Source organism: Macaca fascicularis, chromosome 6 (genome assembly GCF_037993035.2).
Source record: "Macaca fascicularis isolate 582-1 chromosome 6, T2T-MFA8v1.1".
NCBI classification, from domain to species: Eukaryota; Metazoa; Chordata; class Mammalia; order Primates; family Cercopithecidae; genus Macaca; species Macaca fascicularis.
Window position 1 is genome coordinate 74,206,668 of NC_088380.1, and position 278,223 is coordinate 74,484,890.

Genomic DNA, 278,223 nt, shown 5'->3' on the forward strand with positions numbered 1-278,223 from the left:
ACTAGTTAAAAGGAAAACCCGGACGAGGACCCAGAAGCGACCTCTAGAACATTAACCTTTCAGAGACACATTCATTGCTCAGGCTGTGTTGCCAGGAGACACAACATATTTAGATGGGGCGGCGGGGGGCCGGGGGTGGGGAGGAGGAAGAGGCGATTAGTGGAAGGCGAGTCAGGTAGGATATGATTCCAAAACCGAAAATGTTTGCCAAACCATTTATCAGAAACATAAAAGGCCCTTTCAGTTTTCAGGTTCTTGGAAGGGTTTGGAAGAGGAGGGAGTGGCCTTTCCCATCAGGGGACAAGCCCCAACAATTCCTCCATCCGCTCAGTGGGATTTTCTTTGTTGGTTGGCCCCCTCACAAAACATTTTTAGAAGCTCCCAAATCAGACTGTGAATGTGTGATATGAGAATGCTGGATCAGGAGGATTGGGTAGTGAGCCTAGGGGGCCGTTTAAGGCAGCCAATATTATTTCTCCTGCATTTAGCTCTTGATGTGACCCACAATGTCAAGGCCACCTCCACACCTCCAGGGGGCCCGAACAGGGATTGCAGCTGAGCATTTTTTTCCATTGGAACAGCTGTACCTGCTTTGCTTGGCTCCCTTATAAGTCTGGGGCTATTTCCTCAGCTCCAAAATGGAAGACACATTTTCTTCCCTCTGTATATGGGAAGCACCAGCCCAGCCATTGCCTCTGCTTGGAAACATTGCCCTCACTGTCTTTCATTAATTTTCCACCCCCTTCTCCAGCAAATTCGGATTCATTATTCAAGCTTCAGCTTAGATGTCACTTCTAATCAGGGAAGTGTTTCTGGATCCCAAGAACAAGTTGAGGGCCCTCTCTTCTGTTTCCACAGAAGCCTACACATACCCTGTCACATAAAGCTCTCATCACACTGTCTTACAGTTGGGTTGAGGCTGATTTTTCCTGCCAGACCATAGGCTCCATGAAGAACACAGGGAAGTCACATTGCTTTATTCACCATTGCGTCTCCAGCACACACCATGGTGCCTGACATCCAGAGGGGTGATTGAACAATGCAAATGTTTGTTAAACACTCTCACCATCTCTCTATCATTTTCTATATCTGAAAACACTTTTGTAGGATATAATTTTTTGAGTTAGAATTTAAAAATTGGCCTGGCATGATGACTCACACCTATAATCCCAACACTTTGGGAAGCCGAAGCCAGAGGATTGCTTGAGGCCAGGACTTTGAAACCAGCGTAGGCAACATAGCAAGATCCTATCTCTACAAAAAGTTTAAAATTTACCAGGCATGGTAGTGTACACCAGTAGTTCCAGCTACTTGGGAGGCTGAGGTGGCAGGATCGCTTGAACCCAGGAGTCTGAAGCTGCAGTGAGCTATAATCGTACCACTGCACTATAGCCTGGGTGACAGAGTGAGACCCTATGTCAAATATATATATTTTTCTATACATAAGTGTATATATATATTTGTATGTAATATATTTAGATATACATTAAACATTATATATTAAACATTTATATTGTATATTAAACATATTTATATTGTATATTAAATATACATATTTTTTGAAAAGTTTGTTTTAATACAATTGAACATTTCATTTTCCCCACCACAGTAATCAAAGCAAGCATTTTATTATTATTTTTATCATTATTATTCTTGGTATATCAAACTAAATTCCAGGAATGTATTATATATTAAAAACATATTTGTTATATATAAGTATATATCTTTATATATACATATTTATATATAATTTTACTCTAGACACAGGGGTGTGGAAGAAAATTACTGAATATGAGGACTGAACTCATTTGCTAGGACTGCCGCAGACTAGGTGGCTTAAACAACAGAAATTGATTGTCCCACAGTTCTGTAAGTTAAAAGCCAAAATCAAGGCATCACAGGTTGGTTCCTTCTGAAGGCTGTGAGGAAAGCATCTGTTTCGAGGCCTGTCTCCTTAGCTTGTAAATGTCTGGCTTCATGTTCACATGGGGTTCTCCCTGCATGCCTGTATTTCTCCCCTTTTTATAAGTCAGTCATATTGAATTAAGGCCGACTCTCATGACCTCATTTTAACCTAATTAGTTCTGCAAAGACCGTATCTCCAAATAAAGTCAGGGTTCAAGGTACTAGGAGTTGGGACTTCAATATATGAATTTTGGGGGACACAATTCAACACATAACAGGAATAGCAAAAGTTATTACAACTCTAGGTGGCCACTTGAAAGGCTAAAATCAAAACAAAATAAAAATGTCTCTTTTTCTGGAAACAATCTTCTCATAGGGCTTGGAAAGCCAGACTGGGTAACATATTCTAGGAATGTAATCATCTCCAGATTGGGAGGCTTAGGATTTTTAAGATCCTTCAGCAGAGTGTTCTATCTGAATAGAAGGTGTTCTAGAAATGCCTTGAATACAGAAATCCCCTTCTTTACCTGTCATATGAAGAACTATACTCCCTCTCCCCACCAGTGGTTCCTACGATGATGACAAGAAGCAAAGAGAGATTGAGATTCCTAAGCTCATGATGGGAGTTTCCAGAATAGCTGTGAAATTAGAATTTGACCATAAACCTGGTGAGCAATGATTTAAGATCACCTAGAGCTAAACTATGCCCCTGCTTGCTGTTCAGTGTTTCTTCTCTGTGTCTCTTTCCCCTCCCAGCAAGGCCAGAAACAGACTGATCTCTAAGGCAACCTCCTGCTTCCTTCTGTTTCAATTTGCACTTGCCTAATTGTCAGTGGTTTGAGCATCTTTCTGTAAGTTGATAAGGCTGTTGTATTTTCTCTTTTGTAAGTGCTCTTTATATATGAAGGAATGCTTCTCTTAATGTGGCCTATTTTCTCCATGTTTCCAAGTTTCAGCTTTGCTTATGAATTTTTCCCTGCCAAAATTTTAAATCCTTATGTAATCAAGTAACAACTCTTTTGCTTTTTATCTTTTACATTTTTTAAATGTTTTCCTCAGGAATTTCACTGATTCCTGGTGGCATTTTCTGTCCCTATCTCTTACCCCAAGAGTTGTATATATCTGACTTATTTACAAGTCTTGAGAAACTTCACAGGCTCCTTAAGTGATCGGTTTTATTTTCTCAAGAGTGGCTTTGCAATGTCCTGCATTAGACACATTTAATACCATCAAATAACACTTCCATTATAGTGTTTATCATATTCTATATTTTTGTCCGGGTAGATATCTGTGTCTCCCACCAGACTGACCTTCAATGAAGGCACAGATTGTGTCTCATTCACTGCTGTAGCCCTGAAGCCTAGCAAAGTGACTGGCAAACAATGAGTGTTCAATAAGTGTTCTCTTGAATGCCATCCCTAGTTGGCCCTTACCCTTTAAGTGCCATGTCCTGAATGGTAAGTTCTATCAGGTTGTTCAGAGCTCAGCATCTGATAACATCATCAGCCCACTGGTCACAGGGTGTTATGACGGTCAAGTATGACCTCACTCCAAAAACATTTTTTATCATTAAAAAATACGAGGGACTGAATCCTTTGGAGCCACTCAAATTCTCTCTCTATGCCTATTCTGTCTACATATAATGGTGAACCAGATTAAATGACTTTTTCACCCCAAACCTTTGCGATTTCTTAAGTTAATCTTTGTTTTTTCTTCCTTCTCAGAGTCCTACAATCAACAAAAGCCAATCGGTGGCTTCCATTTTTCTGTTACTGTTCATAAAAAGGCAAAGCTTGACCTCCTTTGAGAAACTGATGCTATAAAAAAGATTTTAGACACTTTTTCATGTGGCCAATAAATGGAATAATAATGGAACCTGTTTCTTTGAGTATGCATGTGGCAGGCAACCCCTACTCTTCGCCACTTCTTTTTTCCACTCCACTTGCCACTGTTGAAAAAAGGGAAGACACATGCTTGTTGAACTCTCTAAAGCTAGGAAGCCAAATGTCATGATTTTGTCCAAGGAAAAACCCTGCTTTGTGTTTTTCAGTTCCACCTTAGCAAAGTTAGGGCTGCTACTCAGGACTGAGTGAGCACATGAAGGGAGAGAATGGGAAGAATGAAGTGGGATGCGTCTGTCGAATCCTGCACAAGTCTGCTTTTGGATTTGCTATGAAAGTGACTCATTTCATAAACAATACAGCCGCTGTAGGAGGCAGGCCTGTCAGATTTGATGGATGGCTGTGTATCTCTGGATCTTCTGCAGTTGTTGGGCGGATAGGCTTCAGGGCCAAGCAACCATATCAAATCTATCTTGAGTCAATAAGAAATATGAGAACTCTTCCCACCAATGGTAAAAATAAGGCAATGTTCTGTGAATTCTGGGACTTTGGACCTACTTGACACGCTGACCCCTGCCTGCCTTTTGACTGCAGCTTCACATCTGACCGATCTGAGTGCCTGTGCTATGCAAGGGGAATTCTGGAGCGTTGTTCTCCCTTTCAGAGAGCAATGTCAATCTCAGGTGGTCCCCAAACAGCAGAGGCTGGATGGGAGAATGGACACATGATAGTTGCTTTGAAGAAAGAACGGATTTCTGGCAAATGTGAATTTAAGAGGACAAATGCATGAGTTGGATAATGACCATCTTGCATATTTAGCATGGATCTAGCCCCTTGACCCATTTCTAGCAAAATCACTGTCAACAAAACAGCTTCTGGAAATCTCAAGCAAAGAGAGCCAAGAATAATCATCATGGGCTGTTTGCAGATAAGAGGGCATGACCAGTGGTGAGCTGAGCTCTACCTCCACACAGGCCTAAGGGATACTAGGCCTGCTCTGACCTCCCAACTCGTAGAAAGCATGAATCCCGGTTAGGAAAAGCACTAATTTTGACAGAGGAAATATGATTGGAAGAACTCTGGAAAAGTCTTCTCAGTTATTTACATCTAAATCTCTCTCCCACCTCTCATTGTCTCTGAAAGCTCCATCACAAGATATTTCTTTGTGTTAACACATGAAGGTACCTGGGTAAATGCAGTCATAAAGGGGTAAACATTAACCTTGATCCCCCATGCATACTTTAGTTCTAAATAGTTTATCACACTGCCCAGGTATTTTTAAATACCTCCAGGCTAGGAAAACAGAAGAAGTAAGTGTTGACACCAAGTTTGGAATAGAAATCTGGAAAAAGAGTGCACAGACCAATAGGGTGACTTCTAGCCAGACAAATATCAATGGGTGATCCTAAGTAAAGAAAAAAATGACATAAAGGAATGACTCAAAGTGGCAATGGAAGTAAAAGGAGATTCAAGGCCAGGCGTGGTGGTTCACTTGTAATCCCAGTGCTTTGAGAGGACAAGGCCAGCAGATTACTTGAGGTTGGAAGCTTGAGACCAGCCTGGACAACATGGTGAAATCCCATCTACAAAAATACAAAAATTAGCTGGGCATGGTGGCATACAACTGTAATCCCAGCTACTTGGGAAGCTGAGGCTGGAGAATCACCTGAACCTGGCAGGCAGAGGTTGCAGTGAGTCGAGATCACACCACTACACTCCAGCCTGGTGACGAGCGAGATTCAAGATGAGTGGAATTAACATTCCCCAAGGCAGCCATGAACAGAAAGCTTTCCCAGATGAATTGCCCATCAGTGGCAGGTAACTTTTCACTTCTACAGTGTAGGAATTCCCTTATTCATACACCCATTTAACAAGCATGTTCACAGTGCTTAGTATAAGCCCTGAGAGAAGTGTATGAGACAGAGCACAGGGTGGTTCTTGACTCCATAGAGGCTCCTTCACTCTCCAGCTTTTCCCTAACGCCTGCCCCTCAGGTCATCTTCCTCACCTGGTCCTCCTCCTGCCCAGGTCACATAGCACCTCTGAGCACATCCCCTTCTACTACAGTGTGAGGAAATTTCTTGAGCAACAGGCTCTTCGCTGTTGAGGGAAACTACAAGTTCCATTTCACATGGCCCCTGAAGCAGTCCAGGGCTGAAGGATCACACTGTCCTGAGGGCCCCCACCTCCAGTGTCTAACCACCCAGGCTAAATCCCAGGCCTCTCTTCTAGGCTTTAGCTCTGAAATTCACAAACTCTTCTTCCTTCTTTTCCCAGGCTTGAGCCCAGCTCTCTCTTGCAGCCTGTTTTTCCTAGAGAATTAGGCATCTCTATTTCCTGTTCTGATTCCAGGCCCTTTCCGCTCTTGGCCTCATGTCAAAACTCTTCCATCAACAATCACCTGCTCTGCTGGTGATTTGGCTTGGGCCTCCGGGCAGGATGTTGCCAAATAAACTTCTCCCAGCTGAACTGCCCTGAGGAAGGTACCTACCTTCAAAGTGCTGTCTCTCCCCTCTGTTCTCCCATCCTCCTTTCTATTGCATATTTACTTCTTTGACAAACCTGACTCTTAAGGCTGTGGCTCATTTAGACCCTCGTGACTCAGTGTCTGGCTTAGCAGGACTGGCCTCACCCAGAAGCTTTTTAGAAATATAGAACTCTAGGGCCGCACTGGAGACCTGTTGAATCAGAATGTGCATTTTAGCAGGTGACTGGTATGCATACAAACGTTTTGATAGTCCAGTTTTAGACCTCTTTTCCCAGACACCCCACTCAGGGATGTACATCCTCTTTTCCCCTCAAGCTGAAACCTTCCTCCATCCCTGAGAGTTCTGGGCCTATCTGACCAGCCTGGCAGTGTTGTCAGCCATGAGGTACCAGATGGCTTTTCTCAGCAACTTGCATTGACTCACCACTCCAATGGTGGGAGGCATCCTTTATCTTGCCCTTCAAGGTGTTATAGGGGCTGGCAATTCCCCTCAGCCTGGGCTCCCCCTCCTCAACCAAGGAATTGTACCAAGTATTCTTTTAAAGCGACTTCCCTTTAAAAAACCCAATATGGAATATTCTTTACAAAATCCCATTTATGATGTCAATATGCCAGGGAGAAGGGGCATCTCAAGGGCTTACTCTACATTTTAAAAAACTTTTTAAGAAAATTGTAGATTCACATGCGATTATAAAAAATAGTACAGAGAGATCCTCTATACCCTTCACCCAGTTTCCCCTGATGGCAACATCCTGTATGACTAGAGTTTAATATCATAACTAGGCTCCTGACATTGATACAATACTTCAATCTTATTCAGATTTCACCAGTTTTACCTGCACTTATTTATGTATTTTCTTTAATGTGATTTTTATCATATGAGTGGACCCATGTGACCACCACAATCACAATATAGAAGAGTTTCATCATAAGGTTCCCTGATGACACTCATTTACAGCCACAACCACTTCTCTCCCCACCCCAGCAACCACTAATCTGTTTTCCATCTCTATAATTGTTATTTCAGTAAATACACACACACACACACACACACACACACACACACGCACACACACACACAACTCTTGACCCTTGAACACCATGGGGGTTGGGAGCATCAACCCCCTACACAGTAAAAAAAATTCTACCTATAACTTTTGGCTCCCCAAAACTTTAAGTACTAATGGTCTACTGTTGACCAGAAGCCTTACCCATAACAACATAATCAATTAAAACACATGTTTTGTATGTTATCTGTGTTATATACTGTATTCTTACAACAAAGTAAGCTAGAGAAGAGAAAGTGTTAAGAAAATAATGAGGAAGAGAAAATATATTTACTATTAATTAAGTGGAAGTGGATCGAAATAAAGGTCTTTATCCTTGTCCTCTTCACACTGAATAGGCTGAGGAGGAGGGGTTGAACTTTCTGTCTCAGGGGTGGTGGAGGCAGAAGTAAATCTGTGTATAATTGAAACCACACAGTTCAAACCAGTGTTATTCAAGGGTCAACTGTGTGTGTGTATACACACACCTACACAAAATATATACACACAGGTATTGTGGGTTTTGTTCCAGACCACCACAATAAAACAAATATCACAATAAATAAAGTGAATCACACAAATATTTTGATTTTCCAGTGCAATAAAAGTTATGTTTATACTATACTGTAGTCTATTAAGTGTCCAATCATGTCTAAAAAACAATGTAACATTATGATTTTAAAATACTTTATTGCTAAAATATGCTAACAATCATCTTAGCCTTCCACAAGTTGTAATTGTTTTGCTGGTGGAGGTCTTGCTTCAGTGTTAATGGCTGCTGACTGATCAGGGTGGTGGTTGCTAAAGATCAAGGTGGCTGTGGTAATTTCTTAAAATAAGACAATGAAGTAGTTTGCCACACTGATGTACTCTTCCTTTCACAAAGATTTTTCTGTGTATGTGGTGCTGTTTGATAGCATTTTTCCCGCAGTAGACCTTTCATAACTGGAGTCAATCCTTTCAAACCCTGCCATTGTTTTATCAATGAAGTTTATGGAATATTCAAAATTCTTTGTTGTCATTTCAACAACATTTATATCACCTTCACCAGGAGTAGATTCCATCTCAAGAAACAACTTTCTTTGCTGACCCATAAGAAGCAACTCCTCTTCCACTAAAGTTTGATCATGAGATTGTAGTAATGGTCACATCTTCAGGCTCCACTTCTAATTCTGGTTTTTAAAATATTCCCACCAAATCTGCAGATGCTTCTACCATTGAAATCTTGAACCCCTCCGAGTCATCCATGAGGGTGGGAATCAATTTCTTTCACACTCCTGTTAATGTTGATATTTTGACCTCCTCCCATAAATCATGAATGTTCTTAATGGCATCTAGAATGGTGAATGCTTTCCAAAAGGTTGTCCATTTACTTTTCCAAGCTCCATCAGAGGAATCACTATCTAGGGCAGCTGTAGCCTTACAAAATACATTTCTTAAATAATAAGACTTGAAGGTCAAAATTACTCCTTGATCCATGGGCTGCAGAATGGATGTTGTGTTAGCAGGCATGAAAACAACATTAGTCTCCTGTACCTCTCCATCAGAGCCCTTGAGTGACCAGGTGCATTGTCAATGAGCAGTAATATTTTGAAAGGAATCTTTTTTCTGAGCATTAGTTCTCAACAGCAGGCTTAAAATATTCAGTAAGCCATGCTATAAACAGATGTGCTATGATCCAGGCTCTGTTGATCCATTTATAGAGCCCAGGCCGAGTAGATTTGGCATAATTCTTAAGGGTCCTAAGATTTTCAGAATTACAAATGAACATTATATATGTTCATTTGTGTATAACATACTATGTATATTATGTACAATGTATATATAACATGTGTGTATACTATATATATAATCATAAGGTATGTAATCTTTTGATATTAGTTTTTTTAATGCAGCATAATTCTCTAGAGATTCATCTAGCTGTTGTGTGTGCCAGTAGTTCATTCTTTTATATTTCTAAGTAGTATTCCATGGTATGAATATACCACCATTGGCTTAACTGCTCACCTATTGAAGGACATTTGGCTTATTTCTAGTTTTTGGCCATTACAAACAAAGCTGCTATGAATACTCCTATAAAGGTTTTTGTCTTAACATAAGTTTTCATAATTCTGGCATAAATGCCCAAAAGTACAATTTGCTAAGTTACATGGTAGTTGCACATTTAGTTTTGTAAGAAATTGCCATACTCATTTCCAGAGTGGCCATACCATTTTACATTTCTGCCCACAATGTATGACTGATCCTTTGCTCTACATTTCAAATGTTTTTCTTTTTAAATTTTTCATTATACTTTAATTTCTAGGGTACATGTGCACAACGTGCAGGTTTGTTCCACATGTATACATGTGCCATGTTGGTGTGCTGCACTCATTAACTCATCATTTACATGAGGCATATCTCCTAATGCTACCTCTCCCCCCTCCCCCCACCCCACGACAGGCCCCATGTGTGATGTTCCCCTTCCTGTGTCCAAGTGTTCTCATTGTTCATTTCCCACCTATGAGTGAGAACATGCGGTATTTGGTTTTCTGTTCTTGCAATAGTTTGCTGAGAATGATGGTTTCCAGTTGCATCCATATCCCTACAAAGGACATGAACTCGTCCTTTTTTATGGTTGCATAGTATTCCATGGTGTATATGTGCCACATTTTCTTAATCCAGTCTGTCATTGATGGACATTTGGGTTGGTTCCAAGTCTTTGCTATTGTGAATAGTGCTGCAATAAACATATGTGTGCATGTGTCTTTATAGCAGCATGATTTATAATCCTTTGGGTATATACCCAGTAATGGGGTAGCTGGGTCAAATGGTATTTCTAGTTCTAGATCCTTGAGGAATCGCCACACTGTCTTCGACAATGGTTGAACTAGTTTACAGTCCCACCAACAGTGTAAAAGTGTTCCTATTTCTCCACATCCTCTCCAGCATCTGTTGTTTCCTGACTTTTTAATGATCGCCATTCTAACTGGCATGAGATGGTATCTCATTGTGGTTTTGATTTGCATTTCTCTGATGGCTAGTGATGATGAGCATTTTTTCATGTGTCTGTTGGCTGCATAAATATCTTCTTTTGAGAAGTGTCTGTTCATATCCTTTGCCCAATTTTTGATGGGGTTGTTTGTTTTTTTCTTGTAAATTTGTTTGAGTTCTTTGTAGGTTCTGGATATTAGCCCTTTGTTAGATGAATAGACTGCAAAAATATTTTCCCATTCTATAGGTTTCCTGTTCACTCTGATGGTAGTTTCTTTTGCTGTGCAGAAGCTCTTTAGTTTAATTAGATCCCATTTGTCAATTTTGGCTTTTGTTGCTGTTGCTTTAGATGTTTTAGACATGAAGTCCTTGCCCATGCCTAAGTCCTGAATGGTATTGCCTAGGTTTTATTCTAGGGTTTTTATGGTTTTAGGTCTAACATTTAAGTCTCTAATCCATCTTGAATTAATTTTCATATAAGGTATAAGGAAGGGATCCAGTTTCAGCTTTCTACCTATGGCTAGCCAATTTTCCCAGCACTATTTATTAAGTAGGGAATCCTTTCCCCATTTCTTGTTTTTCTAAGGATTGTCAAAGATCAGATGGTTGTAGATGTGTGGTATTATTTCTGAGGGCTCTGTTTTGTGGTATTATTTCTGTTCCATTGGTCTATATCTCTGTTTTGGTACCAGTACCATGCTGTTTTGGTTACTGTAGCCTTGTACTATAGTTTGAAGTCAGGTAGTGTGATGCCTGCAGCTTTATTCTTTTGACTTAGGATTGTCTTGGCAATGCAGGCTCTTTTTTTGGTTCCATATGAACTTTAAAGTATTTTTTTCCAATTCTGTGAAGAAAGTCATTGGTAGTTTAATGGGGATGGCATTGAATCTATAAATTACCTTGGGCAGTACGGCCATTTTCACAAATATTGACTCTTCCTATCCATGAGCATGGAATGTTCTTCCATTTGTTTGTGTCCTCTTTTATTTCATTGAGCAGTGGTTTGTATTTCTCCTTGAAGAGGTCCTTCACATCCCTTGTAAGTTGGATTCCCAGGTATTTTATTCTCTTTGAAGCAATTGTGATTGGGAGTTCACTCATGATTTGGCTCTCTGTCTGTTATTGCTGTATAAGAATGCTTGTGATTTTTGCACATTGATTTTGCATCCTGAGACTTTGCTGAAGTTGCTTATCAGCCTAAAAAGATTTTGGGCTGAGACGATGGGGTTTTCTAAATATACAATCATGTCATCTGCAAACAGGGACAATTTGACTTCTTCTTTTCCTAATTGAATACCCTTTATTTCTTTCTCCTGCCTGATCTTGCTGACCAGAACTTCCAACACTATGTTGAATAGGAGTGGTGAGAGAGGGCATTCCTGTCTTGTGCCAGTTTTCAAGGGGAATGCTTCCAGTTTTTGCCCATTCAGTATGATATTGGCTGTGGGTTTGTCATAAAGAGCTCTTATTATTTTGAGGTACGTTCCATCAATACCGAATTTATTGAGAGTTTTTAGAATGAAGGGCTGTTGGATTTTGTCAAAGGCCTTTTCTGCATCTATTGAGATAATCATATGGTTTTTGTCTTTGGTTTTGTTTATATGCTGGATTACGTTTATTGATTTGCGTATGTTGAACCAGCCTTGCATCACAGGTATGAAGCCCACTTGATCATGGTGGATAAGCTTTTTGATTTGCTGCTGGATTCAGTTTGCAAGTATTTTATTTTTGCATCGATGTTCATCAGGGATATTGGTCTAAAATTCTCTTTGTGTGTGTGTGTCTCTGCCAGGCTTTGGTATCAGAATGATGTTGGCCTCATAAAATGAGTTAGGGAGGATTCCCTCTTTTTCTATTGATTGGAATAGTATCAGAAGGAATGGTACCAGCTCCTCCTTGTATCTCTGGTAGAATTCAGTTGTGAATCCATCTGGTCCTGGACTTTTTTTGGTTGGTAGGCTATTAATTATTGCCTCAATTTCAGAGCCTGTTATTGGTCTATTCAGGGATTCAACTTCTTCCTAGTTTAGTCTTTGGAGAGTGTAAGTGTCCAGGAATTTATCCATTTCTTCTAGGTTTTCTAGTTTATTTGCATAGAGGTGTTTATAGTATTCTCTGATGGTAGTTTGTATTTCTGTGGAGTCAGTGGTGATATCCCCTTTATCATTTTTTATTGTGTGTATTTAATTATTTTCTTTTCTTCTTTATTAGTCTTGCTAGCAGTCTATCAATTTTGTAGATCTTTTCAAAAAACCAGCTCCTGGATTCATTGATTTTTTGAAGGGTTTTTTTTTTGTGTCTCTATCTGCTTCAGTTCTGCTCTGATCTTAGTTATTTCTTGCTGTCTGCTAATTTTTGAATGTGTTTGCTCTTGCTTCTCTAGTGCTTTTAATTGTGATGTTAGGGTGTCAAATTTAGATCTTTCCTGCTTTCTCTTGTGGGCATTTAGTGCTATAAATTTCCCTCCACATACTGCTTTAAATGTGTCCCAGAGATTCTGGTGTGTTGTATCTTTGTTCTCATTGGTTCCAAAGAACATCTTTATTTCTGCCTTCATTTCGTTATGTACCCAGTAGTCATTCAGGAGCAGGTTGTTCAGTTTCCGTGTAGTTGAGCAGTTTTGAGTGAATTTCTTAATCCTGAGTTTTAGTTTAATTGCACTGTGGTCTGAGAGACAGTTTGTTATAATTTCTGTTCTTTTACATTTGCTGAGGAGTGCTTTACTTCCAACTATGTGGTCAATTTTGGAATAAGTGAGATGTGATGCTGAGAAGAATGTATATTATATTGATTTGCAGTTCGGAGTTCTGTAGATGTCTATTAGGTCTGCCTGGTGCACAGCAGAGTTCAACTCCTGGATATCCTTCTTAACCTCTGTCTCATTGATCTTCTAATGTTGACAGTGGGGTGTTAAAGTCTCCCATTCTTATTGTATGGGAGTCTAAGTCTCTTTGTAAGTCTCTAAGGACTTGCTTTATCAATCTGGGTGCTCCAGTATTGGGTGCATATATATTTAGGATAGTTAACTCTTCTTGTTGAATTGATCCCTTTACCATTATGCAAGGCCTTCTTTGTCTCTTTTGATCTCTGTTGGTTTAAAGTCCATTTTATAAGAGACTAGGATTGCAACCCCTGCCTTTTTTTGTTTTCCATTTGCTTGGTAGATCTTCCTCCATCCCTTTATTTTGAGCCTATGTGTGTCTCTGCAGGTGAGATGGGTCTCCTGAATACAGCACACTGATGGGTCTTGACTCTTTATCCAATTTTCCAGTCTGTGTCTTTTAATTGGAGCATTTAGCCCATTTACATTTAAGGTTAATATTGTTATGTGTGAATTTGATCCTGTCATTATGATGTTAGCTGGTTATTTTGCTCATTAGTTGATGCAGTTTCTTCCTAGCATCAATAGTCTTTACAATTTGGCATGTTTTTGCAGTGGCTGGTATCGGTTGTTCCTTTCCATGTTTAGTGCTTCCTTCAGGAGCTCTTGTAGGGCAGGCCTGGTGGTGACACAATCTCTCAGCATTTGCTTGTCTGTAAAGGATTTTATTTCTCCTTCACTTATGAAACTTAGTTTGGCTGAATATGAAATTCTGGGTTGAAAATTCTTTTCTTTAAAAACGTTGAATATTGGTCCCCACTCTCTTCTGGCTTGTAGAGTTTCTGCTGAGAGATCCACTGTTAGTCTGATGGGCTTCCCTTTGTGGGTAACCCGACCTTTCTCTCTGGCTTCCCTTAACATTTTTTCCTTCATTTCAACTTTGGTGAATCTGACAATTATGTGTCTTGGAGTTGCTCTTCTCGAGGAGTATCTTTGTGGCGTTCTCTGTATTTCCTGAATTTGAATGTTGGCCTGCCTTGCTAGGTTGGGGAAGTTCTCCTGCATAATATCCTGCAGAGTGTTTTCCAATTTGGTTCCATTCTTCCCGTCACTTTCAGGTACACCAATCAGACATAGAATTGTTCTTTTCACATAGTCCCATATTTCTTGGAGGCTTTGCTTGTTTCTTTTTACTGTTTTTTCTCTAAACTTCTCTTCTTGCTTCATTTCATTCACTTGATCTTCAATCACTGATACCCTTTCTTCCAGGTGATCAATTCAGTTACTGAAGCCTGTGCATTTGTCACGTAATTCTTGTGCCATGGTTTTCAGCTCTATCAGGTCATTTAAGGACTTCTCTACATTGGTTATTCTAGTTAGCCATTCGTCCAATCTTTTTTCAAGGTTTTTAACTTCTTTGCAATGGGTTCGAACTTCTTCCTTTAGCTCGGAGAAGTTTGATCGTCTGAAGCCTTCTTCTCTCAACTCGTCAAACTCATTCTCTGTCCAGCTTTGTTCTGTTGTTGGCAAGAATCTGCATTCCTTTGGAGGGGGAGAGGCCCTCTGATTTTTAGAATTTTCAGCTTTTCTGCTCTGTTTTTTCCCCATCTTTGTGGTTCTATCTACCTTTGGTCTTTGATGATGGTGACATACAGATGGGGTTTTGGTGTGGATGTCCTTTCTGTTTGCTAGTTTTCCTTCTAACAGTGAGGACCCTCAGCTGCAGGTCTGTTGGAGTTTGCTCGAGGTCCACTCCAGACACTGTTTGCCTGGGTATCAGCAATGGAGGCTGCAGAAGAGTGAATATTGCTGAACAGCAAAAGTTGCTGCCTGATTGTTCCTCTGGAAGCTTCGTCTCAGAGGGGTACCCAGCCGTGTGAGGGGTCAGTCTGCCCCTACTGGGGGTGCCTCCCAGTTAGGCTACTCGGGGGTCAGGGACCCACTTGAGGAGGTAGTCTGTCCGTTCTCAGATCTCAAACTCCTTGCTGGGAGAACCACTACTCTCTTCAAAACTGTCAGACAGGGACTTTTAAATCTGCAGAAGTTTCTGCTGCCTTTTGTTTGGCTATGCCCTGTTCCCAGAGGTAGAGTCTACAGAGGCAGGCAGGCCTCCTTGAGCAGAGGTGGGCTCCACCCAACTCGAGCTTCCCGGCCACTTTGTTTACTTACTCAAGTCTCAGCCATGGCGGGCACCCCTCCCCCAGCCTCACTGCCGCCTTGCAGTTAGATATCAGATTGCTGTGCTAGCAACGAGGGAGGCCCCGTGGGCATGGGACCCTCTGAGCCAGGCATGGGATATAATCTCCTGGTGTGCCATTTGCTAAGACTCTTGGAAAAGCACAGTATTAGGGTGGGAGTGACCCGATTTTCCAGGTGCTGTGTGTCACAGTTTCTCTTGGCTAGGAAAGGGAATTCCCTTACCCCTTGCGCTTCCCAGGTGAGGTGATGCCTTGCCCTGCTTCAGCTCTCACTCGGTGGGCTGCACCCACTGTCCTGCACCTACTGTCCGACACGCCCCAGTGAGATGAACCTGGTACCTCAGTTGGAAATGCAGAAATCACCCGTCTTCTGTGTCACTCACGCTGGGAGCTGTAGCCTGGAGCTGTTCCTATTCAGCCATCTTGGACGAGAATCATTTTAAATGTTTTTATCTGGTTAATGTCAAAATCCAATTACCATCCATAGTTTCCTTTAAGCACCCAAAGAAACAATAACAGAAAAAGAAACATTTGCCCTCTCTGAGTTGCATGATTTATGCCTCTGCCCCCTAAAATGCACTGTCTGCCCACGCTCACTTTGATTTTGCAGTCTGCCTTCATGTTTTTCCCTCCTTTGGGTGCCTTCCAAATTGCTTATCAACATTGGCTGCAATTTCTTTGTGTCTTGTTCTGATCATAATCTGCTAATCCTCCCCAGATGCCACGCCAAGTCCCAGCGGTGCAGTGGGGCCTGCAACCACTGCTCATGACTCAGCACCTTGGACAGAAGAGCTGAGGCTCTGGCCCCAGGCGCCCAGGCCGGCACTAGTCACTCACTGTTTCCAAGCCCAAGGTACATCTCTGCCTCCATTTCTATTTTGCCAGGAGCAAAGCAGAATTGTGGGAAGGGTGAAGAGTCCAGGCAGAAATTGAGCAAGACTCAGGCAGCAACATATTGACAAGGATGTCCAAGCAGGAAATGGGCAGAACCTTAGCACTGGGGACTTTGCCATTTAAGCCAGGTCTTTCCTCAGTTCTGAACATCATAATCATAACAACGCTAGTTATCATTTATTGAATATTTCATGTGGGCCAGGAACTTTTAAAATACACTTTCCATGTACTCTTTTTACTAAACCCTCACTGCCACTCTATAAAGAACAGATATTTTCTGTTCTCATTTCACAAGTGAGGAATCTCAGGCCTGAGATCACACAAGAATTTAAATCCAGACAACTTCAGAGCCCACAGATTTAACCCCATTGCTCTATTACCTCCCAAAGGCATGAGTCTCTAAAACACAATATTCTACAAACCTTAAGAAAGAGTCCACAGGTCCTGGGTTCTCTTCCTACTAATTCATACCCAAATATTTGCACGCCAGGAAGGAGGGCCCATGTGAAGGTGGAGAAGTATGTCACAGACAACAGCTTGTGCAGCCTGCCAATAAACCTTTAGTTCTTGTCTTAAGAATCAAGTGACAGTGTCCAGTTCACATAAACAAACGTTTTCTGGCAATTCACAAATTCTTAGATAAACAAAGACAACTAAAAAGTTGCTGCCCATCTAAAAATGTTTGAAGGGATGTGGTATGCAGCAAGCTTCAGGCGAGAGATGCAAGCAAGCGTGTCTCTCGTCCACCTGCTCATGACCCTGCGGCATTCCACAAACTAGCAAGGACACAGTGCAGCTTCATGGAATACCAGGGCTCCAAATGCATATTTGTCACATACCATTCACTCTGGCAACATGCATTCCACATGCCCCAGAATTCTGCAACTTGTGCTGTTTTGCCTTCTGATGAGAAAGCTTGCTGATAGTAAACACTTCTTGATAGAGGACCTTTGCCCCCAAGCTGAATGTTATTTGACCTGTGTGTTAAATTCCTTTCCCCCCTTACTATTAAGCCACACCTCTGTATTCTCCACACATCCCATCTTGCATAGCCTGCTAAATATTCTGTCTTGTCCCAAAGAGGATTGCCTTCTAGATAATTTCCTGTCTCCTTAACACAGGCTTGTCATGGGACCTCCTGACGCTTAAGGCTGCCAAGAACAACTTGCAGTTCTTGCAGTCAACACACTCCGTGCTCGTCCTGGCCTTCCCTGACACTCAGGGAGCCCCACCTTTCCTGGGCACATTCCATCCCTACTCATCCCACCTACTCCTTTTTTACTCCTTCATTGGGTGGTGCCACTGAAGCTTGCAAACTGCTCTTTTCCCTTAGGCAAGGGATTTGGGCTTCACAGTGTCATCTATCCTATGTAGTCTAGGGCAGAAAGTTAGGATTTAAGAATCCAAAAGTTGTGGCTTCCAGTCTTGACATTCCCAGATACCAGTAGTGTTCAAAATCCCCAAGTTACCAACAACCCATGTGTAACATAAAAATCCCTGGCTCTATCTTCATTACTAGGAACACCCCTCAGCATCAACTTTACCTCTCAACACCTTATTTCACTGCCTCAAAACAACAGATGTCTCCTTTTTATTTAATGCCCCCGCCTTTCCTTCTTTCATTCTGCCTTTTATAGCTGCTGTTTTGTATGTTTCACGTATCTTCAGAAATTGGTTTCAATTATTTCTGATTACAAATGGTGGAAAGAATAAAGGGAGAAAGTGAAGAAGAAAGGAAAAATGGAAGGAAGGAGGGAAGGAAGGAACAAAGGAAGAAAAGAAAGAGAGGAGAGGAAAGGAAAGGAGAGGAGGGAGGAAAGGAGGGCAAAAGGAAAAAAGGAAGAAGGGAGGCAGGGAGGGAAGAATGACAAAAATGCAAACAAAATTAAGAAATTTCAGACAGAACTTTGTCCATAGCAGATAAGCTCAGAATACCTTAGCAAATTTAGTTTTTCTTTCTAAGCAAAGCAAGGAGCAACCAGAGGGAGGAAGCACCTAATATTCATAGATAAGGAATTTAATAGCTCAAATTTCTTGCATTCTATGCATAACTTCATAGGTGAGTTAAACTTTCTGATTCTCTCTTTCTCAATCTGTAAAATGAGGTGGTAATTAAGTAACTAGACCACTACAACTAAAATAGGACATTCTCTTATAAAATACTGATGTTACAAATAAAAAGTAGCACTATTGAGATACATTAAAAACTCTCTCCCAAGCAATATGCTAATTACAGAAATGAAAGAATCATTTGTCACTGCTATTTATCTAGGCAGATTCACAAATTTTTATTTCAGTTTAAAAACGTATCCTTTTTATTTCTGATCAAAAAACACTTCATAATTATGGGAGTGAGTGCAAATAGCCCAAAGCACGCCAGCAGCTTTCCTCACCGTTGCCCTGCTCAGTTCCCATAGAAAAGCACCGACACTGGGCAATCTACTTTACATTTCAGGACTTGCTCTACAAGGCCTCTTAACCTCTCTGTCTTTGATACTGCTGAGTCTTCCTGAAACTCTCTCCTTTCCTTGGCTTCTAGGCCACTACTTGTTGCCTATTTTTCCTCAATCTTCTCACTTTCTGTTCCTAGGTCCTCTCCTGTCCTAACTGTGGCCTCTTTTCTGCTCACCCTGCACCCTCTCCCTTCCAAGGCTCCAGTGTTTCCCAATGGTGACATAATTGGTTGGCATTTTGAGTGGGACAATTCACTGTTTAGGACTGCCCTTTTATTTCAGAACATTTAGCATCCTGGTCCCCTCTCATACATGTCAGCAATGCCACACCCAGTCATTGTGACAACAAAAAACAGCTCATATATTTCAAAATACCCCTTCTAGGGGCAGCACCACTCACAGTGTGTGAGAAATTCTGTGCCATTTTACCATACCCAGCCCAAATATCTCCCCTATGCTTTAGTCCATTGTCGACTAGATATCCTCAGTGGGATGATGCAAAAAAAACCTTCACACTTCTGTCTGAAGCAAAGCCCATCTCCCCAAATCTGATTTTCCTCTTGAATTCCTATCTCTGTTGGTCATGCATAACCACCAGAGCCAGAAACATAGATGTCAACTTTGACTCCTTCCTCTTCTTCAAATCCCAGATCAATTAATCTCCAGGTCTTTTCAATTCTACCTCATGAATAACTTTCACATCTGTCATTTCCCCTCTATTTCCACATAATAACTATCTCTTTTCCAACCCACTGATTCTCAATATGGGATGTTAAGCCTGCTGGTTGGCCATGAAAGATCTCCCAATAAGCTACAAAATGATTATACGCATGTCTAAATCTCTAAACTCACATTCTTCTCTTATTGAGTAAAACTTGGTTCTATTCAGAGTCTTTGTTCTCTAAATTCATTTAGTACTAGAGATTGAAATTCCTGAAGTATGTTAAGGTAGTTTTTGTCCCACCTATGTGGGTCAGGGTCAAAAGAGTCTGTGCACCACTGTCCTAGACAATAAGCTCCTCAATGTTCAAACTCTAATCTCATTTTTCTCCCACCAGTTTTCTCCTTATCAAGTCCATAGTCCCCAGCATTTTCAGAATTATCTTTCTAAAATATTAATTTGACATTATCACTCCTCTGCTTAAATTTATTCAATAGTTGTTTATTACCTATAACACACACCTCAGGCAACCATATGTGAAATCTCAAGCTATGGTCTCTCTCTCTCTCTCTCTCTCTCTTCAACTCAGTCCCCAAACTTTACACAAAGGTCTACCAATCCCAAACTCTTGTAGTTTCCCAAGGACACCTTGCTGCTCAGTGCCCTTCTGCTGTTGCACATGTGTCTCTCTTGGCCTAGAGTTATCTGCCATTGACTTGACTTGAGTTGTATTTTAAAAGTATCAACCCCGGTATTGTGTAGAGTAGGGGTCCCCAGCCCCCATACCATGGACTGGTACCAGTCTGTGGCCTGTTAGGAGCCAGGCTGCACAGCAGGAGATGAGTGGCAGGTGAGCAAGCATTACTGCCTGAGCTCTGCCTTCAGGAAGATTATCAGTGGCATTAGATTCTCATAAGAGCATGAACCCTATTATAAACTGCTCATGCAAGGAAACTAGGTTGCACCCTCCTCATGATAATTTAATGCCTGATGATCTGAGGTGGAACAGTCTCACCCCAAAACCATCTCCCCGACCCTGGTCCATAGAAAAATTGTCTTCCATGAAACTGGTCCTTGGTGCCAAAATGGTTGGGAGACCGCTGGTATAGAGAACAGACTACAAGGGCACAGGGAAGAAGCAGTGATACAAAAGCTGATGGTGGTTTGCCCCATGGTGATAGCACTGAAAGGGGAGAATAATGCTCAATTCTTAGATATTTATATTCATTTTATATATTTCATTTAAATGCCTACCAAAATGTTTTTCCTAGTTGACAGCTAGCAAAACTGAGCCATCAAGTCATTGCCTTAGTGCATTCAGACTGCTGAAACAAAATTCCATAACTGGGTGGCTTATAAACAACAGAAATGCATTTCTCGCAGTTCTAGAGGCTGGGAAGTTCAAGATTAAAGTACTTGCAGATTCAGTGTCTGATGAGGGCTCACCTCCCAGACAACCATCTTTTCACTATAACATTACATGGCAGAAAGGACAAGGGATCTCTTGGGACTTCTTTTTTAAGAATACTAATCTCATTCATGAGGGCTTCACCCTATGACCTAATTACCTCCTAAAGTCCCATCTACTAATATTAATTAGTATTAGGATTTCACCATATGAATGTGGGAGGAGGGGTACAAGCATTCAGTCTACAGCAGTCATATGGCATCTCATCAGTATTGTATTGTATATCAGTATTGTATTGTATATAGTACCTGAAAGGCCTAGAATTCATTTCCTCACTTAAAGAGTTATTTTCCACTCAAAAAACCTCTTTGTAAACTGAGCAGGGGTGTGATTTCTGTCTCTCTTAAGAATTTTAAAAGTTAAGTGCATACCTCAATTATCTTGAAAAGAATTCCTCATTCCCCAGTTTGAGGTTGTTTTTGTTGTGTTGTTTTATTTTCAGCAATGCTGGTAAGAAAAGTCGTGACATTAGTAATGTTCGATCTTGCTTTTGCTCCCCTTTCAACCCTCTTCTCTTAATCTTATCATGTACCCATGCTTCATAAGGTCCTTTATCCTAATTGTTTTATTGGTAATAGTAGTAGTTGTTGTTGTCACTAGGAGTAAAAATAATTATAATACTACAGTGCATTAACTCAGACTCACAGAATCTTGTCATGCTAAGAGTTTAAATGAATTACTTCATTTAATTCTTACAGGAACCATAAAAAGGTGAGCAGCATCTTTATACCAATTTTGCAGATAAGACAATAGAGACTCAAAGAAGTTATGAAATGTATTCAAGATCATTCATCTAGCCAACTGTACAACAGAATTTAAATCCAGATTTCATAGCCTGTACTCTTACCTACTACTCTATGTTGGCTCTCTTACTGCCATTTATCTAGATTCCAACTATCATGTAACTGTGAACTAATCTAATGAAGCATTTAAAAATAAATATTTTAAAATTTAAAAAGTAATTTTATGTTTGTTGTCAAAAGTTCAGAAAACCTAGAAAAGCACAAAGAATAAAGTATTTATAGAATTACATCATACAGGGACTAATATTTTTGTATTCTCTACATCATACTCATAATAGATTAATATTGTTGTGATTAAACTGAACAACTTTTTTTGTAATCTGATTTTCTAAAGCATTAAAATTATTAAAGCATTTTCCCATATCATTAAGTTATATTTTCCAAGATCATTGTAGTCATATAGCATGCTATTATGTGGATGCATGAACAAATTTATTCAATCAGTTTTATACTGTTGAATATTTTGGTTAATTTTTTTTTTTTTTTTAGGTTAAAAATTTCCTTACTGATACTGCAGTTAAGAAGAAATCACTTAGGCAGATAGCAAGGGTATGGGAATCCCTGGTAAAGCTTTTCTTTTTAATGAAAAGCAGCCCCAAATCATTTTCTAACAAAGATCAGCCTGTAAAGGTGAGCTGCAGACGTAGAGGAGCAAGCTGGGAGCTTGCCTGAGTGAATGCCGGCAGGAACTAAGGACTAGGCCTGGCGCAGTGGCTCACGCCTGTAATCCCAGCACTTTGGGAGGCCGAGACGGGCGGATCACAAGGTCAGGAGATTGAAACCATTCTGGCTAACACGTTGAAACCCTGCCTCTACCAAAAATACAAAAAATTAGCTGGGCGTGGTGGCGGGCGCCTGTAGTCCCAGCTACTCAGGAGGCTGAGGCAGGAGAATGGCGTGAACCGGGGAGGCGGAGCCTGCAGTGAGCCAGGATTGCGCCACTGCCCTCCAGCCTGGGCGACAGAGCAAGACTCTGTCTCAAAAACAAAGGAGCTAAGGACTAGACATTTTCAAGATGGTGGCTCCATCTTCCTGTCTTTGCCAGCCACGTGTACTATAAGGGCAGACAAGATGGGCAGATCAACTAGAAAGTATATTTGCCTAATAAGATTAAGGTGGGACAACCAGCCTTCCCAGCAAGCTAAGTAAACTTCATACCTTACTTGATCGAACCGATCTGTGAGCGCTCTGTAAATCAGATACTGCCTCCTCAAAGTGGACTATAAAATTCAGTGTATTCACCACCAGCCGGTCCTTTCCCTTGGAGACCCCTCTCTCTATGGAGAGAGCTGTCTCTTTTTCTTCTCTTCCATTTATTATACCTCTGCTCCTAAACTCCTAGCGTGTGTCTGTGTCCTAAATTTTCCTGGCATGCAACAATTACCCAGACAACGTAGCCACTTCATTACTATCATTATTTAATTAAAACTTTCATATATGTCTGATTATTTCTTCTGGATAAATACCTAGAAGAAGAATTTCCAGTTCAAAAGTAAAAAAAAAAAAAAAAAAAAAAAAAAAAAATTTATTCTTTTTTTGCCAAAATACACTTCTAAAGATTGTTCTAATCTAAATTTTAACCAGTAGTTTTTTAATGTGGCCTGGTTTTATACACTCTAGCTAATACTATTTTTATTATTTGGAATTGTTTTCTTTTCCTTTTAATACTTCTTCCCATTTATTTTATTATTTTATTTTATTTATTTTTTTGAGACAGGATCTCACTCTGTCACACAGGCTGGAGTGCAGTGGTGTGATCTCAGCTCACTGCAACCTCCACCACTGGCTCAAGGGATCCTCCCACCTCAGCCCCCCAAGTAGCCATGTATTTTAAAATCAAGAGGGGAAAGACTTTTGCTTCCTTCCATGAAGGAATAGTAATTGCATGGTCTTTGCACTTTTACCTCCATAACCCATAAACAACTAGAAAACTAAATGAAATATATAAAATGTCTGTTTTCCAGCGTTAGACAAGAGGCAGTGTAGGTCTATGATCCCTGAAAGCATGACTTGCAGCCTGGAAGCAATTTCCTAACCTCAGGGCAGGAAAGGGGGCCCATGCAGAGCTTGGCAGTTTCTCTGAATTGAGGAGAGACAGGAGCTCAGAAAGGCTGAGGCAGCTGGAAATTACAGGGCAGCATTCCAGAGAGGGAGGAGCCACACAAAGGAAGAATGCCAGAAACCTGCATAGGAGTCCCATTGAGTGGCTGAAGCCAAAACTGCACATGTGTAAGTGAACTCCACAAATCCAGGCAAAGAACAACTGCCAGGGTTTTCTATCTGAACAGTTCTCTGAGCTCATTCAGGGCAGAATGACATTCGACTTGTTATTCCTTGGAGTGTAAAGACTCCATTTGAATACCTAGGTATTCAATAAAGACTACAGAAAAGCCAAGCCTTAGTAGTAGGAATAAACTAGCTCTACAATAAGGCCACTCTAGACCTATCCTAACAAAGCTTAACAACAAGCCTCAAAAGGATAAAAGTGATATGCAAGTAACTGCCTGCCAAAGCAAACATCAATACTCTAAGACAACAAAATCCAAGCAGTCAATAATGTAACATTCCTAACATCTAACATTCAATAAAAAAATTGTTAGATATGCCAAGAAGTATCAAGATGTGACCCTTAATCATGAGAAAAATAAGTGAGTGGAAATAAACACAAAAGTGGCTGAGAAGTACAATTAGCAGACAAGGACTTTAGAAGAACTACTATCAAAACTCAGCAATTTAAGAGAAAGCAAGGACATAAATAAAGAAGTTGAATATATGAAAAGGAGCCACACAATGTTCTAGAGTTCAAAAATAACATATCTGAAGTGAAAGAAGATTCACTTAATGAACTTAACAGCAGCTTAGACACTGTAAAAAAAAGATGAGTAAAATTGAAGATATAGCAATAGAAACTATCCTAAATCAAGCAAAGCGAGCAAAAAGGCTGGAAAAAAATGAATGAAACCTTAGTAAGATATCAGACAAGCAGTCTAATGTACATGTAATTGGAGTCTCAGATTGAGAGATAAGAGAGGAAGAAGTAGAAAAAAAATTTAAAGAAATAATAGTCGAATATATTCTAAAATTGATAAAAATAATAAGCCTACATGTTCAAAAAGCATGAAAAATGCAGGACAAACACAAAAAAATACCACACCAAGTCAAACAGCCAGCCTTCAAGATGGCTCCCAGTGACCCTCATCTGCTGGTATTCATGCCCTTGTATGGTTCCCTCCCATACAAAATAATGCTGACCTGTGTGACCAACTGGATATTGTGGAGATAATGACATGTGACTTCTGAGTGTAGATCACAAGAGGCACTACAGCTTCTGCCTTGCTTTCTTTTGAATCACTTGTTCTGGGAGAAGGCAGCTACAATGTCATGAAAACACTCAAGCAGCTCTATGAAGAAGTTCATATGTAAAGAAATTGAGGACTTCTATCCAAATCGCCATCAACTTGCCAGACACATGAGTGAGCCATCTTGGAAGCAGACCCTGCAGCCCCAGTCAAGCTTTCAGATGACTCCAGGCCCAGTCAACATCTTGACTGAACCTTCATGAGAGACCCACAACAAAACCAAGTAAGCTACACCTGAATATCAAACCCACAGAAATGGCAAGAGATAAGTGCTCATTGTTGTTTTAAGCCACTTGAATTTGGGGCATAATACTTTACACCGAAATAATTAGTTGTGTTTCTATTTGCTAGCAAAAAAAAAAAAAGGAAAATAAAATCTTAAAACAAAAAACAAAAAACCCTTAACAATAGCAATGAAACAGCATCTACTGAAAATTACAGAACATTACTAAGAGAAATTAAAGTAGACCTAAATAAATGGAGCTATCTACCATGTTCACAGAGTACAGGACACAAGACTATTAAATATTACTTTTTTCCAAATTAATCTACATGTTCTTGACAAGCTAATTTTAAAATGTATATGGAAATGCAATGAACCTAAAATAGTAAAATAAATCTTGAAGTAAGAACAAAGCTGGAGGTCTTATATACCTTACATCAAGAATTATTACAAAACGACAGAGTTCAAGATAATGTAGTGTTAGCATAAAAGTAAACATGTAGAAAAATGGAATGGAATACAAAGTCCAGATATGGATCACACACATGTGATCAATTGACTTTAGCAAGGGTACAAAGACATTTCAGTGGTAAAAGGAAAATTTTCTAACATATGGTGTTGAAATTACTGGATATATATGAGGGGAAAAATGAACATCAACTTTTATCACACACAGCATAAAACAGTCATAGAACTAAATGTAAAAGCTAAAACTGTAAAATTTCTAGACAAAATTTTCACAAAGAAAAACTTTTTGTTCACAAGAGAAAATCTTTGTGACCTTGAGATAGGCAAAGATTTCTTACATAGTACATCAAAATCACAAATTATAAATGAAAAAAATGATAAATTAGACATCATCAAAATTTCAAATTATTATTCTTCAAAAATCACTATTAAGGAAACAAAAAGGCAAATCATTAAACAGAAAAAATATTTGCATACATGTATAGCAAGGTGCCTAAATCTGGAAATTAAAAAGAAATAATAACTCAATAATAAAAAGGTAAACAAATTAAAAATGAGCAATGGATTTGAATAATAATTTCATAAAAGAAGGTATATGAATGGCCAGTAAGCACATGAAAAAGTGTTCAACTTTGAGTAATGAATTGTATACCTTAACTGGGTGAATTGGATGATATGTGAATGATATCTTGATAACACTTACATAAAAAATGAAACAATGAAGCTAGGAGTGGAGGAAGGAGTAAATTGCAAAGGTATGTGATACAGAAAAAGTGGCAGATAGGAGGCAGGGCTAACTTGCAGCTCCCACCTGGACAGACAAAGCAGTGTGTGGAGACTCACACTGTGAACTCTCGCTCCAAGAACTCCTACAGGAACATACAGGGAAAGCCGAGAGAATCCACAAACCCTTTGAAGGAGGTGGAATGCAACTGCAGGTTCTGTTAAGACAGCCAAGAAACTGTGAGTCCACTTTCTTTCTCAGCTGGGAGTCTCGTAACCTGGGACAAGTTCTCAGACTTGCTCACTGGTTGCCTGGAAATAAATTCAGTGCTGTTTGAGGGGGCATGGTGGGAGTGAGACTGGACTTTTGGGCTGCATGGGAGACGGATGAGGCCTGTGGCTGCTGGCTTTCCCCCACTTTCCTGGCAACTGGTGTGATGCAGCAGTGGCAGCCATAATCCCTCTGGGACCATAACTCCATTGGCCTGGAAACCACACCCCCATCCCCCACAGCAGCTGCAGCAAGCTCCACCCAAGGAGAGTCTAGCTCAGACAACCCAACCCCACCTCAACATGATGATCTTTCTCCACCTACCCTGGTAGCTGGAGACAAAGGACATAATCTCTTGGGAGCTCTATAGCCCTGCCCACCACCTGATACTTGGGCAAGCTTGTATCCTCCCTATACTACTGCAGCTGATGCACTTTTGAAGGTGCTATCTTTTGGCTGGAGGCCAGCCAACACAAAATCAGTGCACTTAAAAATACAGCCAAAGACCCTCACAGAGTCTACTTCACTTCCCTGCTACCTCCACCAGAGCAGGTGCTTGTATCCATGGCTGAAAGACCTGAAGATGGATAACATTACAGGACTCTGCAGATATTCCCCAGGACCAGCCTGGAGCCCAGTAGCTCTGCTGGGTGGCTAAATCCAGAAGAGAAATAACAATCACAGCAGTTTGGCTCTCAGGAAGCCTCATCCCTAGAAGAAGGGGGAAAGCACCAAATCAAGGAAGCACTTCATGGGACAAAAGAATCTGAACAGCAGCCCTTGAGTCCCAGATCTTTTCTCTGACATAGTCTACCCAAAACAGAAGGAACCAGAAAAACAATTCTGGTAATATGATGAAACAAGATTATTTAATACCCCCAAAAGATTATACCAGCTCACCAGCAAAGATAAAATCTCTGAATTGCCAGAAGAATTCAGAAGGTCGATTATTAAGCTAATCAAGGAGGCACCAGAGAAACATGAAGTTCAACTTAACAAAATAAAAACAATGATACAGGATATGAATGGAAAAATCTCCAGTGAAATAGATAACATAAACAAAAGACAATCACAAATTCTGGAAATGAAGGACACACTTAGAGAAATGCAAAATGCACTGGAAAGTCTCAGCAATAGAATTGAACAAGTAGAAGAAAAAATTTCAGAGCTCAGAAGCTCTTTAGTTTAATTAGATCCCATTGGTCAATTTTGGCTTTTGTTGCTGTTGCTTTTGGTGTTTTAGACATGAAGTCCTTGCCCATGCCTATGTCCTGAATGGTATTACCTAGGTTTTATTCTAGGGTTTTTGTGGTTTTAGGTCTAACATTTAAGTCTCTAATCCATCTTGAATTAATTTTCATATAAGGAGTAAGGAAAGGATCCAGTTTCAGCTTTCTACTTATGGCTAGCCAATTTTCCCAGCACCATTTATTAAATAGGGAATCCTTTCCCCATTTCTTGTTTTTGTCAGGTTTGTCAAAGATCAGATGGCTGTAGATGTGTGGTATTATTTCTGAGGGCTCTGTTCTGTTCCATTGGTCTATATCTCTGTTTTGGTACCAGTACCATGCTGTTTTGGTTACTGTAGCCTTGTAGTCAGGTAGCGTGATGCTGTACAGCAAAAGAAACTACCATCAGAGTGAACAGGAAACCTACAGAATGGGAGAAAATTTTTGCAATCTACTCATCTGACAAAGGGCTAACATCCAGAACCTATAAAGAACTCAATCAAATTTACAAGAAAAAAAACAAACAATCCCATCAAAAAGTGGGCAAAGGATATGAACAGACACTTCTCAAAAGAAGACACTTATACAGCCAACAGACACATGAAAAAATGCTCATCATCACTGGCCATCAGAGAAATGCAAATCAAAACCACAATGAGATACCATCTCACACCAGTTAGAATGGCAATCATTAAAAAATCAGGAAACAACAGGTGCTGGAGAGGATGTGGAGAAATAGGAACACTTTTGCACTGTTGGTGGGACTGTAAACTAGTTCAACCATTGTGGAAAACAGTATGGCAATTCCTCAAGGATCTAGAGCTAGAAATACCATTTGACCCAGCCATCCCATTACTGGGTATATACCCAAAGGATTATAAATCATGCTGCTATAAAGACACATGCACACATATATTTACTGTGGCACTATTCACAATAGCAAAGACTTGGAACCAACCCAAATGTCCATCAATGACAGACTGGATTAAGAAAATGTGGCACATTTACACCATGGAATACTGTGCAGCCATAAAAAAGGATGAGTTCGTATCCTTTGTAGGGACATGTTGATGCAGCTGGAAACCATCATTCTCAGCAAACTATTGCAAGAACAGAAAACCAAATACCGCATGTTCTCACTCATAGGTGCGAATTGAACAATGAGATCACTTGGACACAGGAAGGGGATCATCACACACTGTGTCCTATTGTGGGGAGAGGGAGGGAGGGATAGCATTAGGAGATATACCTAATGTGAATGACGAGTTAATGGGTGCAGCACACCAACATGGCACATGTATACATATGTAACAAACCTGCATGTTGTGCACATGTACCCTAGAACGTAATTAAAAAAAAAAAAAAAAAAAGAAAAGAAAAATCAGAGCTCAAAGACAAGGCTTTAAAATTAACCCAATCCAACAAAAACAAAGAAAAAAAATCTTTTTAAATGAACAAAGCCTCCAAGAAGTTTGAGATTGTGTTAAATGACCACACCTAATAATACTAAGCGTTCCCAAGGAAAAAGAGAACTCTACAAGTTTGGAAAACATATTTGAGGGAATAATCAAGGAAAACTTCCCTGGCCTTGTAGATCTAGACATCCAAGTACAAGAAGCTCAAAGAACAACTGGGAAATTCATTGCAAAAAGATCATCAGGTTATCTAAAGTCAAGACAAAGAATCTTAAGAGCTGTGAGGCAAAAGTATCAGGTAACCTATAAAGGAAAACCTATCAGATTAATAGCAGATTTATCAGCAGAAATCCTACCAGCTAGAAGGGATTGCGATCCTATCTTCAATCTCCTTAAACAAAACAAGTAACAGCCAAGAATCTTGTATCCAGTGAAACTAAGCTTCATAAATGAAGGAAAGATACAGTCAAACAAATGCTGAGAATTCACCACTACCAAGCCAGCACTACAAGAACTGCTAAAAGAAGCTCTAAATGTTGAAATGAATCCTCAAAATACACCAAAGTAGAATCTCTTTAAAGCATAAATCTAATAGGACCTATAAAGCAATAATAAAATGAAAAAAAACCCACAAGGTATTCAGGCAACAAATAGTATGATTAATAGAATAGTGCCTCACATCTCAACACTAATATTGAATGTAAATGGACTAAATGTTCCACTTAAAAGATATGGAATGGCAGAATGGATAAGAATTTACCAACCAACTATCTCCTGTCTTTGAGAGACTCACCTAACACATAAGTATTCACATAAACTTAAGGTAAAGGGGTGGAAAAAGATATTCCATGCAAATGGACACCAGAAGCAAACAGGAGTAGCTACTCTTACATTAGACAAAACAAACTTTAAAGCAACAGCAGTTAAACAAGACAAAGAGGGACATTATATAATGATAAAAGGACAAGTTCAACAGGAAAATATCACAATCCTAAATATATATGCACCTAACACTAGAGCTCCCAAATTTATAAAACAATTACTACTAGACCTAAGAAATGGGATAGATGGCAACACAATAATAGTAGGAGACTTCAGTACTCCACTGACAGCACTAGACAGGACATCAGGATAGAAAGTCAACAAAGAAACAACGGACTTAAACTATACTCTAGATATTTACAGAACATTCTACCCAACAACTGCAGAATATACATTCTATTCATCAGCACATGAAACATTTTCCAAGATAGACCATATGATAGTCCACAAAACAAGTCTCAACAAATTTAAGAAAATTGAAATTATAGCACATACTCTCTCAGACCACAGTGGAATAAAACTGGAAATCAACTCCAAAAGGAAACCTCAAAACCATGCACATACATGGAAGTTAAATAACCTAGTCTTGAGTGGTTGCTGGATCAACAATGAAATCAAGATGGAAATTTAAAAATTCTTTGAACTGAATGATAATAGTAACACAACCTACTGAAACCTCTGGGATACAGCAAAGGCAGTGCTAACAGGAAAGTTCATAGCATTAAATGCCAACATCAAAAAGTCTGAAAGAGTACAAACAGATAATCTTAGGTCACATCTCAAGGAACTAGAGAAATAAGAACAAACCAAACCCAAACCCAGCAGAAGAAAAGAAATAAACATCAGACCAGAACTAAATGAAATTGAAACTATATATATATACACATATGTATATGTATATACATATATACACATATGTATATGTATATACATATATACACGTATATATACACGTATGTATACATAGACTTCTATGTGTATATATACATATATTTATATATGTGTATATATAATATGTGTATATATACATATATATGTGTATATATACATATATGTGTATACATATATATGTGTATATATATGTATATGTGTATATACGTATATATGTGTATATATACGTATGTATATGTATATGTAAATGGCCTAAATGTTCCACTTAAAAGATACGGAATAGCAGGATGGATAAGAATTTACCAACCGACTATCTCCTGTCTTCAAGAGACTCACCTAACACATAAGTATTTACCAACATATATATATACACATATATGTATATATACACATACTATATATACAGATATATACACATACTATATATACATACATATATATACATATATACATATGTATGAGATAAATGAAACAAAAAGCTGGTTCTTTGAAAAGGTAAATAAAATTGGTAGATTATTAGTGAGATTAATTACGAAAAGAAGAAGATCCAAATAAGCTCAATTAGAAATGAAACAGGAGATATTACAACCAATACCACAGAAATACAAAAGATCATTCAAGGCTACTATGAACACCTTTATGCACATAAACTAGAAAACATAGAGGAGATGGATAAATTGCTGAAAATATACAACCCTCCTAGATTAAACCAGGTAGAAATAGAAGCTCTGAACGGGTCAATAATAAGCAGTGAGACTGAAAATTGGTAATTAAAAAGTTACCAACAAAAAAGGTCCAGGACCAGACAAATTCACAGCTGAATTGTATCAGACATCCAAAGAATAATTGGTACCAATCCTAAGATGGAGAAAAAGGAAATCCTCCCTAAATCATTCTGTGAAGCTAGTATCACCCTAATACCAAAACTAGGAAAGGAAATAACAAAAAGAGAAAACTACAGACCAATTTCCCTGATGAACACAACGCAAAAATCCTCAACAAAATACTAGCTAATGGAATCCAACAGCATATCAAAGAGTATCCACTATGATCAAGTGGATTTCATACCAGGATGTAGGGATGGTTTAACATACCCAGATCAATAAATGTAATACACCACATAAACAGAATTAAAAACAAAAATCACATGATCATCTCAATCAATGCCAAAAAAGCATTTGACAAAATCCAACAATGCTTTATGACTAAAACCCTCAGCAAAATCATCATAGAAGGGACATATCTTAAGGTAATAAAAGTCATCTGTGACAAACCCACATCCAACATTATACTGAACAGGGAAAATTGAAAGCATTCCCCCTGAGAACTGGAACAAGACAAGGATGCCCACTTTCACCACTTCTATTCAACATAATACTGAAATTCCTAGCCAGAGCAATCCAACAAGAGAAAGAAACAAAGGGCATCCAAATCAGTAAAGAGGAGGTCAAACTGTCAAACTGTCACTGTTTGCTGATGACATGATTGTATACCTAGAAAACTCTAAAGACTCATCCAAAAAACCCTGAGGACTGGTAAATGAATTCAGCAAAGTTTCAGAATACAAAATTAATGTACACAAATTAGTAGCTCTGCTATACACCAACAGCAGCCAAGCTGAGGATCAAATCAAGAACTCAACTCCTTTTACAATAGCTGCAAAAAAATAAAATACTTAGGAATATACCTAACCAAGGAGGTGAAAGACCTTACAAAGAAAACTTCAAAACACCACTGAAAGAAATTGTAGACGACACAAACAAATGGAAACACCCTCTATGCTCATGAATGAGCAGAATCAATATTGTGAAAATGACCATACTGCCAAAAGCAATCTACAAGATCAATGCAATTCCTCTCAAAATGCCACCATCATTCTTCACAGAACTAGAAAAAAAAATCCTAAAATTCATATGGGAACTAAAAAGGAACCTGCATAGCCAAAGCAAGACTAAACAAAAAGAACAAATCTGGAGGCATCACATTACCTGACTTCATACTATAAGGCCATAGTCACCAAAACAGTGTGGTACTAGTATAAAAATAAGCACATAGACCAATGGAACTGAATAGAGAAAATAGAAATAAAGCCAAATACTTACTTATATAAATAAAACTGATCTTCGACAAAGCAAACAAAAACATAAAGTGGAGAAAGGACTCCCTATTCAACTAATGGTGCTGGGATATTATCAAGTCACATGTGGAAGAATGAAACTGGATCCTCCTATCTCACCTTGTACAAAAACCAACTCAAGACAGATCAAAGACTTAAATCTAAGATCTGAAACCATAAAAATTCTAGAAGATAACATCAGAAAATCCCTTCTAGACATTGGCTTAGGCACAGATTTCATGACCAAGAACCCAAAAGCAAACGCAACAAAAACAAAGATAAATAGATGGAACTTAATTAAACTAAAAAGCTTCTGCACAGTAAAAGAAATAATCAGCAGAGTAAACAGACAACCCATAGAGTGGGAGAAAATTTTCACAATCTATGCTTCCGACAAAGGAAAAATATCCAGAATCTACAAGGAATTCAAACAAATCAGCAAGAAAAAACAAGCAATCCCATCAAAAGGTGGGCTAAAGAAATGAATAGACAATTCTCAAAAGAAGATATACTAATGGCCAACAAACCTATGAAAAAAATGCTCAACATCACTAATGATCAGGGAAATCAAATCTAAACCACAATGTGATATAACTTTACTCCCACAAGAATGGCCATAATCAAAAAGTCAAAAAACAATAGATGTTGGCATGAATGTGGTGAAAAAGGAGCACTTTTACACTGCTGGTGGGAATGTAAACCAATACAATCACTATCAAAAACAGTGTTGAAATTCCTTAAAGAACTAAAAGTAGATCAACCAGTTGCTTTTGTTGTTTGTGTTTTGAGACAGAGTCTCACTCTGTCGCCCAGGCTGGAGTGCTGTGGTGCAATCTCAGTTCACTGCAACCTCCATCTCCCAGATTCAAGTGATTCTCATGCCTCAGCTCCCCAAGTAGCTGGGATTACAGGTGTGTGCTACCACACCTGGCTAATTTTTGTATTTTTAGTAGAGATGGAGTTTCACCATGTTGGCCAGGCTGGTCCCAAACTCCTGACCTCAGGTGATCAGCCTGCCTTGACCTCCCAAAGTACTGGGATTACAGGCGTGAGCCACCATGCTCGGCTAGATCTACCATTTGATCCAGCAATACCACTCCTGGGTATCTACCCAAAGGAAGAAAAGTCATTATAAGAAAAAGATGCTTGCACACGCGTGTTTGTAGCAGCACATTTCACAATTGCAAAAATATGGAACCAGCCCAAATGCCCATCAATTAATGACTGGATAATGTTGGGGGGGGGTGTGTGTGACATATTTATATTTGAAATACTACTCAGCCACAAAAAGAAATAAATTAATGGTATTTGTGGCAGCCTGGATGGAATTGGAGACCATTATTCTAGGTGAAGTAACTCAGGAACAGAAAATCAAACATTGTATGTTCCCACTTGTAAGTGTGAGCTAAGCTACAAGGACACAAAGGCATAAGAATGATACAATGGACTTTGGGGACTCGGGAAAGTGTGGGAGGCTTGTGAGGGATAAAAGACTGCACATTGAGTACAGTGTACACTGCTCAGGTGATGGGCACACCAAAATCTCAGAAATCACCACTGAAGAACTTATTCATGTACAAATAATAATAATTAAATAAATAAATATTAGGGCTTGGTGATGGGGCCAATGTAAGAGATGCAATCACAAAAAATTAATTAAATCATACAATTTTAAAAAAGGTATGTGAGGTGATGAAATGATGAAAATGTTCAGTATCTTGATTGTAGCAGTAGTTTCATGGGTGTATGCAACTCTAAAAATTAATCAAATTGTACACTTTAACTGAATTCAGCTTATTGTATGTAAGTAATCAGGTTGCTTTTATTTTTTATTTGTTTTTATTTTTATTTTTTTTTTGAGACGGAGTCTCGCTCTGTCGCCCAGACTGGAGTGCAGTGGCCGGATCTCACTACAAGTTCCGCCTCCCGGGTTTACGCCATTCTCCTGCCTCAGCCTCCCGAGTAGCTGGGACTACAGGCGCCCGCCACCTCGCCCGGCTAGTTTTTTGTATTTTTTAGTAGAGACGGGGTTTCACCGTGTTAGCGAGGATGGTCTCGATCTCCTGACCTCGTGATCCGCCCGTCTTGGCCTCCCAAAGTGCTGGGATTACAGGCTTGAGCCACCGCGCCAGGCCATCAGGTTGCTTTTATGAGATGTGTAAACTGAAAAGTGTCCAGCATTTATTTCCCATCCCCAGAGGCAATTAACATTGTTATACACTTGTATATTCTGTAGACATTTTATGCATGTGGTAAATTTTTTTTCCTTTTTTTCTTTTTTTTTTTTTTTTTTTTGAGACGGAGGTTCACTCTTGTTGCCCAGGCTGGAGTGCAATGGCACAATCTTGGCTCACTGCAGCCTCCACCTCCCAGGTTCAGCGATTCTCCTGCCTTAGCCTCCCAAGTAGATAGGATTACAGGCATGCACCACCATACCTGGCTAATTTTTCTGTATTTTTAGTAGAGACGGGGTTTCTCCATGTTAGTGAGGCTGGTCTCGAACTTCCGACCTCAGGTGATCCACCTACCTCGGCCTCCCAAAGTGGTGGGGTTACAGGCGTGAGCCACCACACCCAGCCCTTGGAAATGCATTCTTATATACATTGTTTTCCCTTTCTTAAAACAAATGGTACCATACTATGCACACTTTTATACATCTTGTGTTTTTTTCACTAAATATATTTTGAAGATAATTCTCTATCAGAATATAAGGAACTCCATTATCCTTTTTTACATCTGCTTAGAATTAGGTGGCATGGATGTAGTATGCTTAATCAGTATTTTAATTTATGTTATTTTCACTCTTGATATTACATACAGTGTCAAAGTGAATACACTTGTATATATGTAATTTCATACATTTATCTATCCAGAGAGTAAATATGCATCCAAAAGAAGACTAGAACAAAAAATATAGACCTTTCTAATTTCGATAAATGTAGCAAATTTCCCTTCATGTGTATTGTATAAATTTATACTATCACCAGCAGTTATCAAGTTTTTTAATCTTTGACAATATCATAGGTGAAAAACAGTATCTCATTACTTGAATTTATGTTTCTCTAATTGTGAATAGGATTGAGTAACTGCTCGGTTTCCAGAATCATGAGTATTTCATTTTCTGTGAACCAGTGTTTATAATCTTTAACTATTTTTCTATTATATTCTTAAATTGGACTTATCTATTGGTAGAAGGTCTTTCTATATAAGCAAAGTATTTTTCACCTCTATTGTGAGGTACAAATATTTATTTGTTTGTTATATTTTGACTTGATAAGAATGAACTTTATCAAATATTTTTATTTTATAAAATTCTACCACACATTTCTTCTTGACTACTGAGTTTTGTGTTAGACTTAGATTTTTTCCATCTTATGACCATAAAAAATAATTCCCCAGAATTTTCTAAGGCATTTTTATGGTTTTACATTTTATGCTCAAACCTTTAATCAATTGAGAATATATTTTGCTGTAGCATGCTAATTACTCAAATATTTCCCAGATGGCTACTCAATTGTTCCAATACCATTTATTGAATAATCCATCTTTTCTCCATTGATTTGAAATGCCACCTTTATCATAGGCTATATTCCCATATGTATTTGAATCTATGTCTACACTTCTGTTCTGTTCTACTGATCCACCTGTCTATTCATGTAACTATACCAGAATGTTCTAATTGTTATAGCTTTATAACAAGAGTCCATAGCTAGTAGGGCTAATTTCCCCTCCTTTCATCTTTTTTTATCAAAATTTTTTCTGGCTCTCCTTGTTTGCGTTTTTTTCTGTTTGAGCTTCAGAACCAGTTTGTATAATTCCACAGACTAAATCCTTTTGATATTTTTATTGGGATTATTTAAAGTTTATACATTGTAGAATATTGACATATTTCTGATTTTGATGCTTTCTATCCAAAATCAATTACAGTATACCTTTTCATTTGTAAGTCTTCTTTTACTAGTCTTCTACTAGTATTTACATTTTTTCTTTATAGAAATCATGCATATTCTCTTTCCAGTTGTTTTAACCTAATTGCATTGACTAGAATCTCTTAGAACTTGCTAAGTAAGAGCAAGGACATCTTGGTCTTCTTCTTAATTTTAATGGAAAGGTTTATAACATTTTCCTGTTAAGAATCATGCTGTGTTTGTGGCATACATGTATATAGTTACACTACCACCAGCAGCTGTCAGTTTTTTAATCTTTGGCAATATTATGGGCAAAATCCAGTATCTCATTTACTTGAATTTGTGTTTTTCTACATAAATCAATGTAAACTCTACACAGAAAGAAACATAAATCTATCCATTGAGAGTTTTTTTTTTTTTTTTTTTTTGAGATGGAGTCTCGCCCTGTCGCCCAGGCTGGAGTGCAGTGGCCCAATCTCGGCTCACTGCAAGCTCCGCCTCCTAGTTTCATGCCATTCTCCTGCCTCAGTCTCCCGAGTAGCTGGGACTACGGGCGCCCGCCACCACGCCCGGCTAATTTTTTGTATTTTTAGTACAGGCGAGGTTTCACTGTGTTAGTCATGATGGTCTTGATCTCCTGACCTCGTGATCTGCCCACCTCGGCCTCCCAAAGTGCTGGAATTACAGGCGTGAGCCACTGCACCGAGCCCATTGAGAGATTTTTTTAAAATCAGAAATGAAAATTGAACTTTAATATTTTTTAGTTTCTATGAACACTATATTATTTTTTAATTTTACCAATTAATGTAGCAACTTTTAGTAATATATTTTTGTAACAATGAATAATTCTTACATTCCTGGAATGAATTTCATCATGCTGCATTCATTTCATATAGATAGAGAGTGTGAGAGAGAGATGGGGTTTCACTATGTTGCTCAGGTTGGTCTCACACACCTGGGCTCAAGCAATCCTCCTGCCTTGGCCCCGCAAAGTGCTGGGATTAGAGGCATGAGCTACCATGCCCAGCATGTATTAATTTTTTAATATGCTGCTGAATGCCATTTGCTAGTTTTTAATTTGGGATTTTACATCAGTATTCATAAATGAAACTGATAGTCCAAACTTTTTGTTCAATCTTTGCTGGATTTTGAAATCAGTGCTAGTTTCATTCTAAAATGTTTTGGAAACTTACATGTGTGTGCGTGCATGGGGGTGTGTGTGTGTGTGTGTGTGTAAGAATAGTTTAAATTGTATTGCAGTTCTCTCACCCTTAAAGATTTCATAGAATTCCCCTGTGACTCCATCAAACCTAGTGATTCTTAGGAGGAAATTGTTTTATCCATTTATTTTTCCTATCACAAATGATAAGATGACATTTTTATCTCTCTGGGTCAATTCTGGTCATTTATATTTTTCTATAAAATTATACATTGTATCTGGATTCTCAAATTTATTTCTATAAATGTGAACACAAAGTCATGTGAATTCCTTTCTTTCCTGTATATGAGGCTCTTTTACTATTATAATTGCTTTTTTTCTATATATGCTTTCTTGCTTTGTGTCTTATTTAAGTAAGCTAGATTATCTCTAAAAATTTTTTCCCCACAGAACCAGCTGTTAGACTTGTTATATATACGTTATCCACTTTAAAATTTATTAATTTGTTTTATCCTTATTTTTATTTTTCTGCTTTCTTTAGCTTTGTTTTGCTTTTATATTTTTAATCTATTAAAACTGGATGCTTTACTCAGCTGTTTTCATCCTTTATTGTTTATTATTATAAATTTTCCTCTAAGTACTATATAAGAAAACCTGTATCCTGATGAACTTTTTATGTTTTGTTTTCATTATCATTATTTTCTAGATAACTGGCACTTTCAGTTTTGATAACCTCTTTGACTTAAAAAGTTAATTTTTTTTGTTTTTTTTTTTTTTTTTGAGGCATTCTTACTCTGTCACTCAGGCTGAAGTGCAGTGGCACAATCATGACTCACTAAAGCCTCAATCTTCCCAGACTCTGATGATCCTCACACCTCAGCCTCCCAAGTAGCTGAGATTACAGGTGCACACTGCCACACATGGCTAAATTTTGTTTTTTTTTTTTTTTGTAGAAATGGGATTTCTCCATGTTGCCCACGCTGGTCTTGAACTCCTGGGCTCATGTGACCCTCTACCTTGGCCTTCCAAAGTGCTGGGATTATAGGCATGAGCCACGGCACCCAGTCAAAAAGTTAGTGTTTAAGAGAAGGTTATTCTTTCTCAGCTGTTATTTTGTTTAGTTTCATGATTTTAATTTATGCACAGTGAATAGAATACGTTAAAACTGTTTCTACTTTTTTTTTTTTTTTTTTTTTTGGAGACAGTCTCACTCTGTCATCCAGGCTGGAGTGCAGTGGTGTGATCTCATGCACTGCAACCTCCACACTTCCCAGCTTCAAGCGATTCTCGTGCCTCAGCCTCCTGAGTGGCTGGGATTACAGGCACACACCACCATGCCCAGCTAAGTTTTGTATTTTTAGTAGAGACAGGGTTTCACCATGTTGGCCAGGCTGGTCTCAAACTCCTGACCTCATGTGGTCCACTCACCTCTGCCTCCCAAAGTGCTGGGATTACAAGCGTTAGCCACCATGCCTCACCCATTTCTACTTTTTGAAATGTATTCAGGTGTACCTTATACCCTGAAATTTGGTCAATTTTTATAAATGTTTCATAGGTACACAAGAGTGAATTTATTCTCAGTTTTCATTATATAGAGGTTAGATACATATATCAGTATAATCTCCCTCAACACTTTAATATAGATTTTATTTCCTTATTTATTTTGACCATTTGTTCTTTCATAAATAACTAAACTTCCTCCTCCCCACTGAATTGTATGAAAAATTTTTCTGTTTTTCCTAATGTTTGCCTTAATACCTTTATAATTCTATTTATATTACTTGAGCTACTAGCTTTTTAAATGATCTCTATTTTTTCATGAGAAAATTTGACACAACTTTACTATCTGCAGTTTTTTAATCCCCTTTCTCCACCAATTATTATTATGTACATTATTTCTACATTTTCAGGTTTTATATCTATATTCTATTGATCATCTCCATTTATTTTTATTTCTTCATTCACCTACTGGTTAGCTAAAATTCTTCCACCAATATCTTCAAAAAGGGGACATATGATGAAAATTATCTTATTTTTTCATGTTAAGAAACATTTTGTTGTTGCTGCTCTTGTTGTTTTTATATGTAAATGACAGTATGTCCAGATATAATATTCCTGACTCACACATTCTTTCCTTCAGTGTTTTAAAAGTATTACTCCACTTTCTCCCAATATTGAATATTGCTGTGAAGAAGTCTAAGGCCACCACTGTTTCTCCTTTTATAGTGCCTTTATATTTTTACCTAGGTGCCCCTAAAATTCTTTAGCTTTAAATCTAGAAACTTTATAAGGAGATTTTAGTATGACTGTTCTATGCCATTTTTTTCCTGAAACATGCCCTTATAATTTCTGGAGTCCAGACTTGAAAGTTTTCTTGAATTATATTTTTATCTTGTTCTCTATGTAAGGGGCATCAATTATACATATTTTGGATCTCCTTTGCCTTTCTTCCATGTCTACCTTTCTTCCTTTATAGCAATATGCTGAATCACAGTTTTAATTGGTACTGTAATAATATTTTGATGACAAGTATTTTTCCTATCCAACATTACTTTTTCTTGTTTCTTTCCAACTGTTTTCCTTATTGTATATCTATATAGATCCTGTGGTCATTCCTCTATTATTATTTATTTTTATTATTACTGCAATTCACCTTTGGGCAAGATGAGTAATTCTTGGATCAGCTGTTCATAGTCAGTTTGTTTTAAGAAATGGCTTATAACCTTGTTCCAAGGTAAATAATTCTCACAACACAGGGCTGTGTATATGAATGTGATTGCTGAATCATTTCTTCATCTCAGCTAACAAAAACGTCACACTGTATTACTTACCAAGTGAACCAAGAATGGCTTCTTTCCAGTCTCAACAATAGACGACTTATAGTAAATATCACTTATTTGTTTGATTCCTTTTCAATCTTGACTTCTCAGCTTCTCAATATCTCATTCCACATGTAATCAGGAAACCTTTTTCTGCCAGCTCCTCACCCTAACACCATTGTTACAGATAAAGAATTATTGGTTTATGCCTCAGGCTGTAACACTTATTTTAAAGATGTGTGCTTTGCTAGCTTTTTGTGAAATACACAGCTCTAAGCATCTCCTCTCTATGTCTTCTTGATCTCCTGTTTGACCTTCACTGTTTTTGGCAGGGCTTCCTCTTTTTTTTATGGTTTTGGGTTTCAGACGCCTTTTTATTTCATGGCAATGGAGCTTTTGTTTTTGTTGCTCATGATCTTTGTTGCTTTTAGATGATTCCGGAGAAAGAAAAGAGAAGTTCTGATTTTGCTCCATACTTTAAAAGTATATATACAGCTGAAAGTTTTAAAAGTATTTGATCACACCCTCCACTGGGGAGTGTTTAATTTATTTCAGACGCTTGAAAAATCAACGAGGTTTATGTTATCTCTGCAGCCATCTAAGCTGGCTGCAAGATCACAAATAGGTAAACACATTACCAATGTGTGTGTTAATCTTTTTGTCATTCTCATACACTCCCTACTTCTCATCACCCACTAAAGATCAAGCACACACTCCCTACTTATCCCCTAAAGATCAAGCACTTGATGATAATAGCAAAAGTACCAGCGAGGAAATAGGCTCATTGCCCCTAAAAATAGATAAATAAGTCCCCAGCAACTTCTTTCTACTCTTAATATTAGAATAAATCTATGCTCATTTCAATTGTATGAGAAAGACTTTTTTTTTTTTTTTTTTTTTTTTTTTTTGAGATGGAGTCTCACTCTGTCACCCAGGCTGGAGTGCAGTGGCACGATCTTGGCTCACTGCAACTTCTGCTTCCCAGGTTCAAGCGATTCTCATGCCTCAGCCTCCCAAGTGGCTGGGATTACAGGCACCTGCCACCACGCCCGACTAATTTTCATATTTTTAGTAGAGATGGAGTTTCACCATGTTGGCCAGGTTGGTCTCAAACTCCTGGCCTTAGGTGATCCACCCACCTTGGCCTCCCAAAGTGCTGAGACTACAGGCATGAGCCACCGTGCCTGGCCAAGAAATAATATTCTTTTCAGTTAAATTGCATATCAGAAACTGAGCACACATACATGAAACCACTCTGATAAAATATTTTGAACACTGAAATTGTCAATATATAGACTTCATGGGAAACAAGAATTTCACCAAACTAAATAATCTTTGGAGGCTCCAACTTTGTTAGATAGCTTCTATAGAGCAGCTAAAATGTCTTTGTTTTTAGATACTAGTAAGATCTAGTTTTATTGAATTATAATCAGAAAATGTTAATTGTGATATTCTAATTTGAAGAACTTATCAAGACTAATATTTGATTAATATGAAATTAGTAATTGTGAAATTTTCATCAATGTTCCATGGGCATTTAAAAAGAAGCTATATTCTCAATCATTGGTTCCCACATATAGGTCTTATTTACCATATTATTTGTGTTACATTGGTCTCCTTTATCCTTACTTTTTCCCTCTTGTTTTAGTCCTTTTTCCCTATATTTCCTGTTATTTCTGCATCATCAATGCTGTTGATGTGTTAATTAGAGATAGATTTTTCTAGCTGATATCTTTCTTGTGAATTGCATCTTGTAGCATTAAGTGAACTTCTTCTTTGAAATGACTTGGGTCCCCAAATTTCACATTGTGTAAAATTAATATCACAACCCACCACTTTTTTTTCCCTCCTAATTTGCTCCATTATGGTGTCCCTTGGCTCACTCTTTTAGTTTCAAACAGCCTTATAGCATTATTTTAGCTGTTTCTCCTCTATATAATGTCATATTGGGTTTGGCTATATAATTTGGTTAAAAATATTTTTCAATTAATAGGCCAAGCTTGCTTACATTTATTGATATGGCAGATATGTTTACATTTAATACTGTCATTGCTATTTTATTTTTTGTTCTCTGTTTTCTACAGTTATTTAAAACTTATTTTATTATGTGGCCTGTTAATATCTATATGCTAATCTTAAATCACACTACTAAACTAGTCTTTAATTTAGTTAGTTCTCCTGAACTTCTAAATATGTCATTTTAAACAAAATTATTCTAAAATAATCATAAGTGAAGACAGCCTAAACATTACAAAATATGTTTGCATTTTAGCCCCAGGGTCATGTCATGTTCTATGGGGAAACCCTACCTACATTTCCACACTGGTTAAGAATAATAAAAGGATGCCCATTATCACCACTAGCACAATGCAATTATACAAGGAAATATAATAAATGCCATAAAAATTATATTCAAGGAGATAAAACTGTATCCCTGGAAAACCCAAGAGAATAAAATGAATCAATTGAAAAACTACTACAAACAATTAGAAAATTCATTAAATTAAAATATATAAATTAATTGATCTCCTATGTACAAATAATCAGAAGATATATTGTAATAGAAGGCCCTGTTTGCAATAGCAATTATTACCACAACAAAATGCCTGTGAGAAAATGGAACAAGAATTTTCAAAAATCCATGGGAGGAAAAAATAAAAGAAATTTAACATCCATAAAAGGCACAAAAGAACATCGGAACAAGTGAAAAAAATAAAACACTTTTCTAAGAAAGGAAGAATCCAACAATGTCAAGTGATTTTATGAATTAATGATACAACATTAATTTATAACATATCAGCAAGTTTTTATTATAACGTACCAACACTTTCTTCTTTCAAACTAGGTAAACTGATTGTAAATCTCATGCGAAAAAAAAATAAGCAGAAATATTCAGTAAAAACTCCGAGGAGGAGGAGGAGCAATGAACGGGTAACAAGCCCAAGTCCATGTGAATATTAAAACGCATTATAAAGCCATAACTCAAATTGTGTGATACTGACTGTGAACAGATAGACAAGTCGAACAGAATAGAAAGTAAAAAAATAGCCCAAATCCATATGGAAATTTATTATGTGACAAAAACAACATTTCAAATTAATGGTGTAAGGAGAATAGAGTTGCAATCTAGAAAAAAAAGTGATGTCAACTACTTACAATTTTAAACCATAAGAGTACTAGAAAAAAAAAAATGAGGAAATTTCTTTTTAATTTTGAAGTGGGAATGTCCTTTCAGATTATTGCACAAAATCCAAAGCCATAAAAAAGGGACAAATAAATGTAAGTACATTTTTAAAACCTTCTGCATGGCAAAATTATCATGAGCAATGTCAAAAGATAAATTAAAAATCAGAAAAAAGCTGCCGGATACGGTGGCTCATGCCTGCAGTCCTAGCACTTTGGAAGGCTGAGGTGGGTGGATCACAAGGTCAGGAGATCAAGACCATCCTGGCTAACATGGTGAAACCCCATCTCTACTAAAACTACAAAAAAAATCAGCCAGTCATGGTGTCATGCGCCTGTAGTCCCAGCTACTCGGGGGGCTGAGGAAAGAGAATCACTTGAACCTGGGAGGCAGATGTTGCAGTGAGCCAAGATCGCACCACTGCACTCCAGCCTGGGCAACACAGCAAGACTCTGTCTCAAAACAAAACAAAACAAAACAAAACAAAAAACCAAAAAAATTAGAAAACAGCAATTACAACATGTGTCATAGAAAAAGTGCCAATTTCTCAAATGTTTACAGAGCACCTAGAAATTGATGACAACCAACCATTGAACAGAAAAATTGGCAAATAATATGAATGGAAGTTCACAGAATATGAAATACAAAAACATTTGAAAATGAAAAGCTGTTCGATATCAGTTAAAGGAATGCACACTATCACTACACTAAGTTATATTTTTTAAACATATCACAGTGGCAGAAAATGTTTAAAAAGTCGTTCTGTTGGCAACATCTACTAAAAAGTACAAAAGCATATAAATGTATAGGCATCTTGACCCACCAATCTGACATTGGGGAATTTATTTTATAGATATATCAGCACAGTGAAAATGTTATATTCAGTATTATTTCTGCAGCATCGTAATAGCAAAATTACCCAAGAATATCTATGACAGGTTAAATAAGCAACAGCACATCCACTCAGAGGAATACTATGTATGAAGCTTTAAAAAGTGAGGAGGCTTTGAATTGATATGAGAATATTTCTATGACATAGTAAATAAAAATAAGATAGAAAACAGTATATAAGAATGATAACTTTGCAGTAAGGGTAGGAGACTATAAATACTGAATATGTATTAATAGTTACTCATATAAAGAGAGTCTAGAAGGACACATTAAAAATGAATAATAGGGGTTATATTGGTAGAGGGTGCTGTATGAATTAAGAACAGGGTAAGAAGAATATTGTTAACTTTGCGTATTTAAAAAAGATTTTTTGAACTAAATGAATTTTATTACCTCATAAAAAGATTGAATTTAAGTATCCTTTCTCTCTTTTTGTTGTTTTGAGTAGAATTTATAGTTTATGAGAAAATTATCTTCAATGAGCCTTTCTATGTACAAACAAGGTATTCTTTTTAATTCTATTCAAGTTTGCTTTCATGTCCATCTTTAGGATTTCAAATTTTTCTTGCATTGATCTTAAACATTTCTTACTACATTTATTACTAAATATTTTATTTTTGATTGCCTTATAAATTATACTTTTTTCCATTATAGCTTTTAAAGAATTATTGTTCACATATAGAAACATCACTGATTTTATTATGCTAATTTTATACTCAGACATCTTTCTAAATTCTGTAGTTTTACGATAATTTTTCAGTTGAACTTTTTGGATTTTTTTCTCTTGTTCATTTGCATCAATTTGTACTTCTGAAACAGTGAGCATTAAATTATTAAAGTAATAGGGGACATCCTTTTTTTTAATAACTTTGATGGGGAATGTTACTTAAGTTTCAACAAAAAAAAGTCATTTTAATGAGCTTTTAGAGCAAAGAACATAATACTTTGAAGCTATATGGTCAGAATATGATAGATCAGGCATTCACAAACTACATTCACAGGCCAAATCCAGGTTATGTCTGTTTTTATAAATAAAGTTTTATTGAAACACAGCCACACATGTATGTTTATATACTGTCTATGGCTGCTTTCACTGAAAATATTTACTATCTGGTTATTTACAGAAAAATGTTATCCTCCCCAGTGCAAGAGACTATGCTTCAGTACCAATTCCAAAATATTGGTTGCTAAACACAACAAAAGTTTATGTCTTGCTTACACTATATCCAACATATGCTGACAGGGGCGTGTTTCAACATCACATCAGGACTTGGCCAACAAACTCTCACCATCTTGTAGCTCTACCATCTGAAACACACCCTCTTCTAGGACACACATCACTTCCATCCATGTCCCATTGGCCTAACATGTCATATGGTATCACACTTGGAACTGTAAGGATTAGACAAATAAAACGAGCTGTTATCTTTACTCTTGGGAGTTTATAGTCTAATAACAAGGAAATTAGGGGAATGACTGACAAATAATCAGCTAAGTCTTAGTGAGTTTCATCGAAGGGAGCAAAGTTCCATGAGGAGGCAACAGCAGGAAGGGAGTGATCATATCTGTTTCAGAATATGAGCAAGGGCTTGAGGAGAAGTGGTACTCAAGACCTACAAAATAGAGATTTAAGGTGGAGGGTGTCTAAAGAGAAGGGGGGGTGCTGTGAATAAAGGGACAGAGGCCAGAATGCTAGAGGTGCTCAGGCAATAACAGTCTAGTTTGATTAAAATATACAGTATATTTAGGAGAATAGTAGAAAGTATGGCTGCAAGGATGGGGCCATATTGGGAGGATCTTGAATATGTTGAATATGAAGTCTTCTTCCCAGAGGTTACACGTGTGAAGATGTAGACTCTTCAGTCTAAATAGTTTTATCCTGAGCACTCAGCATAGTGCTTGGCATGCGCATGTGTCTAGTAAATGTTCATTAAGCAGATAAAAGAATAGATGAATTTCCAAATTTTCTTTTATTATGTTAGAATGTGCTGATAATGCACAACAAAAATATCAGTGAAGATTGATAATGCTGATGACTGTCTGATCTTACAAAGAAACATTTTCAATAAACAATCTAGGCATGTTGGCATTCTGCAAATAAATAGGGCAAAAGTAACGATTTTGTCTGTCTTCCTGCCTTCAATCAAGTTTCAGCCTTCAGTTCCACAGTCCTCCCCACATAACTCCTGTATTCCCTTAACTCCCTGCTCCAATTATTACAAACTGACAAGATCTCATCCCATTGACTTTCTACTAGGTAGTCTTATATTTAGTTATTAAACTTAAAATTACTTTTTCTGAAAGGAAATTCTAAATCATGAAAGAATCCCTTAAGCTGATGTTTAAAAATCATTTCTTATAGCATAGACCAAAATAAATTCCAGATAGATTAAGAGTAAACTGCTTAAAAATTCAAATCATAGAAAAAATGAAATCAGAGAGCTATCAAACATCTGATGAGAAGATGACTATGTAAGCTTAGAAGCATTAGAAGATGCTTGAAAAGGGAAAATTCAACAGACTTACTACTAAATCCTAATGACAATAAATGAATAAAAAACAAATAAATATGTTAAAAGAACTCATGGGCTAAAATAAATTTGTAACATATATAATGTACAGAGTTAATATTTTTAAAGTAAAAAAGAGTTTAAACCAATTGTTACAAGAAATACTAAGCTATCCCAATGGACAAAGGAAAGGACCATCCATGATAGACAAAAACTACAAAAAATCTAGAAAGATTGTCAATCTCACTAGTAATAAAGTGAAAATTAAAAATAAATTAAGAGACTACTGGGTAAGTTATCAGAACAAAAACTATAAACTCTCCAGTGCTGGAGAAGATATTGTAATAGTTGTACTTATTTCTGTAGCTGTCAGGATTGTAATCGGTGCAACTCTTTAGGAAAGCAATTTGGCAATAGGTATTAAGAAGCATAAAAATGTAGTTAGTGTTTTATTCAGTAATTTTACTCCTGGGAACCTGTCCTAAGGAAACAATCCAAAATATGGGGAAAATTTTATTTACCAAGACATTTATCATGGCATTATTTGTAATTACAAAAATAAAAACTATCCCAATGTCCAAAAAGGGAATAGTTAGGTAAATTATAATGTGTCGTTTGAGAGATTTTATGTGGCCATTAAAATTATAGTTGAAACGAATCTAAACGGAAAAATGCTTATGCTATAAGAAATATTCAACATATCATGTATACTAAGATAGCAAGTAACCAGAGTCATTGCATAAATGGTAATACAAGGGTGTTTTAAAATCCCCTGCCCCCACCACTGTGAGAAAAATTATTGGTCATGACAGTTACCCACCTTAAATGGCCAAGTGATCAATTCCTCTCTTAGTGTAGACAGGGCAGAAAACTTTCGTTCACATGACACTGTATCACTCTTGGATTGTTTTAAAGCACCATCCACCCTGTCCACTGATCCTGAAATTCTTCTCCCCAATGTAGCACAAGCCGTTTTCTCACTGTTATGCTTTAGATTCATGTGAAGGAAGGTCAGAATCAGTCTGCCCTTGTGTCAGACTCGGACTCTTACCTGGCCACAGTGAGGTGGTGGAGAAGCAATTGGCTCAGGATAGGAAAGGAACTAACTAGAGAGCCTCTCCCCTTTATGATGAGCTTCTCACAACACCACTACCACAGAGGAAAGAAGCTGAATGCCTGCACCCAAATTATCCTAAGTACTAAGAATGTATCTGAGACACGTCACCTATGTTGTGAGCTACACATTACACCATGCAAAGGCTAAGGTAAGGTAGGCAGTCCCTGGCCTTCCCTAAGAAGACCACACTCTATAGGCAGTATGTCTATGGCATAGTTCTACTGCTATGTAATTATCTTGAAAATGAACTAGAATAAATAATTTAGCTAAGCTTAAAGTGTTTACCTTGGGCCTGGCCCTATGTGCTTAATATGTATTAACTCATTGAACAACAGTCCTACAAAGTATGTGCTGTTATCATTCTAATTTTACAGGTGAGAAAACTGAGATACAAAGAGGTTACAAACCTTTCCCAAGGGCGCTCAGCTAGTAGTTGGCGAGATCGGGAATGCAATCAGCACTGTAACACCACAGCCTGTATCCTCAACCACTGTTTAATAAATGCCTCTGATAGCCTAGTTTCTACTACTTAATTCATTTTGATGCTCATTTCCTAGGCTTCTATGAGTTCTAATTATTGACCAGTAAAGAAAACCATGAATCCCACTTGCATCCTCTCATTATGAAAGGTATCTGTTATGAATTGAATTGTGTTCCCCAAAAATTCCTGCGTTGAAGCCTTAATTCTCAGTTCCTTAGACTGTGACCTTACTTGGAGGTCAAATCTTTACAAACATAATTAAGCTAAAATGAGGTTATTAGAGTGAGCTCTAATCCAATATGACTGTTGTTCTTATAAAAAGGGAAAAATTGGAGACAGACACACACATGCAGGAAGAATACCATGTGAAGATGAAGGCAGAGATCAAGGTGATGGGTCTACAAGCCAAGGAACAGCAAAGAGTGCCAGGAAACCAGCAGAAGCTAGGTGAGAGGCCTATTCTCTCTCTCAGTCCTCAGAGGGAACCACCCCTGCTGACACCTTGATCTTGGACTTCTAGTTTGTGGTTGGAGGAGCCCTAGGAAATCAGTACAGTATCTTTTTCCTCTTCCTGTTATTGTTGTCTATCTACACAATAAAAATTATTTTGTCCAACCAAACAGATGAAACTAAAATGGATGGTAGGGATCAGTAAAAAGTAGAGATCTGGGATGGAATAGTTTAGGGGAGCATTTTAAAATGTTTAAACATTTTAAAACAGTTGATGAAGCCTTAAGATTCCACATAGTTACCTGAAAAGCTTCCACAAAGCCAAAGAAGGCACAGAGAGCAGGGTTCTGGAGCCCATCCCCTCCAGATAAACCCCGCCTTTAGTGAGAGCCAGTCTACTTTTCTCTGTTGTACAATTTGTGTTTAAATTAAGATTTCTGTTTGAAGAAAAATTTCCATTGCATTTTTGAAGGTTAAGAATGTTTATTTAAAAACTGAACTTGTTGCATTTCTTCACTTAATTTTATTGAGCCACTACTATGTATCAGGCAATGTTTTATCTCCCATGGACTACCCTTTTTTTTCTTTTTGAGACAGGGAGTCTTGCTCTGTTGCCCAGGCTAGAGTGCAGTGGCACGATCTCAACTCACAGCAACCTCTGCCTCCCAGGTTCAAGCGATTCTCATGCCTCAGCCTCCCAAGTAGCTGGGATTATAGGCGCGTACCACCATGACCAGCTAATTTTTGTAATTTTAGTAGAGGCACGATTTTGCCATGTTGGCCAGGCTGGTCTTGAACTCCTGGCCTCAAGTGGTCCATCCGCCTTGGCCTCCCAAAGTGCTGGGATTACAGGTGTGAACCACTCACCCAGCCACCCATGGACTAACTTTATGGCCCCCAGGTAGCCTGTGTTTTAAAACATTGGGTCAACAACAACAACAAAAAGAAATTATTAGGTAATCATTTACTAATTCGCTCATTATTATTAATCAAAACATGTAATAGCCAATCAAAATATATTTATCAGGAAAGCTATAAACATCCCCTAAGAATGCCATTGTCCAAAGATGACTTTTGGAATTGCCCTCAGCATCTGCAACATTTTCTTTTGAACATCCTCAAAGGCAGTAAATCACTTTGGGCAAGTTACTTAATTTATTTGTGCTGAAATTTCCTCATAGTAAAATGGTGATAATAATAGTATCTACCTCAGTGGGTTTTTGTGAGGATTAAATGAGAAAATCTATCAGTAGTTCTTAGCACAGTGATTGTACCCAGCAAATGTTCAGTAAATGATATTAGTATTATTAGTAATATAACTAGAATTGTCACAATTCTTGGAGGATGTGTAGTTTTATTGGAGTATTGAAAAGCTTTTGAAGATAAGCCTTAAATCAGATGGGTGATACAACTGGGTAAAAAAAAAAAAAAAAAAAAAACTTTATATCAGCAGCAAGAGGGGACTACAGGGCAAGGAATAGTATTTGTGTAGTCTATAAACTGGTATTTTTCTTTACTCTCAAATATGTGTGAAATAATCTCTGCATCCTTAAAATAAGCACTGTCTTCCTAACATGACTACTTTGAAAGGAAAAAAAAAAACAAACAGAGTCTACTTTCAATGGAAGCTCCATGGAAATGAGTGGTTTCACCATCAGTCATTGTTTTCAGCATCATGCCTGGTTCAATCTCATGGGAGCTGACAAACACAAAGATGGCATATGCAAATGGAAATAATACAAACACACACCTGTGCACTCATGCTCTGTAAATCTCTCTAATTTTATCTCCTCCATGTGCTACTTGTCTGTCTTTGAACCTTTGTGGAGAGGGAAAAGGGGAATTTTTAGAATGTTCATACATCTGTGTTATTTATGTTTGTGTTATTACACGTTTAAAATTAAGACTCTAAATTATTTACTGTAACATAGAACATGGATAGGGGTTTTTTTTTTTTCCACTCTTTAATCTGCTACTGGTGGTACAAGTTTCAACTCTTCAATTCTAGTTAAATTCTAGAAGCACTTATGGAGTGTCTGTTACATGTAGGGCCCTGTCCTTGTAAACATGGTTCACATCACCAAGAAGCTTCCTGTCAAATGGGACAGGTGAGATTTTAAACCCACATGAACCAAATCATGATACCAGGCAACTAGTGGTTAACAGCAAAATCTCAGGAACAGGTAAGCATTTTAGGATATCAGAGGAAGAGTCTGGGAAAATCTCATGGGAAAAGTAGGATTAGATGAGGTTTAAATTTAATTTTCTGATTGCAATAGGGGGACAGTTATCCATTCATTCAACACTTGTTCTTGAGTGGCCATTATTTGCCAAGAAGATCTTGATGCAAAAATGAAAAAGCACCTTCCCTAACCTGAAGAAAATTTAGAGCCTGGCTATACTATATTAAAAAATTGACACAAAAATAACTGTGCTACAGAGTAAGATGTAAAATTTGCTATGTGTTGAAATTGTTAGAAGATAAAAGTAATTTTATATACATGTATCATAGCCGAAGGTCCAAACAGATAGACACTAAACTGTTAACTGAGAAATGTTTACCTTTTAATCTAAATGCTGTGAATTATTTAACTATTTTTCCAATGGACATATATTAATGTATTATGTAGATTGTCTTCATAAGGTAATATAGGAAGTACTTTGAAAAAAAGAAAATTCTGACTTTGTGAATTCTGGGAGGTTGCATAGGGAGACAGCTTTTGAGTTTCATCCTGAAGGATGGCTGAGGTTAGAATAATAACAATGGCTGAATATATGTTGTAGACTGGACTTTATGCTAAAAGATTTATAAATATCTCAGGTAAACATTAAAAACAAAATCATTTAAGTTATTTTATCCTTATTTCTACAGATCACAAATCTGAGACATAAGAGAATTCCCACATTAAGTGACAGAGCTGAAGTTTAAACACAGGTTGTCTAGCTCCAGAATCAATGCATATAACTACACTAAAGAGCTTCAGGTGAAAATGTAGGACAAAATTCTCTAGCTTCAGAGAATGGAATCAACTAAAGACAAGGATGTGAAATAGCAAGATATGTGTGGGGAACACTGAGCATCTTTGTGTATGAACTATTTTTCATTTGTAAACCTTTCCTTATACGGAGTAGAGTTCCTCCATAAACGGCTGGGAATATCTTGATAAGTTACAATTGTTCTTCACTAGCCTCCCTGCCTCTAATATTTTACCCTTCTAAGATGTCTTGCACAATAATGCCAAATAAATATTCCTGGCTGGCAATTATTTGTCCTGTTAAATATATCAACGAATCCCCATAATGTGTAGAATCATTTCCAAACTCTTTAATATGTGGATCAAATTACTGTAGTACCTGAGCCCAACAGATTTAGTAAGTTCCCACCATCCTTTATACTACAAATAGGAAGTTCCAGGTTTATTTTTTAAGCCACAATGGTTAAGGGTTATATTTATTTTCCTGTTGAAGAAGAATAGAAGATCAATATCAGAACTGGAGCTTTTATAACCAAATAACCAAGTACAGCAACCAATTGAGTTTTTCTTTTTTTTTGAGACGGAGTTTTCCTCTTGTTGCCCAGGCTGGAATGCAATGGCGCAATCTCAGCTCACCTCCGCCTCCCGGGTTCAAGCGATTCTCCTGCCTCAGCCTCCTGAGTAGCTGGGAATACAGGCATGTGCCACCACGCCCAGCTAATTTGTATATTTTTTAGTAGAGATGGGGTTTCTCCATGTTGGTAAGGCTGGTCTCGAACTCCCTACCTCAGGTGATCCGCTCACCTTGGCCTCCCAAAATGCTGAGATTACAGGAGGGAGCCACCACACCCAGCCCCAATTGAGTTTTTCTATGATAAGTACAAACTTATATTTTCAAAACCAAAATTGATACTTTTAGTGTCAAAGACAGAGAAAAGATCAAAATTACAGACAATATTCTCTAAAAGTTGTGTTCATCATAAGAAAAAGAGGCTCAAAGTCTTATTTCCAAGCTTATACAACGAGCTACAAAGTTGATGGCAATTCTTATACTCAGTGACAAGTTTTTGCAAATTCCTATACAAATATACCAGCAACAACCAGCTCAGTGGTTGGACTGAGAAGAAACTCCAAAGCACTTCCCAAGGCCAAACTTGGGCCAAAAAAAGTCATGGCCACTGTTTGGTGGTCTGCTCTCAGTTTGATTTACTACAGCTTTCTGAATCCTGCCGAAACCATTACATCTAAGAAGCATGCTCAGCAAACCAATGAGATGCACCAAAACTGCAATGCCCACAGCCGGCACTGGTCAACAGAAAGGGCCCAATTCTTCTCCACAACAGTGCCCAACTGCATGTCATACTACCAATGGTTCAAAAGTTGAACAAATTGGGCTATGAAGTTTTGCCTCATCCACCATATTCACCTGACCTCTCACCAACCAACTACCACTTCTTCAAGTATCTCAGCAACTCTTTGCAGGGAAAATGCTTCCACAGCTAGCAGGGTGCAGAAAATGCTTTCCAAGAGTTCATGGTATCCCAAAGCATGGATTTTTATGCTACAGGAATAAACAAACTTATTTCTCATTGGCAAAAATATGTTCATTGTAATGGTTTCTATTTTGATTAATAAAGATGTGTTTGAGTCTAGTTATAATTAGTTAAAATTCATGGTCCAAAACCACAATTACATTTGCACCAACCTAATATATATGTATGATATTTGGTAAAAACAAAAGTATGAGTGAACCTAAAATAAGACTTGGCTCACACACAGTATATTTGTAAGCAACAAGTACTTAATAAATCTTTACATTTTGTTATTGAAAACCCAGGCTACAGGAGAAAGTGTTTGTTTGCTTGGTTTTATTTATTACCACTTTTCAGGGGGAGTTATATGGTGTAGACTGACAAATGTGCACTTAGAGTAACAATAATTAAATACCAGCTGACTGAACAGCAAGGAATGGTTTTTCCATGAATAAAAGATGTTACACCCGAATATAGGTCCACACACTGGCTGATTTATAGAGAGCAGCTAATGGTCAGCAACATACCTCTGGCTCTCGATTCCAAGTAGAGGGTCCTAGTGAAAATTCTTAATACAATCAAGTCATGACTTTAGGCAAGAAACGGGAAGAAAGTTCAAGATTCTGCTTTCCCATTTGAAATGTTCTATTCTATGAAAGGAAGGATGCTTACACTGATTTTTTTAGGTGAAGGATGAGAAAAAAATATTTCTATACGACACTGACCTTAAATGGTGTGTATCAATGATATATGCAGCATCTTAATGGTAGAACCCATTACTTTAGGGTCAAATTTTCAGTTTTTAATGCTGTGGGTAAAATATTAGATTTTCTGTGACGTAAATGGCTCAATTTCTGAGTTTGACTGTTGTCAGTATTTGATCGTTTTCTCCACCCAGCAAAGAAAAAAATCTATGAACACATCATTGAGCATATTTTTCAAAAACACATCCAAATTCTACCATAGAACTTGAACAAATTCTTTACAGAGACTGATACCACCAAAGATGTATGCAGAATCCATTCACCACCATCTTCTAAGTTAAGTCATTTAACATTCAACTGTCCTACTTTTGAGTTTAATATACTCACTAACTCAACATATGATGGGAAACTCAAAGTAGTCTTCAGTGAGAAACTGTTCCATAATATTTCAATCTAAATACCAAGAGCTACCTTGATGCCATTTTCAAGGATCTGTAATTTTGCATTAGGGTTTTTTAATCAAGTGGAAAGGAAAAGATAAGCCACCCAGACGTAAAATCTGGCCTAAAGCTTCAGCAATCTGATGTTTACGTAAAGCTACTCTTCTTATTATTAATTTAAAATATATTTTAGTTTTAAAGCATCATGATTTCTTAAAAATTTGTCTGACACCAGTAATCTATTCCTTAAGTAATTTCCAGATGTCAAGGATTTTAAAAACTATGCCTTATAGCATGTTGTTTTCTGTGCCTTATAGAATGCTGTCTTACTAAGGCTGATTTCTCTGCTTCAAATTACACCTTACCTATACTTTCCGTTCGTAATTTCAAAATTGCTCTGTAAGCGGCTTGCTCAGCATTTCCCAGGCCCAAGTGGGAACTCTGTCTATCCCCAAGTAAACGCTGCCAAGCAATAGTAATATCACTAGAACATTAAAATCGATAATCCTGAAACATTAGGGATTTTTTTTTTTTTTTTTTTTTTTACTTAAAAACCATGTCTTTTCTGGTTATTTTGTTTCTTCCCTTGGAAGCTAGAGTCTATTAGAAGTTCATTAGCAATAGCAAAACAGAAAATAAGGGAAAAGGATGAAATGAGAAAGAGCAGAGTTCCTTGGTAATGAAGCCCATTATGAGACACCCAGAAGGGTGTGGCCGCCCTTAGTGCTTGCCTACCATAGCAACTGCTCCCACAAGGATATGCAGATTCTCAGGCTCTGTGTTTGGTTTTCCAAGGGCCAGTGTTTGCCTTTGATGGCAGCAAGTTTAGCAGACTCTATTAGTAACTCTAAGAATAACGCATTGGTACGTCCCCTTTCAAAAAGAGGAACGTCTGTATCCTAGCTTCCTAGGTATATTGTGAATAAGGAAGATTCTGAGAAGATGTGAAATAGCCAGTGGGCACTAATTGCATTTTCCTTCTGAGCCTTGCAACTTATTTCCCAAGTGAGTTAAATCACAAGCTAGAAGAATCTTAGAGCTGTGAGAGACTTGAGGATTTTCCTTTATCATACAGTTGAGGAAACTAAGGCCCACACAGGGCATGCCACTAACTCAGAGTCAAACTAGAGTTTATTTCTGGGTTCAGGTAAGGACAAGATTCACTTGCAGACCACTACATTGCCTTCAGTCTCTGCTTTTGACTTCTCAGTTTCCCTATGAAGCAGAGGCATCTCACGACCTGCCCATCCCCACTTCCCAAATCTCATAATCAGCTTCATTAGAGAATTGCCCTACTTTAGAGAGATACAGAACACTTCGCAAGGAGTTTGTAAGTCTCTCTCTAGAGAGTTTGAAGAAAGAGAAGGAGCTTTCTATTAAGGGAATATTTTAAGTGCAGTCTTTACTGAAGGCACAGAGTAGCGGTCTTTTAAAGTTCCTTTTATGTCCTGAGATGATTCTCTCCTGCTCTGAGAAAAATAAAGCATTGAGAAGCCTCCTTGCAAGTTGACATCAAAATGAGAATTACATCTTAGATAAGAGGCAGAACTAATCTTTGATTTAATCTTACTAAGCCATGTGCCCAGTTTCTTCGGGTTGGTTTGAGTCCAAGTAGACAGAGGTTAAACAAATTAGAACACACATTGACAGTGGGAGCAGGGTTTTCAGAGCTATTTGAAGATTATGTCTACCTTGCCAGACCAGGCTTGCAGCAAGTGAGTAAACTTAGATTAACCCTAGATTAATCTATAGACAAAAGAACCTTTGGCCAAGGGACTAAGATAGGGCCAAGGGAGAGGGGGAAGAAAAATATGCTATATCCTAATCATCAGGAAAGAACAGGCTGTTCAAGCCAATTCTGTTCTGATGTATAATGAGATCAATTGCATCTGGAGCTCCTTGGGCACTGGCAGGAGGCGCAGGGACAGCAGGGCAGCACGGAGGAAGGATTACCTCATTGAAGAGAGCAGCCAAGGCTGCCAATTCCCTTTCTGACCCTTCTTTTTCTGAGTCTGCCCTCCCTTGCCTCAGCCACCACTGAATTGCCAGTTGCCCAGTGAAGCACAGCTAGTCTGCAAAGTAAATGTAGCAATATATTGTACCAACAGTCTCTTTTCCCATTAGCCAACTAAGTGTCTTCCTGTTGAAATTCACCTTAAACTTTAAATGAATAGAAATTACACAGCTGCTTTCAGATGGTTGCTCCTCTTTTTTTCCCCAAACTATCTGTATAGATGGTATTTAGGGGAAACTTTTAACCATCTCTCTTATTCTCCTTCAACATGGAATGAAACCATATAAATGTGGGAAGATGGCTCTTCAATCAACCATTCCACAGGCATAGAAACTTAAGTTATTACAGCTTAAGTCTAGGTCACTAGGCTCCCCAACAAAGGAAAAGCTAGAGCAGGGGTCCCTAACCACCATGCCGTAGACAGGTACCCATCTGTGCCTGTTAGGAACCAGGCCGCACAGCAGGAGGTGAGCTGAGAGGAGTGAGCATTACCGTCTGAGCTCCACCTCCCATCAGACCAGCAGAGGCATTAGATTCTCGTAGGAGCAGGAACCCTATTGTGAACTGTGCCTGTGAGGGAACTGGGTTGCCACTCTTCATGAGAATTTAATGCCTGATGATCCGAGGTGGAACAATTTCATCTGGAAACCATCCCTCCCACCCCCATCTGTGGAAAAATTGTCTTCCATGAAACCAGTTCCTGGTGCCATGAAGGTTGGGGACCACTGAACTGGAGTGTCTTTCTTTGTTCTCGTCCTCCATTGTACTTCTTTTCTACTTCAGGCAGCATAGAAAAGCAAAATGGATGATGTCTTTATGAACCACTTCAATTAGTGATCACATCAGAGTGGGACTGGTATGGACAGGGAGTCAGAGAAACAATACAGATAAGGTTTGAGTCAGATAGGGGCTGGGACAGCAGAACTTGCCAATTAACTAATGTTGCTAAAAAAAAAAAAAGAAAAGAAAAAGAAAAAGAAAAATGTTGGGGGAGAAAAGGCTATGCTGGCTTATTTAAGAAAAAAAAATGGCATCGGAAGCCTCTTGGACTTCAGATAACTCTTACAAAACATTTTGATGGATTAAGTGCAAAAAGTGAATCAAACATATGGATTAAATTTTCATTAAAATATAAATGGGGGTATTTTCCTATTAAATTAAGTAAAACGTTTGGCAAAGTAGACTTGGTTTTGGCCAATCCCAGAGCATTTGAAAAATGGTTTTGAGATATTCAGTGAACTGAACACAAAGCCAGGTTTACCCATCTCTAGAGTTTGGAAAAATAAAATTTGGCTCATCAAGGTTGGATTCAGTGTCAAATGTATTTGTGTGGAAATAAGTTTCTGAAACACCAAAATTGCCTACGTGCCTTGGAAGTGCAGTTGAAATGCCTAGTAGTTATTGAGTAACTCAGTCTGCCCAGCACCATAAAAGGCAGAATCCACTGACCTGACATAAAGATGAGCAGCTCCCCTCCTCCCCAACCAAGGTATTAAGAACTGAACCGGCCAGGCACGGTGGCTCATGCCTGTAATCCCAGCACTTTGGGAGGCCAGGGTAGGCGGATCACAAGGTCAGGAGATTGAGACTACCCAAGCTAACATGGTGAAACTCCATCTCTACTAAAAATACAAAAAAAAAAAAAAAAAATTAGCTGGGCGTGGTGGCGGATGCCTGTAGTCCCAGCTACTTGGGAGGCTGAGGCAGGAGAATGGCATGAACCTGGGAGACGGAGGTTGCAGTGAGCTGAGACTGCACCACTGCACTCCAGCCTGGGCAACAGAGCGAGACTGTGTCTCAAAAAAAAAAAAAAAAAAAAAAAAAGAACTGAACCAAAGAAGTCAGTCTATCCTGCATTTTCAACAATACTGTCTAGCCCAGAAAATTAACACAAGGCAGCAAATGAATAGGAAACGCTCATTTGTGAGAAAGGTGATCAGCATAGTTGGATGGCTGACAAGGAGTTTTATTATCTGCATTGTCCAGAGAATTTTAAAAAGCAAAAGACAATAAGAGTATTGACGAAAGGTGAGTAGAATGTTTGGAAATATTTTCCAGGTATTAAGGACTTCATTTTACTTATTTGTAAAAAAAAATATCCAAAGAAATGCATGGAAATTGTTAGCACTCTAATGCCAGTCCATTTGAATATCTTTCCATCAACCCATGGGTTACTGGAATTTCTTTTAATCCATCTATCAGCAGCCCATCTGAACATGACTACACATGAAATTTCAAGTTTAGTAATCTTTTGTTCCTGCACATGGCCATTATGAAACTCCATTCTACCCATGGTAAAACTTCATCTTTCTGCCAGTGTTTTGGGGAAATGGGATCACAAAGAGCCAAAATTTCTGGGTAACTAAACAAGTATCAAGACGTCAGCATCAAACCATAAGAGGGTTATATTTAAGCCACTTTGAGTAAAAATATTTGGAAATCTTTGATCTACTTCTGTTTGTATTCTTAAATAAAGGATCACATAGTATTGCAAGAATACTCCAAAGGTGGTTGACGTGGATAGAGCTATTTGCCTCCAAACTACATGATCTCATCTTGCAATACCATTTCAACACTTGTATTTTCTCTGTACAGCATATAAGTCAAGAAAACAGAATTACTCTAAGTATTTAAAGCAAGAAGGGATTTAAAATAGGGATTTAGAAATTTATGCAACCATTGGAAGGGCTGGTGGTGTAAAGATCAGGGATACTGCTGCCTGCTAGCATTTCATAATCCAGGAAATGCAGGCTTCATAGGACACTTCTATCCAGGACCTTAGCTGACTGTGGTACCAGAGGAAGTGATTCTCAGTGGGGGTTACTGGAAGTCCTCGGAAAAATCGTATGCCTGAAGACGTCCATATGCCTGCCCACAGCTGCAGCCAGAAGATGCTCTCTCTCTCTTTTCCACATTCCACACCTTGTATGAGCATCTCTCCTTGATAAAATCAAAACTTGAACCCTCCTAGTAAAAGGAAATGTAATTTCCACACTTCCAGTCCCTGCACACAGGAGAGAGTTTGGAAGGGAGAAGTGATGTTGAGCAGCAGTTCCCAACCTTTTTGGTACCAGGAACTGGTGTCGTGGAAGACAGGTTTTCCACAGATGGGTTGCAGGGTGAGGGGATGGATTCAGGATGAAACTGTTCCACCTCAGATCATCAGGCATTAGATTCTCATAAGGAGCACATAACCTAGGTCCCTTGCATGCACAGTTCACAATAGAGTTCATACTCCTATGAGACTCTAATGCTGCTGCTGATCTGATAGGAGTTGGAGCTCCGGTGGTAATGCTCACTCATCTGCCACTCCCCTCCTGCTGTATGGCCCGGTTCCTAACAGGCCACAGACCAGTACAGGTCCACAGCCCAGGGACTGGGGACCCTATTAAGTATCATCAGCAGACATTATTGACATATGAAGTTGTCCTGCTTTTTGTCTGTTGCTGAGTACCATTTATTTAGTGGATTTTTCCTTACCTATTTCTCTTCATTCCTTTCCATCTTTTATTTTTGTGGCACTTGATATTGGTAACAGCCAAAAAATCTAATGCCTAATTTATTGAGAATAAATTGTCCCAGGTGAAGACCTTGAGACCATAAAAAACAAACAGTACAGTAGAGTGGTAGGTGCTGGAACAGATGTATTAGCCCAGCTCTGCCAATTACCAGCTACATTATACTAATATTTCTGACTATAGATTTTCTTATCTGTAAAATGGAAATAATAACAACTGCCATTCCTACCTTTCCCAAAGATGTTGCAAGTATAAAATGACTTATACCTATGAAAGGTCTTCACAGATTGTAGAGTATTATGAAATATAATTCATTCTCTCACTCACTCAACACATTTATTTAGTACTTAGTCTAAGACATAGAATTGGACATTTCGAGGGTATAATATAAAGACAAACAACAGTCTCTGTGCCCTAGAAATCTACCACTTAGTAGCAGAACAAAATACATAAATATAAAACCAAAATACAAAACAGAAAGTTAGAAGGGCAGTAAGGAAGAAACAAAGGATGACACTTTTGCCTAGGAAGGAACTATTATTTGCATGTGAAGAAATTAGGAAGGCTTTATGACCCAGCTCATTCATCTACTTAACCTGTTCTCCTATCTGATTCTTGAACTCTCACTCTCACATGCTATACTCACAATCTTCAGTAGATGTCATTGCCTTAGTTCCATTAACCATCCATCTAATTCCTTTTTCTCCATTCTCATTGTAATTGTTTTAGCTTGGGGTCTTATCACCACTGTAATACCTTCCTCATTAATCTATCTGCCCCCCAGCCTGCCCTCACCATACTCCCCACCCTACCCTACCCAATCCACAATCCTATATAAAATTAATTGATCCTCTGCACTGCTCTCAAAATAATCTATCCAAAATAAAAATCTAGTCGTATAATAACCTGCTTAAAATCCCTTCAAAAAGTAACCCTTACTTTTAGGATAAAGGTAGCACACAAGGCCCTCCGTGGTCTGGTCTCAGTTTCCCTCTTGACTTACATAGGGTGTGCCTTTGTGCACAAACTTCATGACACCTATCTATAACATTCAAGATGGTTTTCTCTTTTTTCCTTCCTGGTCCATGACAGTGTTAAGAGTAATATAGCTGTGGTCCCTAAAGTGAAGGAATGGAATTAAGAGATTGGTAGGCTGAGGAACAAAGGAACTGGCTCAAGAGAATAAAAGAGGAAAAAGTATGACTAAGGATAAGGGAGAAAGGTAAAAATATGTAGTTGGTGACATCTGCCTTACATGATACTGAATGTGGGAGCCCGGACTTAAGCTGATTGTCAGATAAGGAAGGATTCACTGGGCAGGGGCACTCAAAACTGTGGCCAAGAAGATGAGATTCTTCTCTATAGAAGGGTCTGAAGCCAAGAACTCTCTGAACCTTTTTATGGAGGAGGAATCGGTTTAGGGGGAGGTCTTACTGACCATAAGAAGTTCCACTATATATACTGTTCTCCAGATATTTTCTAGTGGGATGCATTGCTGCAATTACGATAAAGGTTATCTAACATTTACATAGCACTTTACAGTTTCCCAAATGCTGCCACAAATATCCCATTTAAAGACCAAATTATAGGCTTTCCAAATTAAAGCAGTGTTTCCAAAGGGTTTCCAGACTACTTGCTTGGCCAACTAAAATGGTTATTACATGCTATGTTTTTATGGAGTCTTTGAATTCTCTATTGACTCTTGGCAAAACGAATGTGTTTGAGTGTTTTCCAACATTAACATGATAACATGGTAGAGTCTAAAAAACACTTGAATGAATAATCACAATCATTTGTGCTAAGAACTCAGATCATCTCTGCAAAAACAAACAAAAAAACAAACAAAAATCAGCTAGTGCAGTATAGAAGATTAAAGAGAGGAGGTAGTGTAAGAAGACATAAAGGCAGGTCTTGACTGCCAACTTGCCTCTATCTGTTCTTTTTAGCCATCAGACTGGTCTCAGTGCACTCATGTGTCCAAGGGAGAAGGTGGGAAAGAGGTGTGCAGAAGGAAAAGCTCCTTTTATTTTGTAGTTAACAGATTAATTAACTTTTTCTGAATATTTTGCTTAAAGAGTTAAAGGCCTAGAGTTTAATCTTGTGTTGCTGAACTACTGATTGGTTTATATCAAAGATATTAAAAATTAACCTTTCCTCAAATCCTTTCTCCTTCCTGACTCCAACACCAAAGTCTTGTCACATCTACTTGGAGAAACTAACCCAGACTAAATGTGTTTTAGCTCCCAAATTGAAACTTGAAAGGATAAGACATTGTAAATATAAACAATGCTTTTCAATTACTTCACAAATAATTGCTCCTTCCTTTTTCCACTCTTCTGAAGTTCTCTTCTGTAATAACTAGATCGATGTATCCCTTAGCTGCTGAAGTTTCTGGCAGGAGTCCTAAGACTTGATGCAATTCCGATTACAGGATTAATACCCTGCTGGGGCAAACTGAAAGCAAGAGGCACTTTCATTTAGAACATCTGGTCACCTAGTCTTAGGACTTTTTCGTAAGTGCATTGTAGTCCCCAAATTTCACATTCTTTTGGAGAACCACGAGGATTTCTTCATTTGTATTACACCCTTATAGACAAGGAGAGAATATTCATGGCTCTAGGCTTCTCCATGGAAAACTGGGGCTGTTACAGTGGCCTTAACTTAGCAATCTCTCACGCTAGTGATGGCTCTCTAATTAGGAAAAAGATACAAAATAACATTTGTGAAGTGCTCCACAGATGATTTTTGTATTTTTTTTCCCTGTGGTTGCTGTAATAAGTTACCACAAAGTTAGTAGCTTAAAACAATGTACATTTACTCTCTTACAGTTCTGAAGGACAGAAGTCTGGGGAAAAATTAAAGTATCAGCAAGACCATACTCCCTCTGGAGCCCTAGAGGAGAATCTCTCTCCTTAACATCTCTACCTTTTACACCTGTGGGTTTTTTTTGTTTTTTTGTTTGTTTGTTTTAGAGACGGAGTCTTGCTCTTTGGCCCAGGCTGCAGTGCGGTGGCAAGCTCCGCCTCCCGGGTTCACGCCATTCTCCTGCCTCAGCCTCCCAAGTAGCTAGGACTACAGGCGCCCACCACCACACCCGGCTAATTTTTTGTATTTTTAGTAGAGACAGGGTTTCACCGTGTTAGCCAGGATGGTCTCGATCTCCTGATCTCGTGATCTGCCTGCCTTAGCCTCCCAAAGTGCTGGGATTACAGGCTTGAGCCACCGTGCCCGGCTATGCCTATATTTCTTGCACACCTTGGCTCATGGCCCTTTTTCCCAACTTCAAAGCAAGCCATCTGGCCTCTTGCATCAGTGGTCACATTGCCTTCTTCTGTGTCAGACTGCTTTCTGCCTCCCTCTTACAGGGGCAGCTGTGATTGTATTGGGTCCACCCAGATAATACCAGATAGTCTCGCTATTGAAACATCCTTCACTTAATCAGAGCTGCAAAGTCTCTTTTGCCATCTAAGGGAACATCCACAGTTCCCAGGAATTAGAACCTGGATAACTTTTCGGGGGCCATTATGCTGCCTACCACACTTTTGCTTTTAATTTTCACACCGCCGCCACCACCATCATCACGCAGACATTGTTACCTCCATTTTACAGATGAAGTTACCGAGGCAAAGACTGATTATGAAATGTATTATTTTAGGAAATAAGTGGCAGAGCCAAAGTTCAAACCCAGTTTTTCTGGGTTTATGAAAGAAAAAAAAAGAGGAAAAACCAGGGATATAAGGAAAAACTGATGACAACTTTTTCAAATCTTTTTTCTCAAATTCCCTTCTAGTTCTCCTGTACAGCACAGGTAACCCAAGAGTGACCCTCTATATCTGCCTGACCTTGGCAGAAAAAAAAACAAAATCTCCATTTTTAAACTTGGGATGAGAAAGAAATGGTGACTGACAATTGGTTGAAATTCATTTGTATAATGTTTCACCTAAACCCCTTTTTTCATCTGAGATGTGGAGATTTGAAAAATAAATGAACCCCTTTTATGATTTTTCTCACTTTCAAGTTGTCTAATAAGAACAACTTTTCAGTTGTTTCTATGTGTTTTTACAAGTATCACCTCATTTAACCCTCACAATACCCATACGCTGCAGGTGCTATCGTTCTTCTCATTTGTTTTCATTTCACAGATGAGTGTATTGAAGCACACAGTACTGAAGTAATTGTGGTCAACTTTTCACAGACCGGGATTCAAGCCCAGGGATCTTTAACCAGTAGGAATCTTACTACACTACTTATAGTCTAATGCTTTGCATATATTTTAACCTCCCTCTAGTTTGTAAGTTCCATAAGAGGAGGCTTTATTCTAATTCTCCCTTTTCTCTGCATCATTGAACATGTGTATTATCCATAACAGACTTTTAGGTGCTGAATAAATGAGTGAATATTGATTGTGATTGAATTTCTCTTTTCCCCATATGTTTACTCTTAAATATATTCCTTTAGAAGCTTGCTATTCAAAGTGTAGTACCCAAGCCAGCAGCATAGGCATCACCTGGGACGCTATGAGGAATGCAGAACCTCAGACCCCACCCAAGACCTGCTGAATGAGAATCTGCATTTCAACACATTTCTCAGATGATCTGCATGCACATTAAAGTTTGAAAAGCACTCTTGAAAGCACACGGTTAAATTTAACAAACTTAATCCACTATATCCACATGCTTCTCTCACCTACCGACATACTTGAGCACCTTGGCTCTGGTCTCTTCAAGTTTATTCTAGGTCTAAGGTTCTGTGAATTGGCCAGTTCCACAAAAGCTGTTCCTTTTGTAAGCACTTGTTTCAATATGACAAGAGCAACATTACTCAAGGGAAGCATTAGTGGGTAGCTAGTACTTTTTTTTTTTTTTTTTCTTTTGCTTCAAAGTTCTCAACAGCAAGCACACAAGAAGTTCCCCTGTCCCTGGACACACACACAGACTGCACTTCAGTGGACTGCATGGCAGGTGAGCCGGGAAGCTGCAGCCCAGATGAAGAAAAGACTAGCAACCTGTCCCTGGCACAGGGAAGGAAGCTGCTCATCATGGTGACATAAAGTAAAGCTTCTAAAGTAGCTCATATGTCTCGACCATCAGGAGGGTTTTATAACAACACATCTCATCTTCCCACTCTCATCTCTAGACCCTGTGGCACCTGGCTGTGAAAACTTTTAAATAAAGGAAGCATTGATATGGTGCATCCAAGGCAATGCTTTTGAGAGAATCTAAAGAGCAGTTTGTGATCCCAAGATCAGGGCATCTCTTTTTAAGAGCTGATATTACCATATGAATAATAAAAAGAAAGTACTCACTTAGCATAAAAGAAGATGAGATCACCACAGATCCCCACTTCAGAAAATGAATATCAGACTCATTCCGAAAATGGTATAGGAAAATTGAACTGTGAAGAAACCAACAACTTTCAGGTGATGTAATCTAGTGCACCTTCAGAATGCGACAAATCTAGATTAGAGTTTGTACTAGACTTTTTGTTTTAAGATTTTAATTTCTACCTACATAAAAATATATTGGTGGGGGATTGCTATAATTAACATGCTATCCTCAATCTGTAATATAACCAGAGGATGCTGATACCACATTAGTAGAGGGCATTTTTGAGTATTTTAAACCTCAAACTTTGGTTTTAAACAGTACTTGATTCTGATCACATTTAACTGAGGGCTTTTGCTTCTGGCCAAGATAGAGTAACAGGGATAGAATGTATCATCCTTCCTGAAACAACCACAAACTAGACAAAATATGTAAAACAATGGTTCTCAAGATATAGGATGTGAGGCAGCAAAGGACAGAAATCCCTGAGAAATATAAAACAAGTGAAGTGAGCCCTACCGTCACCAGCTTACTTCCTGGAAGGAGACTTTCGGCTGCAGCACATGAAGAGAGAATCCAGGTAGAGCTTGGTAGTCTCCCTGAGTTGAGGTGACAAGGCTAAAATTATGGGGAGGCTGCTTTCCAGGGCAGAGTGCCAGAAAAGAGAGCTGTGTATGGGGAAGACTCTGAAGGTCGTCAGAAGGACCCCTTTGCATATTCAACTGAGTACTGACCAATACAGGTATAAGAGGAAACTACCAGAGGCCAGGGAAAGAACCATCCAAAAGAATTAGAGAACAGAAAACTCACAGCTTACACAGGACAGGGAAAAGTGCCTGTTTCCATTAGACAGAATGGAAAATCCCATAACACACAGGATATAGGATAGACTACCATATTAGTTTTCTATTGCTGTGTAACGATGTACCATGAATTTAGCAGCTTAAAAACAATACCCATTTATTATTTCACAGTTCTGCAGATCAATAGTTCAAGCAGGTTTGACAAGATTCTCTGTTCAAGGTCTCATAAGGCCAAAATCAAGCTGTCAGTAAAGTTGGGCTCTTATCTGGAGGCTCTGGAGAAGACTCTGTTTCCGCATTCATTCTTGTTATTGACAGAACTCAATTTCTTGTGGCTGTAAGAATGAAGTCCCTATTTTCTTCTGGCCATTGGTCATGGATTGCTCTCGCTCCTAGAGGCCACTCTCAGCTCTCAGATTCTTTCCCGGTGACCCCTTTCATATTCAAGGTAATGACACATCAAGTCTCCCTGGTGTTTAGAGTATTTGACCTACTCTTCTGCAATCATCCAGAGAACAGAATCTGCTTTTTAAAATACAGGCTAGGCCCACAAGATAATCTACTTATCTTAAAGTCAACTGATTAATAATATTAGTTACATGTGCAAAATCTCTTTTTCCAGCCATGTGGGAAAAAAGTCATTAAAAAAAAATCATGTCAATACCCAGGGGGAAAATACAGGGATTAACTTAGAACTCTACCAACTTAAAGTACTCAGAAGAGTCTTGCCTCAGTAGTTGGATTAAAATTGCCCTCCATGAAATATGGTCCTGAACTATATTAACAAAGTTTAAAAGCAAGACCCAAAAAAATCAAACTATTTCCAAATAACTTAACCACCATAACTTAACCATACCAGGACAAAACTCTAGAACACCTACAGGAATGCAAAAATAACTAGCAGCCAAAAAAGTCAAATTCACAATGTCAGGTATTTAATAAAAAATTCCTCCCAGGCATGCAAAGCAGCAGGAATAGGTGACCCACAATGAGGAGATAAATAAAACAATAAAACTCAACTCAGAACTGACAGCAGTGATAGAATTAGTAGACAAAGATCTTACCATAAATATTACATTTATAATATTTCATATGGTGAAAAAGATAGAGGAAACACTAATCTTGTTAAGTGGAAACACGGAAGATTTTTTAAAAGATATACAATGATCTTTTAGAGATGAAAATACATTATGTGGGATTGATGTCAGATTAGACATTGCAGAAGAAAAGGTAAGTGAACTAAAAGACGCACCAACAGAAACTATCTAAAATAAAACACACAGAGAGTAGGGAATTAAAATAAATAAACAAACAGAACACGCACAAGTTGTGGGCAAATTCAAACGTCTACTATATGTATAATTGAAATCCAATCCTCAAAGGGAGATAGAAGTAATATAAGAATTAATCACTGAAAAATTTCCAAATTTGTTGAAAACTATAGACCCATAGGCCCAGGAAGCTCAACCAACCCCAAGGACAAGAAGCATAAAGAAAATTATACCATGGAACATTATTATGAAATGCTCAAAATCTGTGTTTTAAAAAATCTTAAAATCAGCCAAGAAAAAAATTATGATATACACAGGAACAAATATTAGGATGAAAGCATATTTTTCATCAGAAATAATGCAAATGAGAAGATAATGGAGCAACATATCTGAAGTACTGAAAAAATAATTGTCAACGTAGAATTTTACACAACAGTAAAAAATATTTCTGAGAAATGAAGATGAAATACTCTTTTAGATATACAACAACTGATCCATTGCTATCAGATCTGCACTACAAGAAATGTTAAGAAAATCTTTCAATCAAAAGGAAAATGATACCAGATAGAAATATGTATCTACACAAAATAATGAAAAACATTTGAAATAACTAAATGGGTAAATATGATTTATTTCTTTTTTTATATTTATTTTTATTTTTTAAATTTATTTCTAGAGGCAGGGTCTCACTCTGTCATCCAGGCTAGAGTGCAGCGGTGATCATAGCCTCAAACTCCTGGGCTCAAGCAATCTTACATCCTCAGTTTCTCAAGTAGCTGTGACTACAGGTATGTACCACCACATCTGGCTAATTTTTAATTTTTTTGTAGAAATGGGATCTCGCTATGTTGCTCAGGCTGGTCTCAAACTCCTGGCCTCAAGCAATCCCTTTGCCTCTGTCTCCCAATACAGTGGGATTATAGACATGAGTAACAGAGACTGGCTTATGATTTATTTCTTATTATTGAGATGGCTTTTAAAAATAATTGGCTATTTAGAACAGAGATAAACAAACTTTTTTTCTAGGAAGAGCCAGATTGTAAATATTTCATGCATTGTGGTTCACACAGTTTTTGTGACAACTACTCAACTCTACTGTTATATCATAAAAGTATTCATTAAAATATGTGAATAAATTGATATAGCTGTGTTACAGTAAAATCTTATTTACCAAAACAGTTGGCAGGCAGGTTTGGTCACTGGGCCTTAATTTGCCAATCTCAGAGTTAAAGAAAAAACAATAATAAATATAGCATGAGAATTATAATACAGGTAGAAGAAAAGGTATGACAAATAAAGCATAAAGTCCAGAAGGTGAAAACTGGTACCTACTGTTCTCATACCATATGTAAAGCAAAACAATGTTACTTGAAGGTAAACTGTGCTAAGTTAACTATTTAAGTATATTATAAATCCTAAAGCAACTGCTAACAAATAATTATAGTTAATACACAATTAAGGAAATTAAAAATGAAAATGTAGAATCATAAGTAAAATTCAAAAGAAAGCAACAAAAAGCAAGAGGGAACAAAGAACAAGTGAAACAAACAGGAAACAAATATCAAGAAAATACAACGCACTGATTAAAACGTCAATGACGATAAGGGAAGAGGGGATAATACACAAGGTCAGATGGGTAATGTTAGTGGAGAGATGAAAACTGTAAAAAAAGAATCAAGTAGAAAAGCTGGAAATAGAAACACAATCATAGATGAAGAATGCCTCCCATATGCTCATCAGTAGACTTGACACAACTGAGACAAAGAAAAAAGAAAACCAAGGTAAGTCCATATAAATAACTCAAACAAAAACACAAAGAAAAAATAGAGAAAACAGGAGCTATAGAATATTATCAAATAATCTAATTAAAATTAATGATAGACTCTAAATCACATATCCAAAAAGCTTGGAAAATACCAAGTAGAACACCAAACTGCTGAAAAACCATGACAAAGAAAAAAAATCTTGAAAGCAGCTAAAGGAAAAAAAGCAACACATAAAGTATAGACAAACAAAGACAAGAATTAGAGCAGACTTTTCATCAGAAACCATGGAAGCCAAAAGATAACACACTGATGTCTTTAAAGGGCTGGAAAACAAAACAAACAAAAACAAATTTAAAAACCCACTGTCAATTCAGAATTCTAAACTCAGAGAAAGAAGAAAAGAGAAAATAGGAAATAAAGGTATTTTCATACAAACAAAAGCTGAGCCAAATTATTGCCATTTGATCTTCACTAAAACAAATGTTAAAGGAAATTTTTTAGTAGAAAATGTATAACACCAGACAGAAATTTGGATCTACACAAAGAAATGATGCACACTGGATGTGGAATAAATGAAGAAAATATAAATTTTATTTGCATTACTTATAATTAGAACAGAGATTAATAAACATTTATTCTAGGAAGACCCAGATTGTAAATATTTTATGTATTGTGGTCACACAGTCTTTGTGACAACTACCCAACTGTAGTACTCTAAAATGTAACTACAAAAAGGAAAAATAATAGTAACATTTTGTGCATTTAAAGCACACACAAAAGTAAAATATATGACAACAAAAAAAGCACATATACAAGTAAAATATGTGACAACAATGATACAAAAAATAAGATGAGGAATTGGAAACACTGTTATAAGATCCTTATACCACAGGTAAAATGGTATACTACTACTTTAACTCTGATTAATTAAATACGTTATTGTAAATCCACGGCAACAACTAAAACAGATTTTTTTTTTTTTAAGACGGAATCTCACTCTGTCGCCCAGGCTGGAGTGCAGTGGTGCGATCTGGGCTCACTGCAAGCTCTGCCTCCCACGTTCACGCCATTCTCCTGCCTCAGCCTCCGGAGTAACTGGGACTACAGGCGCCCGCCAACAAATCTGGCCAATTTCTTGTATTTTTTTAGTAGAGACGGGGTTTCACGGTGCTAGCCAGGACGGTCTCGATCTCCTGACCTCATGATCCGCCCACCTCGGCCTCCCAAAGTGCTGGGATTACAGGAGTGAGCCACCGCACCTGGCCAAAAAGGATTCTTAAAAGTGATATAAATAACAAACCAATAGTAGAGATGAAAGGGAGTCATAAAATGCAATCAATCAAAAATAAGAGAAAAATAATAAATGATACAAACAAGAAACATTTCACAAAATGGTAGATTTAAAATTAGCCATATTGGCAATGACATTAAATGTGAACTATCTAAACACACCAATAAAAAGGCAGAGATTATTCAACTAGATAAAAGTCAAAGCAAGACCCAACTACATGATGTCTATGATAAACCAACTTTAAATATAAATTAACTGATAGGTTAAAAGAATGGAAATAAAAATGGCATACAAACACTAATAATAAGAAAGCTGGGAAAGCCATATTGATACCGAGAAAAGTAGACTTAAGGATAAGGACTATTATAGCAGATAAAGTGGAAGAATACAAAAGGATAAAATGGTCAATTTTCTACACAGACGTAACAATCCTAAAGACATATTTACCTAAAAATATGATTTAAAAATACCTAGACCAGATGTAGTGGCTCGCACCTGTAATCTCAGCACTCTGGGAGGCCAAGGTGGGAAGATTGCTTAAGACCAGGTGTTTGAGACCAACCTGGGCAACATAGCCAGACCCTGTCTCTACAAAAAAATTCTTCAAAATTAGCCAGGCATGGTGTCACGCACCTATATTTTTAGCTACTTGGGAGGCTGAGGCAGGAGGACTGCCAGAGCCCAGGAATTTGAGGTTGCCGTGAGATATGATTGTGCCACTACACTCCAGCCTGAGTGACAAAGTGAGAACCTGTCTCTTAAAAAAATAAAAATGTGCAAATAAGATAAAAATAACTAAAGGAGAAACAGACAAGTCCACAATTATATTTGAAGTCGCCAACACTCTTCTTTCAGAAATTGGTAGAAAAAGTAGACAAAAAGTAAGTAAGGATATAGAAGAGTTGAGCAATACAGTTAACCAATTTGACCTAACTGACATTTATAGATCAATCCAAGAACAGCAGGATACACACTTTTCTCAAGTACACATGGAATATTCATCAAGACAGACTATCTTCTGTGCCAAAAATCAAACCTTGACAAATCTGAAGGAAACAGAAATTATACAATATATGTTCTCTGAACATAGCTCAATTAAACTAGAAATGAAAAACAGAATAACATCCAGAAAATTCTCAAATATTTGGAAATTAAACAATATACTTCTAAATAATCCATGAATCAAAGAAGAAGTTTCTTTGAGCATTACATCCAGGGTCCTGAGAATCAATCCACCCCACCCACTGCAGCCTGTACCTATGTGTACCATAGGGAAGCCTGAGAACAGGCTAATGCCATTCACAGCCTTCAGCAGTGGTGACCATGCATGCCATCCAGGGGCCTGAGGATAGACTTGCCTGGTTCATTGCCACCACCACTGGAACCCCAGCATACCATCTGAGGGCCTGGGGATTGATTCATTCTGCCACTGAAGCTAGCACCCACACACACCATCAGGGAGCATGATGACAAGCATGCCTCATCCACTACCACCACTGCCACTGCCCATGCATGTTATTCAGGGCCCTTAGGATCTATCCATCCCACTTACCACCACAAGTACCTACATGCACCATCAGAAGGCCAGAGAACAGGCCTATTCCACCTGCAACCACTGGTACCAGCACATACCTTCTGGGGGCCTGAGAATGTACCTATCCCATCTGATGCCACCAACTAGGTGCACATCCCTAGAGCCCAAGAACTAGCTTTCACAGCCTGCCACCACCACTGCCACCAGCACTCCCTCACATGCACCTCACATGGACCTGGGGACTGGCCTGCCCACCCTACCAGTGCCACTGCTGGCACCCACACATGTCACTCAGGGCATGAAGTCTGGCCTACTGCCACTCCTGCCATAGCCAACACCATGAACACCACCCAAGGGCCAAGAACCCACTCATTTGCCTGCCTGGCCCACTGCTGTCACTGGCAGCACCCAAGCAACCTGCCTAGAAGTCCAAGAACTGGCCTACTCAAATCTGCTACCACTGATACCAGCATACACTGGCCAGGAAAACAAAGACCAGCACGCCTGGCCTGCCACCACTACTAGTGCTCAAACATTAGCCAACCTGGCATCCCCATCCCACCAAAATGCCATCACAGCCTCCATTAACATGCACAGCCTAAACCACTAAGGAGCTCAAACACCACTGATGCTGATTACAGTTGAAGAAGTCATATGGAGACTACACTACTGCTACCCAGAATCAAAGCCAAAATACCTATAGATATATCTATAGGAAAAGTCTTTTCCTGAAAAGGCCAATCCATAAAATTCAAAAAAGTGATTATTATATCAGATGCATAGATATCTCGTGTAAGGGCAAAAGAAACATGAAAAAGCAAGGAAACATGACACCTTCAAAGGGACATAGTAATTCTCCAATAATAGATCCCAAAGAAAAGGAAATCTATGAAATGTCTGAAAAAGAATTCAAAATAATGATATTAAAGAAATTCAGTGATACATAAAAGAACAAGATAAATAATACAAAGAAATCAGAAAAACAATTTAGGATATGAATGAGAAATTTACCAAAGAGCTAGGTATCACAAAAAAGAACCAAACAGAAATTCTGGAACTAAAGAACTCATTGAATGAAATAAAAATATATTCAAAAGTTTCAACAATAGACTAGATAAAGCAGAAGAAAGAATTTCTGAACTCAAAGGTCTTTTGAAATAATACAGTCAGACAAAAATAAAGAATAAAAAAGAATGAAGCCTATGTCTTTTATGGGACACCACAAAATGACCACATATTCAATTTTTTCGTGTCCCAGACGGGAAAGAGAACAACCAAAGGGATAGAAAACTGATTTTACAAAACAGTAGCTGAAAAGTTACATAGTCTTGCAAGAGATTTCGACATCTAGATACAGGGAAGCTCAGAGATCCTCAAATAGATGCAATTCAAAAAGATCGTCCCAATGGCACATTATAACCAAACTGTCAAAAGTCAAAGACAAAGTGAGAATTCTAAATACAGCAAAATAAAAGTGTCTAGTCACTTATAAAGGAACCCCATCAGAATAACAGTGGTTTTCTCAGCAGAAACTTTACAAGCCAGAAGAGAATGATATGTATTCAAAATGCTGAAAGAAAAAAAGAAGCTGCCAGGGAAGAAGACTATACTCAGAATAAATAAAGTATTTCCCAGACAAGAAAAAGCTGAATTCATCACCACTAGACCAGCCCTACAAGAAATGTTTAATAGAGTCCTACACCTTGAAGTAAAAGGACAAATTCCACTATCATGAAAACACACAAAAGTATAAAACCCACTCACTGGTAGAGCAAACACACAAATAAGGAAAAGAAAAGATTCAAATGGTATCACTGTGGAAAATGACCAAAACACAATAATAAACAATAAGATTGGAAAAAAAAAGAAAAAAAATGATATATAAAACAGCCAGAAATCAATTAATAAAATGACAGGAATAAGCCTTCACATATCAATAACCTTGAATGTAAACAGATTAAACTCATAACAATTCTACATACCCAATACTAGACCACCCAGGTACATTGAGGAAGTATTATTAGATTTATGGGGAGAGATTCACCCCAATACAAAAATAGCTGCAGACTTCAACACCCTACTCTCAGCAATAGACAGATCATCTAGACAGAAAATTAACAAGGAAACATTGGATTTAAATTGAACCTTAGACCAAAAGACCTGGCAGACATTTACGGAATAGTTTTATCTAACTGCCACAGAATACATATTCTTCTCATCAGCACACAGAGCATTCCCTAGGGCAGACCATATGTTAAGCCACAAAACAAGTCTCAAAAAAAATTTTAAATTTGAAATCATATCAAGTATCTTCTCAGACCACAATGAAATAAAACTAGAAATCAATAACAAGAGAAACTTCAGAAACTGTGCAAAATACACGGAAACTAAACATACTTCTGAACAACCACTGGGTCAATGAAAAAAGTGATGAGGAAATTTAAAAAAATTTCTTCAAACAAATGAAAATAGAAGCACAACATACCAAAATCTATGGAAGACAGCAAAAGCAGTGCTAAAAGAGAACTTTATAGCAATAAACACCTACCCAAAAAGGTAGAAAGATTTCGAATAAATAACCCAATGATGTACCTTAAGGAACTAGAAAAGCTAGAAAAAACCAAACCCAAAATTAGTAGAAGGAAAGAAAGAAGATCAGAGCAGAACTACACAAAATACAGACTTAAAAAAATAAAAAAACACAAAGGATCAACAAAATGAAAAGTTGGTTTTCTGAAAGATAAACAAAATCAATAAACCACTACTAGATTCACAAAGAGAAGACTGAAATAAACAAAATAAAAAATAGAAATACAAAAGATCATCAGAGACTATCTGAACAACTACAAACTACATACACTAACAAACTGGAAACCCTAGAAGAAATAGATAAATTACTGGACACATACAACCTACCAAGATGAAACCAGAAAGAAATAGAAAACCTGAACAGACCAACTTGAAAAATCAAGGAAACATGACATCATCAAAGGAACACAATAATTATTCAGTAAAAGATCTCCAAGAGAGAGGAAAGTAAAAGTGTCCTAACAAAGAAAAGCCCAGCACCAGATGACTTCACTGACAAATTCTGCCAAACTTCCAGAAAGAACTAAAACCAATTCTCTTCAAACTATTCCAAACAATAGAAGAGGAGGGAATTCGCCCTAACTCATTCTATGAGACCAGCATTACCCTGATATCAAAAACAAGCAAGGATAAAACAAAAAGAGAAAACTACAGGCAAATAACCCTGATGAACATAGAGGAAAAGAATCCTAAACAAAATACTAGCAAACCAAATCCAATAGCACATCAAAAGTATAATACACCATAATCAAGTGGGATTTACCTCAAGGATGCAAGGATAGGTCAACATATACAAATCCATAAAAACAGATCGCATCAAGAGAATGAAGGACAAAAACTACATGATCATCTCAATTGGTACAGAAAAATCATTTGATAAGATTCAACATCCCTTTATGATAAAAAATCTCAACAGATAAGGCATAGATGGAGCATACTTTAACATAATAAAGGTCATATATGAAATATCCCAGTCTAGCCAACATGGTAAAACCCTGTCTCTTCTAAAAATACAAAAATTAGCTGGGGGTGGTGGCACATGCCTATAACCCTAGCTACTCGGGAAGTTGAGGTGTGAGAATCGCTTGAACCCTGGAGGCGAGGTTGCAGTGAGCCAAGATTGCACCACTGCACTCCGGCCTGGGTGACATAGCGAGACCCTGTCTCAGAAGAGAAGAAAAGAACAGAAAAACCCATAGCTAATGTCATACTGAATGAGGGAAAGCTGAAAGCCTTTCCTCTAAGAACTGGAACAAGACAAGGATGCCCACTTTCACCACTCCTATTCACATAGTATTGGAAGTCCTAGCCAGAGCAATCAGGAAAGAGAAAGACATAAAAAAGCATTCAAATTGGAAAAAAGAAACTCAAACTGTCCCTTTTTGCAGATGTTCCTTTTCTAGATCTTCCATCTAGAAAAACTGAAGATTCCACCAAAAAGCTCTTAGATATGATAAATTCAGTAAAGTTGCAGAATATAAAATCAACATACAAAATCAGTAGCATTTCTATACATCAATAATGAACTAGCTGAAGAAGAAATAAAGAAGGTAATTCCATTTACAATAGCTATCAACAAATAATACCTAGGAATAAGTTTAACAATGAGGTAAAAAACCTCTCAAGAAAAACTACAAAACACTGATGAAATAAATTGAAACAACAAACAATGGAAAGACTTCTCATGATCACGAATGGGAAGAATATTGCTAAAATGTCCATACTCCCTAAAGGAATCTACATATTTAATGCAATCCCTATCAAAAGGCCAGTGTCAGTTTTTTACAGAAATAGAAAAATAATCCTACAATATGTATGGAACCAAGAAAGAGCCCCAAAAGCCAAAGCAATCCTGAGCAAAAAGAACAAAGTTGGAGGCAGCACACTCGCTGACTTTAAAATATGTTACAAGGCTATAGTAACTAAAATAACATAATATTGGTATAAAAAGACACATACACCAGTGGAACAAAACAGAGAATCCAGAATTAAATTTATGCGTTTACAGCAAACCGATTTTCAACAAAGTTACCAAGAATATACCTTGGGGAAAAGATGGTCTCTTTAATAAATAGTACTGGGGAAATTAGGTATCCTTATGCAGGAGAATGAAACTGGACCCTTTTCTCTCACCATATACAAAATTCTGCTCAAAATGGATTAAAGACTTAAACATAAGACCCAAAACTATAAAACTACTGCAAGAAAACATAGGGTAAATGCTTCAAGAAACTGGTCTAAGCAAAGATTTTATGGCTAAGACTTTAAAAGCACAGGTAACCAAAACAGAAATAGACAAATGGGACTATATTAAACTAAAAAGTTTCTGCACAGCAAACAAAACAATCAACAGAGTGAAGAGACAACATGTTGAATTGGAGAAAATATTTGCAAATTATTCAGTTGACAAGGGACTAATGTCTAGAATATGCAAGGAACTGAAACAACTCAACAGTTGTTGAAAACAATCCGATTTTTAATGATCAAAGGATATGAACAGACATTTCTCAAAAAAAGGCAAAGAAGTGGCCAACAGGTATATAAAAGAATGTTCAGGCCGGGCGCAGTGACTCACGCCTGTAATCCCAGCACTTTGGGAGGCCGAGGTGGGCAGATCACGGGGTCAGGAGGTCAACACCATCCTGGCTAACAGGGTGAAACCCCATCTCTACTAAAAATACAAAAAATTAGCCGGGTGTCGTGGCGGGCGCCTGTAGTCCCAGCTACTCCGGAGGCTGAGGCAGGAGAACGGCGTGAACCCGGGAGGTGGAGCTTGCAGTGAGCCGAGATCGCACCACTGCACTCCAGCCTGGGCGACAGAGCCAGACTCCATCTCAAAAAAAAAAAAAAAAAAAAAAAAAAAAGAATGTTCAATGTCACTAATCATCAGGGAAATGCAAATCAAAACCATGATTAGATTTCATCTTACCCAAGTTAGAATGCTTGTTATTAAAAAGATAAAAAATAACGGTGCTGGCAAGAATGTGGAGAAAAGCAAATTCTTATACACTATTGGTGAGAATGTAAATCAGTTCGGCCACTATAGAAAATAGCATAACGATTTCTCAAAAAAAAAAAAAAGCACTACCATATGATTTAACAATTCCACTACTGGATGTTCATCCAAAGGAAAGGAAGTCAGCATTATCAAAGGGATACCTGTATCCCCATGTTTATTGCATTGCAACACTATTCACAATAGCAAAGACATAGAATCCACCTGTGTCTATCAACCAACAAACAGATAAAAAAAAATGTGATACATTTACACAATGGAATACTGTTCTTCCATAAAAAAATGAAATCATGTTATTTACAGCAATGTGGATGGAACCAGAGATCATTATGTTAACTGAAATAAGCCAAGCACAGAAAAACAAATATTGCATATTCTCACTCATATGTGGGAGTTGATCTCATGGAGATAGAGTAAAATGATGGTTACCAGATGCTGGGGAGGGGGACGGAGAGATGGAGAACAGTTGGTTAATAGGTATAAACACATAGTTAGACAGAAGAAATAAGTTTCAGTGTTTAACAGAATAGTAAGGCAACCATAGTTAACAATATATCATATATTTCCAAATAGCTAGAAGATTTGAAATGGTTGCAACACAAAGAAATGACAAATCTCTTAAGTGATAGATATCCTAATTACCCTGATTTGATCATTACACATCATATGCATGTATCAAAATATTACAGGTACCCCATAAATATGTATATTTTATGTATCAATAAAAATTATATGAATATGTGCACACACACAATACAAGTCTCAAGGAAAATATTAACATATTCTGAACTCGATGAAAAGAAAAATATTACATATCATCATTTTAAAATTAAGCATATACCTACCATATGATCCAGCCATTCCACTCAGATATTTACCTGCAAGAAAAAAAGAAAAAAGAAAATATGTTTATACAATGACCTGTACATGAATGTCCTTAGGCTCTTTATTTGTAATTGCCAAAAATAGAAGCAACCCAAATGTCTATCAACAGGTGAATAAATCAACAAATTTTGGTATAGTCACACAATGGAATACTACCTACAATGAAAAGGGATACACATATTTTAGTATATTCATTAAATGTAATAGAAAGGAATGAACTATTAATATATACAACAATATAGGTGAATTTCAAAACTATTATGCTGAGGGAAATAAACCAGGCAAAAAGGAGTAAATATTATTCCATTTTATAAAATTCTAGAAAATGCAAATTAATCTGTAGTGACAGATCAGTGGTTGCCTGGGAATGAAGGGTGGGGTGAGGAGGGATTACAAAATGACTCAAACTTTTAGGGGTGATGGCTATGTTCACTGTCTTGATTATGGTGATAGTTTCATGGGTATGTGAATATATCAAAATGTATCGAAACTATGTATTTTTAGATATATGCAGTTATTGTATATGTCAACCTACACAAAGTTGTTAAAAATGAATCAGCAACATTCATGTGAACTTGCACAATCTGAGTTGGTTTCGAGTAAATATCTTGCCGAACTCGGGATCTGACCATGAGCAACCTCTCTACCCTCCATCCACTCCACTCCTCTGTAGAACACACGAGAAAAAATATGAGAATTTTATCAGAGCTAGAGTCTTTCACAAAATTTTGATGGAAGGGCTAAAGCTTAAATTGATAATACCAGCTTCGAAAAAAAATCCCAGAGGGAACAGCCTAAAAGAGAAATATAATCCAAAAAATAACTGTCATCCCTAACCTTTACATGTAGGATCTTTCAGCCTATTCAATTATTTCGCTCTCCGGACCATGATTACCATCAATGGCATCAAGTTCTCCATTATGCCATAGGGTAATTTTTTAAAAATTGCCTGGATCCTCTATTAAAATGCTGGGTTGCCTCATGATTAAGTAGTTTTCACTTTTTATTCACAATAAAAAGCTCAGACTGGGCGGTTTTATCACTGCTTATTCTACATCTAGGGAAAAATCATCCCCTATTTGGCAGCAAAAAAAGCCAGTAACTCATTTCAATGCTGCAACAGGCCTTGCCTGCTAGTGGGCACACCCTGGCTTCAAGAAGGCTTTGGATGTGTGAAGACCATACATTGCCATGATTTACTCAAATAAAATAATAAACCAGGCCATGAAAACTTAGAGAGAAACGTATAATTCTGCAGCCTATCTGCATCCGTTCAATTATGTTAGCATTCATGACCGATGTATTCAATTGAACATCATAATGATATTTGCTGTTCCTGGTTTTGAGTTAATTTCCTTACAGAATTAGCATTTTGTTTTTCTAATTTCAGAGCATATTGAAAACTGTTCACTACTTAACTAAATCCAGCATTATGAATGTTTTTCCTAATAAGGCAGCCCCTTATGCCCCTTCCCACATTTGATAATTCAGTTTTAAGAAAATAAATGCTTTTCAACTTAGTGATGGGGCTCAGGCCTCATGAGCATTTGAGCATTGCAATCTCACCTTTCACACAGGATGAATCTCTGATGCCCTTATGATCCTCAGCTCTTGCTGGATGAGGAATAGTTGTGGCTAATAGTCACACGATAATCTTTGGCAAGTGATTATTGCCATTTAGAACCCCAACTCTCAAAGGTGCATTTCTTCTCGTTATTGTTTCTCCTGGAGCTTTATCTCATAGTGTGTTGTGGTTATTATTACTTTTTAAAGCAATGGGAAGTTGCTATTATCTGCAACTTTGATTGAATTTCTTGAGCTTGTTCTTTCTATTGCCACATTAGTAAAGGCACCAGGAAACACTTTGTATTTATCCTCTCTTCAACGTCAGCTTCCCCTGGATCCTGGCTGCTCAGGTAAGTGAAATTTTCCAGTACCAATGTCCCCCCAGTCTTCTCATTTTTTATCTCTCAGCTAATTGATCTGTCATCCTTCACTCTTCTTATTTGCAATGTCTGGAACATTCCTGAAAAGTAAAACAACAAGGCCTAAAATGAACACTTAAGAGAAATTATAAGTCATCCTCTCAATTTTACTGGAAAGGCAGTATGGAAGGATTTGATGGCAAACTGTGTTTCCGTTCTTCTTAGAGAAAGAATCAAATCCCTTCAGATGACTATCTTAGCTATAAATTTAGGTATCTTCTTCAGAATGTTCCCTCAGGTTCTCCTGTGGTTTACCTATTGGTATTGATAAATTCAATCACAGATTACTCGGTCAGCAGTTTATTAGGCATTTGTAGAACTCTGATTTGAAATTTGCTACTTTATATATTTGGCCAGTAACTTAAGGACTATCAGAACAAGAGACACCTCTATGATTTTCTGAAATCTCTATTTCTTTTAGGGATTCAGTAACCACATGGAGGGCAGAGTCATTTGCTGACCTAGGAGCATCTCAGACTGAAATTGTACCGGATGGATGCAGAATCAAGTCTGCGTATCTGTACCCCTGAAACAAGTAAAGAAAGACAGTTGGACATTTCCAAAAAACAGGGTCAAGCAGTCATTTGTTAAGAGAGGGTTGCTCTGGGAGATAGTTGCAGGGGTTGGAATAACACATCCCAAACCTCCCTTTCCCTTCGAAAACACAAGTCAATAGACCTGCCTTACATTAATTTATCTAAACATTTCCTAACCATATTTATATTTTCAGTCTGTATGAACTCCTGGGGTAATGGATCTGAGAACCACTGTTTAAGAGGATTGATTGTGTTACCTTGTAGGAAAGTAGAAATGGAGTGAGATGAATCATTCAGGCAGAATCATTGTGCTGCAGGACAGATGGAAAGGCTCGGCGAGCACTCGTGCCCCTCCCTGTTACAGAGCATCTGGCCGTGCCTAGCCTTGGTGGGCTAAAGAAAAAAATACAACTCTCGCCCTGCCAGCTGTGTTTTCCATCTTAATTGAAAACTTACACTGAAGCTATAGCTAATATACTCAGTTAGGCAGTGCAAGCCCTTAGCCTTTCTTTTGGCACAAGCAGCTGTTGACATCTTTCTGGAAAAAATATTTACTACTACCTGTGAAGTTGCTTTGTACGACTAGGTGATATTCAGGGTAAATAAAACAGGTATGGCTCTTGACCCTTGGGGAACTTAGTGGGGAGAAGAAGCAAACTCAGACAGACAAATAGAAGTTTACAATAGATGTAAGAGATCAAGTAGCTATGCAGAGATATCAGTAAATTAAAAAGAGATGATTATATATTTACAATATATACCAGAAGTGCCCTTCCTTGCAAGTATCATAGTTAGATGGATGGGGGGTGGAGAGAGAGAGAGAGAGAGATGCTCTCCACATATATTCAAAAACTGGAAGAAAATTTAAAGAGACTTGCTTCTAAATCTGTTAATACAAATGAAGAGATGAACAGTGTTCAGTAGATTTGTTACAAGAGGAAAGTACATATTGGGCACCATATTTTTAAGAGAATGAGTGTGATATGGAGAAATAGGCAAAATCAGATAAAAATAACTGTAATGGAAATAGAAGAGGTGGAAGGAACTATTAGGGCTGTGTGTATATGGGAGAGGAGGAGATGGAAAGATCTGAGGTAACAGAGATTTCTAGTAAAGTTCTTGGAAACTGGAGTACATACAGTCTGGGCATCAGGACTTTTCAAAATCCTCCAGGCAATTCTAATGTGCAGCCAAGTTTGAGAAGCACTGATCTGTATCATCCTACAAATGGCCACCAGATCAAGTTTTCGATTGCTTTCATTTTATTATTTCCTTTAACAGAAGATTTTTTTTAACAATTATTGGCTAGGTATCATCTATTCTTTCGTTTTTGTTTTTTTTTTTTTAACAAATAAATGGTAATAGCCATAGATAATTGCTTTACTGCTTTGAATCTTGGGCTTTGACCTGTATATTGAAAATAATAACTACTTATAGCTTTGCTTTAAAGATAAAAGGAGGCAATGTTTATAAATAAAGCATTTAACCAGTGTTTGCTACAGAAAATATGCAAGAATAGCGGCAATTACTGCTACTAACTCTCAACATTCTGACAGATGATCTTGCCACAGTCTCCACTCCACCCCATGAAGGCATCTAGCTAACTTCCTCCATATCTTTGTTCATGTTGCTCTTTTCCCTGATAATAGGTCTTGTTCCTCTTGATTTAAGCCCTGCCTTTCTGAAGTTCTACCTCCTTGAAATCTTTTTAGGACATATCCCCATATACTTGGTCCTAAACAATCTCACCTCATTTTAGTATCCCTAAAGACAAATTATCCTCAGTTAAGTTGATCTTGAATTGTCTCTTCATTTTACTATGCATGCTAAGCATTGTCTCTGCAATTATGTTACAAATTTCTTGAGAGCCGGTATTTGGTTGTGTCATCCATGGCTGGACGTGGGGAAGCCTGTTTATTGTGTTTAATGAAATAGTCATTCACATATAAGAGACACTCAGCAGATTGTAATTTCCAAATAGGCAGGAACCTTATATGCAGGATTCATCTATATCTCCCCATGACCTGGAATAATACCTGATACATAATAGGTGCTGGTATTAGTTTGCTAGGGCTGCCATAAAAAGTACCAAAGATGGGGGACTTAAACAACAGAAATTTATTTTCTCGTAGTTCAAGAGGCTAGAAGCCTGAGATCAAGGTATCAGTAGGGTTGGTTTCTTCTGGGACCTGTCTCCTTGGCTTATAGATGGCATTCTTTCCTTGTGTTTGTGTCTTAATTTTCTCTTCTTATAAAGACACCAGTAATGTTGGATTAGGTCTCACTGCAATGGTCACATTTTAATTTCATTACCTCTTTAAAGACCCTATCTCCAAATATACATTCTGAAGCATTGGGATTTAGGACTTCAAAACATTGAATGGGAGGGGGGAGTGCACAATTCTGCCCATAAAAGTGCCCAATAAATATTTGTTGAATGAATGAATGCCCAACATGTCCTCATTGCCTAATCCAGCATTACTGCTTAGTGCAGTCTGACATTTATTAAGCATCTATTATGTTACTATCTTAGGAGTTTGTGCTAGGAAGATGAGTAAGCTATGGTTTCTGCCTGAAGGAACTTACATGTTAATGGAAAAAAAACACTGCACACAATTTCAATAAATGGGAAATTAATTTAAAAGTATGCACAGGGAATATGTAGGACAGAAGGAAGCCATCTAGTCAAGCTGGGGGTTCAAGGAATGCTTCCTTGAGGAGGTAATTTCTCAAGTGAGTTTTAAAAGATGAATGAGAATTTCACAGGAAAGAAGGGCAAGAGGCCATTGATTTTAGTATTAGGCGATCACACTGTCTGCAGAGTGGTAGATGGATTTAAGGCAGGGGCAGTATTAGAGGCATGGAAGAAAACAGACACAATTAACAACAGTTCAGGTGAGAGATGAAGGGATTTGGCCAATGGTGGTGGTGCAAAGAAGTCAGTAGGCATGAGAAACATTTACAGGATAAAATCTGCAGGTCTTATTGGTAATTGAATATGGGAGGGGTACAGAAGCAGAGGCATAAGGACAGAGTAGCTCAAAGAAGTACTGAAGAATTTGTGGCCATAGTTTAAAACCACCACAATCTGCAGCACATGGGAATGTGTGAGAAATGCAAATTCATAGAGTCCACCTAGACCCACCAAACCAAAATCTCTAGCGGTAAGGCCCAGCAATCCGTGTTTTAATAAGCTCTCCAGGTGATTCTGACACTGCTCAGAGGTCCTGCTCTCATAATGAGAAACTTTTTCTGTGTGTTCAGGAAAAAAATATTTTCTTACTGTTGCTTCTAATAACTCTCATTGAATTATTCATGTCCCAGTTCTTGCTGAATATCTCCAAACCAATTAGTTGAGTGAAAGGAGACATTATGGGGGTGGTTGGGGTATGCGTGCATGCGTGCGTGTGTGTGTATGCTGGGAAAAGAAGTGGAGAGAATACCCAAACACAAATGATCTCCATGCATCAAAAGATTTTCCAAAATCTGTTTTTCATCATTTATTACTTAAATTTAATTTGTGGCCAAGCTTTTCTAGTAAGGTTTTTCTAGTAAGGTTGCAATTAAAATAAAATGTAAGCAGATCACAGAAAACGTTATACTTTGGGGGCAGGATTTGGAAAGCACAAATTTATTTACTTATTTATTTGTTTATTTATTGTCACTCACTGTGCTACCCAGGCCTACTAAAAAGAGGATGCATTAAAATAACTAGCTAGTCAATATCCCGATCGATGTTTCAGCATAACCCCATGGTGACCCTAATGCAATGACCTTTGAAGTCCAAACTCTTCTGCCTCACAGGTTATTTCCAATTGACTTAATACAAAAGGTTCAGGTGCAAAACCAAATCATTCAATTCCTGGAAAATCATTAGTAGTTAAGTAATTAAACAATCACTCACTTATTAACTTTTCTAGGTACTTTGGTCACGCTTGACAATACCAAGATTGCCTGGTAATTATATAAATTATTCCTATTCCTGGTTTAGTAGCTACCCAAAAAATATATTTTCATAAAGAATATATAATAGGCAGGGACATAACCTTCAAAGTGGGGTTTGGGGGAATAGAAATAAGGTGACAAATTCTCCTAAAGAAGAATTGCTAATTCAGAAAACATGTTTGGAGCAAGTGGCGTGAAATGGTAGAAACAACAGTGATTTGTTTCCTGTATTGTTTGAAATTTTAATAATAAGCATGAGCATTTCATATTAGAATAACAAAGGTGCTGTCATTTAAAATTAAAATAAAAAGGAAGGAAAAAATCTGGATGAAGGAAAAAGCACAGGGATCAAAGTCAGAATGTCCTGGTTCAATTCCTGATTCTACAACTTATTACTTGTGTGACCTTGTGTCAGAGGTGTTTGAACCAGAGCAACTCCATCTTGAATAGAAGCTGGGTAAAATAAGACTGAGACCCATTGGGCTCCATTCCCAGGAGGACAGGCATTCTAAGTCACAGAATGAGATAGGAGGTAGTTACAAGATACAGGTCATAAAGACCTTGCTAATAAAACAGGTTGCAGAAAAGAAGCCAGCCAAAACCCACCAAAATCAAGATGGTGATGAGAGTGACCTCTGGTCATCTTCAAGCCTCATTATATATTAACTTTAATGCATTAGCATGCTAAAAGACACACCCACCAGTGCCATGACACTTTACAGATGGCATGGCAACATTCAGAAGTTACCCCATATGGTCTAAAAAGGGGAGGAACCCTCAGCTCCAGGAATTGTCTACCCTTTTCCCAGAAAACTCATGAATAATCCACCCCTTGTTTAGCATATAATCAAGAAATAACCATAGAAATGGGCAACCGGCAACCCTTGGGGCTGCTCTGGCTGTGGAGTAGCCATTCTTTATTACTTTACTTTCCTAACAAACTTGCTTTCACTTTATGCCCCAAATTCTTTCTTGCATGAGACTCAAGAAGCCTCTCTTGAGGGTCTGAATCGAGACCCCTTTCTGGTAATGCTTGGACATGCTACTTAGCTGCTCTGGGCTTCAGCATTCTTATCTTTAAAAGAGAAATGTGTACCTCCAATGGTTGGTATAATATTACAGGAGCTGGGCCAGGTGCCATGGCTCATGCCTGTAATCCCAACTCTTTGGGAGGCCAAGGCGGGCGGATCACGAGGTCAGGAGATCAAGACCATCCTGGCTAACTCGGTGAAACCCCGCCTCTACTGAAAATACAAAAAATTAGCCAGGCGTGGTGGCGGGCACCTGTAGTCCCAACTACTCGGGAGGCTGAGGCAGGAGAATGGCGTGAACCTGGGAGGCGAAGCTTGCAGTGAGCTGAGATTGTGCCACTGCACTCCAGCCTAGGCAAGAGAGCAAGACTCTGTCTCAAAACAAAACAAAACAAAACAAAAAACAAATATATATATATATATATATATATATATATATATATATATATATATAAAAGGAGTTATTAATAATATATGTAAAGCACTCAGCACAAGCCTGTCAAGGTGTGTACTCAACAATAGTAGCTTTTTGCTGCATTAGTAGCTTTTGGCTCAGCTCAGATCAGAATTTAAATCCCAGTTCTCCTACGTACTAACTATATGTACTTGGTCCAATCATTTCACCTCTATAAGTCTTGTTTGTTGGTTGGTTTTTTGAGATATATAAAACGAGACAAGATTATCTATCATTCAAGGCTTCAGAGAACACAGAGCAGATATTTAAGAAATGATGGCTATTCTATGTTAGCTCTTTAGAACGGATTTTAACGTTCACATCAATTTGCCTTTGCCTGTTACTTGGGCTCAGTTCAGTCCTTACTACTGTCCTGTCCACACTGGCACTGGCAGGGAACTCTCTTCTTAAAGAAGAGATGGTTTTCTTCATTTTGTGTTTGTGGGAAGGCCCTCTTACATACGCCTGCCCTCAGATTGTCCCAGAACCAGAGCATGGAGACCCCACAAACCATGGGGAAAAAGATAAAATCATGCCTTTTAATAAGTGAATAAAGATGATCCCAGACATATTCTGTAGATCTTTTCCCATTTTTACCAAACAGTCCCTGTCTTATTAGAATGTATTCTTAGCCATCTGGCTTCCATCGAAGCCTAAAATTCAGTCAGGCACAATAAGACAATATGATAATGAAAGAAAACAAATATTTTACCCCAAAATATAATTCTTGGACATATTTTGAGATGGCTGTTCAGAGAGCCAGCAAACAGAATTAGCCCTGGAAAGCTGTCTTTTTTAGGGGCAGATTTGCATCTGTAGAGAAAATCTGCATTGAGGAAGCCAGGCTTTCTCTGAGAGCCTTCTCTCATCCAGACCTAGGAAAGATGAACTGAGAGTCTGACATCTTTCAAGATCTGAAAGAAACATTCACCATCTATCCTCTCTGAGAGCTTCTACCTGTGACGTTTCATCTACATAACAAGACCACCTTCGCTAGCAAGGATTCCTCTTCTGGTCCCATCCGTGTTTTACCACTCACCAAACCCCTATTCTTTCTGGAACTTCAAGATGGCATAAAAGCATCAACCACCTGCCATTTTTTTACGTTCTATTTTGTATGACTCCCACACACATTAATAGCGTTGTGTGCCCTTTCTTCTATTAATCTGTCTTTTGTCAGTTGATTTTTAGCAAACCTTCCGACGGCAAGGGGGAAGTTTTCCATTTGCCCCTACGAAAAGAACTGGATGAACAAGATGACATAAAAATACAAAACCATAAAAGAAAAAGTGGTTAGATGTGACTACATTAATTTTGTTTGTTTATTTTAGCATCTCCAAGGCAAAAAGACAATATAAAAATAAAATGTCAAATGATACATGAAAAAAATTATGACATGTATGGCAGTCTAAGTATTAATGCTCTTAATACCATATACAAAGAGCATTTGCAAATCATTAATATGAAAAGGACCAGTGTCTCATTAGAAAAAAAATAGGCAAAGGAGATAAAGAGGACATTCACAAAAAAAGACATACAAAGGATGAATAAACAAAGGAAAAATGGTCAACTTAGTAAACAAATAAAAATAAAGTTTCATCAGATGGTCAAAGGTTTTATAAACGGAGGATTTTTGGTGTTTGAAAGGACGTGGAAAATGGTATTTTGTATACTGTTGATAGAAATTTTCAGAAGGGCAGCATATATCTGGTAACATGTACCAAAAACTTAATGTGCACATCATTTGATCTCATAATTCCATTTTTAGGAATTCATCCTAAGATAAATATATATAAAAGGGTATTTGCTACAGAATTGCTTATAATAGAAAAAAGTAAAACAAGCTAAAAATCTAACAATATGTCATTGATTAAAAACAATAATTAATCAATGCCTTATCTATACAGCAGAAAACGTACTTTCATTAATTATATATATCATAGAATTATACCTATTGGGAATAGGTAGCTATCCAGGCAGAGAAACCAGCTTGTGCAAACGCCCTATAATGGGAAGGGCTGCAGCTCCACATGGGGTTTTGCAATCAGCTTTACCTTTGCGGGAATCTGCCCTAAGTTAAGCCTGAATGTGAAACTTCACTAATCAGGGCCCCTATCTTTTGTGTTCACTGCTATCTGCCAAGTGCTTTGCACAGCCCCAGCACAATACACCTGTTAAACTGCCCTGCATGCCATTTCTATAGAAGTGTTTCTCTGTGGGTATACGGAAGAATGCTCAGCAAATGTTAACAGTGGTGACCTCTCAGTTGAAGGGCTTGGGGGATGCTTTCTTCTTTCTATTTTTATGTGTTGCTTGAAATGTTAATGATAACCATGAGTTGGCTTCATAATTAGAAATAATTGTGTTATTGTTCTTTTAAAAGTTTATGAAGAAAAAAAAGATCTGGATGTAACAGAAAGTACCTACTAGCCATTGAATTCAGATATTTTTGGTTTATTTCTTGAACATAGCCTCTTACTCTTCTATCAAAGGCTACAAACAAGGCAGCCACACTTGACTGTCAGTGGCTGAAAAGACACCTGACACTGACACAGTCTGGGGACAGTCAACAGTATTTGGCTCACATTCAGAGAGAAGCCGCCCCCAACCCCAGACCTGCAGTGCTGGTTGCCCCTCCATGGAAAGGAATGTTCTTCCCTTCCTTCCACCACCTGGCAGCAACACACCACTTATCCTTTTACTCCCAACTCAGCCTCACCTCCTCTGGAAGCTTCCTCAATCCTGGCGCTTTTCCTCTATGTCCCTGCAATGTTCTCTTCATTGCTCTTGTATCACCATCTCTCTAGAGTTCTAAGTGATCCATTTACTTACCTGTCTCATTCATTCTCATGAGCTCCTTGAAAGCAGGGAGGCTGTTTTACTCTATAGTTAATAGTTTTATGCTATTTGCAGGCCCAGCCTATCACCCAATACATAGCAGAAGCTCAATAAGTACTTGTGAATGAACAAGCAGACAGTAGCAACTTTATCCTGGGCTTTGCCATACAGTTATTACTATGCCCTAAGAAACTTTCCCACACTTCAAGTTCTTTTGCAGCTGGCTTGGCCTGGCCCCCCAGCTGCGTCAGGTACTCTGCAGATACCAATTCACATGACTACATTCCTGGTCTGAGGGATGGAGGTGGTTTACCTTCCAAACATCAGGGAGGTCAAAGGATGCCACCCTTATGTATCCTCTGACTGCCTCAAACTCTGTTCAAATAAAAGCAAGATGGGAGACCAGTTTAAAGTCAGATCAAAGCTTCTGAGGCTTGTCGTGTGTCCAGACACCAAAGCATTCTGAAGGAAAAGGCAATATTTCTCCAATCCACGTTTTACCAGTGGATAGAAAACACACACTGATCCTGATCCTTGCCACCCTGCAAGCAGAACTTTCTCACGCATGAAAGGGCTCTGGGCAACCCAGCAGTCACATTTTCTTACTCTGAACCCCTCTACCCATGAGCTTCCGGGTGGGTTTACACCAAGCAAGCCCGGGCAGCCCAAGTTATAGAAATGTTACTAGAACAAAGAGGAAGAACAAAAACTGTGAAGTTACGTGTGTTGACAGACCAGCGATGTTTTTATCTGATTCAGTGAGTTTTTCTCTGAGGTTTAGCAGGAATTGCAAATGCTGAGCTGTTCCACCTGAGCTGAGCTTTTAAAATGCTGCTGCTTTGGAATCAGAACTGTAGGAAAGAATAATGCTTCCATTAACAACAAGAAAGAGTGTTAGAACGGTATCTTTCTAGTACTTCAAAAGCAGGACAGGGTCCAGGGACGAGACTCTTGGGAAGCACACTGGCAACATTAGCTTCCAGGTCGTTCTCACCCTGCCCTCTTCATGCCTAACAGTGACTTCCGTCTAGGAATATATTTCATGGGAAAATCCAAAATACAGGGAGGATCTTCCACTGTTTATATTAGGAAGAAAGGAAGGGAGGGAGGAAGTAAAAAAGAAAGGAGGGAGAGAGGGAAGGAAGAAAGGAGGGAAGGAAGGAAGGAAAAAAGGAAGGATTAGTCTAAAAACCTACCATTTACAGATATTTAAGAAATTAATGTAATTCTAGTGACTAGTTTATTGTGACTCCATTAAAATGATTTTGAAGAGTATGCAACAACACGGAAAATGCTTACTATATGACTTTACGAGAAAATACAGAATATGAATACATTATAATCACATAATTTTGGGAAAGACAGAAAAGTATAAAGACAAAAGTAAACAAAAATTAACAATTCAATCACCCAGGGAACTATTATTAACAGAATGTTTTCATCCAGTCATTTTTCACTTCATGTAGGTACATATATACACAAACACGTATTTTAATGAAATAAAATTGAGATCTCATGATGTATACTTACCTTTATATCCTACCTTTTTTTACACATTTTATTTATCGGCTTTATATATTCTTTAAAAATATGATTGTCAATACTTGCATAGAAGTCTATCATATGAACATCCCATGATATATTATGTTGAACCATATAAAAATGCTGCTTTGTAAATCAACATTTTATATGATTCAATAATTTTATATCAGCAGTTTTAAATGATTTTACTCAGTATTTACCTAATTCTCATTTGGAGGACTTGGGTTACATTAATTACAATGCAATCATTATCAATAAATATTTAGTACCTTTGCACTTATTTCTACAAGGAGAATTTGTAGATAAGCATATTTTTAAGATCCCTCAAATGTTTTTTCATATTGCCCTTCAGAAAACTTGTACCTATCCACATTCCCATAGTAGTCCTTCTCATATTGTTTTTAATGCACTCCAAATGCAAGAAACTGCTTATATTTTCTATTTAACACATGATGTTCTAGAAAAAAATGCCATTTTTTCATACTTGCCATTTAAGACAACAGTTTCCCCAGAATAGGGCCTGTTCCGGGGTGGGGAGGGGAGCGCGGAAGGGAAGAGATAGCATTAGGACAAACACCTAATGCATGCGAGACTTAAATCCTAGATGATGGGTTGATGGATGCAGCAAATCACCATGGCACATGTATACCTATGTAACAAACCTGCATGTTCTGCACATATATCCCAGAATTTATAGCATAACAACAATTTTTGAAGAAAATGTTTTCCTGGAATAGTTGTGAATAATTTATCTCATCAAAGCTTGTTTATGTCAGGAGAAAGGACTTTCTGTTGAAGTCTTCTATCTGGACAGATCAAAATTGGAAATCAGTTCTGAAGTTTAGAGTAAAAAACAAACAGGATATGTTCTGGGGCAAAGTAAATACAGCAATGGGAAAAAACACAGGGAATTCGAAATTCCAGGGTTAAGTTGAGATTTTTCAAGGTTAGAATCTAGTGAGGTTATGGAAGCCCACTAGTTCAGACTGAAACAGAATGAAGCATGAAAGGATGATCACCAATAAAAGGATGTTATGGAAGCCCACTAATTCAGACTGAAACAGAATGAAGCATGAAAGGATGATCACCAATAAAAGGATGTTATGGAAGCCCACTAGTTCAGACTGAAACAGAATGAAGCATGAAAGGATGATCACCAATAAAAGAGAGCTCTTGGATGTCTTTGTTGTTTGGTGATGTCTCCATCTCTGCCAGCATAACACCTGCATCCCAATCAGCGTTCACTTCTCTACGGTGACCTGTCACCCAGCTGTCACAACCTCACATGGTGGCACAGTGTTGGTTGATGGGTAAAGTCTGAGGGGATAGAAATTATAAAAAGATGGAAGGGAGATAATTTAGAGAGTGCCCTCTTAGGGGAATTTCTACTAGCTCCTTTTAATGCAAATCACCACTGGTTCAGATAAATAGCCTCACAAGGGTAGTAAGTAAATCTTTGGCCATTCTGGCCATCTTCTCCACAAAAGACAAAGGAGAATTTTGGAAGGGTTACAGAGGCTTCCAGGGCCCACTACAGCCAGGGGCCTGCCTGGGACTTCTTTAAAGAGAGCTTAAAGGGTGACTTTGTTCTCCAGAAAACAATCTAAAGAAAAGGCAGAAACTCTCTAGCCAAAGTGACCCCAGGCCAATTAAAACATGAAACTGAATAAAAATATGGAGACCTTTCAAGGGAAGGCTCCATAATGAGCAGGTGCAAAAGCTTCTTTGAGCCATGGCAAGTCCCTGCTTCCCAATAAAACTTCGGATCCCCCAAGTTTGCTTGGCTGGGGACTCCTCTAGGAACAGAGCACAGAGCTCTCCTGGAGTCTTTGAAAGACATTTTCACAGATTGCTATAAGCCCACCAGCACCAGGTACACCATCAGCAGAGATGCTTAAACCAGGAAACCAGCTTGATCTAGCTCATGAATGCAACCACATCTAATTTTCCTTCTCCCAGATCACTGGCTCTAAAGACATTCAAGCTGCAATAACTTAGTTTCACACATCACAAGCCACTAAGTTTCACACTTGTCAAAGATTAATGAATTACATTTGAGCTGTGGGTCCAGGTCTGGACCTGACCCTCATCTCTGTGCAGTTTCCCTTCCTTTCAGTTTCTCAGATGCCTGTCCTATGGGGCAACCAGTCATAAAAACAGATAGGAGACAGAAAGTGGGCCCTGAAGTTTCCACATTTCAGAAAAGATCAAGAAACTCAGCTTTCAATCCTCTTAAAAATGTTCCTCCTCCTACGTCTGATTCAGAAGGCATGCATGCAGAACTAACCCCACACAGAACTTCTTAATTATATATAATAACTTTTCCTCTCATAGTTTCTCTTCATATAGAGGTTTACACCAGTGGCTCTAATATTCTTTCCATAAATACTTATTTGGGACATATCTCCATACATAACCATTTCCCACCGCCAACGTTGGATATTGCGTACATTAATATTACTTTCCCTCTTCTCAATCTATGACCAGTACTTGAAAACTTCATCTAAAATATGCTTTGGGGATTTAGGGTTTCTGGAAGACCCACTTAAAGCCTTAGAGAACATCTCTGGGGTTAGTATCTATTTTCAGGAGCCTTGGACAAATGTTTTGTCTCCTATTCTTAAATGTTACATCACAGAATTAAGACGAGGCCCCTCCTATATTGTGAATGAATTTGAAGTAGAATTATATCTGAAGGGGTTTATAAAAATATATTTTATGTTTTTGTCTAGCCTGTTTACATAGTGGTAATATTTACAAGTGAAACCCAATGTGGCACTTAATTGAGTTTGTATTTTTTCCAAATATATTCTTAGCCCCCAATTATTTAACTCCCATGGGAAATGGTCAGATCACACTTTTTCCATTTCAGAAGAGAAGAAACTGATTATATTTTAAACCATTTTTTCACTTCTAGTATAATCAAGAAAGTTTCTACCAGACTCTAGCATCCAACAGATAACAACTACAAAGCATGGACAAATTATACAAAGAAAAATGAAATATCCAAAGGTACTAGAGAGTAAACTCAAGTAGGAAAATTCTGAAAGGAAACTGAGATTTGATAGAAGGGATTGGTGCAGGTGAGTTAAGAGTATTTATGTCTTCTGCTGAAAGGCAGGTCAAAGTCAGTGCCACACAGAGTAACTAAAATTCTAATAGAAAAACCAAGTCTTTCTAGACTAAAGAATCAAAGGTCATAATTTGGGGCAACCACAGCTACTGGAAAATAGGCAGGAAAATCCCTGAAAAAGTGAACTAGTGAGAAGGAGCTCCAAATTTTCTACATATATTTTTTCTAAGTATCTGAATCACCCCTGAATCACATATGTATTTGGTAGACTCAATGCACCTCAGCAAAGAAGAAAGAAAGAAACAACAAGAAAAGCTAAACTGGTCAGGTGCAGTGGCTCACACCTGTTATCTCAGTACTTTGGGAGGCTGAGGCAGGAGGATCACTTGAGCTCAGGGGTTTGAGATCAGCCTGAGCAGTATAGTGAGACCCTGTCTCTATTTTAATGATAACAACAACAACAACAACAACAAAGAGAGAGTATGCTATATAGTTTGAGCTACAAAGGTAATTGCCTGCTGAAATAAAACATCAATAGTCTTCAGAGGGAAGTAATACAAATCAGAATACCTACAACCAATCATTCACAATGTCCAGAGTATAATATGAAATTTATTACCATATGAAGAAACTATCCCCAGTAAAATAAAGAAATATATTCTTACAATGAATTCAAAGATAATAAATCTCTATTGAGAAACAGAAACTATTAAAAAAAAAGAATTAAATTGAAATTTTACCACTGAAAATCACCATATCTAAAAGTTAAAATTCACTCATTGTGCTTCATAGAATGGAAAATACAGAAGAGTCAGTAAGCTTGAAAACAGATAAATGGAAATGATCACTCTGAAAGACAGAGGGAAATAGATTGAGGAAAATAGAATATATCCTCTTGAGCTCATGGACCTATGAAGCAATAACTAAAGATCTAACATATGTGTCATAGGAGTCTCAGGAGGAGAGAGGAGAGGAGAGTTGAGAGTGAGCATTAAAAAATATGTAAAGGTATAATGACTGAAAAGTTTCCAGATTTGTTAAAAGACTTAAATTTACAGATCCAAGAAGCTTAATGAACTTCAAACAGGAAAACTGTATGTAGTTTCATCATAGTTAAACTGCTAAAAAACAAAGATAAGGAAAAAAGTCTTGAAAGCAGTCAGATAAAACCACACATTACACACAGTAGAACAATGGTTGAAAAATACTAACTTCTCATTTAAAATTTTGGAGCCAGAAGACAGTGGAACAATATCTTTTAAATAACTAAAAACAGAACAAATAAAAATCTGTTACACCTGAATTCAATATGCAGTGAAAAGATCTTTCAAGAATGAGGCAAAATAAAGAACATTTTCATATAAAATAAAACTAAAAGAATTTATGATTAGTTATCTGCACCAGAAGAAAAGCTAAAGGAAATTCTGCAGGCTGGAAGGAAACAATACCAAATAGAAACACAAATTTATAGAAAAGAATGTAAAACATCAAAAATGGTAAATATCTTGGTAGACATAAAAGACCTTTTCATCTTTATTTCTTTTAAATTCAGAAGGCTATTTACAAAAAAGCATAACATTGCCTCATGGAATTCACAGTGTATGTTAGCATACTACATGTAATAACTACAGCACAAAGGACAGAGGTAGCATGGACTCATACAGCTGAAACCCCTAGAATAACCTTTAAAAATAATGCACAAAGGTGTATCTAAAAATACAATAGGCATTTTTGGTTGGTTTTTTTGTTTGTTTGTTTGTTTGTTTGTTTTTGAGAAACAGGGTCTTGCTCTGTCACCCACGTTTCAGTGCAGTGGCAATGATCATAGCTCACTGGGCTCAAGTAACTCTCCTGCCTCAGCCTCATGAGTAGCTGGGACTACAGGCATGCACCACCATGCCAGCCTAATTATTTTATTTTCTGTGGAGGCAGGATTTCGCTTTGTTGCCCAGGCTGGTCTCAACTCCTGGCCTCAAGAATCCTCCTGCCTTGGCCTCCCAAAGTGCTGGGATTACAGGTGTGAGCCACCACACACAGCCTACAATAGACATTTTTAGGAAGCAATCCTAGAGGAGAAAAAAGGAAAAGCAGAAAAATAACAAAAACAATTAATAAAACAGTAGACCTAAATCCAACCATATCAGTAATTTTATTAATTGTTTATAGACCAAACAGAAATTGTCAGAATTAATTAAAAAAAAAAAAAAAGACAAGACCCAGTTACCAGAAATGCACTTTAAATCCTATAAGGAAGCCAAGAAGCATATAAGCAGTCCAAGCTATAACACAAAAACAAAACAAAAAGCAAATTTATGGAAAAAACTTGACAAATCTCCACAAAAGTCTATGCTTGAGAAAATAGCCTCTATGACTTTTCAAACCTTATGCTTCAGAACCAAGTACACAATTTACTGATTTTAGCCAGACAGCAAGATCATTTTCTATATTCAACTTTATCTCCATTAACATATAAAGAATTATTCCACATGTAAGTGAGACATCATCAAATTTTTTATTTGAACATTACATTCTTACTTGCATTTTGAGAGGTGGTAGGAAATGTGGGCTCTGATTGAGTTTTGAGGAATATTGGTTAGGTATTTTGTAGAATGACTCTCATTTTGGGTTTGTATGGTGTTTTTCTCACAATTACATTAGAGTTACGAGTTTTTCTTTTTCCATTCTCCATTCTTTAGAAGCAGGTCACTAACTCTAGCCCACACTCATGGTGGAGGAAATTAATTAGGTTCCATCTCCTGGAGAGGGTGGCATCTACATAAATTATTTGAAATTCTTCTAAAGGGAAAAATATTTTAATTTCTTTTTCCTCCATTTTCAACCATTTATTTATATCAGTATGAACTCATATATATTTATTTTGTCTTTTGAGTTATAGTATAACACCATGCCATCTCTTTTTAATTTAAGTGAAATCATTTTCTGTGCATAGAATTTTTTTTTAAGAGACTTTAAGTTTTGGAGCAGTTTTAGGTTCACAGTAAAACAGAACAGAAGGTACATAGCTTTGTCCGTAACCAACAACCCCTACAGATGGGTAATAGACAAAGCTGTGTACCTTCTGATATTGACACATCATTATACGGTAATGACATATCATTATATCCAGAGTCCATAATTTACATTATGCTCTTGGCATTGTACATTCTATGGTTTGGGACAAATGAATAATTTGTCCATGAATCCACTATCATAATATCTTAGAGTACTTTACCCTAAAAATCCTCTGTGCTGCACCTATTCAGTTCTCCCTTCCCTCTAGTCCCTGGCAACTACTGATCTTTTAACCATCTCCATAGTTTTCTTTTTCAGGATGTCATATAATTGAAATCATAAGGTGTGTAGCCTTTTCAGATTTACTTCTTTCACTTAGTAACACACATTTAAGTCTCTTCCATGTTCTTTTGTGGCTTGATAACTCATTTCTTTTTAGCACGGAATAATATTCCAGTGTCTGGATGCACTACAGTTTACCCAGTCACCTACTGAAGGACATCTTGATTTGCTTCCAAGTTTTGGTAATTATGAATAAAGGTGCTATAATTATTTGTGTGCAGGTTTTTGTGTGGACATGTTTTCAACTCCTTTGGGTAAATACTTAGCAGCACAAGCTGTGGATTTTATGGTAAGAGTATATTTAGTTGTGTAAGAAATTGACAAACTGTCTTCTAAATTGGATTTTTGCATTCCCATCAGCAAAGAGCAAGTGTTCCTGTTGCTCTACATCCTCTCCAGCATTTGTTTTTGTCAATGTTCCAGATTTTGACTATTCTAATAAATCTGTAGTGGTAGCTCATTGTCATTTTAATAGGCATTTTGATGATGACATATGATGTGGAGCATTTTTTCATATGCTTATTTTCCATCTTTATATCTCCATTGGTGAAGTGTCAAAGTCTTTGGCCCATTTTTTTAAAAATGAGGTTGTTTGTTTTCTTATTGTTGAGTTTTAAGGGATCTTTGTATATTTTGGATAACAGTTCTTTATCAGATAATGTCTTCCACAAATAATTTCTCCCAATCTTTAGCTAGTTTCTTAGTCTCTTGACAGTATCTTTCATGTAGCAGAAATTTTCTATTTTAATGATGTTAGCTTATTAATTCTTCCTTTCATGAACTGTACCTTTGGTGTTGCAACTAAAAAATTACCCCAAACCCAAGATTGTCTAGATTTTTTCCTATACTATCTTCTAAATGTTTTATAGGTTTACGCATAGGTCTGTATCCATTTTTAGTTAATTTTCATAAAGGGTATAAGTTCTGTGTCTAGATTTATTTACTTTTTTGCATTTGGACATCCAGTTGTTCCAGCACCATTTCTGTCTTGATTATTGACTGTAGCTTTATAGTATGACATGAAGTCAAGTAGTGACTATCCTCCAGCTTTGTTCTTCTCCTTCAATATTGTGCTGACTATTCTGGATCTTTTGTGTCTCCATATAAACTTTAATATAAGTTTGTCACTATCCACACAAATAACTTGCTGGGATTTTTATTGAGATCACACTGAATCTATAGATCAATTGAGCCGTCCTATCCATGAACACAGAATATCTCTCCATTTATTTAGTTGCCCTTTGGTTTATTTCATCAGAGTTTTGTCATTTCCCTCATATAGATCTTGTACATATTTTGTTATACATATACCTAAGTATTTCATTTTGAGGTATGCTAATGTAAATGGTATTATGTTTTTAATTTCAAATTATATTTATTGTTGATATATAGAAAAGTGACTGACTTTTGTGTATTAACTTTGTATCCTGCAAGTACCAGGAGGTTGGTTTGCTTTTTTTGTTTGTTTGTTTGTTTTTGGTCAATTCTCTTAGATTTTCTACACAATCATGTTATCTGAGAACAAAGACAGGTGTGTTTTTCCCCCCCTTCTCCATTTGTGCACCTTTTATTTCCTTTCTTGTCTTATATTAGCCAGGACTTTCAGCATAATGTTGAAAAGCAGTGCTGAGAGGGGACGTCTTTGTCTTGTTCCTGATCTTGGTAAGAAAGTTTCAAGTTTCCAACTTGAAGAAACTTGAAGTATGATGTTAGCTGTAGGGCTTTTGTAGACATTTTTAAATCAAGTTGAGGAAGTTCCCCTCTATTCTAGTTTACTGAGTTTCTCATTATGAATACGTGTTGGATTTTGTCAGATGCTTTTTCTGTCCATATTGATATAATCATGTGATTTTTCTTCTTTAGCCTGTTGATGTGATGGATTACATTAATTGATTCTCAAATGTTGAACTAGCCTTGCACACCTGGGATAAATTCTGCTTCATTGTGGTGTATAATTCTTTTTATACATTGTTGGATTCAATTTGCTAAAATTTTGTTGAGGATTTTTGATCTATGTTCATGACAGATACTGGTCTGTAGTTTTCTCTTCTTGTCTTTGTTTGGTTTTGGTATTAGGGTAATGCTGGCCTCAAAGAATGAGCTAGAAAATATTCCCTCTCATCTTATATTTTGAAGGAATTATAGGTAACTGGTATAATTTCTTCCTTAAATATTGGTAGAATTTACCAGTGAACCTATCTAGGCCTGGCATTTTCTGTTTTGGAAATTTATTAATTATTGCTTCAATTTCTTTAAGAGATATAGGCCTATTCAGAGTGTCTACTTCTTCTCGTGTGTGTTTGGCAGATAAGGTTTTCCAAGGGATTCATTCATTTCATCTAGGTTATTAAATTTGTGGGCATAGAGTTGTTCATATTATGCCTTTATAATCTTTTTAACGTTCATGGGATCTGTGGTGATGTCCCCTTTTTATTTCTGATATTAATATTTTGTGTTCTCGTTTTTGTAATTAGTTTGACTAGAGGCTTAATAATTTTAATAATCTTTTCAAATAATCAGCTTTTGGTTTTGCTGATTCTATTGATTTCCCACTTTTAATTTAGTTAATTTCTGCACAAATTTTTTATTCCTTTTTTCTACTTTGGATTTAATTTGGTCTTCTTTTTCTAGTTTCCTATAGTGAAAGCTTAGATTATTGATTTTAGATCTTTTCTTCTATTATAATATATGCATTTATGCTACAAATTTCCCTCTAAGCATCACTTTTGCTACATCCCACAAATTTTGATTTTGTTTTCATTTTCATTCTGAACCTTTTTGATTCACGTAATCTGTAATGTACATTTCTATATCACCCTAAGTAGATCTATTCCACTTTAACTGGTATATAATATTACATTATATGGCTATTTCATATTTTACTTATTTAGTGCTATTTTATAAGATCCTTAAGTTGTTTTAATTTTTATTCTTATTCAAACAATGCTCAATAAAATATCTGTGTATATCTTTATATATTGCAGGATTATATCAATAAGATAAATTCCTAACGTTAGAATTGCTTAGTCAACTGATACATATATTTTCCAATGTGATAAATATTATCTAATTGTTTTGCAAAAGTGTTGCACCAGTTAATACTCATGATGAGCTTTCAGTAGGTCATTGCTTTTGTAGGAGGAGATCCACTCTCCTTTTTTAATTGCAAAGCATAGTCCCCTTACCTAATTACAGCAGGATGTCATACCTGTATATTTCGCTAGAAACACATTAACCTAGAGATGCGTGACTTAAATGTTAATCTTAGGTGTTGATATGCTCTGATGAGTAAGAAATTGATAAAAGCTAGAGACAAAATGGGAGAAATAACTTGAGGCTTGCTGTAACAGTAACAGAAAATAAAAATCAAGAGAAAAACAGTTAGAGGGGGGATAAAGCAAAACATAAACAAAAAAGGGGGAAGGGGAGAGTGAAGACCACAGAGATGTGGTTAATCAACAACAGGATGTGACAAACTGGGGAGCTGACCAATATCCTTAACATAAGATTTTGAGAAAAATAGAGCTCACAGGGTAGACTTAAACCTGGGAATCACTCTTCATATTTACCCAAAGAGACCTATGGCACTAGCGAGTATTTGTTTTCTCAGGTACTAGTGATTCAAAGACAGGGAGATAAAAAGGGGAAAATTAAGATCAAAAGCCTAACTTATTTTATGCAAGAGATAGTTGAATTCTAAAATTTTTGTTTTTTGTTTTTTTACCCTCTCATAGGCCTAGCTTTAGGATTTCTTTCACCATAAATTCTTTCATAGATGGGATCCCTGTCTGCTACAGCAGATGCTACCCCTGAGAGATGTGAAGTGACCTCTACCTCACACATGAGAGGAAAGACTCTTCTGTTTACTTCTTGGGGAATGTAGTGATTCAGGACTGTAGTGTTTCCTCTTGGAGTCTCTCTTAGAGGTTTTCCTATTGTTTTTGCTCTAAGCAGAGTCCCCACATTCACACTCCCCCAACCCCCTCCACAGCACAATCAATATTAACTCATTCGTAACAGAGGAGCAGCCTCTTTTCCAATCACAGTTCTGCTGACTTGTTTGGGATTGGTTTGGGTTGAGTCACTAAGAGACATATTAGATTAAGGCACTGGTCTTTTTAATAATAATATAGAATCTCCACACCTCTCAAATAGACCTCAAGTTTAGGAGTCATTTATTTTCATTACCCTCTCTTCATGGGAAAAATTGAGGACCCTGTTTATTTATTTAGAACAACAATAAGCTGAATCACTCTTGCTATTTAACATCTGACTTTTTAGAAAATATTCTTTGTTGTGCCTGAAGGCAATGCTGCAAAGGAAACAACCATTTTAAAAATAGGAAAGATAAATTAAATAATACCAATTTACAAACAAATTTAAAATCAAAACAACCCCCGCTACACTCTCTTCTTGGTCAGCTCTGCCTCAGCCTAAGAGATCAGTAGGTAAACGTTTTGTTACCTCTGTTTGCACACATGGATCATCAGGTGAGAGGGTGGGTGTTTGGGAGGAGTTGGGGAGAGGGGTGAAACAATATTTTTGCACCAAATAACTCGGACTCTCCAGTTTGTAGTTAGTTTATAATAAGTTTGTGATCCATGGATCTTTGTAACTTAAGGAACCATAATGACAATTCCAAAGGCTACATTAATTCCTTTTTAAAATAAAAGAAGGAGGGTCTGCTGAGAGTGGATGTTAGGAACTAAGCTATTTCCATTACCCTATTTTAAGTAAATCGCTAGCTAGAAGGCCCATGTACCAGCTACTACTAACTCCCAACTTCAGAAAGTCATTTGCAATGAGCTTTCCATACCTCTTTGGGTGGGAAATGTACTATTGCTTCTCTTCTTAGCGAGGCTATCAAGAAACACACTTCAAAAAATTCCCGTGGGACACATAATCATTCTTTCAAAATAGCAATTTGGCTGTAGCAGCCTTCTTCCCATTCAGCTAAGCAAGTGTGTGAATGGTAATGGAGACAGCTAATGCCTTTTGGTTTTGCTGTGGGCAGGGGAATCTTACCATCATATGTAATTAGTAAGAACTACAAGGAAAAGACAATTGTTATAGAAGTCACACTGAAAATACTCTAACAAGTAGTCTAAGCAACATTCATTGAGCTCCTTTGGGGGTGGGGAAAGGGGGGTAATTTTCTGGTGTTAAGAATGTCATAAGATTGCCAAGGTAGCAAATGAGTGGGACTTTACAAAGGCCTTTGGAAGGAGAGGGGGCAATCCCACGAGAAAATGACAGGTGATGTTTTATTTCCATGGTCCTTTTTTACTTGCCAGTTCTTTCTTCTCAGTAACACAACTGATATTCCCCTTCCCCCAACAACGACGACAATAAAATAAATTTTTCAAAGATTCTCAATATGAGTCATGGAATTACCCGCTGTGGACCAGGAAGTTCTCTTCAGGCTCTCACCTGCTAAACTATGGCAGAAGTTTGGAACCTTTGATTGTGCAAAGGTTTCAAAAATCCACAGCACAGCTCTCCTCCTGCTGGGCTATGAATGGGGAGACAAGGGACCAGTACCAGTGAAGGACATCCAGAAGAGGAAGTGGATGAAGGCTCTGCCACTGGCCAAAATCGGGTTGCACCTCTTCTCCCATGCTCCCCATACAAGCCCCTACAACGACATTCTCCTGGAAGCCCATTTTCATTGCTGCCTCCAGGCCTTTGCTCTCCTGTTTGTCTGGGACTACCTGGGAGCCCTTCTTCTAAACCCATCCTAGTCTGATTTGAACTCATTTTTCAAGGACCCACCTCTTCCCGGTTTATAGGCCATTTTCTCTAATTTCAGCCCACACTGCACTCTCCTTTCTCTGAATTCTTGTGGCACTTATAATCTCTCTATAATTATAATAACAACAATATTTTAGTTATTTATCAAGTACTCACTAAATGTCAGGTCCTATGCTAAGTAGTTTACATTATCTTTTATTTAATTTTCACAGCTATCCCAACCCATGTTACATTTGAGAAAACCATGGTCATGTAGCTAGTAAGTGGCAGCATGGGATTTGAACCCAGGTCCATCACTGGTAAAGCCTGTGTCCTTCCCCGTGGTCCGTATTTCATTTTTTGGGCTACCTCACAATATACTTGCACTGCATCCTTTTTATATATTTTATATTTCATTCCATGTGCTTGTGCCTCATCTTCACAACAGAATTTATGCCTCTGATGAATGGGGTTACTTATTAGATGTGTGTTTACTGTCCATTTTGTCAAGCATGGGATCAAGCATTTAGTAGGTGCCTGATATTTGTGACTGGATATAGCATGAATAGACATGCATCATTCTTCGAAGCTCTCAACTGGCTTTATAAGAACAATCACACCAGACGATGGTGCATGGAGGAGGGGAGCAGTGTAGTGGTCGCATGTAAAAAGGGTCCCTGAATAGCCAATAAACCATCTTACTCAGGTTCACTGTGATCCCCTTAACCTCTCAGAAATAGGCAAGGCCATGTGAAGCCTGGCACAGATAGAGTATCAGAGAAATCCCAAGAGATGCAGCACCCCTGCCACAAAAGCAGTGTGGCTGTGGCAATCATTGTTCCTGAAGCTTCTCTGAGGATCCAAGATCACTTCAGCCAATCAGCTCCAGGATAGAAAGAACTTCAGGGTTTTTCTGGGCTTCCTTGCCAAGCTTTAAATAGCTTAGTTACATCATTGAGAACCAGTGCCAAATGAAAGTCTTTCTGATTGACCTGCTATTAGGAGGCCACTGCATTATAAACCATCAAACTTTAGCCATAAAATAATTTCAAATGCAGTGTCAAGAGAAGAGTTCCAATATGTAATAAATAAAACTTAGAAGATGTGTAAAAATTAAAGGGTGGGTCAACTGGTTCAAATGGCATACAAATTTAATGTGAGTGTCACAGTCTAATGGAAAAAACAGCATCTCAGGATCCAAGGGGGTTCACATCAGTTTCAGCTTTGCCCTTCATGTAACCTCAGCCATGCTACTTCATCTTACTGTGCCTCAGTCTCCTCAGCTGCATAACAAAGACTGTGAATTCATTGATTCTCAAATTACATGCTAGACATCATCTGAGGTTCACATGACGGCATAAGCTTCGTTTCCCAAACCTCATGTAAATACACACCATATGTTTCTAAAAAGTTCTCTGTATACACACCTCTATTACAAAAGTATATCACTTAGCAAGTTCTGTCAAGGTAACGAGCCCCATTTTAAAGAAAAAGAAAGGGAGGGAAGAATCATGTTCAGGGTCACAGAAAATAAGGCCAGAAACACACAGAAACAGGTTCCAGATATGCAATCTGCTGCTTATCCATGGAGCCATGCTACTTTCCTTTAAGAAGAGAGCACTTAAAAGAATAAGGTTCTACCTCTATTCTCATCAAGGAGAGCAATACCTTTGTAATGACTTCTCAAGTGACTTGAGAAAAATACTTTCTTATCACAATTTCCATGTATATTCAAAATTACCATAATTCCCATGTCAATTCAAAATTAGAAAAAATATTAACACCTTTTCTTAACTGTACAGATGCCAGGGGAACAGAGTCCAAGACTCATTGTAGAGGGAAAAGACCCAAAGTTCTCACAGAATCTCCATCCCCAGCCCGCTTGGCCAGAGTTTCCTTTTTAAATTCTTATGTCTCTATCTCTCACGGGTCTCCTCTTCCTCTTTTCCTCTTGTCACACTATCTGCTATCTTTCCTGGCCACCTCTAAAAGCCAACACCCTCATCCTTTCCCCTTTGTTTGCTTGTTGCATCTACCTGTTAAGGGGCTCAGAAACAAGAGGCCAAAGCCTGTTAAAATCAGAAATAAAGCTACATAACTAGAGAAGACCTGAGCTGCCTCCCTGAGAGAAGCACACAAGTGTGACATCTGCTAGTTGCTAAGTCCGTGTCTGTCACAGACAGTGGTAGAGGTCTCTCTTTCAGAGTAAAGAAGCCTAGCTGGATTTAGAAAGCAGCATCATTTGGGCTCTTGACTTTGGGAGAAGGAGTCCCTCTGATATGACACACCAGTTAATTCTTATTCCACAAAAACTGTAACCATAGCACAGTTAAAGCACGATAGTGGGAACAGGTAATGAATAGGGTCACTTTCCTGAGTGACATCTCCACTAAGATCTTTCATCATATCAGCCATCTGTGACCCAGCCAAGCAGCATTTACCAGGTCAGTCCTATATAAGAAATAATAGGAGGTGGGGATGGGCATTTGAGCTTGGCAAAGTTGTAATTCAATCTTTTGGACTTTGAACATAAATGGGACAAAGTCCTACAGAGACCACAATGGGTGTTAGGGAATAAAATGGCACCTTTCTCAAAGAAACAGCTAGAAAGGAAGCATCCCAAGCTACGTCCTGAAAGACTCTACCCTCTGGGACTAAATTACAGTCATCAGAACCTTTATCTTAGAAGCAAATTGTTCATTGTACTTACTCTACGAGGACCCTCATTGGTATCTGTTTCTCAACTTCACCCATGAGTTACTCCCTTCAGGAAGGCTTCCATACACTCCTTCCCACCTTGTACTAGATGCCTCTCTTCTGACGCACAACACCCTGTCACACTTCTGACCAACTTACATACACACACTGTACTATAATTGTATGCTTTTCTTCATCTGTAGGCTCCAGGTCCAGTAGGACAAGGCCTGCATCTTTTGGCTCATAACTTTAGCACCCTTATATGTGCCTTGTGCATAGTACATGTTCACTATATGTTTGAATGAATGAGTACATGAATCTTTGTATCTTCTATAATACAGTTCTCCTTCCACCAAAGCATTCATCTTGGTACCTTCCCATCATGAGGCCAGGGTAGGGCTTTGTGACATCACTCTAAGATAAGATAAAAGCACAAGAATAGGTTGTACTTAGCAGAGGCAAAACAAGCTGTCCTCAAGCAGGGTGTGACACAGGTTTCTTCTTGTCTTGAGGATGAGTGAAGAAGCCCACAGCCACATGGGTATTTTCGCAGCTTCCCGTGGGGGAAAGACTGACCCTGGATAGGTAGGTGATACATGACCTTGGAAACACATGGTTTCATTGTGGCGGGGGCCTAAAAGAAACAGGACTGGGCCTTGTGGCAGGTCTGGCCTCCAAAGCCTGGAAGGATGAGGTTGGTGCTCCATGCTGTGGCCCAGAGAACTGTGTGAGTTGTTTCTTGAACACATAGTGACATGTCCATGCCCTAGACACCAGCACAAGAATTCAAGCCCTGTACAGTGGAGCTCTCTTATACCTTTCCTGGGCAACTAATTCAATTTTCAGGAGAAGGGGAAAAAAACAAAAAAGGAACAGCTGGCATTTTCCATTGAAGGTTCTGAATAAAACCAGAAATACTTCGTGCTTTTGGGATTGGGAGGTGGAGTAATGTGAGCTGCCAAGCTGCAACGTGTTCTTAAACAAACAGGCTGTGCAACCACAGGAAAAGCCATCTAGGAAGGTATATTTTTATTAGTCCTTCTTTCAAAGACTTACAAGATTTTAAAAGAACCACATGAATTCTGTTTTTAACTTGCATAAAAGCCTGAAGTTAATTTTTATGAGCAGATTTCAAATCCCTGAAAAACAGGTTTGGTAATATCTCTGACAGGGCTTGAACTGCGAGGTTTAAGGAGGCCTCAGAAAAAAAAAAAAAAAAAAAAAGACAGTTTAATGTCCTCTGTACGTTTTCACTGAAAAGCTGTTTCACATTTTGGTAAATAATATTTAAAGGACAACAAATCTTGCTTAACAACACTCCATGGAAAAAGCCGGCAATGAATGACTTCTACTGACTTTTAATGGTTGGGTGCAAATCATCAAAGCTAAGGCTAATGACTTTCAGAAAACTATGAGTTTTCTTGGTTTCTGATAAGTGATGTTGAAAGAATAGTCCATAAAACAGACCACCAACTCCCACCTCTCTCCCATCCCTAAAATGCCTCATCCAGTCAGAGTTTCTACTTATAGTTCTCAAGTAAGCAGAAGACATGAGAAGGTCACTGCACTCCCTGTGCATCTGCTGAGCCCTGACTTGATCTATGTCCACACGTGTAAGCTAATTAGAGCAAACATATTTAAATTTTTACTTTCTTTTTTTTTTTTTTTTGAGATGGCGTTTCACTTTGTCGCCCAGGTGGGAGTGCAATGGTACAATTTTGGCTCACTGCAACCTCCGCTTACTGGGTTCAAGCAATTCTCCTGCCTCAGCCTCCCCAGTAACTGGGATTATAGGCATGTGCCACCACACCCAACTAATTTTTATATTTTTAGTAGAGACGAGGTTTTGCCATGTTGGTCAGGCTGGTCTCAAACTCCTGACCTTAGGTGATCCACCCTCCTTGGCCTCCCAAAGTTCTGGGATTACAGGCGGGAGCCACTGTGCCCGGCCTTAATTTTTTTTTTTTCTAATTCAGCCATATAATTGATTAGTATCCTTAAAGTCAATTTGGTTAACTAATAGTAATTTTCCTTAATAATTTACAGTTTATTGAAATTATTGATATGAATCAGTAATACTTCTGACAGGTTAATGTCTGTATAAGCACAACATAAAGCTACTAGTCCTAGAAACTGAAGGCAGACAGTTTTTTCTCTCACTTTTTCTTTAGCCTCAACCCAAATAGAATGGAAGGTCAAAATGTGGCAATGTCTTGGTCACTTTGGAAGAGCCAACCCAGCAGACATAATATTTCCGCATGTCACATGACCAAGATAAATAGCAGGTCAGGAAGCCAGGACCAGAACCCAGCAGAGAGCTGTGCTCAAGAGGTGGAAATGAGAGCACAGAGTCAGGGCACTGTGTCTATGTCTTGCCACTAGACCCCAGCAGCAGGGGGTCAGGAAATGACCTGGGCTTGGTTCCAACCAAAAGGAGAGGTTCAGAATCCCTTCTATCCCCTCTAGACCCTTCCATTCACCAGCCACTTCTTCCTACCTTTGCCCACCATCTCCACCCCAGAAGCCAAGCCTCAAAACAGACTATATCTGGAAACTGCTTACCTTGTGGACAGGATGTGAAATATTTTAAACATCCTAATGCTACAACAACAGTGATCAGTGGTTTTATTTTATGTCAACACCGAAGTGTGAGGACCAAATGTAAATAGATTTTTAATCACAACATTATTTCCAGAATGGCAGGAGAATTTAATTTTAGGATTTGGGAAGAAGGAGTTATTGTTAACTATCTGAGAAGAATCAAGATTTGGGAGCAGGAAGTGAAGATTATCCAAATTAAAGATTGTGCTAATTTATTACAACCATATATACTGAAAACAAGCATGTTGGGGTAAGTGGACTGCTTCCTCCATAGCAGAGTTATGATGGCTTGGGAAGAAAGAATTAAGCCATTATAAAAAGTACAGCAACCTTCCTCCTTCCAGCCTGCCTGCGCAAAGTGACCATGCAGAACAAGCCATACCTGTACACTATCTCCATTTCAAACATGTATAAAATCCTATTTACACAGTTCTAAACTTTCTTGAGAACTACTGATTCCACTACAATCCTGGAGTCCTAAAATGTCTTATGTAATCCACTCCAACTTTTTCAATTTGCAGATGAAAAGACCGAGGTGCAGAGAGATAGAGTGACTTTCCCCAAATTTTAGAGTTTTCTGTTCCTCTCAGGGTGTAACAGGACAAAAAGTGATAATCTATGTGACTTGGGGTTGGGAGATCAGTGTAATGTAGTGTGTTTTGATCTTGGCCAACTGTGCGATCTTAAGCAATTTTATTTCTCTGAGCCTCAATTTTCTTATTTCTAACAACTGGTATAATAATGGCACCAACTTCAGAGGTTTTGTGGTAATTAAATGAGAAAACATATTTAAAGCATTGAGTACAGTGTCTGGTACCTAGTGGGTATCAACAAAAGGTATCTATAATAGGTATTTTTGTTATTGGTATTATTACTGTGCTAATAGCATAATGGTTGACAGAATAATGAAGTCAGGAGTCAAAATAAATTATAATAATGATGATTATTATCATAATAATATGAGTAACATTTCTTAAATATGTATCTGGGCACTTTAATGATTGCTTTAACTACATTATCTCACTCAGTTCTCCTAATTCTATAGATAAGGAAACTTTCCCTTAGAGAAGCTTAAAATTTTGCTCAACAGCTGACAAATGATGCTCCTAGGATATGAACCTAGGTCTCACAGACTCTAGAATTCCTGCCATTATGCTGAATTAAGGAAAACCATCGATAGATTAAGGAAAAATAAAGAAAAGGAAAGTGTTTAATTGCATGAGTGAGGTCCTTTACTCTTTTCCCAACTAAAACAGATGAAAGCCTACATTTTAGAACAAGATGGGCCAATATCAATCACTTCACTTAACCATGTCAGACTTTTATGATAAATGTTATGGCTGAGGGTGAGGTCACTCAATGTCAGCTCAATATCCCTTTAACAGGGAGCTATAAGTCAATCCTGCCATCTTAAGATTTATCTCTGGTGTACAATAAAATTGGTTGTTTTTCTATTGATTGAGCATTTGAGATACCAAAGCTTGAGAATTCGCTGCTATTTATTTGATATGTTCCTGTGTCTGTCAAACTTGTAGGAGTGTTATCTGCTGTTTTAATGTGGCTTGAAGCTTCCCAAATCCGTCTTCCATAATTGTTTGGGTAATGTCATTTGTTTGAAAAATGGGGGTAAATTGAGGGCCTCTCTTTTCGTATTTACAGATATTAAGAGATTTTATTTATGCAAGCTGTTAACCAGGTTAATGTTGCCCACCCCATCCCGAGGGGTTAGAGTGTGGGTGAGGCATACTTCTTAAGGGTGCTCAAAGCCTCTGAAAAAGTTACATCTTCAGTAAAAAGCCCACATATTGCAAAATGTTGGAAGGACGGTGCCTTAAATTGTGAAATCTTCTGTGAGGGATCTCATTTTTCTGGAACTCCCTGACATCTGATCCCTCATGTTGCTGGAAGGATTCCAAGAGCACCATAAAATTAGGGCTGGTCCTGTCTGAACTGAGTCCAGATCATTTCAAAGTGACTCAAGGCAGGGAAATAAATATTGAACCTAGTTAAATGTTGCTTGAGATTATGCTTGGCACTGGGTGTCCAGTCACTGATTTACTCTTAGGTTACAGGGGTTATTTTGAGCCCAAATGGATGTGCCAGGGCGGATTCATTCAATGGCAGCAATTATTTGCAAGCACAGTTGCATTTCTGACATGTTTAGCGGAATGTAATGTAGAGATTTATGTGATAGTACTGGGTGGGTGTAACAGACCTTAAAGTCCTCAGTTTCATGCTACTTTACTCAACCCTGGATCACATTTGGCTTTTCCCCATTCTTTTTCTCCTTTTTCTTGTCTTGCTTGAAAAAAAAAAAAAAAACTGACTTTTTTTCTGTCTTTCTTTCTCTTTCTTTCTCTCTCTCTTTCTCTTTCTTTCTTTCCTTTCTTTCTCATCCCTTTCCTTTCCTTTTAGACAATAACTTATAAGTTATGAATGAACAATATGAAATTAGAATCAAAGAGGTCAAAAGAAAGAGTTGTAATGATATTCAGCTCACCCCACTCCCACTTTAAACCACCCTAAAAATGTGGGGATAGCTACTTGGAAAAGAAATGTTTTAAATGGCCAGTTACAACTTGAAAGAAGAGATTTTGAAGCACAAGTACCCATCGTACACATGCACTATGTACAGCCACATGATTTAAGCCCTGTTGAGTTGGCCTGTGACATGTTTCATTTACGACTGATGTCGGGTCTTGTAACTCAATGCCACAAGATGGAAGTCACATGCAGTTCCAGTCCTCTGCCTCTTTTCCCTTTAGCAAGAGGAGGATACTCCCTAGTGCCACGTTTCGTCTCACTGTTTGATCTGAGGCTTTGGCTGCCGTCAAGTCCCAGCTGGGCAAGACACTGGAGCAGCATTCTGGGATAAGAGCAACCTTTGGGATCACACAGACCCACATGGGACTCCTGATCTGCACTCTATTAACTGTCGACCTTCAGCAATTGACTTAAACTCTCTGAGCTCAGTTTCCTTATCTATAAGATGGAGATGATAATAGCTCCTACCTTGCAGTACTGTTGTGAAGATTTAATGGGGTAATGCACATAAAGTGCTTGGGTCAGCACCTGGCATATAGCAACACTTACTACATGGTAGACAGCAGAACAATTCCTCAGATGTCAAACCACCTTTCTTTCTGACAGACCTGCAGACTCTGGCCACAGATGTGACCCTAGCCTCAAACCTCTACAGACCTGGTCAGAGAGATGAGGTGGCTCAAAAGCTTGGCGGGGGTGGACAATAGGGACAGGTCAGAGGTCCAGCATGGCAATCAGGCAGGAACCACCTTCCCAGGACACACCCCCACTTATTGGGTTACACTGCCTGTGCTTGGTCTCCAACCCATATCTACATTGACATGGCAAGGTACAGGGCCTTGCCAAACACAATGCCAAGCACAGGCTTTATTAACTTGCCTACATCTTGAAAAAATAGACACAAAACCACAGAGTACAGATTAAATCCTGTTAGGAGAAAAATCAGTAAGAAATATCTGTTTAACAAAGCCCCATACTTAGACCATTTTCTTTCAAGAACTATTTGATCAAACTTAAGATTAGAAGCCATAATTTTCACAAATGTAAGACTGTATAGTTCCCAAAGCCTTTCCCCATACCTTATCTTATTTGAACCTTCCCAGCAACTTTCAAGGTAAGTATTATCTCCACTTTACAGATAAGAAGCTGATGTTCAGAAAGTTTTAAGTCAAATCCAAGGTCACTCAGCTAATACCTGTTTGAGTTATTTCTTGATTCCAGATCTTCTGACCCCAGCATTCCCAGCACTACACTGTTAACCTTTTTCTACCCACTAGGGACTGTTCGCCAAAACCCCTACTACCCTCACATCCCAACACTCACCTGTGCTCTCTGGCTGTGATTAGAAACCTGACCAATGTATAGGCTCCAAAAAGGGACACAAGTTAAACGAGGCATGAAAAAAATCTGATTTAAAATATGATCATGAATATGCACCATATACAAAAGAACTTAATGGAAAGAAACAGAGTCCAAGAATTTCAGGGGGACTCTTCACTCTTCTAGCTTTAAGAAGCAAACTGGACCTGATGGGTGATGTACTTTGTGAGCCAGTTAAATATCATGAAACTTTAAATCATGATACATCCCATAGACCTCAGGGAGAAAGTAGTATTCTCACCAAAGGTACAGATGAATGGGGATTTTATGAACAGAGGCAGATCAGTTCCTCTACACAGACTCTATGCTCCTGGCTACAGTGATTTATTTCTGTCCCTTCCAACCCAACATTTCCTGAGAACCCCCATGGCCCCTCTCTTTGCTAGGTGGGGAAGAAAGACCTGATCTGGTCACAGGAGCAGTGTTGGTGAGGAGAGGACGACAGACCTAGTGATGTTTCTTTCACCCTCCCCACTTCCCACCACCTGGAAAATGAAGACTGACAACTATTAATGACTCCTGGTAACCACATATGGATTATTCATGAGATAAAGCATGATTTAAACCATAGCTATGAAATGATTATTTCGTGTCCCACAGAGCCCTTCCCCAGCCAGGCCTGAAGCTATGGGGATGGAGGTGGGTGTTTGGGATGAACCAGGACTGCCACACAGAACATCCAAAGAACCCAACTTCTTGACTGTGGGGAGCACAGGCAGAGCTGATTGGACATCAGCTACTCTGGGGAACACAGGAGATTGCCTATTTTTTAGGAAATGTTCCAAAAAATTGTTTCCCCTCCTCTTTAGCCCAGAGTGAAGTAGGGTGTTTCCTATGCGGAAAGTGCAACCTCCTCCGGCCCCTTAACACAGTGAGAGAAGGCTCAGCACCACATACTCGCTGAGCTAACTGAACCGATGGTGCTCTCCGTAAGTGGCCACTAGACTACAACTGGGGTCAACCGGAGCATGCCCAGTGACATCTGCAGATCCCAAGATATGATTTCATTAACTGCTGTGGATAAATCAGTTGGGCATTTGCTGGCAGTGTTTAAAATGCCATGACGGGTCAGATTAGAAAGTTGCTAGCACTGTAAGTCCAAAGGTGACCCGAGGAGGGTTCTTGGCTTCTGCCAAGGGTAAGATCCCACAGCTGCTTGAGCTGACTCCACCAGAACAAAGTGAGACCTCTGCCAGCAGGCCCATCGTTCCATCTAGACAGGTGTGGCCTCCTGCCACCACCAGGACACACATCTGTAATACAACCAGAGACAACCAACGTACCCTGGGCTGGAGGCAGGGCAGGGGTAACTGCAGTCTCAGAACCTACTTCCCAGGATGCTTGACAAAGTTCTCCCCCACAGGTGCTTCTCCTCTCTGGAGTAGTGTAATGATGAAAGACAGGTATTGGAAGTTGAACTACCAAGGTTTGAGTCCCAGCTCTGCCCACCAACTACGTAATCATGAGAAAGTCAACCCCTCTGAATCTCAGGTTCCTCCTCTGCAAAAGGGAATAATAAAGCTCCTATTTGGTCCTGTAACGTTGTTGTAAGGATTAAAAGACATGATTGGTGCAAAGAGTTAGAATAGTGAGTCAACACGAAGTCATGTTTCATATTATTTTTCATTTAGGGTCCTCCATCTTCCCCTTACCCTGGAGACCCATCCTGTCTGCTCTAGTGGGGTAGTGCCTTGTTCTCTGGGATGCTCCTCTCTTTACTCTGAAAGAGACCAAATCACCAGTCCACACAAAGCTTAATGTGTTGTTCTCAGGAGCATTTGTATTCAATAAGAGGGTGGAACTTTAGCTACAAGGAGCAAACTCCTAGAAGGAAATTTCCAGTTTTATTGGTCTGCAAGTAGAAAAGGGTTATTTGCATCACATAGGAGAGTATTGAAAAGGAGGCGAGGAAGTAGGCTAAGGCCTCATAACCTGGACATTGATTTCAGGATAAGAAGTGCATATATAAGAGGTTTCATAGGTAGAGTCGAGAGCAAGAATAGGAGAAAGTTTTTAAGAAAAAATAGGATTGAAGGGGAACAAGTGTTGCCATGTGGAGATCCTGCTTGGAGCACTCACTAGCCTAGAGCCACCTTGCCATGGGATGGACCTGCAGCCCCTGGAGTCCTTGGTAAGGGATGGCTGAGCTGAGCTGAGTGTTCACTTTCCTGTGCTTCTTACATTTCCTAAGGTGTAGGCAACCAGGAGATGCCTTGTTCTCTACAATTTTCTGGGACCAACACAGCCACATCTATTATCCCTTTGTCCTTCCTCACCTTCCTTGCATCTCTTCATACACATTCACATACACACACACACACACACACACACACACACACACACACAACCGTTTCCAGGTCTGAGAAAAAGGTAATAGACAACACACAAACTCTAAGAATCAAATGCAGACATGTGAAGCTGGCCAGGTGCAATCATACATGCCCTCAGGTAAGGCATGATTTATCACCAAAGTCCCCACCTCCTTTGCTCTCTGAAAACACTCTGCCTTCTTGCAGATGGATGGTGACAGTCCCACTCCTTTCTACCTCATACTGAGGCCACCTTGAGCATGTGGCTGGCCATGCAGCCTTGAAAAGTACAAATGACCCCAAGGGACTAAAATAGAATGGGGAAAGTCAGGCACTCCAAAGCTGCAACATCACCCTCTGGCAGTTATAATTGCTCCCCTGCAGTGAGGGAATGTCCCTGCCCACTACTCATCAACCAGGTAGCTCCTGGAGGGCTCAAGTTCCTGGTGGAAGGGGCTTGGCCTGTTTCAACTAACTTCACGCAGCACAAAGTCCAGCCCATCTCTCTGTAGCTCTGGGCATTTAACAAATGTTTTAATGATGATGATGCAACCCTTTCAGCTTAGGTCTGTCAGGGTCCCCTGAGAAACATATATTATCTGAAGCTTTCCCTTTTGCTTAATTACATTGTACTAATGTTTTTTCCACTAGATTTCTCCTCCCCCAACTCTCCCATCCAAATCCTGCTTCACTGTGGGTTGGATTTACATAAAAGGCCAGCACATTATAATTGTGATGATTGATCACTGAAGTTTCTTTGGGTTCAGATTGTTTCCTAATGTGGGTCATTTTTCATCATAAAGAGTTGGCTGATAATGATGTCATTTCCATTGCTTGAATTTTGAGGCAGTGGCCACATATCACAGAGTTTAAATGACTGTCTATAGGGCAGCAAAATCATGTCGTTATCAGTTTAAAGCAGTTGCTGCTTTACTCCTGGGGACAAAACAAGAATTGGAGCCTCCTAAAACTCATCAAACAAGAGCAGGATGCCAGGAATACAAATCTGCAACTGGGCCTGGGAAAGGAGCAGCAGGAAGGAGGGGTGGTGGTGAAGCAAACCTGTTTTTGCATGAGGCTGTGTGGTAAGTATCAGATAAAAATGACAAAGTCATACTTGACAGAAAATAAGCTGTATTGCTGATCACTGGATACCTTAGATGTGCTCTCCTACAATCCTTTAACTGTGATTTCACAGCAAGATTAACGAGCAAGAATTGAAATCACGCACGAAGAGAAGCTTTGGACTAAAACCCATCTGCCGGATAAGTCAATAAATGTCCCTGTCATCAACTGCTTGGGACTGGGATGGAGCTGGAATATGGCCCTAATGTTGCATGTGTAAAGTATGGATATAAAATGAAATGATGTTACATGTGTGTTTAAAACAAATAACTGCATTGTTAAAATCCCAAGGCTTGCAGACCCTAAATCACTGTGAATGAGCTGCTGCCCCAGATGCTCTGTTTTCTGCTATTTTCCTCCAGCCACCTTCCCATGTGGCATGTCCTTCTGAACCCGCTAGGATGCCCTGCAGATGTTAAAAGTGTATAGTACAGCCTCAGCCCTGTCTTCCACAGTCTTTCTCATGCAACCCAGCATCCCTTCTGCAACTTCTTTTCCAATACTGTAACTTGGAGAAAATTGCAAGAACAGTAAAATGAACACCCATATATTGTTCACCTACATTCACTGTTTATTGTCCCAGATATGCTTTATCTCTATATATATATATGCACACACTTTTTTTTGTTTAATCATTTGAGAATTCATTGTGTTAGCTTCCCATGCTTCAGGACACTTTCCTCCTACATACTTAGGTAAGTATCTCAACAGAAAATTTTCCTCATTTCATATCATACTCCAGAAATTTCACATTGATATAATACTCTTCTCTAATATGGTCTTTTTAAAGTTCAATTGTCCCTACACAGTTTTATGCAGCTGATTTAAGTACATACATAAACACACACACCCACACACACCTGCACACACACACACACGCCTCCAGGGTTTAATCAAAGATCTTAGATTGCGTTTAGCTGACATGTTTGCTTTTTCATTTGTTTATTTTGTGTTGTGGTGTTGAATTGGTCCCAGCAGTATCAATATAAACTTATTTGTATTTCAAAAATTTATTTCTTAGGAAGATGGAGATATGTCAAGAAGACATAGGATTCATCCTGAAAGGATTCCCACTAGGAAAACTGGGATAATTTAAACATCAAAATGACAAATGACAGAAGTGGTTATAACATATTAGAGGAAACAAATATATATTCTGATATTTTGAAAAATCAAGGTGGGAAGAAGAATGAAACACTCCTCTTTACAAAAGAATACCAACTAATAAATGAGTAGGAAATTTAGAAATAGAAAATTGTCATTTTGTAACCATCATAGTGATAATTAATTCAGGCAGGGGCCATTATATCCCAGTCCGCATTTGTATCTTTCTTTTTCCACAGTGAGAATACAGGTTCCCAACAACCTTGTTACATTTACCCATTTGCCGGGTCCTGCAAATGGAGTTAAGTGGAGTTCAAGATTTCCATACAGTTTCATTTTTATTCTTAGAAAATGTTATGTTAGGTTGTGCAATCAGCACACTCTGTTCGAAAGTGACTTGAGTAATTTTTCTAATGTGTGATTTTTATCTATTTCATATAATTTTGATTTTTTTCTGTTTGAATTCAATTTTCATCTTTTTCTCATTTCTTAATTTTATTTTTTGGAAATGTAAACCTTTAACACACTTTGAAACACAAAACCAAATCAAAAGGGATCACCAGAGAAGTTCTGTCTTCTTCCCTACATGTTGCATTTGGTTCTCACTGATTCCTGGAGATAACAAATTTCATTCATTTCTAGCTTAATTTCCTTCTGTTTCTTTCTTTCTTTTTTTTTTTAAGAAAAATAAGCAGATTCACAGACAACTTTTTAAGCCATTAATATTTGTGTCCCTTTTGTAACAATTGCTTTGGAATTTTGGAAAAATATATGAGAAAATTCCAAAAGATGAAGTCACCCCAAGAACATACATTTTCATTTCCTGCTTAGAGTTAAGGGAAGATTTTTTGTTTAAGGGAGGATGATAGAGGCCAACCTAGTCACTGGATTTAGGGGACTAACCACTATCAAATTCCCCAAAATCTGTACTTTTTGGTCTCAGTAACAAATCAAAAAGCAACCAATTTGACCCCATACTGATTCTCTTGTTGATATGATCAAATTAACCAGCCCAGAAATAGCACTTCCTAGACTCAGCATAATTCTGACCACTTTGCCCTGTAGCTTAATACCCTTCCATGGCTTCCTATTGTCCTCAGGATAAATTCCAAACTTGTAAAGCCCACAGTAGGCTGCCCTCTGCATTTGACGCACGCACATGCACACACACATGGGCTCCTGAGTCCCAAAAATTCACTTCTTTTCTCACCCTGTGCTGTTTGCTTTGCTCACACTGAGCCCAACATTTGAACTGCTCTTCCCATAAAGGGCGAGGAAGTTGGGTAGATGGGTGTCACCTTCACCAGCCCCTCGAGGCAAGTCCATTTGTTGAGCTCTAAAGATGTATCTTACTTTGCAGTTTCCCATGTCTGAAACTTGGGAATTGGGTTTATAACAGGACCTCCTGTGCCTGCAACCACTTGGAAAGGCATGATGAGAAACTGGGCTTTCCAGTTTAGCTTTGGAGCCAAGGACAGAAGCAGGAAGGCTTATTACTGTTCCAGGACAAAACCTGGGACACAGTAGCTCCTTTAGCCCCAGCCTCTGGGTCCTGCACTGTGGTGAGGACTGCACCCCGACCCTGTGCCTTTCATGCCTCAGGCCTTCCAAGTTCTGACCCTGCAATTGGATGGCTCTGTCTGCCTCACCTCCCATGCATTGTATTTCCTACCAGGCTAGCAAATTAACAGTCTCCTAGGAGATCTCTATTTTGACTCTCTTCTTGCATTTCTGCTTCCCGTATCCTACATCAGATCCTACGTGACTCTATAACAATCCCATAAAACCCAGCATTTAATTTTGGTTTAGTTCCTTCTATTGTCTTCAACTCCATGCTTCCACTTGAAGAGAAGCTAACACAGCAGTGATTTTCAGGCTTGACTGTGAAAAAGAATCACCTGAGAGATTTCTGACTCAGTAATCTACGGTTAGGGCACTAGGATCTGCATTTCCAGCGTGTGCCTCAGGGACTGCCAGGACCTCTTTAAGAAACCCAGTAGGTAGGCAGTCTGGGCACTTCCTATCACCCTTCACCCTAACTGGGCCCTGTTAATGCTAGAGATACTCTTTCTCCTAATTACTCAGAATGACCATTCACCAGACATCCTTAGTAAACTAGGCCTCTAAGCCGACAATTGCTCTCACCAGAACCACTGCCCTCAGCTGGCCCAGACAGGAACTACAGCTCTAAGACACATTCCCTGCTCTTTACCCCAATTACATTCTTGCCTTAAAACAAATTTATCTTTGAACTGTGAATAATAGTATTTTTGCACTTAAAAAAATAGACATTATTATGCTGCCTACTCATACTCTGTTTATTCACACCAATGTAATTTTTATTAAAATGTTTGGATATTTCATTTGTAAAGGTGTTTTACATAGTAGGCATACTTAGAATTCTCTTTCCATCACCCAACTTGTAGAAAATAATTTCACTGACACCCAGCTAATCAATATTTCTTTCCTGAAAAACATAATAAAATGCAATTGGACTTGACATCTATGAAGCTGGTAAAATTAGTGAGAACTACCACCACCTGGCAGAAGAGTGGCTAATAGACGTGGTGGAAGGTGTCCCGGCCATTTATACGCAGAGTCTGGTGGAGGCGGCCACATAGAACCAAGTCCAGTGGAGACACATGATGGCTGGTTTGGGAGGGGTGCTGGGGGACTGTTTTCTTCCAGCCCTTGAGACACAGGCATGCTTGTCTTCACTTCTGAGGATATCAGCAGCTGCTTTGGCTGAGAGTGCATGTGGTCTTACCTGCAAACCTTTCCCCCCAACCCCCAAAGAGCCTTGAAAGAAACCAGAAGAGATTCTGAGGAGGTAGCTAAGGAATCCCAGATCACCCTAAGAGTTTGGAAAGAAGAAAGAGGGTATGGCACACCCAGGGAAATGACGCCTGTGCACCCCAGCCTGGCCCACCTCACAAGCATAGTAGTGGTTATATATGAGGATCTGGGGGCTTTCTGCTAGAATCCTCCTCCTGCTCTGCCATGACCGGTTGTGATTCTGGATAATGTACTTAGTCTCTGTCAGCCTTCCCCATCTACTTGAGGACAGACAGTTTTAACCCACGTCACTGTGATGATAACAGTGCTGATGACATCAGGTATTTGACACAAAATAAGCATTCAATAAACATGCCTCCTTTTTTGTTGTGGTAAAATAGACATAACAAAATTTACCATTTTGGCCATTTTTAAGGGTATGGTTCAGTGGCATTGAGTACATTCACATTGCTGTGCAACCATCACTACCCTCCATCTCCAGAACGTTTTCATCATCTCCAACTGAAACTTTGTTAGTTTTTTCAATCCATTAGCTGGATTTAGTCACATTTCTAAATTTCTTAATATAGTATCTAACACGTTAACTGTAAGTATAACATCAGGAAACACAGGATCCCATTTTAGCTTTTGGATTCTATTTTTGAGCAATTTATGTGTAGGGATTGATATTTCATTGCTTTTACTTTTTCTTAGGAGTCTTACAAATAACAAGAGAAAATTTCCCGTTTAAAAAATAGAATAAAAGTCAATGTTGCAATTTTTGTAAATCCAAGCTATGTTATGGAATCTTAGTGATTTTCTTTTTCCTATATCTTGAAACATTTTGCTATTCATCATTCTAGTCATTATTTGATCATTACTCACCAATTATTCCCAACTATGTTTAAAAACACTGAAATAATGTGAAATGGAAAAATGATATAATTTCATAAAAGGCTGATGCAATAATGAACTAAACTATGGCTATTACATCACCTTTCAGTTTCCCTGCTGTCCTGCCCCAAGTATTGTAGAATCATTCAAGAAGGTTTAGGAGAACAGTAAAGACACCATCTTTGTAGTTTCTTTTCATCTTTTATACACAATTGAGCATCCATAATTTTTATTTTCCAACCACAATGGCAAAGATAAGCAAATTTACAGAGGAAGATGTTTCATTTTATTAAACAAATCATAAGATTAATGCAAAGAGATTTCATATAAGCAAAAGTTTAGACTGTGAGTTTTCAGATGACAATATCCTAAATGAATTTTTCCAAAGTCTAGAATCAATAAATGGACACTATATTTTTAAGGACAAAAATGAAATATGGAGTTCTCAATGAGTTAGTAACTCAACAGGAAGAACTTCATCATGCAGTGTTTTGTGATCAGAACTTAGACCATCTGTTTTGGGGAAAAAAAAAAAGTAACGACATTCTTTTGCCTCTTATGTGGTTGCGCACCAAAATTTTCTGGATATGGGTCATAAGTGGACTAGGTGGGTGTGTACTGAAAGGGGAATGGAAGAAAATAAATAATGTGGAAACCAAAACAATCAGTTGAATTAATCATTCTAATTGATGAAACATGAAAATGTTTTGCAATTATAGAATAAAGAAGATGTGAGTCCTCTTTTAAGCAAATTATGAGCCACAGTTTTTAAAAATATTTTATTTTGATGATATAACTGTAAGAAAATACAATTGGAAGAAACGATAAGCTAAACTTTTAGAGATGGACTTGAAGTCTGGAATCAATGCTATATTTATAAGACTGACATGTTCCAGAATTATGCATGACAATTGATCACCAGTTAATGGCATTCAAAGGAAGTTGCCCCAAAATTGTAGGCATCAGTACCTTCTACACCGGGAAAATATGGTAAGAAAAACTGGAGTTTGCTATGTTTAAATTTTTATTAAAATTTGTAATAAAGTTGTTTTTCATAATATCTCTGGTCTTCTGTAAATTACTCATAAAATGACTCAAAAATATAAAAACACAAAAAAAGATCCATTGGACACAAATGGTAAGTGGTGAGAACTATTCTTGGTATACCAAGGATTAAGCACTCAATAAAAGGTCATTGTTATCACTGCTACCATCATCAGAGTTCACAAAGTTTTATCCGGTCCTAGACTTATTCTGAAAAAGAAACCACATCCTATGTTCCATGGAACAAAAAAGATTCCTAAGCACCAGTGGGTTTGAGGTATCCTGTTACCACGGCCAGGAAAGGGTGTCCCGCATGCCTTTCCATTGCAGCATGAGAAAGGAAGACATATGGCCTGATGTGGCCAGTCACGAGGTGAGCCTTCTTCCTGGTATGTATGCACAGCTTACAGGATGTATCACTGACCACTCTCCCCAGCTACTACCCGCCTCTGCTGATTTACATGGGACAGGGCAAGCTTCCCTGCCTTTTAAGAGCTCAAACTTTTAAAAAGAGTAGAAGAAAAATTTGTAGCCCAGTGGTTCCTTTATTCCTTCTGATGTTTATGCTGTGACTTTGAAAGATGAAGACTATGGGAAGAGACCATCTGGCTAGAGGAGGGAGTAGCCATTAAAAAATCATACAACTGGGCCAGATGTGGTGGCTCCATGCCTGTAATCCCAGCACTTTGGGAGACAAAGGCAGGCATATCAGTTGAGGCCAGGAGTTCAAGACTAACCTGGGCAACGTGGCAAAACCCCATCTCTATAAAAAGTATAAAAATTAGCTGGGTGTGGTAGTATGTGCCTGTAGTCCACTTGGGAGGCAGAGATGGGAGGATCACTTGAGCTTGGGAGGTCAAGGCTACAGTGAGCCATGATTGTGCCACTGCACTCTGTCCTGGGTGACAACTGAAAATCTGTCTCAAAAAAAAAAAAAAAAGAAAAAGAAAAAAAACTGAATACAAAAAGGACATCCGGGGCTCAAAGACAGAAAAATAGTAACAGAGGAATCTCCCTACTAGTTCTGAAGAGTAAAATCTGAGAAAATGAGTGAAGAAGAAAACAGAGCTTCAGATTTCTATGTACCAATTAAAAATACATTTGATTTTTTAAATTAGTAAACATTACCCCCTGGGTTTGTCCAATCTAAGAGAAAGCTTCCCAGCCATAAGAGTAATCCCCCCAGTGGAGACAAAAACGACCACAAGACAGTCACTGATACCCATGTAGGCAAATATTCAAGTATTAGCCAAAGGATCATGTGAAAATATGCTGCAAAAGCTATTCCTAAGTGGAGAGGGAGGAAACCTGGATCCCCTTAAGGTCTCTTCCATCTCAGTGCAGGGTAACATAATAGTTAAAACAAAGGGTCTTGGAATCAGAGTGTCCCAGCTCAGCGTGTACTGAGCAACACTGTTTAACCTTACTAAACCTAGCTTTGACCATTTGTAAAACAGTAGGCCAGCTGGGGTTGGGAGGAGAATGCTGATGACAGTGGTACCCATCTGTGCTGGTTTGCCCACCAGATCCCCTTACACCCTTCACTATCCTTTCTGCCCCAGGGAGACTGACCTGGATGAAACTCCTCAGCAGCCTCCTCTTTGAGTCCAACAGCCTGCCCTGGTTGTATCCAACAGACTCCTGCCTCAGAAAGAGACTGAAGGGGAAGAGGAGTGAGTGCAGGCTGCTGATGGCCTCGGCTCGTTGTGCGGTCCTGTCTGACTGCCTGTGTCCTCCAACTGAAGGTCACTGCTGCTCTCAAGGCAGCTCCATCTGCATAACTCTTTCCTTCTGGATTCTGGAACCTCCTCTCTTCCCTCAACTCGTCAGGCCTGGGGGTGGTAACCGCTCCTTTGTCGCTAGCCTGGGCCACTGCACTATCTCTTATGGATCCCTACCGCTGGTTTTATTCTATAAACACTCCAGTTACTAAACCCCCTTCCAGTTATCCTAATTGAAGTGGGCATCTGTGCTTGGCTGGGACCCTGACTCTACCTCAAGGATCATTGAGAGGATTAAAAGTGGTATTGCACATAAAATACCTGGCACTTGGCAAGTAACCATTACAATGATACTATTATCCTCCTTTCTCTGATCTCTCACCCGCCTTTTTCAACCAATGGTTAATCCTTCTAGTCAGCTCCTCCTCTGATTCTTTAACACAGGAGTCAGCACACTTTTTTCTATAAAGGACTAGATAGTAAATAATTTAGGCTTTGTGGGCTACACAGCATCTGTCGCAATTGCTCAGCTCTGTCACTGAAGAACTAAAGTAGCCATCGGCCAGCAATGCGTAAATGAATAAGCATGACTGTGTTTCAATAACATTTTATTTATGAGCACTGAAATCTGAATTTCATATCATTTTCATGGATCATGAAATATTATTTTTCTTTTGATTATTTTTCAGTCATTTGAAAATGTAAAAACCATTCTCAGCTCACAAGTTGAGCAGTAACAAGTGGTGGGCAGGACTCGGCCTACAGGCCAGAGTTTACCAACCCCTGCTTGAACAGAGTTGTAAGATTTAGCATTCCTGCTGCACCAGAGAGCTTTTATGCCCCAGATTATGATTCTATATTTTTCCTATTTTCCTTGTTTATAAAAACAAAGACTCTAAAAATTCATTCTTTGAAGCCAAAGCTTGCTTGCTCTTTCCAACTGGCTTTTGAAATCCCCTTCCATAGCACATTCAAACCATCCCCTCTATCATACCTTCCAGGGGCAATGTCCTTGAAGCTGTTCCCACACTAGAAACCCATTCCAGCACTTTTCATCTAGGAAAGGGCACATCCAAGACTAGCCCAGTGTGATTTACTGCATGGAAATAATAACAAGAACTCTGCTGTGTTTGGGCAAAGACTGGCCTGGGCAATGCTGGAGAGAAGGTGAGGTTTGTCTCCGCAGGACTCCACCTGACTGTGCCCACCCCGGGCTTGCACACATGTGGGGCCTTTACCGCCTTGTGATGATGCCCCTTCATCCCTTTCTCACAGGACCAATCTGAACACTCTGCAAAAAAGCAGATCAGATGCTAAGACGTATTAACCTATTCCAACAGACATACAATGCTGTGTAAGAGTCCTGAATTTTAACATGTCTTTTCAAAATAACCTAAGGCAGTGGTTCTCGATCTGGCTATGTGTTAGAATCACCTTTTCTAGCATTTAAAAATGCCAGTGCCACCAGACCATGATTGAAATTTTATCTGCAGTTTTAAAAAGCTACCCAGATGATTCTAGAGCAAGGTGAAGGTTGAGGGTCATGGACTTTGACGAATGGCTGAGGGAGTTATTTTCAGACAACTGAAGGGGGCCAGAATGCATCCATTCAAATCATGATTTATTTTAATTTTCCTTACTGTCCCAGGCAAAACTTTAGAAAAGAAGGCAACTGGGAGGACAGATTGATAATAAACATTTTTGTGCATCTAGTTTGCGTTTGAATTTTATTCATTACCTTTCATTTGTGTATTCATTCATATAACATCATTCATTAAGCTACTCCCATGTGCCAAGCACTTTTCTGAACACTGCAGATACAAAGATAAAGAAAATTTCTGTCCACATGGAGCTTATATTTGTATGGTGGAAACAGTAGGGGGAATTGAACAACTCATTACACAATTATTATTTAATGGCAATTGTGGGAAGTCTTATAGAGTTCAAAATGCACCTTCTGAGGAATTCTCACTTAACTGGAGAAGATCAGGGAATGCTTCCTTGAGGAAGTGGTGCTCTGGCTGAGCTCTAATATGATTGTGAGTCAACTAGACAAGAATGGGGAAGGCAGTGGGAACTACATAGGCAAAGGTCCTGTGATGGGCGTACAGGAGCTTGAAGCTTTTGAAGAGCTAAAAGGCAGCAGTGTGGGTGAAATTCAGAGAGCAAGGGGAGAATTCTAGGGTGGATTAGGACTGGGTCAGACAAGGCATTGGGGGCCTTATTAAGATACATGTTATCTCCTCTTCTTCATTAACACCCTCATTTTATTAACTTGAGCATTAGTGACATGCTCAAGGTTCCATCACTGGAAAGAGGTAAGGCCAGCACTCAAACCCACTTCTGCCTAACACCATGTGTGGTTCCATCCGTCTCTGTAGTTCCCGCCACCTCCAGGGGTGAGATGTTTCACCAGAAACAGAAATTATAAATCAAAGTTGGGTTTCTATATAGAATCTTTCCATACAGAAATCGATTATCTATGCTTGCGTATATATAGGGAGGAACAAAAGGAACAAACTAGAAAGGATGAAAGATACTAACTTTAGGGAAAGTGACCTTCCTTCAAAAAGGAAAAGATTTGCCTGCATCTCCTACCCAGTCCTTTGCAGAATTCAAAAGGGCTCCTATTGCTGGACCTTAGTACAGGTCAGTGAGATAAAGTCATTCACTGATTACCTAGATTTATTGAGTATTTATATGTCAAGTACAAGAGACACCAATGAAAATACCAGATCCTGCTGATCCTTTGGGGAATTTAGTCTTTTCTAGGAGAGAGTAGAGATGCAATAAACTTAGCCAAATTCAAAATCAGAAATTCCTAAAGGTTAATAGGAGGTTAGAGAAGAGAGTAGTAATCTCTTATGCTTAATATTTATGTCTATCAGAGTTAATCTATTTCTCCCTAACTGCATCATCCCAATGTTTTTCAAAGATGACCACACAAAAATGGCAAGATCAATAAAAATTACCAGTTTTTAGTAGCTAGGAATATCACATTATGAATAAGATTTAAGCAATGGGCTAGGACATTCTGGAACATGATCAATGAGGGAAAATTGAATAAATCTTCAAAAAAAAAAGTCTGACTCTGTTCCAAAATCAAAGATGTACGTGAGATTGATCCAGTCCTCTTCCAGATGGTTTGAGGAAATCTGAGCTGAGTCTTTGAAGTAATGGTTAGTCTAAGATATATAAAATGAGCAAATAAAAAACTTCATTAAAATCCTAAAATAAAACTGAAAACTCTGCAGCAGATGGTATGGATCATAGATAGTTAAATGTCTGACAAAGGCAGTAATGATTATTTCTTATCAGCAACAAGGATTTGGGACAGGGACAAGGAGATTGAGTTATAGGAAATACAGTACTGATTTTTGAAAATGAAAGTAAGATTGATTCTGTCTGGTACTTCAGGTAAACTTCGATCTCTATTAAAATATTCAGTTGGATTCTAACAATCACAGACTCACCTCAGCAGACTTTCTTGACACTCAGGGCAGATGGTGGGAAAAGAAGTGTCCATCTTCCCATTTTTCCTCAAGAATCCCTAAGAGCCAGTCAACAATGTGCCCAGAGCACTCCCACCTCATGAGGCTGAAGGACCAGCACACTTGCTCCCGAGTGAAATCTCCAACATTCTCTAGGCTCCAACACATGGTTAGGGGAGATAGCTGAGTGAGAAACTCCTGCTAAATGCCACACATCAGTATCCCAGCCACCAAAAGCACACTACAGTTGTGGGTGTGTGCATGCATGTGCACACATATGTGTGTGCACACATGTGCAATGTTCACATCATCAGCTATCCTCCTTTCTTTTAGGATTTCTCCTGCCCTTCATTGCAGCCAGAAGTTGGCAAAAGAGAGCAAGAAACTCTAGCCATCATAGCTCATCAGAGGCATCTTCCAATATAGCTCCCAAACCAAGATCTGGAATTTCTGCCTGGTCATCTTTGGAGATTCCTAAGTCAGAGCTGAGTCTAAGAACAGACTTCTCTTTCTCCCTTTCCAGAACCTTTCAGAGGCCATTGCCCCCATATTCGTGCATTCACCCTTCCCTCAAGTAAGATGTTAAACCGTCGGGAGACCAGAAGAACTTTGCTTTAAAGGAAAACAAATCTTTCCCATACAATATTTAATGCCAGCCCCATCTCCACCAACTTACTCTTACTAATATAACATAAAATAAATCCTTTTCTCCTCTTCCCCTTTGTGTGATCTGCCAATGTGTCAGCTCCCTAGTTTTGAGGGCATTGTAACTATATCTTCATCACGTCCATTGTGATGAATGTGCTGGGTAGCTGTCAGCTGCCTTTGATGTGTAACTCTGTGTTCTAGACCCACGACTCAAAGCTTGGTTCCTGGATTAACAACATCAGCATCACCTGAGAGTTTGCTGGAGAAATAGAATCCCAGGCCCCACTCCAGACCTGCTGAATCAAAATTTGTATTTTAACAGTATTCCCTAGGTGATACTAATGCACATTAAAGGGAGTTCTGACTAAATTGCAAGACACTTATCACATCCCTGAAAACGGGTTGGCAGTAAGTCACTAAAGATTAACTCTGTCACTAGAGTGGGATTTTATAAAGAGATAGAGGGAAAATATAAGGGAGAATTGTTGTTACTATTTACCGCTTACCAGAATTTATGTCCCTTATATGAAGCACTTAGACTCAATGAGACCATGCATATACATGGTCAAGCATCAGAGAAGCTCAAAGAAAGGAGAGCCTGATGTGGGATGGCCAGGTAGGGGCGAATATCATGGAGAAAATAGAAACTGAACCAAAGATAAGTGGGTAAGATCTTGTGACAATCACTACATGGGAAATATCTAAATCTAAAACAAACAGCTGTCAGGTAGCACTTACTAGAAATGGAAAGCTCTGGTAGCACTTATTAAAACTTTAATAAATTATGTTATTATTTTCATTTCACTTTAATAAATCATTATTATCATGTATTTTCTCTGAGCATTAATAAAACCAGGAGGGTGATGGTGATGGGTGTCATGGAAATAACAGGGTTTGGTGTCAGATGGATCTGGCTCTAACTCAGCCAGACTGTGTCATCTTGAAACAGTTACTTTCCCTTGCTGAGCCTCATTATCCTACTGAAACATTAAAATAATACCCGAGGATTAAGTAAGAGAAGGTATACGAAGTTCCCAGTATAGTGTCTGTGTCTGTAGCATAGTAGGCAGTCAACCAGTATCAATCTACCTTTTCTCCTCTCTCCCCTCTGGCACAGAGTTGGCCCCAGACAAATGTTAACTAAACTTGGACCTAAGTCAGCAAGTGCAATCCAGATTCATAAAGTCCTGAAGAGTTTAGGCTTGATGAAGCAGGAAGCAGGAGTCATGTGCAAAGACAAAAACAGTATTTCACGAAGACCAGCATAGCAGTGGTATTCAGAATAGAAGAGAGAGGCAGATGATGGTTAACAGTGAATTGGTAAGCTCACTGAAAAGACAACCATGTAAAGGACTTTGGGCCAGGTCTTTGAGGCACACCTGACTGCAACTGTGTTGGTCATTTGTCCTTTTGCTCTCAGTTCCACTGTCCTCACTTCCCCTGCTCTAATCTGTACTTTCAGGAACTGGATTTCTTGTCAAGTGGTTTCCAGGTAAGATCAGCCAGTGGGAGGCTCACCATCTCATCAGTGGAAGAGGGGAGAGGCTAAGATTTGCATCTTTTCCTCTCCCTGCCTGGGTAGCATCTTAGGCAGTGCTGTTTCTCTTGAGACCTTCAACTCCAACAGGCAATCCACTCCTCTGTTCTCCCAGTTCCTAGCTCTGCCCAGTAACTTGTGCTGGGCTGTGGAACACTTCCCCCTCTTGTGCTTCAACCATGCTAGAGTGGAAGGAGCTTCCAGCCATTGCCAACCTCTGGGGCACTTCACCATCTCCTCTTTGGCTTCTCAGTTTTAGCATCACCTGAGTAACCAGTTTCCTGTATTATATTTCCCCTACTGAAAGACCAAAAGTGGCTTATATTCCCTGACTAGACCTTAAATGACAATATCTAAATCAAAATATATTTCAGATTATTTCTGTATGACTATGTAGGTTTCTAAATCTTGGAAGATATACAAAATAAAAGCCTCACAATGATTTATCCGCCAGTGAAGAGGAGGAGAGGAACTGGGCTTAGAATTCTCCAACCAAAAAATTCTAGTAGATCCATTAGTGCAGGGTAATCATTAATCTGTGAATGTAGTGATGTCCATAGGCATGTCATTTAATTCAGCATTTGCATTGGTGATCTGGAAGGGTGAATAACAAATGCAGAAAGTATTGGGAAGTATTGCAAATACCCAAAAGGAGAAGGAAATCATGTTTTAAAACCCAAACTGGCAGTTACAGAAGTATGTGCAGGATACAGTCGTGGAATTCATAAAAATGCATAGCTGGATCAAACAGCAAAATGAGATGATGCCTGAAAAAATATATGGTTGGATAGGTAAGAGAAAGTAATCAAAAACACAGATACTCCACAGGAAGGAAAAAAAACAAGAAATGAATATAGGGAAGAAGACTGAGGAGAGACAGTGCAAACTTAGATCTAATTTGGAAATATGATGGAAAGAGCCTGGTTATTTTGAGTTTTAAGCATGGACACTTTATGTTGTTATTTTTGTTCTGAATGATGTTCTTTCTCTCTCCAACCTCCAATCATGCCCCCCAATTTATACAGTATTCATTAGGCCATACCTACCATACCTTACCCAATTTTGCATACCTCAATAACAAAAATGAGAAAAATAGTAAGTTGCAAGAATCTGGGGAAATCAAATCTGAAAGATAATGGGCTGGAGGGCATGACTGATACAGGAAGTAAAAAGAGCCACATTAGCTGAGTAATCATATTTCTAGCACAGACAGAACCACAGAAAATTGGGCATATTGTGTGGGAGAAACAAATTCCAATTAAAGAATAGATTTCAGTGTTGACCTAATTATCTAATGTCCAGCTCTCATTTTTATGGAATGAATCCAGGCAAGTAAAATAAATTCTTGGAGATAAATCTACTCTTTCTAACAAAGAAAATTACTTCTCCGTGAAACTCCAGATGATCAGAAAACAATACCCTAGTATATTATTTTTGCTCAGTTTGAACCTCAAGTATCACTTATATAAGGATAATATTGACTTCTAGGGGTTCAGCCAATGTATTTCTATGTGGTCAAGAAGGGTTTCCTTTTGGGAAAACAGAAGTTCAAAAGGAGAACAAGAACTCTCAACTCTGAAAGGACACAGCCACCAGTAAAAATCACTTGCTCCCAAGTAAATTATTAGGTGAAAGAAAAGTAAAGGATTAAAGCTAAATACTTACAGCTCCTTGTTAAACTGGGGCTGTTATAATCTAAGAATTCATGAGAAACCATTTTCAAATTTAGAAGGGGGTGGGAGAGAAGCAACTATAGTCGACTGTAATATAGTAAGGATCTGTCACATGATCTAATTACAGAAATGAAAGCAACCCAGGAATTATGTGGTCTATTCAAGCCTGCAAGGAGTACGAACAAAGAATATAATTATACATCAAGCCTGTTGATTAAACAATTACTATTTAAAGCAGATATAGATTTAAAATTAATTTGCTTCTGCATTCTGAGGATTTGGGGACTGAGATAAACAGTGTTTGAAGTTTAATTATCCGTGCGTTAAGATGAAGGGCTCATTTCAATTTGGTTAGCTCTGCAGAGCATTTTGGATGGTGTCAAAGAATGAATCCGACTCTGCTGCAAGTCTCGGCACTGCTGAAATGTGTGATTAAAGTGAGCAAGAAGGCTCGCTCAGCCTAATTCCCACAGAATGTGGTAATATCACAGGAGGGATTGTGCAATTGCAAATTAATATTTAAATGAACACTAGTTTGAAGTTTACCTGGAGGGTGAAACACACTATCTCCAAAAGAACAGAAGAAGGCCAACCAAACAGTTCCAGGTTCCACAGCAGTGAAATCTGAGGAGTGGAGACCTTCACGCATGTTTGAGCAACTAGGACACCTACCTGCCAGCGACTCTGAATGGAGCGATTCTTATCAGAGGCCACATGTACAGTGTCCCACAGCAGAATTGCAGGGCTGAGGGGTGTGCAGGGTGAAAGGGTGAATTGGGGTTGGAGTAAAAGACAATAAACAGAGACTAGAAAACTCCAAAAGTTAAAGAGTGATTGTCGAGATGCAAGGAAATGTGTCTGTGTTCCCACAACGAGATCAGAACGTATGGGGACAGAATTCCCAGACCTCAAAGCCAACTCAACCGCTTCCGTGAAGGGAAGGTGTGCTTCTGACCTGGCTGTGCTCGAAAGAACGGGAGGATGCCACAGAGTGTCCTGGTTCAGAGAATGGACTTCAGAATGAGAAAGCTGAGTTTCATTCCCAGCTCCACCACTTCTCAGTTTTGCGACCTCAGCAAAGCATTCAGCTCTCTCAGAGCCCTCTGTTTCTTCAGTAAAATAGCTTTCAGTCCTTCCTCATTGGGTAGTTGCAAATATTAAATATGGTAATGAGGGTGGCCTAAGAGTGTCCTTTCCCTACTGAAAACCCCTCTGTGGCTCATCATTGCTTTTTGGGTAAAAATCAGTCTCTTTAGCACGGCCTGTAAGGCCCTGAAATGGGGTGACGCCCACTCACCTCACCTGCCTCTCTTGTGTTCTCTTCCCCAGCATTTTCTCCACCCCAGCCCCACTGGCCTTTTTCTTTTTTCAGTCCTTTATTGTCTCTTCTGCTTTCAAGGCCTATTCATTTCTTTCCCTCTGCCTTGGAACATTTATCCCTCCCCTCTTCACCCAGTTGACATCTCTTCATTCTTTAGATCCCACTGCTAGCTGTCTAAGGTGGTAGTTAAAAGCTCAGGCCCTGAAGACAACATGTTGTGTTCAAAACTCAAACTCCACCACTTACTCTCTGTATGACTTTTGCCCATGGAAGATTCAGCTTCCTTCTCTGCAAAACAAGGTTGATTACTAGTACTTACATCATGAGTTTGCCATAAGGGCCACATGAGTTAATGCAGGCTATGGTCTCAGAAGTGAGTCCAGTTCAAAGGAAGCATTGGAAAACTGCTTTTGTAGTCCTCCAAAAGATCTCCCTTCCCCAGCACCTAGCACACTTGCAATGTTATGTTTGCGTGATTGTTCTAATACACCTCTCTCCACCAGAACAAAGGCTGTATGGGGGCAGGAGTTTGCCAGTGTTTAGCCCACGTTATAGACTCTGTTCCTAGTAGAACAGATACTCAAATATTTGCTAAGGACTAAATCAGTGAAAATGCTGAGCATAGTGCCTGGCACATAGTGGGCCTCAATAAATACTAGCTTTTAAATAGCAACCCACTGACAATGCCAATTGTTAAATGAAAAAACTTCTGACTATTATTGTTTACTTTGCCCAGTGGTTCTCAACTGGGAATGATTCTGTCCCCCAGGCAATGTCTCGGGGTGGTGGGAGTGCTACTGGCATCTAGTGGATAGACACCAGGGAGGCTCTACACATCCTACAATGCAAAGCACAGTCCTCCCACAAGAAATGATCTGGCACAAAATGGCAATAGTGCCAAGCTTAAGAAACTCTGAATTTTGCCATCTGTTATTTTTCTCTGATGGCACAATTTACCAGTTGAGTTATAGCAACAGATCAGCCTAAGGTAATTATTCTTCCCCTTTAGCCTGTTATTCCTATGAGTGCAAGGTCACTCCTGCTTCTCCCTCACTCCCCTAAACTCTACTGTCTTATCTCTCTCATTCCTCCTCATCCCTTTGCCAGGTCTGAGATGAAAATGCGGGAACATGAGTAAGGCTGAAGGAAACTGCACACTCAAGACACCCTTCCCCGTTTGTTCACTCTTCTTTGTCATCCATGCATTCCTATTTTCCAAAGAACCTTCAGCGGGAACAGAATGTGAGCACCACTACTTGGCTTTCCAGACAGTGCTCTATTTCAAACATTACATTTTTTAAAAAGTTTATGTAGCCCCCAAAAATAGGTCAGGGGCCAACATGTACAACCCTTGTGTCTAATGCAGAGATCACTCTAAGGCAAAAGAGAATTCCACCAATAAACATAGTGTTCAAAAATTATCAAAATGTAACATTACAGGAATGAGTTACAGGATCTGAGAAAAAGCAGAGTAATAGAGCAAAATTATTCCAAAGTGGCAAGCCAGATAATGTCGAATGCTCCAAAACATGCAAACGTTAGAGGTTAATATCAAATTTAAAACCTAATATTTAATCAATTGCATAAAATGATGTGCACAATGGTTAAAAGTATGTCAAATGGAAATTACAAGTGTTGGCTAAGATGTGGAGAAATTGGAACTGTCCTATACTGTTGGAGTGAAAATTGGTTCTGCCACCATGAAAAACATTTTGTTGGTTTCTCAAAAAGCTAAAAATAGAACCACTCTACAAACCAGCAATTCACCTCCTAGGTCTATACTCCAAAGATCTGAAAACAGATACTCAAATAAGAACATGTACATGAACATTCTTAGCAACACTATTCACAATAGCCAAAATGTGGAAACAGCCCAAAGGTCCATCAACAGATGAATGGATAAACAAAACGTGGTATATCCATACAATGGAACATTATTCAGAATATTATTCAGCTATAAAAAGGAAGGAAGTACTGATACATACCACAGCCTAGATGAACCTCAAAAAACAGTATGCTAAGCAAAAGCTCATATACTGTATAATTCCACTTATATTAAATATCTAGAACCAATAAATCCATAGAGATAGAATGCAGATTGATGGTTGTAGGTGCTGGGGGAAGGGGAAAATGCATAGAAGTGCAGAGGAACTGTTTAATGGGTAAGAGGTTTTACTTTGGAGTGATGAAAATGTTTTGAAACTAGAAAGAGGTACTGGTTGCAAAACACTGTGAATGTACTAAATGCCACTAAATCGTTCACTTTAAAATGGTTAGTTTTATGTTATGTAAATTTGATCTCAATAATCTTTTTTAAGTATATCAAAACTATGCACACAAAATTGACAAACACCAAAAGAGAGGATGCCTCAAAATGGAAATAAATGTTGTAGCCTGGGGGAGTTATAAGTGATTTATTTTTACAGTTTTAATCTGACCTTATTTTTCTGAAGTAATACATATTAGTTATAAACATTTTTAAAAATACATAAAAGCACTAAAAAGGATATAGAAGTCACCACCAATAGTATTTCCAGTTTTAAAAAATATTTTTGGAGAGGGTACCTGGATATGAACCCAAAATATTTTTTAATGTCAATGTTAACTTTCCTTTGAAATTAAAAAACCACCAAAAAGAACAAAACCAAGACCTTATGCATTAAGGAAGATAAACCCATGCAGTTGAACACTGATTTCTGCCAAGGTTTTTGCTGTAAGCCTATTTCTCTCTGTGGGCAGAAGCGAGGTTGGGAAATCGAGGGTTGTAGGGGAGATGGTGGGGAAGCAGGTAAGTCTGTGACTTTATGGCTAAAGCCTTTCTTCCATCCTCCCATCCATCCCAGACCAGCATGTCTGGTATTCATCAGGCTGGCAAAGCCTGGTCTCTGTGGGACAGAATTTGAGAAGTCTCCTTCTCCCTGTCTGTGCTGTCAACTCTCCATGAAAGAAACTAGAATGTCCATTCCTCTTGCCTGCATAGCCTCTTCCCCTGCACACAGCAATGGTCTCCACTAATTATTACCACTATAAAGCTCTAGGAATGAGGAGATGGGGGTTTAGTACCCTTGACCTCCTGACGATCATTATTTCCAAAAGATTTGCAAATGATAGTGTAACTGTTAAGTCCCGTCTCCAATTTTTCTAAAGCTTTTTGAGCATAAACATAAATAAAATAATAAGAAACAAAAATAGGAACAGAAATTTGGGGTTTAGCTCAGTGTAGAACAGATAAGTAAGCAGTGAGTCAACCACTTTCTATCAAGGGCCTATGTTATAACCAACTACTATGGACTAAATGTTTGTGTCCCCCCGGAATTCATATGTCAAAACTTAATCACCAGTGTGATAGTATTTGTAATGTGATTAGGTCATGAAGGTGGAGTCCTCATGAATGAGATTAGTACCTTTATAAAAGAGACCCTGGAGAGGTCTCTCACCCCTTCTGCCATGTGAGGACACAGTGAGAAGACAGCCGTCTAGGAACCAGGAAGTAGGCCCTGACCAGACATCAAATCTGTAGCTTCTTGATCTTGGACTTCTCAGCCTCCAGAACTGTGAGAAATAATTTTCTGTTCTGTGTAAGCCACCCAGTCTACGGCATTTTGTTACAGCAGCCCCAACAGACTAAGACATCAGCACTAGGGTGGTGTTGTCGCTAAGAAGATACTCAAGAACACCATCCTGATTCACAGATTCAGAGCTTTTGTGTTTAAATAGTCACTCTTCCTTAACCTATCAATGGTCTTTTTTGAAATTGAGTTTAATCATCCAAGCTTCAGTTGCAATATCCTCCTATTCTTTGAGTAGTTGCTTCTCTTGTTCTTGCAACACTACCCTGAGTGAGGCATCTCACTTCTTGAAAAGAAGACCAGAAGATGTTAAAGATATGTAAGCACCCTAAAAAGATTCCCTCCCTAAAGAAACTTGTAGAATCAAAAGAGCTCCAGAAAAATAAAAAAGATAAAAGCATCAACTGTCAGAATTATTCATGTTCAAAACAAAGCCTAGTGTATTTTCTATGTATGGAGCATACTACAGCTGACCTATCTGACATGGGAAGGCTATCCCATAACTGATGAAAGGTACTGATTCCTTTCCACTTCCTTAGGGAATTTTGCATTAATGGTCTCCCCGAAAAGAGATGCTTAAGGAAAAATGACCACAAGCAAGTATATAGAAAATGCCTAGCCATCTGGCCTTGCCTTAACTTCTTGCTGTGCATTTTATGCAGACACACAAAATGCCCTCAGCAAGATTCATCAGAGTAGCACAATCAAGAGAGGTAGTGGGAAGGAGAGGAGAGACAAATAGTCAAATGACTCGTATTCTCTTGTTCTGTCTTGCCACAAACATATAGACATGAGATATCAATAGAAACATAAAAAGAAATGAGTTCTGCTGCTTACACCAAGCATAACACTTCAGATTCTACTTTTCTTCAGATTTTATGGTTTCTGTCTCAACCCAAGACCTGCCCTGGCCAAGACTTTGGAGCTCGGTTGCCTAAAATGGGCCCTGATTCTTCTCTGGGGTATACAGAACCAGCTGTGGGTCCGAAGTAAAGATGCTGCAGAGGTGGAATTTCAGGTCCTCAAAAAGGTATATTTCCATAGAAACCAAAGCAAGGGGCCACCAGCTATGAAGGACTCATATCTCAAGCTCTGAGAAAACAAAAGTCAAAATGACCTCATGAAAACTTTGGTATCATTGAACCAGAATACTTGGCCCTGCCTGCAAATATTACCAAATCCAATTCTAGGTGGCTTCTTCTGAAACAAGGCAAATAATCAGGATTTATTCAGATCAACATCTGGAAGCATACATGTTCCACACAGTTAACTCTAAAAAAAGGGACGGGCCGGGCGCGGTGGCTCAAGCCTGTAATCCCAGCACTTTGGGAGGCCGAGACGGGCGGATCACGAGGTCAGGAGATCGAGACCATCCTGGCTAACACGGTGAAACCCCGTCTCTACTAAAGAAATACAAAAAACTAGCCAGGCGAGGTGGCGGGCGCCTGTAGTCCCAGCTACTCTGGAGGCTGAGGCCGGAGAATGGCGTGAACCCAGGAGGCGGAGCTTGCAGTGAGCTGAGATCCGGCCACTGCACTCCAGCCTGGGCTACAGAGCGAGACTCCGTCTCAAAAAAAAAAAAAAAAAGGGGACGCTGTGCCCCAGGACTTTACCCCACCCTCCCCTCCTCTACCAGCCTAAAAACCTTCATGGTGCAATATGTCTCTAAAATTCCTTAAGATAGCATCACAAAATTAGACAATGGCTGGCAGCAATTGTCTCCCAAACTTGCCAAACTTGGGGGGTTTTTAGGGCAGAAAGCAGCTAATGGCCATGAATACTTCATTTAGCGCTTCTTTTTTCTAATGCATTGCAAGACGTTCACTCTCCAGCGCTGGACTCTGCCAAGTATCCCATCTCAACATTCCATTCAATTTCTAGAGAAATTCCATCCAAATCTTTTATAAGCCCTTCTCAAATGTTCAGAGTTTGCAAAGTACTTTCCAATAATTCAGTAATCCAGTACCCTTCCCCCAAGTCACAATCTAAACAAAGATAGTTGTCCTCTCACTATTAACACTTACTTTGCAGAAAAAGACCCTCGAGGCCCTAGGGAGGTTTATAGCTACTTACCAGGATCTTTCTGAAGTCAGAAATGAAGTGCAAATGTAGACTTTTAGATCTACACCCCAGGGCTTGTCCCACACAAACACAGAACGGACAGCTGACTCCACCGGCAAGGTGAGCAGTGACAGTACTATGTCTCCTTTTGACCTGTGATAGTTCTTGAGTTTCCTGTCAGCGTTACTCCTTGGGAGTCCTTCCTATACAGACAAAGCCTATATTGAAATGCTTTAAGCGGCAGTCAACAATATTTTTGGCACTAGGGACCAGTTTCATGGAAGACAATTTTTCCATGGACTGGGGAGGGAGTTGGGGATGGGGAAATGGCTTGGGATGAAACTGTTCCACCTCAGAACATCAGGCATTAGATTCTCATGAGTGTGCAACCTATATCCCTCACATGCACAGTTCGCAATAGGGTTCACGCTCCTATGAGAATCTAATGGTGCCGCTGGTCCGACAGGAGGAGGAGCTCAGGTGGTAATTCTTGCTCAATGGCCACTCACCTCCTGCTGTGCAGCCCAATTCCTAACAGGCCACGGACCGGTAGCAGTCCGCGGCCCAGGGTTTGAGAATCCTGCTTTGAGGTTTTGCCCAACAGGGTAAAGTAATGTAAGTTTTAGGTGGTAGACTGATACATGTTTCTTTATCTGGAAAACCTGTTGTCACCGACAAAGAGAACAGGTCTGGAACAACGGGATGCAGGACAAGTAAGTTTGGATAAGTAGGCTGAAAAGGAAGAGGAAAACAATCCAAAGTATGAGGTTATCTAGGACCGAAATACATGAAACAGTAAAGGGAATAGCAATGGGGGTGAGAGAAAGGGAATTAGAGTAGCAGACACTTGGCTGGCTTTGAAATAGAGCAAAAGGAACAGAGGAAATGAAAACCAGACTTGGCTGAATTTACAAAACTGCCTGAGGCCAGCACTGCTTCCCAGGGGAGGAGAGACCAGTGGAAAGGGTGATCTGGCTGTTTTTAGGGTAATGTCTTTGATACCCTAACCTCATTGGCACCACTCCTCAAGGAATGATAAGGCCTCAAAGAGCCATGAGACTGGGAGTGTCAGGAGCAGAGCAGGAGCAGGAGAAAAACGTAGGAAACGTCAGAATTTCTCCAGGCTGGGAGGAGTGGCGTGGGGCAAAGGTCTTGGAGTTTCCCATTGTGTAACTATGCCCAGGCCCATCTCCTGGGGAGGCAGGTGTGCCTCACACAGTTCAAGCTGTGGCCGAGCATCTGTAAGTGCTCTAAGACCATCTGGGATCTCTGATCTCCTAGGGAAAGAAGCATGTGACCAAGAACTGGCAACATCAGATGGACCCGTCCTGACTCAGACATGAGAAATATGTTCATCAATTTCACCGACCCGTCCTGCTGCTCGTCTCTCTCCCCCATCTCCTCCTTGGTGCCTTCTAGGACTGTGAAGAGATATGGTTTACTTCTTTGATAAAATGTAGTTATTTAGTAATCTATTAATACACCTTACCTCAAAAAAGATTTTTAAATTAAATATGAAAAGATGTCAGTGAGTTTTCCTCTACCTCCAAATACTTCTCCAATTTTAGCTTCACAATTTCCCATGGTCTCACCCTTACTTTCTGATGCCCAAACCTTTGTGCCGATCTCTGGCTGCTTTAGTTTATATCAGGATCCACCTACAAGGGACAGGGATGGATAATCCTGACCTTTCTTGACAAGCTCTTCTTATCACCAACACTTACCTGTTCTCTGGTCCATTCCCTGAGGGCTTTGTTCAGTGCCATCTATTCTGATAAATCAACCCATGCCAAGAGGAAACAGTTGCTTAGACAAGCAACTGTTTGTCTCTCTCGTAGAGAGAATCAAATGAGAGAAATCAATACACACAGGTGAAGTTTTAATATTATTTCTATCAGTACATTAGTCCTCACAGTTAATAAACTGATATTAGTAGGGACTCTCAGAACATTAATCTAAATGAGAGTCTCTGTTCTAGGGAATTTCAAGCATCAGGGCAGGCTGGAGTTGGGGAGAGGAAGAAGGGGGAGAGGCTACAGCTTTGGGCTCTTCTCCACTCACATTTTCTAAACCAGCTGCCCGCTCTCCCTGAGGTTGCAGCCCATCCTATGGCCAGACCACATTTTGCTTCATTCACTTGCATCTGCAAAAAGCCTAGGTTGATCTATAGTTAATAAAATAAACTGTTCAGAGGATACAAGAGCAGTAATGAAAAGGTAATGCCAAATTATGAAAAATAGCGTTTCTTTGGGCCAAATATCCTACAAAATCTCCCACAGTTGGGAAGAAATCTTTCTTTAGGGACTCATTCCCCTAGGCAGGGGCAAAATTGCTTTTGTTCTGGGAAGTCAGCACTGCCACTGTCCAGCTCTGTGAGATGAGACAAACTGTTTGGTCTCTCTGAGCCTCAGGTGCTTTATTTACAAAATGAGGACAAATACACCTATCTCATCAGATTGTGAGAATTCAATTTAATATTATGTAATATGTGCAAACCATGTAACTCAAACTTGTTACACAGTAAACAAGTGAAAATTGTAGCAACCACAGCAACTATTCCTACACATTTTGAGAGGGGGAATATTTGGCCTTCCAAAAGTACTTGAAGATAACTTTGAAGATAACTATGTGATACTCATATTATTAAAAAAAATTAAAAGGCACAAAACTAGGAAAATAATTTGGGCTTGAGAATTTCACATTGCCCTTTGAGACAGCTGGCAAAACCTTGAAATGTCTTAACCTCAGAGATAGGAATTTCTACCCTAGAGATAGACGTTACCCGTCTGGCCGCTCCCAGAGACAGAACAGAGGTCCTGGCCACCCCGGGAGCAGACTTCTCCCTCCCACTAAGCTGAGGGCATCCCATTCCCTGTCCTTTCCCTCACTTTATCCTTTTCCACCCACCAGCTCCCCTCCCAGCTGTGAGAGCCTGCAAGAGCCTGCCTAATCTGAACTTGGAGACTGCTCTTTTGCCTTTAAAATGCCTTTCCCAGCTTAATCAGTAACCAGTGATCTCTAACTGCCAGTTAGTCTCCTGCCCTGACATGAGTTCCTTCTCCTGCCAGTCGGTAGATGTGACTTTTTTAGGAAGATTCAATTCCCAGCCTTCTCCCTTCCTGCCAATGACAGCTTCCCTCTTTGAAGGTTACCTGTCGCTAGCATTCTTGCGCATGAATGCAAACTAAAGTGGGTTCTTGTCCTGACCTTGGAGAAGCACATCATTCAGTATATGAGTTCTAAAAAAGCACATTTGACATTTGCTGTCTTATGTGTGTCAGGACTGAGAAAAGGAAGCCCCACATGGCGGGATACCCTCTTAGGTCCACAGCTCTGGCTTGTGAATGGCACTTGTCAACTAAATCTTGCAATGATATTCAGCAGGCATGATGTGGAGGAAATGTTAATGAAATCCCGCCTAACTGAAGGAACACATTTGAATAGAATCAAAGTCATATGTGGGATTTTTTTTCTCATATACTGTCTTCTCTGCATACATTAACCTTTTGCCAGCTTTAAAAAAAATAAAAAGGCATAAAACTGGAATGATTCACTCATTCAATCATTCTTCAAACACTTATGGAACACCCATTATGTACCAGACCCTGGTACATGGAATAAAATATTGAATGAGACACAGATTATTTTAGGCAAATAATCTATTATTCAGCATTTTATGGTGGGAACCCAACTTCTCAGTTTGTTAAAAAACAAAGTATTTCAAATGACCCTTTGCTTCATTTTAAAACAGGCAAAGGGAAAGGCGGGGCTCTCAGAGCAAACAGAGTGTTGCATTAGCTAAGTCATGCTGTGGACTTGTGGAAATTTTTTGAGAGGCAATAGCATGTTGGGTTATGGGAAACAGACATGCAAGCAACCAGGATGGACGGGATGATCTTGGACAGTCTTTCAGGAGAGTGCCTAGACATGCCATTGTTTGTGAAACTGTCTTTCAAGCAAGAAGAACCTATAATGGCAAAGCTAGGCGAGCCCTCCCTTGCCCAGTCTCTTCCTCACTGCCTGACACCACTGATAGAGAAATTCAGCTGAGCACTGCTCTGCTGATAATGGTGTGAAGCACTCCATTTAGCAGAAGCTTCCTAATGCAGAGCTTTTAGAGAACTCAAGGACTTGCTCTGTCATCATCCTAAGTGCATGTTTCCATTGCTGAGTCAGAAGAATGAAATTGGAGCTGGACCAGAAACAAATGAGTGAGTCAAAAGAAAGACTTGCCGCAGAGCAAGCCCCACTGCTGCTAAGATTGCTAAGGTGTGGTGTGGAGTAGCTCAGCAAATGCCTAGGGCCCATTCATTCATGCAACAAATGGATATGAAACACCTGGTGTGTTTTGAGAACTGTCCTAGGTACTAGGGACAGAGCATTGAACCAAACAGACAAGGCCACACCTTCGGGAGGCTTATATTGTAGTGGAGAGTGACAATAAATTAATGGTATCATTTAAAATATTAAAAGAGTGAGGAAAAAAATAAAAGATGAGCTAAAGAGTAACTTACCAAAAGGATTTACATTGGTCCAGACTGTATTGCAGACAACAGAATCCACTCTAGTTAGGTTAAGCAGAAAGAATTCTACACAGGGAATTTAGTGACTATAAAATTGTTATAAGGGCTAGAGGACGAGGCTCTAGACTGATCTCTCAAGAACAATCCCCCGTCTAGGCAATTCTGTTATAAGAAACTGTGGTACGGTGACTTCTATTGGTATCTGGGGTGGGGTGGGGGAAGCTGTTGTATTAGGCAAGGTGCTACGCCCCTGTTGACTGCAGAACCATATTAGCCCCCAGTGCAGTAAAAATAGCAGACACTGAATGAAGAAGCTGCCTCTTCCTGCTATAAGTCACAGCCACAGCAATGACCACTTGCTCCAGACTCACACCACTTCCGCCACAATCCATGCCAACACAATGACACTTGGTCCCATCAAAATGGAGATCCTGTGAGCCGCAAAATCGATGTCTTGCATTTTGTTGGGGGAAACTAAATCATTTCTAGTACCCCAGCTTCAAGACAGTCTGGAAAATGCGGGTTTTAGCTTTGCATTCTTGACATGGGATAAGGGAGTTTAAAGGGATATTAGACTACCCAATCCATAGTAGCTACCAAACCACTTTGAGAAGGATAGTCAGGGCATGCTCTGTGGAAAGTGACATTTAAGCTAAGACCACATGAAGGACTGACAAAGAAACAGTCCAGGAGATGCAACAGTAACAACTCTGGACTTAGTAATTGGGGGCAATAGAGAACTTAGGGAAGAAGTTAGCAGAAGCTAAATCAAGCAAGGCTTTGAAGATCATATTTAGGAGTCTAGAGTTTATTCAGAGTGCAAGAGAAAAGTTTCATGAAGGATACTAGCAAAATCTGATTTGTATTTTTAAAAGAAAATTTCATCTGCAAGGTGAAGAATGAATTATCAAAGGGCAAAAATTGAGCCAAGGAGGAAAGACAGAAAATTCTTGAAGATTAGAGATGATGGTGCCTTGGGCTAGATGTTGTCTGCAGAGATAAAGTTGACACTTTCTCTGTGTGTTTTTTGGGGAGAATTACAGGGTTTCAAAATAAATTAGATGTGAGGAGTTACAGAAAGAAACATTCAGGATTGCTCTCGTATTTCTAATCTAAACAAAGGGTGGGTGACATTTCATTTGCTGGGTTGAGGGAAAGTGGGTAGAACATGTCTACAACTGACCAAAACACACAGTTCTTGATGTTTAAAAGGGATCTGTCATGTAGACAGGATGGAGGTAGACACAACCGGAAAGCTTCAGGTTTTGCTCTCCCAAGTGGCCGCTAATTTAATTCTTCAGAGTAGTCTTGAGGTTCTGGAGAAGTGGGTCTCCAACTCTATGTACGTAAGATTCTGACACAGGTGGGATCCATACTTAAAGACATGTGGAGCAGTGTAGAATTGTTTGGGGGGCTGGTGTCTAATCTTCATGAGGAATAAAAGTCATAAAATAATCATTTGGAGATAAAAAGCTGAGTTCTGAAAAGTGCTATAAATTTAGAACAGTGGCAAGTCAAACCCTCGTGCCGCCAATTTGGCACAGCAAAATGATCCTCAGGTCACCTGCCCCCATGCCCTTCCCTTTCTTACCTCTATTCATTTCCACCACTAAAATATTTGCTAGAATCACTAGCATAGGATGCTTACTGGGTTTTTAGGAACTAATAATTAAATGATGAAAAGATGTCAAAAACCAAAATGTAGATTACTATCTCTTTATAAATATAAATGCTATAAGTGATCAGCCTGGGAGTCACTCTTTACTTGGAAAAATCACAGCTCTAGACTATACTATAATCTCTTCAACAAATAAATAAACCAACAAGAATTTAAAAGTCTCAGCAAAAGACAGAAGGAGAGGCCATGTCTGGGCCCTGCCTCTCTGAAGCAATCAGAGCTCTTCGAATAGCTCTGTTGCTGGGGCAGAAGCAAATCACCTTTTCCTCTCCCTGAGCATTAAATCTTCCATGTCTTTAATACTCTCCACGAGCGGACCGGTGCCAAAGGAGAAAAAGATTTAATTTCACGTTGCTAGGTTTTTACAGTTCTGCAATTAATAAAGAGGTAGGTTCAGTCAGCTGGCCTGTTCGAAAAGTAAAAGGAGAGGGTTAAAATTATTTATTTGACCCGCTTCAAATCATGCAAAACTACAGAATAAAACAATTCCTAACTTGTTCCCGGCTCCCACACCTCAATCACTTTCAAGGAAAATGCTTCTGAAGGTATTTCACACTTACAAATGAAAATATTTTGGCACTCTGAGGTCTGCATGAAAGATTTTTTGGGCCCTTCTCCTACCCTATAGAAGATGTAGGTGTATAATAGAATAAGCCCAAGAGTAAAGTTGCCAGCTGTCAAACTGATGATTTGTGGGTGACAGAGATACATGCCCAGTGCTCTCAAGAGTTAAAGGTTAAGTCAGTGTAATATATCACTTGATAAAGGGAGATTGGTATATATAAAAAGAAAGATTGACTTTTTGAAGGATTCGATTTAATAAAATAGTTGGTTAGTAACTACATGGTTGACTGAATTTGGCCAGTTTCCTTGTCTTGGAGCCATCAATTTGGGCTCAGTTTCCATCGTTAGTCCTCTCCCTGGCTGTGTTGGGGTTTCTGTCAAGTGCTTATACCAAAGGATGGGGAGGGGACTGCAGAAGGGGCCTGAGCCACAATTTGTTATTTCTGTCACCTATTAGGAAAACAGATTCGTGTGGAACTTTTCTTTAGAATCTCCTGGTTCTGAGCAGATGGCAGATATTTAATACATGTCTCTTGGCTGTGTCAATGAATCATTGTATCCATCTGGTGCGGGTAAATTCTACACTGGGCATTGTGGTTGCCTCTGTAACATACATTCCACTTCTCTCTTACTGAGAAAAAGCAGTGGTGTCACAGGAAAGACCCTCAGTTAAAGAGATGGGCCTGGACCGTTATGGGGAACCTCAACCTCTTTTCCAGAGACTGATTTAAAAACTGGGCATGTGATCCTTGATTCTGGCCAGGGAGACAGAAAGAGAAGCTTCTGGGAATGTTCGTCTTGGTTCTTCAGAGAGAGAGAGAGAGAGCAACAGGAGGCTGGTTTTCTCTTCCTTGCTGTATGGGAATTAGGAGGCCTGCACCCCACAAAAGCTGCTGGAAGCCATTTTATGAACACGAGGAAACTAGCCTGAGAATGAAGCCAAAGATTAAGACAACAGAATGTAGAAACTGAGAGAACCTGGCCCTTTGATGATGTTTTTTTAACTCATCGAATCAAACACAAAGCTTCCTCTACCTCTGAATTGCCTGTTATAAGACCTAATACATATCCTTGTTGTTTAAGCCAGTTTGAATTTAACATTTTGTTTATTGCAGATGAATTTAAATGATGTGAAGACTGCCCCATTTTCACAAGCAGATTTTGTAAAGTAGCTATTTCAAATATCCAGCGTACCTTTCTTTGAAATGGATAATCAGTAATTATATTTCTAGAATGTCTTTAACAGTCCATTCTTGCTATAAAGCTGATTTTTAAGAACGAAAAAGTTTACAAAAGTCATAGGAAATCGGGCCTGACAGTATAGAGCTTCTTCAGAAGTTATACTCTCATTTATGTGAGTGTCTGAAAGCAAATCTTACAGTTTAAGTGCAGTTTTTAGGTCATGTCATTTGGTTATATTTAGATGAGTCTTTTTATATATATATTTTATAATCAAAGCCTATACAAAAGCAACTTAAGCCAGGTTGTAAAATGGAAAGCCCCACCCAGGCATATCTCCCTGCTCTGTAATCAATTACTCCTTCTTCCACACATCTAATATAACACCCATTCTCTAATTGGGTAGAAGTTGGGTATGAGATTGTACATTGCAAGACAGGATAGCTCATAAGACCGTGCACTCAAATCTTCACTCTGTCATTCATTAGCTGTGTGCCTCTGGGTGAAATACTTAACCTCTACGAACCTCCATTTATCCCTTTGTACTGTTTTGTGTTTTAAAATAGTAATTGTATTTATCTCATTATTACCATTACCATTATTATGTGCATTATATAGGTTAACGTGTGTGAAGCACTTAGCATAGGGCCTGCCATATAGAAACTGCTCAAGAAATGTTATTAATACTCACTTTGTGTTATAAGCAATCAATGAGTTTTACCTGAAGAGAAGATGCTGGAATTTTTTAAGTGCAGATTGACAAACCAAAGTATTAACTAAATAAGTGGGGTTTAGGAGAGTGCTGTCTGGGGCACAGCAGGCGGTGTGGGCTCGTCTTCTCCAGGTACCTTCTTAACACTGCCCTCCTCCCTTTCTCTCATGAACTTAGCCTGCAGCCCTCACCCTCCACAACACTCAAGAGTTAACTCTGATTCCTTCACATGCAGCTCAGTGTAGTAAAAAAAAATTATAACAGAGCATGATGATGATATCATGGCTTGATATAGAAACTCTCAAAGTTGTCTTTTTTAAAATCTGGAATATAAAGAATGACTAAATTAACAAACAAAGGAAAAGGGAAAAAGCAATAGAACCTGCTCATATTGGCTCAATTCTAAGAAATTTAAGAAACTGCTTAAGGGTGTGGTGGAAACAGCACTGCTGTCTCCAGCTCAGTGTGACCTTGTGCAGGTCATAGCATCACCCAGGACCTCAAAAACCTTATCTCTCAGATGAAGAGCTTGGACAGGAGCCAGTGTTTTCAACATGTGCTTCCTAGAACCTCTTCAGGGGCTGTCGGGGGTGTGAGTGAGATGGGAGGGGTGCAGAGGGGGACACAGGGGCTTACAGAGCTAGTCTTTGTGCTCCCCTCATTGGCTCTAACCACAGCAGTTTCATGGTCACCTGTTTTATCTACTGCTTGTCAATAAAAAGTTTGAACAAACACACAAGAAAGTTTAACTCAATAGTTTTCCAGGTCCCTCCCAACTCTGACTCCCCAAGAGTTCCCTCCCATGGCTCTGATCCTCGGCACTCCCACCCCAGCCCAATCTTTCCTTTCCACCCAACAGACAAGGGGGTGTTACCAGCTGCGCTGCCTGCACGCTCTTTCTGTACCAGGAGGACCTGGAAGACCACAACTTCATTCTCCTTGACCGGGAAACCTAGAACAGGTATTAATGAACCCCACAGAGCCCCTGGATGAGGAGGGGTTGTGAGAACAGTAGGAACCTGATCCTGAGAGCAGAAACAGAGAGGTGACAGGCTTAGACTGGGTGCTGCACATGGGATTGAATCTTTGAGGTTCCTGACCTGAGCTTTTCCTGAACCAATTTTCTTTTCTCCATTCCACCCCCAAAGTGCCCAGAAAAGAAAGGCTAAAGAGATCATATCTGATCACTCTCCATACATTTAATTTATGTGTGTTCACCTAACCCCTTTCAAAGCCCTTGTAGAGTCTGAGTGGGAGCTCACAATTCTAAATGCTATGTGTGTGTGTGTGTGTGTGCGTGTGTGTGTGTGTATATATATATATTTTTATATATATACACATATATATAAATATTTATATATTTATATATATACACATATATATAAATATTTATATATTTATATAAATATATACACACACACACAAATACAACATTATACTGTAACTTGGTTTTTTTTTTTGGGTGGGGGTTCAAGATTTTGCTTTTAAGATCCATTTATGTTGAGACATATAGTTCTAGAAGGGTGTCCCTGGGCTTTTGGCTTCCCTGGGCCACACTGAAATAAGAATTGTCTTGGGCCACACATAAAATACACCAAACACTAATGATAACTGACAAGCTGAAAAAAAAATAAAAAAATAAAAAACACAAAATAACAAACAAAAAACACACACACACACAAATCTCATGTTTTAAGAAAGTTTACAAATTCAAAGCTGTGCCATGCTCAAAGCCATGCTGGGCCACAGGTTGGACAAGGTTGCTCTAGAGATCATGTTAACTTCAGTAGAATATGTCCTGGCATGAAGAGACCTCACCTTATCTAATCTTCAGTAAATGGAAATTAAAGCTGTTTCCAATTTCTCTCCATTACAAATGATGCTACACTGAACACATCCACATGTGAATGCATTACACTAGAGTAGTAGAGAAGTGGTGGAGTGAAAACTAACCTTATTTTAAATTTTATTTTATATTACCAAATTGTTTTCCAAAGTGGTGGCTCCAATTTACACTCCCACCAGCAAAGTATGAATATTTCCTTGCACCAAATCCTCACAATCACTTGAAATTGGTAGACTTCTCCATTTGTACAAACCTGATGGATGTGAAAAATTATTTTACTGTAATTTTAATTAACTTTTCCATAATCACTGAAGTTTTACAGTTTTTCAAATGCTTATTAGTCATTCATGTTTCAACTTCTGTGAATTGCCTGTTCTTCTCTCTTGCCTATTTTTGTCTTTTTCTTACGTTTTATGTGTATTCTTTAAGTATTCCAGATATTATTCCTCTGTCAGCTACACACATTACAAATATCTTCTCTCATACTGTGACTTGTCCTAGTATTTTGTTTATTTACGTTGTCTTTGTCATACAAAACTTTTCATGGACTCAAAGTTACCACTATTTTCCTTTATGATATGTGGTTTTCAGGACTTGCTTAAGGAACCCTTCCCTACCTCAAAGTCATAAAGATATTTCTGTACATATTATTGTAAAGTTTAATGTTTTATAATTTAAATATATCCAGTCTAATTGAAATTGAATTTTTATACATGGAATGTGACAGAAATATAATTTTATCTTTTTTGATCTTTTTCCATTGTGCCTTACCTAAGGTCACATACTTTTCCTGGAAAATCCCATATATAAAGACTGATTGACAAGGAATAAAGATTCAGCCTCATTCCACCAACTTGGGCCAAATCTGAAGGGTCATCCTAGTTCTAGAGCTCCCCTACTAAGGTCTTCATTGAGACTACATCTCAACCAATCTTCTCCTCCATTCATTCCTGCTCTTTTCAGTCTTGTCCACAAATATCAACCTCAAGAACATGCTCTAATAAACTTCCAGCACATGAATCTCTATGTCAAAGTCTGTTCCTTGGAACTGACACAATTAGTCCATGAAAACAAGTGCTAAAGAGATTTTAAAGTCAAGTCATTCTATGCCTGACCAACAACCAGGGCCCATTACTGGCACAAGGTACTGGTAAAGTTGCTAAAACTTCTGTCAGTGGCAAACCAAGAAGGTATCCTGATGAAAGAGAATGCACAAAAGGATGTGATTTATCAGGCATTTGAGAAATATTGGACAAATAATAACTAGAGAAACAGTGGAAAGGGGCGCTATAGCTAAGATTAATCCTTTGAAAAAGATAGCAAAAGGCTAATAGAAATTAATTGGTAACTAACAACTAAATTGAAAGCCAAAGGATCTTTATGGTATCATATAAAGTGGCTCTTACATCTTAGAATCTGAGGAAAAGGTGAAGAAAGAATGCTGAAGACCAGACCCAGGACTTAACCATAAGAGTAGCAGAACTCCAAAGATTAAGTTTTCAACTTGCACAGGTCACCTATGTAAGTTCAGAACCCTTCTTGGGAAAGAATGAACCTTATCACAAGGATGCAGACATATGAGTTAATGTAACTGAAACTCTTAAGCCACACCCCATGCCTCTGAACCCTCTGAGCTTGCAGAAGTAGCCCACCCTCCCTGTTAAAGTTTACTTCTTTCTCTCTTACTTGCAAAGATGGAAGACATCTCCCTTCCACAGTACAGCATGCATCCCTCTTGGGATCTGCCTCTACTTAATCTCCTGGCAACTAGTATAATAATTAAGATTAAGTCACAAAATAGCCCATGGAGGTGCAATGCTGAGCCTGATCAAGAAGGAAAGAGAAAATGCCAAAAATGAGCTGCAGGACCTAGCAAACATGTCCCAGCAAGAACCCAGGAGAGTGTATGCATTGGACTGGATTCTGAGGATGCTGGCTCAAGGGAGGCAGAATACAAAGTTGAAGAAGCAGAAATTTATTGATTTGGGAGCACTCTGGCAGGACACAGGATTTAACATAGGTTCTGTTTAGGACCCTGGGAGATTGTGCAAACACCCTGCTAGGATGGCTCCCAGAGCATGAAAAAGTGATGGCCCAGCAGGGGTTCACAAACTATAGTTCACTGGCCAAATCTAGCCTGTGGCTTATTTTCATACACCCCACAAGCTAAGCATGAGCTTAACATTTTTAAAGGGTTGCAAAAGATAAAGAAGGTAGGCAAACAAGGCTGTTTGTGGCCGACAAAGCCTAAAATATTTACTATCTGGGCCTTTATAGAAAAAATTTACAAAACCCTGGCCCACACTAAGTGAAGGCAGAAATGCCTGGATTGCCAAGGTAAAAAGTAGAAGGAATTATTCAAAAACTCAGAGAAGTGGGCATACAAGAGTGGACATACCATGTAAGACTGAAAAATCCTCAGAATGATTATCCTCCACAGGAGGGCCCAAAGCAATAAAGAATGTGCTGGTGAGAGGGGTACCAGCCTCCCTAATTTCAGTGGTGGCTCCCCTCTGCAGGCCAGGGATGACAGTAGTAAAGGCCATAACAGAACTGGGCTCATTGATAGGAATGGGAATACCAGGACCCTGAAATAATGGATGGTGGCACTTAACTGTTAAAAACCCAGGGTATGCAATTCTCATAATAAGTAGCAAGTTGGGAGTGGCAGAAGTATTAATGATGATTATCCGGAGAAGACAGGGTTGCTGTTCCACAATCTAGATAGGGAAAAACATAATTGGCATCCTAGTAATGTACTTGGGTACCTCTTGGTAATTTCTTGTTCATTTTGATGGTAAATTATAGCAATCCTGGCCTGAGAAAGTCACAAGTGACCAGGATCTCAGGCCTCTCAGTCATGAGGATCTGGGTCATTCACCAGGTAGGCCACTGAGACTAGCAGAGGTGCTAGCTAAGGGGTAGAAGGATCTAGAATGCATAGTAGAGCAGGGATCTGTGAGTATCAAAGGATATTAATGTCTATCCATTGTGACCCCAAGACCAACTACAACAATGAAAGCTGTAGTCCATCCTACTAATCTTCCTCTTATAACTTTCCCCCATGACTCCCTCTGGAATCCTGAAAGAATGGCTCCCAGAATAAGTAGATCCCAATGCCTCCAAGGTCCCACTTTAGGACTGAAAAACTTACTCCTCTACATGCATGAAGTAGTGCCAGCAGTCAGACCTCATCTGTCAGCCCTCTGAAAGAAGTATCTTAGCAGAAGAGAGCTGCCAAGCCCAAAATCACATTCCTTCCCCAGGCATTCTCACGCAATGACTGGTCAACATGGGCATAAAAGGTCTGACCACCTCACCCCAACTTGTGACAATTCTGAAGGGACTTGCCAGCTTCAGATCTCCCCATGGGGTTTTCTAGGGCCTACTTTAGAATTGCATTATAACTCAACTTCTCCCTCTGCCCGATTCTGCTTCGTTCCCTTTCTTTTCACAGGTGTTGATATTAAGAGCACTACCTAATAAGCTCTGCACACTAATCTCCATCTTAGAGTCAGCTTCCCAGGGAACACAACCCACAACAATCTTTTATCCAACAATGGCATTACTTGAATTATTTGACAGTTTCTCCTGTATATGTACATTGTCAAAAAAATAATCAAAAGCATTTTCTTGCTTTTCCAATTCTTGTATCTTTCATTTCTTTTTCTTGTCTAACACCATTGTCTAGTATCTCCAGTACCTTGGTGAATAAATGTCATGATGACTGGCATTTTTGTTTTCTTTCTCTTCAAAGGTAATACATTAAGGTAAGTATGCATATTAAGACTTTAAGGATAAGTATAATGTTTGCTCTTAAATTTTGGTAGCTATCCTTTATCAAATACTCCCACTTTTTTCTGTTTTGCTAAAAGTTTTTTATTATCAAAATATGTTAAATTTTTCAAGTGCTGTTTACCCTTCTATTGAGATGATTATGATATTTCTTCCTTCGTTAATATACTTAATTACATTAAAAGAGGCCCACTGTTATATCATCTTTATATTACGTAATAAGCCCTATTTGGTTTACACAACACACGTGCACACACACACACATAATGCTCATAAAGATATAACTGGATTCTGACTTGCAAATATTTTATTTATGATTTTTGGTCCCATGTTCATTACTGATTATTGGTCTGCAAGTTTTCTTTTTTATATTGACGTTTTCTGTTTCTAGCATCAGGTTTATCTGATTTTTTTATACTAGTCCCATAAAATGCATAGAAGAGCATTCACTCTTTTTATTATTTGGAACATTTGTATGTTTAACAGAATTCATCTGTAAATGAGGAATTTGAGATGTGTATATGTGTGTACATAAACGATATGTATAAATTTTTATAAAATATTGATTATTGTTAGTGATTATAACTACTTATCTGTTTCCTCGAGTCAGTTTTGGGATATTTTTATTTGCCTATGAAATTGTCTACTTATTCAAAGTTTTTAAGCTTATTGGTATTTGAGGAGTCATGGTATGCTCTTTTGATTTTTTAATATCTATTGTATCTTACCAACATTTCCTTATTCATTTCTAAAAAGATTTGTGCTTTGCCTCTTTCCTGCCCAAGTTATAAACAAATTGAGAAAACAAAGGAATGTCTTTATTACTGATAAAGTCTAGGTGGAGGTGTTAGCTTAATACGAGAGCCAGAATTAGACTGTTTTGCTGACTGATTAAGGAGGATTTCCCAAAAGGGCTGCTCTGGTAAGATCTATGGCATGGAGGAGCAGAGAAGACTGTTCTGACTCCAGGCAGGTTTCCTCTGGAAAAAGAAAAAGGGCAGGCTGAGTTGAGTAACCTCAATTTATTCTTCTCAGATTTACCAATCAGATGCCTTTCTAGAGACAACATGCATAAAGGAGCACAAGGAGGTCAGTTCTTGGATTTTGGTGAACCTTCCTATTTCTGAGCTTTTTATTTTATTGGTTTATGTTCCCAGCCTCATGATTTTCTTCCTTTTAATTCCTGTGGGTTACTATGTTCTTTTACTAGATCTTTAATTCACAAATTTCTAATTTTCTTCATTTCGAATGGAATGTAATTGATAGCTGTAAAGTCTTTCATTAGAAGAGTTTTCTTTATTCTTTGTCTTTCTCTGCTACACATTTAATTTCTATTCTTTTAGTATTTATCCTTAAAGTCTTAATATGCATACTTACCTTAACTAAGTCTAAAGTTAATCAATATCTCTATCTTCCTCCAAAACAATACAAGAACATAGAATACTTTAAATCCAACCAGTGCCTGTTTTGCATATTGCCTTCATACGGCTTTTAATTATTCCTTGTCTTTTTACCTCTAAATCATGCCATTGTTGAAATTCTTATTTTATAGAGTCAATTTTAACTTAAATTTATCCCATGCTTACTAATTCATTTGTTCATCATTCCTACTTGTATCTCACTCCAAATTTCTGGATTTAATATGTCAATGTAAAATTCTATATTCAGCCAAATTATCATTTAAGAGTGAAAGTAAAATAAACAACATTTTATCCTGGCATTTTAAAAATATTCTTCTTTTTATTATTGAAATGTTTGTTGTCAGTTCTTATAAGTAATATACTGTTTCTTTGTTATTGTTTCTGAGATTTCCTCTCTGTCTTTTGAGTTCTGAAATTTCCTTTCAGCAAACCTATTGGTTTTTTTTCTTTTATTTAATCTACTTGGGATTTGTTGTACTTTCTGAATATGAGGACATAGGTCTACCCTAATTCTGGAAATTTTTTAATCATTATCTCTTCAAGTATTACCATTCTCCTACTCTCTTTATTCTTTCCTTCAGGAACTATGATTAACATACATAAGCCTTTCAATTTTATTCTACAATGATTTTTACCCATCTTACATATTTCCCATTTTTTATCTCTCAATGTTAGTTTCTGGATAATTATTTTAGATCTACTTTTCAGTTTACTACTTCTCATCTCAATTTCATCCAATTACATTCCATTTTAGAAGTTCTATGATGTTTTAGTTACTTTCAAATTTACCTTCTTTTTTTTATAATTGCTTGTTTTTTTCCTCATATTTTAAATTCCCAGTTATATGTCTTTAATCATTTAAAACATTATTGTAATAGCTTCTACACAATGGCCCTAATATCTTAAATTATTGGCAACTATCTAATTCTAAATTGCTTTTTAATATCTGGTAAAGATAGGGCTCATGTTCAGCAGGTATTTATCTGTGAGAATCCTATGAGACCCAAATTAAGGGTTTATCCCACCATATCAGTTTTATGTTTGTTTCTTCCAAGCACCTTGGAAATAGCTCTTTTTGTAAAGATTTCTCATCTTGAGAGCTTCCCGATAATGTAGGCACAATAAAATCAAATGTCAGACGCAGGTCCATAGCAGATCTTCTTTCTTGTCTTTCCAGCAGTATCTCACTAACACATAGAAAATAAGTGGATCATAGGAATCTTTTTCCATTTTCATTCATGGTGGATAAATTATCCTCTTTCTTACCCCTTTCCCAATCCTCAGGTGCAGTCAAAATGAGTCCCTAAATAGTGGGTTGGGTGGGTTTTTTTTTTTTCTTCTAGTAATCCTCAGAATGCTTTCCACCAAAGGGAACTGTATTAGTATATTTTCACACTGCTGTAAATAAATACCCGAGACTGGGTAATTTATAAAGGAAAGAGGTTTAATTGACTCACACACAGTTCAGCATGGCTGGGCAGGCTTCAGAAAACTTACAATCATGGTAGAAGGCAAAGGGGAAGCAAGGACCTGCTTCATATGGCAGCAGGAGAGAGAAGTGCAACAAGGAAAATGTTAGTGCTTATAAAACCATCAGATCTCGTGAGAACTCACTTACTATCATGAGAACAGCATAGGGGAAACTGTCCCCATGACCCATTCACCTCCCACAAGATTCTGCCTTCAATATATGGAGATTATGGTGATTATAATTCGAGATGAGATTTGAATGGGGACACAGCCAAACCATACCAGGAACTAACTGGCTAAGGCAGAGTTTCCAGAAAGAGCAGACCCATAGCCTACTTTAAAAACAAAATGTTTTATCAGCTTCAAGGTTGACATCTACTAGCATATTAAAGAGGAAAGTCAACAGGGAAAGAAAAAAGAGAGGAGGAAAATAGAGGGAATCAGAGAATCTATGTTTCTTGGCCACTGATAATACATCAGTCCTTAAAACGACTTTTGTGGCAGATTTTCCCTCAATGTTAAGATGCTGCACAGCCAGGACTAGGATCTCACCAATGTCTCCCTGAATCCCTTCCTCAGAAGGGAAGTCCATGAGCCAGAAAACAGGACCCATGGTAAACATCAAGAAAACAACCTCAAGTAAAAGACTGCTTAAGGTAGGTAAAAGTCCTATTTCTAAGTAGACCAGAGAGCTTGCTCTTTTTGTAAATCCTGCTTTTGCCCATTAGTTCCTTCTGGACATACTGCCCCATTTCAGTTTTTCATTTCCTATCCTCTCTAACCACACCTTTTCCATCCCCAAGTTTCCTATTGTAATTGTGCTGATTCTCTAGGCCAGAAGGCTAAGACCACAATAAGGAGGGAGCAAATACTGCAGGAAAGGCTCCCAACCTCCCAAAGTCAAAATATCTGCAGCATTCCCCTCTGGAGAAGGCCCTCTTTCCTTGAAGGCCAGATATACTGGTGACATACGACTGCAAGATAATGTGATTCCAGGATTCAGGCCTTCTTGTGCTCCAGGACATTTTTAAAAATCATGTAGTCATCAAAAAGCTCTACTCCCAGCTGTGCAGAAAGTGACTCTGCAGCTCTCACTTAATTTTGGTTGCATTACCTCATTCTATACATCATTCATAACAAGCAAGGAACCACAGGGCTCCCTTTGCTGAATCTTCATGTCCTTGACCCAGCTCTAATTTATTTGTCCATTTACTTCATAAATGTGGTAAATCCTGTAGCTAAAAGAGGTTGTGGAGAAGTTTAATGCAGTGGGTTCTCGCCTAGTTGTCACAACAAGCAAAAGAAGCCAAGACAAATAGGAATCCTGACCTACTACCATTTTCTCATCCTTCCCATGTGATTCACATTGCCATCACTCTGGCAGCTAGGATGGAAAGGGTGAGAAGAGAGGAGATTTTTTAAAATTGTCTTTGGATGGGCTATTTATGTCTTCCAACCTGGTACTTTTCCTTGAACTCAAAGAGAGCACCAAGACAGACTGCAGCGTGACTCCTCTACCCCACATAAATGAATATATTTACACTTCATCAGCTGTATTGGGAAGGAACTAGGAGTCTCCATGTGCTTCCTGGTCCCATATAGGTTTCTTACATGTCAAGGCAGAAGCTTAGGAGCACATGGCCTCAGGCCTGAAAGTGAGGCAGACCCAGTCATTCCCAGGAGAATCGTTCTGTAAGGATTTTATCTGGTTTGTAAACACAGCTCTTCTACCAATCTTCATCATCAGGACTTTATAACTCTCTTACAATGAGATAATATGGAAGCAGAGGATTCACTCTGGACCTGCTAGAAGAGTAGCAGTGTTTGGAACTGGAGTCTGCAGATATCTTGAACTGAACCAGGAACTCCAGTCTGTCTCAGGATTCAGACACAATTAGATAAAGGAAACTTCTCAGCCAAAGCCTAGACCCATTACAACCTTCTGTACCCTTTACCCCTACAATAAAACATTGTTAGAACTGAGGGGCTAAAAGACGCTGAATCATCAGAGCAAGATTAGATCATGATCACGTACTGTGCCGAGACCAAAGAGCTAATGTAGACATTTTAGAAAGGGTTTCAACATCAAGAGTCAAAGCAAAAGGGGTTTTATATTTAACTATGAATTAAGCAAAAATTCTATTTCCCCAGAATCCCAATAACAAAGGTTTTATTTCTGAAGTGTTTGGGTACACTGTATAGTCTTTGCTTGAGAGCTGCCACAGGAGGATAAATGGCAATACACAAAGGCACTAAGATTGACTGGAATTTCTCCCAAATTATGCAATGCTCTTTGAAAACCAAAAGAACAGACTAGCAAAAAGATACATATTACTCTGTTTTAAAAGGACTATTTTTACATTTGTTTAAAGAAAAGGAAGCCAGAAGAGAAGTTCACTCAACTAGATTATCTCTTGAGTCCTCTTCTCATAGAGGCCAGCGAATCTGGTAAATCAGACTTGCTTTCCTACCCATGGGTCCTGCTGAGCTCTTTAATTCTTGTATTATGGAGATTTGAAAACCAATCGTTAAAGAATGTATCAAAGAAAGTCTCAAAGTCAGCTTAAGGTTAATTTCCCTCAAGAAATTCTTGGCTTTTCTTCTTTTGGTGCCTCCCTGTCCCCACTTCTTAATTGCCTCTGTCTTCCTCCAGCCTAACCCCAGCTTGATCTTACCACGGTTTGCCCCAGGACTGGCAGAACAGACAGGATAGCTCTTTAAGAATATAGAGTTGACTATTAATAGCAGTGACACAGGCCATTGAGAGCCAAGGCAGCCAAGCAAGGAAATCTGTCAGCCTGGATTAGCTTTCCAGCACCTGGGAGGTAGGACTAATTTATAAGTAAAAATAGACAGCAAAAATGTCTGGCCCTTCATAGGCCCCTGATGTCTGAGAAGGCTTGCATGGATCCAAGTCCAAGGGCTTTTTCCAGCTGTCCTCCAAACCTAGCAGCAAACTTTTTTTAAAAACCTGGAATTAACAAAAAGAAGGCTTGTTTCAGTCTGAATCAAAATCCATGTCTATATGAACAATGTACCTTTTTCCATGGATTTCTAACCATTTAACCAGTTCCTCAATAACCTATAAGAGGAGTCATGTATGCCATAGTATCCTGCAGGATTCACTTATCAAGGTTATTAACGAGTTATTTAGTAGAGTATGGTCTTGCCTTCTTCTTTCCTCTCCGGGCCTCCGTGCATCCCCCGTGGGAGGGCTACACTTCCTGTACATGAGGTCTAAGCCTCTACTTCTCCAAGCCCTGGTAGAGTTCCTTTGCTCATCACCGAATGGACTACAAGAATCAAATCAAAATCTTTTGAAAAAAGTTTATATTTTAGAGGAGCATTTTGGGGTTAGTTTACTAAGTCTCTGTTTTCTATAAGCCAAAATTCGGGCTGCCAGGTTTAGAGGTTAGGTGACCTCATATAATTTATTTTGATTCAGTAATGAATTTATAAAACGAAATTATAAAATATTCACATAGGCCCTATTCTTAGGGCCCTATAGATTAGGTCACTTTGTGCTGTGATAGTCTCTGTCCCAGAGAAATTTATAGTGCCGTTTTACTGAAAATCTTTTTTCAGATATCTCAAGTAATTGGGTACACACACACACACACACACACACACACCAGATACCCCTGAGAAGTGGCAGTCCTGTTGTGTAAGCCAATATAATTGGCCAGAGCGTTTTCTTATGCTATCCAGCCTTTCAATTCCCATCTCTTACCTTCTAATTATACCACCTACTATTATAAATAAGTCTTTTTTTTTTTTGTAGGGTGTCAGGAACTAGTAGACTCTTGCCAGCCCCGTTAGCCATCCATATTTAGATGCTCTAATCTTTCCTCTAATCCAGTTCCCTGAGTCCCCCTCCCCTTCGACTACCCCATCTCCTTGTCCTTCTCCAAATTCCTTAAGATTCTATGCCCCTAACTCAAGCTTTATGAAATCAAAGTGATATTCCAGATGCTTGCTCACTGAGGAACCGAGAGACCAGCTGTCACCTCTGCTCTCTGTTACTCTGTGACTCAGGGTACGGTCCTAAAATAGGTCTGGCCTTTCATGCCGCCTTCTCTCATTGCAGTCTGGCTTCACGTTACCTGTCCACCATCACCCCAGTTCCCCTTTGGCATTCCTGCTTTCCAGGTTTCTCTTCCCCATGAAGTGTACACGTTTCAGATTATTTCCATTCAAATGTGAATATGCCACTGGTCAGCACTCTCAGAAAGAATGTGTCTTACTTTCATCCTGGTTTGAAATTAGCCCAAAAGTCTCCATGAACATTTCTACCAAAGGAGCTCTTATTTATAAGGCCTTCCAATCTGGAAGGAAAAAGCAAGAAAAAAATTATGATTTTAGACTCCATTAGTACTTCTACCAATTTTCTGGAGAAAGTAACCTAGCATTCCAGGCAAGATCTGCCTCAGAAAAAAATTTGATGGGCTTATGAAGGGTGACTGTGTACCACCCTGGAGCTAAGGAGAGGAAGTTTTTCCCTACTAAAGTAATTCCCCCGGCCTTACATGGAACGGCCACGGGCTTCATGGTGCTTTGTTGCTTGGGAACCCTGCTTTCTTCTCTCCTCCTCCCCCAGAATCTGTCCTACTCTCCCTTCCGGGAGCTCAGCTACAGCAGGTGGCAGGAAGGGTGTCCATGGGGACTGAGGAGCTCCACCCTCCTCCAGGAAAGTGCAGGGGCCCACGCTGTGCCCTGGGGAAGTCCAAGAGGCCCTCATCTCAGGAACTCCCAAGCCCACAGCACTAATCCCCACAGCTTCAAGAGGAGAGAACATTCCTATTTTAAGAGCTCCTGGGTAACGTTGTGTTCACCGAGGTCTGAGTCACTGCTCTTCTGTAAAGTTTTTGAAAGAAATCTATTTCTCAGCCATTAGCTCCGCATTTTTTTTTATTCTGCCTCAGTGATGAATTGGTTTGCCACAAAATGTAAAGAGTTAGTGAAGCAATGGTAACCAAGGAAGCTATGGTGTCTAGAAGTGCAATAACAGACAAGGGCAGAGTTAAGACTTAAATAAGTTCTAAAAATAAGTCACTAACCATATCCCACTTCCTGTAACATACATACACAGGTACCTAGAAGAGAAAATGACTCACAGTTCAAAAGAACCCATGAAGAACACTGCAATTAAACACAGCCCACCCTGGCCCAAGAAGTATCCCTATCCCCTTAATTAACAATCTTGTAAGCAATGAGGATATTTCATTGTAAGCTTATTTGTCATTATGATGCTTGAGAACATAGAACCACCATATCAGCCATTACAGTAATTATAAGAGAAGGTCATATCATAACCATGGCATTTGTTACCCATTGTATAAACCACTGCAAGGGGAATGTGAGTTCTTCCACAGAGTTTGCCTACAAGAAAACCACGTATTTCTTCCTTATAAGCAAGCTATGGTTTAAACAATTTAATGTTTTCACATTACCATCAATAATAAATCAGCTAATATTTATTGTACCTTTATACAGTAACCCAGTATTACCTCATTTAATCATTACAACAACCACAAGCAGCATCCCCCTTTTACAAACAGGAAAACAGAGGCATAAAGAGATAAAGTAACTTGACCAAACCACACCCCATTAATAAGTGAAGTTTAATTTCAGATCTTCCTAGCTAGTCACCTCAAGAAATTAATCACATTTTATACCATTGTTTACAATTCAAAATTGGAATGCCATGGGTTCCAACTTTATTTTAATGGCCAACTTTATCTTTCCCCCAGCTAGTTAAGCTGATTTTTCACATATGTAAATGACTTCTATTAAAACCCAGTTTGTACTCTTTTCTCAGACTTCTATATTTAATATCACATTTTGGGTGTGGCTCAGCAACAAATGAAAGTAACGGGTTCAGAAAATAAATACCTAGTTTCCTCTCCATTCTTTTTCCTTTGAGAAAAAGAGTAGCTGGATCTAAATAGAATGACCCTGGCCCCAAGTTATAAGTTTCCAATTCCTTGGGACTCCCTTGGTGTCCGCATTAGTTTGCTAGGACTGCCATTAATAAAGTACCACCTACTTGGTGGCTTCAACAACAAAAATTTACTTTCTGACTTCTGGAGGCTTAGAAGTTCGACAGTGTTGGTTATTTCTGAGGCCTCCCTCCTTGGCTTGTAGATGGTTTTCTTCTCCCTGTGTCTTCACATGGTCTTCCGTCTATATGTATCTGTCTTAATTTCCTTTTATTTTGAGGACAACGGTCACATTGAATTAGAGCCCACCCATGTGACCTTATTTAATCTTACTTCCCTCTTTAAAGACCCCATCTCCAAATACAGTCACGTTCTGGGATACTGGAGGTTAAAACTTCAACATGTAAATTAGGGGAAGCAACAATTCATCTTATAGCACTATCCTATCAATTTTCCTTTACAAGGTTGTCTACGTAGCATAACATAAATGTCTTTGACCCTGACAACCAGGAGGTTAAATCACTGCTCTTTCTACATGCTTTTGTGTTACCCCCCGTGATGATACACACAAGTTTTCCATGATCAAACCATAGTTTTTGTTCAAATACTGTTATCAGCAATACCAACCGTATTATAGTTTTCATCTTAAAAGATACCATTAATCTCATGTGTAAAGAAAATGCATAAAAGATGTATTTACCAATTATGAATTACCAATTGCCAATTAATAAACAAATTCTATATTTAAAAAAAAATTTGAGGTAAATAACATCTTAAATTGCTATTGTTATACACATGGCACTTAAAACTGTATCACCTCTAGTCAAGACAGTGCCCAGAATAACTTACCCTGGGCCTCAGCATATGTCTCAATTCCTGGTCATCCCTCATGAAGATTCAGAATGACCTGATAAGAGATGATTCAGATGTGTATGTCACATCAGTGTAGAAGCTACCACTTATGGGGTACCTCCTGCTTTCACATGCTGTGCTAGATGTGTTATGTACATTAAATCATTTATCTTCAAAATCTCTTCGGGATTATTGTGTCTGCTGTACCAGTGAGTAAACAGAGCAGTAGAGAGATTAAGGAAATTGGCCAAGGTCACACAGTTGGTCAAGACAGGTCTTAAATGTGAGCCTAGTCCCATCTGACTGCAGAATTTTTTTTTTTTTTTTTTTTTTTTTTTTTTACCACCACAGGTTTCTTCTTTGACTTCTTCAGAGAGAGAGCGGTGGAGTCTATGTGGCTCAGTGACTCAGTGATGCAGAACTCTTCCTAGGCCATAAAAATATCTAATCTAGTTTCACCAACTGTTAGTTTGGATAAATAAACTGACAACAGTATCTTTGTTTCTATGTTTTAGCTGAAAAATAAATCATGAGGTATTCACCATCAGAAATAAAATCTACATCTGTCTTTGGGAGATGATGAATAAGGTTATGTAAAACAATGGATACATCTATTTTTCACGAAAAAGTTAATTATATTGAGCAAACCCAATTAGTAATCACAAGCTGCTGTGTGGCATCTCTGGGACTGTGGTATTGCATTCCTACAAAACACTTATTTCATTGTTTAATTTTATCTGTTTTGTGTTCTGGCTTCCTAGTCAAAATATGTTGAGGGCAGGCAGGAGCCCTTTCTTCTTTCTTTCTATTGTCTTGCAATGCTGAGCACTGTGCCTTGCACAGAGCAAGTGCTCATTAACATTTCATTATCAGTTTTGAAGTCTCTACTAAGTGACCATCAAGAGAATCACCTGAGGGCTTGGTGATAAACCTCAGTCACACAACAAGGTGTGTAAGAATCCCTAAAACCACTCCCCAAACATTTTATTTATAAACCCAAAATGTCTGAGGGATGGCTGATGGTGCTGGTGAAGAGTGCTTTTGTAGTAATTGTGCAATTCTATTTATTTATATAAAGTAGCAGCGTCAGAAATCTTAACAGGTCTTAATTGGGGGCCCTGAAGGCAGTTCCAAATAAAGCAGGATTTTGTGTGGGGTGCTCATTAATGCACCTGAGCGATCCCAATTGAGGAGTGAGTCAGGCCAAGCCTACCAGCAGAACTCAAAGTGCCTTCCTCCTTCCCCTGTTGATCCTGTGTCTTCTTTCTTAGAGGACCTCTTCATCTTTACCAAAAAGTAGGTTATTGAAGTTATGCGAACAGGCAAAAAAGCAGAGTAATTATTTATAAAGTTTTACTCTAAGAACTACATAACTAGCCACATTATACTTCTTTACCTAGCAGTAAAAATTAACAATAACCCAAAGAAACATATAAGTAAGCTGAATACCTAACACTGAGCTACAACGGCCTTTGGCAACTGTCATGGAAACCCTGATGCCAGAGATAAAGAGGGCTGTCTCAAAGGAAAGCCTTGTCCTCAAAAGACAAACTAACTGTGAGAACATGATTGGATGGATAACAGTAGATCTCGTCCCCAGGAAAAAAAGGCATTCTCAGGAAGCCTGCTCTGATGAACAGAACCTTTCTTTAGTCTGGCATTTCCTTTCGATTCAGGATACCTGTCTTCAAGTCTGCCTTAGACCCTTATATTTGTCCCAGAGTGACTCTGGGCACCTCTTCTAGAGCTTTCTATACCTCCAAGAACTAAGAAAACTATAAAATTATTCAGCCTATGGAGAGCAGGCTTTGAGAATGGCGAACTGATGGAGATGAGCTTCTGGATTTACTGATCCTTTAAGAGGGCAGTGATATTTTCATATCCCTGGAATTTGAGGCAATTTGAAGCCAAATATGCTCCAGGGATTGAGGTGGCTCCCCTTAAGATTTTCAGTAGCTTGGGATATCTCAAGACCGGTATGAAGCTCCTACTTCTCTGCCTAGGGAGGCTTTCGCTGCATCACAGCCTCAGGTAGGTTAGAAATGGATTGGCATGTAGCAGCAGGAGCAGAGTTGAAGGGCAATTAGCTACTATACCCCACCAAATAGGTCTTTCTGCTAAAACTCCTCTAAATCTGAGTTATCCTTCCTCAGAAGACACAGATGTGCATAAGACACTGATTTAGATTAGGGAAGGAGGCCGTGAGTTTGGATAAGCAAAACAAGCATAAATAAGAAGAAAATGAAATCTGAGGTGCAAAGTGTGATAGAAGAAAAAACCTGGACTACCCAAGCCACCACTAGTAATGCTTGTGAATACATTATCTTTGTGTGGACTTATTCTACAGCCTAGTACCAAGCATTCCTCCTAAACGATTCTAGAAATTGAAAGAGGACAGTAGGGCCCCAGAAGTGAGTCACATCAAAGCCATCACTACACAGCTAACCCACCCCTTTCATCAAGCAGAAATGATTCCATATTAGCCACAGCTTCCATGATCTCATTAGCAAAGATATTAAAAATCTGCTATTCCTCTATGAGGGAAGATTGAAGCATTGCCACAAATTATTTCACCCAGAACATTTTGACTTGATTGGATGAATGGGGATGGGGAAAAAGTCTCTCTCTGCATGGCAGTTTTCCTTAATCCTTTTGGGAGGGTACTTATGTGATGGAAAATGAGATACCTCCTGATGTGTGTGAGTCCAGGGAAAGGCCTAAACTTAGACTTGGGACACATTCATTGCAAGTAAGCAGTTTGGGCAAAAGGCAATTACGGGCTTACACAGACTAAACTTTACTTACACTGAAGTTCAGGGGTGGATCTGGTTTAGTGCATAAATGAACTCAGGACTCAAATAATATGATTAGGACATGGCTTTTTTCTCTTCAATTAGTCCTGCCTTCCTTGGTCTCAATTCCCATATGGCTGCATGATGACATTGGCACCATGGACCTCTCGGCCTCTCAGGGTACAGACCCTGCACACAGAAACAAGAGTGCTATTCACAGTAAAAGTGTCAGAGCAGACCAGGCCAGGCGTGGTGGCTCTCGCTTGTAATCCCAGCACTTTGGGAGGCCAGGGTAGGCAGATCACCTGAGGTCAGGTGTTTGAGACCAGCCTGGCAAACATGGCAAAACCTCGCTTCTACTAAAAAATACAAAAATTAGCCAGGCATGGTGGTGGGTGCCTATAATCCCAGCTGCTTGGGAGGTGAGGCAGGAGAATCACCTGAAACCAGGAGGTGGAGGTTGCAGTGAGCTGAGATCGCACCACTGCACTCCAGTCTGGGCAACACAGTGACATTCCATCTCAGGGAAAAAAAAAAAAAAAAAAGTCTCAGAGCATTTGATTGGGTCACATGTTCACCTCCAAACCCAGACTGTGACCTCGGTCATATAGCATCAGGGAATGGAATCAGGTATACCCCAAAGCCACATAAACTGAATTAGAAAAGGGGACATCAGGCTACGGTAATCGTAAAAAGAAAGTGGTGCTGAGAAGAATGTATAATCTGTTGATTTGCATTGGAGAGTTCTGTAGATGTCTATTAGGTCCCCTTGGTCCAGAGCTGAGTTCAAGTTCTAAATATCCTTGTTAATTTTCTGTCTCGTTGATCTAATATTGACAGTGGGTTGTTAAAGTCTCCCACTACTATTGTGTGGGAGTCTATGCCTCTTTGTAGGTCTCTAAGAATGTGCTTTATGAATCTGGGTGCTCCTGTATTAGGTGTATATATTTTGGATAGTTAGCTCTTCTTGTTGCATTGATCCCTTTACCATTAGGTAATGCCCTTCTTTGTCTTTTTTGATCTTTGTGTGGGAGTCTACACCTCTTTGTAGGTCTCTAAGAATGTGCTTTATGAATCTGGGTGCTCCTGTATTAGGTGTATATATTATGGATAGTTAGCTCTTCTTATTGCATTGATCCCTTTACCATTATGTAATGCCCTTCTTTGTCTTTTTTGATCTTTGTTGGTTTAAAGTCTGTTTTATCAAAGACTAGGATTGCAACCCCTGCCTTTTTTTTTTTTTTTTTTTTTTTTTTTTTTTTTTTTTTTTTTTTTGCTTTTCATTTGCTTGATAAATCTTCCTCCATCCCTTTATTTTGAGCCTATGTGTGTCTTTCCACATGAGATGTGTCTTCCGAATACAGTACACCAACGGGTCTTGACTCTAACCAATTTGCCAGTCTGTGTCTTTTAATTGAGGCATTTAACCCATTTACATTTAAGGTTAATATTGTTATATGTGAATTTGATCCTGTCATTATGATGCTAGTTGGTTATTTTGCCCGTTAGTTGATGCAATTTCTTCATAATGTCAATGGTCTTTACAATTTGGTATGTTTTTGCAGTGGCTGGTACTGGTTTTTCCTTTCCACACTTAGTGCTTCCTTCAGGAGCTCTTGTAAGGCAGGCCTGATGGTGACAAAATCTCTCAGCATTGCTTGTCTGTAAAGGATTTTATTTCTTCTTCACTTATGCACCTTAATTTGGCTGGATATGAAACTCTGGGTTGAAAATGCTTTTCTTTAAGAATGTTGAATATTAGCCCCCACTGTTCTGGCTTATAGGGTTAATGCAGAGAGATCCACCATTAGTCTGATGGGCTTCCCTTTATGGTAACCCAAAGGGTTTCTTTCTCTCTGGAAGGACCTCCTCAAGGAGAAATACAAACCACTGCTCAAGGAAATAAGAGAGGACACAAACAAATGGAAAAACATTCCATGCTCATGGATAGGAAGAATACCATGAAAATGGTCATACTGCCTAAAGTAATTTATAGATACAGTGCTATCCCCATCAAGCTACCATTGAATTTCTTCACAGAATTAGGAAAACCTACTTTATATTTCATATGGAACCAAAAAAGAACCCATATAGTCAAGACAATCCTAAGCAAAAAGAACAAAGCTGGAGGCATCACGCTACCTGACTTCAAACTATACAACAAGGCTACAGTAACCAAAACAGCATGGTACTGGTACCAAAACAGATATATAAACCAATGGAACAGAACACAGGCCTCAGAAATAATGCCACACATCTCTGATCTTCGACAAACCTTACAAAAGCAATGGGGAAAGGATTTCCTATTTAATAAATGGTGTTGGGAAAACTGGCTAGCCATATGCAGAAAACTGAGATTGAACCCCTTCCTTATACCTTATACAAAAATTAACTCAAGATGGATTAAAGACTTAAACATAAGACCTAAAACCTTAAAAACCATAGAAGAAAATCTAGGCAATACCATTCAGGACATAGGCATGGGCAAAGACTTCATGACTAAAACACCAAAAGCAATGGAAACCAAAGCTAAAATTGACAAATGGGATCGAATAAAACTAAAGAGCTTCTCCACAGTGAAAGAAACTATCATCCGAGTGAACAGGCAACCTGTAGAACGGGAGAAAATTTTTGCAATTTGTTCCACCTGACAAAGGGCTAATACCCAGAATCTACAAAGAACTTAAACAATTTTACAAAAAAAAGAAAACCACCAAAAAGTGGGCAAAGGATACGAAGAGACACTTCTCACAAAGAAGACATTTATGCAGCCAACAAACATGAAAAAAAGCTCATCATCACTGGTCATTAGAGCAGTGCAAATCAAAACCACAATGAGATACCATCTCACACCAGTTAGAATGCTGGTCATTAAAAAGTCATGAGACAAGAGATGCTGGAGAGGATGTGGAGAAATAGGAACACTTTTACACATTGGTGAGAGCGTAAATTAGTTCAACCATTGTGGAAGACACTGTGGTGATTCCTCAAGGATCTAGAACTAGAAATAACATTTGACCCAGCAATCCCATTACTGGGTATATACCCAAAGGATTATATATCATTCTACTATAAAGACACATGCACACGTATGTTTATTGCAGCCCTATTCACAATAGCAAAGACTTGGAACCAACCCTAATGCCCATCAATGATAGACTGGCTAAAGAAAATGTGGCACATATATACCATGGAATACTATGCAGCCGTAAAAAAGGATGAGTTCATGTCCTTTGCAGGGACATGGATGAAGCTGGAAAACATCATTCTCAGCAAACTAACACAGGAACAGAAAACCAAACACCGCATGTTCTCACTTATAAGTGGGAGTTGAACAATGAGAACACACGGACACAGGGAGGGGAACATCACACACAAGGGCCTGTTGGGGAGTGGGGGCTAGGGGAGGGATATATTAGGAGAAATACCTAATGTAGATGACGGGTTGATGGGTGCAGCAAACCACCATGGCACGTGTACACCTATGTAACAAACCTGCACGTTCTGCACATGTACCCCAGAACTTAAAGTATTAAAAAAAAGAAAGTGAATACTGAGTGCCAGAAACAACAAATGCCCACTGTAATCAGTGAATAGCCTTACAGCTGGTGTTGCAGAAACTTTTTGTCTTAGCTTAGGTTTTTTCCTAGAAAATAGGACCTGAGATCAAGGCTTGCATGTGAATCATTTATTTATGGAAATGAACCAGGAAATGGCTGAGAACTGGAAAGAATGAAACAAGAAAGAAGGAAAATCAAAACAAGGTATACTGTGAAGATTTATAAAAGAAATCAGAAACGGAGCATTTATTGACCAGCTATCACCGTGTGTTAGTCAAAGATTGCCCATGGATGTTAGTTCTCATTTCTAGACTTATGCAAGCATGAGAATGAACTAGAGGATGCCTTCAGGTTTCCCACACTGCAAAGTCAGAAAATCCTGGAGACAGAAAGCAGAAGATAAATGGTGTGTCTGATTTCCATGGCAATAACCAGGGTAAAAAGTAAGGCAAGAGGATGTGAGGGGGGCACAAGAACTGTCCCATGTACTCTTCCTCCTGAATACTTCATTGTTTTTGCTTTGTTTATTGTTTCTGGTTAATTTTTAACAAAGAATAACTGTAAAGAGAGAACACCACAGGACTGGATTTGGAATTATATGAGGAACAGTAGGAAAAGACTTGGACTTGAGTCCTTACTCAGCTTCCAGCAGTGTCATTTAGTCATTTAGTCAATTAATCTCTCAACATTAGAACATAGATGCAAAAATTGCCTACATTATGTGATTGTTAGGAGTATTATTAGTAGGTAAAGTCATACTGTCACCTTATTAAAAATATTATTTTCATTGCTGTCATTCTTAATAACAAAGAAGCCTCCATAAATTTTAAATTGCGCATGCAAACGCAACAGACTTTTATAAGTGACCTTTCTAACCACTTCCACTTCCCCTCAGTTTATGAAGTTTGCAATTCATGGTGTTTAAAACAACATCCAGCTCATTGTAGAACCATCACCAACAGAAAATAAAAGCTGCCAAATGTCATTGAAATTGCTGCAGGATACATCATCAAAATTTCCCCCAAATTCTAATCTTACGAAGAAAATGTATCACCCATCATCTTTTAAAACCCACTTAATGTAACACAAGGAAGGGGTTATTTTATACCCCACCATGTGCTAAGGCAGTTTCCAGGAATTTAGAAAAAATATATACAATACATTTGTTATCATTGACAGCAGCTCGATGTCCAAGAAATTACTTTCTACATTTTATGAGAAATACGCCGGGAAAAAAAAATGCCGAACTCAAACAAAATTCCAGATTATTGGCATCATACTACACTGTAGATATAGCCAGGGCATCTAGCCATGCAGTCCACCCTTCAGTCCCTGAGACAACAGTTCCAGCCCCAAGCCTCTATTTAATCCCACATGGTTTGGTCTCCCTGAATCTCCTCAAAGTCTCCTTTCTGTGAGCTCATGGAAGCCCAGGGACTGAGTATTATTAAATCAGTCATGCTGTCCTTTGACTGTGGAAGAGTCTAGCTGCTTAGGAACCAAATGTAGGAAGCCTCTTCTCTCTCTTTAATTTTATTCTTCTATCTGGCTTTAATCCTAAAGTGATTCAAATGTTTTCAGCAGAAAACCAAACCATCCCTGGTTGAGGGTGGGCAGAGATGGCTCCTACCAGACTCCTGTGACAGAAACACATAAATGCTCAATTCTCCTTTAGTTCCCAAATGACCTCAACCTCTACATCAAATTACAGCATTCAAGACAGCTAGAGCCAATTGCCCAAAAGCAACTTGATTACAAATCAATATCAGCAGGTGTTTAGGAAACGTCTAAAATTCCTCTTTGAGCTATCCTCATGCATCCCAAAAAGGTAAATTTCATATTTCATGGATTTCACACAGCCTGTATTTTAAGTCAGACCATCTAAATTTACTCTTCGAAAATGCGATGAAAATCCATCCAGCCGTTCCTCCATCATGTACTAGTAGACAAACAGACAATTTTTTTTTATAGATGGGAAAGAAACCAACAGGTAGGTCATACGTGTAAGAATTTCTCAGTTCAAATTTCAGGAAAAGAGAAATGAGAGGGATGATAAAAGTTTGGGCAAAAGCATAATTGAAGTATTAAGGAGCAAACTCTAATGCATGGAGGAGGAGGAAGGTGATTCTCAGACAAGCCGCATACATGAGGACAGGGGGGCACTAGAGAGCACATGTCTTTAGAATGAGAGCAGCAACCACGCCATTCCTGCTGCTTCTGGCCACATGCATGTACTAACCCAGTGTTGCCAGGTCTGTCTCTACAGTCTCAAGCATGTTTAATTCTGAGTCTGGTAGTTCAAATTCTTGAGAAAAAAATATCACTGATCAGCTCAGCCTAAGTACTTGTTCTCCTGGGGGCAGATGTCTACTCCTGTTCCAATTAGCTGTGGCTAGGGGACCTGAGCCAGGTCACACAATCTACTGCCTACATTGGAGGAACTTGGGAATGGGGAGTCGATGTATGAGAAAGGGGCTGTGGGAGAAATTGGTACAGCAAAGCCTCCCTTTATAGACCTAAAGGGCAAATGTAGACTTATGATAGCCATGTAATGATTTCTACTGGAGAAGATGTTCTTTCCCACAATTCCCCAATACACAAACAAGTACTATATTTGCCTCTCTGATCTTGTGTTGCTTATTTGGGCCAAGATGGGTGTATTAGGCCATTCTTGCATTGCTATAAAGAAATACCTAGGTAGGGCATGGTAACTCACATCTGTAATCCCAACACTTTGGGAGGCCAAGGTAGGTGTATCTCTTGAGCTCAGGAGTTTGAGACCAGCCTGGGCAACATGGCAAAATCTCCTCTCAAAATAATATAAATAAATAAATAGCTGGGCATGGTGGCTCATGCCTGTGGTCCCAGCTACTCAAGAGGCTAAGGTGGGAGGATTAAGCCTGGGAGACAGAGGTTACAGCGAGCTGAGATCACACCACTGCACTCCAGCCTGAGCAACAGAGCAAGACTCTGTCCCAAAGAGAGAGATGAGAAAGATAGAAAAAAAAAGAGACAGAGAGAGAGACCTGAGACTTGGTAATTTATTAAGAAAAGAGGTTTAATAGGCTCATGATTCTGCAGGCTTTATAGGAAGCATGGTGCAAACATCTGCTCAGCTTCTGGAGAGGCCTCAGGAAACTTACAATCATGGCAAATGCAAAGAGGAAGCAGGCATGTCACATGGCCAGAGCAGAAAGAAGAGAAAGAGTGGGTGGGAGGGGGTGCCACACACTTTTAAATGACCAGATATGAGAATTCACTCACTATAGCGAGGACAGCAAGAAGGGGGTTGTGCTAAATCATGCATGAGAAATCCACCCCCATGATCCAATCACCCCCCACCAGCCCCCACCTCCACTGGGGGTTGCATTTCAACATGAGATATGCATGGGGACTAATACCCAAACTGCATCAGTAGGGATGGGGTGTAAATAGCAAGGCTTCACTCCTTGTTTCTCTACACTGTTATTAAAGGCTAAGCATACTTGGCCAAGGAGGAAGCTGCCTAAGAAGTATGATTGAAGATGGCTCCAAATATGCCTGTCATTGAAACACTATTGCCACCTTCAGAATATGACATTTGCATCAGGAGTAATATATTCTTTGAAATATGGCAGCATATATTTAAGAGTGTTTTGCTGCAAAGAGAAAAATCTCCAAGAAAATAACGAAGCTATATGAATACCTAACCTACTGCAGCTTGGGAAGCTGAGGTGGGTAAATTTTGGTCTGCAGAAGGATGGAGAAACCTTTGGTGGTGTGCCTCCCAAAACAGTATAATCAGGATCTCACTTCACAGACAAGAAATTGAAGCCCAGAGGGGTTTAGACCCTGGTGTCTTCAAATAGAATATGAGCCTTACATCCAGTCAGGGCTTTTCAAATGTTTGTAGCAGGCTCTGGATTTGAGGGGGAAGAACCAGAGAGAATATGACACAACTCTAAAAGCTACATTTTTCTATAGTAAACACCAAACTAAAGACATTTGTCACTTGTCAAAAGTAGACGGTGTCTTGAAATACAATGATTGAAGGGCAAATGCTCCTTGACTTGACAACAGTCTGTTTATAATTACAGCATTAGGATAGACATACTTTAATTAAAATCATGAAAATGACCTTAGCTGTACTGTGAAGCCTCCATTAACATCCTGGCAGAGGAGTCACTTTCTGGCCAAGCTTCTATTTTCAGATACCTGCCCTTTATTAAAGGATTTCCTTTAGTCTAAAATTTCTTAGACTTATTCTTCGACTGTTGATGACTTTTTGGCACTATCCAAAAAAGAAGAAACCAAAAAAGTACATCCCTCAAACCTGAACAGATAACATTATTCTATCCCTAGTCCAAGCAGCTATGGTTGGGGGGCAGAGTAGTTGAGTTCCAGGACTACTGTCCACCTTGCGGGAACTTGGGGAGGGTGTATAATAAGTGGTCCTACAGGCCATTCAGCCCAGCTCTCTAATTTTATACATGAAGTAACTGAGGCTCAGGGAGGACAAGTGACTGTCCAGGGCCACCACCCAGTGGTGGGAGACCTGGAACATACCAGTATCCAGTCTAGATGATCACTTTCAGGAAGCTGAGCTGCTCAGTCAACTGAAAGAGAAAGAATTCTGAAATTTCAAACACCATCACCTATTACTTCCCAGGCTGCACTCCCCAAAACACCAATCCTCTAGATACTTGGTTTAATAAATAGAAAAATAGAGGAAGGAAGGAAAGAAGGCCATCCAGGGCCAATAAACCTGGGACATGTTACATACCATATTTCCTTCTTGAAGATTCACATCACACACTAGGAAACCTGAGAAAGAAGCCCAGCAGAAAAAAAATCTGTTTAACTCAAAACTCTTTTTCCAAGTGACATCTATTAACATCCTGCAGACCTGGCGTTCTAGGAAACATACACTGGGATATGCTGGCTTAGTCAGAAGACAAATGAATTTCAAAATAATTGGGCTGGAAAGTAAAGAAATTGAAACAGTCTGGCTCATGTCAAGCAAGATTTCAGAAATGCTACCATGTCATCTTTATTTTCTTCCCCTGGGTCTTTTTATCCTGGGAACTTGGAAAGAAATGGAGGATACGGGTGCCCTTGAATAGCAAAGATAAAGAGAATAAACTTTTTAGTTTGCCATTAAAGGTATGTGTAAAAAAGTACACACACAGACCCTACCTCTGCCACTCTTCTCCATGGGTATTTAAATTCCTACCAGAAATGTAATGCTTAGAATAGTATTCCCACCTATTTATAACTTCTTTTCGGTGAACTACCATGACTCCATGACTGTTCCCCCTCAAAGCTGGTAAAGTTCCATTTCTACCTCAGAAACTGTGAGGAAATCAAATTTGGCCTTTAAATAAACTAATTTGAAGGGTTTGAAAAAATATTAGAGATTTTAAAAAAGGAATAGGGGACTTGAATATCCCAAAGTGTGAAAATGCCACATTTTTATACTCAAATGATTCAAAATAGATGAACAGAATGCTTCCAAACTTTCCAAAAATATGCACCTTCAGGCAATAAAAAAATCAATCTAAAGGGTCATTTATTTCCAGAGCCTAAAAGCCCAATTTAGCACCCCAATGAGCCCCCACAGCTGACTGGATATGGAAGACAGGGCTGAAGGAAGGTCATTCACACTCCTCCCTAACTCCTTAATGATATGTTTAGCCAGGCTAATTTTAGACCTGTCGGATGCTTTTGATTCAGTTAACCATAAGGTGTTGGTAACAAGACTGTGGTCAACAGCAGGCATGGGCTGCACTCCTTTTGAAGTCAGTGGTGAGTTCATTCCTGGAAGGAGGGTGCCGGTAGGTAGTCACAGAGAACTGCTCATGATCCACGTGTATCTCCTGGGTGGTCTTTCTCCCTGCCCTATTTACCCAGCATGGGCAGAAGACTCTGGGACCCATCTGTGGAAGCAACATCTTCTTGATGGCACCCATCTCGTTATCATCTTTTCTACTGATCAGTTCAAAACTATCTTATCCTTTGACCTGGCTCATGGTTATTTTGGTTTAGGCAGGAAGTAGTAGGCTTCAAGTCAACCTGAATAGTCTGAGTTTGTGATCTTCAGTCAGAGGAAATGCTTTAAGGATGTCAGAGGTGGAGTTGCATCATAGCTATTCAGAGATGGAGGCTCACTAACGGGTCTTTTAACAGGAGCTTCAGCATGGACAAGAAAAGCCTTTTTTTTTTTTCTTGAATTCAGAGATGCATGTGCCTACATCAACTTCCAGAAAAGGCTACCCCTCCAGTTCCTATGTTTCAACTAATAATAGCCACCCTTTTCTCTACTTTGCTAGATTTTACAGGGGAGTTTTATTACCCTAATTTCTTTAGCCTTGTTACTTTTTGTACCAATAAATTCATATCCTTTCTACCCTCTCAAGGTTTACCACGAATGGATTTTATTTGGTGCTGTGCAATTTTGTTCTATATATGCTCTGTAAAGGTATCTGTAGCAAAGAAAATGTCAATGTTCTACTCAAAAACTCACCAGCCCAAGTAAGGGAAAAAATGCTTTTAGTACTGTCTCTTACTAGATTTCAACAGATTCTTATGCTATAAGGAAAAGTAGGGTTAATCCATCATCACCCTTTCATTTTATAAAATGAGAAAACAAGACTTTAATTTCCTTAACTCACATAATAATTCAGGAGAACAAAAAAAAAAATGTCCATGGAGCAAGCAATCTAATACTATCTTTCCAAATTCTGTCAATCACTTATGGCCCTCACTATGGGTCAAAAAGTGTGGAGAACAAGAGGAAGGCAAGAGGGGTGGGAAAGAAACACAAAAAAGGTAAAATAAAATAACATAAAATAAATAAAAATTTAAAAAATGATAAGACAAAGCCAATTAGAAACTGGTTTCCTGTCATCCTTTATAATCACCCTTTTCTTTCCAACTATATATTATGTTATTTTTGGCCTCCTCAGATAAACCAGATATCCTTGGTCATCCATATCCAAGGGGTAGAAAGAGGCAGAGACAGGAACATCTAAATGAGCCCCATTTTCCAGCTTTGGGACTATAAATGCTTCCATAGTTAATATTGCAACTGAGGATTTTAATGCTCATTTCATTGATTTGAACATCTGCCATGTGCTAAGAACTATGCTGTATACTCTAAGGGACATAAATATGAAGGAGACATAGTCTTGCCTCTAGAAATGTACCATTTAATAAGGGAGAAGAAAAATATGCCTCCTGGTTACAAAATTCTAAGACTGTGACATTGCACATCAACAACTGTGCCATTGGGAGGAGTCAACTAGGTGCCTAAAGACAGGCTCAGCCTGAGTCTTGTGGGGTCCAGAGAGGGAGTCTGTCACTTCCAGTTGGAAGGATACAAGAAATACTTATCAAAGAGGTGGCTTCTTGAGCGGGGGCTTGAAGGGTGGAAAGGACTTAAACACAGTAAGAGGTCACGGAAGAGTGAGCTTTCTGGAAAAGGAAATTGAAACAAAGGCATAAAAATAAAAGGTCTGCTTAGGAACTAGCAAGTGGAATGGTTTGGCTAATATGTGGGATACATAAATGAAGGAAGACATAGTTGGAAGCGTGTTTTGGAAGCCAAGTTGCAGAGTATCAAGAAGAAGCCAGAAAGCTTGTGGTAAATTCTTCAAGTGACGGGCAGCCACTGACCATTCTTCAGAGGGCCTGTCTTTAGGCAGATTCATTGGGCCTCGATGAATTAGAGCCCAGAGATGAGAGACACTAGAGGAAGGAATCCGCTTATGATCATCAGAGTGAGAGATAAAGAGCACTCCAGCGAGAACGGAGAGGAGACAGCATCACCAGGCACCACTCATACAGGAAGAGCAGGAATAATCTGGTGTGAAGGCTGGAGGAGCAGTTCCTAGGGTGTTTGTGATGAAAATAAAATTCCACCATGTCAAGCAGACACTTGAAAGTGTGAGATTTTGAACTTACCAATATTGATTGATGAATGATTTTGTTATAGGTTAAGGATGCTTCATTTGCTATGAGTTTTTGAACTGTATTGTCTCTTCCATACGTTTTCAGAGGGTAGAAGGATAGAATAAGCAAGTAGACATTAGATATCACAGATATGCTGAAAAAGAGCACAGGAGGTCTCAATCTCTTCTGTTGTGTACTCATTTTGCACATAATCATATAGTGGTGGGCCCATAGCTGTTGAATGTAAAAAAGATAATATATTACAAACTGCCCAAATCAATTATTCTGCTATACTATATTCTTTCTGTCTGTCAAATATATGCTCCTGTCCCCATTCATTTTTATTATGTACTTATTTATTTATTTATTTTGTAGAGATGGGATCTCATTATGTTGCCCAGGCTGGACTCAAATTGATCCTCTTGCCTCAAGTGATCCTCTTGCCTCAGCCTCCTGAGTATCTGGGACTACATGCATGCACCACTGCACCCAGTTCCCCATTCCTTTTTATATCAGTGATTTTGTTTAAAATTGACATTATTGAATTAGCAAGAACCTATCCATGAATGGTCCTTATTAATAAAGAATTCAATCTTCACGTATCTGTAACACCTATTCACTGAGCAGCCTTAATCACCTAGTCAGATGTTAAAGAATTTGGAAACAAAAAGCAATAGCCCTTTCATCTTATTTAGCTGTGAATGCAGACACATTGTTGATCATCTTCCTCAGGTAGTCTTCTCTGATAAACTAGAAGCAACCTGACTCCATGTCATTCTCACTGAGCTCTCTATTTGATTTAGACTTTATTTCTTTGTGCACTTATTCTCTGCCTCTTTCTCCCTCTCCTCCTCCTCTAATATTCAGCAAACATTTAGTGAGTACTTGGTACATACCCAACAGGGGCCTAGTGATGCAATACAAAGATAAAAGGCAAAAATCCTTTGTTTTATGCAAATATTAACGTGACAAATTCATTTGCCCCATGGAATACCTGGCTTAAAGACAGGGATCATCTCTACCTAAACCTTGTGGCATCTGAAAACTAGTGCTCCATGGTGGTTATGCCAAGAATGCTAGTGCCAGCTGGGCCACGTACTAGGTGTGCAAACATAACAAGTTATTTAAACCTTCTGAGCCTCAGTTTTCCTCTTCTGTAAAATGGAAAGGATCATACTAGTACCTATCTCAGAGGGTCCTGGTAAAAATTAAATGAGACAATTAATACAAAGACCTTAGGATAACACCTGCTATACACTAAAAAACACTGGCTAAAAATTATCATCATCGTTAATAGTATTAATAGTATCAATATTTGACCCATGATTACTCTGCAAATGACCACCAGTGGCTCTGATGGTGACCATCCTTTTAGTGGGTAAGAATAAAAGACTGGCTGGCACTTCACAGAAAGGTCTAGAAAGCAATGCCATTTCAGTTTGCATGTCATAGAAGCAACTTCTCTTCAGCCTGTATGACATGTTTTCTGTTTCATTTCTCTCGTTTTCTTATACCAGAAAATTTTCATCTGCTCCTGATGTTTATCCCCTCTTTAAAGACACAGTAGCAGTTTGTGAAGCCAGCAGTTCTCTGCCAATGCTGCCACACACACTCCCGCTCCCCCCGGGTCTGTGGCTCTGAAGGCCTGATCTTCAGCAAGCAGTGACACAAAACCACTACTATTCCATCCAGAGGGAGTTGCTGCTATGTAGGGTGTGTTGCAGGATCAAGCCCCAAGTGAGGAACATAAGAGAAATCATAGAAGGCAAGTAAAATAGAAATGTGTTCCTCATGCAAACACTCCAAGCAATTAAAAATAAAATGAAGGAAAGCATGAACTAAAATAGAAAGCTGTAGTGAGGATGGAACACTTCTGAAATCAAAGATCATGCTTCTTTCCTTATTCTCTGGAACTCTAGATCATTATTTAGGTGAATTTATATCTGTTTTCAACATTTCTGTTAAACAGGACAAAGAGCTGGACCCTAGTTGCTGGTTGCCAGGCAAGCTACACCCCAGGAGGTCAGAATGCATAATTAATCCACGGGAGGCTACAGGAGATTTGTTATCTGGGAGCCTTTAGGTTCCCCACGCACAGACTTCTGCATGCCAGAGCAAGTTGCACCTAATAAAGTTTTCAAGGTGATTCTGACTTTCTTCACCACTCCTCACCCCCAGCTTCCTCCTAAGCATTTCCAGCCTACTTATCCCAACATTTCAGGAAAGGCACGATCTCCTTCAAACACCACACCCTCTCCTCAAACATTATCTGCAGAAACAAATTTGAAATTACATTATAAATTACATCACCACTTTGTGCAGATTACAGACCCAGACAACAATTTCCCACATGGGCCAAGGTGATCCAGGCAGCCTGGAGTACCAGCCTGTCCAAATTGGAAGGGGGCAAGGCCTCTTGGTGAGCAGATGCTCTTGCGCCCAGCAAATCTAGGAATTCTGTTTCATTTTTAATTTTTTTGCCTTTAAAAATGCAGATAGGAATATCAGACCTAGAAGTTTTCTGTGCTGCACAATTTATGCTAGCTCATTACCTCCTGCTAGACTCCAAGGCTTTGTAACGGAAATTGGCTCTGATTTCTGAGATGGGCATTACATCATAGTCTTCTTTTAGCACATTATGTCATCCCTGCTGAGACGCATTATCTAGGGTTGGCTCAGCAGTAGCGATTTTTGTGGGCTGACTGCAGTGTTCCCAAAGAACTGCTGGGAACCACAGATTGAAATCTGAAACATTTATCTTCTAAAAAGCTGAAAAGGGGGGAAAGATGTTCACACTGGACCCCATTTATTTTCCTTAACCCTCTCCTGTCTCAGCTCCCTTTATATTACATTGCAGCAAATGCCCATAAACAATATGCTGAGTCTGTGCAGGAATGATCATTTTGAGGTAACCACCATTAAGGATGCCTAAAATATTGCTCCCGGCAAAGGCTGATATACCTGACACTTGCCATGGTTGTATCTTAGGGCATGTAACAAAATGCTTAAAAGAAATCACCTGGCACTCATATTGATAACAGAACTGCTTAAATCGTGGGTAAAGAAAAGACCTTCTTTTCATGATCAGTCTATAAATGCATGTGAATGAAAACTGTATGTACACATATATACAAGGTTATCCTTCTGACAGTGTTGCAGCGACAAAGACAAACTTCTAGAAGGTTTGTATGAGAAATAATTTTTATGCAGGGAACTGAGATGATATTATCTCTTCTCACTTCAACCATGAAATTAGAAGCCCATTTTGTATCTCTCCATCCTAGGCAGGATTAGAAACCATTGCACCGAGGGAATAGACAGGTGCTTTTAGGATAAAGCAAAGATATTCCCAAACCCCAGAGAATCCCAATACCTCTCTCATCACAAAAGCATAATTATATATTAAAAAAAAAAGTCTCGAAATACCGAAAGGAAATGGGATACATTCAACCATGACTAAAGTACAATTCATCCCTTATGTACCAACTAATGAGATTCATTGGGTGGGGAATAAGTGCTGGGGGAGGGGCTAGAATAAAGAGCATGATGTTCCTTTCCTCCACCCATCTATGTGCAACTTTTTCACTCATTTTTAAATACTGAGTATTTTTATGCTCTTTTTGTAGCTCCAGTAGCCACATCCAAGCAAACAACCTCATAAATTAGAGGCAAGTAAAGTTATCATTTGACCCAGCCCAAGAACCTAGCCTTGTTCCTAAACCAATTTAAATGGTATTTCATCATGTTGAATTCTAGTGTAAACCTGCCATGGGTCATAAAGCAAGATGGCGGGCTTCATTCTTTTACTCAGTCCACGGCAAGGCCCTGTGAGCAGTCCCTGCATTCAAAAAGGAATTGGGACCACCGGCCCCACGCTCACGGTAAAAAGCTACTTGAGTGACATTTGGCATCCTACTGACTCCCCAACTTCTTTCATATTTCATACCTATTGCCAGCTGCCTTTATTCCTGCAAGGGGACAGTGTGAGGATTGAGGGTACGACCCTCAGAGCGCTCCAAGACTTTCAGATGGACAGTGCTATATAAAATAATGTTAGCAGCTGAGGGTATTTGCAAGGATCCTCTTACCCTTCTTCCTTTCCTTTGTCCCTTCATCTCCACCCCTTCCCCCTGGCTCTAGGAATTTTATGATCTCAAGGCCAAAATGCTTTAAATCTTAATAACTACATGTGCCACTGGGGATACTGAAAGGACACTACATAGACTCTTTACTTGACTCATTCCAAGCTTTTACAGCAGCCAAAGTAATTGCTCCACCATTTAAAAATTCCACTGAAAAAGCAAGCAGCCTTCAACACGTTAAGCTGATTTTCATATAAGTTGTAAAATATTAAATGATCAGAACTTCTATCCAATACTAAAATTACCTGACCCAATCACCCCTTTTCCTCTTGTAGGAAGAAAGAAGGTGGATTCATAAGCCCTGAAGGATATACACCTGCCCCTGGATGTTGGCTGCCTGGCCACCAGCTTCTGAAGATGCACTGGGGCAGAGGACTGAGCATACGACTTCATCTTCCTCCAAGTGACCTGTGTGTTCCAGTAGGCCATGTCCAATCCTACAAAAAAGGCCTTCAGGATGCCATCAGCCCTCAGTCCACTCCCCAAGTAGGACAACTGTGGAACAGAGCTGCTGTGTTCCTGGACCTGTGAAAAAACAGCTGGCTATGAGAGCCTATGGGAGGAGCTCTTCCTGCCACCCTCCTATAGGGAAGAAGAAACCACGCCCAGTATCTGTACGTACTTTCTAAGAGTAAGTATATAATGGGGGGACTAGACTGTACAGTGAGAAATCAATTATTCCCTGATGGATAGGTGGAGGGCAGGGGCAGCCAAATCAGAATGGAAGATCATGCACCCTACTTACTGGCTCTTGACATTACAATAAAACCAGGGCTTGGAGTGCGGAGGGAATTCTGGGCCTGGCTCCATCCTCCTTCACTAGTTGCCTTAGCACCAGTCATTACACTTACGAGATTGACAAGAGGAGAACAAGACACTGGTCCTTCCAGGCTGTACTGTGCCGAGGGTACATGGAGAATTGGGATAGCCTCCCTTGCCCCACCTTCCTGCCCAGTGTCACTATCAAGACCATCTAATGCATTAAAAAAATTTTCTATCAATGAAGGCCTCTATCCTGTCTACTAGGCAATGCCAGGATACCAGCTGTCCTCACCACTTGTTTCTCTGGGTGTCACCCCAGAGTCTCATTGCCAATCCTCTGGGGCCTGTGGCATTTCCTGGGCTACAGAGACATCCCTGCTTCTTGGAGTAAGTCCTCAACAGTGTACTTTCAGGCCTGTCTTCGCAAGAGTAACAGAATACTTCTTTTCTACAAACGCAAGCATGTCATGAAGATACAGACCAAAAACACATCAAGGATTGTAAACCAGAACATCAAGGCTTATAGAGAGGTAAGCTTTATCTGGTTTATGGGGGTAAAAAAAGAAATCACACAGGTTCCCTAACAATGCAAGTCCAGACTGTTTCTGGTCAGCATCCTCTCAACATCTAGGACGTTTACATTCCCTTTACCTCTATTTCTAGTCCAGGCTCGGTACCCTGCCTTCTCCCTAAGAAGGTTTTGCCTTCTCAGACATCAAGTTCCTACTCCATTTCTCCTCCATGACCTGAGTGGTGGCTCTTGTCTAGATCCTCACTAGTCCTGAACAGTAGAACTAGGTAGGGTTCATTCATTCATTATCTATTGAGCAGTGGCAACTATGTCACAATATTACAATATGTTTTGTGGGGATGGGTCAGACATGGATTCAGCCTTTCGGGAACAGAAAGGATCTTAGAAAAAGCGATGCAGTCAGCCATTCACATCCATGGGTTCCGCATCTATGACTTCAACCGACCATGGATCAAAAGTTTTTGGGAAAAAAAAAATTGCATCTGTCCTGAACATGTACAGACTTTATGTTTCTCACCATTGTTCCCTAAACAACAAAATATAGCACGTAGTTTACATTTTATTAGGTATGATAAGCAATCTAGAGCTGATTTAAAGTATTTAGAAGGAGGTGCATAGGTTACATGCAAATACAGTATCATTTTGTATCAGAGACTTGAGCATCCATGGATTTTGGTATCCAAGGGAGATCCTAGAACCAATTCCCCTTAGATATCAAGAGATGACTGTATTAATAATATGTGGCAGAAACTCCTAGTTTTTCACTCACTTTTTCTTTTCTTTTTTTTTTTTCTCAAGATGGAGATTTCCTCTTGGTGTCCAGGCTGGAGTGCAGTGGCGTAATCTCAGCTCACTGCAACCTCTACCTCCTGGGTTGAAGCGATTCTCCTGCCTCAGCCTCCATAGGAGCTGGGCTTACAGGCACCCACCACCACACCCAGCTAATTTTTTGTATTTTTTGTAGAGATGGGGTTTCACCATGTTGGCCAGGTTGGTCTCAAACTACTGACCTCAGGTGATCCACCCACCTCAGCCTCCCAAAGTGCTGGGATTACAGGTGTGAGCCACTGTGCCCAGTCCAAATTCTTTTTCTTATTCCTGTGTCTAATACACAGCTAGACACACTTCCCAACTTCCTCTACAGTTAGGCCATGCACCTGAGTCCCACCCAATAAAACTGGATGGAAATGGTACACACCACTTCCCGGCCCAGCCTGTGAGATCCTACGTGCACTTTCCCTCTTCAGGCTAGCTGGGATAGGTGTGATCACTGACATTTGGAAGCCACATGTTGAACAGATTAGCCTCAGATGACCTGAGCCCCTGAATACCCACTTGGAGAAAAGCTGCCCTTCTGGCTATGCATGTTCAGGATTGGTACAAGGGCAAGAAATAAACTTCTGTGTGGGTTCATCACAGATTGAGTTTATTTATAATAGCAGCCAGGTTACTCTAATTAATACAAACTATAAGATAAGGCAGCTCAAATTGTTGAAATGATTATTTATTAAAATGGAAAGCTATTCACTGAATAGTAGAGAGGAACAGATTGAAAAACTTATAGTGTGATCCTATTTTTTAAAAGAGTATATATGCATATGTATACATACACACAAAGAGAAAGTTCTAGTATAGAACAAAGTATAGGTGTTTATCTCTGGATAGTGGTAATATGGGTAGGGCTTATCTACATTTTCTTATATGTCAAGCATGAATGTATTCTGATATTATAATGAAAAAGTAAAAGCTATGTTTAACATTAAAAAGGAAAAAATATCTTAAAACATATATATATATAAAAGCATAGCATCTCAAAGTGAGTAGATTTCCTGAGGGAAATTAGAAAAGGTTTCTCAAACTAAACATCTATTAAAGACTCTTCCAACACTGAAAATCTATAAATTAGCTACAGCCTGAAAAATAGATCAGTTCAATTATACAACGCACCTGGCTCCCAGCCTTTACATATCAAGTCCTCATCAATGGAAATCAATCCACCAGAAAACAATGGGAGAGATACATTTTTCATCTTTAAAAAGAAAGTGCCAAGAAGCTAGTCTCAGTAGTTGTTTGCAGCGGAGTTGTTTATAGAAATAAAGAGAAAGGGATGTTTTGGGGGTTGGAGGCAGGAAAAGTAGCACAGTTAGACTCTTTTTTATCTTCTGAATATTGCTATATGCATTTAATGCCTATTCAAAACATTCTTAGTTCTAAAACCTTTGTAAATAATAAGTCAGAGATTCTCGTTGAATCGGTTAAGAGCAGAGACAAATGCGAAGCAAACAATTCATAATTTCCAGGTGGAATTTTACTGACCCGTAAATCTAATTGGTTATTGCAGCAAAGTTTCCCCTTTTCTTTGGGAAGAGCCTAAATCTATTCTTCCCATATACTGAAGGACAAGGGACAATTAGTGAAGACACCTCCACCCTCCTCCACACAATCTTCAAAAGTGTCTGGAGATGGATTTTGTTGTACGATAAGAATCAGAAACTGCAAAACATGGTGTGTCGAAGTCTCAATCCCCGTTCCACTGTCATGAAGGCTTGGAGGAATAGAGTTGACCTGAGAGAGGTGGGACAGGCCTCCAACTCTCTGGATTGAGGAAGAGTGTTGTAGATTGAGGTTCCTGTGAAACAGACTCTGAGACGGTGATTTGGCTATAGGTGGCTTAATAGGGAGGACTCTTGGGTATAACATAAGCGAGGGAGTAAAGGAAGCAGAATGAGGCAAAAGGAGGAGTTGAGCTGTGAAGCAGTCACGACAAAGGTGTCAGGGGATGCCACAGGGCACTCCGGGGCTGGGAGGACCCTTCAGAGTAGTTCCAAGTTGGGGGAAGGGCACCAAGCCTTTACATGCCCTCATGGTCTTGGAAAAGCAGGTCTCTTCAGCCAATTTTCTAAGAGGGATTCAGCTGTGAAACATCAGGAAGCAATATTCACAGCATCTGAAAGGACAAGTGCCCAGGATTGGGGTCACACCATAGCTCCACTACAGAGCAGCAGGAGGGGCTCACCTCTTCTCCTGATCACTTCATATCCAGTTGTCAAACAGATCACACCAAAATTTACTCCTGCCAGTGCTCTTTGAAATTCCTCAGCAGCTTTCCATTATCCCTGGAAGCAAATAAACCCTCATAAGCCAGCCCATCGGCCCCTCTCAGGCCCAGCGGCCCAGCCTCATGTGGCAGTTCCCCCATGGAGCCGAGACTGCAGCCACACAAGGCTATTCATCAGTCCCAGGAGTTACCATTCTCTTTCATGGCTCTGAGCCTTCATGTATGCTGCTAGAATGCTTTCTCCACTCTTATCTTTCTCGAAAATCCCTAATTATCTGTCAACCCCCATGGTAGTTTCCACTGAGAAACTTCCCTGGCTCTCCTGGACCACTCGGACTCACTCTCCTTCACATTCCCACCCACACTATGTGTGTCTACACTACCACCCACACCAGCCGCTGTAGGACGCAGCAATTTTGCATACCCCATCTTCACTGGAACGGGGGTTCTTGAAAAGAGAGCCAGGCCTTTCATCTTGATTCCCCTGATACATAGGAACTGCTGGATTAAATGTGCATTGAATGGATAAACAACTCAATGTGAAAGACATGTTGCTGGCAAGGAAAAGAGGATGAATTCTGATCAACTGGTAGGAGAGGGATAGTAACTAGAAACTGGGGTAGAAGGTGTTTATAACGAGCCATGCGCCAGAAAAATGTGGCCGTTTGCCATCTTTGGTCCTTGGTATCTACCACCAAAGCTTCAGTTTCACAGAATGCAGAGTATATCAGGGCCTTTTATGTGGACAGCAAAATCACTGTAAGGGTGCAAACACCAGAAAGTCTCCCAAAGGTAACCTTAAGAAAGGAGGATTGAGCTGCATAGATCCCTGGCTGAGGCTATTTATAAATGAAATGGTGGGATGAGTAAGCAGCCCCCTCTCTGTGTTCTCTATAGAATCTCTGCCAAGAACAAGAGGATCCACTACACGTGCATAGCACACTACACTCATCACTATTCTATGTGATGCTGACCAGCTATTCTTAACAAGGTAATGAGCACTGGGGCTGTATGAACCAAGACTGTTTAGGACAAAGATCCCAGGTAACAGAGAGAAGGAAAGAAGGAACTTGGGTCTTCCTGGAGCTCCCTTGGAAGGGGAAAGTGAAAATGCAGGCTCCCATTTTTCTTTGCCTCTTATCTCATACCTATCCTCATCTCATACTTCTATTCTTAGGAGGAATAGAACTAGCCCAAACCTTGATGAAAAGTGATCATATCTCAGTCATATCTTAAGCAAGTAACATCGTTTTAGAACCCCTGATGCAAACATTAATACTCTGAGTAATGAATCAAAATTATCCAAGGTCACTGTAAGCAGGCATCAAACCAAGTGTGGCTTCGATTGAGATGAATTTTAGGTATATAGGTTTTTATTTTCAAATCTTACTGTCTCATTATAGAACCGGGGAACTGTCTGGGAGGGAAGAAAAAAAAATCCTATTTCTTCAGAAAATGCCAAGGGGCCACAAGTCTTAATCTGCTGCAGCCAGACTGGAGGCCAGGGACTTATTCAAGCATACAAAGTGTACCTTCTCAAGTTTCCTTCTGCTTACACCCAAGGTCCTCCTTGACCAAAGTTCAGAAGGAGATGTTCCCATATCCAAAAGGAAGACTGCCTGGCCGAGCAACTGCTCCACCCACCTGAAAGCCTGATTATGATTCCATTGGAACGTGGGAGTCAATCTCTAAATATAGCCCCGAGAGCAGCCTCCACCATCATCCTTGTGCTGTAGCTTCTCTCCTTCCAAAATAATAAAAAGGGGTGGGTGGGCCCCAGGCTTTTTTCCTGGGAGGGCAGCTTGGGGTAAGGAGACAAAGGGACCAGCCCTGTGCTTATGGCAGGCTTCTACCCCGGAGTTGCCCGAAGCCCAACCCCTTTCCACTTCCCCACTGGGTCCCTCTCCAAGTAGCTGTGCCCTGAGATTGGTCAGCTGCCCCAGGGCACTGATTAACCTCACGTAAATCCTTGGAGGTGTGCCTCCTCCCGTCCCTGACCCAAGGCCCCTGCTGTAAAATTCTGAATCTCATTACCTTGAGTGCCACTCCTCCATGCTTCAACACACTCCGTTCCTAGCTATGATCATGCTTATCTCACTGGATGGCATTCTAATAACCAATCAATACCTGCTCCACCATTAGTCTTTCTCACTCAATACCTGCTCCACCATTAGTCTTTCTCACTCACCCTGAGATCCCCGAAGGCAGTACCATGTCTTTCCTCATCCATGGACCTTCAGCCCCCATCACAGTGCCAGACACAGAATAGATGTCCAATAAATGCTGAATGAATGAGGAATCGCCCCAGCATCGCACTTGGTACATACAAGGAATGATAGGAACACAGTGCAGGAAGCTTGACTGCAGCTCTGCATTGCAACTCAGGCCATGATACTTGAACCCCCACGGGGAGCTCTGGGGGCTCAGAGTCCAGCACAATGGTGCCACGTCTCCCACACTCTGGGTCATCCTGCCCAAAACTAAATCCAGCTGGGGATAAAGGTAGGCGCTCCCTAGCAGGCCTAGAAAGGAATCCAGTTGGAATCACCTGTGGAACACAGGGACCCTAACAAAACCCCAGGCAGGCTTTCCTTTTCTTCGCCTGCTGCTCCCCTCTGGAGGATCGAGGGGTGGAGGCACAGTTCCTTCCCTGGTCCCCAGCCTTCTGAGAGCGAGCGGGCAGGAGCTCATGGCAGCCCCTACTGCATCAGTGACAGCTCATCCCAGATATGGCTGAGGCGGGCCTGCAGCCAGGTGCAGCCCATGGGTTGTGAGGGGCTACAAATGTTTCCTTGCTGCAGGTGACCTCTCTCCCCACTGGGTGAAGCCTAAGGGGCCATACGCCTTTGTGTGGATGGTAGTTGGTTTTGTGGCAATGCCATTTCACTGTCTGACTTGTTTCCCAGGAAAGGAGGGCCTTATGATCAAATCAAGACTGCTGAGCTCTTCAAGCATTGGCAGGTCTGCTGTGGCCAGGAAGAAAGAGGCACCAGCACCAGGGTACCCTGAGGTGCAGAGGGATGAAATTAAGCAAAGGAAAAATCAGGCTGGTGCCAACTACTACTCACGGCCAGAAGTCTGCTTTCATTAAGACCCACCTTCTGAGAAGAAAGGGGCCGCCACTTCTTTACCCACCCTGGACCACCCTTCCCACCGAGCCCTCCCCGGCAGGTAAGGATCTAACCAGCCCTACCCATCTAACAGAGAGTGTCTCTGTCCCGCCGCGGTTTCTCTTCTGGCTTCTGCTTGGGGAAATGAACAGTTAAGAGCCTAATAGAAACCAAAGAAACCACCCTTCACAGAGGCTGAGGCCTGAGGCTTCCTGGCAACACCTGCCACTCTGTTTTGCTTTAATGACTAATTTTGATTAAAGCCAAAGCCAGAGGTTTTGCTCTCTTTGTTTTTGAGTCTTTTAATTGACTGTGAGATAAAGAACTACATTTCTATCATGATTTTATAGAAAATTATCCTGGTTCCACATAAGTAGAAAATGTTTCTACAACAGTAAAGTCAAGAAGAGCAGGCTCTTGACATCTTTTGAATAAATCTTAGGTGCCTGCTATAAGGTGTTTCATTTTATTTAATTTCACTTGATCTTCCCAGCAACCGCATGAGGTAAGTATTAACCTTCTTCAATGTATGAGGAAACCACAGTTCATAGAAGCTGACCGATGCACCCACAGCAAACAAGTGGGGAATCTTCCCTTTCTGCTCTGCCTGTGGGTTCCAGCCCTGGACGCAGAATAGAATCCCCTAGGGAGCTTTAAAAACAACAGGTGCCCAAGTCCCATGCCCAGAGCATCTGATTTGATTCATTAGGAATGGGTCCCAAATCTTATTTGTGGGCTACACCATATTCAAACAGAGGGCACCTAGATCCTGGGAGAAAGAAAATGCCTTAGAGTTTTCATTTCATCTTTACTCCAACTCTGGGAAGTCAAGCCATGTGACTGTCACTTGGCTATGTAAGTGATGCCAGTAACTCTCAGCTAGGGTGGAAAAATCAGGCTGACAACTGAGCATTTTCATAGCTCATAAGTGCTTTTAGCCTATCTACGAAGTTATACCAAGTCTCCTAGGTAACTGGGACTATTTTCATTAAACTAGGAAATATTGAGCAGAGTGGATGGTGAAACTCGCATTGAGACTTTCATCTCCTGGCAGCTCCTTTGTTGGGGGGTTGGAGGTAACTTACCTCTCTGTGACTCAGCATGCTTCCCCAGTCACCAAAGGAGGAGGAAAGAAGAGAGCACTGAGTGGCCTTACAGGGAAAATTGGGAGGCATTAGTCCATTAGTCCATGTTGATAAAGTACATCGTGCTCCTTGAGTAATAGTGGAGTGTCAGGGCCTGGTATTATTAGTTTTCATACAAGTCCCAAGATTAATTGCTCCTCTCAACCTCACTCCCCAACTCACGAGTTCTGCTTTGTGTCCATCCTAAGTTACCTTCCTGGCAGAAAGCAACATCGGGGCTGGAGCTCTCCCTGTGGAGAGGCGAGAGGGCCTCGTGTATCCTAAAGCAACCCTTCTACTCAAGGTGGACTCCTCTGAGCTGGAATTCACCTGCTGCTAACTCCTTGGCATTTGTTTAACACAGGCCAAGTAACCAGATCAAAAACTGATGCTGCTGTCGGGTCCATGCTGTTTATAACGAGGCAGATTCTTTTTATAAAGCACAAATAATTTCAAAACATAAGGCAATCAAGGCCTCAACTTAACAGGTGGGAAGGGTCTGCACTTTACAACCGCATGCCTCTTTAGTATCATCTTCCCTTGCTCTATTTCAGCACAAAATCAACACAGAATCAGTTGCTTTTCATAAGTGAAGCCATTCCTTTCTTGAGGTGCCATTTCCTGAACAAAGAATGTAGCAATAATCAGCTTCTCACAATCAAGTGAGTCTTGAATATACCTGGCCTTATGACAGATTGCTGTTTTGTTAGGGAAACCATTGTTGAATGTGTTTGACTTTGACAATATATAGTTTTAAATTCAAATCCAGATGATTTATGTGTTTGCCCTTGTTTCTATTATAGAATCTAAGGATATTAAGGTGAGAGGGAAGCTTAGGGACCTAATCAAAGTCCCTCATTTTAAGAGAAAACTGAAATTCAGGAAAATGAAGTGACCCCTCCAAGGTCAGTCTGAGTGTCCTTGGTTCTCCTCTTTTCCTTATTCCACTTTCTCTCTCTATAAATTTCATCTGGTCCCAAGTTTAAATGACTCTCACCTTTTACTAAGTCCCAGACCTCTCCACGGAACTGTTGGTTTTCTATCCCAAGCCTTCTCCATCCCAATATTTTGCATCACTACTTCATACTTTCTCAGGTCCAAAGACTTTCCATTATTCTTTAATGTTCCATTTTTCATACACCCTATATCTAGGTTGGCGTTTGTCCTAAATTAATTTAGGATGTGGGGTGTATGAGGAATGGAACCTCTACTCCCAAAACAAATTACAAATTCAACCCTTTTCTTTATCCCTCTGCTACAACCCTAGTTCATACTACAGGCAGCTCCTGCCTATTTTAATAGTTCTGAAAGGGTCTCCCTCTTTTCACTCTTTCCCTTTCCAGTACGTCTACCATGTGGTAATAAGAGTGGTCTTTCTAAAGCATCGATGCAGTCTCACACCCCTGCTTAAAACCCCTGACACTTCAAATGCAACTTGAACTCCTTTTTTTTCTTTTTTTTTTTTTTTTTTTGACTGAAACTTACAGTCATGGCAGAAGGCACCCCTTCTCAGGGTGACAGGAGAGAGAATGAGTGTCGAGTAAAGGAGGAAGCCCCTTATAAAACCATCAGATCTTGTGAGAACTCACTCACTATCATGAGAACAGCATGGCGGAAATCATCCCCATGATTCAATTATTTCCACCTGGTCCTACCCTTGACACATGGGGATTATTACAATTCAAGGCGAGATTTGGGTGGGGACACAGAACCAAACCACATCACTGGGAGAGACCACAACAAGCAAAAAAATGCACTGTAGCATCAGCTCCACATGTGAGTACATTCTATATACAAGGTCCTTTACTGAGGCCCTTCTGTGTGTCAAGCATCATACTAAACATAGTATATTTAAGCCTTGAAAAAACCTGTAAGATGTACATACTCTTATATAGAGTATATAGATGAGGAAACTTCAGGCCAGAGAACTAAACAACTTTCTGAAGATCATACAACCAGGAATTGCCAAACCAGGATTCAAGTTCAGATCTCAAAGTCTCAAAGTCTCCCACAAATCTAGGTCCTGGGGGGACACTGAGCACTCAGAAACTTCCACTGAAGTTAGTGAGATAGGCAGAAATATGCTCATTGACAAGAAGAGGAAAATCAGTAGGGAAGTTGGTTTCGAGGAGGAAGCGTTGTGTTTAGCCCAGCACATGCTGGGTTTGAGATGAGGATGGAGTGTCCAGGTGGGGATAGCCGTGAACCAGAGAGAAATAAGGATATTTATGGTTAAGGGAATAAAGAGGGGGAGGAATTTGCTAAAGAGAGTGCAGTCAGAAAGGTTGACGTAACCAATGCATGCTGGGCTCTTCTTGCTGTGAGTTTGGAGCTGGGAATTCAGGTAGAAGGCATTGAAAGGAGAAGTCTCCATCAGAGATGGCTGTGAGGAAAGTAGAACCATCAGATAAAACCTGGATTTCCATTAGAGCCAGGCAGGGAAAGGAACTTTGTGGAAAGATGAAAGACAGAACAATTGGAAGATACCAATAGTTATACCCACAAGAAGGCCTGAGACTAGAGAGGGGCTGGGCTGAGTGGGAAGGAGATTGCAGGAAGGCTTGCTTTTCTAACTGGGGAGAAGGGCGGATCGCAATGGCATGAAGGAAGGAGCCAGGCTTGGACCCTTGGCCTTGAATTTTGTCCCCTTCACTCAATAGCTGCATAAATTTGGGCAAATACTTTCCCCTCTCTGAGATTCAATATCTTCTACTGTAAAACAGAGATAATAATATCCACGACCTTGCAATCCTAGAAATAGGATTGCAGTTAGGTCTAGGTAACAGTTAGTGATAATGTACAAAGCAGGCCATCAATAAAAGGTTTCATTGCTGGGTTATCAAAAAAATTTTTTTAACTAATATTGAGAGATTTGTCAGGGGCAACATATAAACATCAGAAGAAATTAACTAGGCAGAATTCTGTTGTTGGAGTTTCAGGCCTCGTGTTTCTGCTTAAATATCACCAGGCTGACTGTGATGGAACCGTGAGGCACCCGGCTGATCATTTCTTAGAAGCTCAGTATAAGGGCAGATGGCAAGACAGGTCTAACTTTCAATGTCAAATGATCTCATCATTAGAGTTAAACAGTCTGGATATGCTTGGGGAGGTTAACTCTACTTCCTATACTCTGCACACCCTAGAGCTAAGTGCCTAGAGCTGAAAGTGCTGCCAGCAAAGTGAAGCTGCTCTCGAGGGGAATACACTTGGCAAAAGGGGCGCTCATCAGGAGCAGGTGGTGAAAACTCCACTAAGTTAGTGAGAACATCTCAAAGCCCAGAATCTAGGCTTTAAATATTAATCTGATTTCAGTAAGAAAGAGCTAGTTTTTACCCATTAGCTGAGAAGCACTTCAGCTCCGACTTGTTATTTTTAAGCAGTAATGTTTTTTTAAAGAGTCCAATTCTGCTCCCCATAAGGGAGAGGACTAGCTTGAGCAAACCCCAGTGGTCTTTGTTTCTTCAGAGTGTGGTAACAGAGAAGCAGTCGGCTATCATTCAGCTTGTGCCTTCCCGAGGTCACCAAGCCTGACGCTGGTTTAGAGATGAGATTAAGCACAGTTTAAGAACAAACTCTCTCCACAACGCGGGCTGGAATGGCTCCACGAGCCAAACCACTTGACCGAATTTTAAGAAACAGAAATCTATTGCTGTTTCCTTTCTATACTGGAAATATACAAGATATTGAGGCTACTCACCCCCCCAGGCCACCAAAAATACGTGTATGTTCTGTGGCCATCTGATGCCATCCTACCCCATATGCACAATGCCAGTGTGGGGGCTACAAAGTACCTCGGTGCCTATTTTAGTCCATTTAGGCCACTCTAACAAAAATATCATAGGGTGGCTTACAAGCAACAGAAATTTATTTCTCACAGTTCTGGAGACTGGGAAGTCCAAAGTCAAGGCATTAATCTTGGTTTCTGGGGACAGCCCACTTCCTGGTTCATAAGGCAGCAGTCCCTTTGCTATGTTCTCACATGGCAGAATGGGTGAGCGACCTCTCTAGGGGCTCTTTTCTAAGGGCATTAATCTTATTCCTGAGGGCTTCACCCTCATGACCTAATCACCTCCCAAAGGCCCCACCTACAAATACCCTTACATTGAGGATTAGGTTTCAGCATCTGATTTGAAGGAGACATAAACATTCAGTCTATAGCAGTGCCCCAGTTCTGAATTTTTTTCCTCTCACTTTCAGAGCAGAACTCATCTGAGTGAGAATGATTACCTTTTCAACTAGATGGTAGTTTCATTCTAATCAGGGCTTTGGAAGAGAATCAGGGAGAGTCTTCTCAGAAAAGGAGTCTGAAGGAAGAAGTTGGCAGAATTCCAGCAAACATAGGAGTTTAAAAAAATCTAACATCATGAATCTGTTCTCTAGCAGGAAAGAAAATATATTGTATTTTCAAGGCAGGGTAACAATGTTGCATAACTGAGGGTTGGGGGGGTTGCCATTCACTTTACAGTCTATGTGAAGGGTGCCCCCTAGAGTTGTATAGTGCGCAGCCTGTGCACCCAAATTTGAAAAGCCCTGGTTCAGGGTATCCAAGTCAGAAAACTACCTACACTCATTCCACACAGGCATGAAAGCTTTAGTCTATGGAAAAATTTAAGTTGTGATAGACTATTCTGTGGAAAATTCTTAATGCATACAGTGGAACCCAAATTTCCCACCAAAGAGTGTCCTAAATTATAACCCTGGGCGGGGGGGCTTGGAGGTCATTTAGACCATCACTTCATTTTGTAGATGAGGCAACTGAAGCCCAGAGACATATGTCTTGCCCAAGGCCAGCAATGCTATGCTAAAAAAGTGAAACAGACTTCCCCTGCTTTCCATAGATGGCAAAATAGGCCACTTTGCTGGAAATGGCATTCAGTCACCCAGACCCCAAACTGAGTCTAATTCATCATTATCATCACTCAGCACTTACGGAGCACCTTCTAAATACTAAGCCTTTCTTGAGAATACTCAAAGAGTCTCTCCAAAGGTGCCAGCCCATGAGGCAACAGTAGGGCAGAGCTGTACATCAATCACACATCCTTTGGCCCAGGAAATGAAGACTCTGATAGAAACGTTTCCAGGCACAAAAGTAGTATACCCTTCTTTGAGCCATGAATGGTTATGGTCTGTTGAACAAATCCCTATTTAGGCTTTTCTTTCTGAAGAATGTCCCCGTTGGAGCTGACTAACTTCTTTGAAGCTGCCTTGGTTTATTGGTTAAATATTTACTCATCAATATATTTAAAAGCCATATTATTTACACAATAGATTTGGAACCATTCTGGACTATTGGGTAATTATTACCTATTTAAAATCAGGCTATACAAAGCAAGAAAACCGATGGTCATTTGTAGGGAGAATGGGGAAATTTACAGGTTACTGAGGTTGACCTTTAATTTAAATTTTATTTTTAACCCAGTCATTCTATTCTTTCTGACGGGAGTTTTATGCGTGTTTGAATGTGTGTGGTGAAAGTGAGGTGGGAGGAGAGAGAAGCCCTTTTACCAAAACCCAGCGCAATTAAACTGCTTTATGGACAAGCTCTCTGCCAAATTTCTTGTTGAAATCAAAGACACCTTTGAGTTTGTTATCCAAGAGCAGGGCAAAAAGCACCTGCAGTCATGTCTGTTTCTCATTTTGTACTCGTGTAACTCAGATGCCCTGTGGATTAAGTGGAATCTGCTCCTGAGTCGAAATCATGTACACCACGTGTCAGCTCAGCTTGAATTTGGAAACAGGAGCTCAGAAGGTGCCATTCAAACATGTGGCTCTGGTTTTCCCCGAGTGTAACTTGAACACGGGAGTCATATTATGGGGCCCCTGCCCCCAGCTTCTCTCTAAGTAAGAGATACAGCAGCACCTTGTTTCCATTTGATAGTGCTGCTCCCCACCCCTCACCCCTATATGAGTGCCCATTTAGGCTTTCATGAGAGAAGGTGGAACACGAGTGCTGTGAATGTGCACGTTGACAGTTCATGACCTGTGCATGAATTTATAACCATGTCCTGACACAGAGAAAGGAAGACAACCACAATGCGTGACCAAACGTCCCCAGGTAGCCAACATAGGTCACTTCTCTGTGCAGATACTGTTTGTGCCCTACTTAAATGTAAAAAGGATTCTCTGGGTCTAGAGAGGTTGTGTTAGGGTATAATAAGTACTCAGCTTTTATGTTAAGACTCCAACCAAATTCTTTCCAGTTTTAACCCAAAGAGGCCTCTTTTAAATATCACACTCATAAGGAATTCTAAATCTTGTCTCTTTGATCACGTTTTAAAATATTAGCTTCTTGTCTGCCTCTTCATTCGCTCCATGGATTCGACAAATATTTAATGAGTACCTGCTATGTGCTGTCAAGTATCAGCAGCTCATAAAACACCAAGGACTTTGCTTTCATGGAGTTTCCTTTCTATCTGGGGAGGGGAAGTATTGGCTTTGAACTAGCTTGGTGAATATGTGTTCCAGTTAAAGTCAAGTCTCCATGTGGCATTCCAGATTTACACAGGATAAATTGGGATGTGATAATTTGCTTCAAAAAAAGATTCAATATTTTACTAAAAAAAAAAAATCACAGAAGGATTCCCTTTAAATCTAAAACTCCTGTAGCGCCCCCTCCCAAGCCAGTCATTTTATTTATTCTGCATTTTTGAGGACTCCGTGTATTATTAAATCGAGTGCCCTGCGCTGTTCTGAAGTACATCCCCTAATCACCACCATAGGTAGACAGTCCCTTCCCCGGGAGGATTTGACTGCATAAAAGAAGTGCCGTATGAAAGCAGTACTTATTCCAAAATAAAAACCCAACCTATTCGGCAACAGGCTACCGGCAGGCCCAGAGAGGAAAAACTCTTAGGGACTTCACTGTCGGTGGTTTCCCCAGAGCCTCTGTGCACCCTCAGTATTTAAGAACCGAGTCAAGGGGGAAAAAAAAAATCTAGAGTCAAGTGGAGGTGTTCCTTAAAGTTTTTCCAGATTTTTCTCATTAACAAAAATGAGGTAAAAGAAAAACAAGCTTAACCAATACAGTTTAAAAAATGAACCCGGCAAGGTGAATACATCACTTTTCTCTCCTGACACTTTCAACCACTTGGATACTTCATTATCTGTCACCAGCATCTCTCCTTGTAAGCACCAGCAATTTGGCCCATTAGCAGTTAGTGAGAACAGTGACTCCACTAAGCTTTTGTGTGAGAAAATAGAGAGCTGCCACACACAAACACACAGACTTAGCAGAAATGAGAGAGAAAGTGAAATGAACACTCCTAATATTACAGTGGCCCCCTGTTATTTTCCCCATGTTGGGATTTTACTGATCAGTGACCACATTGCTCCTCGGGACCATCACACTGCCAGGAAGTTTCCCGGTCCAGCTGCAAGGTGGTTAGTTGGCATTTAAAAATAAAAAATAAAAAAACAGGGTTTTTATTGTTTCTTTTTTTTTTTTTTTAGAAAAGTGACTGCCGTATTATAAATTTCAGTCTTATGAGTTGGAAGCCCATCCCACTTAAATCAGGGAAGGAAAGTGAAGCCAACCTTGGGCAGTGGTGATCACCTGTTTAAGAAGGATTCATACTAAAAAGGCATCATATTAATTAAATAAGTTTAGCAGATATGGGTACAAAAAGGTATGCAGAAGTCAAATGAGCCATTCTTCAATTTAAGAGCTTTGCTTTAGAATAATCATGCTCAGTGCAGTCATTGTCACTTAAATTAGCCCAGGAGGAAAAGTTTTCTTACGGAAGAGAGAAACATATGTACAAATAAAATGAGATCGAGGTAGGAAGAAATTGAGTGTTTTTTCTGTCCCAAGGTTAGATCAATCTAAACAGACTATAGCAAAAGCCAAGCCTCATACACGTGCTACAACCATCATTCTTCAAGGTCTCTCCTGGCCTCAGCGTTTGGGTCTTCCCTGTCCCAGAAGCCAGGTCCAACACCCACTCTGTTACTTTTCCAGATAGACTTTCTGATTCCTCCAAGAGAGCCTGTGATAGCTGCCATCTGACACATTGCAGAATTATACTTGACTTTCTGAAGAGAACCCGATTCTTTTTGCTGCTGCTTAGACACAGCACTTAGAGTTTGTCTTTGGCTGGGATTTGAACTAAATAGCAACTATGCAGCTTCCTAGGCAGAATGGGAGGTGTGGAATCAGTGTGCAGGTGAAGCAGAGAAACTCGGTTTTCCTTTGTCTATCACGGGCTGCCCTTCCTGGTGGAAGCACTGAGCAAAAGTATGCCCGGACTTCTCATTACAAGTCACTTGTCCAGGCACATCCTTCATTCATGCCACCATTTTCCTCTACAGATTTATTTAAATGAAAAGAACTGAGGAATATTTTCATGGACAAAGAAAATGTTTCCTCAAGCGTACCCAAGTTACTGACAACTCCCAACATGAAAGTCAAGCCTGGAACTCTTGGTATCCAGGCTTTAGACCACATGGAAACAGATACAAATCTTTGAAAAATCACTCACAAAAGTCATCAATATCTTGAAGCCTATACATTAAAATGCAATTCCTTCTAAGGCATTTACCACACAACAAGAAGTTAAACCAATGGATTTCTAATGACACCATGGCTATTAAGAACTCCCTGCCAAGTGGCTGGTGTGATACCCAGCACTGTGTTGCAACACCCTCTATTCCAAGTAACCACTTAGATCTTAGAGTAAGATAAAACCTCAAAACAGACACATCGAAAGGGAGAAGGTAGACATTTGGCTTCAGCTCCATTTTCCAATTAAAACCTGTCAAATGAATGGTGGAGAAGAGTACAGAAAGACCAACTGCACTCAATGGTAACAGTCATCTGAAATTCTTAAGAGAAGTACAAGAAGATAATGAGAAGATTGAGGTTTAGAGTAGAATACATAGTTGTGTGCTTCAGAAATGTGGCTTATTTATTTACTTTTTCTGTGTCTCAGTCTCTTCTGTGTGGACTAGTGGAAGTTGATGATTCAAATTTCCTGAGGTTTCCCTGGAGATCATTTTTAAGACCTTGGGCTTACTGCCCCTATTCATGGTTCCGTGTTCCTCTATTGCTTCAGCACAGTTTTTCAGTGCCTGCTTTTCCAAGACATCAGCATCAATTAATTCACTCTGAAATGCAAAGGTTATTGAAGAGCTAGGGTTGGGTTTCTTCTGTAATAAAGGTATATGAGGGCTTTTTTATTTCATGAACTGTCCCAATGGAGTATAACTATAGAACCCCGTTCCGAAAATCCTTAGAGGTTTAGAATACACTGCTCAGAGATTCTTGAGAATAAAATTCTGCCATCTAATTGATTCTAATTACCAAACATTTTTGAAAGTTTATCAACTCTATTATCCATATATATATACTAATCCAAATCTAAAGTATTCCTAGCTCTAGAATTCCATGATTCTGTAATTCTGGTCATAAGTTATTTCCTCCCTCTATGCTTTTAAGAAGATCATATCAGTGAGGAGCTTCATTTACTATCTCCGTCTCTAATTCCTTCTCTTTAGTCCTCTGTGTGTCCATTAGAAATAAGGACCAACACATTCTTTTTTATGGTCATTTTCACTTTCATGGAAAACTCCATTTACAGAAAACTCCATTTTCACAGCGGACATTATTTTTAACAACTATGAAGTAGTTGCCATCAGTACATCTGATCACCTCATTAAAGAGCTACTGCTTCGAAAGCAGGTCTATCAGAAGGGACTCCTGGCTTAACCTAGAGACAGCCTAAGGAAACAGTTACCTGTCCACTCTACAAACATCCTGATGTTCACTAAATATTATTAATGCCTACTTCAGAATTTTATTGGTATTAATGTCAATAATTTTAGACCAACTTCACATGTTTGCTAGTGTTGCTTAAAGATTTTGGCAGATTATAAAGATAGCACGAATTCTGAGGTGTACTTGCTGGACAATTTTGCTGCTTTTGTCCTAGAATGCCGAATGTGATATGATTTTTCATGAATAATTCTGAAAGATTTAAACCTGCAGAAATTCCACACACAGTGCTAAAAGGCTCATAACAGTCTTGGATTCAATTTAGCCAAATCACAATCAGATTTGACATTCGTTGACTGACAGACCGACAAACCAATATTCAGAAGCTTCTTTCTTTTTCATAGTTCATTAACAGCAGGGGAGTTTTCATTCCTTTGTCTCAGTCATGGAAACATTTGGTGAATTTAACTGATGCAGAGAATCGCACTAAAAATCCAAGTCTCAAAGGTAATGTGCTCATATTTGTGGGTTTCTGTGAGGAAAATGGCCACTTTCATGGAGCAGCCTACGAAGCACAATGCTTAAGTTACTGGTGCATGGCGTGGGATCTCCAGGCCCTGGTTCCGGGGTCAGCCTTCCCACCAGCGATCTATACAACCTTGCTACGGAGGATCGCACCTATCATTACCCCATACATCAGTTTACTCATTTGGTCAATGACAATGAAAACATCAACTGTTATTTCTTTTGCAACTCTGGTGATTTATTTATATAAATAACAATCATTGGTTTGTCTCCGGACCTGTGCTAGGCATTGAGATCCTTTATGTACATGACTAGCTCTAACGTAGTGAATGGGAATCAGAGAAAGAAGAGAGGAGGGGGGTAGTTAGTGCACCGTGTGGGCTGGAAATATAATTAACCAGCTTGAGATTTCCACTGTGCCATAATGCAAATGCAACCCACCAGATTCTGTCAATCTCCAGTTACACCCTTATTTAGAGAGAAAAAAGATCTGGTTGAATAGGGGACAAATGCTGACATAGCTCGTTGATTTGTAAATGTAGAAATGACAGTCATAGTGATGAAAACTATATACATTTATATACAGATTATGAAGCAAAAATTTTCCCCCGAAATATCCTATTTAATCAAGGAAAAGAGCTCTTACACCATTTTATACTTTCCTGCCCACCACTTCTCTCAAAATTCTTTTAAGCCTAAATATTCTCATCCTTTCATTTCACCAATGTCTAGGATACAGCTAAGATAGCTCAACAGTAATAATGCATCCAAAATTCAACTTAATAGGCATTTATAGCATGACACTATATGCCAGTATTCTTACCTAAGTTTAATAGCTTCAATTTCAGATGGCACTCTTAACTTGGAAGGATTTTATTAGTTTATATAAAGTTTCAGGGATATTCCCTCCTTATTGGGAAAGTGTATGAGAACATTTATTTTTGAGAGTCTTTCATTTTTACACTAAATAAAAGACCATTTAGATAAGGAAACAATATTCCTGGTCATAACAAAATTGTAAATATTTAATTATGCTGAAACCAAAAAGCTTAAGGTTAAGGAAAATATATTCAATAAATTCTTAAATGAAAGTTATGCATCCCCAAAGACAAGTGTTAGTTTGGATTCTTTCATCCCACTGAATGTAAGTCAAGTAGACACTGATTAAATACCTACTATGTGCAAGGCACATAATTACTAGAAGAAAAAAGAAATGAATTCTCCCTTACAGAATAACATTTAACAACCAAGTTAACCAGCTGAACTTTCAAGCAGAGTGCTATTCATGCTTTTGAATAAATGAGTCTGAATATTACCATAAGAATAAAAAAAGAGTTTGACTTCACTATTTCCCAATGGAGCAGAGACTTGTTGTATCATATACTAAATGCAAAGTCAAAACATGAATCCCAGGAAACATATATCCTACATGATAGATTAGCCTGTATATGGAAAGATACATTCAAAATGGAACTTTTACTTCAATTACATTGATCACTATCTAATAAAAGGTCTTAGAATATGATTACACTTTCATTTTCACAAGCAGATATCCATAATGATAGAACAAATCAAAAAGGAAAACAATTGCATAAGTGATTGAGCTAATTAAAATTACTGCCAAAAAAAGAGTTCAGTCACTGTGGAACAAATCAATCAATATCAAGTCTAAACCAGAAAACTATGCCAAGAAATGGTATAACATTTCGCCTTTCCATCTTGAATTTTGAAGGGAATGATGTGCATTTGAAGAAATTTTCAAGTGAGTAATATCAAAAATACAAAGAAAGAGGGGAAGAACAAAGAGATTTCTGCAACTATCATTTCTAAAATAACAGTGTACAATCTGTTTTGTATAAGAAATATTTAATGAAGTTTTCTAGTGGTGATTTCAATACAATTAGAGTATTTTTGATTTTAGACTGATGTCACCCAGTGCTTAAGTAAGTATATCTGAGGCTTGTTCATTATTATTAGGCTACGTTATAGACTCTATAAATAAGTATCTAATATTTTAGGAGGCTGAAAATCAACTATGTAATATGTTCCTAACTACATATGAAAATGCTATTAAATGAAAATATTTCTCCAAGAAAAATGCTCTGACAGTTTAACTAATAGAACATTAAGTACAAAAAAAATTTAGCAGGCTTACATTATGTTCGTGGTTCAAAGTTACTTAACCAGCACTATGTATACTGTTCCCATGTTTTGAATCTATTAAGATAGTTCAAATCCCATCATAGCCAACTCCACAAGATTGCCCCAGTTCTTTTGTTAGACTGACAATTTTCCATGTCAAATATAACTTGAAATAAATGAGCCATTATACCACCCTTGGAATTAACTTTATTATAAAGAGATAATTATAATAATTCCTGGAACTGACTTTGCTGTTTTGAATATGAAGATATAAGAAGATTTTAACTACTTAGACTTCTAAGAAGGGTCCAGAAAAGGTGCATGTTTAGTTTGAACACCACAGTCAGATTTATGCTGACATATGTGTTGATGGTGAACAAAAAAGTCCTCTATTTTATTCACTTAGGGAGGAGTAGTGTACAGTAACTAAGTCAAAGAATAACTGACCAGTGGTGCATCTATAGAGTTGGAAAAGAAGTGTTCCCTTTCAGAGCCCTACTTCTTCCAATTTTATCAAAGGCTCAAAAATAATCCAAATGGCCCAAAAAGCTCCCAACAGTCTAAGTCTCTGACAGGTAACAACTATAAATTCTGGATGAAAACAAAAACAAAAAACCAGTTCCTTGAAGACACAGAGCAGGCAGATTCTGGAAGTTGACACTGACAGAAGAAAACAGCACTGGGTGGAGTTCCTATTTTCATGGCTTCTGGCATGAGGGCAGAATCCCAAGATGTGGAGATCCAGAAATGGGAAGCTCTAAATTCCATGTACAAACTCTTCCCAAATCTCTGGCTGACCACCGAACCACACATGTGAGGGCAAGCTTCCAAGAAGCCTCAATAAGAATAAAACAACCACACTGAGGTTGGAGCTGCTGCCCAAGAGGCAGCAGTCACAGTTTTTGTCTAGTTAAGTTAATTGCCTATTGTAACAAAAGAAATCAACTCTATTCAAAGAAATATGCAATATCCAGAGGTTCCACAACACATCAATCATCATCTTCAGGAAATGATACAGAAGTTTTCAGCATACAGAAAATGTCAACTATTCTCAAGAGAAAAAGAACCCTGAGAGGCCAACCACAGGATGGCCAAGATGACGGAATTATCAGAAAAGGACGGTAAAGCAGCTATTGTAACTGTGCTCAATGGCATAAAGAAAAATGTGTTTTTCATAAATTTAAGATAGGAAATATCAACACACAGCCAGAAATTATTAAAAAGAACCAAATGGAAATTTTAGAATGGAAAAATAAAATGTCTGAAAAAAATTTAGGGACAGGGTTAACAAAACAGAGGTGACAGAGAGAGCAGAGTCAGTGAATTTGAAGACAGAGCAATAGAAATTTTCTAATCTTAAAGAAAAGAGAAAACAGATTGGAAAACAATGAACAGGGACATACGGGACAATATCAAAAGGGCAAACACACAGGTAACTGGAGTTCTAGAGGAAAAAGAAAACGGAACAGAAAAAATTTTTGAAAAATTAAAAGCCAAACATTTTATAAATTCAGTGAAAGACATAAATTCACAAGTTCAAGAACCTTAATGATCCCAAGCAGACTTAATACAAATAACACCACGGCTAAACATCATAGTTAAACTGCTAAAAACCAAAGGTAAAGAAAAAATCTCGAAAAAGCATTACAGAGAGGGAAACAAAGATTCAAATGATAATTAACGTCTCGTCACAAACAAGTCAGAAAATAGGAGAACAACATATTCAAAGTTCTGAAAAAAACTGTAAACACAGAATTCCAGGTTCAGTGAAAATATCCTTCAAGAATGAAGATTAAATAAAGACATTTTCAGATCAAAGGAACAGAGAGAATTTATCATAGTAGACCTACCTGTACTATAAGAAATGGTAAAGAAAGTTCTTCAGGCAGACAAAAACTTCAATCTTTAGGAAGGAATGAAGAACATCAGAAATAGTTTGGAGCTGTTCGTGATTAAATGATGGACAAAAAATAAGTAAAACATATGTCCCTGAAACTTTACAAATCTCAACATTCTAGTCTAAAAGTCAGAATAATAAAGCTATGAGATTTAAAAGATAAATGAACATACTTTGTTAAATAGTTAATTATTATTAAAAATATATGGTATGCTTATACACATGCCCAGAACCAGGGAAAAGTCACAAGACTTTAGTGTTCAGCTTGGCATTTATGTAACCGGCATTTATTGAATGGCCATTATTTGCACATAATATGCTATGTATGTCAGATTTTCTGCTTTTAAAAAAAGTGGTTTTAATTTCCCAACTAGTTTGATAAAAATTCTGGCCAAACAAGGATTTTAGGGGAGTTAGGAACAAAATGTAAAATAGCCAAAAATGTTGAATAATCTGCACCTTTATTCTAAAAGCCATCTCTAAAAAACCCAGTTATAAAGAATGAATCTATGTTTGTATAATGCCTACCTTAAAGTTTTACTTAATTTTTCCTTGCAAAACAATGCAAACAATGTTAAGTCACCAAATTTCCATTTTGCCAACCTGGTTTCCCTTCAAGGTACCCAAAGTTTACATATCTCAGTATAACCTAAATTACACAGTGAGTAAGATCAAAGAAATCAAAGTGTTTTATTTCTGACACCTAGAAATTTGCATCGACTGCAAACCCATGGAAAGGCAAATGGCTACCCAATTACCTCTCTTTCTGATATTACAAATGGAGAAGATTTATATGTACATAAACGTAATGTAGAGAAATATTATAAGCATAAAGTTCTGAGTATCTTCAGAAATGCTGATTCTGGGGAAAACTTCCAACGTCATGTTCCTTAACTAGTTCTAAAAATCCCTAACTTTTAGAGATTTCCCTTTTCCTTCTTATTCAGCGTCACAAGCTATTTCTACTTTACTTGACTCCACACCCTGACAGATTAGGGTCAGAAATTGCACATGTTCCATCGGAGATTTCTCCATCACACATCACTGCAATGTCACTTAAAGAAAAAAATCATAAACGAATGTCAGAGTTTTATCCTAAAGTCCTCTTTTGCTTCCCCATATTTCTGTTCTTCATTCTGTTTCTGCACCTTCTTCCAAACCACCTTCTGAGACAGAAACAAATTTTTGCCTCAGATTTGCAGAGATACCTTGCTGTCCTAATTGAAAGAGGAATTGGGGACCAGTTTGGTGTGTGTGATGATCTGGCTAACCAGCTATTATCTTTTCACTTGACTCTGCTGTGTGGAATGATGCCTTTTTCATTTGTAGGTGGAAGTTCATGTGTTACAAGAGGAAGGAAAAGGAGAATTCAGTATAAACACAGGTGCCCCTGTCAAGATTAGATTGTCATTCTCACTTATTCATATACTTGGCAAGCAGAAAAAGGATATTTATGGGTCATGTGGTCGTTGAGTGAACTAATTTTGCAAAGCAGTGATTAGGACCCATTCAAGACAGGGCAAACTATCTGTCTTAGGATTCTATTTTGCCTACAAATTCAGTGAAAATCTGACCCGCCCAAATCTTTTGTGCCTTTTATATAAATGATTTTCATACAGTACTATTCTATGAATGCACTCTACTTTCCCAAGGCAACCCTTTTGGATTTCTTAACTTTAGAAAATTCAATCTTTCTATAATATATTTCATTTTTGCATTTTAAAGAGCCAGCAAAGCTGACTGTTCATCATCCAAGGGGCAGTCCACTTTGCTTGCTGTTACACTCAACTAGAAGTATATTAGTGGTGGTAATTGCCCAATGGATTGGGACTGAAAGGATGGATTGCAGTGAGGGAACCTGCTTAACAAACATTGTAATTAATGCCACCTAAGTGTTGGAGGGTGAGCAAGGTAATAAACAAAAGAGTAAATTAATATGCATGTTCATTCTCCAAAGATAGCCAGATGGCTGGCTGCAACATCAGATGTTTCCTCTTTGCCTTTGCAGAGAGAATCACTCCTTTGTGCAGTGAGAGGTACAGTTGACATTTTCTGTGAGCATGGGCATCTGATGGTGGATGACAGGAGCCGTGAAGCAGCCTAGCTGGGATGCCCTGAGGACCTTGAGCTCAAAGCCATGCCAGGTGTCCCCAGGGACCAGGAAACACAAGGAACAGCAGTCATAAATTGAATAAAGAGCAAATTTCACAAGCATAGTGCTGACCCTGTCACTACAGACTCACACTGCCCAGGGAAGAAAAGAGGGAATAGAAGAGTTGGAGAACTAGAAAGGTTTATTTTCTCTCTGCCTCAGAAGCTCAGAGTGTCCAAAGTTTCCCATTCTGTGTGGTCAGGCTGTGACTAAAGCCACGTATGTAAAGTCCTTCTGTTCCCACTTCACTGTTAGAAAACAAACGGTCCCTTATTTTTCTCTAATGTAAGCAACCATGTCCACAGCTTTTGTCATATTCCAAAACCAAAAATTGGTCACCTAAACAAAGCCCTGGGGTGGTCTCAGTGCTCAAGACTGGGCCCACTGGACACAAGTGCCACCAAAAAAGCCTTCCCAATGCCCCCCTCACTTTTTCCTCCTGCTTATTTTGTCCTTCGGTCTTTCCAACTGCTCCATTTGTGTTTTACCAAAATTTTTCCAAGTAACAAATAACTAAGCAGCCCAAAACAAAAAGTCCAGGGAACAGCACATGGTATCATAACAGAAGGGAGCATCTCTATTGCTCTCTCCCCTGTCCCCAAGGATTGGAAGACAAATAAACAGCACACTGCCCTGTTGACTACCAAGGCTACCCACACCTCCATTCCACACCTTGTACTTGATGCCTTTCTGTGGGCTTGGGAGGAATGCTGTCCTCATTCTGCAGAATTCCTCAAGAGGCCTTCTTAGGCAATAGAGGCAAAACACATTGGAGCTTGAAAAACTAAAACACTGTGGGTGTTCTTGGTTGACTCAGTAAGCATGGACCTTTCCAGTTTTGAATAAATCTTGATTTTGTAAATCAAATTCTATCTTAAAACCCTAGAAGAGCTCAAAACTTAGAGTAACACTGTGGTATATTAATTTGCTAACCCCTGTTCTCTAAAGGAGTTCTTAACTGGAGTCCATGACTCCCAAGGCATGTGTAGATAGATTTTACAGAATACATTAATTTGGATGGGAATAAAACATTCATCTTTATTTTCAATAATTACTCAAACTTTGTACTTTCTTTCATTATGATGGTAGGTACCAAACCGTAGTATTAGCCGTCCTAGTCAGTAATTGTACCACCAATTGAGATCTTAGATATTTTCATATTACATGACTGTTATTGCAGATATCTCAAAATATCACTTAAGCTCATCAACTTGGAGATTATAGTCATGATTAGATTGCCACTAGACCTCGTTGTTTATTCTAGTACTAACGAAATACTTATATTATTATATCATAAATTTGTGTATTTTATCGATGACTTTATTTCAGTACAATTGCTTTCTCTTGCAATCCTATTATTTTGATTTATGCACTAAAATATTATACTAGGGATTCTATAGGCTTCACCAGACTGTCAGACAGGGCCACAGCACGACAAAAGGTTCAGAACCCCCTGCTGTAAACTCAATGGACCTCTCACTCTTTCCCCAAACACATTCTACACTTTAAGCCAAGGCAACTTCTACTTTCAGAATATCTCACTGACTTCTTTCATTACCACAAATTAAAACTTTACCTTACCTGCCCCTCAATGTATAGGCCAAATGCCACTTCTTTTAGAAAGCTTCCCCTGATTCCCTTCAACTGGTCAGATGTCATTTTCAATCTCTCTTTTCCCGTTATCACATTCTACCTTGTAACTATTTGTGTACACATTTTATTTGACTTGATTAAAATTTCCTGGTGGGCAGGCACCTGGTGTTCTTCATTGCTGAGTGGCCAAAAACAGTAGCCTTTGCACAGGTCTGCTGCCCTTGCTGCCCCGTTCTCTACACTGCCCTCATTTCTCGGCCGCAGTTCTCTTCATGACACTCCCCTTTTATTTTACAGGATAAAATCAAATTCCTTGGTCTGGCAGTCAAGGCCCTTCCCAATGCCACCTACAGTTTAGGTCTTCATCCCTTCAATCTCTGAGCCCTACGTTCTAGTCATTCCTCAAATTCCCACACTGTTTCATACTTCCACACTTTCATGTCTGATAATCTGTCTTCCCAGAATATTCTATCTTTTTTCACAGAGAAGAGAAAATGACAGCCCCATTTCCAAAAGAGCATTTATTTTCATGGGGTTCCTACTCAGATGTGCACAGACAGACACTTTGCAAAGCTGGCTGCAGCAATAGCACTCCATTACCTGAGTTTCATTACGAAAAACTTGGTCACAAAATTCCATTCTAAAGTGCCATATTTATGATTTATCACTTTATGACAGAGCTCCAAATGTTCCAGAACCATGGGACAGGTTGAAACTACTAGTACATCCCTCTCACCTGTTGCCACCTGAACTTCAAAGCCGTTGCCAAACCCTCACCCTCTTTTGCTCTGGGCCTGCTGCATGACAGCCTAGCCTCCAAAGTTGACCAACCACCCCATTCTTTCCTTATCCCTGTAGAATTTCCTTAGCTAACAGATGGCTCCATTACCATGGAACCACATAGTGGAATGTTAACCCTACCTAGATCCCTTACAGTCATCTCTGGGAGATACTGTGAAGGCAGATAGTAATGTAGGCATTCTCCCAGCTCACCACTGATCCTTCCTGCATTTGATGAAGCTTATGCCATTTAGCTTTCCCAACTTCTACCTTTGCCTTATTTCAGCCCCCATCTACCTCCAATGGATGTTTAATGATGCCTGGTAAGGATGAAGGCACCTGCTTCACAGACTCCACCACAACTGATGCCATCTTCTGGGATGACTTGGGTCTCCCATCCCCTGGTCTTACAGTTCCTAAACCTTCTAGACTCCATTGGTCACTTGATCTGCACATCAGCAATTATTCACATGGTTCACACAGGACCTTATCTCCACCTCCTAAATCATTAAGCCTGATGTCCCATTCTCTGAGCATCACCATCCATCCTACCCATACTAACAGTTAGTCATTCCATCTAAATATTCTCTCCTATCTCATGGAATCCTCTTGGCCCTTTATTTATTTACTTTCTTTGAATCTAGAAAACAAACAAAAACAACACACTTTTTTAAGATTCATTCTTCCCTCCAGAACATAATTTTGTGCTCCCATACCTCTCCCTGAATCCCACATAAATCATAAGACTCTTTGACCACATAGACTTCTCACTCTACAAGGAGGACTAACACAGGGCTTTGAAAGGCAGGGCCCAGGGCAGGAAACCCAATCCTAGGGTCTAGGGTTGATGTTGCCACTCTGCCTGGAGTAGAGGCATTGTACCCTTGCCTATGTTCCCAATAGATTGTCAGCTCCCTGAGGTGTAGGAATTTTCTATCCTACTTCCCAGAAAATGAGAGAAAGGGTGCTCTTATTAGGCTTCTAACCACACAAAAGTACTGACTTCACCCAGGAGAGCTTGCTCATAAGAAATGCTGAATAAATAGTTGTTTTGTGAATGAATTAACAAAGACTCCTTTTATACTTGGAACAATTAACAATTCTATCATTTGGGTTATTTATTATTAACTCTTACATTGTTATTCAACCTTATGGTCCTTCATGCCTTGTCTCCCCTGAAAGATTTTAAGTTCTTAACAGGTTTTCTCTCTCCCATAAAAATCCCAGTGTCCTAAACAAAACCTGCACTCAATAAATATTTGTTGGATTTTTCACAAGTCCTTTTCATTAACATATTGAGGTTTTTATTTTTCCCAGCATCTCAGTAGTTATATTGTGAGTCATCAAGGCCAAATGGTAATAGTATTATAACAGAAAGCTTCTGAGAGTCACTTCAACTGGTTGTCAGTAATAATTTATTTTTAATTTTAAAAATAAACTGTAGCTGTAGCTATTTTACTAGTAAAACACAATAACTGCCGTTAATCATGCTCAGGCAATTACAAACTAACAATTGAACCTGTGCTAATGAGTCAGAGAAAAAAGTGAAAGAAAAAATGATAGGTTTAGAAGACAGAATTTGAGAAATTGAATTTGTGTGGAATTATTGCCAAAAAATTGGCTGAAGAAAGAATTAATGATGATCCCCAGAGCCAGGACTTTTCACAACTCTAGGAGCAATTTGGCAACTCCATCAAAATTAAAGTAGCCTCTGATTCATAAATGAGTCTTTTGAGAAGATCATTTTAAGGAAGCAGGGAGACCTGTATAAAGCTTCTTGAATGTGACATTCTATAGCCACAGAAAAATGAACTCCTCAGGAGCGTTCATTCCATTGATACTATCTTGCAAATTTCCTTGAACTTTAATCAATCTAAGGGACCTGACCAGAATGAGTGTTTTTGCCCAGGAGAATCAGGAACAATCTAGGCAGAAGAGTGAACAAGCCCCTTCTGTTCATTAATAAGAGTTTTTTTTTTAATAACAACTTTATTGTGACATAATTTACATACTATAAAATTCACCCTCTTAAAGTGCATTTCAATGGATTGTACTAGATTCACCAGGTTGTGCACATCATCTAATTCTAGAACACTTTGTTTCTGCAAAAGAAACCCCATACCCATTTGTAGTCACTCCCTAATCCTCCTATCCCCTTACCCCTAGGCAAACATTAATCTGCTTTCTGTCTCTATGGATTTATCTGTTCTGGACATTTCAGATAAGTGGAATCACACACTATATGGTCTTTTACGACTGGATACTTTTAGCATAATGTTTTCAAGGTTCAACTATGTGGTAGCATGTATCAGTACTGCATTCCTTTTTATAGACAAATAACATTTCATTGTAAGGATGGACCACATTGAAATTATGTTTAGAAAACAGCAATTCTGTGTCTGTTGGTGCTTCTACCTAAACCCACCTTATAAGATCTCCAGTTTCTAAATACAAGGATACATGACCAAATAAATTCTAGCAGTGTATGAACTTCACAGGTTACTTCTCTAAGCTTCAATTTCCTTACTTGTAAGGTAGAAATAATACTAGTACCACTTTGTAGAGATATCAGGATTATTATAATTTATTAAAGACTGGTCCAGTGATTTCCCATGGGAATAACTTAATAATCATTAGATGTCATAAGAACATAAAAATGTTAACATCTTTCTTTTAAATTTGATTGGATTTTTAATTACAAAAGGAAATATATATTGATTATAACCAATAAAAAACACAGAGATGAGTTTTTAGGTTCATAATCTTTCTCTCAGCTCTCTATCCAACCGCAGACATTGCCAGTGTAAAGTGTGGTATGTATCTTTTCACACCACTCTCTGTGCTCATACAAACTCACAAAATCAAAATGCACATGCAGAGAGGTTTTTCCCTTTTACTTTAATATATACTATACACATTACTTTGCAATTGACCTTTTTTAAAACTAAAAAATCTGATTTTTTTTCCAGGCCAATATGTGTCTATCTTTTTCTCTTTAAAAGCCATGCCATATTCTCAAAATATATTCAACTCATCTACTACTGATGCACATTCAAATCACTTTCACTTGCCATTACAAAAATTCTGTGATAAACATTCTGTTAATGAACTATCGTAACCACAATTTTGATGTCATCATTATATCCATATCTTCGCATTCTCAAGGCCAATCTAGGCCCATTCTCTACCTCACGAACACCATGGAACAGGACTTTTATGAACCAACAATGGAGAACCAAATTATCTATAATAAGGAATTTCAAACAGAAGGAATTTCAGGAAAAAGAAACTAATTCAGCCAATGGAAAACTACAGAGACCTAGACCTGCACAGAAGATACTACGGGGCATTCTGAACAAGAGAAGAAGAACCGAGGAGAAGGCAGAAGAAAAGATGATCAAACCAGAAGAGGCAGGACCAGTAAGCTTCCTAAGAAAACTCTGCTCCTCCCTCTGGGCAGAAAGTGAATTTCTGGCCCTCTCCTCAACCTAGTTATTTTCCTTAGTATTAGAGATAGCATCCTCCTTTAGATTACTGCTTTCTGGAAATGATTTTCTAAATTTTAATTAAAACGAAAACCTTTACAATGAAACCTTGCTACTATATTCTAAATTAAATAAATAAAAACATATCCAAACATATTTAAAATGGGGCAATGGAAGGATATGGTAAAGCTATGTTACAGGCTGAATGAATTTTAATGTCATCCTGGAACTTGACTGTATGTAGTGCTTTTGTCCATTTCATGGGAGAACCTGCCATTGGGCATATATGCTTATAAAGCCTCTTGATGATCTTCCTTCAATGGGTTTTAGTCACTAATGTACTAAAATAAGATCTGAAAATGATTAAATTGCAAGGTATTTCAACCATGGTTTTCTCATGACACAGGCTCTGCTTTACCTTACAGCTGGTTCCAGTGTCCATGAATGAATTTACTATGAACCTCACATATGTTACCCCCTTCCCAAGAGCCAAACCAATTTAGAGAGAACACAGGGAAAATGATCTTTTTCTTTATTTCTGGAAATACATGCTATGTGGAAAAAGTTTCTATCCAGAGGGAAAACTTCTGGATTTTACTGGCTCACTGAAATATAAACCATTTAGTGGCTTTTTTTTTAAACCCAAGATTAAGCTTTCTTTCATCTGTTTGCACATGTCAACCAAAAATAGCAGAGTATATATAAGAAAAACACTGTTTGTATAAAAATGAAAATTTATACCCCAAAAGCCATGATCTCCTTTTGCTGAAGTGTTGTTTCACGATTTTTTTTTATTCAGGTGGTTTATTAGATTTCTGTAATAACATGAAAGAGAATAGTGATTGCCTATCAACCCTAAAAATTCTCACAAAATTTGCAAGGGGATCACTAAAGATAAGTGACTGCTGACAGCTCAGGGCTAGCAATTGCACAGAAACCCAGCCAGGTAAACAAATATGTTCACTGAGATTTAATATTCTGTTACAGTATAGAAAAATTAATAACTCTTTTAATTGACGGATTCTTTATTTCCTTTTACCACGGTATAGATGGCCCCTTAAATAACCTCTAGATGTATTAAATCTTGGCAGCATACAGCTATTTCCTCTGTGGTCTTCAAGGTCCTGACACCCTTCATCTTACACAAGGCAGCATATTTAAATCTTTCAAGGGGCCTTTTATAACTGGGCCACCCTGTTTCTCTTCACAGGAGATACTGAAAGCCTATTTGTCAGGAGCAATAAGGGACTTATCAAGGCCTGCTGTCAGGCCAAGAGGAGGCCCACCTGCTCAACTCCTAATGCAAGGATTATGTTTCTGTTGGTTGTGGTCTTTCCAACAATTTTGGAGTCAACATTTCACACCTTATCCTTGATAATCTATTTCAGACATAAGTAGGTAGCCATTTAGCATGAAGAAGTTGTCAATTTGATACAAATTCACATTTCACACATGATATCTAATAGAGCCCCTGTCATTAGCTGAATACCATTGCATTATTCGTACAAGTCAGGAGTTCGAGGCAGTGTACCTTTACATTGATCTAGCTCTCTGGGTCCCTAAGACTTAAAGCAGTACACCCAGAAAAAAGTTGTTCTCTCTACCTCATCTCCTGCTCCCTCAATCCCTCCCAATCAGCCCTGCCTATTCGAGTTCCCTTCCTGACTTCACTATTCTTCTTACATCCACACCTACAAACCTGATGTTTCCCTTACTGATTAAGGTCTCCCAGAATGAATCCACACACAACCTACCCGAGCTGGGTAATTTTCCCAAATAAAGGCTCTTGAATACCTTTTTGCCATAGGTCACGAACTCTTTGATGGCAGGGACTGGATTTAATTTATCTAGGGCCTGGCACTAGTATATATTAAGTGCTTAATTTTAAAAAATTGTTAACAGTAGCAGTATTAATAATAAAGATAGATAGCAAACATTTCTTGAGCACTTATTTTGCACCAAGAACTCTGTTGACCTTATTTGCATTGTCTCATTCAGTCTTCACAACTGTAGTGTAAGAGAAGCATGATTATCCCCACCTTACAGATAAACAAACAGGTTTGGATAAGTACTTTGCTCAAGATCACACACATAAGTGGGAGAAAAGAGGTTGAAATCCAGGTTCATCTGACCCCAGAGCCCAGCTTCTTTAACCCAACCATTATTGCATTTTGATAAATGAATTTAATTATATGTCCAGCTACATTAACCTTTAGATGCTGTTAACAGGGATCCTGCAGGCAAAAAGAAACAGTCAAGTCCTTAGAAACTTTTTGAGCTATTAAGATTTCTCTTTATCACTGATAATTTGTGGTACCAAAGAACTACGCTACCAGGAGATAATGTTTATGAGATCAGCACTTATCTATTTTAGGGCCATGTAGGAGTGTACCAAACAGCGCACATGTAATTTTATACTTTGCTCTTCTTATGGTGGGCTCCAAATTAACCAATGCTTGACAAAGGAGAACTGAACAGGATCCAGGCAAGGAACATGAAGTTGCAACTCGGTTCTAATTCATCCAATAATCAGGACACCTTTCACGTGGTGTTTATTCTGCTCCCATTTACCTCTCTTGCATAATCACCACCAATTTAGTTTCCAGCGGTTCTGCATGCTGAGCAGGTGATGAACAACTTCCAGGCACTAACTTCAACCTGCAAATAGTCCCATCATCACTTCCCCACACATAGTCTCTTATGTCCCCAGGTGTTATGCAAGTTCAGTTACGAAGCTTTCTGGTCTGTGAGCTGCTTGTCTTCCTGGAACTACATAAGCAGGTGGAGAGAACTATAAGCCATTAGCTTGCTTCTCAGATTTGGAGACATAAAGTTTACTTAACTGAGGTTTACTGGCAACTAGGTTTGTCTTTATTCCAGACCCTTCCAGCTCTGGCCCCTGTTAAGTTCTTTGAGCACACTCGCTTCTTTTCCCATTTCCCAATCCACTGAAATTTCATTTCTGGGACAGAATCATAAATTACAAGGTGTAATCTAAAGGAAAACATTTATTTTGGAGTCTCATTAACAACTCAGAGGAGAGTAATAGTGTTTATTCCCAGCATGATGGCGTAGACTCCTGCAGATGCAAAAAAAAGCTCAAGCCCTCTTCCTAATCCTTACACACACACACACACACACACACACTGGGTCAATATTCACAATAGTGAAAGTACCACAGATAGGCAGAGGTAAGAAACACTCCCCCAGAGCCAGTCTCTTAATATTCTGTTCAAACATCAAGTTTGAAGCTCCTTTTAGTTAGTGATTTACTGGCAACACTACATCATTATTCACCCTACCTGCCAGTTTTTATGATATTGTCTCTCAGCCCCAAAACTCAGCCTTCTACACTCTGTGATTCTAAGGCTGAGGCTCTGCAAACCACATCTCTCCTTTGCGAGGTGACTCTATATTTGACTGCCAATGAGGCACACCAGGGGGAAACTGCAAGGTAGAAGCCGGAGAAGCCACGTGGTCCTTCCTGCTTGCTCCCTACTCCTGTCAGCATCACTGAAACACTGGCCCTTCATTCTGGAAGTGACCACTGGTTTTAGTCTTCTACTTCTTTCTGCCCCTTCAAAACCACCCTCATCACACCTCACTCCCATTGACCTCTCCCCCAAGCTGCTGAGGTATCTGCACCAGCTGGGTGGTGCCCTTCCCTCAGAGGTCTGAGTCTTAGCTCTGTGAGACCCTCCTCTGAGCTTCCCAACCTCTTCCTTGGGGTCCTCAGCCAGCTCTGTGGTTGGTAGCTGTGTCATGTAATTATTACTTCCATGTTACCTCAGTGTTCCCTTTTTGCTCTGTCTGAAACATGTTTAACCAATTCCCTGTATTCAATCTTCTCTGTTGGAAGACCTGCAGTGGCTTCTATTCTTCTGACTACCAACGAGGGGTACTCCCTGTTTTAGCCATACCTCATTTTAACCCTACCTGCCTGGCCCCCAATCCTAATCATTTTGCTCCTGCAAAACTTTTCTAACTATAATATTTTCTGGTTTTCACAATCTAATACCTGGGTAGTAATTGATGTTAGTGGATGGCATGGAGGAGAGCGCAAGGCATCAGGAATCCTATAACTCAAGAACTGGAAGCAATCTCAGAGCATAAACTATTAATGGGTCACTTATGGGATGGGGCTTAGGGAGGTCAAATGAGAGCAAACCACCCTGTCAGCTTGCTTCAAAGTGGCAGCAGTAAAGATTTCTTACTAAACTACTTGGAAAAGAGGCTCAGAAACTGATGAACAATACTCACATTTGAATAATTCCAGGAATTTGAAATGACACAATAAATAGGCAAGTTACATGTATCACCACTGAGTGATTAAAAGAATACCAGAAATAAATTACTGCCCAATGTTACCCTCTACTCTACCCATTCTTTTCTACAGTCAGTGAAATCCCACCTTCTGAGATTCACTTTCTTGGTTTGCTTCTCTTAGCATTCTCTGAGATTCTCTTCTAGAATTGTAGGAAGAGGGGTGACTTAGTAGGAGATGTTCAGTCTCTACCTTTCTACTGAGAATTGGCCTATGAGCTATCCTTCACTCAGGATTGCTAGCTGAGATAAGAGCTTTGGGAAAGTTGGAAGTATTCATGAAAACAAATGAAGAAAGTTATGTAGCACCAAGGCAAAACGCATTATACATGTTACATCAGACACTCTTGAGTACAAATCCTGGATTTACCACTTTCTAGCCTGAGACTAGGTCAAGTAACTCAGTTTCTGACCCTGAGCCTCAGTTTCTCCAGCAGCAAAGTGAGGGTAATGACCTTTCGGTACCTTTATAAGGATAAGATCTAAGATATAGAACACCTTTGGTGTAATGTGCTGGCAGGGCATCACTTGGTAGTGGAAGTTTGTGATTAAGCCTGTCTGGAGGGGGGTCACATGTTGTCTCAGACTCTAGCAAGCTCTCATCTTTTCTTTTACTCCTTGAAACAAGCCCAAAGCCTCAGCCTCAGCTTTTCATTTTCTCTCAAAGGTCTCTACTGCTTACCCTGCTACTAAGGGCTTTTCTCCCCCTTCTCCAAGATGTAAAGGGAAGCATTCACCCCAGCTCTTTTGCTTTCTTGTAGCCTCGGAAAATGTTGACATGGTATTTGTTTTCCTTGTAGAAGTTTACCGCTAAGCACCACTGGGATGGGAGGAAACAAAATTAACAAGATGGGTAAGGCTCAAAGACCACAGAATCCTCACTGTGGTGGTTTGTAGTTTCTAACTCATCTGGGAAGGTGACCCTGGGCTTTTGTCCTCCTGTCACATCTACGGGTGAAGAATGGAATAACCGATGCTTTCTCTTCAGTGCCTCTCCTCTCAGACTGAAGAGAAAGAGAAACATACATGTCTTTGGTCTCCAGAATGCAGTTGGCATCTCCAAGGCCCTGCTCCAGGATGACCCCAAAAAAAAAAAAAGTCATTCTCCAGGCCTCTGCCCTGCCCAGGCCGGAACCCCTCGGGCCATTACTTTCTGGTGGTACCACCTGTGTGCCTCCGGGTAGCCTGAACAAGAGGAATTTGTATTTGGGAGAGGAAAATAAAAGTGTGGCCATCAATGAAGAGAGAGAGAGACCCTTAAAAGATACTCTTGAGTTACCTCCCAATTCACCTTCAGGCTGCCACCTGCAAAAGGTCAGATCCCTCCCTCCTTCCCCTGCCACCTTCTCATTTATGATTCTGTTTTAACAACCACAAAACCAAGAAAAAGTCCAACACTTACTATGTTCCAGGTACTGTTCTAAATGCTTACTTGCATTCATTCCCACAACAACCCATAAAGTAGTTGTTATTGCCCATTTTACAGGTAAAGGAATTTAGGCCACAAGAAGACAATTCATCTGCGATCCCACCCTGAGGAAAGGGCAGAGCTGGGATTTGAACCAAGGCTTGTCTGACTCCAGAGCTTGAGTCTTTATAATATTATGCTTTTCCAATAAATCCCTCTCCCCATCTCCCTTAGCAAGGCCCTTCCTAATCCTTTACAGGATCTCCTAATCCTTGGCAGAATACTCCTAAAAAGTTTGCCGTGCAGTGAGAAAAGAGTGAGCGCTACCAAACAAATTCCCCAGATTTCTTCTTCTCACTGTAGCTGGAGCAAGATTTCAACAGATATGCCTAGGTTTTAAATGTAGCATTTGGATCTCAACAATGGAATATGACACGCAAAGACCCATGTACTTTGGAACAGGAATTAAAACTGGCCTAGGGAGATGTAGGCAGAAGGCAAGCTGAGGGTGAGGTCGTTGACTCAAGTACTCTCAGCCCTTTATTTGATGCCTGGTGGGCTCAGACCTTGGAACTAATCTCCCTTCTCCTCTAAGCTGATGAGCTTTGTGGGAATCTGTGCATTGCCTTGGAAAGAGGAGTGGTAATAGGAGGTTGGGATGAAGGGGGCTGAAATTTTTTGGAAATTTTATTTTTTCTCCCTTTGTCCACACACTTTTTAATTAGTTTGCTGTCTTTGGGGCCTTGATATTTTTAACAGACAACCATTTTATTTGGCTTTAATTCCCTTCAAGATTGGGTCACCTCTGAGCAAACGGATCAGAGGCTTCTTGAACGCCTTGCAATCTGTAATTCTGGGAAAGAAAATGGTTTTTCTGTATTAGTCGGTGTCTTGTCTTTCTCCCTCCCATAATCCATGCTAAAATAACACTGGGGAGAAGGATGTTTTAACAGACTGGGCCGCAGTGGTCCTGACTACCAGGCTCTTGCTTCCCAGCCCCATTTTAACCTGCCTTTGTTTTCAGCATCTACCTGTACCCAAGCAGGGACAGGCCCCCAGTTGCAGCTGGTGGGGAAAATCTTGCCAGCCACTCCTGTGGAAATAAACGGCCCTGCTGAGACCATTTTGGCACCACAGTCAGGTCAGAAACAATGCTCTACTCCTGGCTTCATCTCACCTCATGTCCCTTCTCTCCCAGCTGGCTGCTTGGACAGGTCACCTCTCAGCTCACTGTTTACCCAATTCCACTTCAAAGAGAAAATACCGGTTCCTTCTGGTCTAATGAAATTTCATCTGCTTTTCCAGGCCCCAAGACAGGACAAACTTTGGTAAAATTTGCCCAACAGCATGAATCTAAAGCAAAAGAAAAAAAAATTAACATTCTGAATTTTTTAAGCATTTCCTCACCTTATTCAATTAATACTATCAGCACTTCTTTTCTCTTCTTAATTCTAGAAATATTTACTGAGCCACTACAACAAATTGGGTACCATGCTAGGCACTGAAAGGGCACCCATGAATACGGCACAGACCCTAGCCTGAGTGAAGAAATCAACTCAAAGTGGGGGAAAAAAATGCATGGCTAAATAATCTTCACCATATGTAGCTTGCCTGTCATCAGTAATAGTCACCAGACGTTTTCTGCTAAAACACTAAAATAGTCCTACAGTAAGGCATTAATCTCATCTCATAGGCCATATTCAGTCAGCCCTGATCTTGGCTGTTGATTTTCTCACATATCCAGAATCAGAGTAGAGCTGATAATAATGTCTATTAAGATATAGCACGGCAAAGTGCCTCTTCTAGCAGGCAAGTGTGGAAGAGTTTCCATTACCCTTTGCACGCACTGACAGTTTTTCTGATCCAAAGCAGCTGGGGCCCTGAAAAGACTGAGGGCTGTGTTTCGATTCTTCTTCAATGCCAATGAAGAGCCTTGCCTTTGTGATGCCAGTGCTGGCACCTTCTTCTGTGTCCCTCATTGGCACCTTCTTACGTGCCCTTTTTCTGTTTGTTTATGTACATCCTCCTGACAGCAGAAGGGGCTTGAAGACAAAAATCAAATCCACATGGTCTGGGGAAGCAAATATTAGCACAGAGGCCCTCCAGCCCCTGGTCTTCATTGCAGTGGGTGTCCCACAGTGGCTTCAGAGCAATCCTCCATCATGTATGCAGATAATTAATAAAATTTTTTGGAAGGGGTGGGTGTCTCAACAACTGTCAAGGAACTCAGTGAAACAGAGGGAAGGCAGAGCCCCAGCACCTCAAGGAACTTATGGATGTACAGCTGAAGGACCTGCATGCATGAATGCATTCAAGCTCTAAGGCAGAGAGAGAGGGAACTATGCTTTGAGGAGATGAAGGGAAATTATACTTTGGGAATAATGATCACCTACCCACCCCTACCTAATGAGGTAAATACACAGCAGTGCACACAAATTATGTTGGAAAAGATAGAGTAGAATTAAAAAAAAAAAAAAACATAGAGATTTGCCACATGCTCTCACTTGCACTGTATTTAATTCTCCTAGCTACCATATGCAGTAGGCCTTTCTATCACCACCATTGTTATGGATGAGAAAACAGAGAGTCAGAAATAGTAACTAATTCACCTGAGAGGCCACAGTGCACAGGGTGAGCATTGCGGCCTGGCATGCACAGCCTCCCGCTGTGCCTGCTGCCTGGGGAGCACAGGCCTGGAGGGTCTGCAGAACAGGACTTCGTGCCCTGAAAGTCACATGGAAGACCCCGGCGAGACGGTCAATGAAACGTACATGGACTGGCAGAGGGAGGATTTACTTGACCCAGATGGAAGAAGACAAGGAAAAGGGCAAGAAAAAGAATGTAGAGAAAAGATAGCCAAGGGGTGATCAAAGAACACCTGGTTTTATTTCAGACTTGGTTGCACTTGTGACTGAGACTCTCACCTTTGTTCTCTTGTCCTCATTCATCCTCTCTCCCTCCTTTCTCCTCCCCCCACCCCATATCTGTGTCTGTCTGTCTGTCTGTCTGTCTCTCTCTCTCTCTCTCTCTCTCTCTTCCCTAGAGCTACCTCTGACCTCTCTAGCACCATATACTCACATAGCAGGGCGTATAATTATAGTCAGATTTAAATGTAAATCTTCATTTTTTCCTATGGTCTCAGACTTTTAGTAGAGGACCTCAAAAAATTAAAGCCATGGTTCTAAAGATGCTGGACCATCCTTGCAAAACTTACAAGGAAGTGGGGATGTGGATAGGGCCCTAAACCTACCTCTAGTCCATTAAAAAAAAAATAGCTCAAGTTGAGGGGTTAGGAGAGGGGATGTCTTTGGAGAGAGTTATCAGTGCCCTGTGCATTTCCCACACCCACCCATCCTAACAGAAGAGGTTTGAAGGGGAACCATGTGAGAGCTTGACCTGTGTTCTCTGGAGTTTGAAGGGCATAGAGACTGGTCTGTGGTTCACACTTTCTCTGTTAGAATACACTCCATGCATATATTAAAAGTCTAGCAAATATGTATTGAATGATGGACTAGATGATGAAAGAATGAGTAAGTGAATGAATGAATACTGAAAAGAGTAAAAGTGAGAAGCTGTGACTAGAACTAAAGAGAAGAGATAGGTTTATTAGCTACACAACAGTGACAGAAAGTATATTCGTACACATTGTACACAAGTTTATGGAATGAATGAATACAATGAAGAAACCAAGGCTATGTTGGCTAAATATACCTTTCATCATATTAGACATCCTGGCTAGCAGAAAAGCCCACCATGGCCCAGGTCTTATCCATATTGTCCTTCAAGGGCCCTGGCCTCAAGTCAATCCCTAAAAATGAGACTAGAAAAAATACAGGCAATATCCCATATGAAAGAAATCTCTAGAGTTAAAAGCTATTTGGGTTCTATATCTGGCTGATAAGAGATTCTGATTCCTGAGTCTATTTCTTTGCTTCTGTCCTTCATGTCATTCTTTCTTCTCCTCTAAATTCTTCCTCTTAACCTTAGTCCAGTCTTTGCTTGATAATAACATTTGACAATAGAAGGGAAAGGAAATACCGTCCCACTCATTTCTCTAATCAGCACAGTGAGTGCTTTCTCCATGTGCTGATCTCAGTGTCTCAGCCCGGAGACCCAGGTAAAGTGCCCACTGCTATTCCAGTGATGAGCATCACTTGCCTGTACACTTCAGGACTTCTAACATGGTAAAAATCCTCCGTGTAATTAGGTGGTAAAACTGCATTTATGGTCTATCCTAATGCTCCAGCACAAGTTCCTGAATTACAGACCCTATCTGTGCTCCGCTACTCCCCATAAAAGACAGCATGTGATATGATTTGGCTGTGTCCCCACCTAAATCTTATCTTGAATTGTAGCTCCCATAATGCCTGCATATTGTGAGAGGGACCCAGTGGGAGATAATTGAATCACAGCGGCAGTTTCCCCCATACTGTTCTCATGGTAGTGAATAAGTCTCATGAGATATGATGGTTTTATAAGGGGAAAACCCTTTTGCTTGGCTCTCATTCTCTCTTTTCTGCCGCCATGTAAAACATGCCTTTCACCTTCCACCATGATTATGAGGCCTCCCCAGCCACATGGAGCTGTGAGTCCATTAAATCTCTTTTTCTTTGTAAATTACCCCGTTTCAGATATGTCTTTATCAGCAGCGTGAAAACGGACTAATAGAGCTTACTTCTGGAAACACACTTAACACAGCCACAGCAATGAGAGAGAAGTATGGATGTTCAAATGAACACATACATTTGAAAGACCAGATGCAAAGCAGAATCATCACAGTGGACCTTGAACGCCCTTCCCCAGGATGGATTCCCTAAGCCTCCTGATGCTCTTGTGAAGGAGGAAGATCAAGTCAGGTTCTGAGCAGTGACCAAAACCAAATCCCACCATACTTCCAAGATCCAAGTTATCAAATGAAAGCAGCCAGGGTCACCAAGCATGGCAGTGTGATATGCCGGATCTATTTATCCTGTCCTCTTTGGAATAGGGTGGGATTCCAGGGCAAGGAAATTCCAGAAGGCTCTATATGAGAATCCAAGCCTTTGATACAAATCTGTCACTCCTTGCTTCCCAGTGCAAATCTCTCATTACTCCGTCCAAATAACTTTCAAAACCACACAGCTTCCTCTGTGTCTTGCCATAAGAAAATCTGTGAACTGGTACTGGAATAAGCAGTGTACTGAGTACCTTCTCTCTCTATCATTTGGAGAGAAGGAGGCTTGAGCTCATCAGTGGCTCAGTTCCAGGTGTCCCTGAATAGGAAAGGGAGGATCAAAGGGCCAAAAATATTCATTTATGAGGGAAAAGTAGAAGAATTAAATGTGTAGAATATGCCAAATGATGCCTGAAGGGGGATAAGCATACATATAAGCATTTAAGGGTATAATTAAACACCACAAGAAGGGACTTTTTTTTTTCAGACGCAGTCTTATTCTGCTGCCAGGCTGGAGTGCAGTGGCACGATCTTGGCTCACTGCAACCTCCACCTCCTGGGTTCAAGCAATTCTGTTGCCTCAGCCTCCTGAGTAGCTGGGACTACAGGTGCATGCCACCACACCTGGCTAATTTTTGTACTTTTAGTAGAGATGGGGTTTCAACATGTTGGCCAGGATGGTCTCGATCTCTTGACCTTGTGATCCACCTGCCTCAGTCTCCCAGAGTACTGGGATTACAGGTGTGAGCCACCGTTCCTGGCCGGCTTTTTGTTTTAAAGGTGGTTCAACTGGCTTAACTGGGAGAGACTGAAGGAAAGCAAAGGAAAATCTGAACCAGGTGTTAGGAAAATTCTGCCCTCGACAAGGGCTGCTATACAGAGGGAACAGGCAACAACACAAACTCTAGATGGAAACGTCTATGCTCTAGAATGTGTGTCATGTCTCATTTCCAATCCATTTCTCAGATGCATTTGTTTGGACTTAGAAATATATGCAGTCCCGGTGTCTATATTTTCTACGTACGTTGTTGCCTTTCATGTCTTTGTTCTCTATGTACTTTTTGGCATGTACTCTCCACGGCACAATCTGTAAATGCCCTGGTCTTGCGGTCCTATAGGGCAGCAGGTATGCATCATTTAACAGATCAAACAATCTTAGTAATGGTGATTTTAGGAATAAAATGCCAAACAAAGAATCCCTCCATTTTAGTGACTTCAGTGCCTCAAATAGATTTGAAGTTCTGGAACAGGCCTAAGTGCTTCTCAGTCTTCTCCAAGTACTCTGGAGGGAAGAGGGATCAAGTCAGCTGAATATAGTCAGAAAATATATGTTGACAGTTTTCTCCGGAGATGCACTATATGGCAAGTCCTTCTGGAATTTCTAGATGGAAAGAAATATGTATGGTGAGAACAGCTTTTCTGAGAGTCTTTCGACACATTTATTCCCAGATGGGTTCAGTGCAAAAGTGAAAATCATTTTTTTAAGGAGTGAAGAAATTTCAACAAAGGTTTGGTTTGAATTTAAACTAGAAAGCTAGGCCTCTCCATCATACGAGTGGTTTATGAGGGGCTCTAAGCTTCATTTACAGCTCTTACTAGGCTCATGTTCTACCAGAGAAGGGGCCCTGACCTGGTGGTCTGTAGAGTTTATATCCTTCCCTTATCATTTAAATATCTAGATGACCTTGGATAAATCAACTTTCTACTCTGGATCAGCTTCCTGACATATAAAAGAGGGAATTGGACTAAACTGGTGGGTTTTTTTTTTTTAAAACCTTTTTTTTAGGCAGCAGAGGCCCTTTTTAAATATAATATTACATAAAAATCCAATAATAGAAGATAAAAATGCAACCTTTCTGATTAAGGCAAATGGAATACCCAGAGCTTTGACCCCCACCCCCATACCCCCCACTGTAGATCCTAACCCTCAGTCCCCTCTCAGGAACCCCTGGGGCACCTCCAGGGGACAGTATCCCTCTCCAAAAAGAATATTTTAGAAGCCACTGGATTCCATGCTCCCTCAGAACTTTTTCAACTCTAGTTCCTTATGAGTTTAAATGACAGCAAGCAAAGAAACAAGCCAGGCAGGAGTGACACAGCTGATCATAAGGCAACAAATTAAAATGACTACAAAGTTGGTGGTTCAAAATCTCCTTGAAGATTCAAAATCTAAGAAAAACAAACCCAGAAGAGCACTGTGTGAGCGTGAACAGAAACAAGGAAGTCAGCATCCTCAGTCTCTCTCTCTCTCTCCCCCCTTCCCTTCCCATGCCCTGCTTCCCCTTCTCTCTTCCTCCTTCCTCCTTTCTCCCTCCTTCTCCCCTCAGCCCAGTGAGACTCCAAAGGCCTGAAGTCATGTCTCATGAGAAATAACCAAACGAAATATACATTCAGGAACTGGAGCCAGGTAAGCCAAGGACTTAGAGAGTAGAGACACAGGGAGGCTTTAAACCAAGCACAGAGGATGAACCAGGAGGGAGTTCAGCTGCCCTCTGGATTTCTGGTGCCTGCAGCCTCAGGTGTGAATGTGCTGGGAAGAGGAGGATGCCCAGGGGAACCCCGAGCAGAGAAGTCTGAAGGCTTCTCCTCAAGGCCCCACCCCATCAATTTAGGCTGGCTTCACAGGAAGAGACTGCTCATTAATCAGTCACTCAGCCTGAAGATGATTCTCCTACACACATTTGTTGGGCATGTCCAACCCCTCAGAAGACAATTTGGTAGCATCTATCAAAGTCCAAAATATGCAAACCATATGACACAGCCATTCTACTTCAAGTGGACTGTCTTACAGGTAGACTGGCATATGTGCACAAAAATATCTCCACAACAACTTTCATTGCAGCATGTTTGCAATCACAAAAGACTGGAAACTGCCTAAGTATTGATTGACTGAGATGAGATCAATATATTTAGGTTTGCTCATACAATGAAATACTCTGTAGCCATTAAAAAGAATGAGTCAACTTTATACTGATGACAAGGAAAGAGCTGTAATATCAAATGTTAAGGAAAAAAAGCCAAGTGTACATATTGTGTACAATGTGGTATTTTGTGTCCTATGTAAAAAAAGATATGTACACATATATGCGTGCATTTTCAGAGATTATTTGTAAAAGAATATACACAAAATGATAACAATGATTACTTTTAGGGAAAGAACTCGAGGTGGGTGATGGGGAGCTATGTCTGGAAGCAAAAAAGCTTTCTTTAAATGCCCATTCATATACTGATTCAATTTCTTTCTAATGTGCATATTGCATTTAAAACAAAACAAAAACAAAAATGTGTGCTAGAACAAATCCTGTCAAACTGATTTAGCATTCAACAAACCATTGTATACTTTAAGAGTCCAAAAGTCAACCAACTGTTCATCGGAAACTAGAATCAAATTGTGAAACTGGCTGGATCATTAAAACCTTTACTGAAAACCAGTTTGACAGTGGTGTGCAATGAAAAGTCCTGGACTCAAGGGCAGGACATCTGGTTTCTGGCGGTGTCCTCATCACCTTGAACAAATTACATATGCTCTCTTGACCTATTTTTTCATCCATAGAATGACTGCATTGGCTGGGTGATCTTGTAGCTTCCTTTCTTCCTGTAAGATGCGCAATGTCTGACATGTTATAAACTTCTAAGATGTGCAGTGTCTGATGTATTAGGCCCTTCTTGCATTGCCATAAAGAAATACCTGAGGCTGGTTAATTCATAAAGAAAAGAGGTTTAATTGACTCATAGTTCTGCAGGCTGTACAAGCATTGTACCAGCATCTGCTCAGCTTCAGGGGAGGTCATTTTACTCATGGCATAAGGCAAGCAGGAGCAAGCACTTCACATAGCAAAAGCAGGAGCAAGAGAGACAGGGGAGCAAGGCCACACTTTTAAACAAGGAGATCTGATAAGAACTCACTCACTGTGGTTAGGACAGCACCAAGCTATTAGGGATCCACCCCCTTGACCCAAACATCTCCCACCAGGCCCCCCCTTCAACTCTGAGAATTACATCTCAACATGAGATTTCGAGGAGACATCCAAACTATATCATCTGTTCATAAATTTGAGCTTTGGAATTCTAATTTCAGCCCCACCAACCTATTACTTGTGTGACAGTGGGCAACATATTCAATCTTTCAAACTTAAATTTCCTGGCCAGGCATGGTGTCTCATGCCTGTAATCCCAGCATTTTGGGAGGCCAAGGTAGATGGATCACCTGAGGTCGGGAGTTCAAGACTAGCCTGGCCAACATGGTGAAAAATACAAAAATTAGCTGGGTATGGGGGTACACGCCTGTACTTCCAGCTACTTAGGAGGCTGAGGCAGGAAAATCCCTTGAACCTGGGAGGTGGAAGTTGTAGTGAGATGAGATCACGACATTGCACTCCAGCCTGGGCGACAGAGAGAGACTCCGCCTCAAAAAAATTTGTTCTTATTTGGAAAACACAGATATTTCTGCTTCATTGAGTTTTGGGGAATTGAACAGGAGACAGCTCTAAAGCACTTAGCACAGGGACACTCTCTTTCTGGTATGCTCATCCCAGATATCTTCAACTGAGAGTTCCTAGCTCAAATGTCACCTTCCGTGACCACCTGATGGAAATCGGCCTCCCTGGTTATTCTCTATCACACCACCTTGTTTTCTTCCTTTATTATAAAAGTCACAATTTTTAATTACCTTGAATGTTTGTTTATTTTTCTCACTCCAACCAGAATGTAAGGTCCATGAGGTTAGTGATTTTATTTGTTGTGCTCACCACTCTGTCTCACCCCTAACACAGTGGCAAGCTCACAAAAATTTGTTGAATGAATAAATTTTTAAAATACTGTGTTAGCTACTAGCTGCTGTTGATCCTCTCAATAGCTCCATGCCGGGGAGACTAATGATATCACTCTCCTAGAGTGGTTGTGAGGATTACTAATCCCACTTTATGGAAGCTCAGAGCACTTAAGCAGTATGCCCAAAGTTATCTAGTTCATAAGTGGCAGAGCCAACATAGAAACCCATCCATTTTTTTACCCCAAATTCTGTTCCCTTAAACAGTGGACTATTCTAAGACAGAAATCTCTCGACTGGAGTTCATACTTACAACTCCTGCCTGGTTCCTAATGACATGCCTCAAACGACAATCATGTTCAACCTTTCAATTCTACATTGCCTGAAACAGCACTAATGGGAAATCCTGTAATGAATGGGAAATCTCACTAATCTACGCCATAACACATTTCTCCCCTGCAGTCCCCTCCTGCCAACACTTTAAAGATCTTTGCTGGAGGCAGAAAACCGAAGATATTCTTGAGCCATTCAACAACACTTTGAAACATCCCCGTTGAAACTCAGAATTATTCACAATCACCAAAGAGCAAAAGTGGCTAGTTGTCATCTGAATATCACCAAAGTCAAAAGAAGTGGTCACACAGAAAGTCTTACTGCATTTGGAGAAGGCAACAGAAGCAACTGAAAAGAAACATTAACATCTTAGAGGCTGATTAATGGCTCACTATGTTGTCATTTTGAGGTTATGTAAAGTTTATGAGCAATGCTTGCCTTAATGCTGTTATTGTTATTGAGCTATTCGGCAATTGTAAAATTCCTGGCTATAAAGCACACAAAAATACAAGTAGCTGTAAATAACTCCTTTGTTTTTAGATAGAAGCTCTACCATTGTTAAGCAGAAAAAATCTTTTAGACACAAAGCTTTGGAGAGAAAGGGAGAGATGTAAACATCGTCTTGGCCAAGGCACCAGTAATAGGTAGCATTGCCCCGAGAAGAGCCAATCACAGAATAAGCAAGCACCTGTTTTTGATTAACCAGTTACACACATGTTCAGAGGTAGATGGCTTTGAATCCTAGGTTGAAACCATTCAGTTAGAAAAAGCTTCCACATTTCTGTTTTGCTCTTTTACAAGGGAATGGGAAAATAATCATGTCTGTATGTGTATATATAGATAGGTTGGTGCACAAGTAACTGCAGTTTTTGCCGTTACTTTCATGGCAAAAACCGCAATTACTTGGGCACCAACCTAATACTTTCATTCTCCAGTGAACAAGAACTATGGCTTTGTCTTTACAAGTCAATTCATTCAAAATCTGTACTTAGGCCAAACGTGGTAGCTCATGCCTGTAATCTCAACACTTTGAGAAGCTGAGGCAGGACGATCACTTGAGCCCAGGCATTCGAGGCTACAGGGAGCCATGATTGCACCACTGCACTCCAGCTAGGTGACAGAGTGAGACCCCATCTCTAAAAAAAATAAACTCACACACACACAATAAGAACAGCCAAATCTGTACTTAATTCCATCTCCAAAGAAATCAAACTGGTTTTGATTTTTTTTTTTTTTTTTTCCAGACAGGGTCTGGCTCTGTCATCAAGGCTGGAGTACAATGGCACAATCTCAGCTCACTGCAACTGCCACCTCCTGGGCTCAAGAGACCGTCCCACCGCAGCCTCCTAAGTAGCTGTGACCACAAGCACACATCACCATGCCTGGCTAACTTTTTGTATTTTTGGTAGAGATAGGGCTTTGCCATGTCGCCCAGGCTGGTCTTGAACTCCTGAGCTTAAGCAAGCCACCTGCCTCGGCCTCCCAAAATGTTGGGATTACAGGCATAAGCCACCACACCCAGCTTGGTTTTTACTTCTGTAGATTTTTCATCCTATAAAAAAAAAACACAGTTCAATAGGATGTTATTTTGTACACATATAAATATGGTCACCAGTAGGAGCCATACATACAAATTATACAGATTCAAGCCACAAAATACACTGGCATCTCAATTAAATGGGTCTTTCAAGGACAGAGATCTTTAGTAACTAAAGAAAATGTCAAACAGCAACTAGTAGCTAAAATATACTATGATAGTGTTTTTCAAAATGTGGTCTGTGAACCACTTTTCTCACAAATGTCTGGAAAACATCTGAAAGCACAAATTTCCAAGCCACGCCCTAGTCCTAGAATTCCATGAAAGGCATCCATTACTACTATGGTACAAAAACAGGAACAAACAAAAACCCCTTCCCAGAGGGTGAATCTTTTACCCTCTAAGGTTTGAGAACTATGGGATTGTAAAAAAGAGGATACCTGTTCAGGCCAAGGGAACTAGGCTTTTCACATCACACAATGTAAAGCAGGTTGTAGACGAAACCAAAGAAGGGGATTATTTCTACTTTGGTGAAAGCAAAAAGAGAAAATTACATGGAGAATTATCAAAACTATAGCTTAAAGACATCTCATTCCACCTTTTCTTTCTCTTTCTTCAATAACACAGAGGGAGACTTTTTCAAAAGAGCAGAAAGCCTCACACCTTATGCTATAGGAAATACATGGTCATTTCATGTACATAAAAACTAGTAAACAGTACAAAAAAAAAAAGCAGAATTGAATACATAGAAAAACAAACAAGTTCTGGACATTGATTTATAAAACAATAATTTATTAGTAATCATTTTCAGTTTGAGCCGTATAGGGTCATCCAAGTAGAGTTTTCCTGTGGGCAGCTAAATATCCTGATCTCAAGCTCAAGGAGTAGTCTGGAGTAAACAGCATGAAAGTGACACTAGAAGCCTTGAATATAGAGGATATAGAATGGCAGAAGAATGAGCACAGAACCTTTGGAAACATCAGAAAGAAAAGTCTGCAAGTTCAAATAACGGATAATGAAGATGACTTAGGAAGAAGAGCTGAGAAAGTGACATGATGAAAACCAAAGAAAAAATGTAAATAAAAAGGAATGGTCAACAGTGTAAAATACAAAAGAGAGAACATGTAATATAAATCCAAAACGTCACTGCTGCATTTGACAACTGGGTCACTGGTAATCTCTGTAAGAGATGCTTTCATATACTACTATACTATGAAGCCACATTGCAGAGAATTGAGGAGCAGCAGAGAGATGAAAGAGTCAAGACAGCTGGTGGGAACAATACTTTGAAGATGTTTGGCTGGAAAGGAAGAAGGTGTAGTGTTAGGAGAGGGATTTTTAAGAAAAAATAGAAAGGCACTTATACACCAAGAGAAACAATTAGGGAAGAGGAAAAAAAAAAAAAGATATAGAATGAAATGAGAATCATTTGTGGACAAGCTCTTAGAGAAAAAAGAAGTGTATTAGCCAGCTTGGGCTACTAACAAAAATCCAGAGACGATGTGGTTTAAACAATAGATGTTTATTTCTCACAGTTCTGGAAGATGGCAAGTCCAAGATCAAGTTGCTGGCAGATTCAGTTCCTGGTGAGGGCTCTCTTTCTGGCTTTCAAATGGCTGGCTTCTTGCTGTATCCTCACATGAAGAAGAAAAAGAGGGCTTTGGCCTCCTCCTGTTCTTAAAAGGACACTAATCACAACTACCCAAAGTGATCTACAGATTCGATGTAATTCTTATCAAAATACCTATGACATTCTTCACAGAAGTAGAAAAAAAAAATCTAAAATTCATACGGAACCACAAAAAAAAAAAAAAAAAAACCAAATAGCCAAAGTTATCCTGAGCAAAAGGAACAAAGCTAGAGGCATCACACTACCTGACTTCAAAATACACTACAAATTAGAGTAACCAAAGCAGTACAGTGTTGACATAAAGACACATAGACCAATGGAACAGAATAGAAAACTCAGATACAAATCCACATATTTACAGCCGACTGATTTTCAATGCAGGCACCAAAAACATACATTGGAGAAAGAACAGTGTCCTCAATAAATGGTGATGGGAAAACTAAATGTTCATATGCAGAAGAATGAAACTAGATCCTGTATCTTTCATGTATACAAAGGTTAACTCAAAGTGGATTAAATACTCAAATGTAAGACCCAAAACTATGAAACTACTAGAACAGAGGAAATTCTTCAGAACATTGTTCTGGACAAAGATTTTTTTGATAAGACCTCAAATGCATAGGCAACAAAAGCAAAAATAAACAGGATTATATCAAGCTAAAAATCTCCTGCACAGCAAAGGAAACAATCAACAGATCGAAAAGACAGCCTACAGAATGGGAGAAAATATTTGCAGACTATCCACTCAACAAGGGATTAAAATCCAGAATATGCAAGAAACACAAACAACTCAACAGCAAAACACACACACACACACACACACACACACACACACACACACACACAAATAATTTGATTTAAAAATGGGCAAAAGACCTGAATAGACATTTCTCAAGAGAAGACATACAAATGGCCAACAGGTATATGAAAAAATTTTCAACATCACTAATCATCAGGGAAATGCACATCAAAATCATAATAAGATATCATCTCACCCCAGTTAAAATAGTTATTATCAAAAAGAAAAAATAAATTCTGGTAAGAATGCAGAGAAAATTCTTACATTCTGTTGATGGGAATGCAAATTAGTACAGCCATTATGGAAAAATACATGGGGGTTTCTAAAAATACATCTATCATATTAACCAACTATTCTACTACTGGGTGTATATCCAAAGGAAAGTAAATCTGTATGTAGAAGACATATTTACACTCCCATATTTATATTGCAGCGCTATTCACAATAATGAAGATATGAAATCAACTTAACTGTCCATCAACAAATGAATGCATAAAGAAAATGTGGTACGTATACACAATGGAATTCTATTCAGCCACTAAAAAGAAAGAAATCCTGTCGTTTGCAACAACATGGATGGAACTGTACATCATTATGTTAAGTGAAATAAGCCAGCCACAAAAAAACAAATACTACATATGTTCAATCATATGTGGGAGCTAAAAGAGTTAATCTCATAGAATTAGAGAGTAGAGTAGCGGCTACCAGAGACTGGGAAGGGTGGGGGGAAGGAGAATAGGGAAATGTTTGTTAACAGGTACAAAATTACAATTAGACTGGAGAAATAAATTCTAATGTTCTCTAGCATGATGGCATGACTATAGTTCACAATAATTTATTATGTTTCAAATAGCAGAAGAGAAGATTTCAAATGTTTCCAACACCAAAAAATGATAAATACTTGAGGTGGTGAATATCCCAATTACTCTAATTTGATCATTACACATTGTATGCATGTATCAAATTATCTCATGTATACCATAAATATGCACATTTATGTATCAATTAAATTTTTTAATAAAAAATCTTTTAAAAGGACACTAATTTCATCATGGAGGCGCCACCCTCATCATCTCTTCTAAACCTAATCACCTCGCTAAGGTCCCATCTCCAAATACACTGGAGATGCATGCTGAAGCCCTAAACATTAGGGTTTAGGGATTCAACAAATGAATTTTGGAGGAGCACAAACATTAGTCCATAACAAGGAGGATGTGTGATATGAAGCATGAGGGAAGAATTGCCTTTAAACAGGAAAGGCAAATTTTGCTTGTATACTAGATTCAAGGCTACAGGAAAGTCAGGCACAGATAACTGCAGGTTAAGAGGGAAGGAGAGAAATGGGTAAGGTCACAATTAATAATGTCAATGTCCCCTATGAAATAGAAAAAATAAGGTGTCTATTTAGACATAAAGTGGTGGGATTAGAATAGAACTGCTTGAGCAGATTAGAGGACTGAGAATGGCTATCATAGGACATGGAAACAAAAACTTACCTGGGCAAGAGAAAGGACTGATAAGCTGAGTTGAGATCCACTTAAAGTCTGAGATCACAAACTATTAGCAGGACCAAATGACAAGGTTATTCAATTTTCTCCAGCAGTACTTAGTATCCTGGCAATAGAAGTAGAGAAGGTCCTGACAGCAAGCACCTTAAGTAGGATAGAGGTGAAGGTCATAGAATACAAAAAGACTAAATAATTCTAGGAGGCAATGTTAAATAGAAATTGAAATAAATCAAGACTTGGAGCAAAAAATAACTCATAAGCCAAGTTGCACAGTCCTCATAAGTGTTTGATACAAAGTCTTCATAAAACCAACATTTATGATAAGGAGTGGGGAAAGTGGAATAGCTAGATTGCATAAAATCCAAAGGAAAAGAAATGTTTGCATGGGGATCTAAGAGAAATGGTTTAGTACAACACATAGAAATACAAACCCCTTCCTTGGCCCAGTAATGTGCAGAATATGAAGGAATGGCCTTCCTGGCCTCAAAAGGGCCACTAGGAATCAGGTTCCAAGGAGGAATAAATTTTGGTTAAAGCAAGGAGTGAAGAAAATGTTCTGTAAGAAACCTGGAATATAGGAAAGTTAATTTAAAATACAGTGAGGCTCAGCTGGGGCAGTAGAGGGCTAGGGAGGGAAGAAACAAAATGGGTCAGTGAGGAAGGAGTCCATGACAATGGGCAAGTGGGTGAAAGTTCAAAAGGATGTTCTTGTTCTCAGCCTCCACTCCATTTGATTCTGGCCAACTTTTAAGCCTATGGTGTGCCCCTCCCTATCTGGCTTTAGCCCTACCATTGCCCCTTCATCATGACTGACCTTAGCTTCCTAGCTTAGATGGTAAGGCTTTTTTTCCTGCATGTTCCTGGCTACCCAGTCCAGCCTCGACCCACCAGGGTCCCCTGTTTCCAACAATCTCAGGATCTGAGTCCTGTTCTTTGTCCACCATCCTTCCTTGACTTTTTTTTAATTATTATTACAATCTACGCTCCAAATTTTATCTTGTCCTCGTCCCTGAAATATAATCCTGATCTCTGACCAAATTTCCCTGGAACACACCGCATTCAACTCAACAGAGGCCTGCCTCAGAATGGCTTCCCACAAATGTATCCTTAGGACTGTTGGCACAACCCCACACACATTCAAAGGACCATAAATGATGCCCTTTCCTGTATCCTGTTGAGCTGTAGCTCATTGCCTTACATCCAATACCCTTCAAGGATTTTTTTTTTTCTCTCCTTTATTCGGCCTTCTAGCACCCATGGGGCAAAGATGTGAATCCCATGCTAACTATGACATTGAAGGAACCAGAGTAAGTCACTGCAATATAATCTATCAGGTATTGGAGACAAAATGAAACTCAAGGGATGTGGCCAGGACATTGAATTGTGTCAGGAATTGGGTGAGGAAGGTAATAAGTGTGTATAGTCAGATATGTGCCACAGGCTTTAGGAAGGCAGAGTTCAAATCCTAAGATACCAACGTGATCACATTGTCTGAGACTCTTGATAGACAAGAATGAGCAAGAGGATTAGGAAACTTCTAAAAAACTAAATTCCAACAAGATAATTACAGATGCATGTCAACACACAAACAAGCAACTTGTGAAAGAAAAATACAAATGGCCACAAACATGAAAAGTGTTAAAAATTATTAGCAAAGAAAAAAATGCAGATTATAACAAGACATGATTTTTTTTTACCTAGACAATTGACTGAACATTTTAAATTGTTGTGTTGAGAAGAATGCCAGGAAATCAGCAATGGTACTCTTAAATACTACTGATGGAAGTGTGCACTGTCATCTCCTTTTTGGAAAGCAAATTAGTGCCAGGCACGGTGGCTCACACCTGTAATCCCAGCACTTTGGGAGGCTGAGTCAGGTGGATCACTTGAGATCAGGAGTTCGAGACCATCCTGGCCAGTATGGCGAAACCCCATCTTTATTTAAAATACAAAAAATAAAAAAAATCAGCCAGGCATGGTGGCATGCACCCGTAGTCCCAGCTACTTGGGAGGCTGAGGCAGGAAAACACTTGAGCCCGGGGGGCAGAGGTTGCAGTGAGCCGAGATCGTGCCATTGCACTCCAGCCTGGGCAACAGAGCAAGACTCCATCAAAGAAAAGAAAAGAAGAAAAGAAAAAAAAGAGGAAGGAAGGAAGGAAGGAAGGAAGGAAGGAAGGAAGGAAGGAAGGAAGGAAGGAAGGAAGGAAGGAAGGAAGGAAGGGAGGGAGGGAGGGAGGGAGGGAGGGAGGGAGGGAGGGAAGGAGGGAAGGAAGGAGCGAGCAAGCAAATTAGCAATATCTGTCAAAAGCTTGAAAATAATTTATAGTCATTAAGAATAATGTTCTAAAAGAAAAAACAACATGAGAAACAATCATAGTATATTTATAGGTGAAAAAAGTTTACAAAATGTCATATGTAGTATGATCCCAAATTGGTAATGACAGTGTATACTTACATAGATCCATGCACACATATACATAAACACATATAATGTTTGTACAGATATGCATAGAAAAATGACTGAAAGACACCAAGCAAAGTGTTAATATTAATTATCTCTGAATCATGGAATTTTGGTAATTTTTTTCTCCTGGATGAGTCTCTCTACTTTCAAATTTTCTACAATGTAAATTGAATACCTTTGCATTCAGAGGAAAAAAATGTTTAAGTTGATATTTTAGTAAAGAAAGAATAAGAAAGACAAGTTTACATCCTGATAGAAAAAAGCAGGGGCAGGGGAGAGAAAAGATACCTCCAGAGGACAATACGGATACGAAGGGAACTTACTAATATACTGAGGTCTTTAAAAATAATTCAAAAGTTGAAGAAAAGAGGACACACCCAGAGATGATTATAAAATGCTGAAACACAGGGTCAGGAGGTGGAAGCCCAAAGTAAGCTCAGGCTTGCACTGAATGGAATGACAACAAAAAGGACCATTTTACTTACGTTTAGTCTAAGAAGAACAAAAATGGTCTAAGTGCTGTTGGGACAAATGGAGTGAAACTAATAACAACTTGTATTTCCCACCCCATGCAAACATCATAATAACAATAAACACAAAATAGTATTCCCTTGGCTTCAACTCTACCCATTCCGCAGAATTTCTAACATATGCGCGCACACACACACACAACACACACACACACACACACCCTTCACAAAGTTCCTTTCATATGGCTTTAGGAATGAATCCCTAAGGGTAAATAAAGATAATACCAAATCATCCAGGTTTCCTTGCTGTACATTTTTTTCTTTCTTATTCTAACTCCATGTTTAGAATTCTCAAGTTATGGTCAACAACACCCAAGGTGAAAGCTACTACTGTTGCTGAAAGAGCAACCACCACTGTCGAGCTCTCTCCTGACAACACTAATGCCTACTCACAGTTTGCATTCTCAAAGTCCCACAAAATCTACTGAGAAATAGTCCTTTAGGCATTTACCTGCTTTTGTAATGGCCTCCTCACCCCTGGACGCTGGTGTGATCTCCCGGGGTCTAGATCAGAGGACAGTTGCAGTGACACATATTAGGCTGTGCTCAGAATCGCCGTTCCTTCTGATAACTGGCCGTTCTCCTGGACCAACTTCTTGGCCTCCACTCTCATTTCTTCCTGTTCTTTCTGGTAATTCTATCCCTGAAAAGTCCTCAGACCTTCAAGTCAAACAGCCCTGTCAGACTGGCCCCACGTTACTCTGGGCAAACAGGCTCACCTCTGACTTCTAGGACAACTGCTCTTTGGGCTACAGCCGGGATTCTTGCTATGCTAATGGAGAACAGCGGAAACAATGACATTTCTGCTCCAATTTTGCTTCTAGCTTCTTTGTCAAAAAAGAGCTTCTGTAATTGGTGGGATAAATCTCACTCAGAGGGAATTAAAACCCAAGGTAAGTGAAGAGATCATGAGATGTTACCTAGCTGTTCAGAATCAGTTATGGACCCTGGCTCCGACACATCACAAACTTCTTTTGTGAAAATCTGCAGATAAAATGACCATGATCAATAACCAGTGAGGAACCTCAGAGAACCACAGAAGAGGTGCTAGGGATAGCCAGTCCCATTTCTGACCAGGGAAAAGAAAAAGAATCTAAAAATGAGAAACGGTGAATTTGTTCACCACACAGGCAATCGTCTAGGTTTTTTTTTTAATGTAGTAGCTATGCATCTCAATCCACTGACTAAAGAGCACAAGAAATATAACTTCCTTGATTTTCTATAACAACTTAATTTCTCAGTCTGCACCCTTATTTCCAGGCTAATGGAAAACCTTAACCTCAGTCCCTCTGGGGACTGCTCCATGATCCCTGAATCTTCTGCAGAGCCAAGATGTGAGCAACAGGGGAATCAGATCCTCTAGTTTCCTCTGAGACATCCCTTGTCCCTGTCCTTGTGGCTTCTTTGTATCCAAAAATGCTCATCTCTCAAGAGAAAAAAAAAAGCATTGGTCACCAAAAATTACTCCTGCTGCACTAGCTTCATTGCATGTTTTCTAATAGGATTATAATCATGGTATCTCCAGTGTACAAAGATTTCAATAGAATAATTTAAAAGGTTATTTTGATGTTTCTGAAAAAAATGGATAAATGATATCTGGATGCTGGTATAGTCAATATATTTATAACCTAGTGAACCATGATAAAAGATAAGACACAGTCTAGTGCAGTTGCTAAGAGCCCAGATTCTAAAGCCTGACTGTCTAGATTCAAATACCATCTATTTCACTGCTAGATAGCCCCAAGGAAAAGTGCTTAAACTTTCTGCACCTCAGTTTTCTTATATATAAAAGTGGGGATAATGATTTTAACATAGTGACAGGGATTATTAGTGTTCACTAAATATTTAGTGCTCTATCGGCTCTGGTACATTTAGATGAGGTCATGTGACTCATACAGGCCAATGGAATGTGCGTTGAAGTGATAGGAGCCAGTTCCCATCTTGGTCCTTAAAAACATCCACCAGGTTCTTCCTCCATCTCTCTCTCTCTCTCTGTCTCTCCCTCTCACTCACACACACTTTGCAAAGGCAGCCTTGCCAGCCACATGTACAAGATGGAAGCAGCCTAGATTCCTACAGCACCACTTGGAGGACACTGCCACACTGGAAAGCCAACCGACCCTGAAATATGATGTGAATGAGAAATAAATGTTTATTGTGTGAAGCCATTGAGATTCTGAGGTTTATCTACTGAGGTTGGTAGAGCTAATTATTCTGCCCAATAGGATAGTACAGAACTCAATCAATGCCTGCCACATGAAGTACACTCAATAAATGCAAGTAATATTTGGCATCATCTTCATCATCATTATTGGAAAGAACATTTAGGTTTCAGAATATTTGGGATTAAATGCTAATTTGTGTTGATGAAAAGAGTCAAACTCTGTAAAATATTTGCAGAGATTTATTCTGGGCCAAATGTGAGTGACCATGGCCCGTAAACACGACCCCCAGGAGGTCCTGAGAACACGTGCCCAAGGCGATCAGGGTGCAGCTTGGATTTATATACATTTGGGAGACATGAGACTTCAATCAAATACATTTAAAACACCATTGGTTAGGTCCAGAAAGGCGGGACAACTCAAAGCTGGTGGGGGTATGGGGGCACAGCGGAAGTTCTTTAAAGTTATATTTCAGGTTATAGGTATATTTAAATTTTTTCTGGTTGGCAATTGGTTGAGTATATCTAAAGACCTGAGCTCAATAGAAAGGAAATGTCTGGGTTGCAATAAGAGGCTGTGGAGACCAAAGTCTTATCATGCGGATGAAGCCTCCAGGCAGCAGGCTTCAGCAAAAATAGATTATAAAGGTTTCTTATCAAACTTAAGGTCTATGTTGATGTTAATGCCAGAGAGGTGTGATGTGGCATGTTCAACCCCCACTTCCCAACATGGCCTGAACCAATCTCTCAGGTTAAATTTTAAGAGCTCCCTGGCCAAGGAGGAGGAAGTTCATTCAGATGGCTGGGGGACCTTAGAATTTTATTTGTGGTTTATACTTGCCACTTGCTAGTGATGAGATGACACTTCATGTCTCAAGATTTAATTTGGTAAATAGAGAAAGCAACACTTTTCTCTCAAGGTTGTGGCAATTGACACAGAGAGATGTGAAGACACTTTGGGAACTGTTACACAAATGATAAATACTTTTACAACATGACTTAGTGTTTCTAATTATTCACTGCCACTCATTCCATGTGAGTTCTGGAGTGTTCCTGCACGAGTATGCACCCTCCTCCCATTGATGCTGGGATGGGTCACGTGATTTGCTTTGGCCAACAGGGGGTGAGGGGACTTGCATATTTGAGCAGAAGCTTACGAACCATTGTGTGTGTATGAATTAGTGAAACAGGAGAGTTCCCTGACCCCCTCGCAGGACATGTGATGGGGTGTGGCTCATATGTTCAGCTGCTGCACACTCAAACCCCTTATGGGAAGGGGAGCACACAGACAGGCAGATGCAGGAGCCAGGGTGAGCACTTTTGGGCTCCGGCCCTATGGTAGCATCTACAGGTGGGTGCCTGCAACTCCTGAAGCCCCAGTGGGAATGTTACAGTCCTCCTTTAGCTCTCCCGATGGCTAAAATGTTAATCAGTTTAGTGCCTTCTTCTACCCAGGCCCTTGTCCAGTGTCCGGAAAGAATCAGGTCACACACAGACTCAAAGGATGGTAAATGCAGGGGTTTTATTGAGTGGTAGAGGTAGCTCTCAGTGGGATGGACTAGGGATCTGGAAAGGGGATGGAGTGGAAACATAATCTTCTCCTGGAGTTTGGCTATCCCACGACCAATCTCCTCTCTGACCATTTCTAGTCCAACTCCTCTCAACGTTCAGATGCTCCTTCTCTTCTCTCCTTCTCTATTCCGCCCTTCTTCTGCTCTTCTGCTCTTCTGTTCATCTGCTCATCTGCTCACAGCACCTGAGGTTTGGGGTTTAAATGGGTACAGGATAGAGGGGTGTGGTGGGCCAAACATTTGGATGCAAAAACAGGAATGCCTGTTCCCGTTTAGGGCCATGGGTTTCCAGGCTTGAGGGTGGGCCCTTTGCTGGTGAACCACCCTCTTCTACTCAGTATTTCCTTGCCTCCTGTCCATACCATTAGCAACATCTCTTTTTCTCCCTTTAACATGAGGAAAGCATATCCCAGATTGGGACCTCTCCTTGCTGGCCCTGAAATGAAGACAAATGGAGCAGAGTGACAGCAGAACCACAGTCAGCACAAATTGTAAGAAATAAACTCTTGTTGTTGGAAGCCACTAAGATGTGGCAATTGTTTGTTACTGCAGCATAATGTAACTTAACTTTAGCTATGTTACATATTAACCAAATGAAATTGACTAATAGAATAATGTTAATGTAGACATAGGCACTTGGCAATTTGCTCCAGTTTTCCTTCCTCAACATTTTTTTCTAAACAGCTTTTATTAAATACGAAGAGGAAATCGTGCTAAGGTGTGCATATGACAAGCTCTTGAGGTTAATAGCTAATAGTTTGCATAACAGAATCGAGAGCCAAAAAGAGAGAAACAAACTGGAACAATGGTTTCCCAAGATGCCATCTAACTGGGAGAAATATAACGTCTTCCACAGAACTGCAGGATAAGGAAGACAGCAGTTCTCATGAAAATAATGTAAATTTTATTTTATAGTCAACAGAATATAAGGCAAGAGCATGAAGTTGTTGCCCCCCCCCCCAAAAAAATGGACTTCAGGCTATATTCACAGAAATATGGTACCCCAAATAGTTAGTTTTAAGTATCTTCACAACTGCAGTCACTTTAATTTGTTGAATTCCCTCTTGGTTATAGAACCTAAAGTGAAAATAATCGGATTTGGTTTAACTCCAAAAAAACAATGACTAAGTTGTATAAGGTATGTGTAAATCCTGTAGGAGAGGAAAGTAGGAAAACTTAAGAGAAGAGAGGAGAGGAAAAAGAGGAGGCTACCACCTTAGGAGAGTTTAAATAAATGAATTTAAGCATTTGAAAGCCTGTCTTTTAGAATAAGTATTAGAATTAGTCTGCATGACTTTGAAGTACAAAACAGACATGGCAGGGAAAAGAAAGGGATTTTCAACAAATAGATCCCAAATTGAAAGGGCTGCTTGGGATGTGTTGGAGAGGAGACCCACATGTGAGTACAAATAACAATTAAGTCTCAATGAGAGCAGAAGTCTCTTCTAAATGTGAAGAATCCAAACCAATTTGCAGAGGGCAAGACTGGATTAGGCCAGTGGAATACCTTGGGGAGGCTATTAATAATTCACAATTTGCAGTTCATCTTGGAAAATGAATTTCACTTACGAAGGAGAAGTGCAAAATTGGTATTATTTAAGATAGTTCTACCCTCACAAAGCGGGGAATCACCTTCACTCCCCCACAGCCAGGACAGCCAATGTGCATTCGATTTAGAAATGGGCTGGTCTGTCACACGGGCACTTTCTTCCTCTTGTCAGCAAAAGAAAGACACATCTTTGGCAACCCTCTGTTTTAAACCTGGCATTTCCATTTTTCATTTGTCTAAAACAGAGGGAGGGAAAATAGCTATGAGAATACAACTAGTCCCAACTGGTAAAAAGAAAGGCAAGTAGCCAACATAAATATTATAGCATAAGGCTGAAGCAGAGAAGAAATGAGAAGAAAAGATCAGCCCCTCTGAAAAGGTTCTCTCAAAATAAAAGGCCATGCCAAGAAAAGCCACAGGGGCAACACCACAAGCCCAAGGAGAGCTTTAATCAGGAAAACCTGGCCTCAGGCACGCGCATGCAGCTTCCTACCCGCCTTTCTGTGTGCCATTTTCTGAAAATTAGGAGACAGGAGGTTTGTTCATGGCCAGATGAAAAAGCAATGCACGCTTTCAATGGCAGCACTGGTAGGAATCATGTTTCTACAGGTTGTTTTCCTCTACCTCCCATATATCTCATGCTATATAATCTCCCAGGGCCATCTCACCTGATCTTACGGTTTCAGTGGTAAGCTATCCACCCCTAAATCTAAACCTGCAGATTGAATCGACCAAAGGAATCAAAGATATTTATATCCTGTTGTTTATTAAGTAACTGTCGCTTGGATTTCCTACTGACACTCCACATTTACAAGGTCCCAAACTCCCACATTTATCCTCCTACTGAGGCAAGATTTTTCCTTGACCCCCTTGCAGAATAGGTGTGCCCTGTTTACTCAGCCCATCATGCCCAGCCCCTCGCAGGAGGGAGCATGCAAGTGAGTGAGTGCAGGAACCTGCTGGCCACTTTGGTGCCAGCAGAAACAAACTCTGTGCAGGCCCCATGGCAGTGTCCAGGTGGGGGTGCCTGTGACCCCAAGGCCTCAGAGAGCATGTTACAATGTTCTCTTAGCTCAACCATCCATGGACGGCAGTGTGCTATCAGCTCAGTGGCCCCTTTGCCTCATCAAAGTGGGTGGCTACCTCCCGCCAGCAAGAGCAACAAGCCAATGTGACAGCCTTTTTGGGTATCCCAAACTCTTGTCCAGTACCCAAGAAGAATGAGGTCATGCAGATAAATTGGAGGATGGTGAATGTGCAGAATTTTATTGAGTGACAAAGGCAGCTCTCAGCAGAGAGGGGAGCTGGAACGGGGACGGGAAGGGTAGATTGCTCTCCCCTGAAGCCAAGTTGCCTCTCTGTCTGTTCCTCCGAAGTCAAGTTGCCTCTCTCTGATGTCCCCTATCTGCCTAGAGTTTCTCCTCCTCCTGCCTCTATCTCTACTCTAATAGACAGTAGGGTCAGGAGCATGGAAGTAATATTCCTTATTTTCCTCTCTGCCTCATCATCTCCCCCATTTATATTCCACCTTTCCTCACCTCCCACCTCCTCATTCCCATGCAAGTCCTGTTAATTACAACTCCCAAGCATTTCTTCCATCCTGCTGAGCGCTCTCTTGGTTCACCACCATCATCTCTAACCTGGATTGCTGAGACAATCTCCTGGCTGGTTTTCATGATTCTAATCTTACCACCCTCTAATCTGTTTTTCACATAACATCCAGAATAATCTTCCTAAAAGTGTAAATTGATACTACTCTCCTATTTAAACCCCTTCAAAAATTCCCTTTGGCCATCAGGATAAAGTTCAGAATTGCTAATGTTGAATAGAAGACCTTTGTATTTCATCCCATGTGTCTTCCCTGACCTCTCTCTAGCCTTTTAGCCCTCTTCCCACACACACCCAAAACAGCTTCATCATGTCACTGAATTTATCATACTCTCTTTTAATCTTCGTACATTCTACTCCTTTTGTCTGGAAAGGTCTATCTCTTTAGTGGTCACACGCAACCAGTAAACTCTTACTCAAACTTCAGCTCCATTGAAAAGCCTAGCAGACCTTGTTAATGCTCCCCTCTTCCCCTACCCCCAAACAGTACCATTATCATCTGAGCCCTCTGCAGACTGTCCCCCCACAGACACACCAATAGTTTCTTGCCTGTCTCACTGCCTAAAGGAACATTCTGATCAGGAGGTGGTGCTCCACCCACTTGTCAGGTAGCTACCCCAGGAGTGACCCTCAACTAATGAGGGTTAGAAGTTGCTGGATAACTTGCTCACCCCTCCATAGGACAGCTCTGAGATGTGCTCTATATGGTTTCTTAAAGGTTCACTAGTTGGGCCAAGTCCTTTTTACCCATAGCAGAAACCTGCTCATTAATTCACCCAGTATTGGCTTCTCTTCCTTTCCCCTCTTACTTTCCCATTCACTCAATCATGCTTTTTGGACTCTTCCCTCAAATAAATTCCCATAACATTAGGGGAAACTGGATGAGAAGTCTACAGGAATGCCCTGTACTTACTATCTTTGAAACTCTTCTGTTAGTCTATAATTGTTTCAATATCAAAAATAAAAAGAAAAATAAAGTCACCTTTTTCCTGTAAATACCAGAATTGTAGTAGCATGCACCCCTGCTGGTTTTATTTGAAAACTCTGGCCCCTGGCCAGGCACAGGTGTTCATACCTGCTTTGGGAGGCCAAGGTGGGAGGACTGCTGGAGCCCAGAAGTTCAAAATTTGCTTGGCAACATAGCAAGACCCTGTCTCTACAAATAAAAAATAAAAAGTTAGGACATGGCAGCATGTGACCATAATCCAAACTACTTAGGAGGCTGAGGCAGGAGGATCAGTAGAGCCTGGGAGTTTGAGGTTACAGTAAGCTATGATCATACCACTGCACTCCAGCCTGGACGACAGAGAGACACTGTGTCTCTCAATATACATATTAGGTCCCCAAAAATGTCCTCCAGCTTTTTCCAGGAGTTCCTTCAGTTTTCTCTCACATGTACTCAGCACTGCTGCTGCCTCTACTATAAATAATTCTTATTAAGTCTTTGCTTCACCGGACGCAACTACCATTCACCATCATCTGTTGCTACCACACTGTCGACCCTGTAAGAAAGAGAAGCTCTCCCATTGGCTACTCCATCTCAAGGGTGCCACAAGATTTTCCCTTAATTTATCACAGCAAATTAGAGAGTAGGCTGTTTTCTTCTGGAAGACTTATGGCCTTGAGTTTTATTTTTCACTAAATTTTTTCCCACTTCATATATTAACAATAATTTTTTAACGGGTCATAGGCCTAAATATAAAGTCCAGAACCATTAGTCTTCCAGAAAAAAAAATAATAATAAGAGAATATCTTTGTGACCTTTGCACAGGCAAAGGTTTGTGGACAGAATGCAAAAAGTCATACAAGAAAAAATGGATATGTTGGACTTCAACAAGATGGAAAATTTCTACTCATTAAAGTATGCCATTAAGAAAATGAATTAAGCCATAGACCAAGAAATAATATTTGCAGCACGCATATGTGACAAAGGCCTTGTATACAGAATATGTTTTAAAATATCCTGCAAATCAACAATAAAATCATGTACAATTTAATAAAAAGTTGGCAAAAGACATAACAGACATTTCACAAAAGAAGATATACGAATGGTCAATAACCACATGAAAAGGTGCTCAACATCATTAGTCATCAGATAGATGCAAATTAACATACGTAAAATACCATTTCAAACCCCACTAGAATACCTACAATTTAAAAAAATACTTGAAACACAAAATGTTGATAAAGATGGAGAGCAACAGGAACTTTGATAAGAAGGTAGAGTGGTACGGGTTTGGAGAACTGTTTCATAGTTTCCAATAAAATGAAGTGCATGTCTTAACTTTACTAGTTGTAGACAATTCTACTCCTAGGTATTTACTCTGGGTTGGTGGGTCAGGGAGGGACATGTCCACAGAAAGATTTGTGAAAGAATATTCATTAATAATAGCCCAAATTAGAAACAACTCAATGTCCATCAAGAAGAAAATGAACAAACAAATTGTGGCATATTCATGCATTGGACTCCTACTCAGCAATAAAAAAGAATAAACTACAGGGCAGGCACAGTGGCTCACGCTTTAATGCCAGCACTTTGGGAGGCTGAGGTAGGTGGATCACTTAAGGTCAGGAGTTCGAGACCAGCCTGGCCAACACGGCGAAACCCTGTCTCTACTAAAAATACAAAAATTAGCCCGGGTATGGTGGTGCACAGTCGCTGTAGTCCCAGCTACTCGGGAAGTCCCAACTACTCAGGGGACTGAGGCAGGAGAATCGCTTGGACCCAGGAGGCAGAGGTTGTAGTGAGCCGAGATTGCACCACTGCATTCCAGCCTGGGCAACAGAGCAAGACTCGCCCTCAACAACAACAACAACAAAAATGAACTACTGATTCATGCAACAACACGGATGAACCTCAAATATATTATGCTAAATGAAACAAGAAGAAAGAAAGACAATCAGTTGTGGGAGGCAGTGTTAGGGCACTACTTTATTTCTGAGCTTCTATCCTTGATTAACCCCAAGGCCAAAATAAGTGAAGCGAATTCATTAGCAAGCATGGCTAACACCCAACCAATACCATGTGTTCCACCCATTCAGAGCTTTGGACTGTCAGGAATTAACCCCCAGTGGGCATCATTCATCAAGTATTAATTACAATTGCTGCTTGCTCAGATTTTTCTGGAGATAGGATAGGACAGTCCAGATTTCACTCAAATCCCAGAGGAACATTTCCTCTAGAAACTGGACCCTGCCACATCAGACATGACAAGACTTCCAAGCAGGGGACAAGGCAACCATCCAGGAGACTGGCAGTCACTGGCTGGCTCTGCCAACACCCCACGCGGCTGTCAGCATGACAGGACAGAAAGGGGCAGCCCTCCCACAGCCCCCAGCAGAAGCCACACATTGTACGGTGGGGCAGGAGCCACTGGAAGCAGGAGAGGACTATTTCAAACTATGAAGTGGGAGCAAACATGGCAAATTGTGACCTCATTCCTAAGCAGGAGCAAAGTCATTCTGGCTACCAACAGAGCCCAGCCCCACTGCCAAGACTGCATAGGCTTTCAGTGGGAAGAGCCTTCTGCTTGGGGTTTTAATGGCCCCTAAGAAGGAGAAGGAAATACGCTAAGAGAATGGTCAGCAGGTTTTTTTCCTGGCTGTCCAGGGAACACAAACAATGCCATTACTAGACTTCTTGAAAGGGAAATGGCCACCCAGGCACCCCTTCCTGAACCCAGGCCTGGGGCCTCAGGCCTGCCGGCCAGTGGGCGGCCTGCTCAGTGTGCTGCTTCCAAAGCAGTTTCCAAAAGCAACTGAAAGCTACAGCATGGGTGAGCCTGGAAGACACAGGACTCAGTGAAACGTGCTAGTCACAGAAAAGGACACATGCTGCATGATTCCACTTATACAAGGTACCGAGGATAGTCCAATTCTTAGAGACAGAAAACAGCATAGTGCTTGCCAGGGATTAGGGGTAAGGGTGGAAGGGCATGGGGAGTTATAGTTTATTGCCTATGGGGTTTCAGTTGGGAAGATGAAAAAAATTCCCAGAGATGGGTGTTGGTTGTATAATAATGTGAATATATTTTATGCCACTCAACTGTATCCTTAAGAATAGTTTAAATAGTAAATTTTATGTTATATATATTTTACCATAATTTTCTTTTAAAAAGTAGCTGGGGAAGGGATGTTCCCAATCATGTCTCCCATGCTATGAAGTCATCCTGTCCATCAGCTCTACTCCTTGGACTATGTCCTGACTCAGGTCTACCAGTAAGCATAACTCTTAATTTTTCCAGAATGTACATTTGGGCTTAGAAAGGCCTTTCCTCCTCATCCTTCCCCCAGCATACCGCCTCACCACATACCTATCAGGGAGGTGAGTTGGTCAGTAGAATTATACTGAAGGATCAAGTCAAAATATTAACAAAAAAAAAAAAAAAAAATTCAGAGAGATGATCCTGACCAAGATGGCAGGAAGAGGGAGGTAGGAAGCCATGGGTGGCATAGCCAATAATGTTTTCTTACAGGACTCCTCATTCCACTACCTCCTTTCCTCACCAGATACCTCTTCCCCAAACCTGGCCTCAGGTCTCCTGCTCAAGAAAAACAAATCCTATTTTTAGGAAAGAAGCTCAAGACTCATTCCGTGGAAATATAAAGTAAAAGTTTTAACTTGTTACCTCTAGCAGGGCTATTGTATCTGTGAACATGGTGTTGGTAGGAGAAATCTAGCTGTGGGATTTTAGGGAGTAAACAAGAGGGTGGTAGGGCAGGAGGTACAAGAAGGTCTTCAGAAACTCCTGAAGGAGTATTTAAAGGCCGTCTACTCATCAACTACAGGCAGCCTTCAGCTTTTCCTCTGTAAAGATTTATCTCTATTAGGGCCCACTCCCAGATTCCTGCATAGGAAGAAGAAAAAGCAAAAACTCAGGAAAAGTAAATATGATAGCTACTTTTTGTTAAGCATTTACTATATAAAATACATTATCTTATTTAATCCTTCCAGCTGCCTTGTGAGAAGGTTATTATTCACATTTGACAAATATGGAAACAGACTTTGAAAGAGAAAACAACTGCCTTTTTCAAATATCTATATAAACACATGGACAGTCTTGGAATTGTTTATTTTCATTTTGGGGGGGTTTGCCACATTTTCACATTTCCCTTTTCCTCCATTGACAACTCCTTCTCTTGGACCCAAAATACCAGCACCACAGGCAGGAGACTATAGAAGTCAAGAGCACAGTTTGGAGTGAGAGAACCCCATGTTTGAACTCATTACTTACTTGTTGAATTGTGTGTGTGTGTGTGTGTGTGTGCGTGCGCGCGCAACATCAGCTCATGTCTGAGAGAGCATGCATATGTGTAAATCAACCCTATCTAAGGACCAGTCTTTATGTAACAAAACTGATCATCTTTAGAATAAAAATCTTTAAAAAGATGTCTGAAAACATACATCAGAACTGAGCACTATGAACACACTCGATCTGGTTAGGTCTTCATCAAAGAACAAGTTTTTGCAATCCAGTTGTATATACCCCTCCAATATTTATGATTCTGTAAGCATTCATTTAACAACAAATATGTTAGGCACCCCCGTGGGAGAGCAGATAAAAAAATGAATAAGATTCCACCCTCATCCTCAAGTAGTCCATAGTCCCATAAAGGATATAGACAGAAGACATGTAAATGAATGGCACAATAATTGATAACACAGAGATGGACGCAGTGCTGTCAGGTCACAAAGAAAGGGATGCCTCAAATAAGTAGGAATATGCCAAGGGAAAAAGATGGGAGAAGGACTCCAAGCAGGAGGAAGATTGTGTGCAAGGATACAAAGGCTTCAAAAATATGTCACTCCCAGAGAGCTGCAAGTAGTTCACAGCTGGGACACAGGTAAGGGCTGGGGCAGGCGACAGGACCCGTCCAGTAGGCCAGGGCAGCTGGAGTGCCTCTTCAGTCTCGAATGAGTTTGAATTTCACCCTACAGGCGACAGGAGGCTGTTGAAGATTTTTAACCCAGTGGTAACATGATGAAATGTTCACATCACAAAGATAGCTTAGGCCATCGCTGTGTGGAAAATGGACTGGAAAGAAGTGGAAACATGGAGACCCATGAAATCTCCTGCAGTGATTCAAGTGAGAGAATATTGGAGCTTGAACAACAAATTCAAGAGGCTCTGTCAGGGACATTGGACAGAATTTGGTGGAGAGGGGTATTAAACAGGAAATTATTTAAAATGATTCCAGTGTTTTGGGCTCATACATTAGTCAACTGTCCGGCAAAGAGAGGGACACACCTTCTCCACTGAGCTTAAGAGCACATCATGGAGGCACAGAGATCACCTAAAGCCCCATGAGTCCCCCTCTACCAGGTTAGGGCACCACATAAAAGCAAACTTTCATTCCTGTCATCTGCTCCCCTTGCCACCTTGTCTCCCATCCTGCTTACAAGGGTTCATATACAAAAACCCATCTTGAAAGCTGGTCCTTCTGCACACCCTGCTGCCCATGCCAACCTGCAGGCACAGACACAAGTTTGGCCCAATTCATTTTTGTGTGCTTCTGTAGAATTCTTTTCTTTGGGTTTCTAAAATATAATTTCAAGCCACCTGTCATCATGGAGCAGCACACCTTTATTTTTAAAGCCACAGTGAGTGCATCTGGGCCTCTAAAGAATCCTGAAACCCATACATGTCCTTAATTGATCCAGCAATCAAGTGCTGCCAGGCAGCCCACATGGGTCAACTGAAACACCCACATGTGGTTTGCCTGCCCCAACCTAAGCCGTGCAGTCAGCCAAGTCTGTCAGTGATACCCTCTGGGCTCAAGTGTCTTTGGGACTAATTGCCTGCCAGTCACAGTCAGACAGAGCACATTTATTCCTCCTACCTGGGGGAACATTGAGTTTTATGAATTTTTCATTACAACCTTTATCTCTAATAAAGATGTACATGAATATTAGCTATAAAAATGTTCAGCATATCATTGTAATAGCAAAAAGTTGCAACTCATCCTGTTAGAAACAATAGGATACAATTAAATTAAAACCTATCAATACTAGGGAATAGTATGTGACTCCTAAAAACATTGTTTCATAAAATGATCTACTAATATGAAAAGATGCTCACTACAGAATGCTTTTACTAGAACATAAGTTCCATGCAGGCAAGAGCTTTGTTTCCATCAGTGTACTCTCTGTGCCCAGAACAGGGCCAGGTACATCATAGGCATTCGTTAAATATCTACTGACTGAATCAATATAAGTGGAAAAGCAGATGACAAAAGAATATGGTTTCATTTCTGTAAAAAGAAATATACATGCACAGAAAAAAATCTAGAAACAGATACATCAAAATGTTAGCAGTAGTTTTCTCTGCGTGGGTGGGCCATTTTATCCTGTTTTGTCTCTTCTTTCCCCCTGTGAGCAGTACAAGGTATTATTACAGCAAGGGTCAAAACACAAAAGAAACTATCTGGGGGGTTAAAATGCCATTACAAACTCAATGCTAACTTTCCAAGGTCATCTATGAACCCATTGCTCCTTGCATGCCCTAATAACATTACATTATCTATCCATAATCCCACATGTAACCCAAAGCACTAATTTGCACTCACACAGAACAGAATCCCTGTATCCTGCATCTGAGTTGACCCTTAGATTTAGCCTCATTCTTAACCTGGGTTCCACCCACTGCCCTCAGGACTCCCATCACTCTTGCTAGAGCCCCATCCTAGCCTCTCCTTACTGAGCTCTGCAAAAGCATCCAATTCCTCTCAAACAGGAAAAGGACATTTTACCACTCTCTTCATATAAACAGCTTGCCCATGTTTGCAGTTGGACTCCTCTCCTTACTACACCAAGCATGAGAGTGTGAACACTTTTCACCCAGTTTCTCCACAGGCAATTTTAAAAGTACCCGAAGACGTCACCTGCTGGGGCCTAGCCCCAGTTAAACTGTGACTGCCCTGGAGGAAAATAGGGCAGGCAAAAACACTGCAACTTCATAAAATCAGCTTATATCAATTGCTTGGTACCAACACCAGTGCACATAATCCTCTTCTGGCTGCGCTAATTGGCTTAGCTTGCTGATGATTTTACAGCACCAGAAGCTGTTCTCTGATTCTAGGAATGAAAGTTGCCAAATGATCTTAAACCACAGCCCAGACGGCCCAGCGCCACCAGAGGCATATCTGGGGAAAGAGCTATTTTAAACGAATGCTCCTGTGGGTATAAGGATCCTTTTCTGTCTAGACTCCTGCTAACACCTGTTGCTCACTCATCCTGCCCCAGTTCACCTCCTTTTCAACAGCCGTGTGGCCAAGACAAGCCATGGCCACCTGACAGGGCCTGAAATGCGGCCACGTGAACAGCAGATCCAGGCAGCCCAGGCACCACATGCTCTGGCATGATCTGCTGGGCCCCAACAGCTCTGCTGCCAGGTGTCAAGGAGCCATTTGCAGGCAGAGAGCAGACCTGGCAAGGCAATATTTTAAACTTTCAGCGTGGCCAGGGAAAGGAGACTTCTTCCAGAGACTCTGCCATGCAAATCAGCATCAAGCAAGCAGAAGGAGAGGATGGCTGCATTTTGGTTCAACCAAACCCTTCATACCTAAGGCCCCTTTACCACGTCCCCAGTAGGTAGTTGTCTAGCCTATCCTTGAATCCGCCTGGTAACCAAGAAGCTCAGTACCTCATAAATAGCTCATGAGGCAGTCTTCCTTACACAGTGCTGAATTCCTTCCTGTGGCCTTTGCTCCTCTTGTTACACTTTAGAAAGTTATATAGAATGAACCTCATATGTCACTCATGCAATTCCATTCAAATCAATCTATGTTTCTGCATAAAACAGTTCAGATTCATAGGAGTAAGTGAGCACTGGAACCCTGGGGGAGTTTTTCAATTCCTGGAAGCTCATAGCCTGGGTTTTAATAAGACCTAGGGATAAGAGACTAAGCCTGGGCAGGGTTGGAGGTCAGATCTGAGATCACTGCATAAGGCCAGGATTCCAAAAGGGCAGTCCTCAGAGGGATGAAAAAACAGTTTCATATCAAAAGTCAGTAAAGATCCTGTTTGATCCAACCTAGATTCTGGACAGAACAGGGAAAAAAATATTTTCCCAAGCTTCCTAAACACAAGTTCATATTCTTTGAAGAAAGTATTCACACTACATATGTAGACTGAAAAACTCAAGCTGAATCTTCATTTAAAATGGTCCTGAGCTGGCCATGGAAAAGCAAAGCAAATCCACTCTGAAGGAACACACTTTAATCCCAAGCCTTAAAGAATTATGAAAGATAAAGTTTCAAGTAACATCAGCTCAAAATCAAAAACCACTAAACATACAAGGAATGTTAAAGAGTAAAAAGTATCTACCATGATACAGAGTAAAAAAAAAAGAAAAAAAAGTAGAATCAGAACCATACAGATTTCAGACATTATAATTATCAGATACAGAGAATAAAATGCGCTTAATGTGTTTCTTTTTAAGTTTTTTAAAGTTTTGGGTGTATGACAAAGGAAAAAAGAATGCTCATCAAAATTAACAATTCAAACTGGAAAAATAACAAAATAGAACTTCTACAAATTTTTTTAACGTAAGAATTGAAATTATAAACTCAGTTGATGAGTGAGACTACAAAACTGGAAAGAGAATGAGTAAATCAGAAGACAGGTTTGAAAAAATCCACAAAATGAAGCACAGAGACCAAAAAAAATTGCAAAAGATGTTAAGAGATATGGATAAAATGAGAAGGTCCAACATATGTCCTATCTGAAATCTATAAAGAGATCACAGAAATAATGAGGTAGAAGCAATATGACTGGGAATGTTTCCAAGGAGAAATTCACAGATTCGAGAAGCCCAATAAACACCAAGGAACATAAGAAAGAAAGGAGAAAAAACAAACAATCTCAACCCATCATAGTGGAACTGCAGAACATCAAAAGCAAAGAGATATTTAAAACAACTAGAGACAAATGAAAACAGATTATCTATAAATAATTTATATTACACTGAGAGCTAATTTCTCAGTAACAACAATGTAAGCCAGAAACCAGTAAAATAAGCTTAAAACACTGAGGGGAAAAAAAAAAAAAAGTCAACCTTGTACTGTATTTTCTACCAAATGAAATTCACTTTAATGAATGATGGTAAAATATTTACAAATAAATCAAAACTAAGAGAGTATGGCATGAGCAAAAATTTACTAATGAATATTCTAAAGGAGGTACTTAAGAAAGAAAATTATCCTAGGAAGTGGCTCTTAGATACAAGAAGTGGTGGGCAAAGAAAATGGTAAACACAGAGGTAAGCCTAAACAGCGACTATGTAAATAATAACAATTATAGTAACTAGAGGAACTAAAAATCAATGCATAACTAAATTTATGACAATAATAATTTATGATTAAAGAAAAAGAAGGAAATTAAAGGCATTTGATTTCTTGTATAGAAAAAGAATGAAAATATTAATTACCTTTAGACATTGTTAAATTAAATGTACCTCTTAAAATTTCTAGGCTAACCATTAAAACTATTGAAATAGTATATGAATTTCCAAACTAGGGTTAAACAATTTTGATCACTAGTGTTAATACAAAATAAAAGTCAATAAAGGAGAAATAAACATTGAAAAAGTGGGGGGAAGTATGAAATAAGATAACATGAATTCAAATCAAGCAGTAATCATTATTTAATGTATACAGATTAAATTCACCCACTAAAAACAAATATTGTCAGTTTTTTTAAGCCCAGCTATATGTGAACTATAAAAATAGAAAAGCATAAGGATGCAGAAATATAGAAAGTAAAAAGATAAAATATGCCAGCAAATAATTAAAAGAAACCTGAGATTGCCAAAATACATTTTAAGCTAAAAAAAATTATTTAGAAGCTAAAATGATCATTGCATATTGACACAAAGTTCTATTCACTAGAAAGATATAACAATTTTAAACCTGGAAACCCAGGATTATCATATTTATACCACATGAAATATATTTTGAGGCAAAAGGTACTATTCAGAAGCTAAAATGATTGTTGCATATTGATACAAGGTTCTATTCACTAAGAAGACACAACAATTATGAACCTGCATGCCCCTAAAAGGCAAAGGTTTGAAGGAAATACAAGAAGAAATTGATAGGTTCGCTATCACAGAAGGAAATTTTAATACATCCCTCTCAGTGACTGGTAGAGCAAATGGACAAAATTGTCTCTAAGGACATGTGGATTTTCTCACTCAACATCTACTCTAACCTCCCTCTGGTATGTCCTTGTGTACTGTGGGGCAAGAGCACTCAGAAACTACATTTTCCAGTCTTCTTTGGACAACCCAGTTTTTCTGAGACAATCCTGGTTGATGTTCATCGCCCTGCCATAATTATTAACAGCATTCCCCTTTACCTTTGAAAATGTCTGGTATAGATAATAAATTTTATTGTTACTCTACCTGTATGTAGAAACACCATAAATGCAAAAGGTTCTTGCAAGTGTGCCATATTGGTGGTTCAAATATCAAAGCCACATTACCTTCAGTGGTGTAATTTTTCCAAACAAGTGAACAACCTTTCAAAACAAAACAAACTAGACTTCTCTTGGATTTACATGAGAGTGACATTCCTGGAAAATTCAGTGTATGTTAAAAATATGCAAAAAATACTCAAGGTTTATACAGAAAAAGGAGATCAAGTCTGGTCTTAGATTATTTTAAACAGGTTTTCCACCTAAGTTTAGGTTCCACCTCGGTTTAGGTTTTCTAAAGTATAGAAACACTTTAGGAAATCATGCAGGCTGGGTGCAGTGGCTCACTCCTGTAATCCAGCACTTTGGGTGGCCAAGGCAGGCAGACCACTTGACCTCAGGAGTTTGAGACAAGCCTGGCCAACACGGTGAAACCCCTGCCTCTACTAAAAATACAAAGATTATCCAAGTGTGGTAGCATGCACTTGTAGTTCCTGCTACTTGGGAGCTAAGGTGGGAGAATCACTTGAGCCTGGGAAGCAGAGTTTGCAGTGAGCCAAGATGGCACCACTGCACTCCAGCCCGGGCAACAGAGGGAGAACTTGTTGAAAGGAAGGGGAAGGGGAAGGGGAAGGGAAAAGGGAAGGGGAAGGGAAAGAGGAAGGGAAAAGGGGAAGGGAAGGGGAGCGGGAAGGGAAGGGAGGGGGAAGGGAAGGGGAAAAGAAGGGAAGAAGTGGAAGGGAGAGAGGGAAAGAAGGAAGGAAGGAAGGGAGGAAGGGAGGGAGGGAGGAAGGAAGGAAGGGAGGGAGGGAGAAAGAAAGAACATCACACAGGATGAAGGCATAAGGGTGATATAATGGACTTTGGGGACTTGGGGTGGGAGAAGTTGGGAGGGGGTGATGGATAGAAGACTACATATTGGGTGCAGTGTGCATTGTACCCAGCGTGCACACAGTGACAGGTGCACTAAAATCTCAGAAGTCACCCTGAAGAACTTATCCATGTAGCAAAAAAACCACCCATATCCCTAAAACTATTGAAATAAAAAGAAAGAAAATCATGCAGGATGTGGGACACGCCTTCACTGTATGCTGCTGTTCCACACCTTGCAGGACACTGAGCATTTGCTGCTGTTTGCCCACAAGGCCCATTATGCATCCCCCAGTTGTTCTGACAAAACCAAAACACCGCCTATGTTTCATACTATAGGTGAACATCAAGAACCTGAATAATAACATGCCAGGGGCTCTTAGGCCTTTCAGTACATACTGTCTTCCTACGAGTAAACTGCCTCCCCTCAGGCTCCAAAGTAAGTTAGACAGTGTCTGTGGGCCTGGATTTACCATATCTCAACCCCAACAGGCACTTCCAAAAGTTTCCTTGCTAAAATAAAAATACACTTTATTTTAGAACCATTTTAGGTTGATAGAAAAACATGGTAAAGGTGGTTCAGAAAGTTCCCATAAACACCATGCCAAATTTTCCCTATTACTAACTTCTCACATGAGTGTGGTACATGTCTTGCAATTGATGAGCCCATACTGGCATATTATCATTAACCAAAGTGCACAATTTCTTCAGATTTCTTTAGTTTTACCTAATGTCCTTTTTCTGTCCCAGGATGCCACATTATATTTCATAGTTATGCCTTCTTAGGCTTCTCTTGTTGATGAATTTCTTAGAACGTCCTTGTTTTTGACGACCTTAACAGCTTTGTAGAGTCCTAGTCAGGTATTTTGTACTGAATCCCTCAACTGGGATTTGTCTGATTATTAGACTGGAGTTCTAAGATTTGGAAGGAAGACCCCGGAGTTAAAGCGCCATTGTCAACGCCTTATATGAAGGATACGCACCATCAGCATGAATGAGTGTTGTTGATGTTCATCTTGATCACCTGGCCGAGGTAGTGTTTGTCAGGTGTCTCTGCTAGAAAGTTACTCTTTACTCCCCTTTTCTATGCTGTGCTTCTTTTTCTACTCTCACCCATTTGTTTATTTATCCAATTATTTATTTTTTATATCAGTATGACGTCACACTCATGGATATTCATTTTATATTGTGTGTTCATCCAATGCTGTTTTGTTGTTATTGTTGTGTGGTTTTCGTTTGGTTAATTGGTTGGGTTTTTTGTTTTGGGGGCTTGAGTATTTCCTTACTTTCTGGCACTACAAGATGTTCCAATATCATATATCCTGCCCCAGTCCTGGAATCAGCTATTTTTCTTTTTTTTTAATAGAAGATGGTGTTAGAAACCAAGACCTGGGTGCTACATGTGCTTGTTGCTATAGGGGTGTTGTTTCCAGGTCCCTTCAATTAACAGAGTGAGGAAATATGTGTGTGTGTACTAACCCATGTATACAAACATATCTAAAAACTGTCTACATGTATGCATCTGTGTCTATATTAGGCTAAACATGAGTTCATACTGATATCCTCAACTCTAATCTGTAACTACAAAGAATCATTCTAGCCTCTTCCCCTTGCTTATCAAAAATGTCCCACTGCAGAAGGGAGAAACCTGGCTCCCACCAGCCATCATTCGTTTACTTAATTATTCCATGTCAGCCGGGTGTGGCAGCTCATCCCTGTAATCCCAGCACTTTGGGAGCCCAAGATAAGAGGATCACTTGAGCCCAAGAGTTCGAGACCAGCCTGGAAAACTTGGTGAAACCCCGTATCCACAAAAAATACAAAAATTAGCTGGACATGGTGAAACGTGCCTGCGATCCCAGCTATTTGAGACACAGAGGTGGGAGGACTACTTGAGACTGGGAGGTTGAGGCTGCAGTGAACCATGACCATGCCACTGCACTCCAGCCTAGGTGACAGAGTAAGATCCTTTTTCAAACAAAAATTATTCCTTTTCAGTATACATGTGTTTTAATCATTGTTAAGCCATGCTCCTACAGGAAACACCTTTCTTAACTGGAGTACAGTGCTTATGTACACTTCCATTTGTCTTTACTTCTGCAGACTCATTTCTAGCATTACTTAGGTCAGTACCTTTTTTCTCCATCTCATTCACTGAGGTTGTTTCATACTTTCATAATGCAGCTAGTTTTATCACATCTGCATTGCATCTGGGGATCCTCTGACTTTCTAAATGATGTTTTGATTTGGACACATTGAGGTTCACTCCTTGTACTATAAAGTACTGTGGATTTTGACAAATGCCTAATGTCATGTATTCACCATTACATGATTACAGTATCCTACAGAATAATTCAACCACTCAAAAAAAAAAAAGTCCCCGTGCTTCACCTAGTCAACCCTCTCTCCACCTATAAATCCTTAGCAACCCCTGATCTTTCACCATCTGTATAGTTTTGCCTCTTCCAGAATGTCATATAATAGGAATTACAGTGTGTAGCCTTTCCAGACTGGCTTCTTTCATGGCAATATATATAAGATTCATGCATGGCTTTTTGTGACTTGATAGCCCATTTATTTTTATCATTGAATAATATTATACTGTGTGGCTATACCACAGTCTCCTTATCCATTCATCTATTAAGGACATCTTGGTTATTTCCAGTTTGGGGTGATTATGAATAAAGCTGTTATAAACATTCACACGTAGGTTTTTGTGTGAGTATAAATTTTCAAATCAGTTGTGTAAATACCTAGATGCATGCTTATTGGATCATATGGCATGACTATCACTAGATCAGTAAGAAATTATCATTCCAGCCTGGTGCCATGGCTCATGCCTGTAATCCTAGCACTTTGGGAGGCCAAGGCGTGCGGATCACCTGAAGTCAGGAGTTCAAGGCCAGCCTGGCCAACATGGTGAAGCCCCCATCTCTAAAAAAATACAAAACTTAGCCAGGCATGATGGCAGGTGCCTGTAATCCCAGCTACTCGGGAGGCTGAAGCAGGAGAATTGCTTGAACCCAGGAGCCGAAGGTTACAGTGAGCTGAGATTGCGCCACTGCACTCCATCCTGGGCGACAGATTGAGACTCCATCTCAAAAATAAATAAATAAAATAGAAAACATCATTCTATCTTCTAAAGTAGCTGTATCATTTTGTATCGTTTATCTTTCCAAAGTAGCTATATCAAGTGGAATAAGAGTTACCCTTGCTCTGCATCCTTGCCAGCAACTGTTATTGTTCATTTTTTTTTATTCTGTCTATTCTATTAGGTGTGGAGTGCTATCTGGTTGTTGTTTTAATTTGCAATTCCCTCAGGACAAATGTTTACCATATTTTCATATGCTTATTTGCCATCTGTATATCTTTTTTGGTGAGATGGCTGTTCAGATCTTTTTTCCATTTTTTTGGTTGAGTTGTTTTTTTATTGGTTTTGAACAGTTTTTTGTATATTTTGGATACAAATCCTTTATCTGATATGTGTTTTGCAAGACATGTTTCATCAGGTATGTGTTCTGCCAGTCTGGTTTGTCTTGTCTTTCTCTTAATAGTATCCCTTTCACAGAGCAGAATTATTGATAAAAAGTTCATGTCTTAGTCTATTTTCTGCTGCTTTAACAGTATTACAGGCTGGATAATTTATAAAGAATAAAGTATTATTCAGCACACAGTTCTGGGAGCTGAGAAGTCCAAGATTAAGGGGCTGTATCCTGTGTGGACTTTCTTACTAAATCATAACATGGCAAAAGACAGATGGGTAAGCACGTATGCAAGACAGAGAACACACACTCCCAAAGCCCCTTTTTAAAGCCATTAAACCCAGCCGTTAGTACAGAGCCCTCACAGACTAATCACCTCTTAAAGGTGCCACATCTTAATGCTGTTACAACAGCAATTAAATTTCTTATGAGGCCGGGCACGGTGGCTCATGCTTGTAATCCCAGCACTTCGGGAGGCCGAGGCAAGTGGATCACCTGAGGTTAAAAGTCCGAGACAAACCTGGTCAACATGGTGAAACCCCACCTCTACTAAAAACACAAAAATTAGGTGGGCGTGGTGGCACATGCCTGTAGTCCAGGCTACTCAGGAAACTGAGGCAGGAGAATTGCTTGAACCCTGAGGCAGAGGTTGCAGTGAGCTGAGATTGTGCCATTGCACTCCAGCCTGGGTGAAAAGACCGAAACTCCGTCTCAAAAATAAATAAATACATACATTTTATATAAGTTTTGGAAGGGACATTTAAACCATAGCAGTTCAATTTATCAATTTTTTTCTTTAATTGTGCTTTTGATGTTGTATTAAAAACTTATAACCAAAGACAAGGTCATCTAGATTTTCTCCCATTTTTCTTCTAGAAGTTTTACCATTTTGTGCTTTAAAATTAGGTATACAATACATTTCAAGTTAATTGTTGTGAAAGGTGTAAGGTCTGTGTCTAGGTTCAGGTTTTTGCATTTGGATATCCAGTTGTTCCAGCACTGTTTGTGGAAAAGATTATCCTTTCTCCATTAAATTGTCTTTGCTTCTTTGTGAGAAATCAGTTGACTATATTTGTGTTGTTCTATTTCAGGGCTCCAATTTATTGATCTCTGTGTCAACCTTTTAGTATCATGTTAGCTATTCTATACAAATTCTAGAATCGGTTTGGCAATATATACAAAATAGCTTGCTGGAGTTTTGATTGAGTCTGCTTTGAGTCTATAGATCAAGTTGGGAAAAATTGATGTCTTAACAATACTGAATCTTCCAATTCGCAAACACACAGTATCTCTCCACTCATTCAGATCTTTTTTTATATCAGTCTTACAGTTTTCTGAATATAGTTCCTGTATGTATTTTGTTCAATTTATGCCTTAGTATTTATTTTTGTGCTTTTGTAAGTGGTATTTTTATATTTTAAATTCAAATTGTTTTTATGTATGTAGGAGTACAGATACCTCATAACAAAGAATTTCTAATTGCTCCCTTTTATCCCTTATGACATTGCAGCCATTCATTTTACTTATCCATGCTATGATCATCCAATACATTGTTACCACTAATACTTTAAATAGGTGGATATTTTAAATCAATTAAGAAAAATAAAAATATTATCTTTATTTCTTTTCCAGCACTCTTTATTTCTTTATATAGATCTGGGTTTCTGACCTATAGCACTTTCTGCCTGAAGAACTTAATATTTTTGGCAAAGAAGATCCAGCAGTCATAAATTTCCTCAGTTTTTATTTATAATGACTTTATTTCTTCTTCACTTTTGAAGGATAATTTCAGTGTATATAGAATTCTAGGTTTGTGGGGTTTTATTTTCTTTCAACACTTGGATATTTCATTCCACATTCTTCTTGCTTGCATTATTTCTGATGAGAAGTCCACTGCAATTCTTATCCTTGTTCCTCTCTACATAAGGTGTTTTGCCCTCTGCTTTCTTTCAAGACTTTATCCTTGCCTTTTGTTTTCTGCAATTTAAATATGATATGCAAAGCAAGTATTTATCCTGCTTGGCATTTTCTGAGCTTCCTGGATCTGTTCTTAGGTGTCTGTCATTAATTGTGGGAAGTTCTTGGCCATTATTACTTCAAATTTTTTTTTCTCTTCTGATTTTTTTTCTCTTCCTGGTATTCCAATTATACACATGTTATACCTTTTGAAATTTTACCTACAGATCTTGGGTAATCAGTTCTAGGTTTTGTGTGAGTTTTTCTTTTCTTTGTTTTTTCACTTTGCTCTTCAGTTTGGAAAGTTTCTATTGAGCTATCTTCAAATTCAATGATTCTTTCCTTGGTTATGTCCAGCCCACTGATGAGCCCATTGAAGCCATTCTTCATCACTGTAACATCTCTGTTACAGTGTTTTTAGTTTCTAGCATTTCCTTTGATTCTTAGAACTTCTATTTCTCTTGTTATATTATCCATATGTACATGCATGCTGTCTACTTTTTCCCTTAGAGTCCTTAATTATAATCATATTTATTCTTTTAAATTCTGTATCTGATAACTCTTAACATCTGTGTCATATCTGAGTCTGGTCCTGATGCTTGCTTTTTGTCTTCAGACTATTTTATTCTTGCGTTTGGCAAGCTTTGTAATTTTCTGCTTAAAGCTGGACATGCTGTATTAGGTAACAGAAACTGGAGGAAATAGGCTTTTAATGTGAGGATTTATGTTACTATGACTGGGAGTTGGATTGTGTTTAATGCTTGGTACAACTGTAGGAGCCAGAAGCTTCAATTTCTCCAGTGTCCTTGTTTTTGCCTCCCCTCTAGACTTGGGTCTTCCCTAGGTATTACTCTCAGAGGAGTACGTGAATCTTGCATTTATTTCAGCTGTAGTCCATTCTTATTATACTGGAGCCCTATTGGTGTAGTAGCAAGGTATGGAGGGAAGGGGTATATGGTTAAATCTCAGTCCTTCAATTGACCTGTGTCTTTAGGCTGTGACCTTCACAAGCTCCAGTGGTATAGTTTCACCACCCCTACTTAGACAAGAAAGGAAGGCTGGAAAAGGCTAGAGTGGGAAGGATGTCCTTTCACTAGTGAGATAAGGTTCTGGTATTTTCCCTGGACAGTGGGCCTTTGTTAGAGAGAACGCTCTTGGTGTATATCACAATGAGTACGCTTCCCCTCCCCCTGCCAAGGCCACAGAGAATCTTTCTTGGATCTTTACCATGAGAACCTGGTGGACTTCCTGGAGGTAAAACCCACAAAAGTGTGAGTGTCCCCTGTAATGGTTAATACTGACTATCAACTTGATTGGATTGAAGGATGAAAAGTATTCATCCTGGCTGTATCTGTGAAGATGTTGCCAAAGATTAACATTTGAGTCAGCGGGCTGGGAAAGGCAGACCCACCCTTAATCTGGGTGGCCACTATCAGCTGCTAGTGCAGCTAGAATATAAAGCAGGCAGAAAAATGTGAAAAGACGAGACTGGCCTAGACTCCCAGCCTACATCTTTCTCTTAGGCTGGATGCTTCCTGCCCTCGAACATCAGACTCCAAGTTCTTCAGTTTTGGGACTCTGACTGGCTCTCCTTGCTGCTTAGCTTGCAGATGGCCTATTGTGGGACCTTGTGATCATGTGAGTTAACACTTAATAAACCCCCCTTTATTAATATATATAAACTTTTTTTCTTCTATTAGTTCTGTCCCTCTAGAGAACCCTGACTAATACATCCCCTAAGACAACATAATACTGTGGCCTTACAGGTTACTCACTCTTGGCTAGCCCACAGTCCACCTCTAGCACTTCATCAAAATTATCATTTAATTACCAAAGTTATCAGTGGCTTCTAATCCAGGTAAGCAGGTTTCAGCTGCGGCTCTTTGCATTCACCTGTCTCTCTAGATTTCAGGGTGGTGATCTGTCCTGCAACTTCATTTCTCTAATGGGTCTGAGAAAAGTCCTTGATTTTCCATTTTTTCAGGTTTTTTCTTGTTGTAAGAATCGGGGTGATGACTTCCAATCTAAAGAATTTTCAGAGCTGAAATTGAAAGTCCAAAAATTATCTTTTTTAATTAGAAAAATTTAAAAACAAGACTGGAAATAGCTGGGTAATAAACTCATAGGGGTACTTTATAAAACGTCTACTTTTAGGTATATTTGAAATTTTCTATAATAAAAAATTATGGTTAAGAATCTGAAACAGGGTAGCTTTAAACAATAGGGACAGCAGAGAAAAAAATTAGTCAGCAATATTTGAATATCTAATATGGACCAGGGACTTTGCCAAGATAATTTGGATATAAGAATGAACACTACTATTTCCTGCCCTCATGGAGCTGTCAGCTTTTGGGGAGAGTATGACATTCAATAAATAGTTATGACTTAATTACTTAGGCTAAGGACTACAGCAGAGGCAAAAATGGTGCTGTGGGAGCAGATAACAGAGACTAGAGAATCTAACCTCATCTGGAGAGTTGGGGGAAGACAATCAAAGACCACCAGGGGACTGAGTACAGAAGGCCTGCTGTGCCTATTTCCAGGAGACCCAGCAGCCTGGATCAATGGTAATACCTGAACTTAGTCACGCTGGACCCAGAGGCTGGCCTCCAAAGTTTACACATAATAACAATAATGTTAAAGGTAAGAAGAGAGAGAATGTTTCAGAAGAAAGCAAGTCTACGGAATCCCCCGTAGGCTCTTAAAACCCTGACCACCTGAATTGAGGTGAAACAACCAAGTGGGATTTTCACAATTCATTCTTACTTTCTATAATATTGACCATTTTCATGAATCCTTCTTCCCCACTCATTCGAATTCTCTTTGGATACCAGTAAACTCTGCACTTGTCATTTTGCTCCTGGAGTGACACCATAGGAGAAGGATTGTAATTTATTGACAGAGCAAAAGAAACAGGGACCAGGCAGAAGGAAAAAAAGGTGATCTTTTGGAGGTCTGCACTCAGATATGCCATGATTTCAACGTATCAGTTAATGCAAATCACATGACTCTTGTAACATGTTTGCCATCAGGAAAACAGAAATGCCACTTACCAACTCTAGTGCAGATTGTTACTAAGCAAATTTCACAGTTGTATCTACATAAATGTTTACTACTGATTTATTACACAGCTAATGATAATTAACGATGGTAATTATTAAAATACAGATTGATATTAGCATTTAGAGCAACATCTAAACTTTCCAAATTATCATCAATTTATAATTTTTAAAATAACAGCAATTAATCATTATGGTTAAATGATAACACTTTGTAATATATTATCATGTTTTCTACAAATAAGAAAAGCACTAGTCTATTATGGTGAAGATAATAACACTAACAATGGTAGAGTAATGATTGCTAATCATTTCCCATTATTGTTATTAAGATGTACAAATCACTCAAAATCACTGAAAATCTGTGAAATAAAAACCTAGTGAAGGCATATGATAAAATAAGCAATCTACAGTTACCAAGCCTACCAAATCAAGATTCTGGGTCCTGGTCACAATAGTGGCTGCCCATCAGAAAAGACTGGGGAATGTTCAAAAAATCCCAAAGCCCACCACCCTACCCAGAAAATCTGATTTAATCAGACTGGGTGTGTCTGATTTTGTTCTGAAAGTTCTCTAAGTCTAATGTGCATCCAGAGTTGAGAACCACTGCTCCAGGTGTCTCATTTTTATGCTTGAGAATAAAGACGTATTCGGTCCTGGGGCAAAACTGAATTGGGAAACCCACTTGCCCAGCCTCTGTCAATCAGTGCTGTGTGTAGCAGAGGAAAGAGTTGTTAGTTTTCGTTGTCAGGGAATTTTCTTCATAGAAAAGTACATTAAAATACCAAATTACAGTATTTACATATTTCATGTATTTTTCCCAACTGCGTTCCCATAGCAACTAAATCCATTTGCTCCCTACTTTCCTCTGAGTTATTTTCCATCATGAGCCATGCTTTATTAGTGAGGCAAGCAGTTTGCCCTCTGAAATGACTGTTTTGCTCTTTACTATTTCTTTGCCAGGGAATGCAACTCTGTTGTGTCTTTCTAACTCCTGTACTCCCTGAATTTGATAAAGTTGGCTTTGCTAGTTTGGGCAGAGACAGTGTCCCTGACTACTTTCCTCAGTCTGGAGCAGTCCTTGATTTTTCCAATGAGCTTACCAAAACCAAAAAGCAAATGGCAAGGAAAGGTTCCCTCAAGGAACCTGTGACTGGGAAAGGATGCGAGGAAGGGAATTGCTGAAATCCCAAACCGTGATGAGTTCACCTAAATCAGCAGTGGACAAAGGATAACCCGGCTCTCTGGGACCTCACTAGGCTTATCAGGTAGGGTCAGTGGTTAGACATCACGGCTTTGGAGATAGTCACCCACTAGCAAGCAGGAAGAAAGTCAGTCCTCTTGCAGCCTCTGAATCCCCAGAGAGCCCAAAAGAGCCACAGGACACTGAGATTTCTTTGTGATTTCACCCAGACAACTTGGCAGACTTTAGGGCTTGTTTGTTTGTTTGAAACTATGACATTTCACTTGCTAATGAGGCTCTGCCTTGCAAGGGGGACAGGGATGCCAAAGAAGACTGCGGGAGGGAGGCAGCAGGCCCAGTGCTTCAGGGCAGCTCTCCTTGTGGCTGCCTGACGCCAGGATGGACTCGGGCCGCCAGTGCCAGAGGAGAGAGAAGCGGCACCAGAGACAAGGCAATGCTTCAAAATCATCTGTTCTCAGTTGCTGACTCAGACGCCTCCTTCTGTGCCAGCAGCACTAATGAAGAGGACTTGCTTCCTCCTCCCTCTCAGGCTCCAAATAAAAACCAGAGCTATGGTGCAACGGCTCCCAGGCCAGGGGGCAAGTGATCCAGGCAGTATCTCAGAATGCAGCAACAGAAACCACACGCAGCGAGAGTGTGCCTCCCATCTGCAAGATCTGGTGCAACTTACATAGGTACATCTGTGGCACTGCTTGCTGCTGGGTTCTGGGGGTCATGGTGAAGTCCTTCAGTACTCTTCCACCAATAGCATTTATTCAAGAACAACGTCTATCAGTTAGGGTTCCAGCAGGAAACAGATGGTACTCTCAAATTGGGTTATTTGAGGAGAGTTCAATTAAGGGACTATTTACAAAGGTATGGGCAGGATGTAGGAAAGACCATAAGACATAGTGTATTATCTCAGAGCTAGGAAAGCAGGGCACTGCTCCTACACTAGGCCTAAGCAGTGGAATCCAGAGACAAAACTGTGTGGAATGACAGGAGCTGAGACCTTCAGTTGTGGGAGATAGCCAGCACACCACCACCACGCAGGGAGGAAGCCAGGAAATAAACACCTGGACCTCATTCTCCTCCCCGCCTTCGATCTGCTGCCAGTGCTTCCTGGTGCCAAACTCAACCAGAAACTGACGGCCTGAGAGCCCTCACTGCTGCAGTCCATACAGGTCAGCCTCCTGGGGCACAAAACAAGATGGAGAAGTGGGGACCTAGGAAGGCAGATAAAGACATCAAGCACCCTCTCTTACACATCAGAGCAGGTGAGATACTTCATGACTAAGGATATATTTATTCTGCCACTGCCAGAGCCCTCCCAGATGCAGCAAATTCTGAGATAATAGTGTCCAGGGGTTGGAAGATAACATTGAGAGCTTGCAATATGTTTAACCACAGAGAAGGCAAGTAGAAGCCCAACCTCCTCAAGAGCAGAGAAGTGATACTGAGGACACAGACAAACAACAAACATCCTAGCTCTGATTCAATGATACATCCCAGCCATGGATCACACGGTTGCTCTCCTGCTCAAAAGGAAATCGTGAGCACCATGAAATGCTCCCTTCACATGGAACATTTTGCCTGGTTACCTATTTGCACAGGCGAATGGAAAAGGAAGCCTCCATTATTCCGCAGTTTGGCATCATTTGTGCTGAGAATGTGCAGAATTAGACATAGACATACTGGCCAGGTGTGGTGGCTCACACCTGTAATCCTAAAGCTTTGGAAGGCCAAGGTAGGAAGATCACTTGGGGTCAGGAGTTCAAGACCAGCCTTGGCAACATAGTGAGACCCTATCTCAAGGAAGGCAAAAAAAATTAGCTGGGTATTACGGTTCTCACCTATAGTCATATCTACTCAAGAGGCTGAGGCAGGAGGATTGCTTGATCCCAGAAGTTCAAGGTTGCAGTGAGCCATGATCATGCCACTGCACTGCAGCCTGGGCAGCAGAGCAAGAATCTGAGAAGGAAGGAAGGAAGGAAGGAAGGAAGGAAGGAAGGAAGGAAGGAAGGAAGGAAGGAAGGAAGGAAGGAAGGAAGGAGGGAAGGAAGGAAGGAAGGAAAGAGGGAGGGAGGGAGGGAAGGAAGGAAGGAAGGAAGGAAGGAAGGAAGGAAGGAGAGAAAGAAAGAAAGAAAGAAAGAGAAAGAAAGAAAGAAAGAAAGAAAGAAAGAAAGAAAGAAAGAAAGAAAGAAAGAAAGAAAGAAAGAAAGAAAGAAAGAAAGAAAGAAAAAGAGTTTTAAGAGTCTGACAGGATATACTTGGTTATCAAAAGTTCAATGTTTGAGGAAAATCAGCAGGGTTGGTTTTCATTCTGATGGAGCTGGGAGAAGAGCAGATATTTGAAATGGATGCACAGAAGGCTAGGTGAGATAATAGCAAGATGCTCTTCTGCTACCTTTATGGGGTGGTGGAAGTTGAGAGGCAATACTAATTATAACATCTGTCCTACCTGATTTAAGAGTCTCTGTCACTTGGGAGGCCGAGATGGGCGGATCACGAGGTCAGGAGATTGAGACCATCCTGGCTAACACGGTGAAACCCCGTCTCTACTAAAAAATACAAAAAAGTAGCCGAGCGAGGTGGCGAGCGCCTGTAGTCCCAGCTACCTGGGAGGCTGAGGCAGGAGAATGGCGTAAACCCGGGAGGCAGAGCTTGCAGTGAGCTGAGATCCGACCACTGCACTCCAGCCTGGGCAACAGAGAGAGACTCCACCTCAAAAAAAAAAAAAAAAAAAAAAAGAGTCTCTGTCACACATTCTATATGTGGCATCTGCTTGTATTATAAAGAACCTGAAGAGTAAGTGCTACGTACAACTCAAAAAAAAGATGATCTGACCAAATATTTATGGTGATGGTGGGAAGTATCACAGATTTTTAATCTAAGTTCATATGTAAACTTGATGGATCATTCTCTACTGCAATTTGTTCATAAAAATTCAAAATTTCATATTCTAGATTCTAAAACTAGCCCAAAGATTTATGCTTATATCAGTTCAACTCTAGAATTGTTCCACTCTAAGGTTATTAAAAAGAAGACAAAATTTACCAAACTGCTCAAAAGAACTGAGGTGGTAGCATTAATTTAACATCTCTGTGCTTTGCACTGTCTTTATTCAGTATATTAAATTTTTCCTAATTGTTTGATTAATAAGGTACCCCATGCACTTGAATAACTTCCTTTAAGAATCATTTTCTTTGTAGTCTATAGCTATGGTGATCATGTCAATATTTTCCCAAATCAACATTAAGTATTTTACCAAGTAAATATTACAACTTATCACCTTGACACATGTGAACCTTGAAAGCATATGGTCACTGTGGTTATAATACACATAGTGGCATGCTAGGGGTAACAACATCCACAATAATAGCCAAAAATAGTCTCTGAAAAGCCTTTCTTTCACCCATGAACCTGTTCTCCACGAAACTTGATTCTTCTGATTATAGCGGTTCAGAGTAAATTTAGACAAATGGAGGCATTTGTCATTTTCCTTGCACTTTCACCCTTTTGCCTCCTCATATCCAACAACCACCCCCTCCTGCCGCAAAAACAACATAGTAAACATGCAGAACACAAGCCAGTATGCTCCACTTTGCTCTTGAGCCATGGAATTTCTCCACTGTGCTCATTGTACACAAGCAACAGTATTCTTTTCAGTGTGATACAACACTTTGCCCAGACAGCTGAGGCCACAATTTCTCAGAAAGGCCCTTCAGTTTTCAATCTTTCATTTGTTCTCTACAATAACTGATGTGCAGGTCTTCAGAGCTATAGTCTCTTTCTAAGACCCAAATTAGTAATAGGGGGCACTTGGAGAGCTCCCTGTTGTCTCCTGTGGCTGTAGAGCAGGTTTCAGGAAGGAAAAATAAGACTGGTCCCAGTTGAGGGGGAGAGAATCGATCATCCTCCATCCACTGGGTTTGTGGTTGATTCAAAGTCAAGAATTTTTTAACCTCTCCTATAGAAAATAGGGAGCTATCACAGTTTTGTAAGCGGGATGTGAATTAATCAATAATAACTGTGTTGACAATGTGAATGATGAAATGGGAAGGGTAGAGAGATAAAACTGCAGTAGAGACAGCAGATAACAGGAGTTTAGCTCAGGCAACTAAAGCAGTGGTAGTAGTGAAGAAGACAAAAATAGAGAATATCTAAAAAGAAAGCCTTTCAACATAGTCAAATGCTATGGAGAAGTTAAAGGGAGTAAAGGATTAATAAGATTTCTTTGAATTTGGCTATTTGTCTTTGTGGTTGCTATTATGAAAGCTCCAAGGACATAACCCCTTTTCTCAGAAAACCTTCACTCTAATTGAGGGGCCCAAAATGTCATTGAAAAGTTAAAGTATCTAGAACACAGTTTATGCCCACGAAATATTTGTTAAGTGACTAAGAAGGTATTCTTCCATCTTTTCCTTCCACCTTTCCTCTCCTCTCTTCTTTACTTCCTAGAGAGTTGTTTTTTCCCAGATGACAAAATGTTGCCACAAAAACAGTATTTTAGCTTATGGTTTCCTCATTTAAAGTTATTTTTCTTTCTTTGAGCTAGTTCTGACCTCACCTGCCATGTTAAGTAGTGGGTTTGATTGTATTTCTTAAACAGATCCTTCCACTATAGAAAAGATGATGGACTAGAGGCAAAAGGATAAGGTAAGAGAGATTCTTCTTTCTGGTCATTCGAGATGGCATCCCATCTTCCAGGTGCCAAAGGATAAATATTATTCCTTACAAGGCAAACTCAAACTCCACTGGGTCAAAAACACAAATATGCAGCTACAGACAAAATCCTTTCCCCAAAATACAAGGCTTAGAACCAGGCAGTCAGCTTAATTCTTAGAAGGACAGAGTTCCTCAAAGGTGATCCCAAGGCTGCCACAGAAAGCAATAATAAAGCTCAACACATGCTCTGGCTTAAACAATTTGCAATTAAGTTCAAAATTCAGGTGTTCAGAGTGCAAAGACATTAAACCTCAATATTGATTCTACAGAACACACAGGAACAATGAAGAAAGAAACAAATCCTTTGTAATATTATGAAATAACTATCCCAATCTCATAAAATCCTCACAGTCTTCTGTTTTCTGCCATGAGCTTCATTTTACTAAAATACACCCCCAACCACTTTGTGGACATGTTTTACATGTCAACAAAGGAGCAAACAGTAACTAGAGCAGACAAAGACACATTTATCTCAGACTTACAGGTTTATATATAGTGTGGCCAGACATTCTTTTATTTTGCCCTTTGCACTTGCATTCTCTAGATGGTGTGTCTAATTGCTATGTTGCATGCTCAAGTGCCTCTGAATACAATATATTACCTTCTGTTGAAACCCACATTGTTGTCCCCCTGGTGTTTTTGTCATCTCCCATCCTCTATGACTAGTGTAGTGGTGGGGTTTGCTTTAATTCCAATCAGCTACATACCCTAAATTCCATCCAGAGAACTTATTGGCCTGGCTTTTTGGCATCTTCCCATGTGCGTCTGCATTCCTTTAAGGGTAACATCTTCATCCTTTTCCATTTCCCCTCTTTTCCATTTCCTATGGTTTTCTCTGTTTCTGTTCTTTGGCCAACCCTCCCTGCAGCTGCATGTGTTTTTGAATCTTCCCTGTGTTTTTAAATTATCTTGGTATTCTTAGCCTTTGGGCTTTCAGGACTTATTCAAACTCTCTCATCTTTCCTCTGCCGCCTTTCCAATTATTTCTGGGTCTCATGTTGCCTGGCCTACCCATAGCTTCTTTGTAAGTAAAATTTACTTTGTAGGCAGTGAAATGCTTTACTAGGGTAGGTTTCTGTAACCTCTCCTTGCAACACAAACTTCAAAGTCTTTGTGAATCATACCCATCTTGCTTCCAGTCTCACTTGTTCAGAGTTCTAGCTCCTCCTCTGCCATTCCTCTATTAGAAAAAGTCCCAGGATTGGGAAACACGCTAAGAGTGAGATGGTGCCAATGGCCTATAACTTGAATGTCTTCTCCCAATGTCCTACATAATCTCATTATCCTTCCTCAAAGGATTTTCTAAACCTTGCACTAGGCACAGACACACACTACACAGATTCACATTAGAAGCTTGTTAATAAAAATTGCTGCTATAAAGACACATGCACACGTATGTTTATTGCGGCACTATTCACAATAGCAAAGACTTGGAACCAACCCAAACGTCCATTAATGATAGACTGGATTAAGAAAATGTGGCACATATACATATGGAATACTATGCAGCCATAAAAAAGGATGAGTTCATGTCCTTTGTAGGGACATGGATGCAGCTGGAAACCATCATTCTCAGCAAACTATTGCAAGAACAGAAAACCAAACACCGCATGTTCTCACTCATAGGTAGGAATTGAACAATGAGAACACTTAGACACAGGAAGGGGAACATCACACACCAGGGCCTGTCATGGGGTAGGGGAATGGGGGAGGGATAGCATTAGGAGATATACCTAATGTAAATGACGAGTTAATGGGTGCAGCACACCAACATGGCACATGTATACATATGTAACAAACCTGCACGTTGTGCACATGTACCCTAGAACTTGAAGTATAATAAAAAAAGGAAGCTTTTTAATGAAAATTAACCAGTAATTCTCCTACAATCCACGTGGTTTTCATTGTCTTCCTATTAGACTTGCTGATCATTAGTCAGTTATGTGAGTCAGCTACTTAGGATTCATCTTCCTTCTCCCCTTTGTGGGCTGACACATCTTAGGATTCATCTTCCTTCTCCCCTTTGTGGGCTGACACATCTTGATGAAGGGCCTCATTTAGAAGGGACAGTCTACACATTTCTATGAGTACAAGATCATATTTATTTTTAGTCCAAAACACGATTTTTAAATGCCACAAAAAGCAGATGTATGGATCATTCCGCCTAATGCTCTGCTTATGATAATGAACTATGGGCATATTCTAGGATATTCCTACTTAAAAAGAGACTGAGAAAATTCTTTGTAAGATGCCAATTTGAATGTATGCATTAAATTTTCTTCCCTCCCACATTCCCTCTGAAATGCCCAAAATATTAAAATGGGGGAGAAAACATTCACATCAGCCCATGAAAACTGGAAAGTTATACAAATAGTCTGAAAACAGAAAGGAAGTTTTTCAAGATATGGCATAGGTGGACTGGATTTAAATACCAATATAGAATTATGGTTAATATTCTGAGAGGATAATAGTATTAGTCTTATGCTAAGAAATACATGCTGAAGTATTTAGGAGTGAAGTGTCATGATATCAACATACTCTCAAATAATTCAGGGTGAAAGAAGATGTATGTAGAGAGAGATAAGCCGAGTAGAGCAAAATGCTGATTTTTTGAAACTTGGGTATATATGGATGTTTAATATACTACTCATTCTCTTTTCTGTATACTTGAAATTTTTCATAATTAAAATTTGCATAAAAAATTAAAGGAAGTACTGACATTCCTGAGACTCAATCCATGCCAAAGGAAAGCTACTCTGACAATATTTAGGCATGATCTATCCCGAAAACTATCACTCTCTCTCCCCGAATAAATAAACAAACAAACTCAGGGAGTCTGGAAGTTTGGGGAGGGACATATGGCAAATACAAAGACCTGGATCAAATGAGAACAGGTAACGAAAAAAAAAATCCGTTTTCCATCCTACTTTTACATATATGTTAAATATGAAAGATAATGAAGCAATTTATATAGAATTTTGAGGATAAGTTAAACTTTGAAGACCACAATTATATAAGGAGCTAATCATATAAGAATTCAGAAAGAAAATTAATCACATGGTCTTTTGACAAATTTATTTGGAAGAACATTCCAGCATGCTAGGAAATAAATTCAATAAACAGAATTCAAATATAAGTATGTTCCAATATAAAAATTGTGACAGTGGACAATGAAGCCAATTTCTATTAATTTACATTAATATCTACTTAACCAATTTGCAGAAGATTTTGAAACTTAATACAAATGCTAAAAATAATTATTTTAGAAAGATTTGTTAATGTAGAAAAGAAGTTAATAAAATAATCTGCATCTAAAGGGTTTAACATAGTCAAATGCTATGGAGAAATTAAAGAGAATAAAGGATTAACAAGATTTATTTGAATTTGGCTGTTTGGATCTAAAGGGTTGCTGGGGTGAAAGCAAGAAGGAAGAAGGAATGAAGATGTGATGAATCATTCATTTTACATGGGGAATGTCATTTCACTCCTGATAGACAAATATGAGTTTATACTCTTTAAATAATTAAGAATAACTACTGGGAGACTAGAAATAAGTAACTTTCAGACAATATACAGGAGGGGGGCAGGAAAAAGACCAGGGTTAAGTAGAACAATGTTAGGGAAAAAGAAAAAGAGAGCAGGAGAGAAAAAAGTCAAAAAATATATAAAATAAAATGACAGAAATAAGACCAATACATGTGAATGGGATAAAATCTACTGATAAAAGATAAAGACATACTGGATCAACAAATAAAATTCAACTATATACTGTTTGCAAGGCGCACATTTGAAGCAAAATGATATGAAACAGTTAAAAAAAAAAGAGAGAGATGAGCAAGGATAGGCCAGGGAAATGCAAACAAAACAAGAATAATATTAATGAACAAAACAGCATTGAAGCCAAGAAGAATGATTAAATTAGACAAATTTGTCAAACAGAAAAAAGTAAAATCTACAATGAATATATAAAAGCTAAGTATAGCACTGAAATATTTTAAAACTATTAAAAATGCAAGAGAAAATTAACAGAACTATCACCAGAGCAGAAGATTTTACATTCCACTGGAAGATCAAATAGTCAAAAGTAAATAAGAATATTTTAAAAATTGAATAATACAATTATAATTCCAGAAATTAAAAACAAAATAATAGACCAAAAAATCAAGATACTTAGAAATTAAAAAGTACTCTTCTGAACTCTTTGGTCAGCAAAGCAGTACAAATTCGAAAGAAAATACTATTAGTATGACATCATTTTTCCATGGTTTATGTGATGTTTGGTCAAAGATACACTCAGTGGAAAATCTATAACACAAATATTTTCTTATTAAGCAAGAAACAGTAACACTTAAGCATTAAAAATTAAGATGTAAAAAACTGAGCATTATATAGAACTCTAAGCTATTTAATTTGAAAACTTTTTTAAATTGACTTTTTTTACTAGAAAAAAATAAAATAACAAAATTGACTTAAGAAGTTTCCAACCCTTTTTGGGGGGATATGTGGAACAGAGTCTCACTCTGTTGAGGGAGTAGACTGGAGTGGAGTGCAGTGGCACTATCTCAGCTCACTGCAACCTCCACCTCCCAGGTTCAGGTATTTCTCATGCCTCAGCCTCCCAAGTAGCTGGGATTACAGGCGTGCACCACCACACCCGGTTAATTTTTGTATTTTTAGTAGAGACAAGGTTTTGCCATGTTGCCCAGGCTGGTCTCTAACCCCAGGCTTCAAGGAATCTGCCCACCTCGGCCTCCCAAAGCACTGGGATTATAGGTGTGAGCCACCGTGCCTGGCAATTACTAATATTATACCTAAAGATATAATAATAAAGTCATCCCCATTAGAATGAGAAACAAGACAGGCATACACACCTAATATATAGCATCATTCTAGAAATGTGTGACAATTAAAATGTACCCAGAAACAAAATAAGAGTATCAATATTGAAAAAGAAGAGGAAAATTATCATTATTTCTTGATGATTTTATTGGTTAAACTTGAAAACCTAAAAGCAACAACTGAAAAAAAGCTAGAATCGGTAAGAAAGTTTGTCAGGGAGGCCGCTTAAAACAATAAAATATTTTAAAAGCAATAATTTTCTTATATGCCCTAAATAAGCAGCTAGAATAATGGGAGAAACCATTCACAATAGGAATAAAAAGTAATAATAATAATGCTGTGAACATAATCAAGTTAATAAGAAATATGCAGAACAAATATTCATAAAATAAGAAAATTTTAATGAGACACATAAAGACTTGAAAAATGAAAAGATACACTGTTTCTAGATAAAATCACTGCCTATTGTAAAGATTTTCTCCAAATTAATCTATAAACTTAATGTAATTATATTTAAGATCCAATGGGACATTTTTAAGTTGAGAACAGTATTATAAACATAGAAGATAAACATATAGAAAAACACAGAATTCTTTTAGCAGTATGGAATTGGTCAAGGAAATTATAGCACATCAATACAAAGCAACATGTAGCAGTCATTTGAAACGTTTGCATAGCTCTAAATTTACAGACATGGAAAGAATATCACGAAATATCAAGTTGAAAAAGCAAATTGTAACTTTGCTTGTCTTAGTTTGAGCCCATTTGGATACGTTAAATACATAAACAAAAAAAATAAAGGCTCGAAGATATACATCAAAATATCAAAAGTTATTTTTAAAAAATTATAGGCTTTTAAACTATTTAAGATTTTGCTTATATAATTTTTCTAATTTTTCTACAATTAATATATGTTATTATTCTGATTTAAAACAAAAAGTATGGCCTATTTCTTACACATGCCCCCTACGAGTCCTACACCCTTGAGTTTATCTAAGCCCTTCTTAAATTCTACCATATTTTGACCTATCTCTTGGAATAATATATAAAGCCACACTTTTTCTTTTGTCTTAAAACTACCTTCAGTATGTGTCCTTTGCTCTTATTTTTCTGAGCTGTTTTTTACTAGGAAAATATTCTCACCTGATTCATTTCCTTCATGACACTGTAAATTTTTATCACATCCTACTCCACCTTCATCCTTCCAGATTGAGAGCATTAAGTAGTCAGCCCATCCTCATAAAGAAGCACTCATTTGCTCCGTCTCTATTTTTACTACATCATTAAAATGACCACATGGCCAGAACTGTGCAGTACATTCCCAATTTATTTTTCCCTAACTTCCACTGTGTAAGAGTTATTCTCCCAAATGTAAAATACCATCTTCAATACTATTTATAACAATATTCATTGAGTCAATTATGTCTATGGATTACTTCTGACTGTCCACTGGGAAAGCAGAATCTCTTAGGTCAATTTCAGTGACAACATCTATAATACTATAGCTTTTTACCTCCCAAATAGACATAGATTTGTCTAGACTACACAGATGAATTTGCATCCACATTCACAAGGAAGGCCTTCTGTGAATCAATAAGTGCTATCCTCATGTCATTTTTCTTGCTGTCAAAATGCTACAGTAAAGGAAAAAAGGTCCCAACTCAGCCCGTGTAAATTGTTAGTTTTAGGCTCTTCCCAAATTACTCTGTGTGGCCGTGTACTCACAGAATGTCTGAAATGGTCTGATTAAATGTGCAGCATCACCAGGAAGAAATGGAAAAACTGCTGTTTAAATTTGGATAAAAGAGACTGGGAGTGGGAAGGGAAAAAGGTAAGACCAGGTAGTGGGCAAACATGGAGAGCTGAGGGAAGGAGTAGAGGCCACGATTCATCTGCTCATCAAGTCAATATAACAGCGCACCTGTATGGAGGAGGTCAGCTACGCAGCAGTGAGCCATTTTGATTATCATTATGAGGCTGCTCACACAGACCATTTATATGTTCACTCTTTTGCGTCCACCATTTATTGTCACACGGAAAGGGAATATTGATATCACACTTCCCCTTCATTTCTTCTCACCCAAACTGTCACAGCCTCCCAGTACAGTTCCATTCCTCTCCACTTCATCTTACACATTGGTGTCAGAGTGATATGTTTAAAGAAAGTTCTTAGGTTGTCACTTTTCTGGTTAAAAAAAAGAAAAGAAAAAAGAAAGCTGTCTCTTGGTCCCTATTGCTTCCTCTGAAAACCTTTCTGAATAGAGGAAAATCCCATCATGTGGAACATGAAGCTCCTCTAAGCCAAGCCCAGCCTCTTTTCCGAAATGCACCTTATCCCAGCTCCCAAATTCTTCCCTCCCCAGTGAAGCCCTCCCATTTGCCTTTGCTGGCCAGTCCTTCTGTACGGATTCTCTGGCTTCCACTTCTACCTGTCCAAATATCACCCATTTTCAAGATCCTCCACAATTACACCAGCTGGCGACTACATCATTACCTTCTTCCTCCTTTCCTTTCTATTCTCCAAGGACTTTTGGTGAATCTCAATAAACCCCTTAGCACAATAAGAAAATAACAAGCACATGAAGAGAACTCACTAAATACTGGGAAGGGTGCTAAGTGTTTGAAATAGGGGATCCTTTGATTGTAAGAAATAGAAATTTTCTGGAAACAAGCAAAAGGGATTTTATTATTAAAACTCAAGGAACCCTGGGCAAAATGTATAATCAGGAAATCAAGGAGGCACTGTCTTCTCTCTCTCTTTCTCCCTTTCACTCCCTTGCTGTCTTCCAGCAGTGCCTCTTCCTTGTTGCTAGACAGTACAGCGGAGACACTGTGAAGACACTCCCTCCCTTCCTCCACCAGCCACTACAAAACCATAGAAATGACTCAACCTCTAATTTATGAATGTTGAGTGGATATCCTTTATATGTGCAGATTACTATGTATAAAAATGATTACTAGCAAAAGAACAAAAGAAGATTATTTGTATTAGGTAAATATACCCTATTTAATCAAGTCTAAGACCCCACTGATTGTGGGATACCTCTCTATTTTAGGTACCATCAAGAAAGAAAAAAAAATGCCACCTTTCATAGTGGTTAAGAAGCTGTCAATTGTAAGATATATCTTTATTTTTAGAGATGTTAAAATGTAAAACAATATGATTTTTTTTTACATTTCCCATTTAATTATATTTTATAGGTCTCCCCAATTTTTCTCCCTATCAAACATGCAGATAACCTATCATTCTCCAATTTCTTTTAATCTCTAGCTGTTTTGTCTTGATCAACTAACTGTGTTTTTTTCTTTTTTTATTAATATATAATAGTTGTACATATTTTGGGGTACATGTCACATTTTGATACAATGTATAATGATCAAGTCAGTGTAACTGGGATATCCATCATCACAAGCATTTTTGCTTTGTGTTGAGAGCATGACAATTCTTCTCAAATACTAGAACTTATTCTTTCCATTTACCTGTATTTTGTACTCCTTAACCAACTTCTCTTCGTCCCCTTCCACAATGTAATACTTGATGAAATGTTAAATGTTGAAAATAAATTCTAAACTTGCCTTTGTGCTTTACCTAAGATCACAAAAGGAGAGGTTGTTTAAACCACTTTCCAATGAGAAGCCCAAAATGACCAGCTTGCTACTACACAGACCCCCAAATGGACCCAGCAGGGAGGGCTCCTACCAGAAGCTCTCAGGAACTACTTTAACTCATCTCAAAGATGGTATCAATGACAGTAAATCAGTTATTAAAAGCCTTTTGGGTCAGACCATATACACTACACAGATAAGAACTGCAAAGAGCTGGTCATAGGTTTCCAGTCCTGAAGCAAAATAAAAATTCCTCACTGTCTACTCCCTAGCCCTCTGAGCCAACTCAGTTCAGGAGTCCAGATGTTCAGGCAAAGCGTAGCTCTCAACCTTATCACCAAGATGAATATTTTTATTCTGCACTGCTCTCCCTTCCCTAGGGTGACTAATATGGTGGGTCTGGAATAGTGACTACTACTGCCCAGCTCAGTTTCTGCTCCCTGCTTGTACAATGGCCTAAAAG

The 278,223-nt window shown here is 39.4% G+C and overlaps 1 long non-coding RNA gene across 1 annotated transcript; it reads right to left on the minus strand.

Moving 5' to 3' along the window:
• Positions 1–21,118: 21,118 nt before the first annotated feature.
• Positions 21,119–186,858, minus strand: LOC141407008 (uncharacterized). Its single transcript, XR_012413710.1, has 5 exons — positions 186,630–186,858; positions 184,944–185,043; positions 80,816–81,275; positions 79,210–79,242; positions 21,119–21,195 (listed from the first exon to the last, which is right to left on the minus strand). It is a non-coding gene; the product is annotated as an uncharacterized lncRNA (long non-coding RNA).
• Positions 186,859–278,223: the final 91,365 nt, after the last annotated feature.